The 288,358-nt window shown below is 36.7% G+C and overlaps 2 protein-coding genes across 2 annotated transcripts; one reads left to right on the top strand and one right to left on the bottom strand.

Annotated features, from left to right (window-relative positions):
• Window positions 1–50,396: 50,396 nt before the first annotated feature.
• On the bottom strand, window positions 50,397–81,780 carry TMX3 (thioredoxin related transmembrane protein 3). Its single transcript, XM_063326445.1, has 16 exons — window positions 81,626–81,780; window positions 81,315–81,369; window positions 77,540–77,579; window positions 76,134–76,257; window positions 72,332–72,377; window positions 70,672–70,752; window positions 69,157–69,256; window positions 68,845–68,922; window positions 66,578–66,644; window positions 63,852–63,950; window positions 61,715–61,772; window positions 60,797–60,850; window positions 60,417–60,473; window positions 56,711–56,840; window positions 54,504–54,572; window positions 50,397–53,327 (listed from the first exon to the last, which is right to left on the bottom strand). The coding sequence occupies exons 1-16, from the start codon at window positions 81,669–81,671 to the stop codon at window positions 53,061–53,063; spliced, it is 1,371 nt and encodes a 456-aa protein (XP_063182515.1). The 5' UTR covers window positions 81,672–81,780; the 3' UTR covers window positions 50,397–53,060.
• A 31,509-nt stretch (window positions 81,781–113,289) lies between these two features.
• On the top strand, window positions 113,290–286,316 carry CCDC102B (coiled-coil domain containing 102B). Its single transcript, XM_063323983.1, has 6 exons — window positions 113,290–113,357; window positions 135,246–135,866; window positions 137,785–137,999; window positions 143,468–143,576; window positions 173,857–174,066; window positions 285,805–286,316. Exons 2-6 carry the CDS (start codon window positions 135,261–135,263, stop codon window positions 285,889–285,891), a joined length of 1,227 nt encoding a protein of 408 aa, XP_063180053.1. The 5' UTR covers window positions 113,290–113,357; window positions 135,246–135,260; the 3' UTR covers window positions 285,892–286,316.
• Window positions 286,317–288,358: the final 2,042 nt, after the last annotated feature.

Genomic DNA, 288,358 nt, shown 5'->3' with positions numbered 1-288,358 from the left:
CTAGAAATCAGTTCATTAAGGCAGCTGTGAGTACCCCAGCAAGAAGGGGAATCCTAACAGATACAGAACAACCCTTCTGACCTCCTCTTTACAAGGATGCCTGGGTGATACTGCACGTGTATCACAGAATGCAAGCACTGAATTCAGGCGCTTTCTGGCTGGTGAACAACCCCTTGCAGAAGCTTTCAGCTGGCATGAGCCATAGCAACCAGAACCTGAACTGTCCCTAACAACACTGCAGGTCTGCTGTCAGATTTGGGGAACTGCAGTGGATTCCCTGAAGACGTTCAGTGGGATATTTTTTTTTTTTTTGGTCCTACTTACATGTTTTCAGAATACAAAAATAAAACTTTCAGCATTTCTCGGAATCCGTTTTATTTTCCTCATCTGCAACAATTTGACAAAAATCAATATACATTTGTCCTACGTCACCCAATTGTGCTATTTTTGGCCAAGAATGGCATGGCAGCTGTGGATAAAAAAAGGGAAAAACTCCACTACTAATCCTGCAGGATGGAAAGTAGATGGACATTATAGAGGAAAGTGTGATGTCATAACACCTAACCCAAGTTCGGTTATTCAGTAAAAAGTTCCTGCCTAATGTTGAGGACTGTGTCCTTCCACCCCGTTGAACAGTTAGACATATAAAAATGGTGCAAATGGTAAGCAAACATCTGTCCTGATGCCTTACCTACTCCTTGTCCCAGCCCAACCACTCTTTTCCTTTCTGTGCACGTAGCAGCATTTGTCAGCATGCCAAGATAAAGTGTACAGAGGAAAAGGGCTGCAGAAGGAAGTTTGATCTGTTCTTCCCTCAGAGAAAAAGAAAATTTTAAGGAGCAAAATTATAAGAAGGGGGGCTGCAAGTTTCCACAGTTAAAAGCTGCATGTTAATACGCTGACTTTTGCAGGGATCTGTCAGTTACAGACTCAGTAAATCTTTTTGATCTCAGCCAACAGATATGGCTAAGCTTATGTTAAAATACGATTTACACTTTTTCATTATTGGGCAAACTGAAAGATTAAATTCTGTGTGTTTACTAGGTGGAGTTGCTTTTCAGTAGTAGCGTATATGCTTAACGTGAAACCAATATATAGCACCACAAAATGGACACATACAGATTGCACGTGGCTCATGCACTGTGTAGTATGGCAACCCCATTTCTCATGCACTGCATGAGAGAAGCCAATTCCAGCTGTCCCAGCTGGGTCCCCGGTCCCTCAGGCGACCTTGTTAGCAGCCTCCCTGTCCCTCACCCCATGCTCTCTAGTCGCTCTCTCTCTGTTAAATACCAGGTATCCTAAAAAAAACACCAATTGTCCATCAGCAGGGAATGTGAAACCTTGCTTGTCTTCATTTTATGCTTTGAACACATCGTTGGTTTCGTTGTTTTCCTTCTCCTTCCCAGTCATTACCCGCTGTCATGTCATCCTGTCTCAGTTCTTCCCTGGTGCTTTATGTTTCATTGCTCTCCTTTCACTTCCTCTCCATGCTCTGCTAAGCACCTTGGCTGCAAATAGATCTCCCCTCTTTTGTCGCTTAATAACCATTATGCCAACCCCAGTTTGGTTTCACTGGGTGCACTGGGATTAATAATCATTTATTGTCTCCACACCTTTTTTACCCTATCACTGATTTCACGGAGAAAAAAATATTTTTTACTGGAAGATAAAAAACTATAGTAAATTACACAATTTTTTACTTTACGAATCCATTTTACTACATTAACTGCAAAATATGTTTTCATATAGTTTCACATCTGTGCAAAATGATCTGTGTAGATGTACCTTAAGTTTTACATTCTTATTAGGCTGAAATGTATAAAAAGTCAGGGTTGAACATGGTAAATGTGGAGAACATTTTAAAAGGATAGGGCATAGATTTTGCCTATATACGTGGAGAGGCAAAAAATGACACAATAGCTTGTTTAACAGTTTTTTCTTTCCACCGTGCTTCTACCTTCACCTTCTCTTGGCAGCACATCACACTCAAAACGGGACATGCAGCACGTTCAGTTTATCTGCAGCTGTTGCTGACCTCCTGCTTGATGACTCAACTCAGCTACCAGTCTCTTCTCTGTGGTACTTACATTCCAAACGAGAAGACTCTTAATGTATGTCATGTCCATAAAATGGAAATATTTAGGGTGATGCTACATCCTAATGCTGGAGACTTCCTGATGCTTATAAACTTGCCTGGGAAAGTAATGCTAACTTCGGCTGTGCCTTGCTGGTAAAGCAGGGAGGTTATTTTGGCATGGCTTGGCAGGGAGTTCCCATTGGCTTAGATATCCTGTCTTGACACTTACTAGTTTCTTGACCTAATTGTGTAGGTTTTAACAGTTCAAAAATATAAGCCATATAGTTTTTTTCCAGGTTTGCAGCAAAGTGGTGTGTGTATATGAAATACTTAGGTTATTTCAGGTTCTTTCTCTTAAAAAGCAGTTAGAATAAGGAATTAATCCTGACAAAAAGTCATGCAGGTTTGTGTAACGTAGGAATTATTGTGACTGATAGGCCCTTAACTCGACTGAAGTCATCTTCTCTTATTGGAGTGTGAGTTCGATGCACGGCTTATGCAGTGTTTCCAGCTGGCAAATGAATATGTTTGTAGCATTTCTCAATGGTATGCTGACAGGACGCAGCATGACATAGTCTGCTATGTCAAGAATTGGTAAGGAAAAATCATGCCTATTCAAGCAGCCACAAGCAATTGCTTCTGCACTCCCAGTCAAAGGAAGAACCTAGAAAGTATTTATGGAGATATATTTCATTCATCTTATATTTAAACGTGACACGAAGGCAGCAATGAAACCAGGCATGGATGAAGTACCTGTCTGACTATAGGCAGAGGCCTTAGGGAATGCATTGCATGGTAGTGAATACAAAGCCAGAAGCGCAAGATCACCATGTGATACACAAACATGTTTACAGTATTTTGGGTGCATTTACACTAGAATTATGGCACAGAGATATTATTTTAAAGGTAACCTCTCAAATCTCAATTATGAGCTTTGGTTTATATTTCAAAGTCATCTTGGGACACACAAACTGACCTGGAAGATCAGCTCCACCCACTTACGTGTACTCCTCAAGCACGTATTCTTGGGATATTGGATCATCAATATTAACTGTTCTGCTTTACAAATTCACTTCTATTCACTTGCATTGCTACTTAGACATACTTTTTATGTCTTTTTTACGTCTTCCACTTTAGAGACAAGGGGAAAAGTAGTGGGCACAAACAATGATCTATATAGACTGTAGTCAGTGAAGCTTCTTCAGTACCCAGGCAGGTTGGTGTTCTCCTTAGAAGGCAGCTCCTATTTCCTTATAGTCCAGAACAGGTCTACCTGGAATAGGAAGAATGGAAAGCACCTATTGCTTTATACGTTTGTGGTTTGTGGTTTTTTTTTTTAATTCGGAATTGCATGAACATGTTTCAGTAGAATAGTTAATTTCATTAATTATTTTTAACTTACTGTTATGTGTACTCTTCATTTGTCTTAACTAATTAATAGCATTTTTCCTGTACTGGATGACTGCAATTTTTATAAGCAGAGGAAGGACCCTGGAAAGGTTCAAAGATGGACACACGGACATCAGGACTGAGTTCTTAATGGCACTGACATTCACAAACAATCCTTTCTTAAATATTCTGAGGATTAAAAAATGCTTGCACTGTCGCTATTTTCTGTATTTTTTTAAGAAAAATGATTGCAAATGTTATCCCAGTGACTCAGACTCACTTATTCAAATAAACATTTGCAAATACTTCCTGCTCTCACTTGCCCTTCACATTTTGTTAGAGAAAGCATTTAGATTATTCTGATTACTTGCCTGCACACAGAAAAACTAAGCATTTCAGAGAAACATTCTTTGATGTTTTTATATATTCTACACAGTAAAGAAGTTTATAACTATATACTCATTTGCAATGAAAACTATGAAAACTCTTGCTTGTACCTCCTTGAGGGAGACTAGGGCTTTGTCTTTCATATTTTTTTGTAAAGAAATCTCCTATACTATTCAGATAAAAGCCAAGAAAATGAGTCAGACTAAGAGGAATGTTCAAATACATCTTATGGTGGTAAACACACTTGTTAAACTCTCCAAGGCACAGAACAGGCATCACCAACAAAATGATCTTCATGAAGAGGGACAGTTACTAACTCCATAGGTATCCTGCTGGAAAAAAAATTAAAACTGTAAGTGTGAATAAGAAGTTCTTTTAAAGTCACAGATGTTCTGAGAAAACACAAGAGTACAATTAGTTGCCTGCTGAGCTTCATTTCATGCATCTTCTCAGGTACGTGTGTCTATTGACCAAAATCCATTCAAAACTAAATAATAGTGGGATCATTTTAGTGGTAAATATGTTTATCTAACTGCATTCCTCTGCTATTCGTGTTTTTGCTAATTGCTGTTGTGTAAATTATAGAATTAATAAAAGTCTCTAAATTATAGAAACAGACCCTGACTATCACATTTCAATAGAGTAGCTTTACACTGCAGTTTCATAACCAGTTTAATATGACATAAGCCAGCTTAATCGCCAGAGTCATGCCACCACCCCCTCATTCCTGCGTGCTTATTTCTCCACCCGTAACTGCAGGCACATGCAGTCATACAGCTGTGCAATGAGCTACCTCAGTGAAATCTTCTTAGATAACTAACCTAAAAAAAAAAAAAAAAAACCAACAAAAAAGACATTTAAGCCTTCCTCTCCCAACTGGATGTTTTTTCAAGGAACCCTCTTCAGATGTCTTCAGCTTTTTTTTTTTATTTATTTTTTATTTCTGATAGCACAAGGGAAAATATTTGGGGCAAGAAAAAGCTGCTAAGAATTTCAAGTAGTAGTGCCACATTATGCAGACTTTAACTAACATAAAATGACGACATTATCATTCAGCCTATTCTGTGCACTCCAAAGAGCTATTAACTAAAATGAACACAAAGCTACTCAAAACAAAGAGAAAACAATCTAGCCTAAAGTAAACCAATAAAATCTGAAGCAAAAAAAAAAACGTATCACATAGACCACTTGCCATATAAAGGTTGTAAAATGCAATGCCAGCATATATATATTGGTGGTTTAAAAAAGCAGCAGAGCAGATGGAAATCTATAAAGATTTCATAGATGAAAAAGCAAATTAGCCGTGTGATTTTGCAATCCATCTTCTGTTTCCTGCATAAGTAAGGAAACAGAGTCAGGTATCTTCCATCATAGGAATTTTCCTTAGCATTGGTTAGGTTATTTTTTCCTGAAATTCACAGGTGAATTTCGCAGTGGGTTTAAGCTCTTAAAGTGACACATTGACAAATGTAGGCACCTACATGCAGAGTTCTGAGGACTTTGCGTTGGAGGCACCGTAATGCTGTACGTGCCTAGTTTGCTCCTTTATGTTTGCCAAATCTTGCAAACACGTTTCTGGGCACATCCCACTCCTGCTATCTGAGCAGCGTAAGCAGATAGCTTGTGCCAAACCAGGCTAAGATCTGCAAGCTAATTGTTCTTTAGCACACTTGGCGCTGCTAGGGTTGATCTCCCTATACAGTGTAGCTACTGTTTTCCTTTAAGGAGGAGGACATGATGTTAGCTCTTTTATTCCATAGATTACCAGGAAAATATCCTTAACCAGCAGAATGATATAGCACTTCATCATAGGCCATCTTGTGTGTCATACCTTTCACTTCTCAATTTGAAACTCTGCTGCTGAACTGACAGAACTGCAAGAGCTATGGAATTTCTGAGCTATAAAGTGTCAAGGAGCATGTTTCAGTAACCAAACATTTAGGATAATAACCTGGGAACAGACAGCCCTGTTCTCCTGTCCCCACTCCAAAATCCTCTTCTGTTTTTGCTTTTCTTATATACTTTAGTGGTTAGTGGGTGAAATACAGAGGTGGTGCTGAGGACCAGATGCCCCATCCACCTTAAACTTTACACTGTAAAACAGTAGTGTATCTCAGGCTGAGTCATCTGTAGTCCACCATAAATTGTTCTTCTACTCAGTATTTCCTACTAGATAGTTCCAAAGTCATTTGGTGCTCTGAATTAGATGGCATAATTTTGAGACAAGTTACTTCCATCGTTTGTTGCGTAGGAACCTTATGTTATTGGTTTGAGTGTTTGGTTCCATCTGCAGAATTGGATCATTAAGATGTCAGACTCAGGCAGTCTGTCTACCTGAGAAGGATCTCTCCTCATTCTTGCCAGTTTCTATAAATTATCTATACTGTACATTGGAGGGGCCTAAACTGCTAAATCCTACTGATTAATAGAATTAGTAATTAATAATAAGTATTATTCTCGTAGTAATAGTAAAAGCAATAACTAATCATTATTATAGAATAATTCTAGAGGGAGAGGGAAAAGGCTTCTTTAAGAACTTCTACCTTTCAAGCAGATAACTAAATTTTTCAAAAGAAAATATTTGTTGTAAAAGAATAGATTAGTTCAAGTATAAAATCAGTTTAACCTCCAATTCATTCTTTCAAAAGTTCTACTACAAATATTTTTAGTTTGAGGCACATTTGCTCTCTCAGTATTTATTATGAGTAAGTCTGTGACTGATAATTATTCTTCACAGGTACACACCAAGTTTGAAAATTTATTGGAGGTAGGAATGCTAACATTTCATTGACAAAGCTTTATGTTATCCCAATTTTCCAGGCTTTTTGTCAGTAATTAGTACATTTCTGTGTTAATAAATCTTTTGTATTTTCATTCTGAAAGATAATTTCAGCCCAGAGAGATACCGTAATAAATACTTATTAAGTACATGATATATTGCTAATGAAGAAGATGATATATTGCTAATGAAAAAAAAAACAAAATGATGTATTGTGAAAGCCTTGCTGAAATATAGGTAATGAATATTACACTTAGAATACAAATTTTCAGGTGCTAAAACATTGTTATTGGATTTCATACCTCCTTCATACACACCGAACTCATCTTCTACAGTTCTACAGGTTTCTTTCTGCTCCATTGAATCCAGCAGTACTTTGGACACTGACATCTGCAGCAGCCACGTCAAGCGGTGAATTAGTAAAAGAAGGAGGACATCTAACATGATTTTATGTGTCAGCAGGTTGTTCCACAGCATGCAAGGTCTGAAATAAAAGCAGATTGTCTAAGGAATATTTGGCAAAATTGCTTCTATGACAAAATGGGAGGAATTAAAATTCTGAATGGAGGTCAGCGTGCTTGTCAGGGACCTGCATGGGAAGTGAGCTAGGAGCCAAATGTGACAGCACTGACAGCAGATTATAGACCTCACCAGCATGGCAGCTGGTCCTACAGCTCCCAAACAAAGGGGGAAAGGCAGTGCCACAGCAGGGGTCAGATACAGCCCGGGATGGCCAGGCAGGGATGTGGGGACAAGCGATGGGGCTGAAGCCAGGCTGGGATGTCAGCCCATAGGTGGTGGTCAGGGTCAGGAACAGGGAGGTAGGAGGCTCCTAGCTCAGAAAAGACCATGGGTGAGAGATGCACCTTCAAAGCAGGTCCCGAGCGAAGCCGGTGAGGACCTCACTTCCCAGCAACTTGCTCACAGCTCTGCTTCACGGCTACGCAGCTGCGCCAGGCTGGACCCCAGCACAGGCCAAACCCCTACAAGTCGGTGGGTGTGTGGGTGGGGGAAATTTGCATGCAGCAAGGATTTGATATGCTATGCTATTACTTCTTGGGGTTTTAGTCGTATGGTCATAACCTATAAAATAACATTTCCAGAGTGAAAGACCAGATACCAAAGCAATTACAAAAGGCCAGACAATGATCATCACTTATATATTACACAAATTAAAATTTCTTAGAATCTTAAAAAGGAGAAATATTCCCAGTGAACATCTGTCAAAGGAAGAATTTGATACTCAGTTCAATAATCTTGGAAATAAATGATGTAAAATGAAGGAAGACTCAATTTTAATGCTAAATCCTTAACCCAGCAAACTAAAACCCATGGATTTTAACATTGACAGATGTTAGCCAAGGTTAAAAATTGGAGTAGGATTCTGCATTCACAAAAAAGCTCAAGCAGATTTTCTCAATCACATATTTTCAACCAAAATCTTTACTCTTTGGAAAGTATCTACAATCTATCAGCCATTGAAAAGTAAATGTCAAAATTTCTTTATTAAAGAGGCTATTTGAGCACTATTACATTCCAGTCTTGGAAACTAAGAATGTCTATGACAGGATGTCAATTATTTCCTCCCTATTAGCTTACTTCAATGTTTTGATGAGGCTTATTTTCAGGTCTTTTACATTCAAGCTCTGAATACTTGAATATTGTAGTGCTATTCCTCAAAATATTTTGAAGACAAAAATACACATCTTGGTCCTGCCTCCTAAGTCCCTTGGACTTCTGAGTCAATACAAATGATGCTTTCTAGTCAGAGTGCAATAAAAATACACGCGTGCTTACATTACCTTTTTTCTATTTAGTAATTATTTTGATCAGACTTTATGCCATAAAGATTCTCAGCAGAGGGTATTTTTGTAGCATACTACATTGTTTTCAAACAGAACTAAATAATTATTTTCTCCCAATCCAATATCATGAACCATTTACTAATTTTCTTTCTTTTATTATTTTAGGCATGTGGTTTAGAATTAAAATGCTCTTACTTCACTCTCTCAGTTATTTTTCAGATATAGCATTCACACTTTATTTACTAGGGATTATTAAGCTGTGCATTACATCACGTAGGACTCAGTAAAATAATTAAGCAGTTTCTGTATTTTAAATGCACCTTTCAGTCCCAATGAGACAGATGACGATAATGCTTACTGTATTACTTAAACATTATCTTATATAAGTGTAGTTAACACAGATTTATAAAACAGGTATCCTGATTTGTAATAGCAACTCTAATCCAAGTAGTTATTTGCCTAATGTCAGTATCTTTTAATCAAACATAACATTGTGCCAAATAATGAGGCAGTCCTCAGACCTCTCACTAAGGCAGAGTGCCTTTTTCTTTTTTTCAGAATAATAATATTAGGGATTTATCAGCTACAATTTGCACATTAATAGTTTCTGACAGAATTATTGTGCTCACATAAAAGCTTGGCAGAAGTATCTTAAAATTTGCAATCCAAATTAAGTTTGCCTCTTCAATTTTTTGATTAATACAGAAAAGTCTAGCTGTGTTAAGTATATGTTGCCAAATTTTGTCTTATTCCTACCTGAGTCCTAAAATGACAAACAATTAGCACTATATCCAATATGTATTACTAGAAATGTCCATGTTCTTAGCTTTAAAGTGCCTTAAAATGAACTGATAATAATAAAAAAAAACAAACAAAAAACAAACAAGCAAACAAACAAAACCCCAACAAACAAAATTACACTCTCAATTATCTGCTTTTATATTATAATAAAAATATTTGATATTTTTTATTCTTAGTTTCAGATGTTTGCTGATTCATAACAAAATCAGATAATTCGGCAATTTAAAATACTCCTTACAATTTTAAGGGGAGATTAACTGTTGAGGCTTTACTCCACTGCAGATACGTGAAATAATTCCTTACGCTATAACAGAGATTATCAACTTTTAACTTTTAAAAATTCATATGCAAGAGTTTTTAGTTCCAATATACCAATATATGTGTGTGTCTATACTTGTGAAAGGAAGATCAATGCCTTAGCCCTATTATAGTTTATTTTCAAACTCAAGATCAAATTGAGTAGAACTAAACTTTTTAATAAAAATTTCATCAATAAATCACAAGCTTTGAAATTAACAGAAAAACATCACCCACACATTCAGCAGTTGTTTTATATTACTTTTATTGATACTATTAGAATTATTTACTAGTACTTTTAGTACTAATAGTTGTTCTACTGAAACAAAAAAAACAAAACAAAACAAATAAATCAGGAAAAATAAGTTAAAGTTACTTAGCTCTTCTATATAACCAAAATAACATGAATGTAAATTAGTTAATACTTTCACCAGCTGACCTTGAATACAGATTCCCAAATAGTTTCAAGTAATTGTCCACCAAATTTGCCATTTCTCCAGAATATCTGTGCATGTTCATCCTTTAGCCTTGGCAGTGGCAGGACGCATGGAGCTGAAGGCATCTGTGAACCTTCTGTAGTTGATTGATACTCTCTTGCACTGAATGACAATTTCCTCCTGCTGTGAGGAAATGTTATATATGATTAATATTTCTCTACTGAATTTTACATCTTATGCAGATGGAAATATATATATATTATCATTATTTTTACTATAAGAATTATTTCATTCTGGAAGACAGTAACCTGACAGAAGTTTTTCCCAATGATTTTCTTCTGTCAGCTTTCTAGAGCTCTATCAGCCAAGATAGAGAAACTAAATATTACATCTAAAGGCAACTAAAAGAAGTTACATCTTTAAAAACTTAATCTTCTACTAGACAGTCTATTGCTAAAAATCAGTGTACAGGCCAAGCTTTGAGAGAAAGCAACTGAGAGATGAATGTATTTATGACAGAAGAGCCTTTACACTTATTTATTATTTGTATTTGCATGAACACTTCCATTTGCTTGAAAGTTCTCGCTCCTTTCATACCTCATTGACATAAAATCCATTTCAGACATGAAAGTGATTGCCATACTCATAAAAGGATAAATTATAGCTTCATCATTTCAGAGTAGCCCTGGCTTATAGGGAAAAAGTAGTAAAGCCAATCCACAATGACAGATTTGGACAACCGTCCTCTGTGAACTTCATTCGGTAGAGTGTGAAAAGTTGTGTTTTCTCATACTGCAAGTCTTGGATCAACAAAAAACTGACCTCTTTCTTTTTCCCACAACAAAAAATCATACAAACTTATCTTTTTGTCCTTCTGGAGAATGCATTTTCTTGCGATTAAGGAAGGAGGTTTAAATTCAGTAAGTACGAGATCTGAATACAAAGCTTCTACTGAGCAGGCGATGCTTTTTCTACATAATCATCATAGTGAGTAGTGTTTAGGAATTTTCCCCCTCTTTCACTCATTTCCCTCTAAAATAAATCATGAATATGATGCTACGTGGATGGCGAGAGCATTAGTTGCCCAGACAATGACCCAGCAAATGCTGGCAGGTAGCCAGAACAGTTTGCATTCACCTCTCTAGAGAAAGTCGAGAAGAAAAGATTTAGCAAAGCAACACGTGGAAAAACTTTATGCTATAGGAATTTTGTACCTCACTCGGAGCAGTAGCCACATCCATCCCTCTGGGAATCAGCAGAACAAGGTTAAACTTTTCCTTTAAAGTACAAGAAGCATCGAGTCCCTGGAACATTTATATGACATTCTTTGCTTGCTGGAACTGAATTCTCCCGAAATGCCATCCTCAGACAGATAGAGAAATTTACTGTTGGTCTGACTGTCTATTTTGTAATGGGGAAGAGAAAGATAGCATGCTTCTGCTACAGCTGGGAAAAAAATGATATAGTGGGAAAAAACAGAATGAAAATAAGTTCTTTGGCATGTTGATAAGGCACTTAGCTTTGTATATAACTCCTAGATTTTGGGTCTGTCTTAGAACTGTGCTTGCATTTTATGTTAAACTATGGATGAATATTAAACAGTAGATAGAATACAAATTATGAAGGCCATTTCTAAATTTTATGCATATGTTTATGTAATATATATTCTGACCACTTCAAGGATTAGACCAATTAGGGAATTTAGGCTGGAAATACCTAGCTTCTGGACCTTGATTTGGCTTAAAATGGCAAGAAGCACACCAGAATCAATCCAACTCTGACTGGGACAAAAATCTATACATATTGGGACACAAATCTAGTCACCTCAAGATTTTAAAAATAAAGAGTAAGGCTCCTTCAAGGTTTGGATATAACCAGGATTAAGCAGTATCTATCACAAATTTTTCAGAATTTTAATTTTGGGCATTTAGTGCCCCAACTTCTGCCTTATGTATCAGATAACGCTTCTACACTTTATTTCTATTTGATCCATAGTCTTTGAATAAACTTCACGCCTAGTTTTATAAGAGCATATGAAGTTTCACTGTGAAGTTTTTATAGACCAGGTCTCAATGAATCCTGTTTATCATTCCTTCTGCATTGGCATCGTCCTTGGCAAATGGCCTCAGTCAGCGATGCAGAAAAGCGTGCATGTTAGTATTTGGCTAATGTGCAGTTGGGACCCCTAATGACTCATGCCATTATATAATCAACTGAGATCACCTAAAGGAAAGAAACAAGATCATTACAAAAGCCTCAGTATTCTCTCCATTTTATAATGTTTGTGCTCCAAAGACAGAATTCCCTATTAGAGACTCTGAAATGTCTATTGAAGGCTGTTGTAGCAATGTTGATGCTATTCGCATTTGAGCAGCCTCTAGCTATTCTAATTGTTCCACCTGTGTGGAAAAGGGATGAAGGCCAAAAAAAGGTCAAAATGAAATTAAAAGCTAAGCAAAAATTAGAAGATGAAGATGCTACTCTTAGCTCAGACAGAATGATAGAATATTTTTAGGTCAGGGTTAATATCCAGTGTCTGAGCTCTGTACCCGGTAACCGCTGCAGGTGATGGATTATGTTTACTGCTATATTTTAATATATTGGAGCAGCAAGGATTCCTGGTAATATTTAGCTAAACATCAACATAATCTCTATTTGTAATTACTGTAAAACTAACATGACATGCTGTCATAGCTTTCCTAAAATTTCAGGTTTGATATTCAGAAAGAGGAATCAGAGAACACCAGAATCAAAGAAGAGATTTTCTAAAAGGAAATGGTGTATAATGGCAACATTTCTTTACACTGTAAGGATTTACCTTTCTTTACGCATAACTCCTGTTTTTCTAGATATTATTTCATTTTATTAACTTTTGCAACCTGTTCATATGTATCAATGAATGATCTTTATTCAAAACCTATAGCACTTATAGCCTGCGCTAAACATGCCTTATGTAGTTCAGATGCAGGATGGCTGGAAATGAACATGCAAAAAAGTACAGGTTGGTCAAATAGTCTACTGAGCACCATCAATGGCAACATTTCTTAGGAGAGAAGAACAGGAAAAAAACTATGGTTAGTTGGAAAGTCAGACAGGTGTGGCCAGTTAGTATATCTGAAACAAATAGATTTAAAATCCAAATTAATGTGGGAACAGACTCAATTATTACTATAAAAAAGCAACAGAACAGTAATGAAGGCTGAGCTGTGCACATACACTGTGTTTGATCCTTGGGCTGGGCACACTTTCTGGTTCCAGTTCTGCACTGTTTTCCTGCAAAAAACTTTTATTCCAGTATTAGTCAGAGAGTAAGAAAATTACCCAATACAAATGAGTATCTGTGCACATTACATAACATACCTTGTGGTTCAAGGAAAAAGAATTCAAATGCTGGAACAAGATCCTCTGGGAAGAATATACAAAGACATGGAAGAAATTCCTCCCATCTAAGACATCAAAAGAAAGAAAGAGCTAGGATGCCTGTAAAATATTTGAATAGGATTTCCTTCTACAAATAAAGACCTTCCCTTACAAAAATACATCTGCAAATGCAGTGTGAAAAAAAGCAAGCTTTGAAAATTCAGGTATAATGGAAATGTACAACATGACATAAAATTGCTGCATAACAAAAAAAGAAATCCTTGTCATCTTTTTCATTTTGAATATTTTCACGTTTTCCTGGTCAGCATATTTAATTTCTTTATTTTTACATGCTTCACACTGCATGTTCCAAAATATTTTGTTTGTTTTTAACACTAAGTAAAATGAATATAGTGTTTCCCTAATTTAATCTTCTTGTCAGATACAATATATCGAATTTAACTTACCTCTATAATGAAAGCTTGGTAGGAAATTGATTAATTGAGTTATACATTTCAATATTTTTCTTGCGGGTAATGGAATATATAGAAATAAATCACATTTCACTCAGGCATTTTATGGTATGTTACCAGCAAATGTCCAAAGCAGCACAAACCTTAAGCATGAAAGTTTGAAACAGTTAACTTGCAGCTAAGTCTTCATAACTTCTCATCTAAAAAAAGATTTGTCAAGGTCTAATGAACTGTTAGGGATAAGAACTGAAAATTATCACACACTAGATTCTTCCTCATCTTTAAAAGAATTACAACCTTTTTTGGTTGCATACAAAAATAAATTCCAGTGCTCCCATTTGTTATGTTAAATCATAGAAAAGTTAACTATAATAATACATGAGAAATTGTCTTTTTTCACCTTCACTGACCTAGAAACAAGTGAATATGTTTCTCTCACTTAAATAAAATATGTCTGAACTGAGATTAAAATTAGAAATGTATTCCTGAACACATAAATATGATTGAAATGTATTCAATATCTGATAACTATAACTGTCATGCATGAATTGGCCTCCCATTCTCTAGAATGTTCTCTAGACTTGTTTATGTATCACGCTACATTACAGAATACTATTAATCTTCAATATGTTAAATACACTAGGTGAAAAAGAAATAGTATTTAATTTCTTACAGGTTCTACTTCAAGAAAGTGCATTTGAGACAGCCAAACTGTGAGTTTGGGGAAAAAGAAACACAAACCAACCAAGCCACAACAAAACAAAACAGAACAGAAATTTTGTGGAAATTTAAATGGTTCCTCCTGTGATAGGGTTACCTTATAAAACATAGGTTGGAACCTTTCACTCGTAAACATTTAAGGACGACATAATTTAAATCCTGTTGTTTGGTGGGTTTTTATGTTGTTATTGGTTTGGGGGTTTTTTGTTGTTTAGTGTTTCCCCCATCACCACCCCCGAATGAATATGAGGCTGTAAAATGGAGTTTGCTATGAGACTACAACTGTTGTTATTACTAGGCTACATGTGACAACAGCACACTCAAGATGATAATTTCTTTAGTATTAGAGTCATTTTGAACTTGGAAGGATTTCTGTTATCATGTGTGGTTCTAATTATAATGAATTTGCTATGGTTTTCAAAAGCAATGTGTATCCAGCATATATGGCAAGCAAAGTGGTGAGTAAAGTTTGCACACACTCTCAACAACTCCAGAGACATTAATAGGTTGAGATCAAATCTTTGGAGTTTCTGAAAAATGGAATCAGGCTCATTCAGAAACATCAAACCACTATTGGGAAAAGAAATTTGAAATGTTACTTGGTAATGATGTAGATGCCAGGTGCTATTAACACTTTCTCAAAAAAAATCACATTATTTCTTCAGTAGATAGTGTTGGTATCTTTTGTACCTCTTTCCCTGACACCCAAGGATTTGTTAATTTTGGCATTTCTGTGGACTACAAATTTTGCAGAACACAAAAGCAAAAGAAAAACTCATGCAGCATCTGCAAGTGGAAAGCTTTATTGTGAGCAAAGAGGATGGATGAATTTTTCCTCTAATACCAGACTATTTCAGATATAGTCGGAAAACTATAGATTTTGGATCTTATTTTGAAGCCTTGGTTTCACATTTTAGGAAAAGAAAGAGGAAATATTGCAGAAATAAAGTGGAAGGAAGGTTTCACATTCCAGTACATCTGGAGAAATTTATTCCCCACTTTTGAAGAGGTACTACCAAATAAAAGAAACCAAAACAACAGAATTACAGGTAGTTTTAAATTTTTATTTTTATTGTCAGTCAGGCAAAGAAATTCTCAGCAAATACCTAACAGATACTATTAAAACTGCATAAAAAAAAAAAAAGTCAGTGAGTTATGACCACTCTACTACAATATCCAGGCAAATATTTCGTTTACCGTACTCAGAATAACTATGTAGTTGATAGTGTTGCCACATTCATAGCTACCATCTGACACTACACCTTTTCAAAATCCCCGGAAGGTTACTCAATCTCATTGCAGAGCATAGGGTTGTGAACTACAGTGATACTACTGAAATACTATTGCTACATGACTGAAGATTCTGCAGCACCAGCAAAATTAACTTATGACAAAACCCCACTAACACTTGCTACTAAAAATAACAGAGCACCAGAGGAAAATAATGGAGGGATAGGAGGTGTTGTCAGTAAATCCAAAATTCTTTTGAACAAATCCAAAATTCGGGGACAATTTCATTATGACAATGTAGGCTTTTGATTCCTAAAACACTGGGAGAAGTGAAATAGTAATGAAAGCATTGAAATAGTACCAATTATCTGAAGAAAACATGATGCATTTTCATTCACCTTCTTAACCTTTCGGTTCGGAGGGATGGGTGTTGGAAAGGATAATGTCATACTTCCTTCTCTAGTTAGGTCTGGTGGCAGAAGTTTCCTAGTTATATTGAATCAAAAAGGCACAGCCTTGGAATTAGAGCTTTTCCCATGAACCTAAATGCATGCAATATATATGAGAAAATTTTTGGAATATGCTACATGAAAAACATTCAGTTGTGAAAGCCAATGAATTGGTATTAATCATTCATTGGGTTTTGCAGCCTTTCTAAATCTGACCTTTGGATTCTTGATACTGGAACTGTAATACATCAAGAGTAGTAATAAGAGTAGTACTACTAAATTTATTGTAATCGCTTGGGTTTTTTTAAGGCTGTTCAGTTGATTTGTAATGATTTAGTTACTCCATGACCTCCACAGTTTTCATTGCCTCATAACTAAGGAAATATGAGTGCATGCAGAACTGACCTGAGCCGCAACAATACCGGGGCTCAGGGGCCCCGTGTCTGTTAGGCGAGATGTAAGGCAGGTCGCTGCCACCTCTCTGCAGCGCCCCAAGGACGGCACGTTTCATGCAGGGAGAGAGATTTGCTACAACTGCTGTAGCCCAGGGAGATCTGAGAAATACGAATTGCAAGAAATCAAGAGAAGAGAGAGGGAAAGCACATCATTTATAAAACGGCTTGACCAAGCAAGTAAGTCCGATTACCTGCACTGTGCAACTATTGTCACGACGGCTCCATGGGGAGCACATTCATTTGTCACTTCCAATGTACCGTATCTCAAGACATACGAGCATCACATCAAATGCATCCCTCAGCGGTCAGCTAGCAGCCTGCTTTCTGGCACATCTCAAATGCGTGGATAAATACTCAGGGCTACACACGCTGCTCTCCATCACCCTATTTCTAACCTCTTTTAAAGCATCTGCACACAGGCTTTAAATCGCTGGCTTTGGCTTTTCTCCATGTTTTTCTCCATTACAGGTATTTGCGTTTGAAATAGGTGAGAGTGCTCCTGCTGGGGCTCCAGGGCGTGCGGGACCCGGCCTGGGCCAGGGTGCTGCTGGAGGGACGCGACCCGGAGCGGGGGAGGGTGGCATAGGCAGAGGGAGAGGTGGAGCGGGGTAGGGTGGAGTAGGCAGAGCGGGACAAGATGTTGTAAGAGGAGCGGGACAAGGAGCTGTACGGCGGGCGCGTGAGTGTGCCATAGGCAGTGCGGGACAAGGGGGAGTAGCCCGAGCGCCCCGTGGGGCTCCACAACGAGCGGGAGGTGGGAGCCCAGGTGGAGTGGGAGACTGAGCGAGCAGTGGTGTCACAGGAGGGGCCCCACTGAGGGCCGCACACCGAGCGAGACGCCAGGGTGCCTACGGTCCGGGAGACCGAGCGGGAGGCAGGGGCACAGACGGAGCGGGCAGTGGTGGCTGCCAGGGGGCGCGGGGTCGGGGGACACGGGGGGCAGGTTGCCGGCGAGTCCTCAGGGCAAGCAGCGGGTGAGCTGGCAGGGCGGGCTCCTGCAGCCCCCAGCGAGACAGAGGTGGGGGAGCACAGGGAGTGGGCCGCGGGGGGCCCCACTGGGCGGGGGGCAGGAGAGCACAGGGAGTGGGCCGCCGGGGGTCCCACGGGGCGGGAGGCCGGGGCGCTCCCCATCTGCAGCCCTGCTGGGGTGGCACTGCGGGTGGCAGAGCGGTGCACCGGGGAAGCTGCTGGGCAGGGGCCTGGGGAGCACACGCCACGGGTTACCGGGGCACTCAGGGGTTGGGAGGGCAGGGTGGCCATTGGACCACATGGAGGCTGGGCAGTGGGAGAGGGTGCGGAGCCACAGACGACATGCGAGATGGGGGCAGCAGGCGCTGAAAGGGGAGCTGGTGGCGGCATGGGAGTGCCAATGGTGTGGACTATGGGAGTGCCGATGGTGTGGGCTACGGGAGTGCACACGGGGTGGGATGGCGGAGCAGATATATGGGTAGGGACTGCCTGGGTTGCCGCAGTGGGACTTGAGCCAGCCATGAAGTGGGTCAGCAGGGCACTCACCGCATTATTTGCGGGGACAGAGACAGAGTAGGACATCGGCCCCGTTCCGCCTCCAGTCTGGTGCGCGGGAGCAGGACCTGTCTCAAACACCACGTGAGGCATAGGGGTGCACACAGGGTTGGATGTTGGGGCAGGCATGGAGCCGTACATAGACGGATGCATCGGGGTACATGTAGCAGGAGGCACAGTCTCACATATGACACGGAATCCAGGATCGCATCCCAGGTCGAAACCAGGATTGACACTTGGATTGAAGCCTTGGTTGCAGATGGTGTTGCATAAAGGATGGCCTGCAGGGAGGTACACGAAGTCATACACAGGCTGGCCCCCTGCACTGCAGTTGGGGTTGCACACTGGGATACATATATATTCACACATGGAGTTGAAAGCAGGATCTGCCACAGGGACAGGCCCAGAGCCATTCATGGGGACGGATCCATTCTCACACACCGGGAGCGACCCATTCTGGCTGACGGGCAGGGTGCCGTTCTGGCCTGCAGGGCAACACACTTCAGCCTTGGTGCATCCCTTGCAGTAGGCAAACCTGTGGCATCCGAAGTTGGCCAGGAGCCGGTGGCTGCCAAGCCTGTAAGGTGTGAACTCCACGATGGTCCGTGCCTGTTGATTGGATGCCAGCGTTCCCAAACTGGACAGAGAAAAGGAAAAAAATTAGGACCCTGGGCAGGTCAGAGACCTGAAGTGCTACAAGATGAGCATACACAATCAGGTTTGATTTGTCACGACATGTTTTTAGAGACAAACTGTTATGCCAACTTTGCTGTTCTTGCCTTTTCCAAAAAACCCACATTCTGTGTTGCAAAAAGCATGGTAACAACTTCTACCCCAAAAGAAGATTTGGAAAACTCCCATAGTCGGTTCTATAGTTGGAACTGGAAACTTATTGGTGACACTCTCTTGAATTGTTCAAAAATGTAGCACCCTTCTGCCTGGAAGATCTATTTACTGCTTCCCATTTCCAGTAGTCTAAGTTGGATCAGGCAGCTTTGTGGAATCGAGTTCCTTATTATTCAAGTGAGAACAATTCCTAATTGCTTCCCCTCAAAACTAGTCATACTTCTGTCAGTTCTCCTTGTCATGAAGAACAGCAATGCATATTAATGAATAGCTACTTTTCCCTGGTTGTTATAGCATCCTGGAAGTTTCCAGTTTCCTGTGATTAACGTGTTGTGAGCTCAGAATGCACATTGCTATTTCTCACTGTAATTTTTTAATTGTTCACCTATGTGGTGCCAGTTCATGAATATTTAGAGGAATTCTATTATAAACTCAATAGGATTATAAGGGATGGGGGACCCACTGGAATTTCTTGTAAATAAAAGAGTACATTTCCTTTCAGACAGAAATTTGAAATGCACACCTGAATTAAATCTTGAAAAAAATGAAGCAGCAGAATATCTTGCCAGCTCTAAATGATCCATCAGTTTCAAGAGGAGTGAGGCTTTTAATGAAGTCTCAAAGTAACAAGGGGCAAAAAGTCCTGTTCAGGTCCTAAATATCAAAAATATTGTAACTACTGTCTGCCTCAAAACCTGCTCTGATCTAGCACACCTTAGTGAACCTCCCATACTATACCCATTTAAATAATTGATGATCTTACTCAATGGTCATCGGTTCCTTGAATAAACCACAGCCTTCTAACGTCATTACGCAGTTCTTCATATCTTCCTGGAGAGGATTGCAGAAGGAGATCTCTGCAGTACATGGTACTTTGAGCCTGGGCTGGCTCAGTAACTAGTCAGAAAATAAACACATTTCAAAATTAACAATGAAGTAAATAAATGTGAGGGGGAAAAAAAACAAAAGAAAAGGTTTATTCATACATGTTTCTTGCTCATTTACTTCTATGATCTCTATACATCACTCTAAGTCAACTGTTATACATTCAAAATCACACTGATCTTATTTATTATTTATCTAAAATAAAAGAAAAGAAAAGAAAAGAAAAGAAAAGAAAAGAAAAGAAAAGAAAAGAAAAGAAAAGAAAAGAAGAAAAGAAAAGAAAAGAAAAGAAAAGAAAAGAAAAGAAAAGAAAAGAAAAGAAAAGAAAAGAAAAGAAAAGAAAAGAAAAGAAAAGAAAAGGAAAGAAAAGGAAAGAAAAGGAAAGAAAAGGAAAGAAAAGGAAAGAAAAGGAAAGAAAAGGAAAGAAAAGGAAAGAAAAGGAAAGAAAAGGAAAGAAAAGGAAAGAAAAGGAAAGAAAAGGAAAGAAAAGGAAAGAAAAGGAAAGAAAAGGAAAGAAAAGGAAAGAAAAGGAAAGAAAAGGAAAGAAAAGGAAAGAAAAGAAAAGAAAAGAAAAGAAAAGAAAAGAAAAGAAAAGAAAAGAAAAGAAAAGAAAAGAAAAGAAAAGAAAAGAAAAGAAAAGAAAAGAAAAGAAAAGAAAAGAAAAGAAAAGAAAAGAAAAGAAAAGAAAAGAAAAGAAAAGAAGAAAAGGAAAAGAGAAAAGAAAAGAAGAAAGAATTTCAAATTTATCAGCATTGTACCTAGGAATTGGCCAATAAGAGTCCCTAAGATCACAAATCCCATAATTAAAGCTCTTTACCTTTACAATAACAGGTGGCCTGTTGATCACAATATCCCTGCTCACCATCAGAACTTCTCCACACTCTGGGTCTGAGAGAGCAACTACTTTCATAATGTTGTGGTCACAGAGATAAGGTCCATATTGACTATATGATATACAAAGTGGAATTTTTTTCACTGTAAAACAAGTTTATTTCAATTATTTTTTCTGATTTCTTGGATAATATTTACACTTTCCTCCTTCTTAAAGTTTATCTTGCACTTACATTGGCTGAATTAAATATGTTAACACTGCATCTTTGAAACCAGACATGATTTTTCGTGCCTTAGAGCTATACATTGTTACCTTCAACAACCAGCCTCACAGTTTTCAGTTAATGTAACGATATCAGTTCATTTACTAGGACGTTGGTTTATTATTATTTCATTCCACCGTAATTCTTAAAGCAATAATTCAAATGTAGGCAAATTAAAGCTTGGTAACACAGAATGTTAATATCAGGTATGAAATTTCATCTTACAGTGATGTGTTTTAATTAAAGGGATCATTTTTCTTCTAGAAAACAATATTAACCATGAAAACAAGTGTTTATGTTCTGATATGCCTTTGCACTTACCAGCATATGGCATATCTAGAAATAATTACTTTAGTGCTCAAAACAAGTGTTTTATGCTGGCTAATGTCTTCTGGCCAAAGGAAATAAATTCCTTTTCTGATAGACAGCTGCAATTTAGTCTTTGTATTGAATGTAGAGCCGAAATTGAACTTTTAGCAGAAACAAGTTTTTAAATTATTGTAAGAATCTCTAAGCCTTGAGAAATTAAGGAAAGACTACAATTTACCTGCACTATACGTGCAGTATTGACACTGTGTTGATTTTTGGGTGATCAACCTAAAGTGAATTCAGCTGTCAATATTTAACATCGTACTAACTTCCCACCACTGTCAGGAGGTCTCCACTAATCCTAAAAAAACAATCTCCTGAAAAGAACAGTAGATAAAAAGGTATTAGACAAATTCACCTTCTTACCTTCCCTTGGACCCAACGTGACATTCACACTGTCTTTCCAAAATTGATCCATTGGGCAGCCACTGTAGGTTACTATTTGTGCAGACAAATTAAATTTCAGGTTTTTGTTTTCACCACGCAAATTTTCAAGCAGCCAGTGCAGTTGGACATCTTCACCGTACATCGGGCAGTTAGCCATCTTTAACCTCATGTTAATACCAGAATCACTCAAAAATGGGTTTTTCAGAGATGATAACTCTCTCTCAATATGACAGTTGGAAGCATTGCAGTACCCTGGGTGAATTCTTCTGTAAGCCCTGTAATAGGCTTCTTTGTTTTTCACAGAGCCTGTTGAAGAAGATACATGATAATGAATCTGCTGGAGGCACAACAAGTCATATCTGCCTAAATAATAAAGATAATTAAATGTCTTCCTTCTCCTTCCTGAAACTTAATGTAGTGGCTTGGTGTAGAACAAATCCACCAGATAATGAAACACAAGATACGGTAGTCTGAATGCACAGAAGAAAAACAATATCTCATAAAAACATTAAAAAAAAAATGTTTTACTTGTATTAGTTAAATTCAAATATGGTCATGTAAATCTCAAAATGTATAGTTAGTGCAAAACTCAAAATATAAGGGTTAGGGTGAAGATGAAATGTTGCCATGTCTCTCAAAAGGCAAAATACACCATTCAAACAAAGAAACTATCAATTGTTTTCTTTTTTGTTCCAGTTAAAAAAAACCCACAAAAAATAAAGCTTGCAATTTTACAATCAACTGTGATCCACTCTTCAATCCTTTAGGCAATTTTATTGGTTGAACTCCTCCCTACTCCTGGAAGATGAAAATCAGCAAAGTGAGAACAGCAAAATATCCTGAGAGATTAATTTAGTAAGTAAGCATATTCTATGACAGACCTGGTACAAGAAGCAACAAGTAAGAAGTTAATCCCAGGTTTAAAAGAATTTAGGGTTTTTTAGGTTACCTGAAGTCTGCTAATATTTTAAACTACTGTACAGGTGAGACCAAAATACGCACTTATGAATAGTGGTATTAAAAGAGCTGTAAAATGTGTCCTGTGAGGAGTGGCTAAGGACTTTGCGTTCATCTACTTTGAGAAAGGAGGCTGAGGGGCAACCTCATTCCTCTGTACAGCTTCCTGAGAGGGGGATGTGGAGAGGGAGGTGCTGAGCTCTTCTCCCTGGGATCCAGTGATAGGACATGTGGGAATGGTTCACAGCTGTGTCAGGGGAGGTTTAGATTTGACATTAGGAAATACTTCTTTACCGAGACGGTGGTCAAACACTGGAACAGGCTTCCTAGAGAGGTGGTTGATGTCCCATGCCCGTCAGTGCCTTAAAAGAGGCATTTGGACAATGCCCTTAATAATATGCTTTAACTCTTAGTCAGCCCTGAATTGATCAGGCCGTTGGACTAAATGACCATTGTAGGTCCCTTCCAACTGAAATATCCTATCCGATCCTGTCCTAAATGGATGTAATTATTGTGTTTTGTTTGAATCATCTAAATATGTTTAGAAGTTTAAGAATTAAGATCTTTGAACAGAAAGGCATCTTCCTCATTCTCAGAAAACAAGCCAACTTCAGATTGTCCTGTGTTAAAATTGTTGTTAAATTGATAATATTTTATGATTAGTATTTAAAATTTCCTTTAACTCATTTAATGACTTTTCCTCATACCTAGTTCATACTTGTAAGCCCCAGTGATATCTTCGAATTGCTCACTGCCAACACTCTTGGTGATTAGATGCTGTCCGCATGGCCAAGCGTCGCAGAAAAATTTTGTTTTTTTGGCATTGTTTTGGGAAAGCCAGCCAACATAGTTGGAATTTACTCGAGAAAACATATGCTGACCATCATAGTCCAAGTCCAGTTCCCCTTCTCTGATGCTTCGAACCCATGTAGGACCGCTACAAGCTGAACCTAAGCCAGATAACAAAAATGTTAGAATAGATTGTATCCTGAGTAGTAGAGAAACTCAACAACGTAAACTGAGGAAAACAGTTACCTCTGCCTGTTTCCAAAGGTGTTGGATCCAGACATTGCCAGTCACCACAGCATTGATTTAGGTCTCTGCGAGCCATCCAGGATTCATTCCAGCAGTGATATCGCCTGTAGGATGTAGGAATATAGGATTAAAGACATCTCTTGGATCATCAAGTTCAATGCTTTATGATGGAGGAAAACCATGTCAGAGATAACCTTTTAATCAACTGAGGACTCTTTATGTTTTAACACTGTTAATGATGTTTGGGGACAGGACCTGTTTGTTTTGCCTTTTATCACTCTGGAAATTTGTTCCAGGATCTTACAGACCTGATTGTAAAACATTCTTCTCATAGCCCCCTTTTTTCAGTTGATAATATGCCAACACAGTTCTTTTAAGTAGTTTATTTTCCTAATATTCTCCTTCTGGTTCTTTAGAGGAAAATCACATACTACTTTAGTCTTCTTTTTAATGGCCTAACAAAGAATAAACCCTTAAGTCCTCATTCCCTTAGTATTTCAGTTTGAGTTCATCTTTTAGATACATGAAAGGGCAGAAAATTCATTAAAAGCTCTCACAAATGAGACTTGGATACAAACAAAATTCTGGTGCAGTGAAACTATGAACATACAGGCCAAGGGTGAAAACATGAAATTCTGCTATAATAAGTGATAATTTCATAGTTATATGAACATGAATTGAAAGGTTTACAAGAATGAAACAATCCATGATAAGGAACCTCAGGAAGACAACACAATTATCAACCAAGTGTTTCTGACTGAAGATAATAGTCCTAATTTGTGATAAGTTCTCCCTTACACTTCATGATCTACTTAATATTTTTACAGCTACTAAGATTGATGGCCTTATTCTTTCAACTGAGAAAGATAAGCTGGTAGCATAGATTCTCACAAGTGTTTGGTTTTTTTTTTCTTTGTTTTGAAAATGCAGATTGAGCAGATCGCCTCTGCAGTAATGTCATGTTTTTGAAATGCATTATTAGGAAACTGAAGAGCCTTGCCACACCAAAGAAAGAGATATACTGATCTGATAGACTTATACTAGTCTTTCTATCATTTAATTTTTGACAAAATCAAAAGAGCTTGTTTATTTCTTATTTACCATAGCTTGTCTTTACCACACAGGTTTTTTCCAGTACAGTCAAAAATCTCATTGATACCAAGGGGATTCTCAATTGAGCATGGAAAACAGAAGTTTGTGACAACACGGCTTGGAATTCCCAAACACCTCATCACTGCAAGGAAAAAAATATTCATGAGTCATTACAAATGGTAATTAATGAAGCGAATCCTTCACTTATTTTATAAATAAATCTCCTATATTATACTTTGCAATTATATAAACACAATGGATAGGAGGCAATATTTGGGATGCACTGATTCTGTCTTCAAAATTTCTTTTTAGTGGTTGAAAAGTAGTCTGAAAACAGCATACCATAAAGGAATGGCTTGTTACTCTTCCATCTTTGAAAAAAACCAACCACAAAGCCAGATCTGTTGTAAGTTCATAAATAATTAACCTGATCCTGCATTAATAAAACACCAATTTTTATTTTTATTTTTTTAAACCATGTGTAGTACATATAGATTCATATGTGGAATATCCATTTAATTTTCTTCAAAGTAGAAGTAGGTTCAGTAAATAAATGGTATAAAGTTGGAACTCAAATTTTTGGTCTGTAGTCCACTATTATCTCATCCCTTGCAGTAAAAGAAGTTAGTTGTTTTTCTCATCCTTCAAATCTCACCCAAAGGGTAAATTTTGGCTCCATGATGCTGCACTTGCTCTGTGTTTTAATAAAAGCCGCAGTATTGATATCTGCATGGTACAAAGGTCACAGAAAAGACACTACGCTTTTCTTCTTGCTCTCCACAGTGTATAGGAAAGCAATATGTTGATAATAAACCCTGTGTTAGGAGCCGTGTCATAGCATAACAAGAGAAAAATATTCCATTTCTTTTATAGTAAAATGCTTATGAGTAATATTCTTCCAGTAGTTTTTAGGCCTAGAGGGTTTTGATCCTGGTTTTCTCTCTTCCTTTTTGGATAACTAGGTAAGTGCAGACTGAAATATCATACCTGTGCACATTACTGAAGCAAGAGACCCACAGTACCCATATCTGACCGGCCTGCATCTGCCGTTGTACCACTGCTGAAGAATAGGGACGCTCCCATTCCAAGAAAAAGGTTTTGTTCCCTTCAGGTAATCATTGTTTTCTGGAATCTTCATGATACTGTTAGTGGTATGGCTGCTTATCTAGAAAGAGAAAAAAACCACCAAGCTTTTCAAATAGCTGGACCATTGTCTTCACACCATAAGCATATCACAAAATCATCAGAGATTAGTTAGGTTTTCCTGTGAATCTGAACACAGAAAGGATTTTCCCTGCTACTCATACTGTGTTAGATTACAGTGCAATTTATCCTTCTATAATATAATGAAGTGTGACTCAATCTATTCAGAGGTCACAGAGCACTAGAGGTCTTACCATGTGATTTACCACCATGCTGACATGCACAGGATCATTGCGCCAACAACGGTCACGATCAGAGCCATGATGGTAGCTCGCACCCATGTCTAGGATCTTCAAGCAGATATCCAGAATCCCTTCTTCAAACTGAGGAAAAAGAAGGTATCATAGTATTCTCACATTGATGAAGTACCTTTCTTGTCAATATTACAGTCTTTTTCATGTATATAAGCTGAGTATATCTCTCCTCCCCTGCAGTGAGATTCTCAAACATTTTGTTTTGTGCATGCATAGTCTGGGCTGGTCTTAAAAACCTTTTTGCACTCCATACCATAGCATGCATTTCTGAAAAAAAATATGGATACACTTCATTTATCCGTAAATGTATGGCATCTACTTCTGAACAAATCTTCAAAAGATACCTGTCCAAAGTGCCAAGGCCGAGAGGTAATATGCTTGTGAACTCCTTCATACAGTATCCCATGTTCATTCAGAACATATTCTTCTCTATGGGCCTGATTGTCCATATAAACAGGGTCATCTGGAAAAGATGCAGAACTATCAGTCAGACAATACGTACATTTCTCGTGCTTCTGTATCTTCTGCTTCACTGGATCCCTCTTTCTTTCCCTATCTTTTTGATTTATACTTTTAAACATGTTCAAGGGTGTGGGCTCTTTAAAAATTCACAGACAATTCATTTCTACTTACAGCTAGATATTATCTTTATTAAGCCTCTCCCTGCTGTAGTGCACCTGAATTACAAAGCCTGCAATTATCTTCACACTAAAATGTTACAGGAGTCAAACACCATGCATTTAAGAGTTTGGTATCTGATTTTGATCAAATCAAATGTACAGACAATGTGAATATTTGCTATGTAATGATTTTGGCAAGGTCCTACAGACTCCAGAATTTCTTGCTATCAGAACCAGATCTACATAATCTCATTTGTATTTGTACTATATTATTTCATGGTGATATCCCAGAATCACAGAATGGTTGATGTTGGAAGGGACTTCTGGACGTCATCTGGCCCAACCCCTCTCTCCAAGCAGGGACACCTGGAGCTGATTGCCCAAGACCATCTCCAGATGGCCTTCAAATATCTCCAAGGATGGAGACTCCACAGCCTCTCTGGGCAACCTGTTCCAGTGCTCAGTTATCCTCACAGTGAAAAAGTGTTTCCTGATGTTTAGAGGAAACTTCCTGTATTTCGGTTTGTGCCCATAGCTTCTTGTCCTGACAAGCCATTGTAAAAGTTGGGGGGAAAAATTACACTACATCGCCACTACCATTAAGAAATCATATCAAAACGCTTGAGACATTCTTGAACTTTGAGGAAAAAATAGAAAAAAACAAAACAAAATCCCTCATGGTTTCTCATTATTTCTGTGACTCCATCCCTTACTTCACCAGCTAAGTAATAATATGTTCAACATTTTTACTCATCACTAGCATTTTTCTTAAAACTATCTGATCATCTCTAGAGTTCTTACCTGCACACCAAGGGTTAAAAAGGACATAAAAATCTCCAAGACATCGCTGATATGTGTGACCACAAGATGTGATTTGCATATTGAGAATATAACGGCCAATGCAGGCATTGGAGGGAGGAAACACACTGATACTGATGCATTTTGGCTGATGAATTTTGTAGGAAGCACTCCAGCAGGTTTGATCTAGACATCTGCCCATTGGGAAGGTACATTTCGTCTCATTTGATTCGCAGGGTCTGAGGCCTTTTTGGGAAAATAAATACAACTTCAATCAGACTAAACAAAGCACATGTAAAAGGCACGTAATTTGCTTAGCCATAATTTGCAATGCAAAGCTCCCAAGGGTGTCTTTCTTTTTCACTTGTCACTTGTGTAGCAGAGCGAGAAAACTTTACATGCCAACAGAACTGGCTGAGTTAGGGGAAGCTGGTCCCTTCACACAGAAGATGAATGAGTAGATACTATTTGTCACCAAAGACTGTGGGAAATATTACTTACCAACAAAGGACTGGGAAAGACTACACAGAGTTTGGGAGTGACTACCTGTCTCCACGGTGAAAGTGGCCTGGTCCACAGAGTCATCCCATTCCCGATTTTGGAAGCGAGCGTAAAAGCTGAAGGCTTGTCCTCTCCTTATTATCTGTCTGTCAGTTCCGAAGAAATGGGTATTATGAATTTGGCAGTTGGAAGGACAGTTCAGGTCAACTTCTCCCAGCTCAATGACTGCAGGTTAGAGAAAGGAACATAAAGAAAAACACAGATAATTGGGTGCTCATCGTTGGCTAAGGTCAAGATTACATGAAAGAAGAGATAATGATGAAAGACAGAGATAATTGTTTTGAAACATTTGAGACATACATCCATAAATGTATCTTTACATGTTCACCACTTCCCTAGCTTGCAGGTGGAAACTTGTATAATGTTTTGATTTATAAAGTTGTACTGCAAGTTTCACATCTTTTATATAGTCTCTTTACAAATAGCTGATTCTGAGGGATGATACTAGTACCTCTACTTGAAAAATTGATTTTTTGCGTTGTAATATTCTCTCCTTATTACAACATGCTGTCTACAGTTACTTTTCAACCACAGCTAGATGTCAAACGTTTTCACATGCTATCGGTTGAAATTATTTTTTTAATACAAGTTATAAAATAATAAAGTAAATTGAATAAATAAAAGATTTGATAACAAATGTAGGTGTTTGAAAGCTTAAACGGCAGTCCAAATGACAAATGAAAAAAAAATATGAATAAATATCCCCCTCAAATTGTAAATACTGTTAAATATGCATGCAAATGTCTCCATCAGTATTTTCCATAGTCGTAAAAGCTTTGCAGACATCTTTGAGGAACTTAATGGAGAAGGAAATATTCACAAATTGTGACATTCAAAAAAATGCTGACAATCTATACCAAGTGCTATGATTAGCTTGACAAAAATCTTGTCTGTCCCCCCCTGAGGCATCCTGCCTGGATATCAGCCATTTCATAGAGGTAATTATGATCCTGGTGCCAGAAGGATGGGTGGCAATGCTCATTTTTACTTATTTGCATACAACTTTTTATTTTCAGAAGTGCTTCACTCTAATTGAAGACAATGGGAGACACAGATTCTCAGCAGTTTTGGAAATTGGGCTTACTGAACTACAAAGTCTTGTATATTATTTTAATTCTAAAGGGTTAAGTTTGGTCCTGCTAAGCCTGCAGAACAACCAAACAATGCAGCTTCTTTAGCTATATTGGCACTAAGTTGAATACAGAGTTGGCATTTAGGGGAAACTAATTTTTCCCATCCAGAACCAAAGGTGTATCCACATAAAAGGAGACTCATAAATAAGCCCATGGGACCAGGACACTTTTAGCGCAAACCAGTGGAATTTCCCAGGATCACACTGTGAATAAATCTTAATTGAAAATAATTGGGAGGGGAAGGCGAGTAGGGGAAGGAGGAAAAAAAAAAAAAAAAAGCAGTTTTTTCTGACTTGTTTCCTTGAACAAAATAATTTCATTTTTCACCTAGCCATTTAAATTTGGTAATGAATTGGTCATTCAGCTCTTCAGCAAAAATCAGCGGATAAATTCAGACCTGTGCATTTTCCATATTAAAAACATGCACACTATCAATGACAAGCAAAAAATATGGCAATGCATTACATCGTTATTGCTCATGAACACATCATACCTGCTGACAGAAAGAGCAACAGAATTGAACTGAAAAATCTCATATCTTAATGAGAATTGTCAACCATAACACAAAGTGTTCTGGTTGAACAGAAAGGATTAGAAGTGCTTGTAGCACACATGATGAATTCCTGTGGTGAAGAACACTGGAAGAACCTGATAGATCCTCGCCCATCCTCTGGAGGCGTTTATAAACCAAGACAACTACACTTCATCCACTCATTAATCCAGCTGAACCGGAACATCAGGGAGTTGAGATATTACATGTTTCCCAGGGAAGTTCTCTAAAGTCAGCCCACAGTTTGCTTATCAGAGTTAATTATCAAAACTGGATCACAAAGGAGCTAACAATTGCCTTCTTAAGCAAAGACAGCTCAGGGAAAATACTAAAGGCTAATCAATTTCACATCTCTTACTGGTTTTCTCTCTCTGTTAGAAACACGACCTCCAATACCAGTTACTGGGTTTTCTTTATCAATACACATTTTGCCTTCATTCCAGAGAGAATACTTCCAGTATCCATTGTGAAATAATTGCTTCTAGCTTGAGAATACTGAAAACTAGTACTTCATCGTTTACGCTGGAAATAAAATACATTCTTTTCCATGCTCTTTCTAATTCTCACAATTGGCTGTTTTTTCACCAATTTTTCTCTGTAGCTTTCTTTTTCCTTTATAAAAGGAAAGGCTTTTTTCAAAGGTGGTTTTTTTTTTCTTTCTTTCTCACTAAGTCCACAAATAAAATCTGTATTACAAAAATAATCCCTAGACTTGATTCCACAAAGCAATATGTACAATTTTTTTTTTCTCCTTACACCTGACCAATTAATTATTTCTGGTTTCAGGACAGAGTCAAGTGATAGTGAAGTTTCAAGACACTCACCTTCCATTTTTCTTCTACATGTACTGGTATCTGAAGTACAGTACTGGTGGAGGTACCTGCTCCTCAGCAAGACGAACTGCAAGGTCTGGCTGATCTCCTCTGCAAACCAACCTAATTTCCTCTCAGTAACATTTATATTCAGAACTAAAAGGCTGTCACACATATTGCATCAACAAAATACCAGTTTACAAAGAGGCCCCACCCATGTGTCTACTGATGCTCATAAATGATTCATTTTAACTTCCAGCATTATTAGGGAGAGTCCTGCGGCTGAAGGGCGGGAGAGGTCTTGGTACCTCACCTGTAGCATAGTACTCTCAAAGTCCCACAACTTGCCATGCCTCAAAAATATTTTAAGACTAGGATGAATCTAAACACATTTCAGCATAAGCCATTATTTTAAGCCATTTAAAGTTCCCATAAATCCTAGCACCTACTGTTCCCTTCTGGCTAGACAATCACCTATAGAAAAACAATACAGAACACTAGACTTAAGCTGAATTTAGACTATCTGAATATGATCACCAGTGGATAGTTTTATTATAATATAAGCAGAAATTCCAGCTTTCAGAAAGTCTGCATAGCACTCCCTTCAAGTGGAGGTCAGAGTAAAATGAAGTTACAAAACTTTGCACATAAACTGTAAAAAACATAGAGGAGACACATTAAATGTTTTTGAAGTTGACAGTAAAATTTAATCTAAAAATTACAGAATTTATTTATACTTTGTGTGTATTTATGTTTTAGCACACAGGCAGTTTTGTAGCTTCTTAGCTTAATGCACCTCCCTTCCCCCAGAATTGTGAAAACCATTCGAGATTTTGCCAATAATTTCTGTGGAAATAAAACAAAAACATGATATTTTATTTAGGTTCCAGGCATATTTAATAAAATAAAACAAAACAACTACAACAGTGTTTTCTCTGCACACCGTGATGAGGACATCGGTCTGCAAGTAGGAGAGATGGATTGAAATTTCCTCTGCCAAAAACAGAATCAACATTTGCTACAGTTGCCTCCTGTCCTTCTTATGCCTCTATGCCAAGCTTTACTCCATAAGATATCCTTTGAATGTATCCAAGTTATTTTATGGATTACAAAAAACAACCTAAAACAAAAAAAAAACAACCACCAAAAAAAAAAAAATCACTCATTGATATAGAAAAAACACAATGACTGATTTGTTCAGTGATTTGCATAACTGCCTGGATTCTAGACAGCGCTTTAAGAAATCACAAAATCAAACAGCTTAACTAACAGTGAAATAACTTAGTAAGCATAACTTTAACAACTCAGGTATTGTGAAATAAATTCACAGAAATTAAAGCAAAGAAAAGAAAGCACATCAACAGTGGGTTTGGAAAAGAGTGGTTAAAATAGTTATATGACTGATGCATATGAAAGTGTACATAATATTCAATGTGGTCATATTTGAAAATTGTAAATATTTGGCTAGTCAGTAGACAGACATAAAAAAATGTGAATCCTAAATATGTCATTCTTTTCTCATATATCTTAATACTTGTCATTTGACTATTAAACTTCAACTCATTGAAAAATGAAAAATTAAAACCAATACTATTCCATAAGAAATAATTCAGCAGCCATAAACACATAATCAACTTTAAATTGACCTGTAAAATGGGAACGGTAGTGGTCTGGTTACCCATCAGAGACCTTCTTACAAATTTATGCCCATGCTAGCGCCCAGAGAACAGAACAGAAAAGTACCAAAGGTGGTCACGGTTTCCAAGAATAGATTAAAATCTCCTTAAATACTTCTAATTCAATGACCTGCCTAAAATTTTTTGGTAAATGAAAGCCTGTGACAAATAAAAGAAAACAAATAAGCATCAGTAAGTGTCTGCACTATGACTTCAAAGAGACTTAATTAAGAGTTTAAAATAATAAAGGCCTGAATCAGGAGCGGAACACTTTCTGTATGGATATGAGTCACTGACTTTAGTAAGTATGCTTGCTTAGATCCTTGAAGCTGCTTTGGTGCCGATGTGTCTCTGCAGGATCACTGTATAGATACCCAGCCCCAAAGCAAAGCCTCCCAGATGCCCAAGTTCCTGTCTATCAGTGTTTGCAAAGCCATTCAATTGCTGTTGCCAGCTCACAGCTATCAGACTGGTTGGTCCTCTCACTCAGGCCTAAGTCCCAAGTGCCTAAAGTAAGAATCTTTAACAAGGTAGAAAATCATAGCATACTAGCTCTCTAGGTACACCCAGTCTATTCTTACCTCTCTTGCCTTCTAAGACCTCATATGAGTTGGACTCAGGTAGTCCATGCAACAGAGCCACCACCCTAAAGAAAGGGGTGTGGGAGACTGAGCACCATGAGGAAATAGAGATATGGTTCAAAGAAAGGTTTTGCCTCTCAGCTTGTGGCCTGTCTAAACAACTGATGTGTCCTGATTGCTGACCTCCAAGGCAGGTTGCTGCCCTCTATCCAAGGAGTCTCCTTCTGGATAGAAAAAGTTCCCCTCCCTGCCTGAGAGTGAGGTGCACCAAACTAAGGCTGATAGTCCCTCGGTCCCAGCTGGGGGTGCTTTTCCCCTCTGCCTCCATCATTTTCCCCTAACACTTCACTCATCATTCTCTCAACCTGTCCTCTCCACATCACTCCAGCATCTTACTTACACATCCAACATTCCCTGAAATGTGCAAAGAAGCTGATATGCCTGAGGCAGGCCTGAAAGAATTTAGGCCATTTAGGTTACTAAGTTTCTTTAAAGACCTTGACTTTGACCCTACTGCACAAGTATCTATGTGATAATAGTTCAGAGAGGATTTTTTAATTTCTGGCGTAATTGGTATTTACAGTAGTACAGACCACATTTACCTTTTACAACAGGGATTTTTTGGTTTTGAAAAAAAATATTACTTGCATTACAATAGACTGACATATGATGAGCATTGACAAAGTCAAGTGGTGCGTCTGCTAAGGCTCTGCAATCTTCATAGCTTCCTATTGTCAATTATGCCACTAGGAAAGGGAAAGGATTGAAGAACCGGGCATTGCAATCACAGAAAAGCACCTGTGAACAGCACTGATGCAGTTCCACACCATCACTGATATATTCAGGAACAATAGAGAAGTCACAATCAACATCCAAGGAATCCTTTCAAGAAAAAGGAATGCAAAATGACAGCTCAACAGGGGATAAAGGAAAGAATCAGAAAATAAGTGAATTGTGATTAAAATGTTTCAGTGAAAGTGTCATCTAGTGGAAATCTGGGGTAGCTGCAGTGCTTAAAAAACACTTTAGCTGCTCAAGCATGTGTCAATAGGCAGCCCTAAAGTTCACTTTTTGCAGTTGGTTGTATAATTGTATTCCTTTGATCACTAGACCTAGAGTTCACCTTATTAACGAAATTACAATTTTGTAGAAATAGCAATGAGTGATGGAGTAAAAAGTTACCTGCCGAGTTCGGATATTTGGAGTCATTAACCAGCATAGCTACCTACTCCCAAGAATTCAGGAATATTCACGTCTAACAAGGAAAGAGGATAGAGAAGAAAAAAAAAATGGATGCCACAGGTTAACTCTAAAATAAGCACATGTTTGTTAGGAATTCCCATCCGACATTTAGAAGCTGCATATTACGAGGGCAATAGGCCAGCAAACTAACATGAACTCTGTCACAGAACACACCCAGAAATTTCTTAAAATTCATAAAACAATTTGCTATGAGGGTGCCTTTCATTAAAGAACCTGAAAGCACTGGCAGCTACTCTGTTGAGTGTAAGCAAGTATTACAACACCCTATTTACAGATGAATTAGGACAAAGAAATTCTTCAAATGCAATCTTAAACGAGAAGCCTGTGTGTTTTAAGAAGTACATGGCAGCTTTGTCTTTCTAGAAGCTGGAGGAAATTAGTAGCATTAAATAATTATAGGTGGTTTCTGACACAACAAAACCACCAGTCTTCATACAAAGAAACCAAAATCTCCTTCAAGGCAGCTCCCATCCAAGCTGGTCCATAGGACTCGCTTCGCATTCTGATGAAGCTACTTGCTCTCTTGTCTCTTAGCCTTTTACTGGGTTTACCTTAAATGTGTAAGCCACTTTTTTGCCCCATCTAATAGGATGTTTTTCCCCAATATCCACAGAGCCAACTAGAAAGACACACAACAAAGTTGCAGTATATGCAGAATGCAGAAAGGTCAAACAATTATAGGATGTGTACCTCATAAGAGCAAGCAGCAACATCATTTGTGCTTAAGGCATGTTGTCATCATATTTAGAACAGAACCCAGGTAGAATGCTAACTGAGTCATACATATTGTAGGCCTTACTTCTGTACTTCAACTTTGCTCTATAGCACCACCACTGTTTTTGTTTTTTTTTTAATTGGCTTTTTTTTCATATACCTTAATGACAGTAGCAATGGTGACCGGGTTAACTTAATAGAATAAAACTATAAACATTGCATAAACTGCAATTAATAAGTTTCAATAAAAAGAAAAACTTTATTTTTCTACAAAAAAAACCCAAACAAACCAAATCAACCTCTTTTCACAAACTGAAGCTAGAATTTATAGCTGACTAATTTGCCAGGTAACCTACTCTGAGTACTTTAAGTTCACTTTCAAATGAGCTTATTCACAACTGTATTTAAAAACGGAAATGGAATAAGCTAGCAATGCTGTAAATTCAAACCTCAGGTCACTGAGCAGTAACTTTCCCACGCAGAGAAACTATAAACCACCAGGCCTGCGATTATAACCCACCAGTCTAACTGCCCAAGCAATGGAGTAGATACTACAGATCTTTTACCTGGACGAGAAATGCTAATTGGAAAAGATTCAGTCTGAACAGTGGGAGTTGAAAGAATAAAACAAGGATGGACATTTACTGGGTTGAATCACAGATTTGTTGGGGCTCTCTGGAAGAATGCAGGTTGGCTCCTATTCTGTTCCTTCTATTCTGTTCCTTCCTAAATCTTCAACTTTTAATGAAGCCTGCATGTTGTTTAAAACAAAAATCCATTTTCTCCTCTAATGTTTTTTTGGAGGTGTTCATTTAAAATTTCTTTATCTAAGAGTAGAGCTCAGAATCTTGAGGCACAGGTCTAAAATATAGATCTCCGTCCCAGAAACAAAAATGAGCCTCAATTACTGATATTTACAACAAAAAAAAGCTCGTGTGTTTACCTGGGAGCTAAGAGAGACAAGGAAATATTTCGGTTCTGGCAAACTGATTTCAGTACCTGTCAGATGTAAATTTTTCTCAAGATTTCTAAAATTTCCTGTACATCGCTTATTTTGAAGTTAAAAAAATATGTAGTTCCATTTTCATTTTAAGTGGTTGGGAGTAAAAGAATCATAAGTTAAAATTAACAGGGACAGATTCTTAAAATTCTTGTCTGTTTCAAACCTCCATAGTGGATATCTTACACTTATACACATATGGTATACATGGAAGATAGTATCGTGTACAGAGAGTAAGGAAGACCCCATGTATCAGAGATGCAAACTCCAATTTTTATTCTTTTTAAAATATATAAACAGGAGCACTCATTTTTCAATGAGAAATAGCACAGTAACTCACTTGTCATCTCCAATGTCACAAAGATTTTTGCAGGGGGAAAGAACCAAATACATTTCAACTCATTTGCAAACTTTTTTTTTTTTTTTTTTTTAATATTATCAAAACCGACTGCTCGTGATTTCTCTGTTCATTCAGGAATGATTAGACAGAAGTTTTGGGCAGCCAGACTAACATGTTTAGCTGGTACACCAGGCAATGACATTGCTCTAATAGCATTTGCCTCAGCTTTCAGAACCTTCCTAATAGTAGGGGATTAGCAATTGATTTTAGTGGAACATGGAGCTCCGTTTTCATCAGTGTAAATACAGCACAAGACATAGAATGAAAAGTGTTAAAGAGGGATAGGAAGCTGGAAGCACGGAGGCAGGCAGCCGTGCAAGTCAGAACAATAGCTACTGTTGAAAGTACCTTCACATGGTGGTTTTAGATATATAATAAGCTCCATGCCATTTCTGATTGCTCATCCAACTCTGTTCTTCAACAGATTTTTAGCTCTAGTTCATTACTGTGTCATAAGGAACAGGAAGCTCAACTCAAACACTAATGGCAGTGTATGAAAGGAGGTCAAAGCATAACCCAGGACTAGCATGAAGACATCTGATGTCTCTCAAAACAAAGCAGTAAATATTTCCAGCTCCCATACAAGCACGGTGTGCAAACATAATCTTAGAATGATGCAGCAAATACTTCCAACTCTTTTACAAACACAGACGTACAAACAGAGGTACAAATGCCAACACGTTTCTTTGAAGGCCCTTGTCTCCCTTTACTAGAAGTTCCTGAGTCAGTTGGCTTTCTTTACTTCAAAAAAAAATTCTTGGCTTGCTTTGAGATTTCTGCCTTTTGGCAAGATGATCCTTGATGTGTCATTTAGCACCTTAATACATAGCGACCATGATCATATTTTTAACAAGACCATTTCATAGTACTTTATCTTTTCTATGGTAGCTTCTGATACGCATTTCAGTTGATATTTATTAAGCTTTACGAAGCAAAACACCCATTAACATATTCTACAAAAACAATATAGGTGCTACCATCTTCAAAATGAAAAGCCATCATAACCAAAGGTACTACCTTAGCTTAACTTAGATTCAATATACAGCTTTTATTCAGTAAGCATTAGACAGAGAAAAACTTTGGTACACACATTGCAAATGTTTTTGGCAAAGCATTGTGTAGTTATTATTGATTCAGCATCAGTTTATACTATCAAAAGATATTAGAGAGTTCAAAAGAAGATAGCTGTTTTGATTGTTTGGTGTTTTGTTTTTAGCAGGATGCAGTATATAATGTCATTGCGCTCACTGGACTGAATTTTAAGTTAATAAGTAAATTAAGACAAGGTGCTAGTTTCATCTAACCATGCTTTGTTTTGTCCGGAAAATTGGCATGGACAACTTGTTTTCACAATCCTTAATGAAATTCCCTCACACATAGAATAGGACTGAATATGCATCCTTTTTATACCAAGATGACCAGTAATTCAGATATGATTGGCTAAGGACTGTTTCCCATTATATGTAGGCAACTTCTTCACTTAACACATCAGAGCAAAAATTCACAATGCTGAATTTTTTCAAGAGAAAATTGATATATAATTTGAATTGAATATGATTTCAATAGAGTAAAATTCTGCTTTCAGTTACTTTTATAGCTGCTTTAATACATTCCTAAGTGCACAAACCTTCCAAATTTCAGCTGATACACAGCAAGAAAATCCAGCTCACACCTTCCCTGTTGGCACTTCACTATCAGAACAGTGAAAAATACTTCACTAACCTAGTAAAAAAAAAAAAAAAAAAGAAGTGGAATGACAACTTAATTGCATCATGAACATAAACAGGGAGACATCTACACACCCAGGTATCACATATTTCAAGCAGCACCTTCCAGTTCTTCTAGTCAGCTTTTAAATAGGACTATGTTTTAAGGACATAGTAAAATGCTTTAGGCTAGTTTACTACATGCAAGCATGGATTCTCTGCATACTGAAGTTACAGTGCCATAACCTTGGTTTGCTGCCTTTTAAACTAATCCAGCTGTCTTCAGTAATGTCTTTGTCTAATCCTGCTCCCAATTACGTTTGAAAACTTTTTTTTTTTTTTTAAAAAATCAGGTTTCTCAGTTTCTGTGCGAAGAAACTGAATATTCACAAGATCTAATGCAAATAATTTTGCTATGCTTACAAATCAATAAGAATATCAAGTCTATTCTTTGTTGGTTTCGAACACTACGCATTAGAGTACAATCCTAACATCCTATTCAACAATATGAGATGAGTTCTTTTTTCATAAGCACACAGCCAGCTGAGCAATAATTACAGTGAAATGTGCTGTCATCTTTCCAAAGAATAGTAATTAGGGATATGAGCCTGGATGTCTTGTATGCTTATGGAAACATTTTTTTCTTTCCAGTTAATGATCATCCAAATAGTAAATCATTAAGAGGAAAATGGCAAAGGGTGTGGAGAGTGGCTGTCATCAGCCTCATGCACCGGCTCCAAACTCTGTCATCTTCCTTTGGAAGAGAAAGCATAATGATGTAAAAGTTAAAATTCTATATGCTTCTTTGGAAAAGAAAACAAGTACAGGTAATTCATCTTGTTATTTATTATTGATAATACTTAAAGACAAATCTCCCATGTTTCTCTCTCTTTATTGATCTGGGAAAACATCTTTGTATTAGGCCATCATTATGTGGGGCAAAGAGAGTCAAAGACCGTCTCATACAAAAAGTAGCCATGTCTCTATGATTATTAGAATAATTTAAATCAATACCTAAGAGCACAGGCATGTAAGTACCTTTCTGTCTGAAACCTTAGAATGATCACTAGCTTTCCTTTTTCTAATCAGACCAATTTTTAATACTCGGGAATCACTCGTGTTACATACATGGGTAACAAGTACCTAATGGACAAGAATCTGAACCTCTATTATGGTTAATGTTTCAATGTCAAATAAACATTTAATCAGAGTAATTACTACAAACTCTTAGAATGATTTTTATTATTTTTCAATTAACTACAAGGGTAACTGGTACCTTCTTTGCCGTTTTTCAAGTGATACGTGCCAATCTGTTACATGACCAACGCACCCGTAACGATAACATTTTCTTGGGACCTAGGAAAGCCAGCTTCCAGAGCTACAGGAGAAGCTACTTAAAACCAAACAGCGTAGGTGTGAATTTAATTCTTATCTCCCAAATCGTATGTGATCTAATCCTAAAGCCCTTACAGCAAAGCTTTCTTCTCTCCACAATGTAGGTGAAAAATCACAGTGCTAATTAAGTAAGGACCTCTTTCTTATTTATTTTTTTTAATCTTAAATACAGCAATTTTCTGTGAATTTCCCCCCTCAAAGAGTCAGCACATTCCAATGAAAACCATTTTTTTTCATCTACTGCTAACTCAAACTTTTCAGAAAAATGTTTTTTAGAAAATAGGATATGTCAGGACTGAAAGAAAGCTCGATAAAAATTGTGAAGGAGACAGCAAAGCAGGACTGAGAAACTATTGCTTAGTTAAAAAATGCTCCCCTCTTTTCCAAATACTTGGACATTTTTTATTTTTTTTTTTAGAACAAGTAAGCATTGTCAAATGTATTCAAAATTATTCCCCTTCCAAGTATTTGTTTTTCTTCCTCCAAGCAATAATACATTTCTGGTTTTGCATTTGTTAACCAATATACTGCATACAAACCACAGGCACATTAAGACACAAAGCAACACATTACATTTCATCAACCTCACTGTGCTGAAGCAGGTTCGTACATATTCCTGAAGCACATTATTGCTCACTTTGAAGAAATTCCAAAGGTGTGATGTCTGCTACTCACGCTCGGGATACAAGAAGTTTTTAAACTGATAACGCTCCACAGAAATACAACTTAAACAAAAACCCACTAAAATATCATAGAGAATAGGACAAAAGATTAGAACAATAATGTGTTAGGGCATCATGCACGATTTACAAACACCTTAGTTACAACCTGCATAAAGCACTACAAGCAAGCTAATAACATACAGCTCATGGTTTAATCCCAACACAATAACCAGAGATATATATTTTTTTAAATGTTTGATGTTTGGCATACAAAACTGTAATTATAGGGATATTCCCATTTAGCTGTGCGTAAGTAATAGCAAACACTATAAAAGCCTCACACACAGAAAGAACAGGCCTAGCAGCACCTCGAAGAGCACGTCTATCTAACAGTTGTCATTTACCACGGTCAACAAAATCACTCTTGCAGAACAGGTTACACATTTGTGATGAAATCCCACTGCCTTCATTATGACATCAAAGAGCTTCCAATCTAGGAAAACATCAGGGCAGATCTGGATCTGAGAACTGGTTTGTCATTATGACAGTATTTTTCTTTAACCATTTTTCTTTTTATGGACAAATATGTCCACAGAAGTTGTAGATGCCCCATCCCTGGAAGTGTTCAAGGCCAGCCTGGATGGGGTTTGAGCAGCCTGGTCTAGTGGGAGGTGTCCCTGCCCACGGCAGGGGGGTTGGAACTAGGTGATCTTTAGGGTCCCTTCCAACCCAAACCATTCCATGATTCTATATATTAAATACTACAAGTTATACCAGGACAGATATACAATTTACCAGTCTTTTCCAATACTGAATGTATGCCTAACTCCCCCACCTCCTTTTTTTTTTTTTTTCCCTTTTGCACAAAAAAGTTGCAATAGATTTTCCACATTAAAAAACCCAGAGATTTATTAGATCTTTTAAGTAAATCCAACACATCCTTTAAATTCTGCCTATATCCCTGTCCAAAATATACTTTTTTCTAATTTAGAAAACTTGTTCATAAAAATCAAACAAATGTATTGTATCAGGTAACTTAGTTGTACACCTAGTATTACAATTTTAACTTAAGCTTCTAACACTTAAACACAGAATGTTCCAAACTATTTTAGAGCTGAACCAAACCCATGATTCATTGTAGCAATGTAGTCTCTCTTTTGATTAGTAGGGGTTTTTTATTGAAAACCATCTTTCTCTCAAATGTATATGTTAGAGTTTTAAACTGTGTTGACCAATTATTTTCAAATATAAAGCATTAAAATCCACTTCTGGGTTTTATTAATCAGTTGTAACTGATGAGTTACAAAGCGCTTTCTGAATGGTGGGGGTCATGAAGGGAACATGTTAGAACATTTGCAAAGAGAAAACATTGAAGAAAAAGACTTGAAAACAATATTTAAAAAAACCCAAAACACTATGCTTTTTTCCCATTGAATTATTTCTAAATATGTAATTATATTTCAGAGACTTCCAGTGGCCTTGCTCTAGGAGGACTGGATTAGGCTGGTAATTATAGAGATCCCACATTAACACACAGAGTTAAATTCAGAGACTTGGCATTTACTAATATTACCATATTAACAGAGAGGCACTGCTGGAACATTAAGACTTGAAATCCCAATTAAATTCCATGGTCTGTTTTCTCAAGCAACTGTCCAGAACTGTCTTAATTTCTGTTGAAAAATGCATAGTGTTATCTACAGAGATGTTCGTTTAATTTTCTGTGGAAGAGACCACCCATGGTTTTCTAAATCTATTTTTCAGGAATGAAAATCTTTATTTTCTCTATTAACATCCCCAGTAATCGAGTCGCATGCTGTTAAAAAAAAAAAAGAATTATACAAGTGATTGACAGTTATAATCTTTTTCCCTTTTTATACATCAGTGTGATTTTTTTTTCCTGAATCTCACAAGACTTAAAAAATGGATAATTAAACAGTTATTTAATATTGCCCTTGTGTGACTATATGAAACTGAAAAGATATAAATATTAACTTAAATAAGCATATTATCAGTGTTGCCTGTGTGATCTAGTAACACCTATGTGATCTAGGTATGAATTTTTATTTTATTTTCTTAAAGATACATTTATTTTAAAGTTTTATATTGTCTTATTGAGATTCTCAGTTTTAGAGACAGATCAATTGTTTCTATACTTACATGGTCCACATTTAAAGAAGTTTCATAACGACTGTGTAGATACATGGAGTCTATAAAATCATAAATTTAGATTTTTTACCATTACGCAGCAAGCTACTGTAGAACAGCGTAAAGGTGCTGAACAACCTGTTAGTCAACGGAATGCAAAAGCATTCAGAGAGAGAAATAAATTACCTTAAAATTCTGTTTCTTACAGATGTGTTTCAGAGAGTTGACAGGGAGAGGTTATTTTCCTTTGAACAATCTGTAAATTGACTTCTTTTAGAAGTTAAGTACTACCTTGGTCTTTCATCTTGAAAGACCATGGTCCAAATATTTCAATGAACCACAGTTTACCAGACCTCAACTATGGTGCTGCAGCACCAGACTAATACAATCTTTTTCTGGAAGACCAAACTGTGGCATGGCCTAAACAGCAGCATATAAAATTCAAACATTTCAGCTCATTGCAGAAGGCAATTGCAGGTACCAGAAATTACATTAAGTAACAATCTTAATGTCTAAGCTTTAGTAATGACAGGCAAATTAACTTTTAATTTGTAATGTTCAGGGGTTGCATCGCACAAGAGAGAGAGTTCGCCGAATCATCGTTTTTCCTGTTCCATTTCCGTAGGCTGCACAGAAATTTAGAACTTGCACAACTAGAAGTTTGCTAACGTAATGCCATTGACAAACAAGCAATTCACAAAAAAAAAAATTACCTTGCAAAAAGGTAATATACTTCAGTGGTAGAAAGCTTTGAAGAATCCACAGAGGTTGTAAGAGTTCTGCTCAAGCATAAACTATTTGGACTAATTGGGAATTAACCTTGAGAATATTGCAGAAGCACTGGTCACGTCTAAAGCAAGCAAAATGAGGTATTTTCGTTATGAGAACTACCCTCACAGCTGCACAGGTCCCAGTAATTTGTTTCTATGTTGATATTTATATTAACAAAGAAGGGGAAGGAGAAAGATGTCTCCATGAGTACATCTTGGCGGGATGAGAATCAGAGCACTGTTACGGCCTCCTGTAAAAACAAGGAGCATTGGTTATTCTCAGTTAAAATAGTTTTGCCAAGAGAACAAACACATCAACTGCTCTTCGACAGTAACCATTGTGTTTTCCACACACTTTGTGCCATTGCATTAAAATGTCTCACGTCTAGATCACGTCATTATCTACTTTCTCTAGATTTCACTCAAAACTATAAAAACAGAGGTCAGGAAAGAAAGAAAAGCCCTCTGAAAAAAAAAATACTGTTTTTTCAATCTGAAAAATATATGCTCTGCATCCATATTCTAATTAACCAGACATCAATTACTGATCCAAAGATTAACTACATGAACAACAGGAGTAGCAGATAGGTTTGTATCTACAGTATTTTAATCACAGATATTAATAATTGGCTAGCGGGAAAGAAGTAATTTGCAAGACCATGTTTATCATCTGAGGTCAAGACAAAATTAGTCAGTAAAGGCTTATCTGTATGGTCTTCATTGAAAGGAAGCCTTAAATTCTTCATTAACTGTTGTAAAAATTCAAAAGAGTAAAATCTAAAATTCTCCTGTTTTCTAACTACAGGAGTGAAATGTTAAACCTCCCAGGAGGAAGGCTCAAAGATAAGGCGGTTTATGGACTGCATATAAATCTGCTAAATCTCAAATTTGTGAGTTACCTGTAACAACCTTTCCCCTTATTTTAATAATAAAATATCCTATTAATTTCAACTCGGCCAGTCAAAATTAATGAACAAACCTATGTAAAATACCGGAATACTGAGCATGTTGGGCCACTAAGGAAACATCGTTATGAAACAGCCTGAGAGGTCATGCAGTAGCATGAAAAAAGATTTTTAACTACAGATTGGTTCATCATTATCTGACATTTTCTGTATATTTATGACTGCTAATATATAGGGAGGCAAAGAAAGGAGAAACAAAAAAAAAAAAAAGCTTGGAAAAGGACAGGAGAAACCAAGATGGTAAGAGAGTTAGATGGTACAACACAAGAGGAAGAGAGACAATGAAAATTAGTGGAAAGGGGAAAGCAGGGGACACAAAACAATGAATTAAGAGACATAATAGGCAAGTGACCAACTGGTTGAAGAAAGCAGTCTTTTCAGCCAAGAGGTGCGGTCAAGGCCGTCGCTAAGTCATCAGCATACATCTCTGCCCACCGCTGGTTAAAGGTGCCTTTTGTTTTTCTGTCAAGTTACTAGGAACATAACCTATATAGCATTTGATCCTATGTTTCTCCAAGGTTACAACCACAATGTCCTCATCTAACTTGGGAAAAGTGCTTCCGAAATAAAGCACTGCAGACATTTGAGATTTTCGTTTGTCCTTTGCTTGCAGCAGTTCTTAAATCTCCCCATCTCACAAAGCTCTTAGATTCTGATACAGAAAATTCTACCAAAAAAAATTGCAATTGCTCCATGCCAGATTACTCTAAAATTCATTTATTTATCTTTCTCTATACATGAAATAAATTTCTCCCCTAAAATGCATGTCTGAAAACCCTGTCCCTTTCTATATTGTAGCTCTTGATTCTCTTAGTTATTTGCAGAGGTAGTCATGCACAAATGAAAAAGATTGCTGAGGCTGGACTCAGAGTTCAAGCATCCTGTGGTTTTAAATGTAACATGCAGAACTGTAAAGCAGAATTTATCTACAAATGTATAACCTAGTGAGTCATCCTATCGCTGTGACAGCGATTGCCCACAGTTACACGCCGAGAAGTGCTTCCTTCCCACTCTTCCCTAGTTATACCCTCTGCAAGATGCATTTTGCCTAACATGACAAGACTCAAGATTTTTAACTCTTCCATGTTAACTGCCTCCTGGCAAGGAGAGGTGAAGATACGTTACATATCACTGCATTACTGAAAGAGGGATCATGCAATAGCAACCCACAGTTTCTTTACTGTAAGGATCCAGTCAAATCACCTTTGTTTTATGGATGAAGCAAGCAAAGGACAAAACAAATACTTAAGTCAGCATAGCCAGCTTATCATGAAATATCCTTAAAAAGTTTCCCACTCTGCTCCTGCCTCCAAACCGTCGTTGCTGTCTCATACCCTGGCACACTGTTCTGTCCAAAGAGTTGCGTTCACCTGGATCAGTTCATTTATCCACCTACAGCACTGCTTTTCCAATAGCTTGTCTGGCCATAATGTGAAGGGCAGCGTACACAGGCATGAGGATAGAAACTCCTTAAGCCAGCAGTGTTATTAACATTGCAGTATAATGAAACTACGGCCTAAGTGACTTGCCTAAAACTGCACTCCACGTCAAAGGAAGACGGCCAGACACTGAACTTAATGCTCCATGGCATGTCTACACTCTAATTTCAACATGACACGGCAAGTTCACTGCCCAAGGACCAAGAGGCACAGGCCAACCTATATCTATGATCATGAGCTCACTGTCCCCAAAACGGAGTGGCCTTGTCCTACCTTCAAACGAGGCAGTACAAGCCTGAGCAGAGGAAATACCCCACAGGCTTTTGTGTCTGCTCACTTCCATACCTCATGTGTTCTTCCTCGCCTTATGATACATCATCACAGCGATGCAATGATGACCTTTTGAAGTGTTTAAAGAGAGTCTTTTTCCTTGTGTCTTCAGACGGTCATTAAAACTATCCACAGCAGCACATGTCCTGCATGTCAAAGCTGAGGGAAGGAGTGAAAAGAACTGCCAGTGCTATGGAAACTTTTCACTTTTTCTTACCAACATGGTGCATCATATCCTGAATAAAACGCCAAGCTTTTAAGAAGACTGGTATGATAGGGTAGAGTATCATTTGAATGCGAGTGTTACAATCTTCCCTATTTTATTATGCACTTACAACTCTTTCCCAGCCTCCATTGCACGTTAACATGAGGAATAGTTTTAATTTAAGATCATCATGCCTTTAGCCCGCATTGCAAACTTCATTCCCGTATGAGCCCTGCTGCACGTTTCTAGCCCAGATCACACCTTTTGCATGCTGTATGAAAAATTCCTCCCACCTCATAACCATTATTTACAACAGCAAAAGAAGGCTTGCAACTTCTTTCTTGGGGTTGCTTAAGCCATAGATAATCATTCTCCATTAGCTAACACACAATGCCTGCGTTCGATTAATTTTCCATACATGGGTTGAGACTTCGGGAAGCTAAGTGAGCAACTCAAGGTTTTATTTCTAGCATGTCTCTGCATTTACATTTCTCACAACTGAAGTTGACCCAGAGTTACGACCCACTGAAAGAACCCTGAGCTTCTGCATTACGCTTGAATTTCAGGTGCTCTCCCTGAACAAAAACTCAACGCAGATTCACATGAATGCATTGATAGCTTTCTTGTTGAAGACACGCCACTTAAATTATAACAATACATGAAGCAAAGTGTAAAAATATAAATATACTATGTTCAGGTCAAGATGCGTATCTCCATTTCAATCCTGTTCTAAAAAATAAAGTATTACTTACACTCACTCTGCTAGAAATCCTCCTATTTTAAATCATGACAGTGTGATTCAAGAAGCTCCCAGCTACTTAAAGCTCCATTCCAAAGAGTATTTTTCATATTGTGCCACATCGGTCTGTCAGAGGCACTCAACACAGAACAATGCTTCTGTTTATCTTTTAGAAAATACTTCCTCTTCTCCTTCAACCCACTTTGAAAGCCTTTTTATCCTTCCTACTTCAGAGTAGGATCAGGCAAATCTTAAACAGCACAATACATTGCATCATCTCTTGCAACCCTTGGCATTTGGGATGTGACTGAAGGATTTTGGGATTTCATAAGTAAGCCACAAAGAATGAAAAAATGCATTTCTTCTGCATTTCTTTTTTTAAAAGTGTGTATTTTTAAAAGATGGAGAAGAAAAGGGGAAAGATATGCACCATAGTATCGCCATGTCAAGGTTTAACTCAATTCTCAAGTGTTTTTTATTTGCATAAAGCATAATTTCGCATGAAGGCACAGCATAATTTATAATTATTTTCTCCACCGAGGCTTGGGCAAAGCTATTAAATGTTAAATCTGCTGAAGGCAATTAATCTCTTTCTCCAGCTCAGCAGCAACTAATGCATTGTCAAGGACTTGTCTGCACCCACAAGTATTTCTCCCATCTTCTGCATACTAGGAAATGCCCTCAAATTTAATTTTCATGGTGACGGAAAAGAAGGAAGCCTTAGCTTTCTTCCACTTTGTAAAAGTAAAGATGCCTGCCCCTACTTGAGATGCAGTCTGTCTATCATAGGACCACATTTTTCTATAATTCCTTGTTTCTAACAAATGTTCTCTTTAGGGATGGGAAAGTTATTCTGATATTTGAAGATTTAAATGTTTGTTGACCAAAAGAATCCCCAAAAATGTCCTAGAAAAAATACTCTGATATTTTGATAGCTTTTAAGTGGTATCTTTTTTTTTTTTTTGGTGGAGTCTGCTTTTAGAAGATGTTATCTAATAAATTTTAACATAGACCTGAGTACAACAGCTAATTAGAAGCAGCTCAACTGGCTTGATGTACAAAGGTAAGATCAAAAAAGACATATTTTATAAAAGCAAAGAATGACAAATTTACATATTTTACAAAAGCAAAAAGAACTAGCCAGTGGCCAGCCAAAACACCAGTCTGCATGTCAATTTTTAATGTACAGTGTACTGTCTGGATATTCAGATAAATTCTTTTAGAGAACCATACTGAGAAAAAAAATAAAGATTAACTAAAAAGTTACACTCAGTTCTAAGTCACAATGACTCGATAAAAGAAAAAAAAAAAATACTTTAGGAGGAGATAAAAAACTTAGGTACTAAAGTCCCGAAGTCTTTTTGTTTACTTTAAATATTGAATTACTTAAAATTTTCACAGTCTGCGAACAATACGTTGTCAGCTTCGGATTAAAAGTCAATATTTGCTATTCAGGTAAAAAGAATGAAATTGCAGCAACTGTTGCAATTGTTGTCTTTTTTTTTTTTTAAAAAACCAACAATAAGACTTCTTTAAGATTAAAATACAAATCCTACATTTTCAATTAGATCTTGAATTCCTGAAAGCATTAAGTTGCCATCTTTGCAAGAATTTAAACATACTCTCTCATTCTTTTAAAGTAGCAGTGTAGCTACCTAAGATGGAAGAGAGTTGTTTTTTAGTTTTTGTTCCAAACAAGTTATGAACATTAAAGCATGTTATTTTGAGTGACTTGGAGTGTATGTTTCTGCTGAGGAACAGCAAAAACATTTATAAATAAACTTGACCAGGTAGTAACGCTACTCACTCTATATCATGCAAACTTATCCAGCCAAAGGCCGGCTGTTGAGTAGAGATACAAGATTTCTTTTGGAAGGACTTAAGACTCCCAGTAGCTATGCTTATGTGTTCAGTGGAGCTCATCCATATCAAAAGATAAGACACAGATACAATACGTGGCCCTGCTCCGTTCCTTTCTCCTGTCTGTGCATTTTCATCCTCTTCATGTGTCAACCTTAACACTTACCAGAGTTTCAATCTCTTAGCTCAACCACTAAAACCACCTACCATTTTGGTCAGGACAGTCATTAATCCAGCTGAAGACCACACCAAGAAAGCAACAGGGGCTGCTGAGTACTAAAAGGGATGCAATGAAAGTGAAGTGACAAGCACACGCTACAGAAGTAAAACCCTTTTCAGGACAAAGAAGCTGTCAAGCTGTGCACTCATTCAGTGACGTTTTCTCTCTTCTCTAATTTAAATTTACAGGGAAACTCAGCCACAAAGCAATACTATTCCTCTCATTAGTAATCGTCTTAAAGGTTTCCTTGCTCCTCTTCAAAGGACCTTCTAGATCTCTCATGTTTTATCATTAAAAGCCACAACACTCCATTCAAAAATGCTCTATCTACAATACTGTTTATCCTTGCTAAACAACTCCAAACGCTTCTATACTCCTTGGTGTAGAAGCAGAAGGAAATTTGCAGCAACAGAAGAGTTCACATCAGCTGCTAAGTGGTGCTCTATGTCAGTACATTGGTATATAGGATAGTAGCAGTAATCCTTTAAAACGGTTAAAACTGCAGAGACCAGACAAGAGAATTGTTTTGGGAATGCCTACACTGCCGAGGCAGACTGCGAATACCTTGCGAGTTAAGAGTTCAACAAAGCATTCAACACAATATTGTCAAAATTGTCTTTGTCAGTCACAGCAATATAACATGCAACAGCTTTGTATGATTCAATCTGTTCGCAATGCGCCCAGTGATGAGAACAAAGCAGCAGAAAGCTGCTTTGCTCCCTGGGAAGATTTAAGAGCCAGAGCCACTCTGTCACAGGAGAATACAACCTGAAACATCTGTAATTTCACGAGATTTTAACAACTTAAGGGAAGTACATTCTGTTTTTTCACTGTTTTCACTGACTTGAGCTTTTGCCTGTCACCAGAACATCTTTCCAAGTACAACCGCTTCTTCAAACACGCTGACAAAAGAGGAACAGGGAAAATTAATTTCGAGCCAGACAAGAGAAAGCTAAACCTTTTACTTAAACACTTCATGAAAATTAAGCACTTCCGTGCGCTCTTCAACACATCGGATCTACCAGAGTGTAATCATTCCGTCCTTTAAGCAGCGAGCACCACAGCGTGGCCAGTACCTGTCAAACCAGGCTGGGTAAATAATGAAGCAGTAAGAGATTGCACACGTCCAAGTGTCAAGGCTACTCAAGTTCTTCCAGAAGGAGACGTATACTGCAACAGTCTGACTCACATTCCCTTTGCTAGTAAAGCTTTTGTAAGAATTTGAGAGTATGCTAATGGAATAAACTGGTATTTTAAAGTTTCCTTTTCAGAAATGCATTCGTTTTATACCGCTAGGACGCTCACTAAATAAAAGACAAGTAAATATTAACTCCTACAACTAGAGAACGTTTTCAAATTGACAAGAATGTATCAGACAGGATGAACTAATTTTTCTTTTTAAAAGCTACCAGTTGCATTTCCCTACTGCGTTACTCAGGGCCTACAGTCCGCTTACGACGAGTGTCCCAGGAAACACTGCCTCTTCCGCTATGTGTAATAGCTAAACCTAACACAGTGTAAATTAAGCAAAGGAAACAAGCTCTTTTAAATGTTTTTATTACAGAAAAAAAAAACCCGAAAGACTTACACTTGACTTAAAAAAGCAGCATTATTTCATGAATTCAAAGTTATTACAGTGAAGTTGCTTTAAGAAACCCTTAGAGACCAAAGAAAAAAAAAAAAGAAATGCCAGATCTCCCCTCAGACAGCCTTCCAGATTACTTGCGTGACCACAGCAAAACCCTTAATTCCACATCACTGCTGGCACCCAGTATATGACTTGTACACTTTTCTTCTCCCTGTGTCTCGCTGAATGCAACTGGGAGAAAGACTTGGTGAAAATGGCAGTACATTTCAAGTTTAATTTTCAACAGTTCAGTACGCATCTGATGGATATTACAGTTCAGAAGTGACTGACACGCACGCTTTCCTCCTAACTCTAGCAGTTAAATGTTACAGTTTTAACAGATCCTAGCGTGACCTGTTTCTCACACAGCATTTATCATATTCAGGTCCATATCTCAGATTTCTCAGCAAGCTGTTTGGCTGCTACTGATTATAAACACAAAAATAACCACAAAAATGAAGGCTCATAATTGAAACGGTTCTTAGCAGTGCAGCAGGATTCAGAAATATATTTTTTTTTTTTATTACACACCATAGAAGGAACAGCAGCCTTCCAGTGATCACTTCAGGTTTTTTAAGTCAAAAGCTGCAGGTTTCCAGCCTGAGCCAAAATTAACTATGTAATCGATCTGTATTTGAAATCTTAAGAAAAGAGACGAATCAAGAAATCATATTACTGCCTTAAGAGTCCTACACTTTGACTAACAGCACTGAGTTGTGCTAAAGTCCAAAGAAATCTACAGGCTTGTCATTAAGTGATTTTTTATTTTGTTTTTTAAACAACTCAAGATTCTACACCATGTTAAAAAAAATGTCTAAACACACATTTAAGCATCTCACTCTTCAAATATGTACTAAAACTACACCTAAAAGATTCTGCCAAAAAAAATGAAATCAAAAAGCAAGAAAACTCAAGTCACTATGTACAACTAGCTATGACAAAAAAAATGATAAAAAGGCAATTCATAAAAGGAAAGAGGAGAAAAGAAAAAAAGGGAAAAAAATTGTATCAGACACTTGCTACTCAGCATCCTACGAACTCATTTTTTTCCTCTCCTCCCAAAAGGAAAAAGGTTGGACTCAAAATCAGGCATGGAATTTTTCTGAAAAAAAAAAAAAAATAAGAAAAATCCTAATCTCCTTAGATATCGTTTATACTGCATGATAACAGAAATCTTTGAAGTCAGGCATCTACTTACTATACTCTGCACTGCAACATGAAGCCAGCTGTTACCAAACTAATTAAACAGAAGAAACAAGTTTCTTTCCTACAAGGAAAAAGGATGCAATGCATTTTCCCTGGTTATGATTCATATCATCATCAGGTTTATTCAAACACAAAACTTGTCTACTTAGGCTTAGCCATGTTTTTTATTTAAAATTCCTAAATTTAGTGCTACAGCATAGTAATTTCTTATGTGATCAAGCTGCCTTGTAAGGAGGACATTATAATCTGTATTGAAAAAAAATTAAAAAAAAGGAAAAACCCAGCATGAATACAAAGAGGAAGAGCAATATAAGTTTTGTTTCTGTGATATTCTCCATTACATCAATGCCAAAGGCTGCTTTATAGCTTATCCTTGGAGATTTTAACCCTGGACACAAGTAAGTCCTTTTCACAGTCCCAGGGTTGTATTAAAAGTGACTTTTATGAATAAATAGGTAACAAAAATGCATTATACTGACCAATCTCTACGAACGTTAGTATTATGCTCCATTAACTCCCCCATTCAGAGCAGGTAACAGTCTCAAACAAAATTATCAACACCAACTAGCTCAAAGATATATAACAATCTGAAGTAAACACTGTAAAACAAATGTACACCATTGAAAAAGCTTGTCATTAGAGAATTATGCAAAATAGTCGGAGGGTGTTTATATCTACATCTTCCTTTATCAAGTTGTACTGTGGATTCAGAATCATTTGCACTATAAGTTTGTGTAAGCACTCATACAAAACAATTTAACAGGCAAACATGTTCTAAAAGGTTTATAACATAGTTTTTCAATAATTTTAGCTGCTAAAGCACTACTGAAGACTTAATTTAGCGTACATCTCCCATATCCTGTATCAAGTAAACATTCCTGACTGCCAATAATTATATTATTACATGGTAAAACAGTCCTCTAATTCCTAACAATTTACATTTAACTTGAGAAAACAGAAAAATTTGGGTTTGTTTTTTTTCCAAAATAATGAAAAAAAAGTTTTAATTTCATATGAATGAATAGTTCATAGTAGTAGTTCATCACATACATTAAGGTCAAGTAACATCTTTATTTCACTGTTCTGGAAATGACCAAGTCAAAAATCTTCAAAAAAAAAAAAAATAAAAGGTGTAGAATTGTACCCGCAAATTCCTTCAGTTTAAATTGCTCTTTGTTAATCTATTAAAGACAATTAAGAGAACATCCTTTTTTTTTTTTCCTGATAATTTCTGAGAAAATTTGAATACATGCAAGTCAAAACTACCATAATGGTGACAAAAAGGTCCTCTTTCATGAAGATCATCAATAAATGACTACCTTCAATAAATAAGTCTATTTGGAAATTCTAGAGAATTCTTTTGCTAAACAAGTTAGTCTTTTTTCTTTTCCATTACGTCTTTCTGTTTAATCTCTCCATCCGAAAGTTCTGTGTATTTTCCGTTCTTTTCCTCCTCTTGTTCTTCCTCACTGCCTTCGTCTGTGAGCTCCCGATCATCATTTTCTTTTTTAGCTGCCTCATGCTCATCTACCCCTCCATCTGTATCAGCTGTGCAGATTCCATAACACATAATGCTGATGACCCCCAGAGGTAACCCAAAGAGAAAGCATCCCAGAAGTGGCGAACTCTTGAACACAGACTGTTGAAACACAAATTTGAAGTAAAAAACGCTTTCAGTGAATATACAAAATTACTGCATTACTTCTCTTATTACTCTGTGTATTCTCTTATTACTGCGTATTCAGTAACATCCAAAATGACAGAGATAGGGTTTTTTGGTTTGTTGTTGGGGTGGGTTTTTTTGTTTGTTTGTGGGGTTTTATTTGATTTTTTTGTTTGGTTGTTTTTTTTGTTTTGTGTTTTGCTTTGGTGTTTGTTCCCCACCCCGAAAGGAGGGCTAATCCTCATTTTAACCATTACTACTATAAGTTCATAAAAACTTCTTAGAACTTCAAATACTACAATGCTGCATTGGGACGGTTAATGTTGACATGCCAATTGTGTATCCTATTCATTGTTTGAAGCTTGAGAAACAACTGTTCTCATAGTGTTAAAATAACACTTTGAGGCAACCCATTTCATCTCTTATTTGTGTCTCATTCTCAAAAGTTAGGTAGAGCAATAAAGAATCTGTTATTAAACACCTTCCTATTGAAAAATAGTTTAATGGCACAGGAGGGAAGACTTTTGGTTTTAGAAACCGATGGCTAAATATTGCACATTCACAGAAGTTTGGAAGCCACTCATACAGAAACATATGGGTTTCAATTTAAATTCACAGCACAGGTTTTTTTACTTGTGTAGGACAAATGAAGAAACAGATTTGTGTAAATCTTCCCAACAAAATTTTGTTAAGCATAACTAACCTATCAGAAAGAGAATAAAAAAAATTGCTTCAAAACTTCACCAAGTGTAGTATTTAATCCCCTTACGCCCTAATTAATTAGACTGAAATCATAACATTTCTCACAAGGTGAAATTGCTATCAATTTCAGTGAAAGGATGTCAAAAGGGGCAAGGAAAAGATTTTGAATTCTCCTTGTTCTATCCCTTAAAATTCGTGTCAGACTAATACAGAAAAGGAGTGAAAAATGAAGAAACTAACGCATGTTGAATATTTAGTAGACTGGAAAATATTATTAAAACTTTAATCAAGCAGTTCACTCGGCTTAAACCTAATGTATATATACCTATGATATATACATAATATATATAATATAAACAAACTTATTTAAAAATATTTCTAAACATTCTGAAAAGATGTGCATCTTGATTGACGACAGTACCATCTAATTTAACAAAAAATAAAACTTACCCCTACAGTAGACTTGGCATCATAAATTATTCTCTTGATTCGTTGCAGAAGTCCATCACCACCTTGTGCCTGAAATTTCAAATGGAACCATGTCAAAACTGCTGACACTTTTCAGTTATGATTCCAAAAGTTCATTCTTCAGACCTTGCAATCTTAAGTCCCTTTAGAAGGAAATGAAAAGTAATTATTCTTGCATCTCATGATGCCCAGACACTCCAACTTCTCAAGCATGGATAAACATTTCAATAGACTGATGAAAAATCCTCTCACAATTGTTTTAAACAATCAGTGCAAACTTTACCAGTGCAGCTGATAGATACCTATTTATGGATTTTGACAGAGGCAATTAGAAAAATCTAAGAACCAAGTAACAAGAAGATATAAAGACGTAATAAGGAAAACTTATGTAAAGCAATAACACACTATGCCTACATTGCCACCTAATTTAGCAGTCTTCAGAATAACTAAATGAATCCAAAGATAATTTGTCTAATAGGACCAGTTTTCACCTGCCCTGAGTTGCCAGAGAAACAAATGGGAAGAAAAATCTACATTTTGGAAAGTTAACTGATCAGCACTTGACCGCGACCAATCCCCCTCAAATTACAGAAAAGCCTACAAAGATGAAACAGGCTCACAGAAGGCTACCTATAGGACCTTACAGAAAATAACAAGAAAGTCAAGGTGAATAATCCAACATTTCCCAAGGAAGGGGGGGGGGGGGAAAATGTCCTACTTCTCAGAAATTTCACTGTGGTTCAGAAAGTCTGCATCCTATTACTCGTTTATCGGTATACTTTAAAGACTGTCATTCCTCAACAGCTCCACATCTTCTTGGCCCTGAACGCACCCAGAGTAGTGCCATTTTATGTTTACAGACACTATTTAGCTTAAATGAAGTCACATTCTGTATTGTCTGTCTTGTATTAGCATTCTCACATATACAGAGAGATACGAATTTAGACAGGCCTTTAATCTTTCTAACTGAAATACTGCAAAAAAAAGGTCGAAAGACCTAAGTGACACCATGGCAAAAAACAGAAGGCATCACAAACATATTTCCTCAAAGTTAAAAAACAGACAGAAACCAATTTAATTTGTGGTTTCAATCAGAAAGATATATTTAAATAGAGTCAAATAGATGTTTTTAAAACAATTAATACAACTAACAAAGCATTAAAAAAAGTGAGAACTGAGGAACAAAGAACCACCAAATAAATTGCAGGAATATCCCTCACCTTGCAACTGGAAGCATGACCAGCAAAGTCATGAAGAGCAAGCAAATCCACCTATATTATGTTGCTACATCAATTTGTCAGATCAAATAAACCAAAGTACCCCATGTGACTGAAACGATTTACTTGTCGTAACCACACGATGACCTAAAACTGCTGGCGTAACATAAAGTAGGATTCAGCTACCACAGTAAACATTCAATATACTGTGAATTGGGGCTTAAACCAAATCAGGCTTCTCCCAGGAGGCAGCCAAATGATTTGTTAGCCCTGCCCCTCCTTGTTGCAAAGTCTTCATGCCCCACAAATGCAAATGAAGGCTCTGATCCATGATCTCTTTCCTCATCCAAGCAACACAGCCTTCTGTCCAACTTACAGTACACTGAGGGAATAAGCAAACCTGAGTTTCTTTTGCCAACACTAAAAAATTGTCCAACCTATCAATTCCAGATGGATTTATTAACTTTGTTGTCTTAACAAAAGACAGCTAATTTTTAGTTTTAGAGCAGAGACAGAGAGGTAAGCTTGTGTCTGTACTCCACTAATTTTTTAATCGGAACCTATCATTCATCAAGCTATTTAATTTATTAATTTACTGTCCAAAAGAAAGGGTAGAGTTGAATTGTGCACTATAAAGAAGAGAAATTTTAAACAAATGCATTTAAAGCAAACCAGGAGATGAATAAAAAGCTCTCCATTTACCAGTGACACCTGTAAAAGGAATATCAAGAGAAGTCGGCTAACATTACGCTACGAACAAAAACCCACTTGCTTTCTACAAAAGGTTCTGCAGTCACAACAGTGAGCAACGGCACATCTCAAGAATTCAGAATCACATATTCACTGACGGCACCCAAGACAGGAAGACAAAACACATGGCATAACAATCAGAGTAACCAATTTTTTTTCCCTACTTTAGCATCAAGGAAATAAATACCAACCAACATATTCCAAATCACAATGAAGACTTACTTCAGCTGTACCATCCAAGATATTGTTAATAAACTGAACCATGTCTTCTGTATTCTCAATGTGCCTATCTGGTAGAAAATACTGCTGATTGGAGGTATTCAATACAACAATAGTAGGGATTGTCAAGTCACTGGAAACATAAAACAGATAGTTTAGACACTACTAGATAGTTTAGAACTACCATGTAAAACACTGCAATTCAAATAATTCCCACACCATTTTAAAGGGTATCCATTAATTTTCCACTTCGTGTGTGTTCCATATAGCAAATCCTTAAAGCAAGAGGGGAGGAAAGACTCACCTGAATGGTACGAGCATGTTTCTCATGAATATTTTTCCTTCACATTTGTGCCAGTGATGCTATTGAAGCTTACAGCATTTTACATAACCATAGTGACTGCAAATCAGGTACCTTATGACTTAATAATTAGCAAGAGATCGCAGACAGTAGTCCTGTATTTGAAATGTACTATTAGCACAACATTTTAAGTGTTTTAGTGCACAAAGGCAAAAGTATAATCCAAAAATTCAACCTCATACAGCCATGGTCCAACTGATTAGCTCTATCAATCAACCTCTACCTGTCAAGCCAAAAGAATAAGCCATGGCAACCAAAGTTTTACTATATTGCTTTTACATATGGCAGATAAGCTACAGTGTTCTTAAACAATTATTACTCAGCAGCTGACCTTCACATGCATAAGCATTGTTTAGTATCACAGAATCAGAAAGAAAAAAAAACGATTAGAAATTATCTCTGTAGATAAACCAGTATAATCTACTGTTCAAAGTAGCACTAAATCCAAAATTAGATCAGGTTTAGGAAAATTTAACACTGCGTAAGTACACTGTTCAGCAAGCAAGATTTAAAATACATTAAATAAGGTGAAAAAACTTCTGTACTCTTTACTATTTTTATATAGTTCCGTCAATAATGAATTTCAATACTATGTGGCTTGCCCTCACAGCAGAAGCAGTGCAGATCTTGTTTTTCTACATTTTCACTCTTGTCTAATAGTGCCACACCCATGAATATTTGTAATCCGTGCAATATTGATGATTATTCCGGGCAGGGGGGTTGGAACTAGATCGTCTTTAAGGTCCCTTCCAACCTGAACCATTCTATGATTCTGTGATTTCAGCCTTAACTGTGGCTATCAATCCATAATCAATTATTTCACAAAAATATTGTTTAGCATTTATTCAATGTTACCACTTTTCTTGTAAGTCATATAAATTATTCTAAACTTTCACATGCCTTAGGCGTTTTGTTTGTTTTTTAACTTAAATTCAATTCCAAAGCTAGAAGTTGACAAGTTTAATACTTATAAACGAAAGTTTTCTGAACTCCTAGAAAACTGGATATTTTAAGACTTAAGGTGCACACCATTTTACCAGTAATCAAGTTGAAAGCATGGTGGCACCTCAGAAAATGTAAGGCCAACTACAGGGGTAACAAAATAATTTCATCCTTTCAAAAGAACTTTAAAAAAAGACAACAACAACCAAACAGCAAAACCTTGTCAACAGAGACAATCTGCAACATAAGAGTCTCGACATACAAATCTTCCCTTAACATTTTTCCTCTCTATTTATTAGGAAGAAACAAGAAATATAAGTAGGAGACAATCAAACCAAGTCAGGTGTTTTTGCAAGTGCCTGGTACAAGTTATCAGCCTCTGCCAAAATATCTCATCCCAGCCAAAACAGAACAAGTTTTAATATTTGGATGCAGAAAAGATCCACCCCTCACCCCCACCCCTAAAGAAAAAAGTGCTTCTATTGTAATTAACAGTCTGGTAACTGAGGTTCTTGGAGCTGGTTGTAGAGCAGCTGAAAGATAAACTCTATATACAAATGTTATATGCTATACAGAGATTCATAAAAACACATTTAATATGTTTCTTCCAGGAGCTGAGGAATTAATACTCTAAATACATCTATAGTTGACATTTCAATATTGCTATATACCTTAGCTTACACAAAGCTGTAGTTTTGCTTTCAGTAAAAAAAAAATAATATGTTTTCTTCGTTTGTGCATAGTTTTAACTATATCATTTTAAATCTGACAAAAGCGTGTTCATCCACTACTGAAGAGACAAATAAATTATAACGCTTACTAATGAAGTTACAGCCAAGTTCATAAGTGTACTTCTGTCAGGGACTATTGCTACTACTACCCCCACGAATTATACAATACTTTGTCTTTGTGAAGAAAGAGAATGTGTTCCCATGTGCACAGTAAAAAAGTATTCTGCAATAGATTGCGCCCTATTCCGGCGGCTTTTTCTGTTTTCACTTGCTGCCATCTAGTGGAAAACTGAAGCAGTTGCAATACGGTTTTACTGGAATTACTCAAGTAGCCGCAGCAGCTACTTAGATTACTGAACGTATTTTGCTTTCTTTTGCTGCTTTCCACTTATGCTGGAAATGCACACACTCTGTTTAGAAAATAATTAAAAGCCTGTGAGTACTGAAAAAGCAACTTCCCATATACTACGAATTATAAAATCAGGCATTTTGCAGATTAAGTTAAACAATCCAGTTGAACAAATTTTGCCACTACTACCAGATCACTACTGCTGTAAGTGGCAGTTCTGTCTTCTTTCCCTTCTTTTTCATCATTCCAGGGACCTCATCCCCCCCACTGTTTGTTTGCACATCAGTTCTGGTACTCAGTAGAATATATGGGAAGACATTTAAGGGTTTAGCTGGATCAGCAAAGTAAATCCCCTACTCGCCTAGCCAAAAAAGCAAACACTTTTCTGCCGGATAAACAGGCTAAAACAGCTCAGCAGATAGTCAGACATAAGATCCTGCACAGGAGAAGCAATAATGAAGTGAGGAAGCTCTCACTCTTGGCAGCTATAAAGCACTAGATCAATCATATCACTTAACTTCAATTGCAAGACAGCCGCTTTTAGATTAATTTTATTCAGATGTCAATCTACAGACATTCCATAGAAATACAGGCCTTGTGCCTCCAGAGACCCCATGAAGCTCCCAGAACTTTTAGGGGCACAAACACATGCTTTGTTTGTGCTTTAATCCCCAAGAAAGGGGTCTGGAAAACTTACAGAGCTGGCATATTGACCCCTGTTTCTCCCTTCTCTCACTCAAAACGCAAAAGTACTGTAAATGCAAGCAACTTAAATTTCTAATTATGCATTTTTAGACAAGGGTCATAATAAGGGAAAATATCAAGCATCTTGTTAAACTACTTATATATTTCAAAATGTACCATGTATATATCAAGTGCAGACAGCATTTTCCGTGCATTTTATGCTGCTTCTCTGCATCAGTCTTAAAAACGCATTAAGAATGAAATGTCCCTCTCCAGAAATAAAAATATAGATAATGCATCACCATTATTTACATTTCCTGTTACAAACTGACATAACTTTTAACTTATCTAGTGTCCTGTATAATTTCGTAAAGGAAAAAAACAACCCAGTTCTAATAGAATAATTAATTTAACAAAACAGACCTAAAAGATAAGCTTTGCCAATCAGCACTATCAGTAATCCACAATTCTATTATTAAATTATGCAATTTAATTTAATAAACAACTGATACTATGTTACATGCTGATTTATTTTTTCTTAACCCATGAAAAGCAAGAATTCTTCAGAAGATTGTTTTCAATTAAATATACTTAGCAACAAATACAAGAGAAGAAAGAATATTCAAATAAGCATTTACTTACTCCATTAGTAAACTATTAATGTAATCATTTCCATCCATATGGCCAAACTGGAAATCCCTGTAAGAGAAGCAGTGAAAAGCAGAATGGATGAAAAAGAAAACAGAGTAATGGGTTTCAACAAAAGTTCTTCCTTATATATTTTTGCTATAACTGTATATGAGAGCACACACTCAGCAATATACTTCAAAAACTGATGATCTACAGGACAGTCAGCATCCCAAAACATTCAGTTTATGGAATGGTCTTATTAAACATCAGTATATGAATATAAAAACAGGTACTATAACATTTTTTATGTAGAAAAAAAAAGACAAGACTGCTGTCTTCAAAAGGTTAATGCAGAAGTTCATTTAAGATACTGTAGCACCATGTATGCCTACCTGTGAAAGTGATCCCGATAATCTCTAGCAACTTCCTGAATAATAGTTTTTAGTCTGGAGGGAAAAAAAAAGTGACACTGATAAACCAGGATATACTCTGTCAAAATACAAACAATAAACATTGAGATTTCCCCAGTAAGCAGCAAATAGTACCTCATTAAAGATAGCAACTCCCTATTCCATTAACAAAAAACACCTCACTCATCTTGCTTGGTTTCTAAGGGTTGAAAGGCTAACTATCACATATTCTCAACACAAGAAAAGCACAGACAGACAGACAGGCTGCTTCACTCCATCTATCGCCTTCCGAAGATGCAGCACTCTGGCTCTGAAGAAAATCCAAAAAGACCTGGGAAAATAGCATACTCGGTACTTGAATAATATTTTCTTAGTCTGATTACGTATGCAATGAGAAAGGGACAGGGGAAGGTCTTGTTCCTCACAGTTTCTTCAGCAAATTCCAACCCAAATGAAAATGTCCCTTCTTAACATAAGTTCCACAGACAATATATAAGCACCACTAAATTTATTTTTCATACAACTGAGCTGAAGAACAGTCATTTGTTTAAACTTACTAAGTTCATCTCGAAGTCATTTGAACTCACGTACTCTTGTCTAAGTTTAAAAAGTGACACAATAGCTTTAAAAAGCTACGCAATCACTGTTTGTTCCTGTGATCTCATTAACAAATGGCAGAAGAGTGATACTGAAATCCCACCATCTCATTGAACGTGCATGTGCTTCAACAGAGCCATAAACTAAGTAAATTCAGTAGGCTGAAGTCATAAATTAGAGATCATCCACAAGTTAAAATCATTAATTTAGCCTAGCATTTCTGGGTATTTAAGAAACTTCCGAAGTTCTCTATGTCATACCAGCACATTTCTCCCATAGCATCACCAACACCCATTTCTGTACCTGGTATGTTCCACTGAAGAGTTTTTATCATCAATGACTGCAATAGCCACAAGTTTTCCTAAAATAAAGAATAAAATACTTGAAACCATTTGAAGAGAAACACACATTCTCAGATCGAAAATACTCCACCCTGGAAGATCAGACACACTCCCGGGACAGGAATTAGTTTTAGGTATAAGCCAACCTTGACACCAAATAGCCTCTTCTAGCTGACCAAACTGTGGTTTTCTTAAAGATACTGAAAATAAATTTAGATGTTGCTTAATGCCACTCCACTATCATTCTATGAAAAGCCTATCTATAGAAAGAAGTTAAAAGGGGAAAAACCACAGATAAAAATGAATTCCCTACCCAAGCTGCATTATTTGCATATACCTAAATATGAGGCTATGAATAACTTTATCATGCAATGGCATTTACAAGCTGATTTTAAGTGACTGAATCACTATTGTACGGATTCAGTACCAACTATTTTTAACAATATTGAAAGTTTGGAGTATTATCCTTGTGGAAAAAAAAAAAAAAAACATGGAAAACTTACTGGCAAATCCCAGAATTCATTACATCAGAAAAAAAAAAAAAAAAAAACAACTTAGCTCACAGACCTCTGTCAGAGGAGCTTAAAGACCAAGAGGAGCTTAAAGACCAAACACCAGAATATACTGATCTTTTCAGGACTCACTTTTTGAAGTTTTTCTGATTAAAAGAAAAAAAAAATAATAAAGCCTCCTAAATTGAGCCAGATCAAAATATGTTTAGAAACCTGGCCAAATGTTCTCCACAGCAAGCACTTCCTGTTAGGAAAGCAGATCTGTTAACAGTGTAGTCATCAGTTGGATTAATGAAAGTCTCAAGAGTGCAGAAGAACAGTTTGTTAAGTCTCTCTAGACGCCATGATTCACTCAAAACCCTCCCCACCAAGCCAACCTATTGCTCAATTCCTTCCTATTACCATGCCACAGGAAGAATTCCTCTCAAAAAGAGAGACTCGCTCTTGTTCAAGTAATACTGAAGAGTTTTGAGGGCAGGCAAGAACGATTCATTCCCAAGCTTTCTTGTGAAATAGCAATAGCTTTCCCCCACATCCACGCTTCTTCCATACCTCAATCCTCACTTTTTCCATTTCCTTTCACACCCTAAGACATTACCTAGTACACCAGGAGACAACTACTTTTTAGACCAGAAAGAAGATGCAGATGAATTCCAGGTACTATGTATGTATCCATAAAGCTCTTAAAAATAAATGATGGCTTCTCCATTGTATTAATAAGCTCAAAATTGGGGTTTTTTTTTGGTAATTTGAGGAATTGTTAGACGAAAACATATCACGAAGAAATATGCCACATTTAAATAATTTGTAACAGCACTTCTGTAAATAACCTTTTAAAATGTAGGTGTAACACTATTAGTTTGACAAACATGTAAGAAGCATGGTCTTTCATAATTTTTAAAACTCAATGTTGCACTGAATATAAACTTCTTTCTTTGGAAATGGAATGTAGATTGTAAGGTATCCCGGCCTGGAAAAATCACAACTTCCAGCATTTCTTCTGCTACTTCAGAGTATGTATATCTTAAAAGCAGCACAAGTCATTTGCCTATTCAAGAAGTCACTTGGCTGCAAAGTTTTCATTTAGCTTGCTAAAAATTTTACTAGAGAAAAGCTAAAGTATTCCAGCACAGGTCCACTTCGGCACATGCTCTCCTCCCTTCCTTACCATATCTACTTTAAAGATACCTGAATCCGTTAGATGTAAGACATAAAACCATCCATATTTGATACTTCCAAATCTAGTCCTAAAAATCCCTGTAGGTATTCCAAAAGTTAATATGTAATTTATGCAAAACCTAAGCTGCTTGTATATTAAAAGTTCTACTAATTTTTTTGTGAATACTACAGGATTACACACATGAATTTTTATGTTCTGAGGAAAGGACTAGTGTAGGCTTTGGTTGAAGCTTCTAGTCAATAGAACAGGTCTCATCAACATCAAAAAAAGATTGTCACTATCAACTCTAACTCTGAGATTAATTAATTTTTGAAGTTTAAAAAAAACACACGTTCTTAGTGCTTTTTAATTTCTCTTAGTGATAAGTACAAAAGATGCCAAAGAGTTCAGTGGTAACACCATCTCACCTGTATCTCCAAGTTCATACAGCGTAAAGCCATCTACATTAAGATAACCTTGAAATCTTTCTCTGTTTATCCAAGATGACAAATCACCATCTTCATACTCTAAAAAGGAAAAAAATATAAAAATGCTGTAAGTTAAATGCACATAATGCGTTTTAAGTTTTTTTGTTTGTTTTTTTTTTTTGTTTTGTTTTGTTTTTTTTTTAAGATGGGCATCAGATTTATTTGTTTCAGTACTATAAAGGCAAACACAATTTTGTCCCTTTTTTTCCTTTTATTGTTGTTAGACAAGATCTCACACATTTCTGGATGTTTCTCTTCAGTCTTAAAACTTCTGAAGCAATTTCAATTGTTGAACAAAAAGTAAGTGTGTTATACCAAAGCAAGAAAAGCTGATTTGATTATTATTTTTTTTCCCAAATCAAGGATAAACAATGCTATTGTAGAAGATAATGTGACCCAGTGCAGAAAGCAATAGTTTCAATCCCTGCCTTTTTTTTTTTTTTTTTGGGGGGGGGGGGGCAGAAGGAGGATCAAGTTTCAAACAAAGTGAAGATACAAAAATACAGAAAGCAGTATTTGTGAAAGTCCTTAAAAGAAATGGAAAGAAGTCATGACAAAGTAGATGTATTAACAGCATTGTGAATGTAAATGAACAAATATTTACGTATGATTCAGAATCAGTTATATTGAAGGCTACAGTTTCACACGCTAGATGCTTCAACCTGTATCAAATTCTAACACATAGCAGCAACACCATGATAATTAGATCTTAATCCCGAGTCAAAAAGAAAAATATATATAAACGTATATATGATGCATATATATATACACACATATATAAATGCACATCAAATAAATACATTTCTGTTAAATCATATTGTATAGAACGAATTATCATGAACTTCAGGTTAACAATTGTCATAAAATTGTAACAAGCAATTCCAAGCATAAAGCTTCCCATAGATCTGCATCCTATTCCCATGCTGTGGGGAAGGAAAAAATAAAAAATCCAAATCAAAACAGCAGACAAGGCCAGAGCATTGAAATGGATTTTGCTGAACCTTTTTCCTACAGTAAGCTCTTAAAATTTCAGCCCAATCATAACAGTTGTACATATAACCTTATCCAATTTCTTATACTGCATCTTTATAACTTGTTTGATTTACAATGATGTTTCTAGTACATTATAAAAGAGCAAAATTTTTACAAAGTAAATAAGAAGCCTGGATTATTACGAGTTTTGTGTTTGTTTTGAAAGATGTGGAAAAAGCAAGCAGGTCACACAGCAAAAAGCAATTCAGAAGTGTTTCTCTCTGACAAGGTTTCCCTCTCCAGGCCCATTAAAAAAAAAAAAAAAAGGCAAATCAAGGAGGCTGTAGAGTGAATTTTTAACTAGAGGAAGATTGGTAAAACAACAGACTGAAGAGGCAGACAAGTACAGCCACTCTATGAAATCACAAAGACTATCCTTGATGGCCCATCTGGAGTATTTTGCTGTAGTACTACTGATCCTCAGAAATTAAAAGAGCAGAATAATCTGAATTGTATGTCTACAACCTAAGGTAAAAACTTGCCTTTAAAACAATCCAAACCAAGAGTAGATGTTTTTGTAAATAAGCAGTGTACCTATAAGCCAACCCATTATATGCATATATAAGTATGTGTGTGTGCATGCATCTAACAGACTACAAAGCATGGGCTTTACGCGATAGAGTATAATCTGGTATTTATCTATGGATATCCATACCTATGGATATACATTTTTTATATAAATGGCAGGTGTACTACTGTCAGTGGTGTTATGACACACTACTAGTCTCAGGTGTCCATTTTACAGTCTACTCACTGAACAAAGCAGTCAAAGTAGTTTATCAAGTCAAAATTGTTAATTTACTGCTTCAGTGACAAAAGTCCACATCTCCTTAGCCTTTTTTGTGAGAGAGACTTTCAGGAAGAGGAAAAACAGTCAACTGTTCTATGTACGCACAGTATGCCCTCTCAGCCATACAGGGAGACCTTATGCTGTCTGATCCCTTCCCACTTCCAATATCCAAGTAACACAAACGTGAAAGTCTCATATGCTGAAAGCTATTAGTTATGGCCCTCCAAATTTTAATATTGGGAATAAAAGCAGAATCAGTTTCCTCTTCCTTCACAGTTTTTGAAGGAAGGCTTGCTGCACTAAGAAAGTATACGGCTTGTATTGCCAAGGCACAGAAAGCTCAAAATGGACCCTTTTATGTGATCTCTGAGCAGAGTACACATCTGAAAAAAAAAAGTCAAGTTAACTTCAATAGAGAGAGAGATCTGACTGTCAGGAAGAGCACTTAGAGAAAATATGATTAACTGTTTGGAACTGTAAAGTCATCTTACATGTGACTCCTCTTCAGCAAGTTTTCTTCTATTTTGCATACCATGAATTTGGACACTGAGTGATGGGATAGCTTTTATAAGTGTATTAATGCTAGCAGAGCAATAATATTAGAAGCTATAATGTACTGACAGCACAAAGTAAACATCATCACTTCTACTTCAGTACTCCTAAACCCACTTCCTTCTCAAATGCAGTTTATTCCTTAAGAACTAATTATTTTTTTCTCTTCTCTGTCATGAAGGAGCTGTTACTTATCATAGAACTAGGGAATTTCCCAGCACCCCAACAAAACCTTCAAAAAAATCCCAACTGTTCCAGTTTCTCCATATATACTTTAAATATTTTGCCTTACCATCATAAACAAAGTAAGTTCCATCTTTGAAGACGACAACAGCAGGCAATTCAGGCAATGTCACATACTGAAAGAGAAGTGGTTTTCAATTAATTCATGAAAGATTAAAAGAATTTTAAACAAACAAACAAAAATATCTTAAAAGTAGTCAATGGGGAAAATCTCAAAGTACATTTAAGTGTTTTCTGTATACATTTACTAAAATAAATGTATAAGCTTCCGCATATTAAAAAGTAACACAACATAAATGCATTTTTGAGAGGTAGGTCTTATAAAATGTAAATGAAGCAGGATTTTTACTAGTATCTGCAATAGTATGATGAATATTTTATTGATTGGACATGAACTTTAAGCAGAAGATCATAACTTGAGGGTTTTATCAATGATGCTCTCTGTTCTCAATCCGTGCTATTGTCAGCATACTTCTCATACCGTTACTTCTACTAAATGGCCAGTCAGTAACATAGTAGAAAAAATAGTAACACTGAAAACACGTCCCATTAAATCTGGACTATTTCCTGTTGTTCAGGCTGATGGGCATATAAAGAAATAGCTTCAGCAGACAGGGCTGCAAATAGCCCTAATTCAGGCAAACAGAACAATGAATGCATGCATTACCATCCTAAACATGGTATTTAGGATGGTCAGCAACATACTCAAAAAAATTATGAGGTGCAGAAACCTTTTCCTTGGAACTTAAAACTCCTTACCACTTGCTACCATTCTAAGTTGAAATTCCAATAGCATTTATGGTTAAGAAAGGACTGTATCATGACCTTAGTTTTGATGATGAAGTTGGCTGAATTGTCTAATCTACTGATATGTTTGTGAAACATAAGAACAGTATCATAAGTGCTTTTACAAATGACATGCCTTCTGTAATCATTCTGCATTATCTTTCCTGGAAATAAACAGAAAAGCCGTACATTTATAATGTAACAGCTCATATAAATAAGCAATAAGGTGCTAATTCTAGATGATGCTTTATTCTCTTATTTGCCCAAAACAAGGTTTAGTATCTTTAAAGGATAAATCAGTCTATGTACAGCTTATGGATTGCAGAAGATGCCCGAAGCTTGGAACAAGATTACCTAAGGTGATAAAACAAAGCCTAACAGTGAATACTGTCATGCAAAGCCTCACGACAACTAGCAACCAGTGATTTTATAACATTTTTGCTTCTCTCCATAGAATATTGCATACCATCACTACTTCATGACATTTGTGGGAAAGGACATTTGGTGGGGAAAACAGCTCACTGCTTACATCCCTGCAATCACAGAATCTCAAAGAGTTCCAGCCTTTTACACTCTTTTCACTGTACAAGTGAACAGTACTTTTCCTGCTCAGCTGGGGCTGAAGTGCAAATAGCAATACCCAAATTGAGGTATTTTTTCATACAAGTCTTCTGGAAATCTAAGAATACGCTTGGAAATCTAAGAATACGCTATTTATAATTCAGTCATTTCTAACTATGATGTTGGAAAACACAGGTCCCTAAAAAAAATAAATTATGCTAGTTCTCACTCTGCTGATCCTAAACTAATTTCAAAGTCACGCACTATCAGGCTCGGAGTAGACTTAGGTCCCACTTGGAGATAACAGCAAATGAAAAAGTCTCTTGATTTTGCTTCAACACATGAGCAACAATGGTTAGACTAACAACAGTAATAGCAGCTTTTTCCACCCTTGTGACTAACTATAAATTATTTCCTTCTTACAGAATCCTCCAAAGAGCCACATGAGAATTCTGCAGCCAGTAGACTACATCGGTTGATCCCTGGGCAGACTAATGTTTTGATCAGCTGCTCTGCACAAGGTGAAAATAACTTACCTTTTCACTTCTCTCATTATCAGGGTACCAGTGGTGCTCCATGCCACAGATCGCCAAACTAGTTATAAAAGTGGTTGGTGAAAGGGCTGTCAGGAGCAGTAAGAGCTTTGCATTGGCTAAAAAAAAAAATCAAAGTATCTGCCTTCTTGAGCAGGTTGTATGGTCCATGTTGAGCTCTGCATATCTTATGTTTAATTTTATTAATGACTGAACAAGTAATTTGGCCAATACAAAGCAATGACAGATTGAAACTTAGTTTGTATTCTTTAACCATATAGACTTAAAAATTAAATGTTTCAGTGTAATTAGTTTGAAATTTATCAAAGCCAAATATATTTTAAGAAGCCATCTCTGTGCCATCAGAACAGCCAAATTACATATGAGGAGAACTATACCATTTCTGGAGCAAAGTGCAGGAACTGAAACAGCTTACCTCAGGCAGCACATCTTCTGAGGCAGAAAAAAAGTATGTATAAACTATTAGTTCTGAAGCAACTTCAATGTATTTTTCCTGCAAAAATACAAATGTTTTTTTTTTAATTTCTGAACTTGTAGTATGCTTCAAACAAAAGTTTTGTAACGTACCTTATCTTCAAAGAGTAATTAGAAAATATATTTATGACACAAGATTGTAAAAAAACTTGGATAAACAGAAAAAATATGAGAATTTATTACAATCTTTCAGAAGATATTTTAAACTACATCTGTAAATAGCCAAAAGAACAACTTTAATCAAGCTTCAAACCTTTAAAGGAGATTCACCACCAACATACACAAAAAGTACACGATGCCTCTTTTGCACATGCTCGAACATATGCTGGCTAGGAAGTGGCCTGATAAGAGGTCTGTGGGGAAGACGGGAAACAGAGAAAGAAAAATCTCAGTTTCTGCAAGCTGCAAAACCCAAACAAATAAAAATATCCAAGAAAATGCCATATAGTTCAGTGTGTGTTTTTTTTTCTTTAAACTAAATTCCCCAATGCAGATTCATTTATTTTTTCAAATTATTTCATTTTCAACCAAAAGCAAAAACACTAAAAATCCCCCAAAATAAAATTGTCATGTTCCTCATATAGCACACTTAAATTTGAAATTAGTATCTTAGGACAAAAGGCTGCTATGATGTAAACATGCATGCCATTTACTAGCCACACGACCACTGATTGGGTTGGGCTGGAAGGGATCTTAAAGATCATCTAGTTCCAATTTCCCTGACATGGGCAGGGGCATTTTCTACTAGACCAGGTTGCTCTATGACCCATCCAACCTGGCCTTGAACACTTCCACGGATGAGGCATTCACAGCTCTTCTGGGCAACCCGCTCCATTGTCTCACCCCCTTTATAGCAACAAACATCTTCCTTACTTGCGATTTGAATCTACCTTCTTTCATTTTAAAACAGCTAGCCCTTAACCTGTCAGTATAGGCTCTGATAAAAAGTTTCTCTCCATCTTTCTTATAAGCCCTCTTTTTATAGTGGAAGGCCAAAATAAGGTCTCCCCAGGCACAGTAAGGTTTCAGTCATTTGAGAGAGAAATTCTGAATGCAAACACAGCAATTAGAAAATGTGGTCTTAGAAATAAATAATTTACAAAATTCTGGTAAATTACTAGAGATCACTGATATTCCTAAACTAGAGAATTCTGAACAATAATATTACCTATAATTAATATTGTACCTATATGAATGCTTCTTAATTGTATCTAAGATTGAAGGAAAGAAATATGATTCTTTTTTATCCCCAAAGATTAGTCTATAACATTTTGAGGACACAGGCCACTGTAGGGAAAGAACAAAAAGCCAAAAGAAATTGTTATGAACAATTCTGTAAAAGCAATTTCCTTATCTTGTCAATTGTTCTTAACTTTTCAGATGCATAAGCATATATTAAACCAATGGTTTTAGATAACTTTTGAATATTAAACAGATTCTGCTTTAGTAATGATGTGTATCAGCCAAAATTTAGGTCAGTATTCTTGTTTCTGGCTTCCATGGGTTTCGTTTGTTCGTAGTTTCCACTACTTTGAAAAGCCCTTAGATCTTTCACTGTAAAGAAGGGATTGTGACTAGCCAGTCTCTACTTATCTTCTCCAAGCCACTCACTACCAGCCTCACACGCAACCACAGGTACAGTACATCTAGTTTTTACCTTCATGTCAATGTCTTGTTCTTTTTTATGTAGATTTAAAATTTGGCCCACCTCAAAATCCTACAGAAGTTTTAAGTCACCAAAACCAGTCTCACAGAACAATATACTTACCCTGCTACTCTATTAGCAAATTCAACTATATCATCTTTAGTTCTAGGTCCTCTATAGTTGTATGCCAAGTCACCTTTCAAGCTGGATAAATAAGAAAGAAGAACAGAATTGAAATCAATTAAACTATATCTGAACATGTAGAATTACTCAATCTTCACATGTTTACTACAGTCATCTTTTCGCAAACAACAAGCAAGATAATTTTTCCAATAGTCAGATAAAAGAAGCGGTCAGCAATATATAAAACTCAATAATGCAATACAATGCAACTATGGAGTAAAAACTTCTTTACGCAATATCTGATTTACTAAATTTTAAAAATAGTTAACTTTCTTTTACAATTATCTTTTTCTAGTGCACAGCAGTCACATACTTTGTAAACAAACAGCTCATTTGGAACATTTGCTTATGATAACACAAAAAAACCCACACACCTAAACCAAACGCCAAACATTCAGCATTTATATCACTTAGGGATTAATCCTTGTAACAGACAAACATATAAACTTCTTTAATGATTTTTTTACAATGGAAAAGTATCACATGACCTGCAAAACCTTCTGAATTTATGTCCTAAATTAAGCTTCCATAAAGTGTTGGTCAGTTTACTGTATTCTGCTGACAGGGTATGCAGCACGTTTGCATTATAAGAATATTGAATTAAGTTTTACTATTTCTAGCAGGCTTTCTTTGAATCCACGTAGGTTTAGGAAACTCACAGGGAAAAAAAATAGTCATAAAACCAATTTTCTATGCCTCTATATGCCAATGAAGTTTTTCATCCTTAAAGATAAGCTAAACATCTCTGCTACCTTTTGAGAAAACTAACTTGACAAGATATATTATGTATATTAGAAATACAATTTGTTTAAACAATAACCTGCTAACAAACCCAGTGTGTTCATAGTAAAAAGTACTCAAAATTACTTTATTTAACATGATCTTGTACTAGACTATATACTATACTGTTATAAGCAAGTACATACAATATCATTATAGATTGGTATTTTCGTATAAATGTTGTCCTCCACTCATTTTTTTTTTAATCATGCGAAGAAAAAAAAAACAACAACTACATACACTTCTCTTGTGAAATAACTGCTCTCACACTTCACACTGTATAGTAACCACTACTGTTATTTACCTAAGCTTTTCAGGTACACTGAAGAGGAGAGAGAGGTAATTAAAAAAAAAAAAAAATCAGAAAATGCAATCAGCAACTCACAAAAGTTAACAAGACGACTCAGGTATGCACTTAATGCCTGAATCACTCTTAAAGTGTCGAATCAATTGGTGCATTAAATTCATTTTAATAATAGTAATTTAATATATATACACACATATTTATACACACATACTTTTACATAGTTGCATAGAGAACAGAAGTTGAATGAATTCCAAATTTGCTAACCTGCCATTAAAAGTTCTGTTTCTAAACAAGAAGCTTCATATTACTGATTTTCAAAGCAAATCAGTCCAGTGGAAATCAAAGATAACGTCAAAATGAAATGGTGGAATATTTCGGTTTGGTTGGGTTTAGGGCTTTTCTGTGGTTTGTTAGTGTGGGATTTTTAAGCGGAGAGCACATTGGTTTTTTTACAGTCATGAAATCAGTGGTAGGATAGGTGACTTAGAAATTAAATGGAAAGCATCAACTTACAGCTTAATTGTTGGATAGCCTCGTACTCCAAATTCAGATGCAATACCTGAAAAAAATGTGTTAATGCCAAAGTGAACCGAGAACATAGTTTATTATTCAAACAACATAAATAAATGAAAAACCTACCACTTATTTCAGTATGAATTATTTTACTTGCTTTCAACATGCTGCTGTTATGAAGCTACATTATTAGATTTTGGACCTCTTTCAGAGGTACTGCAGGGTCCCAGCACAGGCTCTCAATTCAAACGCCACAAGTCATGGCATGAGAATCCTCTCATGGGATGAGATTCTCATGGCATGAGAATCCTCCAAATAGACATGTTTGGTCAGTTTTCACCAAAAGATAGTATGCATTTAATATGCCCATACAATTGGCTGAAAATATCAGAGTCAGGAATTAAGCCATCATGGATACAGAGTTGTAAATACGAATGGTTAAAAGAAATATAAAAGACGATTAACTACTCATGTGCTATAATAATGGGTAACAACGAAACTGCAGTATCATGCCGTAGTAGTTACAAAAAGGTCAGTTTCTAAAGCATATTCTGCACAGGTAAATGCCTACAGTCATCCATTTCACCTGAAATAGACACTTTCTAAGCAATGATTACTTACCTGCTGCGTACTATAGTGGTAAAAAGTCAGAGTAGACAATCACAGAACTTTTTCCCCCACCTCACATTTGTTTAAAACCTTGTATCTTACTCCCATCAATCAGAATACAATTTGCAACCGTCCTTTAGGTTGTGAACGTAGCAACTGCCATCTTAAGCTACACTTTCCAGCGAATTCAGAGTTTTGCAAGAGTTAAACTAAGTAGTCTTCAAAAAAGGCTAAAATAAGTCTAAAATTCTAAAAATGCTTGTGCAATACCCTACTGAAAAACAACCTCTAAGCAAAAAATGCACCAAGATCCAATCCTTTTAACATAAATATTCTGAAGTTACCAACTACGTACCAAAGCAGCAGATGTGGGAGGACTGTGTGCAGGGCTCTGAATAACAGTTTAGAAAGTGTGACCCTAAGGTTCTTTGCCTGGATCAAAATCCCAATTGCACGGAACTACAAATAAAACTAGCAGCTCAGGAGACTAAGCTAAGAAATATGCATACTAGGATCAATTTGATTATAATCCTTTTCTCTCATGGCTGTACTAGTTCCACAGAACTAGAATGCATTCAAATGTGTATTGGAACATTCAATCACAAAAGCTGTTAATAGGCAGTTAATTTCTCCTTGTACAGCTCTTGAGCAGAGTCAGGAAAACTACAAAATAGACATTTTTGATTTTTTTTTTTTTTTAAACATCCCAGCCATGGAGATTACTAAAATACTATCAACATCATGGAAGTGTCTTACTTATTTACATCATCACCTCCACTTGTTCATACGAAAAGTGCAGTATAGGCAAACAGCAGCAATTACGCTAGCCCCAGGTGCGACATATCCCTACTTCGATCACATTCAGTGGACTTCTGAGGCAAACCCCCATGAAAATCCAACTGATACCACACCGTCTGACTATTCTGTTGATATAACTGCTGTACCCTCATCCACACAGCTACCAGAGGAAACACTTATTGGATGCTTTATATGTTCAGCTGTGACATCAACTCTCTGATGACAAGCTACACAAAGCTCAGATTTTTCACACTGCTTCACATTCCTATTAGGAACACAAACTATGCAGAGTCAACCATTCATGTTCCTTCCTAGTTACACGCGTTTGCCCAGCTGCATTGCCTTCTGATATTCTCAAGGCTGAATTACTTTGATTTCAGAGAATCTTTAGATTGGGAAGACATTAAGCAGAGTTGACTGAGCTTTTCAGATCCAGATGTTGTAAAATTTCCACTTTCAAAATTAAAGCACGAAACTTTTTCAAAAGATTTATCAGACTCTATTCTTCACAAAACTGGTAACAAATCTGTGAAGAAAAACACTTGGACAAAGGAACGCTTGGAGTTTTTAGTAATTTTTAAATATGCAAAACTGAGCTTTAGAACAGAAACAAAGCATCAATTCTGTTCTAGAATTTAGTAGAAAAATTTAGTATCAGGTTGACAGGGTAAGGGTTTATAAAATTCATGTGATTTAGAATTTGATATACATGACTGGGAAGTTAGAGATCCACCAAATCTATTGCCAATTTTGAAGTTACCTGGTTGCATGATCTTGAAACTTTTAATTCTCCAGATTTATTTGTCTTTAGCAAATAAGTATCTTTAAGAGGAAACATGAGGTCAAATTTATCTGGTTTTACAGAAAAAGCTACATACAATAAATTGGTGTTTGAGACAAGATCACGTTAATAATTTTAATTTGGCCAGCAGGTCGAGGGAGGTTATCCTCCCCTTCTACTCTGCCCTGGTGAGGCCACATCTGGAGTACTCCGTCCAGTTCTGGGCTCCCTAGTTCAAGGAAGACAGGGAACTACTGAAGAGAGTCCAGCAGAGGGCTACAAAGATGATCAGGGAAATGGAGCACCTCTCTTATAAGGAAAGGCTGAGAGACCTGGGTCTGTTTAGCTTGGAGAGGAGAAGACAGAGAGGGGATCTCAAAAATGCTTATAAATATCTAAAGGGCGCGTGTCAAGAGGATGGGGTCAGGCTCTTCTCAGTGGTGCCTGGTGACAGTACAAGGGGCAACGGACACAAGCTGGAACACAGGGAGTTCTATCTCAACATGAGGAAAAACTTCTTTACTTTGAGGGTGGCAGAGCACTGGAAGAGGCTGCCCAGAGAGGTTGTGGAGTCTCCTTCTCTGGAGATATTCAAAACCCGCATGAAGGCATTCCTGTCCAGCCTGCTCTAAGTGAACCTCCTTTGGCAGGGGGGTGGGACTAGATGATCTCTGAAGGTCCCTTCCAACCCCTACCATTCTGTGATACTGTAATCTCAAAAGACCAAACTCTGTCATGTGTAAGCACAGAAAAATCGAAATACCACTGAAAAAAGTGTTCTGCATAATATTTTATGCAAATATAACAATTCTGAATAATCAGGTTTAGTGGGTATTAACTGAAAACATCACATGTATTAACAGAGGTTTATCACACACAGATCTCAATTGGGCCCCACTGCTCCCTGTGCCTTCCATCTTAAATATCCTCTTGGTTAAACACAGATTTAAGTGTAATGACAATAAACAAGCACACTAAAACTAAGGAAATACTGTTAAGCATGCAACAATCCTCTCATGTCTACCCAAACCACTTCTCTGAATATCTAAAGTTTTGGGATTTCTCTGAAAAGGCCACTACTTATGAAAGGCATTATCGGAAGTGAGAGCATTAAAATAAGTGAAATTGGTTCTTCAAGACGACATTTACAGAGAAACACAGGCAGAAAATGGCTCAACACTGATGTAATGACTTCAGCAGGCTTTTGGTGTAACATCTTAAGGACTAATTACCTGAAAAGAGTAACCGCAAAAACACAAGCACTAGTCCAAAAGTAATACAAGGAACCTAAAATTGGATGCTGTGGAGAGATGCACCACAAAAATGCTTGTATAACAGTACTCTAAGAAGTGTATCAAAAGTTTATCTTTGAAAATCCTATACCTTCCATTTCTCATGAAGAATTCACTTCACAAGCAGAAACAAGCATGATAAAAACCACATACTACAGCATGTAGTCACTATTAGAAAGAAAAAGATCAGGAAATTGTTCTCCAACGGCTGTTTGCAGACATTTGCTATGATACAGCACAGAAGAACGACTAATGAAAAAAATTAAAAACAGTTTAAAGACAAAAGCTGTCATGAAATTACCCCTAACCAAACTATACTTACTAGAAAAGGAAGTTGCATCCATCTTCCCAACTTTTACTGGAGAGCCCATGTTTTTCATTTCTATACCCACTTCATTCCACACGGGCTCTAGTTTCTTGCAGTGGCCACACCAAGGTGCATAAAACTGAGATGTAAATGCATTTGATTTAAAAAAAAAAAAAAAAAATATAAGTTAATGAAGAGAAGTAATTAAGAGAAGTCGATTCCACGATTAACCCTCAAATACACTAGTAAGGCTTTTTTCCAGTTGTGGTGTTCTTCAAGTCTTAATAACACTCCAAGTTAATTACGAAGCTGGAGTGACAAACAGAGCTTTTATGATTTGGTGCTACTTTTAACATGAAAGCACAAATTTGAAAAGAATACATTCAACTGCTGTACTATTATACAATTGCTTATTTCAAAACAGACTGTGTGGTAACATTTTTTTTAATCTCTTTTGAAATTTTCCTCTTTTTTAAAATATCATGTAATCAATCTATCCAGGAATACAAATTTATTTGCCAATAGGGGAACACTATTCTTTAACAGGAAGGACAATACATATATATATATATATATACACACACACACATATAATTCCCCAAGCTACCCTCTGGATTTCAGTTTTTCAGCAACTACTTTTATACAAGCACACTGCAAAATCAATCCCATTTTCTTGGGGCGAAGCAGAGCTGAGAGACTTCATTTGATCTTTTTGCCTATGTCTTGCTGCAACACCTCAGTGAAATTAATAGGGAAGACAGCAGTGTTTTCGTATAACAAGATCAGGTCACAACATGACAAAATTGGATTTTGTATTCCTATACATTACTGATCAGTTCCGAATTAGCATATATAGTTTTCCCTACCCAAAAATCACAAATCTGAATTAAACAATTTGGGAATTACAGTTCATATTTGGGTCAGCTAAAAAGAATTTTAGCTCATTGCCAAACAAGCTCAATCTTTTTAATAATTCCTTGCCTCTGAAATAAGGAGCACTGAATCTTTCCAAGTATGTTAGAAAAGTAAAAGAAGCCTCTCATATATTTGATGCTGTAGTGCTAGAAGTCTAGAACACAAATTTGTTTGCATAACTACAGAATGGAATTGCAAAAATTCTGGACATAGGCTATCATCTCCTGACTTTAAGAGTTAGGTGATTTGCTTCCCATTTTTAAGGGCGTAATAAATAGGATGAAACCTGTCTGCATCCAGCACACTGTCTAATTCCTGGTTCATCCTGAACCATATAGACAGATTGCTTATCCATCCTGTCAGAAGAATTACCGTCGTGTAATTTTTCTGCGCCATGTACAAACAATTTTCCAAATGATGAAGCAGCCCTACTACAGAGTGCAGCATTGTACATTTTGTGTTTTGATTTCCACTAGTAGGTATTCCCATTCTTCTCATATACTCACATCTACAAGCCAAATATCATCTTTACGGTTTTCTTTAAACCTAGGAAGGGGGAAAAAAAAAACAATACATGATATATCTGAAAATAAATAAGTGACATGCATGTGTGAAACAAGCAAAGTCTGCAATTAAGTTGGTATAAAACCATAGATACAAGAATTAATTTTTTTCTTTCACCGAACTTCTGTCAATACAAACTCATACAAATTATCACATTACTTAACTATTTCTACTTTAAGAATTAAATAAGCCAGAATTTTAATGTAAGTTTTATTTTTGTAAGAGATGGGCTTTGTAAAAGTGACTAGAATTGGGAGTAACATCACATGCTATAAAATACATTATACAGCATTCTTACTGTAACACTTATTGTGAAAGGAAATGAATATATATATAATTACATAATAAGTGTGTGATCTACACTCTAAGTTAAGATCCAATTAACAGAAGTTATAGCCCAACTCATCAATTCCCAATATGCAGCATTCCTATAAATGGGTCACAGGCAGTAAGCGGAATCAGAGAACATTTATCATATTTTGAATAAAGTTGAATAGATTTATAATGGTCTTGAAGAAATACTAATGCTGATGCTGGCCTACTGTTTGAAAGAAATAACTCAAAAATCATTACCTAATGACAACACTGATTGTTTGAAACTTAGAATCTCAGCATTTCACTGGTAAATTCAAGCCCTTTTTTGTTTTATTGATGGCATACCAAGGCTGAAATGCTTGTACAGCAGAAAAGGTATTTGCAGTGTCTAACATAAAACTGCTACAAGAAAGAAGCAGGGTTTTTTTAAGTCACAAAATTGCTTAGTTGACCACTTCACAAAAAAATTTACTTCACCACTCTAAGTGCTACAGAGCTAATGAAAGAACTAGTTAGAGTCTAGCATCTCTTGAGAACTCTAATGAAGCTCCAGCTAACTTCCAATTACAATGTCAAATAACTGGTTATGATGCAAGAGGCAGAAAGCAACTACTGAATCATCAGATCCTGAGCCATGCTTCCATTTATAACACCTTCTTTCGTTTGTAAAAGAAGGGTTTACAGTGAAATGTTCTCCTCCCCCTGGCACAGTATGACTGTTATGGGAGATTGCAAAGAGCATTAAACAATTGAGAAACGTAGACTGAAATCTTATAAAACAAGTAGGCAGCAATGAAAAGAGGGAAAGAAAATAAATCTCTGGACACAGAACATTCCAATGGAATTTAGTAACTTTGGCCTAAGATATTATAAAAATACTGTAGTTTTCACAATAATAAATTTCAAGTTGTACCACTCATTTACAAGCACCTATTTAATCAACTTCCACAGAAACTAAAATCTGAAGTGTGACAAAAGCCAACTATCTAAACTCAATTCTAGTTTTGGTAATGCCAATGATTAAATTATTAGACAATATTAAGAAAGTTCAACATACTGTCAAAGAAAAATGGAAATCGCTGTACAAATAGATAATTAAGCATTTTCTGAAGGTGCTGTTTCTAGGCCACGTAAATACATTTCCAAGCATAAAATTTCAGCGTCTCTCTTTAACTGTCCTATGCAATCCTCTCTCTGCCAGCTGAGACAGGCACAACCATACTGGTGGAAAGATGACACAGGTGTTGCATACCCTTCAATCAAAATTATTTGTCTCAAATACATACAGCTCCCCAACATTTGGCACTACATGGTCAAATGTTGCCTCAACCTCCACTTAATCCATGCACCCCACTTAATCATTAATGGTTAAAAGAAACCAGCATGAAGCAAAACTAAAGACCAAAGCCACAATTCCAAAGGCCTTAAAATCAACCCAGTTGCTGTTTCTATTCCTCCCTATCTCCCTTCTCCCCCTCCTTGCACCATTTCTGATGCTTCTTCTGATCCTGGGTTGAGCCACCAATGCACCCTCACAGACAGAAAAATACTTCCTTTTTCTTAGTCAGGTTACTTATCTGCTTCGTTATCACACTGGAACAAGTCAGCAAATATTGCAAGATGAGTACCGATCTGAGGCAGCCAGCAGTTCGATCAGCATAAGCTGATAGGAACCATGGCTCTTATTTTGCATCCCTTCACAGCCCAGTTGGGTGATTCTAGGTAACTTGCACCTCTGCTGGTTCTTCTCTGCTACTTGTTTTCCTATATCCTGTAGGGTTGGGAAGGAGACCTGCATCTCAAGCTAGCAGGCACTGTTTGGAACTACCAAAATTCAAATAAAATGCAAAGTTTTCAGCAACAGCAAAAACTCCATAATGTTTGGGTATTTATAAAATGGAAAACCGATACATGCACCAGTCACTGCTCCCAATTATTTTTTTTAATTGTTTTCCCGACCTTTTTCACTATTTGCCAATCAGCTAAAAAGAAAAAAAAAAAAACAAAAAAACAAACAAAGCCTGTTCTGAAAAACTCAGCACTTAATTCTTATTCCCACTTCAAATACAGGCATCTGTATAGTTTGGTAGTTGAAAAATCCAAGTCTTCTAAAGTAGGATTTTCTTTTATCAGCTATTTCAAAAAAGTTACATGACTATATGTGACTACATGTGACTACAGAATTATGCTTCTTCACTCCAAAACAGCAATTACAGTTAAATTTACACCTGTGGAAACACGATACGGGAACATGATGCAGAAGCACAGATACACACTGTTTTATTCACTTATCCTCTTTATCTTCAGTCTTTGAAAATATGAGGCATGCTTCAAAAACAAGCTTTGAAAATCAAGTCCAAGCAGTTCCCATGCTTCAGTTGCTTTTTCACACTTTAAACACCAGTCAGGGACGCTGATGTATCTCTCTTCGGTACCTCTTCCGTATGTTCCCATTCCCTCCCCCATAATTCCACTGCACCTCATTTGATCCTGTGATTATCTGTTCTAGCTGAATAAGCAATAGGGTTTAAAAAGTGAATGGTTTTCTGACTGTTTAGCTCTATGATGCAATTTATCATGGATTGAACCCTCATGAAAACATCACCTTTGACTGGCTTCAATTTGTCATAAAGCAGCCATCTAATGCCAGCTTCTCCTCCCCTAGTATTTTCTGTACCTTCTACTTCAATTCTAATAATCATGCTGCTTTGTAGAACTTTATATCAACCTGCTGATCCGACAAAAAAAAAAATCATTTTTAGAATGTTAGATTTTATTGGGAACAGCAAGTACGTAATAATCAAATTGATAAAGTAAGGCAGTACACGAACAATGACACTAGCAGCCAAGTTAAAGGCAGGACTACCCATTTCAACGCCTCCACAGTCTCAGGGCTAAATCTGCTGTAAAAGCACATTTTTACACTGGAATATAAATGGCACTTCAAACAGCCATGAACTAGTCCTGCAGGCCTCCTTCTCTCTTCTGTTTCTGGCCATGCGTGAATGCACTTTTACTCATTCTCCCAACTCATTGTGGCAGCTACGCTGCAAACTCTAATGAACTTGGTTAAACGCAATCAGCTTTTATCTGGGGCAGGCATCAATCCACCATTATATTTACCAAAAAGCAGGAAAGAGCAAGGAATGTTTTTGGCAACAGCATCTGTGATAACAGCTTTAAAAAAAAAAATGCAAAAATTAAGTCTTCCTCAGCTTCATGAACTGCACCTACTTAACACAGGCCATAATCCTTCTGCCATTCCTGCTAAGAAGACGACAAACTTTTCCAGTGTAGCTTTCTTGACAACCGCACTCTGCACAAAGCTGTCAGCCTAGGGTCATCCCCCCGCGAAAAAACACAGAGTGTTTAAGTAATAAGGCAAGGCACCCCGGTACTTACGACTCGTCTAGGTCCTCCACAAAACCCGCACCCGACGCCACCACATGTGCAACCACTGCGAGTTAAGGAAAAGGGCACGGTGAGTGACCTCCACACCGAGCCGGGGGTGCTCGCCCACACCGGGACGCCCTTCTCTCCCCTCACGCCTCCAGCGCTTTCCCACAGCCCCAGTCCTCCCCGCTGCCCGTCCCCGCCCGCCGCAGCGCTGCCCGCCGCTCCCCTCGGCCCTTCTCCCGCCTCCGAAGCCCACCGCTTTTCCTCCCTCCCTCCCTCCGCCCGCTAAAAGCCAGGCCACAGCCCCCAGCAGGTACCTGCCGCCCAGAGGAGGCACCGCCGCCTCTCGCCCGCCGCTGCCATGTTGACAGGAGCCCCGGCACGGCCGGAAAGGGAAGCGGCGCGCGGCGGCGGCGACCTTTCCCCACTGCGCAGGCGCGGAGGCGCGGGCGGGGCGGGGCGGTGTTAGCGGCCGTTACCGTCCGTTTTCCGCGGGCTGACGCCGGTTGCGCGTGGGAAAGCGGAGGGGGCGGTTCTGCCTGAGACGAGTAACGGTCCCCCGCCGGATCCCGGGTCTCCGCGCCGCCGAAAGCCGCTCGAGCGAGGTGGCCCGGGTGTGGCGTGGAGATGGAGGAGGGTGTGTGAGAGCTTGACACGGTGTCCGGAGGCGGCGTGGGTGGACGTTGTCATCTTCGCTGTGGTTTCCAGAGTTGCGGCCCACCAGACCCTCTCGTTATGTTAAATCAATGCTCTGATTCCTTGGAAAGCGTGTCTCAGCGGTAAAACGTGTTGCGCCTGTCATGTTGCCAGCCGTCTTCGATGGGTAGAGCTCATCCCGTACCACTTCCTGGGAACTGCTGTGTCTGCAGCCCCCCTTCAGCACGTTTATGAAAAATACGAGCTTGCTCCCTGCTGCTTACAGACCGTGCCATTCTCTACTTTTCCTCATTCTTTCAAACATGTTACCGTCTTCCCTATCTTCAACTACCTTGTCTTTCGGTACAGATTTGCAGGTCCTGGAAGGCAAAAAATCAAGCTGAGAAACCTGTTTTAAAAAAGCTCGGTTAAAGGAAGCTTTTCATCTGGGACTGTTCAGCCTGGAGAAGAGAAGGCTCAGGGGGATCCTGTCAGTGTGTATAAGTACCTGAAGGGAGGGTGCAAAGAGGGCAGAATCAGGCTCTTTCCAGTGGTGCCCAGTGACAGGCCCAGAGGCGATGGGCACACACTGAAACACGGGAGGTTCCCTCTGAATATCAGGAGACACTTTTTCACTGTGAGGGTGACGGAGCACTGCCCACCAGCCTCCCACCTCTGAGATATTCAAAAGCCGCTTGGATGCGGTCCTGAACAACCAACTCTAGGTGGCCTTCCTCAAACAGGGGATTGGACTAGATGACCTCCAGATGTCCCTTCCAACCTCAACCTTTCAGTGATGTCATGATCTGTTCCTTTTCAATTTTGACTCCTTCAGTATCAGTTCTTACGTAAGGCTTTCTCCCCTGCACTGGAATTACTTTTCTCAGGTGTACATGCAAATGTTTGAGGTCTTTGTTGGAGGATAGATTCTTCCAGTGACAACTCCATTCCTCTCACATCAGTGTTCAAGTCTCTTCTTCTAATGAAAGGGTCTACAAGGAGCAAATGTTGCAGCTGCCTCACTTTTGGGCTGCCCTGCATGTGTGTGTGCACATGTGCATGTATGTAAATATATGTTCTCATACTCTAGCATAAAAATTAACCGGCCATTCATTACCTTCCTCACTAGGCTGAACCTGGCCTGGTGAGGACGTCCCCTTCATTGAATGCTTTCTGGGTATACCATGTTGGATCCATCAGTTGATCCCCAGAGTTGTCCAGCCCTTTGGAAAAGCCAGCTACCATATCGGCTTATTGGCTGAGACATAGGTCAAGACCTGAGAGTGCATGCCATAGGTGACATTAGAATTCAAAAGTATCTGACTGTGGCCTATGGGTAGACATATCTTTTTCTTACCCACGCTTCACTGAAAGATTACGCAGTGTTACACATCTTGATAAGACGATTTCACTTTTTTTTTTTCCTGCTCTCCCCATCAGTAGCAGAACTAATGAGGAACTAACATCTTTACTGGATAAACTATGACAAACTATTTTCCTCCTCTCCCCATCCCCGTCAATAGCGGAACTAATGAGTTACTAACATCTTTATTGGATAAACTATGAGACTTATTCACTGAATGCATAGAATTTCTGTTCCACAGCATTTCACTTTCTGTGTACCGCAGTTAGCTGAGTGGTGTCTGTATGTCTGACCAAATCAGAGCTGGCATCTGGTTTGATCCTAATCTAGCTGCTGTCTAGACTGAGACAATGAAAACAATTTACCCCCTCAATCCTTTAGTGGAAAATCCATATGGGAGAAAATGGGAATAGCCAAGTAACTGTTAAATTAGTATAATCCTCTTACTCGGATGGTTCACAGTTGGCTTTAAATAACTTTTAAAGCGAAAGGAGCATTTTATATGGTTTTGTGTAGATTTGAATAAAGCTATTTGCACATCCTTTAAGTCCTATTTGTCAGCTTTGAAATTTATTCTCTCTGCAAATAATGGAATATGATTGTTCTAATTTTTGCATTTTGCGAGCCAGTCGTCTACTGCAAGCCTGTCCACTATTCTTGAACTATATTATTTTGCAATGGAAGGAGTCACTGTATATTTACTTCTTTGTAAGTAAATTTATGTACAACTGCCTACATAACGCTATGCTATATTTATTTATACAATTTATAGTGCAGCTTTACTGCCTAAAATGCGATATGATATGAAAGTTCTTGCACTAAAGCCAAGTATCACAGGAAAAGCATGTGACATGCAAAAGAAATAAATAAGATAATGATAGGTGAGATCTAGAGAAATCGCAAGGGCTTTTTTGTGTTTGTATTATTTTTACTATGAACATTTTTGTTTAAAAAAATATGGGATTAATAGATTACTATTAATAGATTACTAAACTCACTGGAGTTTTGTGTAAGAAAGATAATTAGAGAAGAAAAGGGATGACTGGTAAATGAACTGAGCAGGAGGTATGAAGAAAAAAAAAAGACAGAGAAGGATAAGCAGCAAAAAGCACTGAGAATACCATTGAAATCCTGGAAGTTACTGCAGGAAAAAGTGGGAATTATAGTGAGATCAGCAATTAGTGAAACATTGGAAATTGAACAGTCAAGTTCACATCAAGCTTGCAAAGGCTCTTTCCAGTCCTTATTGTGTAAGAAGATTTAATGGTCCTGCTGTCCCAGATGGTTCTTTTTTTGAACCTGATAGATGGGGAAGTTCAACAAAGATAAGGTACAACCTTTGCCTTTTGGCCTGCCAAAGGCTGCTTTTCAGAGCTGTTTTGCTGTTGCAAGACTTTCATTCTGTCCACTCATCTTACCCTGTGTGAACGGGAGGGAAAAGGACTTACCTGTAACTCTGTCTAAATTATACGATGTGGACTTAGTTTTACTGGAATGTGTGGAATTTTGCCTTAACAGAAATAATCTCTTTCAAATAATTTCCTGTCTAACATTTGTTAACATTGTAAACAGAATACCAAAGTCAGTTTCAATACATATATGTGTAAATAAAATACTTAGAATATTAAAGTTATTTGTGCACATCTTTATTATTATGCAGTGAACAGCGTATCGGTGACACCACGCTAAAAGAGACTTCCCAGCACTGCCCAGCCAGACATGAAAGGTTGTAGAGAGAGATCAGACTTAAAGTGTAGAGAAGGGAGGGAAGAGTGGAAAGAAAGAAAAGAAGAATGACAGGGGGGAAAAGGGGGGGGGGGAACAAAATGAGAGCTTGAACAAGGAAGAAGAACAAGAACACAGAAGAAGGTAGAAGAGCATTCTGAGATGGACGAAGTTTTGGAGATAGATGTGGTGGTGAGATGATAATACAACCCACGTCAAGAGCTTACGACAGAGAGGGAAGAAGTTGCAAGTTACGAAAAGCCAAGAAGCTGAGATGGTGAAGAGAGAATGGGTTCTGTCTAATGAAGAAGGCAAACCAAGAAATTCACATGCCTTCTGATTTTACCACCAGTAGTATCTCTCGATGATGCTACTATTTGGGAGTATATTTTACTACTTATTTTATAGAAATGTTACTGTATATTTTGACTTCATCTTATATTATTTACTAAATATATTTGCTATTATAGAACATGAAACATGTAAACATCAAAATACAGCTTACAAAATGCTATTTCTAAACATTTACACAAAGATTTTATATAAAATGTTTTCCAGCTATTCATGTTTCCTCGCTGTTATGTGAAATCTGAGAATGTGTGGAAAAGTGTGTATTTTAATTTCAGTAGAAGTAGTCCCAGAATTAACTTAGTAATTTGAATTTCAGCTTTCTGTTTGAAAATATAGAAAAATATGTTTCTTAAAAAGGTACAGGTGTTCCGTACTTTGAGAATATCCTCCTCCTTGGTGTATGCCTTTTATCAAATAGTTAAGATTACAGTGCTCACGATTAAGAACTGTTGTCAAAGACATGTTAAGCAAAACAGAAATCTATATAAATACTACTCAAGTAGCTTTTCACATAAACCAGATAGTCTGTAGCAATGAAGGGAAAGGGAGGATATGTAATTTAATGCGAAAATGATAAGTGTACATTTATGAAAAAACACTTCTTGTGTTGTTACATTTTTACAAAATACATCTATGCACTCTTGTAACTTCAGTTAGTATTTGTCTTCATGTGAAATATAAGCACTGTTATAAACAAGAATATCAGTAACTATCACTCAGTATTGAATTTTGTAATAGACAGTGTGCAAAGTTATGCCACTGTATATATATTTTTTTTATATGTTTATATTTTTATTTTATATTACGTTACGTTAGATTCATTTATTTCTCTTCCATTACGGGTATAAGCTGTACTGATATGTAGTATCTCCCCATAATGACTGCATCTATGATAGTGGGCTTGTACCGCATTAACTGTGTCAGTACCTTCCTATAGGTACAGCCTAAATCTGTTTCTTAAAATGAATTAAACCAGTAATACAGTTGTCATTAATCATATTTAAATTCAAAGTAGTGATAAACTTGTAGTGAAATAATTTTGCATCTAATTAGAAGAATAGATAATTACACGTTCTGTTACACTTTGGGGACTTTTTTGCATGCTTTGCCTGAGAGTGCTTGCCATTTTTGCAAGGCACAACATGAAGTAGAATCTGAATTAAAAACATAATTGTGATGGCATTAATACTGTTAACACTGGCAGCAGAATTTGTCTCATCTTGTATTAACATTTCACCTTTCCATATAAATTTATTGTTTAGAACAGCTTGAAATGATCCTCAGTGGGGTTTTTTTGTGGGTTGGAGACTGATATTTTATTTTTTCTAAAATTACTTTTTGCATTCCTTTTATTAGAGAGACATCTGGTGGTCTTTGGATGTATTTATAAAAATAGCATTTTGCTTTTTTTGTCTGGGTTTACTTTAAAGTTTGCTTTATGGTTTATTATATATCATTTATATTTAGAACCTCCTATGCTATGATACCACATCATTTGAAAATTACATTAAGAACATCTACATATTATCTAGTATGTACTGGATATTGATTCTCATGGTTGATAATGGGTACTTTTCTTGCATCTTCCCTGTCAGAGCTATATGGAGAAGAGATATGGGCATATTATGGGCTAAGTGAAGTAAAAATATATTTCTTCCAAAATTTAATGTTAGAATAATCAGTATTTGATTTTCATGTTTTCAGCATTCAGTTTACATGGGTTTTTTTTCTGATTTATCTGTTTTAAGAGTTTGAAATGATGACCAAAAAGCTATGTCAGGACCAGTTTAATGTCCAGATTGACATGTTAGTACATAAAGGAAGTGCTTACTTCATTCAAAACACTGACAAGAAGAGGACTATGCTACCATAGAAAAGTTTTAATAATATTCCATGAATATGCTGTTTTATAAATAATAGGCAATTACGTGTAATTACACAGCATAATAGGTAATTACATGGTATACTAATGGTTAGATCTCTTCTCACACCACGCCCAGACTGTCAGGCAGGCTGAGTCAATCAGACCCTGGAGCAATGTCTCTGGTGTTACAGCAGCTTCTTCCAGTTTCCATCCCTGTACTCATCCTGCCACAGCAGCTCTTGACACCCACCCACAGCGGGGACCCCTCTGCAAAATTCCACCAGGTCCATGACCTCCTCCTAATGCAGCTGGGTACAGCCATAAGCAGATGCAAACAGGTGGACGGGTGCTGTCATCCAGCCATGGCCGCCTTAACTGGCAGCTAGGTTTGGCTTTTAGGTAAAAAAAATCCCCCCATGCACCCTTTCCACGTGGGCATGTACTACTAAGTAAGTTTTTTGCTTAGGGTGGGGATGGGTGGGAGTCAAACTGAATTTTTGCAGCTAAAATAAACACTATTCACTTCAAGGAATACAAGTAACGTAGGAATATTCTTATCCAAGACTAGAATGTGGTTTTACAACTTCTACCTTAGTGAAACAAAATTGGCATTGCAGTTATTTTTATTGGAAATTATCTTTTTGGGTTCTTTTTGTTTTGTTGTGTTGTTGTTTTTTTGGTTGGTTGTTTTTTTTTTTTTTTATTTGGCAGTTAGCAGACCTGTCATTTGACAGCCTTTAAGGGCATAGTGCAGTGTATGTTGCAACATTGATTTGATATAGTGTGAAACTCCAAGAGAATAATTCATGCAAAAGGAATATATGAAATTCTAGGGAGCTATCTTATGCAAGATTTGTATTTAGCTTTATTATATTTTGATTTTCACTTTTCTGCTGGCTGCCAGAAAACTTGCCCATCACTCTGACTATAGGAACTAGAACAGATTCATAGTATTTTGGGGAGATCCAGAGGAAGTGTAAAGAGTTATTCAGCAGTATTTTCTGCCCAGCTTAGTCACATCATTTTCTAGCAAAAATATTCAGCATATAGGAGGAAAGAACAAGAAAAAAAGAGAAAAATATGCTTTAAATTAATGTTAGCTAACATAGCTGGTGGTGTAATTTAAGTCAAAACATATTAGCAATAGCGTGGTCAGATAAATTTAGAAGTATTCTTGTATTCTTGGTGTGCAGCAGATGCTGCCTGGCAAATAGGAACCTTGTAGTTTCCGTCAGTGGATGGGCAAAAAGATGAAATGACACACGGACAAAGTTATTAGTGAATTCTTAAGGACCTGATTCAAAGTAATTAAAACAAAGGTTACTTGTGCATCTCAATGATTTTTGTACCTGATCTAGAAAACCGAATGCCTATATTTGTAAGTTTTGTTTTTTCTTTAAGAGAGAAAGATGTCTGCAGCCAAAGAAATAATGCTTTTGGAATTTACATCAGCTCGTTTGTCAAGAAGTTTTTTCTTTAACTTGATGGAACTGTGCAGAATCCAGGATCTGAGAGCAAGCTTCCATTATTGTCACTCACTTAAGGGAATGTTTCCCAATGGTACGGAGTGAATGACTTACACATCCCGTATGCTCTGAACCCACACCAGATGTAAAGTTAAACTATAATAATAATACACTTTCCCATTAAGTGTTACCAGTTAAAATAATAATAATAAAAAAGTTTAATTGTTTCTTAGCATTAGTGAATAGTTATCATTTCCATTTCCAACTTTTCAGTCATGTCAGTATATGACATAATAGAGTTACTACAGCAAAGGTTCCTTGCTGATAAACAATGTTACATAGCTTTTCTCTATCATCCTGATGACTACCTGATTGTGTAGTGTACTGTAAGTAATGACACTTGCATGTCAAAAAGTTGTAAATCTGTAGGTGGAGCAGGAGCTACCTCTGAGTGCTGGAAGTCACCAGCTTCCAGCCTTCACCTTCATGGGAGGCTCCATTTTCCAACCTGATAAGCACAAACTACCTGCACCTCCTTCATTGTTGTTGAAGGTTCAGACACTTGAAGCTGCAGGATCTTGGAAAAGATCCAGTTGTTAAGGGACATTATAAGTGACCAACACCTCCATCAGCTCCATGCACAAGGGTTCTTCCTGCCTGGCCACTGGAGCCCAGCGCAGTGTGTCCAGATAGACGGGGATGTCCTGTCTCTCTGCATGGATGTGGCTGCTGCTTTCCTGTTTGTACGTTCAATCAGCAGCAAAGCCGAATGTGTATCCCAGATACACACACAGATGAAGAAGGACACTGACGTGGCTGGTACACAGACTGCCACAAGCAAGGTGCTGCGTTCAACAGCACCTACATACAGGACTCATATAAAACAAAAGTATAGATGAGTGAGCATCCTTCTTCCTCTTTGGCTGGTAGAGATAGAAGTTCATTAATGAAAGAAAACACCACTCTAGATTCAGAAGCACATGTACAGCCATAGATCCCTTAAGTATCAGCACAGTCCCTCGCTCTGTCCAATAACACTCTCTGGATCCAAGGTGCTCTTACCTGCACCACAAATCTCATACGCACTGGGTGGTCCAGCTCTATGCTCCCTAGCAAACATGCAGTCTCTCACAGAGGCACTCCACTCTCATGGGTCCCCCCCGAACACCAACACAGACTCTGTTGCCAAACCCAGGATCCCTACTGACCTGCCGGTGCGGCTTGAAGTTTGCTAATGAATTACACTGTGTCCAGCTCTGGAACCTTCAGCGCAAGAAGGACATGGACCTCTTGGAGTGGGTCCAGAGGAGGGCCACGAAGCTGATCAAAGGGCTGGAGCACCTCTCCTATGAAGACAGGCTGAGAGAGTTGGGGTTGTTCATCCTGGAGAAGAGAAGGCTCCAGGGAGACCTTATAGCAGCCTTCCAGTACCTGAAGGGGGCCTATAAGAAAGCTGGGGAGGGGCTGTTTGCAAGGGCATGTAGCCATAGGATGAGGGACAATGGTTTTAAACCAGAGCAGGGTAGGTTTAGATTAGGCATTAGGGAGAAGTTCTTTACCATGAGGGTGGTGAGACACTGGAACAGGTTGCCCAGAGAGGTGAATGGAGACATTCAAGGCCAGGCTTGATGAGGCTCTGAGCAACCTGATCTAGTTGAAGATGTCCCTGCTTACTGCAGGGGGGTTGGACTAGATGGCCTTTAAGGGTCCCTTCCAACCCAACACATTCTATGATTCTATGATTCTATGATTCTATGAAATGTAGTCTTGGTAGTTCAAATGTACTAGTTTGAAATGCTGCATTTTGTTATATATGACTTCATTCTTATTGCACCTACTCTGTAACATGCACAATTTGCTTGTGAAGAGTCTAGCTAATAATGTTATTTTGTATAATTTTCATCTGAAGAAATTACTTATGCCTGTGCAATCAAGGAGACACCTTTACTAGCAAAGTAGCTAGTAGAATTTTCTAATTATTCAATTATTAAATATTGTATTCACTATAGGGTGAATAATGAGATGCAAATAGTTTTCATATTTAATCAATTTGCTTAAAATGCACTTCTACTGATTTTGAATTATTTTATGTGCTCAATTTAATTTTCATAATTAGTCATCAGTAAGCAAATCTACATAAATATCACAGCTATTGACATAAAATGTAATAAACAAGCATTTGTATTAGAACTTGGATTTTAATTTTATTTGATCGTACCAGCCAAAGCAGCCAGTTACTATTCACAGTTAACTGTATGCTCGGAATGCAAACTAGAAATTTCATAGATATAATTTTTCAGTTATGTAAAGAATAAATGGACTGAAATATTTTGAAGGAAACAATTGTAAACAAAAGCAAAGAAAAAAAAGTCAAATTTATTTTATTTAAATAGTTTACTGCATTTATTATCCTGATACTGCGAAAAATCTGATTTTGCCCCTCACTAGGACATATTTCACATATGTAGAAAACATTGTCAATGAGACTCTATGCAACATCTGCAGGAGGAATTGTGACAAAACATAATTATAGTTGTTCTGTAGCTTCCTTATTCTTTCTTTGGCAACTCCACGGTTAAAATTTTCTATAGTTAAAATAGAAAATTATTGTGCAATTTCAGGTTAAGTTGCCATGTCAGATTAAATGTGAGTAATTTAATGTCCTGGTTTGGGGTATCATAGAATCATAGAATCATAGGGTTGGAAGGGACCTCTGGAGATCATCTAGTCCAACCCCCCTGCCAGAGCAGGGTCACCTAGAGCAGGTTGCACACGAACGCGTCCAGGCGGGTTTTGAATGTCTCCAGAGTTGGAGACTCCACCACCTCTCTGGGCAGCCTATTCCAGTGCTCTGCCACCCTCAAAGGAAAGAAGTTCCTCCTCATGTTTAGGTGGAACTTCCTATGCTCAAGTTTGTGCCCATTACCTCTTGTCCTGTTGCCGGGCACCACTGAAAAGAGCCTGGCCCCATCCTCCTGACACCCACCCTTTAAGTATTTACAAGTGTTGATAAGATCCCCCCTCAGCCATCTTTTTTCCAGACTGAAGAGACCCAAATCCCTCAGTCTTTCTTCATAAGAGAGGTGTTTGAGTGCCCTAATCATCTTTGTAGCCCTTTGCTGCACCCTCTCCAGCAGTTCCCTGTCCTTCTTGAACTGGGGAGCCCAGAACTGGACACAGTACTCCAGGTGCGGCCTCACCAAGGCAGCGTAGAGGGGGAGGATGACCTCCCTCGACCTGCTGGCCACACTCTTCTTGATGCACCCCAGGATGCCATTGGCCTTCTTGGCCACAAGGGCACATTGCAGGCTCATGGTCATCCTGTTGTCCACCAGGACTCCCAGGTCTCTTTCCACCGAGCTGCTCTCCAGCAGGTCATCCCCCAACCTGTACTGGTGCATGGGGTTATTCCTCCCCAGGTGCAGCACCCTACACTTGCCCTCGTTGAATTTCATAAGGTTCCTCTTTGCCCAACTCTCCAGCCTGTCCAGGTCTCTCCGTATGGTGACACAGCCTTCCGGTGTGTCAGCCACCCCCCCAGCTTTGTGTCATCGGCAGACTTGCTGAGGGTGCACTCTATCCCCTCATCCAGATCATTGATGAATATATTGAAGAGGACTAGACCCAGTACTGACCCCTGGGGAACACCACTCGTCACTGACCTCCAACTAGACTCTGGCCCCTAATCATGACCCTCTGAGCTCTGTCTTTCAACCAGTTATCTATCCACCTTACTGTCCATTCATCAAGCCCACTCTTCCTAAGCTTCCCTATGAGGATGCTGTGGGAGACCATGTCGAACGCCTTCCTTAAGTCAAGGTAGACCACATCTACTGCCCTCCCCTCATCTATTCATCCAGTCATGCCATCATAGAAGGCTATCAGATTAGTCAGACATGATTTCCCCTTGGTGAATCCATGTTGAATACTTCTGGTAGCTTTCTTTTCCTCCACATGCCTTGAGATGACGCCCAGAACGAGCTGTTCCATCATTTTCCAGGGACGGCGGTGAGGCTGACTGGCCTGTAGTTCCCCGGCTCCTCCTTCTTGCCTTTTTTGAAGACTGGAGTGAAATTGGCTTTCCTCCAGTCTTCAGGCACCTTGCCTGTTCTCCAGGACCTTTCAAAGATGATGGAGAGTGGCCCAGCAATGACTTCCGCCAGCTCCCTCAGCACTCTCAGGTGCATCGCATCAGGGCCCATGGACTTGTGAATATCTAATTGATCTAATTGATCCCTCACTCGATCCTCCTCAACCCAAGGGAAATCTTCTTTCCCCAAATATTGTATGATATGATATGATTACTTGGATAACGATTTTACCTGCATGTCTGTCATTCATTTTAGTGGCCAATCTGGCTCAAACCATGACATTTTAGTACCTATAGATCTCATTAACCGCACAAGAATAATCCCATTTAGTTTATACAAGCTATATATCACTATGCACATGATGATCACTACCCTTCTTGAATTTGAATAGGTTAATTCGTTACTCTTGGTCTGCACATGTCCATGTATGATTCGATATCTAAGTATTTTCTTTCTCCTCCTTCTAATGGAGGGGTTTTATAGACATACTGTAACATAGGCTGTAATATGCTTGCATGGTGAAAAAAAAATTTTTTAAAAAATATTTTTTGTTGAATAAGAACAATGTTATATTGTTTTAGATGGACACGCAAGCAAATCTTTAATTTGTTTGCAATGACTCTGACATTTTTGCTTCTTCAAGGACCCTTTGACAAAGAGGGTGATTAATTCCCAGAGTTTTTTTCTTTGGTGGAATAGTTTCTAAATTGTGGATAATAGCAAACATCTGCAGAGCTCTATTTGTAGAGCCAACAGGATGCAAGTAGATTGTGGGGTGCTAATGTAATAGCTGTGATAAAAAACAGACACTGTATTAAAGAAAAGCAACCCCTTTGGCTGGTAACTATTACGATTTCTGTATTGTATCTCTATATATATACTTTTTGCATAAGAAAAGTTGTCTTCTTTTGAAAGAGTCACTGCAGTATGTTATGCAGAGCTTAAACCATGTTACATTCACAATCTTTCACGCAGGACAACTTTCCGTGGTTGCACACGGGCAGAAGAGCTGAAAAGCACGCCACCAGGGTGTCCATCGACAGCCCCAGCCTCTGAGACTGTGGGACACCAAGGGAAAAACCATCAAGGCGCTGTGAGGGATGGTGGCCCCAGAGGGCAGCGGGGACTCCCCATGGGCCATCAGGGCAGGGCTTGGCAGCCAGGGCCCATCCCACTGCCCCGGCCAGGAGCAGGCAGCCAGGGAGGAGGCATCGGGGAAGCCCCAGCCCCAGGGAACGGGCACCTCCCTCGGCCCACGGGTGGGCAAGGGCAGGGCTGTGGGAGCTGGGGACCAGCCCCACTGGGATGTCACTGGGGCAGGGGCTGACAGTTGCAGAGTTCAAGTGGGATTGTTCTGTTTGAATAGAAGGATATGGCAGAACCCACAAGTATCGTTCTTGGTATTATAAACATCCAAGTGAACATAGCAGCGCTGTGAATTTTCTCGTAGAGCCAGAAGTTTTCTGTCACTAGACATCCAGTGCTGCGCTGTGATGACCTATGCTCTGTCCTGGCTCTGTAATCTCCCATTGTCCTGAGGTTAGAGGCTTAGAACTAAGGTTAATGTTTTCCCATGGTTCAAAACTAAGATTTATTTTTCTTTAAACTAATCTGAAAGTATTAGCGTATTATCCATTCTTTTTGTGTTTTGAGACACAATTACATATGCAAAAATTCAGCATTTGCCAGACAAGAGTTTCAATAGCAACTAGAGACATTTTTAGGATTCCAACTTCATGTGATTGACAGAAGCATAATTACAGAACAATTTTCTAAATGCTCTCCCAAAATACCAAAATTTGAAAAGAACACAGTCATCTTGTCAGGACAATACCTGCACGAGGTACAGAATTAGATAGACAACACAATATACATGAATAAAATATTAGTGGTTTACATAACTGGTCATGCACAAAAATGATGCACAGCTGGACAGCAGGCTGAGGCCCCTAAGAAAAACTTTCTCAGCCTATTTTTTACAGCCTGTGTAGAAACAACCCTGTTGCCAGATGTTTTGCTGAAGTTAGATCTGTGATATCCCCTCTGGAATGATGGCCAGCATCTCTGTAACGAACGGCTTAGCTTATGCCTTAGCTTTCCAGCATCCCACTGATTTTCACAGAACTCAATGTCCTCCTTTCGGGCTTTGAAGCTGCAAAAGAAAGTTATGTTTTGTTGGCTTGTGAACCAGTCTGTCAACATCTTGGGACTGTAAATTACAGCGTGCTTACTACAGTTTGCTTGGATTGGCAGAAACTGGTTGTACACATGTCAGCATCCTGTGATTATTATTAGCAGCAGAAACTGGAAGAGCTAGCATAATAAGGGACTACATGAGATATCTGGTAAAAATATTTTTGAGGGTTGCTGTTATTCTCTTCTGATTCTTCCATTCATGTGAGAAATTATTCTACTTTTATTGATCTGAAAATATTATGTTCTGGTAGGCAATCACAATCCTGTTTGAATTAAAAAAACAAAAACAAAAACAAAAAACAAACTTCCAGCATTTTTATTTATACTCTTTCAAATTTACTTGCTTGTTTTGGCACTCTGTTTCTTCTATATCTAAGAATTGGATTTCTGCACATTTTTCTAAAGATTCTAATCTGACAGAGTCTAGGAGTCTGAATTCCATAACATCTGTCATTTACTTCCTGTGTGACATATGTTGTATGCATTTACTTCATCTGCAAAGACAGAAAAAATATTATCATAAGGTTGTTGTGGGATCTAATGTTTGTAAAGCACACTCTGTATCTTCCATTGTGAAGTGTCATGAGAGAAAATTTATCTCATTCAGAACATTATCTCTGAAGAATATGAACATATAAACTGCACATTTAATTAAAAATCTCACTGGGAAGATTTACTTTGGCTTTGAGTTAAATAAGTCGATATTATGTATGATCCATAGGTCTTCCCTGCATTACACCAATACCAATACAGAAAATAAAAGGATTAAGGAGTTTAAGTTCTTGCACAGTGAAAAGGGAATGTGGGAGAATTCAACACATTACATGAAATAAAGTTTTTGTTATTTATGTTGTTCCTTTATCCCAGATATTAATTTTCCCCTGATATCATTGCTTATATAGTATAGTTTAACATTATTTTTTTGTATTTGTAATTGCATCTGTCTTTATAAGAACAGTTTCATCATTAAACCTCATAGTACAATATGGATGAATTTGAAATATCTGTGAAAAAGAAGGAGAATGTGAGAGGCAGGAGTCCCAGGCAAAGTCTAGAGTAGGATATAAAGGACAGAATCTAATAACCTGCTATGCCAGAGACTTTCTTTCTGAGAAGTCACAGTCACTGTGTTTTAAGATCTTAGTTTCAAGGAAGGGAAATAATGTGCTAATATAAATTTGCAAGAATTTATATATTCTGAGAACCTTATGCTTCCAGGTACCTGCAGGAATTTCTTAACAGGATTTTATCAGAATGGTTTGTGTCACTCCATGCTGATTTACATATACTTTTATTAGCTGCGTACATTGGCTTACATTGAGAACATGGGTGCTAGTAACTGAAAATTAGTTTCTATATGGAGTCTTCCGTAGAGTTGTTAGGTGGTTTCTAAAAACTTCAGCTTTCTAGAGCTATCATGCCTCAGTCTGCTTTATTTTAATGGAAGCCCACACCACATCCAAATACAAAGAAATGTTTTTTCAGCAAAATGTTTTGCACTGAAAATGAGTATCAGCGACAAAAGTTTTGACGCAAAAGTGTTGTATTGAGTTAACATTTAATTCTTGCAAAGTGGGCTTTAAATTCTAAAAATTACACTAATTTGAAAATTAATAAAATACCTTTACTTTGTCAGTCACTGATTTTGAATTTTGAGATTACTATATAAAGTCATTAAGCATTTTCATTTATCCTTTCTGAATTTTTCATCTGTATTTTTACAGTTGATTGTTAGAAGTTTCTGGGTAATAATTGCTTTCTAGTTTAATTTCTCACAGGACAGGAAAACACTTTGCTAGCTGTACAATGGACACAGCACCCTTTCTTAGAAGCTGTAAACCCTCCTCTTTCTTTGCTTCGTTTGGGCAGCTTTCGCCATGAGCAGAGACTCTGTAGCAAGATACAACTGAGGAGTACAAAAGGATTGTTTGTTGGATGATACGTGTGATGACAGGCTAGAACTAGCAAGCCCCCAGGTTAGATACTAATGTGCTTGGCAACCCCTTTGAGAGCAGCTGAGTCCTCGTGGGCCAGACAAGCTGCCGGTCAGCTGGGGAAGGGCCAGGCTCCCGCAAACGGGCCGACCCACCCTGCTGCTGCTGCTGCTGCTGCTGCTGCTGCTGCTGCTGCTGGGTTACTGTCTTCCAGTTCCCTGGAGCTGGCAGGAGGGAAAGGTCTTTCAGTTTTACGTCAGTACTTTTCCCTTTGAGCCCTGGAGCTGTTAACTGTTGCTGCTTCAGCAGTTGCACTTCCATCTGTTTTTACTTTCCTTATCTTGCCTAATTTTAGCTCGCCCACTTTCTCACACCTAAACAAGAATTTTCTCAGTGAACTGGAGCCAAGGTTGGGCAGAGGGGCCGTACAAACTAGGGCTGTGGATCTCGGACGGCTGAACCCCAGAGCAGAGGTTCACACAGCAATTAATGAGAGAAGTTACTGTGAGAAAACCACTGCTACAGAAGCCAAGAAGGCAGTGAAGACACTGGATTCATCATACAAGTATAATCTATCCAAAATCTAGCTTTGAATTTCATGTCCCTGAATGGAGGTATGAAGTCATGGCCAAGCGTCAAGGTATGCTGATGAAAGATAACTATCAAATGTATCAAAGACAATTACATATTTTAAAATACATATATGTAATTAAGTGGACTTCTGTTATACTTTTTTGTTTTATATTGATTTGTTTTAAAATATCTGACATAGACTGAAATGGAAAAAGAGATGACATTATCATAGAATCGTAGAATGCTTTGCAGTGGAAAGGACCTTAAAGATCATCTAGTCACAACCCCTCTGCCATGGTCAGGGACACTTTCCATTAGACCAGGTTGCTCAAAGCCACATCCAACCTGGCCCCACTGGATGCATCATCCACAGCTTCCCTGGGCAACCTGTTCCAATGTCTTACCACCCTCACAGTAAAGAATTTCTTCCTAGTATCTAATCTAATCTACCCTCTTTCACTTTAAAACCGCTACCCCTTGTCCTATCACTACACTCCCTGATCAAGAATTCCTCCCCATCTTTCCTGTAGGCCCCCTTTAGGTACTGGAAGGGACTATAAGGTCTCCCCGGAGCCTTCTCTTCTCCAGGCTGAACAACTCCAACTCTCTCAGCCTGTCCTCATAGCACAGATGCTCCAGCCCTCTGATCATCTTTGTGGCCCTCCGCTGGACCCGTTTCAATAGGTCCTTGTCTTTCTTTTGTTGGGGGTCCCAGAGCTGGATGCAGTACTCCAGGTGGGGTCTCACAAGAGTGGCAGAGAGGGGCAGAATCACCTCCCTTGACCTGCTGGCCACGCTTCTTTTGATGCAACCCATGATGCAGTTGGTTTTCCGAGCTGCACGCACACATTGCTGGCTTATCTTGATCTTCTCATCAACCAACACCTCCAAGTCCTTCTCCTCAGGGCTGCTCTCAAGCCATTCTCTGCCCAGCCTGGATTTGTGCTTGGGATTGCCCTGAACCATGTGTAGGACCTCGCACTTGGCCTTGTTGAACTTCATGAAGTTTGCATGGGCCCATCTTTCAAGCCTGTCCAGATCCCTCCGGATGGCATCCCTTCCCTCCAGTGTGTCAACTGCACCACACAGCTTGGTGTCATCAGCAAAATTGCTGAGGGTGCACTCAAACCCAACATCCATGTCTCCAACAAACATGTTAAATAGTACTGGTCCCAGTACTGACCCGTGAGGAACAGCCCGCATCACTGGTCACCACTTGAACATCGAGCTGTCGATCGCAACTCTTTTGAGCGCAGCCATCCAGCCAGTTCCTTATACACCAAGTGATCCATCTGTTAAATCTATGTCTCTCAAATTTAGAGACAAGAACACCTTGCATCATAGCCCTGAGGGTCTGCCAGCCCTGCCTGTCCCTGCCCACCCCCCAGGCTCCCCCCACCCTGCCTGCAGCCCAGCACCCCACTGTGGCCCCTGCCCCAGCAATGCCCCAGCAGGGCTGGTCTCCAGCTCCCCACAGCCCTGCCCTGCCTGGCCATGGGCCCCCAGAGCCAGGCCCACCTCTAAGCCTCAGCCCATCCCCATCCCTGTCCCCAAGGAGGTGCTCCATGCCCAGGGCTGGAGCTGCCCTTGTCCCCCTACTACCCAGTTGCCTGATCCTGGCTGGGCCAGGGCCCTGGCTGCCAGAGCCTGTCCTGATGGACCCATGGGGAGCCCCTGCCGCCATTCTGGCTGCCGTGGTGGCCTGACACCTTGCATGAAACTGTATTCAGAGAATGCTAGTAGTAAAAAGGCCTATGCCCAGGGCTATTTGTCAAAGCACAGAACTCCCAAAAAGTAATGTTACAGTCTTGCAATAAATATATTAGTATCGATTCAAAGAGCAGGTGAAATTTAACCACCAGGGAGGTAATATACTGCATTGATGCTCAGGACATTATTTTCTTTTTTTTCGTCATGCCACTGCTGAGGTGCACGTAAGTAGGATAAAGTCACGTAACTTTCCACCTAATTTCTCCATGGGAAGATAACAATGATACTTTTGCTTTTGTTGAAATCTGCTTTGTAGAGATTTGTGGGTTTTTGCTGAGATGAGGTCTACTATTTCATACTCATTCATGATACATCTCAGTGAAAACACGCTGAAAGAGTTTCCATAACTATTGTACTTTACAACACACAGGCTGAATTATTATTCAAATACCTCTGTGTTGTCCCAGTCACATGGCAGGTTCGGGCTGGGTGGAATTCACTCTTCAGTGTCTGCTTACAGTCTTTATTTCTGGAAATGAGTCAAGGAAGAGTTCTGGATTATTCATTGTACATTATTTGATTTTTTTAAGCTTATTTTGACAGTATGAATGCTTTATATGATCATACAGTCATGTGGAGTTTGGATACTACAGTGTGACTCACAGTGCATAAGGTACATAGTGTTCCACAGAACAGCAAAACATTTTTAAGTCTTGTAAACATCATTATGGATAAATAATTTACAAAGTTACTTAACTGTTTATCATTTCCTTGGTACCCTTCATTTGAAACAGGTTCTTCTTAAGCCCAAGTGCCTGTAACATTTTCTCAGCTTCACTAGTCAGCTCCAATCAGGACTCTTTTAACTGAACCATAAAAAGTTTTATTAAAACTGATACAGGAGTTGATTTAATCTTTTCCCATGCAGGAGCCACGTGGAGTCAAGTTGAAACAGAACATGTTTCTTACTGCCTGCAAACATGTATCCCTCCAGGAATGTAGCCATATAATTGAGCAAAAAAACATCTGAAAACACTAATGCGTTTATGTCCAATCTTCAAAAGGTGGCAGAACTGATCTTTTTCACATGTTTGGAAATGATAGCACATATGCTGAGAATTGTCCCAGGACATTTTTGCTGCTGAGTCAGTTTCATTGGGAAGTTAAAAGATTTTTCATTTACAGCATTTTTTTTCTCTTTGTATTTTGCGATGGTGAAAAGAGACATCATTTTAGTCTAACTATAGCCAAGGTTTCTTTGTCAGAATCTGAATCTGTAGTTTCATACCTTATTAAATTTATAAATAATGATTTCTTCAGCACAATTATTGCTCCAGAAGCAAGTATTTCCTGGAGAAAGTTTGTCCACTATCAGAAGAAACAAATAAAGATAAATAGATAGTAAAATAGTTATTTTAAATATTATATAAACAATACTATAAATACATAAATATTCTCAAAAATTCTAGTTGTTTCCATAACTCAATACAGTTCAGTTTTGCAAGCTTGCAAATTATTTGTATCATAGTATATGCAGAAGATTTTATTTAAGCAAAGATTTTCTTGAGTTCAGCACAATTTCATATACATAACATACTCTTTAAACTGCTTTCTTAGCTATTTCTATTAAAATTCTCCGTTTTTTCTATTCTAGAATATTATTATTAGCAGAAAAAAATCTGAGCTAACTGTGGCTATGTGCTCACAGGGGAAAAAAAGAGATACAAGAATAACTTCTAACTTTAGTTGTAGCCTACAACAGGAAACACATCCAGAAAGCCTGATTGTAACCTTATCCTGTTTAATATTACATAACCTATTCTCTTTCTTAGTTGTATCCTGCTGACTTTTACCAACCTCAATTTGTTTGTGTATTTATTTATGTTAGTATGGCAATTGACACATCATAGTTAGGAGAACTATAGGAAATAATAGGAGAACTGTAAAATCCGTATGTGCATAAACATTGAATAAGAAAGAAAATATTTCCATAGGTAGTTAACATTTCGTATTGGACATTTTTACATTGTTGCAAAAAAAAGTCATCTTTTTTGGGCAAGCTTTTCTAAGATATGTTACCTCTCCCAATGATCTTGCTTCTTTTGTATATTTAGGTCATCATGCATCTAACAAGGCTTTGAGAAAAACTTAAACAGGAAATCTGATCAGCAAAATGCAAAATAGTTGTGTCTTCAAACACTAAAAATATTATACTTAGGTAAAGTAACCGCAAGCTATCGCCACTTCTTTGGTTCTGTACATTGTCCACTTTCCTCGAGTGAAGAGGAGTACGTTAAGATATCAAACTACATCAGTTCTACTCTTCAAGTTGCAGCTGTTGGCACTGTTTGACAGTGATTCCTTTGTAGCATAGCACATCATCATAATCGTAATCTTTTCTGCTTTTTGGTCTCAGTTAGAAATTGGAAGGTTTCTATTGATGTTCTTTCTGACTTCAGTTAAATCTAGTCTTCATCTGGCATAAGAAAATATTTTTAGTTTAATCAGACATACCTCCAATGAAATACACTAGTAAAAACCATACTGGTACAAATTAACCATGTGCTCAACATTATATAAAAAAACATAGAATGAACTTTAGGAAAGGAAATTTTGTCATGTATCTCCTTGGTTTCATCTAGAGATATTGCACAAGCCTCAGAGAATTAAGGGGAGGTAATAAGTGACTGGGAGAGGATTGGAAGGAAGTAATTTTCTGTCCTTGTGGAGAAATATACGGCTCTAGTGCAAGACACTCAGGCCAGGCACCTTCGGCAGTTCTACCTTCCCTGCCAGAAAGGACCTACAATGGGCTGAGTCTCCCCACAGCTGCCCGGGCACAGCCGCAGCAGGAAATGCAGGAAAAGCTACTACCAATGCAGGTGTTCTCACTCATCGCGAAATCAGACATCTACAGGATTATAATCTGCTGAAAGCAGTTTTTCCAGTTTCTCCGCCCTTCTGCTTGCTAATTAAATCTTGTTGAGCCATTTCCACATATTGCTCAGAATTTTGAGCTTTGGAAGATAATAATCTTTTAGATGAGAGAAAGTAAGGTAAAGGTGCTCTGAAACTGGTATCGTATCTTTAGTGCGGAAATGGTAGAACTTGGCTTTGGAGGGTACAAGCCATCTGTGCACATATAAAATATGGTCTAATTATATGTGATGTTGAAACTGGAAAAAATAACTAAGGACTAACAGGTCAAATTACAATTTCTTTTAGATTTATAAAACAGAATTCATGAATTATTAACCAGATGTCAGATCTTGGTGTACATAAAGAATAGTTTAAAGCCAAGAGCACGTGGTTGATTTTAAATAACCTGATGCCATGTGTCTCCTCTTAGGATTTAACGTTTGCTAAAGCCAATATGGAGGAAAAAAATCACATGAAAGATAAGGTGTTTTTCTTATTTTGTGAGTGCTTTTTTGAGTATGAAAGAATATTAGTATCAGGATTATGAATCTTTTTTAATTTTCTCTGCCTTATATACTTGTATATTCTCCTTTTATTAATACACAACCTTCAGGAATGGTAATCAGCTGGTAGTAGGTTTCATCTCCTATTTCAGTGAATATCAGCTTGCCATCTAATTTATCTTTTCATATGAATTAAAATACTTTGTAGCCAAACTCTAAAATTCATTTTAACTAAAATATATCCATGGCCATATGCATTAGTGTGGGGCTTTTTTCTGCATTGGATAGATAATTTGATCACAAAATACATAACAGAGCGCTGCATTTATTTTTGAATAAAGACAAAGCTAAAACCACACATAATTTAAACTAACAAGTTACTCCTTGAGATTGACTTCAATGGATTCAAATCAGCCACAGATATTGAAAAAATGTAATTCCATTGCATAGAAAATATGTGCATATAAAAAAAAAAAAAAACAATGGAAAAATAAATGATCTATCTGTCTTTTAAATCTGCTCTTTTAGTTATGGGACTGTTGATAACTAGATCACTTAAGTTCACGGTTGCCAACAGATATATTTAGCCAAAGGGGAATAGTGGAACTTTTACCACTTACCTTCATCAGCAGTAATTCTTATCGCCAGATGAATAAAAGCAAGTACTGACAATTTAACAGAAAGTGGCATTGTTTCTTTTTCTTAAGAAAAAGGTTATTATATCCAGTAGTCTGAGAGCAGAACTGTAGTTGCTTTTCTAAATGCCATATACATGATACAAAATTAACACTTACTTGGAATGTTTCTTGTTTTGCTTATTTGACAAGTCAAACAATGATTTCCACTTCACTTGATGCTATCATCCCTTCACAATACTTCCTACATTTCAATTTGACTGCTTTAGCTTAAAAAGATAAATACTTGCATAGTTTTGCTTTTTAATCAATAAGGCATTCCTATTATCACTAAATCTTTTCATTGTGTAAGTTAAATTGTTACAATACATCACATAATACATCAAAATATCAGACAGGTATAAGGGTAATTTTAGGGGGTTTAAAACTTCTGTATTTTCTTTTTTACCACCTTTTTGTCTTTAATTTCTCTCGTGGAGGGTAGCCAGAGAGGAGGAAAAGAAACAATTGAGCAGGAAGGTGCAATAGAAGTTGTATACTGAATTTTTCTGTGTCTTCAGAGACACATCACCAGCAAAATTCGATAACTTTTTTATACAGATCCTTTGATGTTTGTAGATAAAAGCTGTATACGTACAGATATGATTACAAATGTCATTTAACATTTCCATAAGACTTCTTGTAATTAATTTATATAAATGTTTTTCAAGACTATATTACCTAGAAAATTTCAACTATAACTTCTAACACTAGATGAATTCATATTTGGCTAACACAATCAGTCAAAATGATGCTGATCCTAGCCAAACTCTGACAAGTGAAAAGTGGATCACTCGTTCAGGTATTAGGCAGGCCTTAATTCTCTCTCCCTCTTCATAGAACAGTAGAACTCATCAGGCACTAAAAGATTTAAGGCTTATCACTGTGACAGACCGATAATAGCCACCACCCATCTAAAAAAATAAATTTGTCAATAATCCAAGTATGCTTGAGTTACTAAATTAGTTTCTTGATGGTTTCTGTTTCTAATTCTGATATCTGGATTTGTCCATATATTTCTTCTCATTTCAAATCCATATTTTTAAAATATGTTCTTATTTACAACAACACAGTTTTCAGTGATTATTAAAGACGAGTCTTCATAGCTAAATTCTGAGGGGTGGAGAACAGAACTCCTTTCATGTTAGAAAGTGATCTCTTTCAACTCTAGCATGGATTTTCTTTAGGCAAGGAATGAAGTGGAGATTTAGCAGAACATAAAATGGAAAATTCTCACCAAAGAATACTTTCTGAGTGGATGCTTGCACTGTAAGACAAAAATGTTTTTTTAGAATAGAAATAAAGGTGGTACTGTAAGGGTGAAGGAATCCTTACTTAGACATATTTTCATACACAACTTTGGTTGGTTTGCTTTATTTTCCCCCCGCACACACACACTTTCCATACGTTATTCCCATCTTCATTTAACTATCCCAAACATCAAAATGAGTTATTAAGTTACTAATATTTTAGATTTTTGAAAATGATCCTTGTAGCTGCTCACATTATCTGTCTGAATTGCCTTTATAGGTGAAGTTTCCACAGAACAGTTTTTATTCAGTTTCTCTCTTGCTTTCCTGTCCTTTTCTTCTGGCTCAGAAGAAATGCCAGCCGTCAACCTGGGTCAAGCTAAACAGTACAGAATGTATTTCTTTGGCTTATCTGTGATAGGATCTTGGATATTAGGAAAGTTCATCCTTTCATTTCTGCTGGGCATTCCTGTGCTTAAGTATGATGGAAAGCCACTAAGAATAGACAGAAAGAATTAGATTAAGCAGAATACATTAGTGAGAAGACACTGAAGCAGTACAAGATTGTGACGAGCAGTTTGCTATTGAAAAAGATGAAGAAGTTAAAATGTAAAAGAAAGCATGAAAAGAGAGAGCAAATATTTTTAATGTGTACACATCAGTCTGTAGTGCTCCTTTAGGAATGACCAAGACACATAAGTCCCTGACAAGCCCAGAATGCAGCTAATAAGCGGTGTCCTTTTTCATTTCAGTAAAAGTCATAAAACAACATGGCCAAACATTTAGTCATGTTAGTATGGAAAAGAAATTTTAAACTGGACTCGGGATTCCCGTTGATATGTTCCCATTGAATATAACCATTCAAAATACAACTCAGTAAACTCAGTAGTGACCTTTAATAATTTCCTGGGAAATTATTTCCACAGCAGACACTTTTATATGTGTTAATTTTAGGGCTCTCAAGGGTACAGTTAGAATGGCTTATTTTACTAAGGGGCTCCTCATTACTGAGAGATTATGTGGAAGAGATTTTTAAAGAAGATGTACTGCAAGAAGTGTGGTTTATTTTAGACACAAGACATTTGCAACAATCTTGACCCTCAGCTGCGTTATGCTGTCTTCATGGGTATTCATCTGTTCAGATCATTGCTGAAAGGTAAACTTTGAAACGTTAATCGAGATAGCTGTAACACTACATGGAAAGAGCCAGATAAATTGTACATAGTACTTTTAATAAGAGGGTATTTTTAAACTGTAATAAAGATTCATGTCTTCAGATTAATGTCAACTCTCTTTTACAACCACTTCTAGTACATAGTATGATGTGGTGCTTGCAGCTTATTTGTAAATGCAAATACATCCACAAATACTGTTTCTGCTGTCATAACTGAAAAGTGATTTGCACCGCAACTTTAATTCAAGACATCTGCCTGACACTCTGCCCAGACCAATGCATTCTCTTTTTTTTTATGCTCCTTGGTAATAAGGTTGGAAGTAGTTTGTGTGTTTCTTTGTGGCACTGTCTTATGCTGTATATAATAGTCTTAGGTGATTAATAATGCTTGTTTTGAAGCTGTGATTATTTTTTTACAACAACAGGTAGGTTAACAAACAATAAAGTAAAAGCTTGCAAGAAAAGATTCCTGTGTTTCTCACTAGGCTGCTAAAAAATTGCTTATTAACTAAAATTTGTTATTGAATTACCCAAAAGAAGTACATTTTTGATCATGCTTTGGTGGTGCCTTGAGTAAAGAAAAATGCAGAAATATAAAAGTATTCTATTGCTGTAATTATTGTTTGTGTATGAAAAACAAGCAAACAAAAACTACATCGATCCTATCCAAAACCCAAAAAACAGACTTGTGCTTGACGTTCTACATATAAATGTATACATGTGATCTGGGTTCTAATTTTGATTTAATCCTGGATAAGGACAACTGACCTGATCAAAGTCATCACAGGAGCGTGGAGTAAGGTCTTAAATACATTCAGACTTTTTATGGTCTCTTTGACCATAAAAATGATAAAAAGTGTCTCTGCTGTTGACCTATAAGTAGTGCTAAGACACTAACTTTAAACATCTGTATGCAGCTGAAGCTCATCTTCATTTTGGACTACAGGAAAAAATCATGAACACATCTTCGTTTGGGTGTTATTTATAATCTGCTGATTTAAAGACCTAATTAGGATAGCCTCTTTTCTGAAATAGACACAGATGAAGTCCAGATATTCAGCAACCTAAATAAAAACATTCTTGCCAAATTTTGTGACTTAAAATGCTGAAGATACAAGATGTTTTCATTATTGAGAATGGCAACCCTACAGCCAGAGAGACACTGTTGCTTGTAAATGTGAATAAACCATAACTTTTTAACTCAGTAACTGTATTTATAGTGATTAAAGTTTTTTGTGGCAGTCACTGTTGCTCTTTGGATATTTAGTACCTGCAGTAATGCTATCCTAGTAAAAGAAATAACTATTTTTACATCAAATAGGAAAATTATGAGTTTTCATTTACTGTGAAAAATTAGAAATAACAGGTTTTTCAGAATGGGATAGGTGGTGTTTATAATATAAATTTAGGCATTTTCCCTGCTTTAGGTATGGTCTGATGAAACACTAGTCACATTGTATTGCTGTTCCAATCCCCAGTATAGAGCAGAGGTATTCTTATGGAAGATACTAGTATTCTTAGGTTACAGGAGCGGGAAAAAGAAAAGTTTGTTTCTAAAGCTGTGCTTATTAATAGCAGTAACATTCTAAGGATGCAAAGTAGCATCTCATCCTGCAGTCTTCCAAACATGACATTGAAAGATACACACACCTCTTGTACGCTTCATTGCAGTATTTGTCAACTTTTTTGGAAATAATACATGGGGTTTTTTATGGCTGTTATCTGAATAAAACAATCTGCGGTATCTGAGTATATGAATAATTCATCAAGAAATATGTTTTCCCTGAAAATGTGAGGCCTCCTAATTTTTATTATAGTGTGGGACTTTTCACATTTTTCATCAAAAATATACATAGACTATTTCATTTATAGGAATGTGTTGATTAGTACTGATTCATTCTAAGTCAGACTTTTTGTTTGATTGAAGGTGATGAAATGAAAAGTTGTGCTAAGTCTCTGTCTTCTTTCTAATCAGTGCATTAGTGAACAAATCTCGAATTCACAGCAGCATCACACCTGTGTGCAGTGAATGAAAGATTTGGTGAGGCAGCCTCTCCATACACTGAAGAGCAAGAAAAAACATATCTCTTTGACACAACTCTTTTTAGGTTTTTTATATTGAAATATCAAACTGGAAACAATATTTTTTCCTTCATAAAAAACTGCTGAATTTATTCTAAATTTGATTCCATTTAAAAGTCTTCTAAAGTATGTTACTGCTATTTCAATATTACATTCTTTCAACAGTAAACTGTAGTCATAAATATAAATTATGAAGTCATACTAGTGTTTTCTCCATCAGACATACTAGAAATATTTAATGATATTTTTATTGAGACTTTATTTGGAAACTATTTTTCTGAGTTATTTATAAAGTATGGAAATGGGAAACGTTTCTGTAGGCAGTCAGTAGAAAATTGTATGAATATCACAAAAGGACAACAATTCTTAGAATCATAAAAGGTGTTGGGTTGGAAGGGACCTTTAAAGGTCATCTAGTCCAACCCCCCTGCAGTAAGCAGGGACATCTTTAACTAGATCAGATTGCTCAGAGTCTCATCGAGCCTGGCCAATTCTTAATTTTACTTCTGTTTCTCTAGAACAACGCTGGAGCATTGTCCTCTTGCAAATTCCAAAACTTCTTTTAAAAATAACTGTCAACTGGTCAGGAGACACCTGGAATAAAATCAGAACAGTTGAAATAACTGACCTGTCTTGTCTTGATTTTTTTTTTTTATTAAACATAAAACACTGAAATTCTGCTACCATGTGGGTATAACTTCCGCACGCAGGAGTTGTCAAATTTAAAGCCTATTTTATAACCTGTTGTGCTTATATTTCTGGATATGGGGGAATGAGTGGTAGTTCTGCCAAGTTGAGGCCTGTTGAAGTATACTTATCTATAATGAGCAACCCAGTTTCAGGTGTTACGTGTTAATTTTCACTAAAAAGTGTGATAAACAACAGAGTGAAGCTTATATTTACAGTGATTCTTTAAGAACAAAAGTAATTTTATCACAACTTTGCTGCATGTGCTGTGAAATATTGAATAGCCTAAAAAGAGGCAAATGTAGTATGTAGTTTTTTTCCTGTTTCACTTCTAATAAGCAAAGAACTTCAATCAGCAGCACAGACCTGTACAAGATAAATTGTCTACATTTATCTACTGTAACTCTTTGCACCTGTGAATCAATTTAACTTGCACAGGTGAAGTTAAATTGGATTAACAGGCTGATTTTAGGTCTAGATAAACTTCTTGTTATGCTTTATCACTATGCTAGAATACGTTTTCTCAAGTCACTGTTGTTTGATGTTGCTTATAAGTTTTGCATTCTGTTTTAAAGTTACTTAGGTAGGAAACAGGTGTTAAATGCATAAGTAGTTTTATTCATGTAATCCTGTTATGTCTGCGTGTAACCTCTTGTTGCCTGCCTTGAAGGTTTTATGACAAATGCCCTTGTCATGTGATGATTATTTTGTTTGAAGATCACTACTTAAGTTTTTAGGTTAGTATTGTTAATGGTTAAAGTCAAATTAACACTACTGAATTGAAAAGCTATAGAAACAAAACTTTATTATGATTGCTTATTTAGTACATGCTAGAACTTAGAAGAAAATGGGGGGAAAAATGTTGTCCCTCTTTTGAATTTCTAATTTTATAAGCGATTCTAAAAAAAGAATGATTGTAATTGTGTCATCTTCCTAGTCTGTGTATCAAAGAAACAGAACTGCATCATGTTTTTCCATCCTGATTAGTCTATGTATAAGGTTTGGTAGTGTCTCATTTTTGATGATTTTGATTACAGTCTTACCATAACTTCATAGGCTTGCTTTTTTGTTATGTAAATTTAGGCTTTGCTGCTGTAGAGACAAGATTAAAAATGATATGACTCTTTTGCCCCTATCTTCTCCTCCTCGTGCCTCAAAGGTATCTTCAACTGTGAATTGTTTTCTACCTATTTTCATGTTCTAAGGGAGTGTGTCTGGGGTTTAGGTACAGTAAAGGATGACCTTCTGTCCTTACATTTTCAAACGCATTGTGATGTTCATTGCTCCACTTGTATGAAATTGTGTGGAATGAATAATAGGAAGATTAAAATTAAGTTTCATCAATGCAGAAGAACTAGCATATTTACGTGGGTTTTTTTAGAATACTTGAAGAAGCCCAATTTCAAACGTTACAATTTTAGTGCTTCGTACTCCTATTTTGCAATTTAGTTAATAGGAGTGTTCTGCTTTATAGCTATTTGTGCTTCAAGTGTTTTATTGTTTTTGGCTTGAGAAGTAATACAATTCAATTTCTTATATTTTCTAAGGAAATTGCATCAATGTAGTAAATATTGTTAACTTGTGTATTTTGAAAAAGACTTGCTCTAACTTTCTCCTCTGAGACAAATTTAAATAATCTTCTTCATTGGCTCAGTAATCATTGAAAAGATCATATCTCTTCCTTTGTGTTCTCAAAGGAAATGGGTCTTGACACTTAAAAATTCAAAACTTGGCTTTCGTATTCTGTTAATGCTTCTCTGTGGATCTGGAAAAAGCAGGTCAGTCGTGCTGCCAAAGTTTATATGTACTCAAAGTGAAGGGATTCTATCCCACACTAGTCAGAGGTGGAACAGTCCAGTTGACAGCTAATAACCATGTATCAAAACATATCTTCTAGGTTATTGATGCTGCCTACAGTCTTTTTCATATTTTCTCAGTACAGTTTTCTTACAAAAATAATGACCATGGTCTCATTCTCTTGATAAGCATATTAATGTTCTTAGTATGAACTTATTAAGAATAGTTTACGTATCTGGAGATTTCTAGGAAGACAATTCAGCTCTCTATGTGAAGGTCATGTGTTAGCAAGCTTACATGTTGGCAACATCTGTTCTGTAATTATTACAGCGATAGGCCTAACATCAAGGTCAAAGGAAGGGAAGACTATATTTGCAAGTAAAAATATAAAAATAGCCAGCTATTCCACTTAATTTTTTCCATAAACATTTAAAATTGCTTATCAAATCGCACCATAGGTGTGTCAGGTTCCTTGCTACCTTGTCCTAATAGTACCTTATAGTACTTTTCCTAGTGGTTCCTCAGCGTCATGAAGAGTTGCAGTCCACAAGATTTCTTAGTACAAAAAGGTTTGGGGTTTGTTGGGGTTTCTTGTTTTTGTTTTAGATTTGATTCCCTTATCAAAGTTGATGACATATTTAATCAAAATTTATAAAACATGTCATTTGCATAGTTTGGTCTATACAATTTTACATGGTAACTTCCCAAATTTACAGTGTATTTTTTTTAATTAAATTTGAATGCATCTTTAACAATGGTATAAAATCAAGATTCCTCCAAGAATTGGCTATTACAAGAAAGTGTAACAGAATAAAACCTCAGTTTTACTGTTAGTCTGTTATGCATAATTCTGTTTTGTGCCTTTTTTCCTGAAGAGTACAGTTTTCCTTCACAAAAAGTAGTTACTGACAGTGGCCCTTTTTTTTTTAAGTGGATGTACAGGACAAAAGAACCAAAAAAGAGGCTTTGGGCAATTTTAAGACACCTGTGGCAAAGAATTCAATATATACTTAGCAGTACTTCCAACAGTACTACTTCCTTCACATGGCGTATTGACACTTGCTTTTTGTTTTATTTTTTTATATTTGAATGATAAATTCTCTGTTACAGATCTTCACTTGTGAAGGTATTTTTAATTGTGATCAAAGGTACTTAACATCCTCTCAGATAAAATGAATGTGCATCAATTTCTTTAGAAACTAAGAATTTGTTTGACTATGGGCAATAAAAAGACTTCTTGGATGCATTCAGAGATGGCAGTAAGTGAAGAATGGTGGAAAATCAGTTCTGTGGCTCATGAATGAGTTGAAATGTGATTAGTTACAGAGGAATAACACACCATGTAAGTTATGATGTGTACATAACTTGATTTCTAAAATGTGAATTGATTTCCTACAGTAGGGATAATGGAACGTAGCCAGAGAGTATTCTAGTGGGAGATGAGATATATGTAGTTGCTAAAGAAACCATGGAAGATGCATAAAGTAGCTGTTGTCTTATTGTTTTATCATTTCGATTTGGGGTTTGTTGTGTGGTTTGGTTTTGGTGGGTTTTTTTTGTTTTTAATTTGATGCAGACTTGGAATTTGGTTTTGTTGTGTTATTTTTGTTTGTTTGTTTTGTTTTATGCTTTTTTTGATTTGTTTTCGGGGGGAGTTTGCTTTGTAATTTGGGGGGGGTTGGCTTTGGCTTGGGGCTTTTTTTTTTTTGCTTTGTTTTGGTTTTTTTGGTTGTGGATTTTTTTGTTGTGAGATTTGTTTGTTTGCTTTTAATAGAAATGTCCAGGGTTTTTTTTCACTGAATGTCTTTTGTCTCCTGACAGTGGAATAGATTTTGTGAGTCACCAAACTCCCGTAATGCCCATGTAATTGACGGGAGTGGGAGGTTTTTCTCGTTCACTTCCTTAAAATAAATTAAAAAAATATAATAATCCTAGTATCAGACAATCCCCTTATTTAAGTGAAGAGTCCTGCAGCTGTAGCTACCTTCATGATGAAAATACTACCTGCTATACTGCTATTAAAAGGTGGTGAGATGTGAGTAGAGAAGTAGAGATATGTTCCTTAAGGCAATGGGTAAGGAAATCCGGCTTCTCAGTTTGAGATCATAAGATGAGAATTGTCAGTATTCTGTAGATGATGAGGTATTTTTAATTAGTAATATTTAGCTTCTCAGAGCTATGACAAATGATTTCACCTATGTCTAACTATATCAGTTTTATGCCTTGAGGACCTGCCATTTAGGTGGCCTGTGATATCAGTTTTGGGACAGTGGTGTCGTGCTTTGTCATATGTCAGTTACAAAAATGTTTGAGCTTATATTCTTTAAAGAAATATTTCTTACCTCCTATTTTAATTCTTTAACTCTAAATTTTAATGCAAAGGTATTTAATTCTTCAGAAATCAGCTTTTCAAAATTAATATTTTTTTTTTTATCTTTCCTCACCATGTTCTTTTTGTATCTCTGATAATCTAAAATACTACAATTTTTCATAATAATGTCTAACAGCCTCTGGCTAACTACTGAGTCAATTATGAAAATACATATATTAGCTAGATGATATGCAGTCATACAGAGGGGAAGAACTAGTTCTATTATAGGATATTTAAAACTTATGAGGGATATTAAGAGCAATTAGTGGCATAAGAATCCACCCAGCCTGGAAAAGACTAGTACCCGTGCTTAACTACTGTGATTAGAATAATTAATTTAAGCTTATAGAGTATATTTGGGGAACTGGAGTCATGGCCTTCAATTTAGAAAGGGAGGGAGAAATAAAAACTGAATAAATCAATACTTAGTGAAGAACAATATGGCAAAAAGTTTTATTTTGGATAAATTACTTGTACTTAAAAGAAAAATGTGGTTTTAGTTTTGATAAAGCCTGACCAATGAGAATCTTTTTCAAGTTACTGTGGAGTGGCCTTAATGCTGTAAATAATCATGTTGGCCAAGTCCCAGTACTGTGCAGATGAGAAAAGGATGTAGGAAATTCTGTTGTTTACACATGTGTCTGTAACACTGAGAAGCAAGAGGAGCCTAGCAAACCCAGAGGGTAAGGAGTCTTAAGCTTGTGGGTTTACTGTTTAATTTTTGTATTTCTCTTCAGGGACAAAATATGGGTTACTATCCTGCTGATGGTAAGGAGAAAAATGATCTGAAATACCCAGCAAAAGTACTGAAGATCAGGAAACAGATAGTATTTGAAGTGTGTGGCTTAGTTGGAATCTAGCTGGATCTTTCTCTTCTGTCCTTTTCACTACTGTCGGGTAGTATTAATTCTAACACCCCATCAAACATAACTTGTTTTTCAGACGTAGTGGAATCCTTACTTACCATAAGCAGGTAAGTTTTCAAAATTTTCAAAATGGCAGTTTGCTAAATGGTTATTTCTTATTTTTGATTTAGAAATTGGCATTAATGCAGAAAGTTCAAGGATTATACTGTTTCAATACTGAAAATCTTTTTTTAAATCACAATGTGAAATGCATCTGCCGTAGGATAAACTGGTAGAGCTTTGGTAACTTTTCATCATTATTGGAATTATGAACATAAGTAACATAAGAATAGTCTTATGAGTTTGCAGCAGTTCATATTGCATTTTTGTATGGTAGAAAGCAGTGTTTTCACAGTGTTTCTATTTTCATAAATTCTACTAATGAGTTGTATAATCCTAACTTCCTTCAGAAAATATCCAATGAGAGATAAGAAAAAAAAGTGTGTTCTTAGCTATATGATATTATTCTAAGGCAATGAAATATAATTTATTCATACTATAATTTGTTGATGCTGAACAACTATATTTGGTTTTTCATTATTTGAAAGGCAAATATCCCAGATGGTATGAGACTGTGTGGATGATCCATTGCCAATGAGAACCAAGGGTCAAATTTCAAAAGTAGCATTGATGAGTTTAATAAGCGTATATAATAAATAGGACTAATAGGGCTCCTGCTGACTATCCAGATAGCTGCATTTTGTCTCTCTCAGTTATCACTGATTCTTACAACCACTTTTTGAAGCAGACTCTGCTATAAATAATCCAATTGATAAAAGCCTAGCTTTTCTTTTAGATTACCTATGTTAGAATATTTATGGGGTTTTTTTGAGTTTCTGAATGCAATTCTTTGCATAATATAATAAAGAAAAAACAATTTCCATAGTATATTAGGTACCATTAATAGAACTAGTCATATCACTCTGTCATAAAACCTCCCAGAGAATTCTCCAAAGAACTTAGTGAAAAATGTGAAATAAGATGTCTGTCACTTTCATGTATTTGCATGTGTCCAGTTTTGAATTGAGGCCACTCTTTCACCTTATTAACGTTAACTTTAGGTAGATCTGAGAAATAAATCATTACAAAATGAATACTCTAAAGCAACTGGTAATGAACAGACTTAAAACACTGTCATTGAGTTCAGCATCAGGAGGGGTAGATCTTGGAATCATTGAAGGTTTCTCTATAACTTATGTATGTATTCATGTTGGCAAAAGGATGACAACTTCCCTTCTGTCTGAAGGACAATATTCAAAGGAAATTATGCAGAAGGAGTCAGGCTGAGTAACTATTACTTATATGATTAATTTCTTATCTTTTAGTGGGACTACTCATTGGCCTACCGGGGGCACTGAGAGAATAAATAGAGGTGAAAAACAGGTGCTTCTTTATGCATTTAAGTGACCTCTAGGATATAACACGTGGTACTTTGTGGATTATTTTATATGACCACTCTATTAACTGTGGAACCATGGCTTATGTGACAATACAAATTATTTCTTAAGTAGGTTTCCCTCAAAGAAGGCTTAGTGGAGTTGGAGTCATCACAGGATGCTATTTTACAGTCCTTGGACTGTTGAAAGTTGTAACATGGCGTTAAAATACTACGGCGGTTAAGGACAATTAAGAATAATTACATATAAATGTCCAAGAAGTAATCCTTTTTTAAAAAATATTCTTTAAAGACTTAATTATAGAAGAAATGACTTCTAAAATTATTCTGATAAAACTGAGCACATCTCTGCACAGCAGAACTGTTAATTCTGATACAACTACATCAGAGTAGTTGAACAAGCCAAAGGGATATGCTCTGACCCAGAGAAAACAAAATACTTACGAGCATTCTTACTTGTCTGCTTATGTGAGTGGGAAAATCACTTGTTTCCAGACTGACTTGGAGTAGTGTTTTGAAGAAAAATTGTTTTGTGTCCTAATAAGCTTTGGAATGTTTTATGTCTTGGTCTGAAACAATGCATCAGATATCTGTGATTAATTTTCCCTACTCCTAGTGTTGAAATTGCTTTTGAAAGTAGGTCATGTTTTGAATAGAAAAATATCATAAATTATTTCAACTATAACAAGACAATTCTTAATCTTTCATATCATAAAGCATGTGATTTTAAGATATTGTCAAGAATTGTTTAAAAATGAGTAATTTCTCAGAATATAAGCAGGGATTAAAAACTTAACTTTTTAAGGATATGCCTTTACGTCCTTATATATTCAAAACAAAATACCCCATCCCTCAGTGATTTTTTTCTTAGTAAGCAAAGAAAACCTGTAAAGGAAAGTCAAGCAATCCAGTTTAAAGTCACTTTCCAACTGAGTAACATACAAGAAGTTGTTAGAAATGTGGTATAAACTCTAGAAAACAAACTTGTGAGGATTTTGTTTAAATAATGAAGCTTCTCTGTACCTTTAGGTGACACCTATTGTTTGGATGGACAGCTTTTGTCATTGTGTCCGACCTAATTCTTATTCAGTAAAGTGCTCTTCAGAATGGTTAAAGAAGCCTGTGTTCAGTTGCCTTTTTCAACTTCCTTTTGAAACTGAAAGGAGTCCAGCTGACCTGATCTATAGCCCAATCTGAAAAATGTGGGGGGAAAAAAACAGAAGACCAACAAATCTTTGAAGTCCTCAGTGCCATTTGGGAGTAGCTCAGCATCTTAAATTTTGCCTGTACCCAATAAGAATTTACAGAGGTTCTCATAAAGAGATTAATTTGGCTTTTAAAATAAATAAAAAAAACATTAAATAGTAGAATGCTAATGTTAGTAATGACTGGGAAAGGAACCTAACCATTGAGAACCTGACATGATATAATGGTCTTTGGTCTGAGTAGAGTACTGTAAGCCTATTTAAAGCTTACTTGCAAATATTTATGTTTCAGATATCTTAAATTGATTAACAAACACCCTGGATGAAAATGAACAGCTGAATGAAATGTTTTCAGCTTTCTTTTCTTCTTTGACTTCAACTTAAAACTGGCTTTAATGCTTGCAGATTTTAAAGACTTCCAAAGACAATTACGAATGGCATGCTTAAAGGTAGATCTAACCTTGTGGATGATGTATATCTTGGATATTATTCCCATACCTTTCTGGATTCTTCCCTCTTTCTGGAAAGTTCAGAGCAAAACCATGAAGGATATTCTTCTGTGTCATGTCAAAAGGCTGTCTGTCGGTATAAGCAAGACAGTGCATGTACTGGCTGAGCTGCATGTCCTGTAATAACACACTGACAACTCTGATTGTGTGCAGTCTTTTGAGATTCTCTGTTTTTGACTGACAACTGGTTCTGTTGCAACAGAGCTGAGCAGTGTAAGAAGCTACCTGCTTAACCCCTTTATTAGGGACAAGTAGGCTATGAAACCTTTAGCACTGCTGTTCATTTCAATGTGGGGTAAAAAATGTTTGTCGTATCAAACACTCACTGAAACTAACTTTGCTCTCTGTGGAAACAGAGGACGAAGACTCATGTGCTTGGTTATTCTTTGTCTTAGCTGTGCAACTGCTGAAAAAAACCAGAAACCATTTTAATGTGATTAAGAGCAAATCTCATTGTGTCTGAAGAACAAGATGCCTAGGTGTTTTAATAAGTCACACAAGGTGTTCATTTGCATCTTTAGCCATAAGAATTAAAGAGATAGTGTTTCAGTATACTGAACTAATATTAACTAATATGAACCCTATTATTCTGAAGCAATTACCTGTGTCAAGTTTGAGAACAGACTAGTATTGTGATAAAAATCTATCTTTGCTATTAGGAGATGCCTATTAGACCAGGCCTTTAACTGGTATGAATTTATTTGCATGAATTAACATTGCCTTGGTTTCAATACTCTCTGAATTTGGTATGAATTGAAGTTGTTATTCAGATTACTATTCATAACTTGTCTTTCCTAACAATCATACAGAGCATCATTCAGACAATAAAGGTATTCCATGGTAGATTACCAGCCTCCACATAGAATCAATGAGATTAGATTAGAACTCAGGCGAGTCAGTTACCTGCTTAGTCCTAAAGTTTACACTAGGTTTTGTAAACGTGTTCGTAAGTTTGTTACCCTGAAAAGAACTAAAACTTTGACAATTCATACTTATCCTAATTACCTAGGAAGTTGCTTTTGCCTCTTTTTTCATTGGTCATATCCTAACAAAAAGCGATAAGCAACCTCAAAAGGGGAGCCAGCCAAGCAAACTGTTGTGTCTCAAGAAACAGCTAGCTAGTTAAGTTGAATCATAGAATCATAGAATTGTTGAGGTTGGAAGGGACCTTTAAGATCATCGAGTCCAACTTTTAGCCTACCCTGACAAGAGCCACTTCTAAACCATGTCCCTAAGTGCCCCATCTACCCTTTTTTTAAACACCTCCAGGGATGGTGAATCCACCACCTCCCTGGGCAGCCTATTCCAATGTTTAATAACCCTTTCAGTGAAAAAATGTTTCCTAATATCTAATCTAAACCTCCCCTGACATAACTTGAACCCGTTTCCCCTCGTCCTATCACTTGTCACCAGGGAGAAGAGGTCAGCCCCCATCTCTCTACAACCTCCTTTCAGGTAGTTGTAGAGGGTGATAAGGTCTCCCCTCAGCCTCCTCTTCTCCAAGCTAAACAACCCCAGCTCCCTCAGTCGTTCTTCATAAGGTTTGTCCTCCAGACCCCTCACCAGCTTTGTAGCCCTTCTCTGGACACGCTCCAACACCTCCATGTCCCTCTTGTAGCGAGGGGCCCAAAACTGAATGCAGTACTCGAGGTGGGGCCTCACCAGTGCCGAGTACAGGGGGATGATCACTTCCCTAGTCCGGCTCACCACACTATTCCTGATACAGGCTAGGATGCTGTTGGCCTTCTTGGCCACCTGGGCACACTGCTGGCTCATATTCAGCCGGCTGTCAACCAACACCCCCAGGTCCTTTTCTGCCGGGCTGCTTTCGAGCCACTCTGCCCCAATCCTGTAGCGCTGCATGGGGTTGTTGTGTCCCAAGTGCAGGACCCGGCATTTGGCCTTGTTGAACCTCATACCATTGGTCTCAGCCCATTGGTCCAGCCTGTCCAGATCCCTCTGCAGAGCCAACCTACCCTCAAGCAGATCAACACGCCCGCCCAGTTTAGTGTCATCTGCGAACTTACTGAGGGTGCATTCGATCCCTTCATCCAGATCATTGATAAAGATATTAAAGAGAACCGGCCCCAGCACCGAGCCCTGGGGGACACCGCTTGTGACCGGACACCAACTGGATTTAACTCCATTTACCACCACTCTCTGGGCACGGCCATCCAGCCAGTTTTTTACCCAGCGAAGAGTACACCTGTCCAGGCCATGAGCAGCCAGTTTCTCCAGGAGAATGCTGTGGGAAACAGTGTCAAAAGCTTTGCAAAAATCCAAGTAGATAACATCCGCAGCTTTTCCCTCATCCACTAAGTGGGTCACCTTATCATAGAAGGATATTAGGTTCGATAGGCATGACCTGCCCTTCACAAACCCATGCTGACTGGGCCTGATCACCCTGTTCTCCTGCATGTGCCGTGTAATGGCACTGAGGAGGATCTGGTCCATGACCTTCCCAGGCACCGAGGTCAGACTGACTGGCCTGTAGTTCCCCAGATCCTCCTTCCGGCCCTTCTTGTGGATGGGTGTCACATTTGCTAACCTCCAGTCAGCTGGGACCTCCCCGGTTGTCCAGGACTGCTCATAAATGATGCAAAGTGGCCTGGCGAGCACCTCCGCCAGCTCTTTCAATACCCTTGGGTGGATCCCATCCGGCCCCATAGATTTGTGCACCTCCAGGTGCTGAAGCAGGTCCCTCACCGTTTCCCTTTAGATTACAGGGGCTTCATACTGCTCCCCATCCCTGTCTTCTAGCTCAGGGGTCTGGGTACTCAGGGAACAACTGGTCCTACTGCTGAAGACTGAGGCAAAGACTGCATTAAGTACCTCAGCCTTTTCCTCATCCTTGGTCACTATGTTGCCGGCCCTATCTACTAGAGGACAGAGATAATCCTTAGTCCTCTTCTTATTGCTAATATATTTATAGAAACTTTTTTTGTTGTCCTTGACAACAGAAGCCAGGTTTAGCTCTAGCTGGGCTTTGGCCCTCCTGATTTTTTCCCTACATAGCTTCACTACCTCTTTGTAGTCCTCTTGAGTGGCCTGCCCTTCCTTCCAGAGGCCATAGATCCTCTTTTTTTCCCGAAGTTGCAACACTAGCTCCCTGTTTAGCCAGGCCGATCTTTTTCCCCGACGGCTTGTCTTCTGGCACATGGGGACAGCCTGCTCCTGTGCCTTTAAGACTTCCTTCTTGAAAATCACCCAGGCTTCCTGGGCTCCTTTGCCCTGGAGGACTGCCTCCCAGGGGACTTCGTCAACCAGGCTCCTGAAAAGCCCAACGTCCGCCCTCCGGAAGTCCAAGGTAGCAGTTCTGCTGACCCCTCTCCTTGCTTCTCGCAGAATCGAAAACTCTATCATTTCACGGTCACTGTTCCCAAGACAGCCTCCAACCTTCACATCCCCCACAAGACCTTCCCTGTTCACAAACAACAGATCCAGCAGGGCACCTTCCCTAGTTGGCTCTCTCGCTAGCTGCGTCAGGAAGTTATCCCCAGTACGTTCCAGGCCTTACCTGCACTGGAGCTGGTCTCCTCGGCGACTGACCGTTGGCGTGTTTACAGTCCGTTTAGAGCTGCCGCGTGAGTCGTTGTCTCCGCCGCCGCCGCGTCAGCAGCCCGCCCCCGAGCTGCCTGTTCTGCCATGAGGCGGCCGCTTTTCCCAGCCACGAAAGCCCTCGAAAGAGCCTTTTTGCCGGCCTTACCCGCCGCGATCCCTTTCCCCAGTGAGGCCTTACCTGCACTGGAGCTGGTCTCCTCGGCGACTGAGTTGAGCTTGTCTTGGCTTCTGCTTAATACTGAGTTCTGTTTGAGATTGTCTGGGAAAGTTGTTCATTTCACACATGTTCCCTTCCCCCTCTGCATGATCTGGTTATACAACACATTTTTTCAAGTATAGTGGTTGAGAAATAAGTATCAATTCTACAGACTCAGATGTATAAAAATTATGGTTGATATATTAGGAAGGTTTGTAATCAAACAAAACATTCTTGGGGAAATAAAGTTACTGTAAATTATATTTAAAGCAGTACTTCAGAGTTTCTTTTGGCCTTATGGGTAGTAAATGACAACATCTGTATGTACAAATATTTATGTTACCCGTATTTAACCCTAAGGATTTGAATATGACTTCAAAGACATGTAAAGAAACATCAGCTTGTCTATGTAAAAGATCTTGGAAGATATTGAATTGATATTTAATAACTTGTGTTAGCCAGTAGACCTAAATCACAATGAGTGTGTATAGGCATGTAATCAGTACATACACATATACACACACTGGTTCTCATCTTGAAGAAGTAGTATCCAAACTGTTTATAGTTTTTTGGCTGCCACTTTCAATAAAGGAAAAAGAGTAGAATTTGTTTAGTCTTTAAATGTATTGTAATCTGTGACTACCTTCCAAATTGTCTCTTTTATGAATGTGTATGTGTACAGTTTGTATATAATCTGTATAATATTATATGAAATATAGTCATATGTTTAAAAGAAATTGAAACAGTGAACAGGATTTTACTTTAAAATGGATATTTAGACATAAGGAGAAAATGGTAAAAGGAAAAGCAGTACATAGGACCACAGAGAAGTGGACCAAATTCTCTTTGGTGCATCCTTTTACAAAGAGAATTACAGCATTTCATTTTCAGCAAGAAAGTCTAAAACCACTGTTGGCAACAATAATATAAGATATGCTGTGAAAGAATTCTTGTCCTTTGTTACTACTTTTAATTGTTGAAACCTTACGGCTCACTGTAACTTAAAAAAACAAAATATCTTTACCTAGAGGTGTTTTTGTTCTGTGGAAAGAAAAAAGTTCTCAGTTCTTAAAAGCTTTTAGCCATGTGGTAAAATTCTCCTATTGGCATAGAAAGTTTCCACTATATTTTACAGAAGAAATTCACACATTGAGAGAAATATATAATACCTCATGGTTACAGGAATCACAGTAAAGGTAACAGTTTCAATAAAAGCATCATTCCAAATATAAAATTTTTGTGGCAATTTATGCGCAATTAAATGTTTCCTGCAAGTCACTAATTGTTGCTGTTACGGTTATGTCTTTTCTGGATTGTTTCCACCTGTGCTTAGAATTGACCTTCAGCCTGGGAAGTATCTGGGAATGCTTGATTATCTGGTTCAGCACTTCACAGACAGTGCTCTGCATATTCACAGTTTCTGTTGGCAGAACAGGTTTACGGGGCTAAAGCCAAGGTTTATACACATTCTTCCTCCTCCTTTTTCCTAGTGCCTTACAGCTGTGCCTTTCCACATTGGTATATTGGGGCCCACCGCATAGTGGAAACAAGACTAATAGTTTGCTTCAACTTCAATTAGCTTAGAAAATGATGAAGAGGGACAGAAGTAACTTGTATGGCTTCACATCTCTACAAGAAGCCAAGTGCATCCCTGAGAATAATAAGTATTAGGTATGCACCATAGATCCTTTCTCAGAAAGGAAGAGAACTATCTAAAGATGAAAAGCTGTAATCTTTCATAGGGATTTGTCTTGCAGATATGAACAAACCATCTGCCTACCCCTCAACTTCAAGAAAAAGTAAGTTATGTGAAATAGTAATGTAATAGTCCTTATTTTCAGAGTAGTTCCATATTGTAGTACTTACTTGGATTTAACTTTTCTTAAAATTTAGCTAATATCTAACTATCTAACTATCTCTGGTTTTGCATATATCCAGTGTCTGTCTTGCTAGTTTCTGCTTGATTCCAAAATAGTCAAGTATTAAATTATATGAAACTTTAAATGTTTAAACTAATTTACAGATTCAAGCATTATCTGGTGTGTGAGGAATAGATGTTCTTTCGAGCATCTCTTGCTTTCCGCAAACTTATTTTAAGAACAAACCTTTTCTTTGTATATCAGCATTTCTACTTCTCTATCTCCTGGAAACAAGCTGCAGAGACCTGCAATAATAGAAGTGGCAAAGTTACTGAGTTGAATTTTGTGTTGTTAATATGCAATCAGGTTTCATATCACAAGATGTCCTACAATTGCATTTCTTTCTAGAATAGATGCATTTGATGCATGGATGAGGATGTGTATACTCTGATATCCATTACAGAAGCAATGTAAATGTAATCCCATAAAATGATCAAATTCTTACCAAATTAGAGTTCTTCAAGAGAGAATCATAGCAGTATTAAATATGTCAGCGTTAACTGTTGTATGCTTCATGGGTTTTCTTATTTGTTTGGTTTTTTTTTACTTTTTAGTTTGGAATGGAAGCAAGAAAATTCCAAGAAAGCACATTAGTCCCCTTGAAACATAAGATAAATTGGCTTTTTTTTTGAAGCAGATAGTGTGGGTTTACTGTTCAATCATTGTAATGAAAATGGATTAAATGGGAATGTAGTTAAGAGAAAATCTTTTCCATATCTCACTGAGTTCTTAAGGAGACACAATGTGTTTATTTTTTCCTGTAACTAAGGGAATTCTGTTGTTAATACGTATAATAAAATGTCAAGATTTTGTTATTTAGAAGCATCTAAATAACAGATCATTACTTATAATATGCAACATTGAAAAGAAAATTTATTTTCTTTTTTCAAATAATCTGATGATGTTTTTTAAAAGTTCAAGAATCAAGTTGGTTAGAACAAAGTTCTAGAGCATGAGTATGTTCACAAAAAAACCAAACCAATAGATCAGGATATTCCTATATTCTTCCTATTGAAAGTTATTTACATTATGAAATTATTTGCTTTTAAAAAAGAAATTAGTTTGAGGAGTTGCAGAATTCAAAAATGTGGATATACTCTATGGCTCTTGACAACAATGGAGAACTGATGCTTCTAAGACAGTTCAGTGCTGTCACAAAATGGGCTTATTTCTTATGGCATTTTTCTACTTACATGGTGTTTTGTGAACCATTTGGCTAAAAGTTATATGTTCAGAGACTCAAAGTTCTCGATCTTGATTTCTTCTTGCTTCCTGGTTGTTATGGCAATGTTGTTAAAACTGGGAGAAGCAGCCATGCATAGCTCCTCAGAAATCCCGCTGCTCAGAGATTCATGGAACAGCTAAAGTTAGAGGGGACCTCTAGAGGTCATCTAATCCAGCCCTCCTTCTCAGGGCACAGATTACTCGGGACTTCTATATAGCATGCCTTTGTTTCAAAAGAATTGCTGCGAGACTAGAGATTTTATTTTCTCCAAAATGGGCAGGACAGCTTCCACTTGGAACTGTAAATCTTATTCCAAAGGATTGGAGTAGGTTATGGGGAAGGAGAGCAAATGAGTTTGGCAATGTGAGTGGTGTGGCCAGTCTGAGGGCCACTCAGGGCTACTTTACATTTCTTTTTGTGAAGTTATAAATTTTATATATATATATATATAAACATATATATATATATAATTTTACCCTACACGTCTTCATGTGAATTATGAAAATCTTCAGGAGAAGCAAGCTACAACTAACAATAGAAAGAATTTCTCCTCTGCAGTCAGAGATTTTTGTTTCAGTCAGTATCTTTAGTGTGCTCATCCCTTACCTTTTCTCCTGGGAATTTAGCTATACATGGACTGCTAACATAATAATACATTTTCTGGGGGTACTTCAGAAACACATTGGCTACCACAATAATTTATATGATAGTCAAGTGGCATTTTCCCTACAGAACTACCATTTTCCTGAAGTTCCTTTCTGGTTTTGAACTTTTTAGGCTTGATAAAATAGTTAACAAACTTTCTTTCTGGATTTTTCAATAGAACTCCAAGCTGAAACTTGGGTCTCTTTTTTTGCCTTCTCTCTTTCTGTCATATTATTCCCTCTCATCACCTAGTAGTGATCAACTCAGAAGTGGGATCTGTCTCCGGTTTTGCATAGATTCTACTAACAAGCTCTTACTTATATTTGGTCCTACTCCTTTTACTACCTCTGGAATTTTTAACCTTTCCCGATTAAAGTTATTTATTTATTTTCAAGGCAAAGGTGTTTATACCATAAGGAAATAATGAGAAAAATAGTGACATTCAGTTTTCCAAGATTTTATATTTCCCCAGACATATAGAAATGTATGACTTTACTCATCACTTCTGTCTTTACTCCTTCTTCTTAACCAGTCTAAATATTTTGGGTATATTTTCCCTCAGTTTTATTTTAATTTTGGGTTTTTTTGTTTTGATAAAACATCTGATTTTTAATCCTGTCCCTTAGGAACTTTGAAAATTAAGGAACTTTGAAATTAAGATTGAGGCTTGACAATGTCTCTTATACTTCAAAATTCATGCTGAGGATAGCTTATGGAAGGAATATGAGGTTGCATAATTTTTATTTTATGTGTCAGGACATTTTTGAACCGTGGCTGTGATTTCATTTGGTCTCAAAGATGCCCTTAACAAACCAAATTTTCCAAATTGATGTAGTGAGAAAACCTGTTTCTTTCAGGCACTGTACAGATTTTTAATCTGTATAGGTTGTTTTAATCTGTTGTGGTTTTTTTTTTAATCTGTACAGATTTTTAATCTGCACATACAGAATTTACAAGTCTACCTTGATTTCAGCAAAGCATTTGACACTGTCTTGCATGACATCCTTGTCTCTAAATTGGAGGAACATGGATTTGACAGATGGATCAATTGGAATTGGCCAATTGGCTGGACGGTCACACTCAAAAGAGTTGCCATCAATGGCTTGATGTCCAAGTGGTGACCAGTGATGAGTGGCGTTCCTCAGGGGTACTGGCACTGGTACTATTTAACATGTTTGTTGGAGACAGGGATGATGGGTTTGAGTGCACCCTCAGTAAGTTTGCCAACAACACCAAGCTGTGTGGCACAGTTGACATGCTGGAAGGAAGGGATGCCATCCAGAGGGAGCTGGACAGGCTTGAGAGATGGGCCTATGCAGACCTCGTGAAGTTCAACGAGGTCAAGTGCAAGGTCCTACACATGGTTCAGGGCAATCCCAAGCACAAATCCAGGCTGGGCGGAAAATGGGTTGAGAGCAGCCCTGAGGAGAAGGACTTGGAGGTGTTGGTTGATGAGAAGATCAAGATAAGCCAGCAATGTGTGCTTGCAGCTCAGAAAGCCAACTGCATCCTGGTCTGCATCAAAAGAAGCACGGTCAGCCGTTCAAGGGAGGTGATTCTGCCCCTCTAGTCTGCTCTCATGGGACCCCACCTGGAGTACTGTGTCCAGCTCTGGGTCCTCCAACATAAGAAGGACATGGACTTGTTGGAGCAAGTCCAGAGGAGGGCCACGAAGATGATCAGAGGGCTGGAGCATCTATGCTATGAGGACAGGCTGAGAGAGCTGGCGTTGTTCATCCTGGAGAAGAGAAGGCTCCAGGGAGACCTTATAGTAGCCTTCCAGTACTTCAAGAGGGCCTATATGAAAGGTGGGGAAGGACTCTTTATCAGGGAATATGGTGATAGGATAAGGAGTAACACTTTTAAAATGAAAGAGGGTAGATTTAGATTAGATATTAAGAAGAAATTCTTTACTGTGAGGATGTTGAAAAGCCTTGCCCAGGGAAGTGGTGTATGATGCAACCCTTGGAGTGTTCAAGGCTAGGCTGGATGGGGCTTTGAGTAACCTGGTCTAGTGGGGTGGTGACCCTGCCCATGGCAGGGGGTTTGAACTAGATGATCTTTAAAGTCCCTTCCAACTCTAACCATTCTATGACTTCATAATTGAATTTAAAAAAAAAAAAATAAACAAACGAAACCTCATGATCATTTCTCTCTTTCTAATATCACATAACTTTATATTTTATGGTTTTCACAGCATAAGTGTTTTTAGTTACTGGACATGAGAAGTAAATGAAGTGGATTCTGGAAATAACTTCAATTTGTATTGATATTTTGATATTAAAAGGAATGTAGCTAGAGAAGTGTAAACAGGTTAAAAAAAAAAGATCACATCACCTAACAGGAAAGAAACAAGTTGCATTGTCTCTTCAGGACGTTTTTTGGCTGATTTTTAGTTATGACACATGTAAGGAATATAATGTTTGGAAACAACATAAACAGCTTAAATATACCATATGGTTTAATATTGTTATGGTTTATAGCTGTGGAAAAAATAAACATAATTATCTTTGGCTGTGCACTGAAAAGTCTTGAAATCACTATCTTTTAATTTTCAGGTCTAAAATAACAATTTTCTTAACTTGCTAACAGAGACAATGATGAGACCCAGACTGCGGAAGTGAGATAACCTGCATATGTTGTCATGGTCCGTTTGGATCTCTCAAATTTACAGCACAACGTACTCTGTAAATTAAACTTTATTTTATGAGCTTAGAAATTTGGTCTATAGCATTTTCATAAGTTAGCAGATTCTGAAGAAGCTGCCAGGCAGTTACTTTGCAAAGCTGTCAGAGATGATGGCTGCAGGTGATATCAGTGCCTATGTCTTCCTGTCCGCTGTGTCCTATGTACATGTTGCTCTCACTTTGACCTAATGGCTCTGCTCCCAGCATGCATCAGGCTTTAGCATGAGTTGTGTGCTCATTATTATCATATTTTTACTTCTCTTTCCTCTAATCATTTTCCAGGTCTTTCTGGTTACCCTAGCTTCATTTTCTCCTAACACTGACAATTTATTTTCTAGGGTTTCAGTATAAAATTAATTAAATATTTTTATACCAATTTCACACAACAGATTTTTAATAACATCTCTCTCAGTTCTATGTCCTATAGGTCTATGAATTTGTAGCTACTACTCATATAGTTACTATAATCAGTACAAGTTTTATTGCATGCAGGAGTGCATATATTGATTAAGTTCAAATATACATTCATTGTCATTAATTTTGGCGCCATAATCATGTCCTGCAATTGCATTAGGTGAGGGATACTTTTATTAACAAGTTGTCTGGATTGTCTTTGAAGTTACATAATCAGGAACAAATGGTATCTTAATTTTGACCATTTCCATTGACTTGCTCAGTGATTATTAGGAGTATTTATGAAAAAAATACCATGTATTATTTTCTCATTGTGTACAGTTAGTGTAATTATTGTGGGCCACTGGTGTATGATTATGTCTGATATGAATCCCTTATCTATGGTACTTCCCTTGAGGCTTTGTCACTTGTGTAGCCAACTTACAAATCCTCACAGGTAGGATTCCCCCTCAGAGTATCAATAGATTCACTCTTGTGTATCTGCTAGTTTAGTTGTCCATTCCATCGGTCTATTGTCCCTTTCCTTTGAGGTTGGTACAGTAGTTGGAAAATCCATTGTACGACACTTGAACCACATCAAGCTTGTACTTCTTTATTCTTAAAATGTTGTCCATTATAAGATTGTATTTCTCTGGGTAAGGGAAAAGTAGTAAACCAATGGCTTGAAGCACCAACAGCTGCAAGACCAGTGGTAGCTTAGGCAGGTTGCACATTCCCTATACCACTATTTCTACTCCTGTAAGGATGTCTTTCCACCCTCCAGCTGTTTGTTCAAAGGGATCAATATAACCCACGTGCCAAGTTTCCCACATTAGTTTACTTTTCCTGAAGTTGGTAAAATGTTGGTGACATGCTGTACTGTTTGACAAAAATGGCACGAGTCTACAATTTGTTTGCCAGAGGTTTTGCCACGGGGCATCCTGTTCTCTGACCCTTTTGAAATACATCAGAAGTCCCAGTGTATTCAAGACATTCTTGTAACCAGGTACTCGTACTGCCTCAGAGTTTTGTGCTACATTTATTCTAGCCAAGTGATCAGCCACCTGACTCTGCGTTGCCTCATGATTTTTAAGGTTTTGGTGACAAGATACAAATTCTATGGATATGTTCTTAGGTTGAGCCATATCACAAATCACTTTCCAGCATGGTGGTTTTTTTCCCCCATACATTTCTACCATTTTCTTGCCAATATTTTTTCACCCAATTCTCTAGCCACTGGGTGGAACCCCTAAGGGTAACAGCTTACTAGGAATACATACAAGTTACACATAACTTGATCTCCTTTTCTTGAGTTGATAACTCCATAGTTAGCAGCCCTTTGTGAACAGCCAAGTTTTCAGGGAGTGACGGGCAGTCACTCCCTATGTTCTTCCCGTAATGAGCCCATCACCCCTGCCCACCTTCTCGAAGATGTCTTCCTTTGTAGTGGTTTGTTGATTGAAGTGGCAGCAGCAGCAATATCATGGAAAGTTCTGACTTGCCAGTAGCACTTACAAAAGCACACGTGTAGTTTTAATTGTTCATTTTGTCCTATTACATTTACAAACTAGACAAAAGAAAATTAACTGGCTTAATCTGAAGCAGATATTTTCTGTAAAGATACAGGTTCCCTTTAAAAAAATGTTTGGCTGAGGTCTTCATAATTAAGAGGCATGTGACTAAGTAATGAAATTAGTAAGAGGATGTTGAAATATTATCCTCAACTTGCTGACCTAGCTACTGAACTCATTGAAAAACCTGAGTTCAGTGAGCAGGTATTAACGTGGGGGAAGTGTAATAATTATTCTCTCTCCTGCTAATTTTTTAACTGTGCCACCAAGGTTTAACCATAATAATAGCCTGTAATAATAAATCAAGAGCTCTTCTTTGTCTTACTGGTGTTTATGATCCTTAGGTAAATAAGCAAAGGTTGCAATATAACGTAATGTAGTTTAGACCCGTGTAGTGCCAAATGTCTGCACCTTTTTTTTGTTCCCTGAGAACCATCAGATCCCCCCCTCTCTCTTTTTCTCATACTATCCCTGCCCCACTCACATGATACAATGAACATCACTTACTATATTTTGTGCACGCTTATTTTAGATTATTCAGCTAAGAAAAGCTAAGAGGGATTCTGTATTACTTCTTAACTCTGAATTGTTAAGAGTGTAACTGTCAGAAGGTTTCACTGGACAGAAAATCCTCGCTTTCATCCAATTCCCTAACTTTATCTTGCCTTTCCATCCAATTATCTCTTATTAAGTAATTATGCTCACTGAGCTCCATATGCTGTGCTAGCTAGTCTGCTGCTGCAAATTCAAACTAGCAACTTTAAAACTAGCTGCAAACAGTATATTTTTTTTTCCTTGATTTTCAGACTTGTGAAATTTCTGATGTTTAGAGGTCTGCGTCTGTAACAATACATAGCTTTCTTCTGTTAGTTATCTTTAACATATGCCTTAGAAATTATTCTTGTTACCCCCAGAACAGATTGGCACTATTATATAGATGAGAGTTTTCAAAATTCAATGTAGATATGAGATATTTTACTGTGAATTACTTTTCTATGAGGTGGTCATATACCATAGAAGAGAAAATTTTTTAAAAGTATTGCTGAAACTACAGTGATGATTAAAGATTCAGTATCAACTGATACACTGTTACAATAGTCTTCAGTTAAATATTTTTTTTAATTATGATTATTTCATCAGTGCAGTAATGTTGTGGAAATGAAAGATTAGATTGATGTGAAGTGTAAAAAAAAAAATCATCTGTCTGGAATTGTGAGGTTCTAATCATTTTAAGCACTTTTATAATAATCAACACATTTTTGTTATTTTTAAATCTTTGCTTCCTTTCAAGGCTAATATTTTAATCAATTTCTTTTAAAACAGATACAAGCACAAGTCTTAATCATTCACAGTTGAAATAGAATTCCTATTGTCATTTTTATCAGAGTTGCTCTACAACTCTGTAGCAACCAAGTTACTCTCTTCAGACATGGATATTAAACTAGCTGTACAAGAATAATCATCCTTGATGCTATTAGCCTTGAGTTTTAACACTCACAGGAAGCTATTAGCCTTCTGATTAAATAAATATATTTGTGAAAAATACCTGCATAAAATGTAAACATTACATTAAAATGTCCAATTCTAGATGTTCTAGGATTTTTCTACAAAATAATTAAAAAAAACCCAAATGTTTTGGTATACCATTACACTGATGTATAGCAGTTTAAAGGGTAGTTCATTTGCTTCCATCACCCATGGCCGTAAAGGCTGACTAACCTGACAGCTAGGTTTACCATAATGGATCAGCATGATACATTGTAGCTGTTTGCCAAGAAAGGAAGTTTTTAGGCAAAACCTCACTTCATCCAAAAAGATGTTCCTTCCCAAGCCTTTTCTCCATAGGAGGGCAAACCTGCTCTAGTCATCGCACAAATATATTTTCCTCTTTCAGTTTCATACAATATTATCACAAAAGTCAAATACTGTGTTTTAAGTATAATCTTGTATACAATATATAGATTCGTTTGTTTGATTTATTCACAAACTCTTGGCTGTCTCTCCCTGGATATTACTTATGTAATTCTACTAGCTATACAAATTGAATACAATTCTGCGATTCTGTCAAAAGGGACAGTCTTACTTTCATTCCATCTCGTATTTCTATGCCATGTTTTGTGGAAACACTAGGTTTTATGCAGCCACTACTGAAATAGAAATATGAGGGCACAGATGAAGCTGAAAAATTACTAGCTGCAAATGTTGCATTTGATCTGATTATTTCACTACTTGTACTAAGAGGAAAAGCTACTTAGTCAAGAACATGTAGATGCATGTGTGAGAAAGAAAGGGTTGTCTTTTCAGCAGTGGATTTGTGCTGGGTTACATTGGTCATAAAATTACAGCACTTCTGCAAAGCAGAAAATCCTACTTCCATTAATGCCAATGGGAAAACATTCTTTTACTTCAATTAAACCAGGGCTGTACGTAGAAGACTTTTTGATGTTTCACTATAAAATGAAATGGAAATTCAACAAAGGGAAAAAAAAAAGTAGTGTTATTAGGGTTTGTTTTTTTCTTGAGGTTATTATTAAAGTAATAAAATCAGAATAAGTCGTGAATCATGCTTCCCACATTCTATATACTCATGCTTTCTCTTGTGTTAAATGTAATGTTGAAGTACAAGGTATTTCTTAAACTAAGAGGCTACTGCTGCACCTTGCTCCCAGTGCCATTGATCATCTCCAGCCTGTCCACATCTTTTTTATGCAGTGGGGACCAAAACTGAACACAGTGTTCCAGGTGTGGCCTGACACGCACTGAGTAGAGTGGGATAATGACTTCTTTATCTCTGCTGGTGATGCCCTTGTTGGTGCAACCCATCATCCTGTTGGCTTGCTTTGCCACAGCAGCAGCACACTGTTCACTCTTGTGAGCTTCTTGTCCACCGTGACGCCCAGGTCCCTTTCTCCAGAGCTGATCCCAGCCAGGTAGGCCCCAGTCTGTGCTGCACTCCTGGATTATGTTTTCCCAGGTGCAAGACCTTACACTTGTCCTTGTTGAACTTCATAATGTTCTTGTTAGCACACTCTTCCAGCCTATCCAGGTCTTCCTGCAGGGTGGATCTCCACTCCGAAGTGTCCACTTCTCCACTCAGTTTGGTGTCATCAGTAAACTTCATTAGGGTGCACTTGATCCCATCATCGAGACCACTTAGGAAGCTATTAAACAGTGTTGGGCCCAATATTGATCCCTGTAGGACCCCACTTGTGTCAGTTTGAAAAGGAGCTATTTACCACTGCCCTCTGGGTGCGGCCTGTCAGTCAGTTCCCCACCCACCGCACAGACCACTTGTCTAGACCATAACGCATCAGTTTCTCTAGCAGGAGGCTGTGGGGAACTGTGTCAAAAGCCCTGGAGAAATCCAGGCAGGCAATGTCCACTGCTCACCTCTCATCAACTGAACAGGTTACTTTGTCATAGAAGGCAATCAGGTTTGTAAAGCACGATTTGTCCTTGGTGAATCCATGCCCGCTTTTCCCAGTCACATGCTTCACTTGACTTGTGATAGCCCCCAGGAGGATTCATTCCATAACTTTCCCAGGGACTGAAGTAAGACTGCTGAGCCTATAATTTCCTGGATCATCCTTTAAGCCCTTCTTGTAGATCAGGGTCTGCGTTGTGTGCAAAGGGGACAGAGTGGGATAATCTGTCCGCAAGCAATGAAAGTTACTAATTTTTTTGTACATATAGCAGTGTGAAAAAATACTATCTGACCAAAGAAAGTTTGCATGTGTTTCTACGTAGTGAAACACCAAGATATTTCAAAGCTGTATTTCCAATGCAACAATTATGGATTCAGATGTAGATCCTTCAGTGCTGTCCTGTTTGAAAAGAAAAAACATATTTGCACACCTAGCAATAACAATGTATCATTCCTTGTGAAGTGTTTTTCAATAATTGTTTCAAACAGTAATTTATCCTCTTTTTACAAATAGGGAAATTTAAACTTCTATTGATGGTTTGCTGTTTGATTTACTTCTGTCAAAGGGGAGACCAAAGACAAGGTCTGTTGTTCTAGTTATTAGCCCACTGATCTACTTCATCAGTGTTTAAGGTTATTCATGTCAGATATCAGTTATATGATAGTTTTTACCAATATAAATACAATGTACCTTTACAGGAATCAGATTTTTTCTTCAGTAAGTTCCCCTAGCTGCTGAACAAAAGAATTGCTGTGTGGTACAGTTCTAGCTTTTTTTTTTTTCCCTCTTTTTTTTCCCCCCCCCCTAAGACTTTATCCTACAAACTAACAAGAATGTTCTTCAGTTTAGTCAACCTGTTCTACTGGTGTCTGTTCATTTGAATTACATTTTAAGCACTAGTAAGAAATATTAGAGGGATGATTCTACAAAGCCACACAATCTTGAATGGTTTTACAGGTTTTTATCACTTTGCAATTTGATGTTTGGGGTGTTTTTTCTTTCCAAATTAAGCAGCTATATATACCCTTTGCTGAAGATCTTACTTCAAGATTAAAGAGCAAATAATCCTTCACTAGTAAGAAATCTCCTTTGATTATCTTCCAGTTAAGAAATGTCCTTACCTCCTGAGACAAGTTTAATTTAGAAGTTTGTGGAGAAATCAAAACCTTGGGCAAGCATAATGTGTGTTATTAGGTGACATCTGTAGTACTTTGTTGAAACAAGTGTGTGTGTGAGCTTTACATCAGCAGCGTCAATCCTATTTATCTCTAAGAAATGGTGAACAAAGAAGCATAATGTGCTTATGCTGTATTCTAGAAGTTGAGAAATTAATTAAAATAAAGAAAGTAGTCCTATTATCTGTTTTATTTATTTAGTTGGATCATTTTGTCTTTATAAATGAATTCACAAATAGGTCTCAGCTATACACTATGAATCCATTCTGGGGGGGTCTTTTACATCATGTATAATGAACAGTATGTAGAGAAGTAACTTATTTGGAATGCAGTAACAAGGTTGGGTTTTTTTCCCCCCAAGAATTTCTGGGAGTAGGTCAGACAATAAAAGAAGATTCAGACTTGATCAAACTTTGTCAGCAGCTGTTCTACATCTGTGTAGTGTTGTTGTGGGGGATGGTGGTGCTACACTAGACAGTGATAACGAAGGGAGTTGGAGTCCTTTACTGTCCTTTTCCTTCTTTTCTCTCATATCCATACTTGACTACAACAATTCTCCGGAAGCTTCTAACAAACAGCAAATAAATGTCCTGGAAAGCACTGAAAAGGTAAAAACAGCTGGGAATGTGGAACCAAAAACTGGAAAAACTTCTGTTCAACTAAAATTAAACACAACTGAAACATAACGCCAAACTATCTACTCTTCAGTATTTTTTTTACTGCATTGGCCTTCTACATTTCAACTACAGGTGTTAACACTAATTGCTGTAACATATAAACTTGGGTTTTTTTAGAATGGATGTTGGAATATAGGAGCAATTTTCTTACTTCAAACAACTTATTCTTCTACTTGTAAAGCAAGATTTTTAGGGTTTGCGGTTTTTTCTTTTTTTTTTTTTTAAGATACTTAAGAGGATAAAACAAGAAGGTATATGTGATTAGTCTGTACAGGCTGTTCACATCAATATTTTCCCAGCACTGAGGTGGGAAAGCAACTTCTGAGGTATTAGTTTTCCTCTGGGCTGAATGAGTAATAGCAGATAAAAATTGGAAAGGAATGCAACAACATTTACTCGTAAAGCCATATCATCATGAGATAGGCTATACAGTACAGTAGAATAGTGCTACCCTTTCAAGAATAATATAAGCATGTATTCTTGTACACGTTCTGGAATATAGACAGCAAAATAAAGGCCCCTTTAAAAATGCTTGATTTTTCTCATTAAACAAAGAAAAGCTAAAGGTCAGTGGTTTTCTTTTGGTTTGTTTTTTTTCTTATTTTATTTTTTTATTTTCTTAGGTAGGCAAATCATGAAGTAAGTTTTGCCTAGTATAAGTTCCATAGTTTGGGAAAGAAGGCAAGTGAAACTGTGGTTGTGGTTCTAGACAAATACTTTCCTATTACTAAACATTTAAAATAAATATTGTTTCAATTTAATCTTGTCTTGAAGGAAGAAAGCTGTTGCCTGGTTTCTCTAGAGTCAAAAATTTTTGAGAGCACTATGATTATTTAGTGACAATTCCTTTGCTAGCAATGCATAATCAAGTAATAGGTATGTCTGTTTATGCTGTACTCAAAAAATATTACATAAAATATATTTTAATAGCTATTTCTTGTTGATGAAGCACATTTGTAAAACATCAACAGTATTATTAAGATCATCTCATTACTATAGAGGTAAAATAAACTACTGTTTGAGGTTATTCATATAATTTAATTGAGGGAAGTTAAATTATTGTCTGTCTTTGTCTTTTTTAGGAGTGAAATTAGATTATGAATGAAAACATGAATTTAGGCTCCGTTCAGAAACTAATGGAAGAGACGCAGGGTTTTGGTACCCAACCAAGACAATCTTATAAGTTAGCTGGAGGCTGCCAGCCAGGTGGCCATCTGTGTAATTCAAATCTGCCATCTCAAAGTTTCTACCCATGTTCATCTCATTATCCATATATGTCTACGAATTACAGCAGCGATTGGGAAATTTTGGAAGCAGTAAGAATTCGGGAATTGGAAGAAGTCAAAGCCAGAGCTGCCCAAATGGAGAAGACCATGCGCTGGTGGTCAGATTGTACTGCTAACTGGAGGGAGAAATGGAGCAAAGTTAGAGCAGAAAGAAATAAAGCCCGAGAGGAAGCAAGACAACTGAGAATAAAATTAGACAGTGTTGTAAAAGAACTGAGCATGCTTAAAAAAATAAATCAAGATTTAGTAAGTGAGAAGGAAAACTTAGAAAGTGTAACTGCTTGGAAAACAGAATTCACTTGCTCAGAAGTATCTTGTATTAAAAAAGACCTAAGCCCATTAACATTTCTGGAAGGACAACCTGTGAAACAACTGAGAAAAACAAACAAGATTCCTGAGGCAGAAGACACAATGAAGGTAAAGAATGGGGATTTTTTTTTTTAGTTCATGAAGAAGGAGGAGATTATGGATGTGCGCCCAGACATGGGATTTTTCAAGGGTCTTGACCAAAATACTACCCGATCCATTCAATAGCAAAATCATTTTGTTCACCCATCTAATAAATATTCCTAATCTAGAGAAATACGGAAAACATTCATACCCTTCAACTATACCTAAACATTTAAGTATCAGAGGTTGACTGTTACATCCAATAACTCAGAGCATTGTTCTGACTCTGTCTCATGTTTTAAGGTAACAGATTACCTCTGTTAACTGAATTCTCCCTGTCTTGTGTTCTTTACTTTTATGTCCAAAAACTCAACTAGGTTCCTGGCTTCTAAAATAAAATCAGTTAATTCTCCTTAACACAACTTCTGAAATGTGGAAATAGCTGAGGCAAATTCTTCTGTAAAGTTGCAAGACTTTTTTTTTAAGTAAGAAGAACAATTAAGCTGTTAGGCAGAATTAAACAATCAAGTATGGACATGGTTTAATACAGCTCTTAGTTCTATACAAAAGAGCCAGCTATATTAATCAAAATGGAACTATTTGTTCCTGTTTTACCATTTTTAATTCTGTGCCTTGGCATGTATTTTATAGTCTTCATAGACAACACCATGTAAAAAATATACTTATTACTTGTCTGACAGATAACAGTTGTCATAGACATAGGATTTTTTTTTTTCTTACATCGTAGGATGTAGGGAATTTTTTACTTCAATTAAATGAAAATTGTCAGAATCTTAGCCCTGAATGTATTATGTTCAGAATTTTCATTCACTCTGTAATGCACATAAATTACATTATATTACTGTGAATTCTGGAAAAAACCCCCGTAGTGTTAGCATTGAGAATAAATTTGGCCAAAAAATGCATGCCTTTCATATTTTTGGGCAGACAAATGAGCCATAGGAAGGAAATGACACAAAATATATTTTAACTGTTGCTCTTTCTCCCTAGTATAAAAAAATGCACTACTTGAAAACTGAAACTTTATATGTGAGTGGAAAACAGTCTTATCTTTTCAGCAGCTTCTAGTACTTTCTGATGTAGATTTCAGGCATTCTTCTAAAAACTCAAAAGAACAGAGTGGTATTAAATAGAACTGTTGGTTACTGGCTAAAATGAGGCTAGCTTCTAAACGCAATTAATCAGAAGTGATAAAATGTAAATACATCTCTAAAGGAAACTATTGTTTATAAGAGATATCCAGTCTTCCTAATAAATATGTATTTTATATTTTTATATTATTTATATATTTTTTATATTTTAATTATTTTAATTATTTTAATAATTTTAATTATTTTTTCTAATTGTTTTAAGGTTTGCTTATGTTTTGTATGCAAAACATGGGTCTTCAAAATAGATATTATAGTACTGTTAGCTTCTGAATGGGATCCAAATTGGTATGTTATGCAGGTAACTTTGGTCCTTATACAAAACTTGTGTAGAGTTATCACCTGCTTCAAGATTAGAACATTAGAGGTTTAAGAGTTCTTAATGTAGAGTTTCTCAATATATTATTTGTATGCATAAATTGCATTCCTGGTTTTGTTAGTTCTAGGATTCTGTCTTCACCCTATTTATAGTCAACTAATGATAACTGTGATCTATTTCTTTACTAGAAATCCATCAGAAATATTTTTGATATGAAACTTGTCATAACAGAAGGTGTGAGGTATATTAACAAAATGACAGTGATCCAACTACAATAACTTTTTTTTTGCACATTCTATCAGTATACAGTGAAACTGTACAAGATATTACTTATTCTCTTTTTTCTCCTACACAACTGACATGTCTAGAAGAGCCTTGGGAGGTCCTGCAGAAGTTATGTTAGACTTTTTGCTTAATTTTTGTCTTTCTCAGATGTCATATTTTTCTGTTTCCTCAGGATATAGAAGTAATCAAAGACCAAAGCAATCACAATAAAAAAATAATTCCAAAGTTTCCTGATTCCTTTCCCAATGGAGTTCCCAGTGTCTATTTGGAGGAACCTAAAAAAAGTTTGGACAATACAGCTAAGACAACAGAGAATGATTTAATACATGTTTCCATGTCACATTTGCATTTGGCTGAGATGCAGAAAATCTTACAGAAGGAAAGACAGTAAGTGTGAAAAGAGAAAGCGCGAAATATATCCTACTTGATTAATTTTTTATTAAAAATAAAGGATTTTAAGAAACTTCCTAAAATAGATATGCTGTTATTTGCATTTATAGCTCATATGCTCTCATTTCTAATCTTTATTAATTGCTATTTAGAACACTTCGATAAGAATTTAGAGAGAAAATTCAGAATAAGGATTTTTATTTTTTTTTATTTAATAGTATTGAAAATCAATGTTTTGATGATTGGTAACCATTTCAAAATAGTGTGTGTGTTGTTTTCCTTAGCTTGTCTGTCATTTAAATAGTAAGCGTTAAGAATGTACAGTTAATTAAAAAAAATTATACCTATTAGCATTTTAGTATCAATGCAGTGGTAGCTAAGGTATGTTATGTTCAGTTATTGGAATGCTTTGCGTATAATAACAAGTTTTCATATGCTCTACCAGCAGACTTTGAATTAAAAGTACATGCATACAGCTGCAAAATGCTGTTAATCTATCTCAACCTCTTCACCTGTAGTAAGGTCTATGTCAAAAGCAGATAACAGAGAAGAATACACTTATTTTACGCTTATTGTATCATATCAGATTTACCTCACATAAGTAGTAAATATACATTCTGGTGGCCTGAAAGAATTCATATGTCAATTACACACTATATGGTAGCATGTGATTCTCTGTGTTGGTAGGAATTCCTTGATATTTTGTGTAGATTATCAGTATTGAGCAAGATTGAATCACACCAAAAAGGCCTTCCAAGGAAACACGCAGTATGTGATGTATGATGGATGTAGTAGGAGACTTCAGGCATTATGTGACTGTAACTTCAGTCTGTAATCAGCTGAAGTTAATTAGAAAATGAAAAGGAATACAGTTCCCCCTCTATTGCAAATACGTTCAACAGTTTCAGTTCAGAGGGCTTGTAATGATAAGCTATGATGAAGAATTTCTTTCCTGACAGGTTTTTTTCATAATTGTCCTGTAGATAGTACAAGTCTGAATAAAAAAACCCAAAAAACAAAACAAACCAAACCCAAACAAACAAACAAAACCCCCTTAAAATTCCTAACTAGTATTTACTGTCTTCTGTTATATGAATTAGATAGCTGTAGAAAACATACAAGAATTCTTTATTTGAATCAGCAGATGACCAGAAGCATTTTCTATCTCGTAAAAAAAGATTTAGAATTTTGTGGAAGCAAAAATTGCAGAATGCCTAAATTTTCCAGCTTCATGGTATTTGTATCTGTGAGTTAAAATACTGATGACTCACTTATCCATTTTTCTCTGATTGAAATATTTAGGGTCCTAGGTACTCAATTTTTCAACAGGAATCACAGTATACATATGTGCATATATAAAACTTTCCTTTTAGAAAGGGGATAATTCTTCAACTCTTAGATTTTAATGACTTCTTAGACCAAATTTTAATAAACCAGGGTTCTACCTCCTGGTTTTGGTGTTTTGTTCACATGCCTCTCTAGCCAATTTGTAGCTGTACTTCAGAGAGACAGATTTAGCCATTCATCCCTAGATATATAGCGACTGTGGTATACGGTAGTAAATTTACTGGCACATGGTAAGAACTGGGGCATGTCTACATCATGTAGCATATGGCAGTGCCAACCTCAGGCAACAAATGCTCACAGAGCAGTGATTTCCACGTAACAGCGGGCATTGGTGTAACAGCTCCCTCTCTAGGTGACTTTGGGTGACTTTGGGCAACATTTCCTGTGTGCAAAGATGTTCTGTAAGCAGAATATATGCAACTTAAAAGTATGAAGCAATTATTTTTGGCAACGCACACAATAAATAGCTAGGAGTAATGTTACTAGGATAAGCATTAACATAGTCACCAGTCTCTTGAGACACCCTATGAGTCTTTGTTGGACAGACGATCATCTGCCAGCTCAGAAAGGGTTGGTCTGAACTGCTTACTGGAATGGGCATATTTTGCTGAGTCTCCACCTTCAGATTCCCAGTTTTCCCTCTTGGGTTTTATACTTGTTGATGTCAGTATTTTTGGTCCTGGATCCTGGAGCTGCTAATAATGACTATCTCCACAATCTCACCTCTGTTTGCATTTTTACTTTTCTTATCTACCATGGCTCTAGCTTAAGTACTTTCTCACAGCTTCTTCCTCACAACTTAGCAATTTTCTCAGTAAAATTGAGCCAAGGATGCACAGCTGTGCTGCATCAAAAGCAAGCTTGGATCACAGACAGCTTGAACCCCAAGGCCAAAGGTTACCTTGGCAGTCAGTATGATTTTACTCATTCAGCACAGGACTTCTCAGCAGTTTTCTGGTTTACATGCGGTACTCCAGAATTGTGGCCACGTTCTTTCCAGAGTCAAGTTAGCTCATGCAGATCCAGTGTTTGGACTTGCCCTAGTTACCTTACTAATCTCTCCATAAGATGTTTTTCTTCTTCACCTATGCTTCTTGCATTCTGTTTAGAGCTATCTTCAGTAATGCCAATATACCCGTAAGCCACAGATCTGGCTTTGCAAAATATAGAACTAAAGGAGCTCTAGAAAAAAAAAAAAAGGAGTTCAAAGTTTATGTTTTGACTTTCAAAGAACTTCAGGTTTGGGTGTACAATGTAAAATCACACCCCAAAATCTTCTACTAGGCACTATGGCTTATATCAAATACACGCCTGAGAACCTATTGACATCAACGGGAATTAAAGACCTTATGAGTTATTTGGCACTTTAAAGAATCATTTGCCTGAAATAGCTATCTTTAGTCATTTTTTGGATCAGTGTTCTCATCCAAATGTCTTCTAGTTTCAACATCTTAATCTTTTCCACTTTCAACTTAGAAGAGTTTCTTTGGTCTAAAACCAAAAGCCCACCAACTGCACTGGTCGTTGATAATATCAAAGAGGAATTGCTCTAGGGCTGAATGTGCAGACTGAGGCAATGGACACAGGAGGCTCCATCTGAGCATCAAGAAACACTTTTTTTTCTGTGAGTGTGACCAAACACTGGCACAGGTTGCCCACAGAGGTTGCTCAGTCTGCATTCTCGGAGGTATTCAAAAGCTGTCTGGACGTGGTCCTGAGCTACCAACTCTAGGTGACGTTGCTTGAACAGCAGGGTTGGACCAGACAACCTCCAGTGGTCCCTTCCAACCTCAACCATTCTGTGTTATTCTGTGATTTAATTAGATAATAGGAAGTTAAAATAGGTGGTTACAAGTGCAGTTAAAAATGCTCTGATATTGATCTTTTGATTAAGTAGCAATAAGCTTCTTCACTGATCTCTGCTATATTCTTTCTTACACTCTTTGTTTTCTTTATTTAAACAATAAACTTTATGTGTCAGGATCATCTGTTTCATTTGGTAGCATTAGAGGGAACTGACCTCACTTAAGAGGTACTGTAGCACAAAATAAAAGCGGTATCTTCTAAGTAGGCACTGCATACTGGACATTCCTCTCTTACTTTTCAGTTTAGACCATTTCTAAGGACTTTCAATGCATTCAGTACAGTCAATAGACTGTTATTCAAAGTATTAAACTGTCATCTTTCATGCTTTCACTTTCTACTGTATTAAGTGTTCCTTTTAATAATTTTTTTAGTTCCCCAATGAAGTCATGATACCATTCCACGGAGTTATCCCCTTACTTTAGGAAAAAACTTATTCAGTTGAACTGCATATCCTAGGTTCTTTACATATGAAAGAAGTCATCTTGCTCCACTTCGCTTTTTGAGGAACGGTGTTTATTTTGTAACTATAATGTTATGGGAGCCATAGGTGTGTACTAAAATAAGCTGTGCTATGTGCTATATCTACACAGAGAAAAGAGATTCCTGGTTCAAGAGCATCAGGGTGTTTTGGTTTTTTTTTTTTGTAAAAGAGAGAACAAGAAGATACTTCACTCAAATAGATTGCTTCATTAATGTAGCTAACACTGCTTCCAGGACCTGAGCCAGCCCAGTTAGTGGTGACTTTTGGTATCTCTGAGCAAGCCTGCAGTATGTTGCATAGACGTGCCCCAGACAAATCTCTTTGATACCCTTTGCTTTAATTCCTTAAGGATAACAATGCTGTTGTGTCAGATTCATTTTAAACCAGATATTCTTATAATGTAGTTATAGTCATCCTGGCAATAATATCTTTAACAAAAAAAGGTTGACAAATTTTATTAGCCTCAGAATGGAAAATAAGTACTTCATCATTTCTTTAATTGCCAGTGTTAGAATTTTCAATTATTTCAATATTTTTCTCTTTTCTAGTATACTAGCCCTTCATGTCTCCATTTTCATAGGTTTTATATAATGTAAAATGTTCATCTCCCAATATAATAGTACTTTGGTGGTTTTACTCTTTTTCAGATTTTAGATTTCTTCAATGTCCTGACTTTACAGGCTTTATTTTGATATTGATGTTTAGAGCCAATGGAATATTCCAGAATTTTCAACTGTGATTTGATTTCATAGAAATGTTAGAAATATAATTTGAAAGCTTTTATTGTAATTAAGAGTTTTTTCTTTCACGTTTAATTATGTTCCATTTTGTTGCAAAATTGAAAAATTATGCATACTCATTACACAAATATAAAATGAAATTATGAAGGTAGGAGTATAAATTATAAGTTCATTCTTATCTTTGAAACTTCGCTAATAGTGTTTCCTGTGAACACAGAAATGAATTTTTAATTGATCTCAAAGATAAGAACATCTGTAGTGCCTCTGTGCTTCATATTTCTTTCATTATTTCCTGAATGGCTGAAAATATTTTACTTGGTTAGAAGGGGGGCAAATGTAAACATCAAAGTAAGTTCATTGTTTCAGTAATACAGTAGTTTTCTCCAAGGAATCATCATTAGTTCTTTGTGAATTGTGAATCCTAAGTATTTTTACTGAATGTAGTATTGGATTTTGTGCTCATATAGTGTTTGAGAGGCAAATGCTTAATGAGGGTACAGTACCTCTGAGCTAGATAATCCATTTTCCTAAAATTCTTCTGGCATTTTCTTTCAAGGGCAACTATTTTTTGAAACATGAAATATACATATTTAATTAATATTTTTTTTAGCATCTAAAGTAGATCAACTTTGGTTTCAGTATGGCTACATACTGTATATATTCCCACATATGTGTGTGTTTAAAATAATTTTTGCCTGTACCCAAATAATAGTACCTTTTCTCTGAGGATCTTCATTATCTTATCATGTATTAGGTGACCTAAATCATTAACTGAAGTCCATTTCCAAATTTTCTTCAGTTTATCCCAAAATTCTATGTCATTAAAATTTTTAATTTTATACTACTGGATTTCTTTGTTCTCTTTAGCTATGAATTTTTGAAAATCTCTTGGAATCATTATATGATGATAATACAGTTTGTTTTTAATAAAAAACAGATATATGGTTGACAAAAGCATCAAAATAGAACTCAAGCTATGAAAAGGAAATTCAAAGTAATTTGTCTGTTGTCAACTTTTAAAATACTTTCAGAATGAACATGTTTCTGGAAAAAGAAATGGAAAAGATAGAAAATGAATTATTTGTTTGGAAATGGAAATATGAAGAACTGAGACAAACCAAGCTGGGAAGCCTGAAACAGGTATGTTAGCAGAATGTTGTTACCACGTGCAATAAGAAACAAAATTGAGATTTCTCATTTCCTGTGTTGTAACTAAGAATAAAATCATATTTATGTTTATGAAAGTGATAAATCAACCATTTATCAACTAGTTATCCGTGTAGCCTGGGAGGAGGGACATATCCTGGGTGTGTGGAGAAGCCAAACCCAGCTCGCCATGTGCTGCCATGGTAGCACTGGTGCTAGGGAGCTGCGAGAGTGGCACTAGCGTGGCTCCGTAGTTTCACAGGAAGGGACTGGATGGGGGAGGCAGGTGCTGGTGCCCCATCCTGATGTGCTGTGAGCGTGGTGGCCCTGGTATACAGCGAGCCATGGTTGGGGTTCAGCTGGGCTTGTGTTCAGACAGAATGGACACATGGGGGAAAGTGAGTGCATAGGGACGTTCTGCCACTGTGAGGCCATTGTGCCCGGTCTACTGAGTGGGCATGGTGGGGGTGACAGCCTGGCAACGAGGAGGGAGGCATCCTCAGAGGTAGGGGACGCATCCTGAGGTCTACGCTGTGGCCAAGAGAATTGATTCCTGGTTAGGGAGAGCCAAGTGCCCGTTCAAGTGGCACTGGGGAGAGCTGTGTAACTGCCTGGCCTGGCATGCAGGTCCCAGGCAGCGGCTGGGGGGACAAGTGGCTTGTCCAGCAGTTTGCATGTGGGAGGGGGCTGGAAAGTGATGGCAGCGTAGGACACATCAAAAACAGTAGTGGTGCACCCCAGGGCATGGTCCCCAACGCTGTCTGGGGCTGCTGCTGGCGGCACAGTAGAGACCTCAGCTCAGAGATGCTGAAGGAGGATGCAGGTCCCCAGGCCTCATGCTGATACCTTCCTTGAGAAAGGGGTGTCCATGCCTACAGGAGGTGTACTCTGGTTGAGGAAATATGTTGGCCCTTTTGAGCTGCAGGAGGAGGTGAGCATGCTGGGCAGGCTCAGGGAAGGCAAAGGGGAGCTTAACAGGATCTTCACAGGGTCCCCAGAAGTAAAAGACTCTGAACCATACAGTAGGGACAGACAGAGACTGAGATCAGTTGCAAGGTAAATAGAGTGTCCCACGGTGGGAAGGCTGGAAACATGATCTCCAGCAACTGGAGGATGGCTCTATTTCCAAGTGGAGATCTGCAGTTGCAGAATAGGTTCAAAAGCCTGGTAGCAGAGCAGTAGAAGAAAGCGATGACAGAAGAGGTATGCAGAGCCAGCTTTAGCCTGAACCATACATTAATATCAGGAGGAAGCAGTGAGTGGCAGTAGTAGGAGACTCCCTCCTGTGGGGACAGAAACTCCTGTGTTCTCCACTTGCCTCTTTGAGGGTTATGTGGCTTGCTGTAGGCTTGGAACCAGAACGTTGCTGAGAGACTGACAAGATCTATCCAGTCCTTACACTATCGTTCCCTGCTGCACATCCACATGGGCACCAGCAATATTGCTGGGGGCATATTGGGAATGACCATAGCTCTGGGGCTGAGGTCATGGGGACCCAGGTGTTTCTTCCTTGATCCAACACTGGCCAATCTAGTAAGGAAAGCTTTGAAATAGGAATGGTAGGGGTGTGAGATTGCAGCCCACAGTAAAGTGAAGAATAGGTGTTCAGGGGTCGAAAGCTTGGGGTGCAGGTTGATAGGAGCAAGAAAGACTTCACGAATGACAAAACAGGATGAAGGAACACCTGCCCCAAGTGTTGGTACAGAAATGCACACATCCTGGGAAGCAAGCAGGAAGAATTAGAGCCCTGTGTGGTTAGAGAACTACAATATTGTTGGAGCAATTAAGATACTGTGCCAAGTTCACACAACTGGAGTACTGTGAAGGACTTCAGGAAAAACTGGGAAGGAGCAGCTGAGGGGATGGAAGTTGCCCTCAGATTAATAAGCAGCTTAGATCTTTTGAGCTCTCCTGACGGACAGGCAATAGTCTGACTAAGAACTTGTGGCTCAGGATCAAGGAGAGGCCGGTAAGGGTGACAATGTGGTGGGAGTTTGTTACAGACCACCTGATGAGGAAGCAAATAGAGTCTTTAAACAACTCAAGTCTCCGAGTTGTAGACCCTGGTTCTTATGGGGACTGACTGCATAGCTGCCAGAGAGGCAATACGGTTGCTGCAATCAAAGAGATTTCTGAAGGGCTTCAGGAATTATTTCTTGCTGTACGTATTAAATGGACTAACCAGGGGTGACACATAGCTGGGTCTGCTGTTGACTAATATGAAGGAAACTAGTTGGGGATGTGATGATGAATAACGTTCTTGTCTGCAGTAACTTTGAAATAGTGGTGCTTGTGGTCCTGGAGGAAATGAGAAAGGCAGAGTACAGACACTGAACCTAAGGAAAGCAGAACGTTGGCTTAGTCAGGGAACTGTTGGGTAGGATCCCATGGGAGGCAGCTTTGACTGGTAAACAAAGGAGTTCACCAAAGCTTGCAGGTCTTGAAATACAGCATCTTCCAAGTGCAACAAACGTCAGTCCTAATTCTGAGGGGAACAGGTAGATGCATCAGGAGACTGATTTAGGTTAGCAGGGAATTCTTGGTGGAGTTCTGATGCCAGAAAGCAATATACTTTTATAAAGGAAATAAGCCTACAAAGGAGTAGTTAAAGAACATTGCCTGGTTGCGTAGGAATGGCGTTAGGAAAGAAGCGGTCATTTTGATCCAAGTTAATGAGTAGAATATTAAGTAATATTTGCATTGCAGCTTTCAGGTTTTAGCTTTCAGAACAATGGGTCAAGGACCTCTTAGATCCAACAAAACTAAAAATGTGCATCTATATAACTAAATATAGATATAGAACGTAAAATTTCCTATGAATTTAACATCTCAGATTTGGAATAATCCAGGAAAGTTAATTACTTTCCTACTTATGTTTCGGAAAAGATTGCAAACAGTCTATTAAATTCCAAGTTTAAGTTACAAGGACGTGAATATGTAAATGGAATTTCCTTCATAGATAAACATCCACAGCAACAAATTAACATCTGTCATATCTGTATTCCTTCAGATTTTATTTCTTTATTTTCTGCTTGCTCATTAAGTAGGATATTAGCTTGTCATACTTCTGCACAAGAGAGGAACTCTAGTTTTAGCTAATTGTTTTGCTTAAGAAATGTAGTCTTTATATTTTATGGCACTGTCAGCAGGAACAGAACAACAAGAAGTAAAAACTTGCTGAGAAGAGGTTGGAGGTTAATAGATACTGATTTTTATATATGTGCATGCATATACACATATATACGTGTTACTGCATTTTTCTTGGGAACATGCTGAATTGCTTTAATTACTAACAGGACATAATATTTTGAGCATTCTGTTTGTCTTCAGAGATTTATAAGACTTATACATCTATTTTAAATTACAGAAAACATTGGTCTTGATGAATCTGACTAATGTAAATGAAATTACTTACATTTGTGGGGGGGTTTTGTAAGTGAAAATTATTCCTTTATTAAAAAAAATAAATCTTGTGTGTTGGCAATGTGTGTGTGAATGTCACTTACTAAATATTACTGTTGATAACTGGATGCTGGAACACCATACAAGGATTTTTACAGTGAAAAATTTGAAAGTGAATTAAAGGAAAGCGCAGACATGTAGTAGGCTAAGCATGGAATCTGTTTGGTATACACACTTGCAATACTAAATCACAAAGGAATTTCTATATTAGTAACAGATTAATCATTACTTCTGGATTATTTTCATGTCCTTGACTAAGAGTCTTGTTTCAGTCATGCATAAATTAATCTACTATTTCCATTGGTAGATTACCTCACAGTCCCACTGGGAATGTGGAAAAAAATGCTTGGTTTGCAAGTGACAGTGCCACAGCAAATTAAACCATTTTTAACAACGGTTAGTTCTGCTAACCTTTTTGAAGTCTGAGAGATTTTGTGTAATGCTAGAAGCTTCACAACTGCCAAGATTTGGGTGTTAGTGCTCCTAGTAACTAATTACTTTCTGTTAAAAGATGAATATTCACTCACCTTTGAACAAACTAAATATGAAAAGCCTCGATGACCTTGTTAATCATCTTTTCAAAAAATGATGCAGTCTGCATCAATTTGGAAATTGTAAATAAGTTCTCAATGTTATTAAGTTAAGTAAAGTAAAAAAAAGTAGTAAAGTGGCAATTTATATTTGTAGTAACTACGAGCATTATATGTAACTTTTGAACTTTGAACCGTTGAACTTGTCCCGTTTGGGATCACAAATTAGACCACTTTAACAGCTACAACAGGAAGTTGCATTTAGTGTGGAAACTGATCATTTCTTTTTCTGTTATAAAAAGTCTGTTCTCCCACTAAATGGTAAACTAAGAAGTTAACATTAACACTAAGAAGCTTATTGTTCAAATCACGACTGATATTTGACAGCACTCTGTTTCTTTATTTGCAAGCAGTCACGTCTTCTGTTTTTACTACATAGAATTTTTCTTTGTTTTTCTAAGGATACTCAGAAGTCCTCATTCATTTAGCTTCCTTAATTTCAAGTAATTTTTCATTATAACAGTTTGAAACCAAGTCCTAATTGGCTATTCTTCTTAAAGATTACCTCCTCAGTACATTAAGACATAAGGTCTTAAATTTAACCTTACTCGGATGACTAGACAGTGAAAACTGTGCTTTACCTTACTTTATAGAGCTAGTGAAGTAAGACTTTATGTCCACCAAATATTTTTCCAGGGAGAAAGGAGAAATGGAAGTGGTGTATCCCTTCATTACATTTTGTGTTTAACAGCAGGAAAAGTGTATTGTACTATCTGGAGCCTATCTTACAAATTATTGTGAATTTGTGGCTTAACAATCCTATCAGTATTGGAGATCGTTAGTTTGAAGAGACCTATTTATGACCTTGTTACACAATACTCAGTCCATGACATAAAATTTTAAACTAAGATTTATGTGTCAATATTTCTTAGCTGTCAAAACCATTTTGTATGTACTGCCTAGTTAACGAGTTTCAGTTCTGCTTCTAGAATAGCTTGCAGCTATATTAGTGGGATACTAAATAAATTAATATTTCCTATGCCTTAATGTTCATGTATCTTAAAAATAGCCTATTCACAACCATAAAACACTTTCTTATTTTTATAAAGGGCAAAGCAATTGTTCAGTATAAAACTGCATTTGCATTATTGTTGTGTTTGCATGAGAATCCACAGAAGGGAAAAGATCAAGTCCGTAAAACCAGTGGGGGGAAAAAAGAAAAAAAAGGTGTTGACATTAGACAGATTTGTTTTTAAAGTAATCTTTGTAGGTCTTTGTAGGAAAACCTAGACATCTTTAAGTTCTTTGGAGAACATGAAAAATTTGACATCAATGATGTTGCTAGTTGAATGTCCATAATCATCTGTGGAAATGGGCTATACAATTTTGTCAGCTACAGCCTAGTTTACAGGTCAATTAAATAACCTCACAGTTTGAAAGACACAAAAAGTGTATCTGAGTCTGATTAGTTAGATCTTTGGACTTTTCATAAAACAGCAAATCCTTGGTGTGTTGCTCTGATGTTTGTAATCACAGGATCATAGTTAGCAAGACTGTTAAGGTTTTATGTTTTAGAATACTCATTTAATCTTATAACATGCACAATAACACTTTTTTGTTTACACCTTTTGCAAGTCTTCCTCAACTTTTTATGTCTGTCTTTACCATTTCTGAAAGGCATGCTTTTCTGGTGGTTTAAAAGTTAAATAATATGGAATATTTCCAGAACTATTTCACATTATACTGAAAACAGTGCAAAAATGCATATACTGCTACATTCCACTGGTGTGCACTGTAGACTCACAAATGCTACTATAGACAGTGAGTTCTGTGTTGTTTAAAATAATTTTCTGCTAGATGAAATAGAGAATGTGCCCTTACTCTACATTGTCTAGTGTGTTGGTAATTAATGAGGGAAAATCATAGCCCAGTTTGTAAGACAGGAGGCAAAATTTACACTAATTGTTACTTAAAGCCTATTGGAACATGAATATGGAAAGAAGTATTCTTAGGTTAAAAGAGACACAGGCTAAACTGGCATTTTCCCTCTCAGGCAGAGACATTTCTATTCTTCCTCTTTTTCTTCATGAAGTTGAAGATAAATCACCAACGCTGTTGATTTTGCACCAGAGCCAAAGAAATATCTTTAAACAACTTTTAGAACAAATGTTTTCTGTTCTCTCCATTTATAGATATGTTTTACACTGTATCTTATGTCAATCTATGTATTGTTACTTAGGTGCATTAATTTCTTTAAGAGAACTCTAACAGTACCCTGCTACTTGTTTCTCAGGTGGAAGAAACTCCACTGAGGCTAGCAAGGCTCATGGACAAAATCAAGTCTTCTACTTTCGCTGTAGACATTTAAATGCTGTTTAAAATGGAACAGCATTTTTGGAGGCTCATGTTGTTAACAGGTAGTTCTTGTTAAAGATTCTGCATTATCTCCACCTTTTCCAGAAGTCTTTATTCTGAAATTGTCTTATAGTGTGAAGATGCTGCAGAGTTGCTTACATGTAGTTGCTATTTACATTCACTTAGTATAAATGTGAATTAGAAATAGTGGTACTCTGATAATCCTACATGAAATTTAAATACATGTAGTAGGACTATCTGTTCTCTCCCATACTCTTTGCCTGACCCCAAAAATGCCTTCTGGTTGTCGCAGAAAACACACTAATTATCAGACATAAAACAGTAGCCTTAATGGCTATACTAACTGTTTTGAATTGTTCTGTTTAATTCTCAGGTAAGATGGACAGAAATATTGCATGCTATGCATAGCTATAATAGGAATAAAGTGATGGCCTTGAAATGAATTTTGTGATTATTTTATATACTACAGAATAGCCAGTAGTTTGTTTCAGTGAGCTAAAGGAGTCTTTATGAAGTGTGATATCAGAATCCTCAAGGCTGAGTTTTAAAATATCTTCAGGGAATTTTATGAAAACAATGTCTGAATTATTTGTGAACCAAATGACTTTGTAGAGAGGAAACTCAGCGCAGTTAATTTGCCTGTGGTAAAATCTCATTGTTTTTAGACTAGATCTAGAATTTGGAATGTTCCTTACTGGGCTCAATCCTTCATTTGTTTGAGAGATTCATGTGGTTTTCAGACTGAGTGAAATGGGATGATGACGTTACCACACATCTGACGAGTGGTTTGATAAAAGTACTTAAATCATTACTTTAGATATACACCACTTTTCTTCATCATGCCTAAATTACAATAGTTTACAGGTAGTTTGAGAGTAAGGAAAGAATTCTGGAGTGTTGATTAAACATGAATTCTTGTAGAACCTTAACCTTTCCACTGGTTTCATAAATCAGGTACTAGTTCTTTAGTGTTAGCTCCAGAAATTATGTACTTAATGTTTTTCTTGCCCAGCAGAAAGTATAATTTCTGATAGTGCATAACATCAAGGTTCCATTTGATTGCCTATTTTCCTAAAAATGTAGGTTGGAAAGCACTAGAAAAATATACTGTTTCATTGATATTTTTTTTTCCCTATACTGGCTTTTAACAAGAAATTTAAATTGTATTGAGTTGTACTTGCCAGTATTTCCTGGGTCTTCATTGCATGTTTGGTGATGAAATACAGACCAAGACCAGGATTTTTTTACATAAGGGCATTCTGTTATAAATGAAAGATAAAAAATCCTTATTTCTGTGAGGAATATACATAGAAGAAGCATGTGTGCATACCGAAACATATATGTGCATCCTGCTTTTCTGTGAAAGGAATACCACACCAAAGCTGTATCATTTGCAGGGGTTTATTTTGCCTGTTGGTCTGCCACCAGCAGAAAGTATAACCTGCTGTGGAAATGTTTTGAAAACAGAAGGGGAATATGCACACGTGCACGCTTGTACATATATATGTGTTGATATACATGAAGCAATCTTTGTCCTAGAGGTTAGCATTGCATTTTTAACAAAAATGGTTTTCATAGCTTAGGCTGAAAAGTCCAAAATGACGACAAAGTAACTTCTTGATAATGTGTTAGTGTGGTCAGTTCACCATATGGTCCCATATCAGTAATACATTTTTTATTGTATAGTTTTAAAAAAATCCCCCCCCAAGTTTTATTAATTTAAATATCCTGAATTTGTCTTTCAGGATTATATTTTAGTATGTGCTTATTTTCTTGCTTAAGTAAATATTTCTGCTAGTAGGCTTTCTCGTTAATCATTCACATTAAAACAGCCTGGGCTAAAGTAAGCAGTTTATTTAAAAAAAAAAACAAACAAAAAACAGAACAACAAAACAAACCAAAACACACTGATGAATTAAATGTGACAACTGGTAGAATGTACAAAATTGAATTTAATATCTGACATGTTAAAGACATTGAATTGAACACATAAGTATTTTGTTCTTAATAATGTAGTTGCTTTTTATCTATCCTTATCCAGATAAAGATAGCAATATGTCACCTGAAAATTAAAAATCTAATTTGGGGAGAGGCTTGATTGGAAAAATAGCCTTAGATCATCCGCTTTCTCAGTTTTTGAAAATAAAATGCGCTTTTCTAAGCACAATAAATATTTGCTTTCCCTACTTAAAAAAAAAAAAGAAAAAAAGACTTTATTTTCTCGGAAAATAAACCCGAAAATATTCCTTTCTCAGATTGTTTTATTATTATTTTTCTATGTAAAACAATCCTGTCACCTTGCAAGCTCTTGTCATAATGTTAATAAGAAATGCATAGGTGGTACTTTATTTATCCACAATTTAACACCTTGAACAGTTTCCATTGTGGACTCAGTGGACTGTTAGGAATCACTGCCTATGTTGAGTCACAAGTCATGAAGGCTTGTGAAATCCATTGCTGTGTAGTAATCTAGAGTTTCGGGTTTACTATGTGGTAAATGGATTAAGCAATTTTTTGCATGCCTTTGAAGGGAAAATGTGAGGAACTGCAATGAAGTTTTTTGTTTTTAAAGGATCATGTTCTACGAAATTATGAAGGTGCCTAAACATTTAGTGTTAGAATTAGTCATAGAATCATAGATTAGTTTGGGGTGGAAGGGACCTTCAAAGGTTATCTAGTACAACCCCCCCAGCAATGAGCAGGGACATCTTCAACTAGATCAGGTTGAACAACCCCAACTCTCTCAGCCTGTCTTCATAGGAGAGGTGTTCCAGCCATCTGATCATTTTTGTGGCCCTCCTCTGCACTCGCTCCAATAGGTCCATGTCTTTCCTGTGCTGAGGGCTCCAGAGCTGGATGCAGTCCTCTAGGTGGGGTCTCACAAGAGTGGAGTAGAGGGGCAGAGTCACCTCGCTTGACCTGCTGGCCATGCTTCTTTTGATGCAGCCCAGGATACAGTTGGCTTTCTGGGCTGCAAGCACACATTGTCGGCTCGTGTTGAGCTTCTTATCCATCAGTACCCCCAAGTCATTCTCCTCAGGGCTGCTCTCAATCCCTTCATCCCCCAGCCTGTATTGATACTGTGGCTTGCCCCAACCCACATGCAGGACCCTGCACTTTTCCTTGTTGAACCTCATGAAGTTCACACAGGCCCACTTCTCAAGCCTGTCCAGGTGCCTCTGGATGGCATCCTGTTCCTCAGGTGTGTCAACCACAACACAAACTTGCTGAAGCTGCACTTGATTCCACTGATGTAATTGATGAGGATATTAAACAGTACTGGTCACAATATGGATCCCTGAGGGACACCACCTGTCTCCAATCTCCATGTGGACATTGAGCCGTTGACCACTACCATCTGGATGCGACCAACCAACCACCCATCAAATCCACATCTATCCAATTTAGAGAGAAGGATATTGTGGGGACCATGTCAAAGGCCTTACAGAAGTCCAGACAGATGACATCCATAGCTTCCCTTGTCCACTGATGTAATCACTCCATCATAGAAGGACACCATATTTTTCAGGTAGGACTTGCCTTTGGTGAAGCCATGCTGGCTGTCTCGAATCACCTCCCTGTCCTCCCTGTGCCTTAACATAGCTTCTAGGAAGATCTGTTCCATGATCTTCCTAAGCACAGAAGTGAGGCTGACAGCACAGTACTTCCCAGGGTCCTAATTTCTGCCTTTTTTAAAAATGGGTGTAATATTTCCCTTTTTCCAGTCACCATGGACTTCAGATTATTGCCATGACTTTTGAAATATCATGGAGAGTGGCATGGGAACTACATCAGCCAATTCTCTCAGGACTCTGGGATGCATGTTGTCAGGCCCCATAAACTTCTGTATGTTCATATTCCTCTGATGGTCACGATGAGTCATAGTGGGAGGGACTTTGCTCCCCCAATTGTAGCTCCATGTCTGCCATCTAGGATACAGTTATGTATATACAGCTTTCAGGAAGGCTAGGTAATTTTGCTTCCTAACTTATGTGTGTGGAACAAAAAATCAGATTTACTGTTTCGTTGGGGTTGCTGAAATGGAATTTTCTTTTTGACTCAGCTATAGCATATACAAGAGAGCTGTATTGCTTCTGGAAGAAAGAACTAGTACTTTCATGGGAAGTAAGAAAGGAAGAGAACCAGCCATGTCGTTGTTTTATTTTTCCTGCTTTTCTTTTTTCTGTTTAATATGCAATAGGAATTTTTCTCTTTGGTCTTCATGCTTAAAAAGAACTGTCTGGCACTGAAGCAAGTGCCTCTGCACTGAAGCATTAGATTTTCACTTTCAAACAGAGGATTCAATCTTGGTAAAAATTAATGACTGTTTTGTTTGGATACAGTCAAAAACTCTCCTTGTTTACGTCAGTGGAGCACTGCCTATTTCTTTGAGCAACAACATGAGTGATATCCTGAAGTCAATAAGAAATCTGCTAATAAGAATAAACTTTGGATCAGTTCCTAATCTAAACTGTGTAGAAACAGATAATTAAAAACTGTGCCAAAAGATTCTTCAGGGACCTTTGTAACTTCAGATTACCAAGATAATATGTTATTGTAGGTATGGTTCAGATAAAACAGAAGAGGTGTCACGTAAACTGTACTGAAAACAGTAGAACTATTTCCACAGGCACTTGCCACCAGACCACTGACCTATGAAAAGTATCTTATGTAATTGCTAATGTAGATCAAGTGACTAAAGCTGTATATTTCAGGTTCATACTTTGAAAAGAGAGCAGTCTGGAGGCAATGTTCTATACCATATTTATCTGAAGTCTAAGCAACGCAACACTTTAAAATTTCCTTGAACAAAGTCACCTCCTGCATTTCTTGAATCCTGTTGAACTTTCAGTTCAGAAGAAAAAATATGCTTAAATACTAGCTTAATATGACCCTTTTAGCATAGGTTGCTGTTTAAGGAGAATGCTTACTGCACCAGAACATGGAAAATTTTGGAATCTGGTCTATAGTATAAATTATCTGCGGTTTAAGTAATGTTGGTATAATAGTATGGTATTCATCAAGCAACTTGGACGCAATCTTGATTTTCCTGAAAATTTAATATTATGCCCAAACAGACTTACAAATGTTTATTAAGTATGTTGGTATGGATTTTTTGCCTACAGGAAAGTAATGATTGCAAATTCTACTGTGGTTTCACACTATTTAGTATTCTAGTAATCTAAAATGTATTTATTTTTAGAGATCTACAATTTCAGCAAACATCCTGTTCCCAGCACCACTTAACTATTAATCTGAAAATTCAACAATCTTCATCAGTAAGATAAGTGATTTTGCATAGTTCCTGACCTAAATGTAGAATGCTTGGACTGTTGCTGTCATTTTGATGTATTGTTGGTATGATTCATTAGCAGTTACATCAAAAACTGTACTGAAAACTGAGATAATTTTACTTAGTATTTTATTTTCCTGTTTATCAAATACCATTATTGTTACACCTTTAATAGTATTAATTTAATAATTTCTAGTAAGCTGGGTTGAACAGTGTTCTGATCTGCAGCACATCGTACTGATACAGTCTAGGAAATTCTTGAGACTGATGACAATTTGAACTTGCTTTGAGTGCTTCCAATCACGCCGACCGCTATTGATGTATTGTTTTCTTACAGTTTCTTATTTATCTATACATTTGGCTCAATAAAGCAGTATAAAGTCAGGATGGACGGCCAGATTAGAAATTGGCTGGAAACAGAACGGTGTTGACCTTCTGTATGGCAAACAAAAATTCAAAAATAATAATAAAAAAGAGAGATTACCCATTGCACTGTTTATGTTTGTTTTCAGGTGATTTTATGCATGCCTACATTCATCATCTTGTGACAGATCCCTGTATTTTTTGAGTAAGGGTTATCATCTTCCTTTTACAGTGCTTATTAGAATGGTTCATGGCTTATTGTAAATCCCTGAATTAGTTACTAATAATAACTAATAGCATTACTAAACACACAGCAATAGATAACTACTTGAAGCAAAGTGAAACAGGCTGTTATAGTCTGGACTGCAATTAAATTTGTATGCTGTGTATCTGTAAAAATCCCACATTTTTAAATTATCTTTGGTACATTATAGGTAAATTATCTTTGTTCTGAGAGTTAAGACTAACAATTTAACCAGTTATCTTTTTGCATAGAATAGAAGCTTATTTTTGCTTCCAATACAGTCTGTATATGTATTTCCACTCATAAGCATACAAATTGACAAATCTGCTCTTTATCTTGATTGAAAAGATTTTCATTAGTCAGTCTCAGCTCTCTAAGGGAGTAGTCTGTGTTCCTTATTTGTGAAAGTTTGTTATATTAGGTTTGGGGAGGAAAAAAACCCAAAAGCCACCCCCCCACACTCCCCCATTCCATTCCCCCTAATAACAGCATTAGCAACACAAGTAAACTTCAGATCATAAAAACTCTTAAACTAGGCAACTTTAGTTTGTCATCGTAACAATACTTAGATGAAAAGGGAAATAAGCAGAGTTTAATAAAAGGTTTCAAGTGTCATTTAAAAAAAAAAAAAGATTCTCAGCAGAGGCCAATTATGCCTTCTTTTGAAATATAAACCAAAACGTCTAATATTGAACTGTTAAATATACTGGAGAACTAGTGAATGGTCTTCTTTCTTTGCCTTTATTTTTTTTCTTTTTTACGTAAAACTAAAATGTCACTGAGGCAAATTAAGGGATGAAAGCCCATACTTTGCTTCAGATCTTTTTGATTAGGAATGCTCCAAACCAGCTGCCCTGTGAGATTTAAAATTAAATTAAAAGATATAATTGCTAAAATCCCTACGCCTAAAACAATCTTTGTCATTTACTTAGGGTTTTTAACATAGTTTGTTTAATATATTAGTACTGTCACCCCTGCTGTGTTCAGTCATAATCCAATCAACTGCAAGAAAATCATGCAACTGTGTGTAAAACTAGCAAATAAACCAACCCTTTTGGTGTGAATGTCAAGAGCTCCAGTTCTCCCATTCTCAGTGGTGAAACGTAAAGATCAAGGTGTGATTTTTATTGTTTTTTAAATAAATTAATTTCAGACACATTTCCTAGATCAGCTGATTGTTAGTTAATATAGGGATTTTTACAGGTTTATTGCCTGGATTAAAAATTCAACCTCTGCAAAAGCAACTATGCACTTGTTGGCACATTGGAGTTTTGACTCTCTAAATGAGTGATGACTTGTCAAGTTTCAAGAGTTTTGGTTGATGTGTGTCCTTTACAAATTTCAAGGAATATTCCCCAAGGGATTAACTGAAATGTGAATTCCTTTCTTGATGACATTAGAGAATACTTTAAATTCACTTAAACCACTGTATAATGTTCATTTAGATTAGTATTGGTTGGAACTATAATTGTTATGTTCAGCTTTAGGCAATGCAGTTTAAGAATTAAGTTATATTAATCCCATCTCAAGTATCACTTGCCTGTAGGAATATCGCAGATGGGCATGTTGTACGCACCATTTTTATGTAAAGTCATGATTATTATGCTTATCTAGGCACCGGTATTTTGCTACACGTAACAAAAAAATGATAATTTGAAGAGCTTGCATTAAAAAGGATGTTACAAAAAGATGCTCAGTACATCCAAGGGAGTTTAGATTCAGTCTCTGTTTCTAATTATGGGAAGCACTTGAATCTAAGTTCTTTTTGTCATTGTTCAAAAAATAACCTTCATGTCAAAAGATACTCAAAGGATGCCTAATATTAAAGTCATAAATATATTGCTACTGAATTCTGTTGGAAGTGTTTTCTATTCATGTAGGCATGTAATTAGTCTTGAATGGGTACCCTTTCCTATCATGAGAACCAAGGCTTCAACTTTGGTTTCTGCAGTTAGGAATTATTCTGAGGGTCACTCTCTTCAGATTTGTACAAGACGGAATGAAAAGTGTTTGATTTATGAACAATTTCAAGGAACTGGGAAACCTTTAGAAGTGGCTAGTATGAAAAAGAAGTAGGCAAGAATGGACCCCAAGCAGGAAGTTAATATTGGATAGCCTGAAAGACCATAGCAAAAGGGGGTGTTCCTAAGCCACATAGTAAATTTGCAGAGTCAAGTTACTGAAATAAACTAGTGCAGCATCCTTTCGGCATAGTCAAGTAAGGCAAATATGTCTTCTGATGTAGTCGTTGGTATATTTTATAGTATGAGCATTACTTTTAAAATACAGCAAAGTCATAGAAGTAGGAAGCAATATATCTGAACAGTGTTTAAACTGAGAAACACAGAGCAGCTGAGGTTGTGAGTGGTACTCTGTCAGTTCTGGAGGTGAGGTTCTTTGTCCCAGTCTGAGTCAGAAATTTGGGTTAGGGTTGAGCAAAAGAGGGAGTTTAGAGGTGCTGCTGGAGCGGGGCTGGAATTGGGCAGCCCAAGGAAAATTAGGACGGGCAAGATATATGTACCATAAGGGCCTTTGTGGTGTGGGCCAGAGTTGGGGGTCTTAGACCCAGTCAGATCTGGAAAATAAGATAGGGTTGAGCAAAAGAGAAAGCCTAGTAATATTTCTTGGGGTGGGGTGAAGAAGAAAAACAGAGACTACAAAATAAATTTTGAATGTGAGTCAGCAATATGCCTTTGTTGCCAAGAATTGTAGTCATATCCTGGGCTGCATTAGGAGGAGTGTTGCCAGCAGGTCACGAGAAGTGATCCTTCCCCTCTAGTCAGTACTTGTGAGGCCACACCTGGGGTGCTGGGTCCAGTTCTGGGCACCCCAGTACAGGAGCGACATGAACATACTGGAGACCGTCCAGCAAAAGGCCACTAAGATGATGAGGGAATTCGAGCGTCCGACGTAAAAGTAAAGACTAAGAGAGCTGGGATTTTTCAGCCTGGAGAAGAGAAGGCTCAGGGGGATCTCATAAATGTTTGTAAATATCTGAAGGGAAGGTATATAGAAGATGGAGCCCAGCTTTTTTCAGATGTGCCCAGTGACAGGATCAGAGACAATAGGTACACACTGAAACACAGGAGGTTCCCTCTGAACTTCAAGAAACAATTTTAAACTGTAAGGGTGACCAAGCACTGGCACAGGTTGCACAGAGAAGTTGCTGAGTCTTACACCTTGGAGATACTAAAAAGCCATCTGGACACGGTGCTGGGCAGCTGGCTCTGGGTGCTGCGAGCCAGGGGCTTTGGACCAGACGACCTCTGGAGGTCCCTTCCAACCTCAACCATTCTGTGATTCTAGGATGTTTTTTGTAGAATGAAAAGGAGGAGATGGGGAATTGCCATTGGTAAGATATTGTCTACTTTTTCGTCAAGTAATAATACCTTTCAGTACATCTACTCTTGTCCATAATGTAATATAGCTATAAGACAAACTGATGTGTCTGAATAAAATGATATATTTATATATGGATTAGATATATATAAAATGAGACAATACAAGTATTTTCTTTTAAAAACAAGGACATAAATTTTAAAGGAACAAATGACTTGACAGATTATTTATTATTGGTAATTTAATTATTATAATTAGATTTTTTTCAGTAAGTAAATACGTCTCACTTATCACGTTCATCTTATAAGAGAAGGGAGGAAAATTTCAGTATGTTTCCCAGTACTTTAACAGATAGGATATTTGTAACTGAAAGATATTATTTTCCCAGTTTAAGAAAAGTGACATATTATGGCAATTTTGTCAAAATGTAGGAGGAACAGAACTTGGATATCCTGTAGAGATTTTTTTATCTTTTCTCTAAATTAGAAATCTAGATTATTCTTTCTTCTTGTAGGGCCATTCATTCTGTCTAAGATGCAGGAAAGAGCAACCAGCTAACCTCCCCCTGGCAAATCACATCAGAGGATGGGTGTCCCCATTCCCTGCAGCAGGGAGTCTCCTACTGCTATTATTTACCACTTTCTTGTGATTCTGAGTGACTCAGGCTCACCCACCAGAGAGGATTCGCATCAACTGCAAGAGCAGTGAAACTGTTCTGAAAGTGCAAGTTATCAGGTGGGGCATGAACTTTCTTCGTAGAGTAGGAATTCACCAGCTTCCAGCCTCCATCTTCATGGGAATTTCCCCTTTCCAGCTTCATACAGGCATAGGCTTTTCCTGCCCCTCCACTGCAGTTGAAAGTTCAGGCTCTTGAAGCTGCAAGGTCTAAGAGAAGATCTAGTCAATCTGCTTCTCTGCTCTCTGATGCTGTGCAGTCTGGTGGCCTCTTCCTACAGTTCTTTCACAAGGAAGCACAGCCCCTTGACAACTGCACACCTCCTGCAGGCTTGGAAACCATGTGCCCAGCAAGCCTGATTCCCTGCAGCGTGACATTTTCAGAGTCGCATCCTCCTTCTGAAGCTCTGTCTGGGTCCAGGAGTCTGATAGTGAAGGAAGAGTTACTTCAGTGGCTCTTCACATGGGAGCAGCAGGTACATGCAAGTTCCTCTGAGGGTTCCATGAGTGCCCCAACAATCTCTGACAAAGTGCCCAGAAACTCAAGAGGAGACTGAAAACAGAGTACTTTCAACTTTAACCTGGAGAATGTACTCACAGTGATTATTTTATCTAGGCTACTTAAAAATTCAGTCAATATCAATATTGATGATAAGATTCAGGAATGGTTCTTACACAAAGGTTTTATTTTGGAGTATGCAAACATATGGCCTGCTACCTTTTTGACTGCAAACAGGCATACAATATGAGAGCTCCCCAACCAGGAATGATGATAAAATATTGAAATATTTATATTAGCAAGTATGAGACAAAGCTGCACTGAGAATGGCCAGTGAGATGAGGCTGGCATTCTATTTGTTTTGCAAGGTGGATGAAGATGGTCATGTTTAGTTTTTATTATTTGTATTATTTTCACTAATTAAATTTGTATATAGAAGATGCATTAGTGCTCATAATAATAAAGTGTAGCTCTGGAAGCCTCAGCACAAGAGGGACATGGACCTGTTGGAGCGGGTCCAGAGGAGGGCCACGAAGATGATCAAAGGGCTGGAGCACCTCTCCTATGAAGACAGGCTGAGAGAGCTGGGGTTGTTCAGCCTGGAGAAGAGAAGGCTCCGGGGAGACCTTATAGCAGCCTAACAGTACCTGAAGGGGGCCTACAAGAAAGCTGGGGAGGGGCTGTTTGCAAGGGCATGTAGCCATAGGACAAGGGGCAATGGTTTTAAACTGGAGCAGGGTAGGTTTAGATTAGGCATTAGGGAGAAGTTCTTTACCATGAGGGTGGTGAGACACTGGAACAGGTTGCCCAGAGAAGTGGTGGAGGCCCCATCCCTGGAGACATTCAAGGCCAGGCTTGATGAGGCTCTGAGCAAAAAGATGTCCCTGCTTACTGCAGGGGGGTTGGACTAGATGACCTTTAAATGTCCCTTCCAACCGAACACTAAATTCTAAATTTATATATATGTGTGATCAAGGAATCAGTTTTGTCTGTAACTTCTCTCACCTGAAACACACTCTACTGACAAAAAAAAATGACAGGTGTTTGTGTGGACTTATAATGTATGAGGTTTGCATCTTGAAGTACATATTGCTGAGCTCTGTTCTGAAAGATAATAAAGTACATGGTTCATTTTTCATGTGCATTAGTAACTTACTTGATCAGGACATGTGGACATGTTTGATATATTGCCTGGCTATAAAAATGAATATGTATTTTGTGTTTGTTCTCTTTAACCCATGGGTGAAAGCCTCTCATTTTCCAAGACAGCCTACCATTTGGCTTATATCTCAATAGAACTGTTTTCTTATGTAAGAAGACTTCATTCTTCAGTATTGTCTGGAAAAAAATCTTTAATGTTATGTAACTATTAGAATGTGTGCCATCATCTCTCTTCCCCTGGATACATTCACTAAAATAAAGGACACAATGTGTGATTTTTTCCACATAGTATAAGTGTGAATGTTAATTTCAGTATTTCAAGAATATGTCTGATACCAGATTACTCTTTTTTTATATATATATGAAAAAGAAAAAAACCCAAAAATAGCAAAAGGGAGCCTTTGTTGTTTGGTGGTCTTTAGTTTGTTTGTTTACTTTTGTTTTACTTTAATTTATGATTCGTATTTCCTTTTAATACCACTTTGTCTTCTGGAAAACTGATTTTCATATTAGTTTAGGGGTAAGTACACAGGTATTTTGTACAAATTCTTTGTTAGTCAGTAGCTTCTGATTATGTACACTAATGAATTGGCAGCAGCACTTCATAAAGCTTACATATTTCCAAAAAAATTATATTAATTTTGCATTTTAAATATGCCTTCTGTTGATACCACACAGCTTTGATATATATCCTGGCAATAAAAACGAATATATTGCCTGGCTATACTGATCACCAGCTATTAGAGAAAGACTAAGGAGATACAGTCAGAAAAACAAGGACCCTGACTTCTTGTGGCAGAATTTATTTATTTATTTGGGGTTTTTTATTATTTTTTTCTAAAAAGGAATAATATATTTCAGGGTACTATCTTTCAGACTCTTATATGTAGGGCTGTAGAATTAAGGACCACAGCTTTATGGAGCTACTGTGTCTTGAAGAGATTGCAGATGCTTTTCAGTGGATCTAGTTTTGTTAAGGCTCATTGAGTTTAGCTTCAAAATGAAATACCTGTAGCAAGCTTCTTAATAATCAATATAATTATTTAAACACTGTAGAGTATTGTCTATGTAAGATGTATTTTCAGTTTCTGATAGGAAACCTGTCAATCAACCTGGTTACCACCAAATTTTGGGCACTGCAAGTGTTGTTATTATACACACTTTTTTCAGCCTGAAGATAGTACAAGTGCAGACTTCTTTCTCCTGCAGGTTTTTTCTTTTCATTTCATTTGGTGGACCTAGATTTTAGAAGGAAAGTGAATACTTCTTTTCAGTCTTAAAACCTAACTGTAATTATCATTAGAGGCCATAGTTTACCTGACACATTTACTGTTCTTCTCCATCAACAGTAAAGTCTGTTTTATGGGCCAGTAGGGATACAGGATTTTTTATTTTCTTAATATTATACTAGATCAGGGAGAATCTGAGATAGGGGCATGGACCTGTTGGAGCAAGTGCAGAGGTGCACGAAGATGATCAGAGGGCTGGAGCACCTCCCCTATGAAGACAGGCTGAGAGCATTGGGGTTGTTCAGCCTGGAGAAGAGCAGGCTCCAGGGAGACCTTAGAGTGGCCTTCCAGTACATAAAGGGGGCCTATATGAAAGATGGGGAGGGACTCTTTATCAGGGAGTGTAGTGGTAAGATGAGAGGTAACGTTTTTAAACTGAAAGAGGGTAAATTATTTCAGATATTAGGAAGAAATTCTTTACAATGAGGGTGGTGAGGCACTGAATAGGTTGCCCAGAGAAGTTGTGGACACTCCATCCCTGGGAGTGTTGAAGGCCAGGTTAGATGGGGCTTTGAGCAACCTGGTCTAGTGGAAAATGTCACTGCCCATGGCAGGGGGGTTGGAACTAGATGATCTTTATGGTCCCTTCCAACTCTATCCAACTCTAACCATTCTATGATTCTATGTAATTATGTAAATAGGAAAATAGACACTATGCAGGAGAAAATACAGATAAAATAGCACAAGATGTATCAGAAAAAAAATCATACTCTTATTTGTTTTTAAATATTCATTCAAATATTCATGCTTTTCTGGCAAGCTTGCAAGAATGTCTACTTGACAGAATTGTCCTTACATCTTATGGCTATCAGAGATTTCATTGATAACATGCATTTGTATATCTTTATTCTAACAGTCCTTTCTAGTTCTAACTGCTTTCCTTGATACTTTTTGTAATAGCTTGTTATTCATGTATGAAAATATGAAATAAGTAAGCAATACTCTACAACTTGATAGACATTGACAGTTTGGATATTCCTCTAGTCTCAAACTTTTTATGAATTGTGATTACACTGCAAAACTGGAAAAACTGGCTGCTCATGGCCTGGATGAGCATACAATCTGCTGGATCAAGCACTGACTGGATGGGCGGTCCCAAAGAGTGGTGGTCAATGGAGTTAAATCCAGCTGGCGGCCAGTCACAAGTGGTGTTCCTCAGGGCTCAGTGTTGGGACCATTTCTGTTTAACGTCTTTATTGATGACCTTGACAAGGACATAGAGTGTATCATCAGTAAGTTTGCAGATAACATGAAGCTAAGCGGGAGTGTTGATCTACATGAGGATAGGGAGGCTCTACAGAGAGACTTGGATAGATTGGACAGATGGGCCAACGCTAATGGAATGAGCTCCAACAAGGCCAAGTGCCAGGTCCTGCACTTGTGCCACAACAACCCCATGCATCGCTACAGGCTTGGGGAAGTGTGGCTGGAGAGCTGCCTGGCAGAAAAGGACCTGGGCATTCTGATTGACAAGCGGCTGACCATGAGCCAGCAGTGTGCCCAGGTGGCCAAGAGGACCAATGGCATCCTGGCTTGTATTAGAAATAGTGTGACCAGCAGAAGGAGGGAGGTGATTGTTCCCCTGTACTCAACACTGGTGAGGCCACACCTTGAGTATCGTGTCCAGTTTTGGGCCCCCCAATGCGAGAGAGATATCGAGGTGCTGGAGCGAGTGCAGAGGAGGGCAACAAAGCTGGTGAAGGGCCTGCAGGATAAAGCGCATGAGGAGCGATTGAAGGAGCTGGAACTGTTTAGTTTGAGGAAGAGGAGGCTGAGGGGAGACCTCATCACTCTCTACAACTACTTGAAAGGACATTGTAGAGAGGTTGGTTTACAGTGAAAATGAGTGCATGATGTGTTGGTATTCTTTTTACTGACCTCAACAGTTTAGATAGGTAAAAGTAGGTACTCTGAATTTTTTAAATTATTTTCAGATAATTAGTGAAAGTAGATTTTTGGACAGGGATTATGGATAATTCTCTCTGATAGTCATTGACAGAAGACCTTTTTGCTTGAATGCATAGTAGATTCTCCTGAACAGCAAGTGGTTGATGTTAAGCAATTCTTCATATCAATTCATTGTTTTAAGTAGGGCTCCATCAGACACATTGCAATCCATGCAGATGTTACATTTGAGATACGAATGCAGCAAACAACATCTGAAATATCAGGACTACCATGTCCTGATATGCATGTTAATGTATACTGTTAAAGCTGCATTAAGGATTATTTAAGACGGACACTATTTGTAGCTTTTCAGCGAAGAAGTTAATGTTTAGTTAATATAATACATAGTCCATATCAACTTGAACTTATAAGAAACTGATAAAAGCAGTGCTAGAATCAACATGGAAAGAAAGATCTGTTGATCAAGGGTAATTTTCCCCTCCTTACTCTCAGCGTTTTCCTCTTCTTGAACTTATTTATGCCTCTCTGCATATATTATTTGTAATTTTTGTAATTTTTCAGCCTTTAAGTTTTTTATGTATCTACGGACAACTTATATTCCCACATAAAATCACTTGTGGTAAATTATTCATACACACAAAAGAGTTTTCTCTCTGTGCAGATGGGGAAGAGAAAAATAAATGCCACTATCAGCAACTTTTCTTTAATGTCAACATAGTGCAATGATATCAGCTTGCAGCAGACTTATACATTTGAGTAGTACCAGAATGAAGAAATATTTGATTACTAACCGTGTTGGTGCTTAGATACATGCACTGTTATGAATATAAGCATTCATTAAAAAGTTCAATTTGTTGCAAGGCTTGGCATCTCAAGATATTGTCAGGCACAATAACATTTATCATACTTTCAGTATAGTTTCTGATGGACTAAATGGTGTTCTTGGCAGACTTGCTCACAATAAGGAAAAAAGCAGAAAAAATTTATTTTGTCCCATATTGAATATTGAAGTGCTTGTCAAATAAAAAGGTATCCAACATTTGTCTTCCCTTTCCTGTGGAAGGAGTGCTAAGGATTCTAGTAGTCTTTGATTACTTCTTTTACATGAAAAAGGAAAAGAATTCTAGAAACAGTCACATATACTGTAAATAATCATTGCAAAACTGCCTAGTGTCACACAGGGTAAGTAATAGTTTGGCTTGCCAGCAAAAATCACAGCTGTGCACAGCAGTGCTGGGCTTGGAAGCAGGCAGGCTGATGGGTTTCCTTTCAGACCTAGGAGCTTTTGCAGTTGTTGCCAAGGTCTTACAGATTTCTAGCAGTAGAAACTTGAAAACAAATGAAATAAAATTGTGAAGAAAAAAACCAACAAACAAACAACAACAAAAAAAAACCCAAAACAAAATAAAGGGTATAGTGCAGGTAATGAAGATTCTTAAAAGTATTTCCTATCAACTTGGACATGGGCATCTTGCTTACATGAAGTCTGTCTTCCTCTTACACCTTTCCAAAAGAGAGGTATGCAGTGGGATGAAATCTTTGTCATCTAAGATATTTTGTAGATGCTTCTGACCTAAAACCAAAAGGGAAATCAGAAAATCAGATTCAACAATCTAACTAATTTCTTCTGCTTGTGTATAATGTTTCTTTGAAGATGCTTCTGCCTGTGTTAGGTTTTTCCTGATCTTTCAGTACAGACCTTTTTTTTTTTCTACCAGTTATGCTGAGAGAATATCTTCAACAGTTTGATACCATTCCTTTTAGAATATTGATTAAAAGACCTTCAGACCCAGTGTTATAACTATGCTATGAATTGTAACGATGTTTCACAATGCACTCTTAATGAAAAAACATGATGCTTCCACTTGATGGTAGACTCTTCAGGCAGAGCTTTTTTTTTAATTCATTTGATCCAGTCTACCTAGGTGCTGTATTTAAGGAAACTGCACTTTTGCCATTCCTTCTAGTAGCTGCAACACATTCAGTACTTTAGAAGTTGACGACATCTTATAAATAAACAAAGCTACCGCTAGTAAAATGGCAGATTCTCTGTCCTCACATTCTTGTCAATATGCAATAACTTGGGACATAGTTGATAAAACTGCACAACTGTTGGATTCTTGGCTCTGGCTTTCAAAAGGTCATTGGATGTGACTTTTTTTGAGGGACAGTATTCCTGTCTCAGTTAGAGAAAAGGAACATTTTCTTCAGAAACAAAGAGCTTTCTTCTACTGACTTTCGTAAGTAACTGCAGGGAAAAGATCTTTAAGAGTCAAATTCACTAATACCTTTACGAAGCTTTATAGTTATTTCAATAAGTTTTCTTTCTAAGGAGAGTAACATGATCCTTAATTCATAATCAACCTGTGGCTTATTAAATTTTCAGTTCAGTGTGTCTCTTGCTTTGCACTTGTAGAATAATTTGTAGTGTAATAGCAGTTGAAATTGATCTCCATGTACAATATAGTGAGTATATCAAGAATCTTGAAAATGTGTATTCATTCACCCTGCTTTTAAACCTGAAAAAGCCCTGTGCAGCCATTTAAAACACAAAAAAAGCATATTGATTTTAAATTTTCATTTTTAATCTATGCAAGCTGAAACAGATGTTTTACAGGTATTTGAGTGAGGCTGCCAGAGGTTTCTTTTTATTAGTTTAAACAGGAATTCTTGCCTCTTTGGATCACAAGTCTGTAGGACATATTTGGCTTGTCTGTAGATTACTAGTATGAAGACAGATAGTTTTAGAATGTAATGTTTTTATGTGATTGAGTAAGGTTCAGTTTGTAAATAAGTAAAAGAAATTCTTCTGTTTTCAGTAAATTCTGCTGTGGAAAAGGCCTTGCATATAATGTGAAGTATCTTGTGTGGAAAATTTTTATTTAAGACGTTTGGAGAATATTTCTCAGAAAATGCTGTTTTTAAAAAGTGCCAGTTTTGTAAAAGAAAAACCTTTTGCAGGGAGAATTTCTACTTGAATTGCCACTTTTTGTTTCTGATATCATTGTCAGTCAGATCAGTTTTTGATATAATTTTCATTGTCAGTCAGATCAAATCTACAGCTTTTAACCATAATGCTTTTGTTCTGTCCGTCTCTATTTTAAATGCTTCCTTTGGAAAGCTGGAGTTCATAACTCTAAGTACACTTTCCTACCTTTTCCCAAGTTTTATAGGAAGCTAACAAACTTTGCCCTAAAACCAAACAAAAATTGCTGCTTTCTTAATATCCCTTGCTCCTGAGTGGTGTGTGAAAATTTTCTGGTTTCCCTCTGAATTCGTATTCATTGTTACGTTTCTTCTTCGTCATCCTTCTTTTTGCTCTCATTACTCCCATTAAAAATGGGTAGGCATCCATCCTACTCCATCTTCCCTTGACCAGAAAGAAGGAGAAAAGTCATGTTTCAAATAGAACATTTTGAGCCTCAACCACTGTTACGTTACCTTAAACTGAACTAGAGCATTAAGATTTTCTCACTAGTGAACTGTACCAAGAGGAGTTCCTTTTTCTTTGTCTGTTTTTCTCAGGGCTCTGTCTTTCATGTTAGTCATAAAATGGTGTAGGTTAACTCTAAGACGTAATTATCCCATTTCAAAAGGTCAGTATACCGTACTTCATTTCCACCATTCACCTTAGCAATTATCCACTTCACTGACAGTACCTTGACTTCACTCAATGCTTCTATTGAAAAGTAAAATTCAGTGCAAGTTTGTGGAGACATTTTCTGGAGAGAAATTGCACACATTTGAAGGGAAAATGAAACATCTCAAGTTTTTTTCACACGTTCCAAATTGTTTCTTAGGCTTTCAATTCCTTTATAAATCAGAATCTGTAGTTCCACCCTAGAGCATCTAAAATACTTATTGTCTGTACACATATGACAATTTATATTTTACATGGAAAAAAACCCAAACCAACCCTGAAATTCTTTTCAATGTAGATGTGAGATAGATATCACTGCTATTCAATCAATTTGCATCTTTTAATTGAAGTTTCAGTAATAAATTTAAAAATGAAAAATAAGTATTACTGTTCCTGTGAAATGTTTTTGTTTGGAAAGTGAAAGGAGACAGTAGACTTTAAGGAAGCAACAGATGAATTTAAAGGGCGTATTTTTTTCATGTAATGAAGGGTGGAAAGAAAATTTTTAAAATGCCAGGTTCCCTTTAAAAAAACACAGGAATGTGTCTATGTGTATACACATATACATACAGGTATATATTTATAGACACATATATACACATAAAAATTTCATTAGGTAAGTTCAAAACAGCTAATGCTTTTTGAATGTTTGCCCTGTGTTACTTTTTCAATAGCGTCTGTCTCAACTTCCTTACTGAGGAAAGTTCCTCTAGCTGTTCTCCTCATCTTGCTGTATTAGGTGTCACAACACTTGTTTTCCGTGTCTGCATAGCGGAAAGGAAAGCGGGTCTGCACAAGTTACTTGCACCATGCACGAGGTGATTTTCAGCCTTTTGAAACTGCGTAGCATGGAGTAGATTGAAAGATCCCGGGATGCACTCAAGCTCAGTGAGGGGGAATAAGTCCCTCACAAGCAACTCCAGTTGTACAGTTACGAAAGAGCCTACAGAGCCCATTGGTATATGTAACTACTCTTTTTTTTTTTTAAATGAAAACGTTAGTTTCTCTAAAGGCGAGGTCATAATTGGAAAATAAGGTTGGTGAATTTTTTCAATTGAAAAACGAACAACATTCCAAATCTTGTTTCTAGAAGGAAAGAGATCCCTGAAGCTTTTTTTGGTTTTCTTTTGGTTCGTTTTAATGAGAGGAATATGTTCTCAAAAATCTGAGTTAACACCTAGCATTGCCTTTAGTCATTACATTTAATCTTTTCCAGAAGCTAAAGCACCAAGTAATAAAAAGGCCCTTCTTACAACATCTCAAAGAGGGCTGAGAAGACTTGGGTTCATTCCAAAAGATCACAACCCTCCAAGATTTTTTTGCACAAAATTACATTAAAAAGATCATTAAATACTTAATTTTGCTTGTTCTTCCTAACTTAATTCCAGACCTGATTTTTTGCTTTGCTTTAGCCTCCCTTCTCATTTTGGAAGAATGATATGAACGATAGAGAAGCAACTTTCCAAAGCGTTAAAGTTTATATGTTTTATATGAATGGACCTTCTTCTCTTATGTAAAAATACAACTCATAGAAGTTAGAAAGATTTCAATTACAAACACAGTAGTGCGATCCTTGAATAGGACATTACTGCTGTGAATATCTGTATTTCATCTTTGAAGCAAGGTGAACAGCAAGAGAATGTAACATTGTAACTTCTAACTCAAAAAAAGAGTGTAATCAAACAACCTTTCTTTTTATATGGATTCAAATGCACACTAAAAGCTGTAATAATGCTGTACATTCACAGGTATTCTGAGGCCTTTGTAGTGAACATACTGTTGCTTCTATCATGAGCAACCATTAATCTATTAATATGTTTTAGTTCCTCATTAAATTAAAAGAGTGAAGGTAATTCGTGGAACAAGTACCTGAGCTTGCATAGGAAATATTTCTCACACCATATACATGCAGTACGCTTACTGCTTAAAGAGTTAAGACTTGCTTGAATTATTTTCAAAGTATGACTGAGTACAAATCGATAAGTAAAACTGGTTTCATGTATGTCATTGGAAAAATATTGTAAGCAGCAAATATTTTTCCTTTGTTTGAATTTTTGTTCTGCAAAAATCAACATGTATCTTTACACATGCTCTTTTTTCTGCATGACATAAGTATCCTGCTTAAATACTGCAATGACCTGATTAATTATCTATTAATATAAACATTTGTAAAAATTAATGTAAAATAATATTCTTTAAGTCTCAATTTTGCATCATCCTTTACTTTAGGAAGATTAATTAGCAAAGATGTTACCAACAAATACTTGGTCGGTAACTTTCAGTTATTTTCATACTTTAAAAGAATAATAAATTCTCTTTCATGGCCTTTTTAATAGCAATATCTCAGTTTTCTACTAAATGAGTTAAGATATATTATTTCAAACATAATTAATTTTATTTTATTAAAGATAATATATGTTGAAAAGTTCATACAGAAATATGAGACTAGTCAGTTCAGGAACAGCTGTGTTCCTCATTAGAAAAAAAAAGAAATAGGGGTATAAAAGCTGTTTTCTGCAATCTATATTAAATTCATGTGAACTTCTCCTGTCTGTTTTAAATGCAAATATGTAGATATTTGCAATATAGCTCCATCAAGGATGGGATCTGGAATATTCAGATTAAAAGCAGCCCTGAGGCAAAGAGAGAGTTCTCTCTGCTGGCTCTTCTTCCAGCTCTTTACAAAAATTCACACCAAGCAGCTGGACTTGAGTGCTGCCAGCTGAGCTCCTGGAGCTGGAAGGGCCCTGACAGGGATTTTGGGGTGTTAATGGGATTGGGAATGCATTGCACAGGTGTGGGAGACAAATTCTGCCTACTCAAGAGAAGGCTGATCTTTTTCGCAAGGAGTGACGAAATTACATATGATGACTTTGTGAAGTTGGTGTTCTGACTTGAAATCTGAAAGTTGGGATCTGACACCTCACTTTTTTTTTTTTTTGCACATTCTTTACCAAAGAGGAAAAAGAGCAAATACTTCCTATGAGAGCATTATATGAAAAGTGTTACTTGGAATAAGCATAAGGTACAGTTTGGGAGAACTCTAATGAACAAGAAATCAACCCTAATTACTAACACTCTGAAAATCAGTATTTCAGAAAATACAAGTTCTAGTACTTTGCTGGACAACAATTTATAATAAAATCAATTTTAACAAAATTGTCTATTCAGGATTTTGTACAAGTTAGTATTTTTTTTTCTGACTTTATTATGGAGTTCTTTAGGTACATGGTATATTAGATATTTAAATTCATCATTATTGAAGCTTGCAGACATCTTGGGTGCAATGAATTGAAATTTTACAGACACAGAGATAAGTAAATTTACCTTTGACATCAGATCTTGGTTTGGTAGTCATCGTGTGCTTAATTACTTGACTGAAATGCAACCTTCGATGACTTTGTGATTTCTCTCTACTATAAGTCTGCCAAAAATGAATTGGTATTGATTTGTGTCATCACTGTGAAAGGTGAACTTTCAGGCTTAGAATTTGAGTCCTGTCTTTTGGCAGATGCTTTGCAAGAACATAGGGCTTTTTCGCGTTTCAGATCTTTCATGGGTACTTGTAAGACATCATGCCTGCATATTTATTCAGAAAAAATATGGGGTTTGTTACTGTAGTCCAGTAGATGGTATCTGAACAACTATAAAGCTTCACATTTTGGTGGGGAGGGTGGGGGAAGAGAAAAAAGATTTGGTGTTAAATAGAGGTATGTGATCCCTTCATTTCCAATTCTCGTACAGAAATTCAGTGGATAGAGTTTAAAGACCACATTAGGAACACATGAGCATCTAATATTGTCTTGTGCATTGGAGTAAACATATTGTACTCTATCACAAGTGGGTAGACCATGCCAAAATAAATTCTTTCCCCCTACTTTACTCAGTCTTTTGGGGAATCCTCTAGCTTATCATATATAGAATACTAGCTAGAGAAATATCTGGAAAAATATTATCATTATTAGTAAACAATCACTTGCTATTTTCCATTGAATATGATTTTTGTCCTTACTAAAGAGACTCAAAGAGCATTTCTACTTTCCTCTGAAAATCTGAATGAGCCTCTGTAACTTCAGAGAGTTTCTAATTGTTTTTATTTGCTCAGAAATAAGGTGGGAACAGACAAGTTTACTATTTGATTTATCTGGATAATCACATTGTTGCAATTCAAAGGGTCTGAATTTTGTTTCTCTGATAACCTGTTTCTATGTAACACCTCATTATCTTTGCTTCATGTTCAGTAGCTTTTCATTATTTGGCAGAAATTGATTTTAAAATAAAAGTAACCAATATCTGAAAAAGTACACCTCTCTGGCTCTTTCTAAATCCTTATTGGCATGGATAACCTGTTTCTTCAATGAAGAAGTGTCTTGCACTTGCCAGTCTCCACTGTTACCAAATAATCAATTTCAGTTCTCACAGAACTGAAAATTGTAAAGTTCTTAAAATTTTGACTTTTATGTATTATTGTTTCTCTTTTTTTTTTTTCCATCTCAGTTGAAAGAACTGGAATCTTTCATTTTCAGTTTTTAATCTATCTTAATCTCTTTTAATCTTCTCATAAGTACCAGATAATAATAACGACAACTTTTCAATAATTTCATAAATAACCTTCTGATAAAATTCTGTTAGTTCCTGATAAGTACCTGTTTTGTGGTATAATCAATTCATTTAAGCATTTTTTTCTTTTGAAATCTGAGGAATGTTTCACACATTCTTGACAAAATTTCTGCCTAATTGTAATGGAAGAGTAAATAATTATTTTATATGACTTAGTAACATGGCTTTTTGTTGATGTATTTAATTCCTTTTATATGTGCATTAGATAAATTAATTCAGAAAGCTTGGTTACCCTAAATTAAGGTTGCAGCATTGGCCATAAATGTTACTATTTCCCTTAAGACTATTAAGTGTGACCTCAAGAAAGACAGTAGTGTGAAAACTTAAAAATCCTTCCTCGAGTTATTAGGATACAGGTTTCTAGTACTGAAGAGATACTTTAGAACTCCTTCAGTTTAATGAATATTCATTATAGTCCTTCTAAGGTGTAAACAGACTAGAACTAAAAAAGTGCTGATTTTTCATCTTTTGGTAAATAAAAAGTGAACTTTGACACTGTCAGACCAAAATCAATCTCACTGTTACTTAAACCAAATTCTTTTATTAATATTTTTTAATACTATTGTTCCATAAATAGCAGGGAAAGGAGTAAGATTTGGTTACGTGTTACTATATTAAACCATTTGCTGGTGCTTTACTTTTCTAGAAGTACAAATAATGAAAAATTTATTCTTCTGGGTTTTTTCTTTTCAAATTCAAGTACTTAACTTTATGAAACATGGAAAACTTATATCTTGGACTGATTCCTAAGATGCCCACCTTACTCTGAGTTGAGGCCATAAGGCCAGATAAAGAACAGGGGTTTATAACTATTTTATTCCTCTTTCTTTTTTCTCTCTTTCATTTAATCTTCCTCCCAACCCAACCCTTCCCAGCAGGAACGAGTGCAGTTTGAGAATGCCTCTGAATGGGGAAAGAGAGAGATACTTGAAGCAGAAAAGCAAACTTTGGAAGGAGAGAACAGAAGATTGGAGTTGCAGGTAAAAGAAATTCAGGGACTTCTGGAGACGAAAAACAAAGCAACACTAACTAAATCGAGCTGTGATCACCAAAATGCACAAAGTAAGCTGCTGGTTAAAAATAAGGTATGTGCATTGCTTAGTTTGATTACTTGGGGAGCATTCCCCCCAAAAATTACTATTTCAAAATGTCAAAATGTGTCCCCAAAACAAGGTTTGTGCAAGACAGAGCAGCCTTGTCTGCTCCTCAGACCTGGACAGTTAGAAATCAGTGACTTTGAATTTCTGTAGGGTATGGAAACAGAAAGAAGTATCTTTTCATTTTTAAAAGGAGCAGGAGGAAATGACAAGTCTGACAAGACTGGGAGCAAAAATGAAGACTGGAAGGAACAGAAGAGATTAAGTAAGCTTTGGTAGCTACAGAGTCCTGATGAAGGTCAACCAAAAAAAAGCTGTGAGAAATCATTTCTGTCTTGCTGACTATTGACTTCTTTCTTAGGGAAGAGAGAACTGAAGGAAGAGCTTTATTTCTTATTTTTTATTCCTCTAAAGATCTATTCACTTCTAAACCTTATTGTACTGCTAAAATTGATGTGATAAATTATTCAGAGACCTTTAGCTGTGGGTATTTCCTTTACTTTATGGTTTTCTATGGCAATAATTAAGTAGTAATCCAGAAGGCTCCCACTTCCACTGAGACTCTGAAAGCTGTGTAAGAGAAAACAAAAGAAAAAAAACAATCCAACCAATCAGTAAATGTACCTACTTGATGTTACAAGTTGGGCAGTGATAAACAGTAACGTTTTTATTTGCTTAAATAAGAAACAATTTACTGTCATTCATGTGCATTTAATGTTGAATAATAGAAGTCTGAGTAACTGGGACCAGATTTGGGGTATAGTTACAAGAGGTAATTTATCCTGCAAAAGATTGAGAGGTTCTGTACTTGATGTCTGCTTTTAAATGTGATGATATGATTTTTCTATATTTCTGTGATGGCTTAGGAATAGCAAATTGCAATTCACACATATAGCTCACCTTTATAAAATATCTTACATAACAAACACCTGCTTTTGATTTTCCTTTACTAGCATTTATTTTATATCACATCATATCATACCATATCATATCAGCATTTTCATGATTTCTTTGTAATGCGAGTAATTTGAGGTTAGAAATGTGGCCAGAAAGATGCTCCTCTGCTAAGGCATGTTACTGTACTTAAAATATCTTTTATTTATATTGGTGTGTTGGATTGTTTGTTTGTTTTTTAAAATGTTACTTGCATAGAATATTAGACATCTGCGATCAATTCTGTCTGTTAGATCACACCTCTAACTCACACAACCACAACTTTTTATCAAAGTCAAAAGGCAGAAATGGATCTCAGTTTCCTTGTCATAAAAGTGAATGTCCCTGCAATGTCAGCCTTTTCATAGCTGATGATTTTAGGATAAAATTGTTTTCAAAACTATTGATCATCAGCTTAAAAGAGAAAATTAAAAATTTTATTTTAGTGTCAGCTGAAACTATGTGATCCATCATCTGGTGGATTAGGAACATCCAAAGACTAGCGTGGGAACTGATTTGTTTGCAGCTCTTTCTATCTCGGCTTCACAAGAACTGCAAAACATGGTATTACAGAAGAAAACAGGCTGGAATGGACCTCAGGAGATCCAGCCTCCTGCTCAAAGCAAGGTCAGCTCTGAGGTCAGACCATGTTGATGAAGGCTTTGTCCAGCAGGGTCTCAGAAATATCCAGGACTGCACAATCTCTCTGGGCAGCATGTCTGTGATGGGTTAACCCCAGCTGGCAGGTAAACTCCCACTCAGTCCTCATTCATTCCCCAGCAGCAGGATGGGGGAGAGAACTGGAAGGGCAAAATTGACAAAATGGAGAAAAAACTTGTGGGTTGAGGTAAAGACAGTTTAATAAGTGAAGGGGAGGGGGGGAGAGGAGGAAAAGAAAAAGAGGTGATGCAAAAGAAACCACATACTACCAGCAGACCGATGCCCAGCCAGTCGCCAAGCAACAGCTACTTTGGAAACAACATCACAACTCTGTTTTTGCAAGGGACTCTTCCTTCTCAGGTGTAGGACTTTGGTGAATTTCACAAGGTTCCTGTTGGCTCCTTCCTTCAGCTTGGTGACAGAACTTCCTGATTGGAGCATGCCATCTACAGGCAAGGATATTGCCCCTGCCTGCCCCAGCATCAGGGCAAAAATAGCATAACCTTGATGGGAGCATCTTCCCTCCAGAGCTGTGAATTGAGGCTTCTGCTGTGCCAGGAGTAGCTTCTCCATTTTGGGCTTGGAACTATGCCCTGTGGTGCATCACCACCAAGGCTGAGCAGTCTAGTAGCCTGCAGCAGCATTTCCAGCCAGGACTCCTTGCCAGTGCCTGACATAGTATCCTTGTATACTTACTCACTGTGTCCAGGGCTCCTGGACTCTGGCTGCAGGCAGAGCAAATGGTACCACCCTAAACAGTCTTCTGTGACACCAAACACCCATTGGCAACATGAATAAAATAAAAGGTCAACAGCATTAGAGGAAAGAAGGACTGTGGTGAACCCTTAATGTCACAATGAACTCTATTCACAGCAGCAAAAACTCATTAAGGTAAAAACAACCTTATGAGAAAAATTACTGCAGCAATTAGTTCATCTCCAAATCAGCCATGGCATTGGAGACCTGGCCAGCCATATGTGGAGAAGACAGTGGTTTGCAGAGTTATTTAGCATATTATTTAACCTTGCTGCTGCCATTAAATGAGAAACAGGAGTTAAGGAAGGAGAAAGATAGTGGCTTTTTCAAGAATTCCAAGCTAACTCAATTTATATCTTAGATGGAACCTGTCTATTCCTGTGGAGACATTCTAATGTCACTGTTGAACCTTTCTAATTTCTGAGACCGTCTCTATCTAATTTACCCTGATACTATCAATTACCTGAAAAGAATGGCCTTCACTTCAGATTCAGGAGTGTTTTATTCTGGGATGGTAGCTTGAATTCAAATAAAATAACATATTATATGCAGCATTAGAAGAGTAGAGAAGGATGATTTCTGTAAAATATCAGTAATGGTTAGATGTTTAGGTTAGCAAAGGGGATCATATGCAAGATTGAAACCACAGCTGTCTAAAGATCTTTGTGCATCTTAATCTGAATGATTGGGGCTTTATTTAGAAAGTAACACAAGGGATATGGGTAATGTATTATGGAATGAATTCCAGAGCAAAACACAGTTGCCTAACAACCCAGCTTCTCCAAAACCCATATTTGTGAGATGATTTGGGAGATCCATTGTAGTTGTTTAGAACAATATACAGTGCTATTAATTGACTTATGTCTGATTCATACTTTTAAAGGGTATAAACAAACAATGGCAATATTTATTGAATAACAGTTTTAGTAAGATTAAACATGGTATCAAAATACAGAAATGAAGTACTTAGGATCTTGTCTAAATGATTTCATGTTGATACATAATTATCTTTCTCTTTAATATCTATACCTCCACAGAATATAGACTTTGGGCAATGTCTTGCCACATATGGTAGTAAATCATGCAGATTGAAGTTCTGAACACAAAAGTTAATATTAACTGTGTTTTGCACAAAATGCAAGTCCTTAATATTATTCTTAGTTGGCAGTATGTTGGTTTAAAATGTTTCCAGATGCAGTTTTTGAAAGATTTACTTCTGTTGTACAACACGAGCAGAATTGATGAAACAATTGAGATCAGACATTGTTACTATGTGGTTTTATCGATTGTACTTCTTGGAATGGAGAATACCATTTAAATTAATAGCTGTATTATTTGACAAATAGCATGGCAACAAATATTAAATGGATCTAACTTGTTCATCTAGGAAGGGATAAAAAAAACAAACAAAAAAAAACCAAACAAAACAAATTTCATCTGTGAATACGACCTTGACACAAACCTATAAATTAATTGTGGGGAATAATAACTGTTCTTTTATATTATCTCTAATTATTATGGTAAATAGTATATTAAATATTTGATTAATTGAATATGTTTTGTCATGCAGTTGTACAGAATCTAAGTAAAAAATGCTGAATTGAGGAGTTTGTGGATGCACAAACTAATTTTTTTTTTTTTTAAAAGTTCAATTCCCACCTTTAATAAGATAAGGTTATAATGTTGTTAGGAAAAAAATCCATAGATTTTAAATCTGGAATGATGGACAACACCACTGGAGGAGGGGAACAGTGTGAGGAGGAAGGAGAAGCAAAGAGGAGCTCTTTATGGACTCCCCCATAACCACCACTCCCCATCTGTGCATAGAGGGAGGAGGTAGAGTCATCCGGAGTGAAGTTGAGCCTGGAAGAATGGTGAGAGGGAAGGAAGGCATTTTTATTTCCATCTTTGTTTCTCCCCATCCTGCTATATTTTTAATTGGCAATAAATCTGATTTTTCCTTAAGTCAAGTCTATTTTTCTTGTGAGGGTAATTTAGCTCAAGCCATGAGCCATCTTATTTTCTCCCCTTATGCTGTACAGGAGAGCAGGTGAGAGAGCAGCTGGGTGGGCATCTGGAATTCAGCCAAGGTCTTCCCACAGCAATGTCAGATGTGTGTGTGTTCCTCACATCTCATAGGCAAAAAAATAATTTTTATAACAGCAACTTCAATGAGATTTGTTTTCTTTGTATTTTTAAAATAGAGGGACAATATCCGCCACCTCCTTTTCCTTAGACAAAAGATGTGAAAGAGGTATTTCTTCCTCCTAATTAGAAAATGAGATATTTGATGATGGTTTTCTCACATGGCAGCAACTAGTTACCCTGCTGTAGTTATAAAGTCTTTGTAATTCTGCAGTATCATTGTTTAAATCTAATTTTTATGGATACAAAATTTTGATATGGGAATAGTTACAATGTGAATGACATGCTTCCTAACTTTAACCAAAAAAACACCAGTAAAGGCTCTGAGACTAAATTAGTGCTCCCTAAATCTATTTTTTTGGTTGAATAAGAAATCAAGGTTCAATCATTCCTTTTTTAAGATTGTCGTGGTAAATTACTGAAAAGAAAACTGGTTCTGTTTTACCTCAAACCAGGAAAAAGATGTAGAAAAATCAAATTGACAAAAAATTCAAAACATAAGTCCTCTGTTTCTGTACATCTCTAAGAAAGATATTATAACATGCTTGTACCCACTTTCAGATTTATTATCAAGATAGTATCTTTTTCTTCCTTTCTCAATAGATTAAGCAACAGTTTCAAACAACTACCAAAGTATGTACACTGTGATCTGTCTTGGTGTGCAACTGTATGACAGAGATTTCGAAGTGATTGAAGCATTAGGTGTATTAACTGAAGGGAAAAAAATACTGTAAATTCATGGAAATAATGGCTACATATTTGATTCTCAAGAAAGGAAACTGCAAATACCACAGTTTTTAAACTTGCAGCATCATAAGATTCTGTTTCTTCATGATTCAGGGAAAAATATTACCAGCTATTTTTCATCGCTAGTTAGGAACAGACTGGATTTTAAAAATTGATGTATATATCAGACTTCTGTTTCTGCTGTGTTTTAAAGGATTACCACTACTTACATGCAGAACCTTTGGATGAGAAGCTATTGGATCAGATCACATCTTAGTAATGCAAATTTTATATGGTATATGAAGCACATATATTACATTTTTTTTATGAAAGCAAAATCTCAGTTACAGTTTTGGCAACTGAAGTATTAAATGCTTTTCTCTTTTTCTAAGAAAAATATAAAATATTCAATACAGGCAGCTAAAAAGACTGTTCATACCTCATTTATTCTTCTTGTTTTGTTTTTTTTTTTTTTTTTTTTTTTTTTTTTTTTTTTTTTTTCATTCAGCTGCCTTTATTTTGACCATGAGGTTTCTCATCTTATTTTCTCCTCCTGTCCTGCTGAGGTGTGGGAGTGAGAGCAGCTTGGTGAGCACCTGGCAGCCAGCCAAGCTTAACCCACCACAGTAGAACACTTTTAACAAGAGATAGAGATAGGCTTATTATTCTAAGCTCCACAGAAACATCACAAATTGTTAACTAGAACAGTATTTTCAAGTACAGTTGTGAAATAAAATTTGAGAAGTGGTTGAGAAAAATAAGTGGAATGAGATAAGGTGACAAATGTGGCAGCTGCATTAACATACCTTAACACTGTGGTTCAAAGTAATGTGGCTTTAAGGCAGATCCCCTTATCAGCTCCCCTTGAATTGGTACTGCTTTAGCTCAGAGTGATTTTGTGCACACTTATTTCCTTCTGAAGGAAACTATGTGGGAAGCTCTGCTTCAGACATTCACAGTCCTTGCTCCAAGACCTAAGTGAGTGGATAGGGCTGGACCAATGACAGTTCTTGGGACGGCCTCATACCACAGGTGGATTAAGGGCTATAGGAGCAGGCAAAACTTAGGCTCTGTTATTTGTGCATCAGCCTCAGCACCTGCTACCATAGTCTTCTTACTGACTTCTGCTGTGCTGATTTACTGGTTTGAACACAGCCAAATACAAAAGGAGATGCAAACTCATTCCTTATCAACAGTGATCACAGTAGATAGTGAGCTGTCTATAGGCTATCTGAATGCATGTGAATTGCCAGAGGTTGTAACCAGTTCTTTTTTAAAGATTCCAACGTACAAACCGGAGCGCACACAAAGGAAAAGAAAAGGTTAACTCTGCTTTATTGCAAAGCCTTGCTAAGCAGTTCCCAAATGTTCCAAAAGTTACTTAAGAGAGTCTTACCAATCCCATAGACCGTAGTAGCACCACTGAGCAGCAGGATAACGAGGAGCTGCATCGGTACAGCAGAGGAAGGCAGGACACAGCGTGTTCAGGGTGTCCCCTGTATCTTCAAAATGCGCTCCTGTCTCTCTTTCCGGCTCCAGCCCAAGACAGCCCCCTTATATCCCGCATCGGATTGAGTGGAAAAGTACAGGCCAGAGTCGCTGCACGCGTGGCCAGTGCCCGCAGCGAGCCTCACCAGACTCATGATCCAGCTTTGCCGCCAGCGGCTGTCTGATACCTGACTACACTGTTGTACTCCCTTCTTGTTATCGTCTTCTTCGAAGGTCAGGCTCTCATGGATACACACATAGTTTTTGCAGCAACAGTACTGAGGTCCTTTTTCTCTGCACATATACTGGGTTTGGTTCAACTAGTAATTTTCTGTCGTGTCTCACTCGGACCATCCTCTATTATCCCTAACACAGAGGTGTTTCAAGGCAGCACCACAGTACAGAAGACTTTGCCTCAATGATGTGAAAGAAGTTTGAACAGTAAGGGCTTATACTAATTGCCATGAGTTTCATTCCTGGTTTTGAGTGACAGATCTCTCAGACTGAGTTTTTTTTAATATATTTTTCACTCTTCATCACAACAAAACTTGAGAGAAGACATAATTATGGTATTGTTAAACACTTTGATACTTCAGCTAGCACTGTTCATACAATGGAGAATTACCTTTGTTTCAATGCAAAGCTCTGGGGCTGGTTGTTGTGATAGTAAAGCAGTATCAGCTGCACAATTTGCTCCCTTAGCAGATTTTTAAAATGCAGTATTTTTTTTTTCCAGAATTACCACTTGAGATACAGTTGGTTTTATATGCTATTTTTTTTCTGGTGAAATGCTCTTTTCAATTTCTTAGAAAACCTACTAAAGTGTAGAGCTAAAAACAAATAAAAATAGTTTTTATAGGTAAGTTTATTTCCTCTGGCAAATTGTGCTGATGTTTAATAATGGCAAGGAAACAAAAAATACTGGATTACAAACTGTCATGGATCAACACTCAGCACTCTGTACTTTCCTCGCCAAATTGTTTCCAGATTCAAAAACATTTAATTCTTCCTGACAAGAAGCAGCTGAAGGTCAAAGATCAGATTGATATCAGAGTGATAATAGTAAACACAGAAGTGCACTGCCATCACAATCAGAACTGTGTTTTGATTTTCCTTACTTTGCATTTTTCCTCTTTTCATCACTAAGTACTGAAGGCCTTTACTACTTTTAATCTCCTTTGTTTATGTTTGTACTTACCTATCTTCCTAAATAATTCCAATGGGTTTCTTTTCTGTGGCAAAAGCCAACCATGGTTACCTTTGTGTGTTTACTGATATGATCTTCCTACAGCATGGAAACTGGTAATTTATTATTCTTCTTCTTATGGTTTGGGCCAGTTTGGCCAATGACAAGACAACAGATGCTCTCCCCTACATCTTTCTTCAAGGAGAGGAAGAAGAGAAATAGAGTTATGAGTCTAGGAAAAAACCTAGACTACTTTAAATACTAACAATAACATAAAAAGTGATATAATAAAATAGACACAATATATATAAATATATACACAAAACCATACCAGTTGCCTATGGAGATGTCACTGTCAGGCACTGGGGAAGTTCTAATCTGGACTCAGTGATAAATAGGAACTGGATTCCGGGTCCAGCTTCAAGAACACCCAGATCAGAATCAAAGGCAGATGAAGGGACAGGTTCCTCCTCAGACAAGGGTCACTGAAGACAGAGAGATCCATTGAAAAAGCCAAACCACTGAAGAATAGCCAACCTGACCCCTTTGATCCCTCGGCTTTTATACCAAGCAGGGCAGATGGGATGGAATAGCCTATTGGTCAGCTTGGGTCACACACACCCCCCCCCCCGGCCCCCCCCCCCCCCCCCCCCGCCACACACACACACACACACACACACACACACACACACACACAGAGGTGCAACCCCTCCACGGGGTAAACACCCAAGTCAGGTGACCCTGGTTGCCACAGCAGCAAGTAAGAGGAAGAGCTTCTCACTGAACAGAAAGTTGGCTCTGCTCCACCCCAAGCCAGGATAGCTCTCTTCTTGTCCCTTCCCCCTTATTTTTTCCTGATTTAATAACTAGGTGTTCCAGCATGTAAGGGCCTTTTCTTTTTCTAAGACAGCTAAGTTTCTATAAGAATGATTGTGGAAGGCCTTTGTTAGGTGCCTTTTGAAGGCCTGCCTAGACCTCTGACCCAGCAGAGTCGATTCATTGACTCATTCAGAAAACTGAAATAGATTTGTAAGACCTAAGTTTTCTTGCACAAAAATTGTTTTGATTCTTCTTCAATATATAATATTTGTCCATGTGTCATGTTATTTGTAATTAAGAGTGTCAGATTTTGTGTTACAGGCATTAAGTCTTTCTTTTTTTTTGATCCCCTCTTGTAGCATTTTAAAAATCGTTTTCATGTTAGCTGTTTTCTAGGCCTTCTGAATCCTTTAATGACTGGTATCTGGTCCCAGGGATTTTTAATTATCCTTTTTCTCTATTTGTTTCATGAGAATGTTCAATTTGAGACAGATCGTGTGATATAGTCCCTATATAAAGTATGGGCAAAGGATTATTTCCGTGCTTCTCTTATACAAATATAGAGGAAATTCAAATAGCTCTCGTTTCCTTCATTTTTTTGTATTGTTGTGTAATGGCCAACAGACCATCAGGTTTCTTTCTGTTGATTTGTTAGAAAAAGGATTAATAATAGTTTTTATAACTTATGCAAGTTGTTCCTCATATCCTATTCAGCCTGCCTTACTATAACTTTACAAAAAGACTGCAAGATTTTAAGATCTTTTCTGTTTCTCCCCTTTGTAAACAGCTAGTTATAATATATCATGTGATACAGAAGTTTATATAGTTCCCTTTATGACATAAATACAGTAGACCCCACCCCAGGATATACGTATAAGAAATTGGTTTAACTTTTTTCTGCCCTATTCTTAGACTTGAATGTGTTTTCAGGCTATTTCCCAAAATCTGTGATAAAAATAAAATTCAGATCTTCTTGATTCTTCCCCCCCCACACACACACTATTTTATTCATTCCTGAAATATGTTCTTTATATTAATCCTGTTGAGAGAAGATCAGGAATTTTCTCCTTTTTTTGTCTCATGATTAAGTTGTCAGTTGGTAAAGGGATGTATGTATAAAAATGTGTTGATGCTCAGTTCAAGTTTCATTGCTTTAAATTCAGCCTGTCAAATCTGACAGTTTCAGTGATTAATCTTTTCAGTTACGTTAAAACTTTGGCCCTATGCGGAATATCTGTAAGCTTGTCTTAGTTGGCAAGGTACTTCTTACATTTGCCGAATATTTGAAATGAGTTCTTCTGATAAACATCTGACTTGTGACTTCTTTGAAGTGGCAGACTTTCAAACTCACTTATTGACAAATTCCTTTTAAGAAAAATAAAATAAATCAAAAAAGCAATGAGAGGCTAATTCAGCCTTCAGTTTTGGGCACCTTGTAACAGCCTTGGAAAAAGAGAGAAAAGGATTGTTCTTCAGCAGTATCCCTCTTAAAAATGCGTACTCATGGATATGAACAGTATTTTGTGGTATTTCTTATAAACTTTGGAAATTTCAGTTCTTTAAACAGACAGCAGTAAATGCTTGGAATATCTTTTGCTTCGTTTTGCTGTGCTATGTGTACCTCAATACTTTCAGGACAGTTATCTTCGGTTATTATCTTCAATGAGGAGACCATGGGCTCGTTTCTCCCTGAACTGCCCTCACTAACCCTTTTAGCCAAGTTTGTGTAGCAGACATGTCTCCGCGTAAAGCCTCATAACATTACGCATTCATTTTTTTAATTTTTTTTTTTTATTTTTTGTTTATTTATCTCAGTATGTTGAAAAAGTAATCTAACTGAAAGCAGTTTGATTTTGGTCCAACACTTGCCTTTTGTGCTCATTTGAGTTGGTGCTGGAGTCACCAGTAATTCTGGTTAAACTGTTAGTTACAGAGTATTGTCCTTTCATTATACTACCATTTTTATTTCCGTGTTTTTCAGACGATGTATTTCTTCATGGAATCCTTATTTTAAAAAGAACAAACCACAACACCCCAAGGCTTAAGACTGGCGTAAAAAATTAAGTCTTGTGTCAAAGGAGATAACAGAAATAACAGCTTTTATTTTGTTATTAAAGTCATTTTGTCAATAAATTGCTTAAAAACAGCTCTTGTCATTTGTGTACATTGGAGCCAGATAGTGCCCAAATGGCATAAATATTGATTTATAGAGCTGAACGCCTCTTGTCTGACCCCGTCACTTCCTGTATGCTTTGCTTTTCTCAATTTGGGGATATTGACCCCTCTGTCTTTCCCTGTTTCAGAAAATTTGTGAGGAAGAAAAGTAATAGTTGGTGTAAGATAACCAAAGTTATTTGTCTATCTGAAGTTAAAATCCTTTTGTTTGTTTGTTTGTTCTTTTTTTTAAGATGCTTTGTCCAGAATTTTTTTTAATACTTGATGATGATAAAGGTGGTTTCTTAAAAGACAATGTTGTACCCTACATCTGTCCTTCTTAATGCAGAAACATTGTGGAAGAAATTATTTTTTTTTTTTTTTGTAAGTGAAGGTTATTTACTATTTCTAGTCTCTTTGTTTAATTATAGTTGATAAGTGTAGATGTTAAAAAAACAATTTCAAGACATTCTTAATCTGTGTTGTCAGATACCATAATTGCAAAGGAAAATAAATAATCTCACTATTTTTCCTTTTCTCTACAGTGAGAAATACCAACCAAGTAATTTAGCAGGAACCCTTAGATACGAAGATAAGTGCTGGTTTATCCAGTTTCTAATTGGCATATTTGGGGTGATTGTATGGGGCTGTATTGTATATCTCTGAACTTGTGTTACACAAATCTTCTCACTCAACTAATTCATCCCATTTTGCTTTCACTTTCCTTTTTGCATCTTTTTCCTGTGCTTCTTTCAGATAGGTGACATTGGTTACTTACTTCAAGCCCTGCATCTTACAAGGAGATTTGTTTTCATATTACCAAATGTGCAATACAAATGAGTGGCAACCATGTTGGAAGAAGATTTAATTTCTTTAGTACCAAATAGTGTACTATATTTAACACACTGTTGCATACCCTGCCTGAGCAAGGTTGTAGAAACCTTTCTGACAGCTGTCTAGGAAATATTTTTCTGTTATTGTAGTGTTTGCAAGAGGTTTTCCTAACTCAGCAGGTGATTAGTCCACGGAGACTGTTTTTTTGTCCAGTGCTGTATAGATATGTTGTAGCTATAAGTATTTGGAATCCAGAATTCCTCTTACGTTGTACTACCGTAATTTTGATATGTGTCAAAATCAGTATGTTGACCTCTACCCCAATATGTCAGAGGGGCGCCCATTCCCTAAGGGAAGACGAGCCAGGAGCTGAGCACAGGACCAAGGCCAGGAGAGGCAGAGACCTTATGCAGTCCCACAGCACCTGAGGAAGCAAAGCAGAGTATGTCTGTTGGTGGCATCCAGGGTCACCTGAAAGTCCAGATCATCAAGCAGTCCATAGGGACTCTGATGCAGCTGAGGCTGGAGCTCAGGCAAGGCTCATGGGAGAGCTGCCAAGACAAGGAGGAGCAGCCCTTGCTTTTGGTTTCCAACAGAGTTATCTGGAAGAGGTTTACTTAAGGTTCTTTCTAAAAGGGGAGCAGGGCACAGCTCTACGCTATCTCTAAATTGGCCCTGAGATCAGGAAGAGAAATCTCAGGACAGGTAGGATGCCCTTAGAGCCCTGATGTTCCTCACTCAGTATTAAATGACTGCATGAGCATTAGGGCATGGCTGAGATGCTGCAAAGCAGTAGAACAGGGAAAGGTTCTACCCAGTCTAATCTAATTCACCAAAATTTTAAGTTCCTTTTGTCTTCAGACTGATTAAATATGATCTGGTTTTTAATATTGTTTTGTGATTGTTTGTTGGTCTGATAAATTCATCGATTAGCAACTTTTATGTCCTGTTGAAGGTCAACAATGGTAATTGCTGACCTTCAAATAGAAATTACTATAATGGACTCCTGTATAGTTGAGTGGAAATACCTTTTACCACGTTTAATGGCCTAGAACTGATTAAGTTTAACTCGGTTACTCTGCATTCACACTCTTGTAGTTTTATGATTACTAGGTGTAAAGGTATCTGCAATTCAGAATTGTCTTAGACGTTTACATCTCATCACATGACATACAGAAGCCATATACCATGACTGAAGAAGCTGCTTTTTCACAAGAAGTTATATTTCCAGCTAACTAAGTGGAAGTGAATGTGTTTGGCAGTTCTGCATCCCTGGGTCCAGGGTGTAAGATGGATCAATTTACATGAAGAATATTGTTGATAAAATCTGAAAGGTCATGGTACTTGCACATACATAATAGTCACCTTTCTAAAAAATCAATCTGGCTACAGTGATTAGGTGAAGAAAGCTATTGATGCTTCTGTTTGTTTGAGAGACTGATGGTTGTGTTGAGAGTAAACTTTTTTTTCCATTGGCCTTATTGGAACTTCTTAAATCTAATAACGGTGTTTACTTGGTTTTTACATACAAGAATAACCTTTATGATTTAGAAAATGTCAACTCTAAAAATCCAAAGTTTGGAGGAAAATATGCTATGAAGAGAAAGAGAAAGAACGTAAGGTCCTGGAATTAAATAACTTGAGGAACTGGAAATGTAAACTGTTATCTAGTTTGGGGTAGTTCCTCTTAAGACTGTTTCAGTGCTGCTCTTCCATATGTAATAAATCATTGCAGATGTGATTGAGGTGTTTGGTTCCTATCCACCCTGAACAGTCTAACAGTTAAGCTACTATGAAGACCTTGTGTATCTTATTTTTGTTCATCTTTTGCTGGATAGATTTTCACATGGAGAGACATATAAGCAACATCCCAACATCCCACTCAGTCCTTAGGCTTATTCCAGCATAAACTGTCAGTTTCTTGTCTTTCAGTTTCGTGGGTAGGAAGGCTGCTAATGCTTAATTCCAACACTGCAAAGCCCCTCAAAGAAACAGTTTAATCCTGCAGATTTGAAAATAACATTAACCTGAAACATAATAAATAATTTGTTAAAAGGAGCAGTCAGTGTTTGAAATGAAGGATTTTATTTCCATTCTCTATGCTTACTTCATTCAATTGGATGCTCTTTTTCCTATTCTGAAATCCACAGGAAATAGGAGTTCAGACTCTTGATGGACATTGCATTCCAAGTTGAGGATTAGCTTTTTGCCTTTAAAGATGTACTTCAAAGTTTTGGCAGTAAAGGGTTGAAATTGGATTGACGTGTAAATTAATTCATAGTGGTGATGATGGACTTTTGACTTCCACATTTAGATTATTAAAGAAAATAAAGTGATTGTTAAGTCCAAAAGCAGGACTGTTAAGGTCAATAGCTGGACTGTCTCAAGTGTTACTGGCAGAACAGAGGCAATTGTATAATTTTTTTAGCAATACTTGGAACATAAATTTACTGTTACTTTTCAATTCATGCAGTCCTTTTTGTTATTTTGTAGCATGTGAAGACTTCAAGGCTTTATTTCAGATCTGTTCTTATGTTGGTGTATATAACAGTGGAATGCTTTTAAATTTGTTTGTCACAGGAAGACTGAATTAGCGGATTATTTTTCATCTCATTGAGATTTTGAAAGTTTGCATAACTGTCCTGTCTTGGTTATACTAGCTACTAGTTATCCTGCTATACAATAGAAGATACTGCCAAGGTACCCCAACTTTCATACTTTATTTTAAAACAAATGGCTTCAAAATTTGTATCATATTAACATACCTGAATCCACCAGTATGGCCTGTGAGTGCAGTTACTAAGAAAAAACCAGAAATTATATGGTTATTGTATCAGCTTCTTCAAGGTGAAGAAAATAGGAAGGTGTTTGCTAACTGGGTCTTAGACTATCAACCTTTGTATGACAGGGACTGTACCTCCTCTTCTTATTTGTAAGATTTTTGTATTTGAAAAATTGGTGCGGATTCATATGGATAAAAAAAATTAAACCAATTCTATTACAGTCAGCTCTGATAGATGAAGACTTGATCATATCAAGTCTTTGAATAAGGTCTAACCCACTAAACTTCTATCAGAGCTACTGCTTTGGTCCATCACTAGAGTTTGAATGCTAAACCATATATAAAAAAGTCTGTACAAACAGATTTATTGTTCCCATAGCACGCTACTAAAAAATTGCAGTGTTCTGTAGCAAAGCGTACAAGAATAAACATACCCTTGAGCACTATACAGAGCGTAAAAACAACCTGAACACTTTGGTTTTGATGGTGAGGTTATCAATAGTTCCATGATTCCCTCTATTTGAAATAAGGTATTCATTATTTGATGAGTTCTGTGGACACTCTGAACTCTGCTGGAATTCTCAGTATTATTCTTTTTGTTAATACAAGCTGTAAGAATAGGCTATAAGAAGGATGTATTTTCTCATATAATTTTCATATGTCTCAACATCTAGGCTGTCTCAATTTCTTCAAGTTTGTGTGTTAGTAACAATCCCACTTTCAAATACAAATCTTAGCGTTACATGCTTTAAATAGCAAGATGTAGATATGTATAATTCTCTAGACATTCTGTGTGCTTCTGTTTATCTGTATATTTATATAAAACTACGGGACACATATTATCACTTTCCTTTAAACCATAATTCATAAGCAGCTCTCTTTTCCCTGGAAGAGAAGGAGTACAGTTTAGCATTTTACACACTGTATGGAAAGAATTTCTTATTTTCATTACCACATGATTGCAGTGAATGCAGATCTCAAAAATATAATTAAATTTAAAAAATCAGAGGCAGCACTCATATATTCTATTTAAAAGTTTATAGGGTTATAACATCTTAAACTAATCTTGGATTGCGGACAGTCTTTTTTCTTCATTTTCAGTTATGAAGGTGGTAGCAAGGCATTAGATTCTTTGTATTAAATATTTTTTTCAGAAGCAACACTATGAAAGTTACACTTCTGTCTTACCATACTACAGTGATATGACTGAAATAAAATATTTCAAATAATCTTTATTAGAAATAGTTCATCGTATGTGAGCAAAATCCAGTGATTTAATTGTAAGAAAAAATTGTACTGGAAGTATAATTATAAATATGCATGCTTTTTAAAGAAAAAAAGGTAAAATATTTACACTTTAAATTGAAAGTTGATCTCTTTCTGTTTAATAAAATAAAAGGAATCATATTGTCAACAATAAGTGTTCAGTCACAGTAGAAATTTATAATTAAATTGGGATGAAAAATACATTTTCTTTCATTGTTTCATACAGATGCAACTTTTAAACTCACCTTAGCATCTCTTTCCTCATCCTTTATGTAATGTTACATTCTGAGATAACTCAGCTGAATGTTTTATTTAGATGGTTATGTCATTAATTTCCTTTTAATTAATAGATTTAATTCAGAAGTAAATCCTTAATAAGTATGTGGCAAAAGTTGTGATAGCTGGCTTCATTCTAGTGTTTCACTGTTTATCTGAAACATTAATAAAATGATTAGGTAAAAATTATTTAGGTGAAAAGTAGCTAGGATAACTTCCCAAAAGTAGAAATACATCATACTTTTTAGCACATTTGCACATGTGTTGGTTCAATACTCAAAAAAAAATAAAATAGAAAAAGCAAACTGGAGTTATAAAGTAAAAAATTAGAACTCTTGAAGAGTACTTTGATAAGAGACATGGCATAGGTTACTATGTTGAAAAGAATTGAAATATACTCTGTTGGTGTTGCAATCTATGAAGACACAAATACAAATACTGTCATATAGAACATTTTTCACATTTTACCATAGGAAGGACTAAAGGATGGCATGGATTAATGCTCTTTGAGATGCATGTTCCATTTTATTAAACTTTTAAACTTCATTCATCTTAATTTCTTCTTCATGGCTGGGTAATAATATCTAATTTAGGAAGAGCTCTAGGCAATATTAATATTTTTGTGTATTGTTATGAAGCGTAAAAGGTCTATGAAGGATTAATTTAAAACAGGTCTAATTTGCCACATCTGCAATGTGATTCTGGACAAATGCAGTAGCTGTAACAGTTACAAATTGTTTTCTACTTCATGTGTGTTTTATTCAGTAGAAATAACGTGTGTTATTTTGATACAACAAAGAGAAAACCATACAGTAAAATTTGAGTAGCTAATGTACGATGTCTGTGGTGTAACTCTCTTGCAGACATTCAAAGTTGTTTATAATACCGCTGTTAGTTTGTAGTAGATAATGGATGGTAACTGATTATTTATAATATGGCTCTCTGTAACCTCAAGGTATTTGTCATAATTTTGTGGAAGCAATTGTGCATGTTTATCTATGAGAAGATGTTGCGTGAAAAGGGGCAAAGCAGTTTTGGCAGAAGATAAACCCCCTTGCGTTCTAACACTCCTCACTGAGGTGGGAGGCTAGGTGCGGCTAGGTTTAAATTCTGAGTGATGCCCAATTCAGCACTATCAGTCCAATCGCGTTTAATATGTATTAAACTATTACGATTTGGATACACTAACAGTGGACTGCACCTTCAGTCTAGTCGTGCTCCTGAACTAACACGGCCACTCTTGAGTCTTTGGTCGCGTTCAGTGAGAAAACAAAACGACTAGCTACTTAAAAAAAAAGTGCGGTTTATTTAAACAACAGATATATAGGTTGTTAGGATTGCTGGTGATAAATACACTGTCTGCAAAGCACGTGCAAATGAAAGTATTGTTACATATACAAAATGCGCGACAAAGTTATAAACAATACAGCCTGGCTCTAAATGTAGAAAAGAGAGTTTCTAGAGAAATTTCTAAGTTTTCTGAGGAAGCACTCGGTATAATCTAAGTCTTACCCAAAGGCGTCCCTATGGGGGGGAAGAGAGGCTCAGCCCATCGAGTGGTCCCAGAAGTCAGTGATGTAATTCTTTGAGATGGTGTCTTCCCTGGGTATCCCCCCCCTTTCAGGCTATTTTTATACTATTTGTTATCTTCAAGGTGGAGTTTGAGTGACTTTAGTCATACATACTTTTATCATGATTGGTGTAAATTTCTCTCGCTTCACAATTAAAGGTATAGTTTACGAGAAATTCAGGGCGCAGACTCAAGAAGGAGTGGTCGTATACCTTGGAGGCGGGTAACCTTCGGGATGGAGGTGTGTTTTGGTATTATAATGACATTATAATGAGCAAAGTTCGCACAAAGGACAGCATTTCATCAAAATTTGACAAAATGTTGGCTCTGAGTGTCGAGCGGGCAGCTAATTGGCAGCTTATCTGTTTCATGGTATCATCCCATTCCCATATCCGCTATACATCATAAGGTAAAGCCGCGGAATAATTGCATCCCGTCCCGTACCTCATGTAGCTTATCAGGGAACCACAGGTGTTGTATCCTTCATGCCAGCTGTGGCTATTTTCTACCTCAGAAGCCTCTTGATTTTATACTTTTCCTTATGTGTGAACAATGCTGTACTTTTGTATTTTTAGCCAATTTAGTATTTATTCCACAGAAGATACCACAGTTATGGGCTTATAGAGCAATGTCCTTTTGTCATTTCTATATTTGTGGCTGCATGTGGCTACTTCTTTGTCCTAAAACAATAAACCCCAGTGTTCTGCACTGCTTTCTTCCTAGTTAAGACAGATGTATTTGTAGCCCTATATGTATATGAAATCACTTCTGTCATGTATATTCATAAGTACTGTAGAGAAAAAAAAAAATTAGCAAAATTTTGCATCAGAATTTATTCAAATTCAACTGACATGTTGGAGATATTATTCAAGAAACTGATAAACCACTATCCTCTCACTCCGTTGGAGACACCGCAAAATCACTAGACTCTAACAGAACAAGATCAAGATATTGATCTAAGCAGGAGAGGTATGTGGTTTTGAGGTTTTTGGGGGTTATTTATTTGTTTGTTTAAACAAATAAGTTGTAAAGGAATTGTAAATCCCCAAATAATCTAGTGCTGCTCATCCTTCTGTATAAAAATAAAAAAGCATGAAACAACAAACTCATAAATCAAATCTGCTGTATGAAAACCCGTCAGATGTTAAGTTCAATGCTATTCCAATTACTGTTAACTAATGAAAAATATTTAATGCTTTTCAAGGCTAACGAGTTTGTTTTACTAGCATTTCTGTAACTATGTTATCCTCAGTCATTTCATAGCAGTGCATAACACTTTCATGTAGCCTTAAATTGCTTAAGAAAGAAGATATTCTAAAGAATGAGGAGTTATTGTTATAACGAAGGAATAAATAAGTATAGTGCAGATGTAAGGCAAATATCATGAACTAGTCTGTGGCATTAGAAGTAATTTACCATTTGAACTGTAATTTTTTAAGGACCTTTGTGAATCTGGTATTACTTTGCAGGAGATTTTTGAAAATCTAACCTGATGACCATATTGCCTTGGAAACAATTGAATAGGAGACATTAAGTTGGGAAAAAAGTAAGTGAAAGGCAAGATGCTGCATTTTTTAAATGTGGAAAAAATCCCACAATTCTCAACAAAACTTAATTTGACCTTATTCATCATTTCTGTTTGCAAAGCATTCCACAAAAAAACTTGTACGTTATAAACTGTTAAGTTTGTTTCCATCAAGAAATAATGAATGTTTCAATAATGTCAAAAAAATGTGATGTTAACGCTATGAGATGAAGTATATCGAAGATAACGAAAAGCCTTGAATACTTATAGGTTTTTTGATAGATTTATGCATTCTTTGAAATAGGAAGAAATAAATGCTAATGAAATGATATGCCCTGACACTATCGTGACTACAGCTTACTAATATGTTACTAATTTATTAGGTAACAAGGGATTAGAAATCACTTTTTTTAAAAATTTCCAGGCCCATTTTTCACTATACTAGTTATTTCTTATCCAAGGACACTTTTTTTCCCAAGTGCTTATTTTTCTGAAATGTTACAGGTCATGAAATTCAGCTTATAATTTATTTATAAGGAATTTATTACTAGTGACCCAAATATATGGTGACAACTCACAAGAGGTTTTCAAGGAGACCTTTCAGAGCATGTGGTGCTTACTGGCTTCTAAATGCAGATAGGTTAATTTCATTGAACAGTGTACGCAACCCACATAGAAATGTTAAATGAAATGCTCCAGGGTATTTTTATAATAAATTTCATAAGAACAAATCAGGCTCCTGTGCGTGAAGCAGAAGTTTTGCACTCTGGAATGCCGAACGTTGTATGCCAATCAAATACAAGTTGTGAAAACTGGAATTTATGAGGAGCAACGACTAGAAATGTTCCAAATCCCATTTATTCCTCCTGCTGAGAAAAGGATTGTTTTTCTTCTTAATGAAAAAAAGATTTTTCTCTAAACCTTGGATACGATTCCCTAACTTGCATAAAGTACTGTGGAATATTAATATATACTCTATATCTTCTTCCATAATTTTCTGAATAGGTTTATTCATCCCATGCATTTGTTTTGTCCATTATAAAGATGTGTTCACATACTGAAGTAATAAAATAAAATCAATTGTTGAAAACACATCTAGAATCAAAACAATGCAATACTAAACTATTTGAAAAGGAGTTTTAAAAATATTAATGTTCAGTAGTGTAAACTAATAATTCACTTGTTATTTATGTTCTCTAAATTGTTAAATGTTTAAAAACAGTACATTAATGGCTTTTCTTCATCCTGAAAATAATATAATATAATATAATATAATATAATATAATATAATATAATATAATATAATATAATATAGAAATAATGTTAGAATCACTTGTAATTACAAAACTTCTATAAACAGCCATACAAAACTAGACACAGTGAAAACTAGGTTTGACTTATGTGGGGCTTCTTGTTCTGATCCAAAAATAGGAAAATGGAATTATGCTTTAAAATCACAAGGCCTAATTTTTTTTAATTTTTTTTTTTTAAAGGTAAAAAAACCCTGTAAACCTGTTTTTCTTGAAAGCATATTCCAAGCTGCAGCTGGGCTGTTTTATGAAAATGAAAGAGTTGTCAGCTGATGTGCTGGAAATCTACATTGTATTTCAAATATCCTTTTTTTGTTAGGATTGTTCCTAAATAGACAGTAAAAAAATAACTAAATAGGTTTTCTGAATAGGAGTGAGACACAGGAAGTACAAAACTTTGGACTTTTTTTAACCTAAAACATTTGATTTGAATGACAGAGAATATAGCCCTGTTAAATACTCCTAAATAGTATATATGGTTTGGTTTTATATAGATATATGTACAAATATAAATATATATAAAAAAATATAAATATAAACACAGAGTATTGTAGGAAACATGTGAATCATCCAATTGATGGCATGTTCCAAAACTCAGGTATATTGGTGTGAATTCACTTTCTTACAGCTCCAAGCAGTAAATCAGCATAACAGTAGCATCATTCATCAGAAATGCTTGACAGATACTATTTATGAACTCTGAAACAGGTATTGTGCAATCTCTTATTCTATGTGGTATACATTTAACACAAGAATTATTATAAGTTCCAATATTCAGTATATGAAATGAGCACTCTGTGTACAGACTAGTAAACTGTAGTTTTGGACTAGTGAGGGTAGGCTGATAAACTCCAGCTTGGATTACTATGTAGGTTGGAGTATTTCATATCCATCTTTGAACTGTGGACAAAATTATAAGGCTTCGTATTTTTCTTATTTTTAAACAGTGCTGCTGGGCTAAGGAATTTCTCTTGCTTTAAAGTGTTTGTTCAGTTTGGCTCTAGAGAAATAGGAGCTGTATTTCATAAAATCAGCTAAATTGGTATTTAGAAATGTCACCCATGATGTGGTGGCATTTTCTAATATATTCCAAGGTAAATATAACCTTTCACTCAAAATTTTTGTTTTTGAAATTATGTGGTCCTATAGCTTGTTTCTTATTTGGAGTCTTTATTATTTAAATTATATTTTAAAAAGATCATTGGATTTGCAAGCAGATTTACCTTTTTAGAGACATTCTATGCAGTAGTTGCCCATGAATTATATTTCATTATGCCAGACAATAACAGGTACTATGAAGCATTTGAATATAAATATGCTGTAAACAGTCTCCAGAGAAAGAAAAATTGATTTATCAGTATTAGTTTCATTATGCTTTATGCATTGTGTTAAGATCATCAGCATCTGTATGCTATGATTATATTTCATTTCAGACAAAAGATTTGTCTGTATTCACTACTTAAAACATAAGAAACATCATTAAAGTTCTAAAAGAAAAATGATCTTTCAACACACCCACTGAACAAGGCTTTGGTAACACCATAGCTACTGCTAGCGATTTGGCTTTAGGGTAGTCTAGAGAATACAGAAAATGGAGACTACTCCATTTTTATAAATGGAGTTACTACCTACCCACTGGGCCTTCTCAAGAAATAAAGACTACAGAGTAGTCTGCTGTCTTGCATGATCTGAAATAGCCAAAAGTTTTTGACGCTGAGTGTCAAATTGAAGACTATCCAGTGTCCTGCATATCTTTAAAAACCTCATTTACACAAGAAATATTGTCATTACTCATTCAAATTAAAAAAAAAAAAATTCTATGTCTATTATGTTCTTCATTGAATTAGCATATTCACATATTTTGGGGCCAGTGGTTACCATAACATTGTTTCAGTCACTTTATACAGACTTTAAACATATTAATATCCTTCTGCCTCTCAAGATCACCATTTCCACTATTTTTACATGCAGTAGAAAGCATGTTACTAGCATGGTAGGAAATGGTTGAGCAGAAGTTGAATGGTTGATCAAAGAATTCCCACTGAGGAGGGGAAAAATGGATCTTGTTAGACTAGGCAAAAAGGAACTTTTGATATAAGAAACATGTACAGGAAATGGTGTGAAAGCGTATGTACCAACTAGAAATTGTTATGAAACAGTGCTATCTTTCTATGCATAGCCTTCAGAAACCAAGAAGAATGCCTTAAGACTTCCATCTTTAAACTTTTTTACTTTTTCTGTGCCTTGTGTCCTCCTACCCTTTTACCCTAGCCTGCTGCCAAACTAGACATAATTCCCTTGATGACACCAGCAAAAGTTGACAGGAAAATTATGCTACTTTAGAATAGTCTTCAGGTAAATCGCTCAAGAGGCCTGTCAGAAGTGCCTTACTGGTTGCATAGCACACGCATTAAAGCTACCTTCTGGGTAATCTGAGGGAAGAATAATGCTACATACTTTCTATTTCAAGATCAGAAATAACAATATTGTCCTGCTTTAGGTGTGCCCTGAAAATTGCTTATTGTGAATCTTTCCACCAAACTGTGCTAACTCAATAGCTTTTAGGAACATATCAAAATTATACAGTTGGGTTTTTTTTAATTTTGAGCCAGGTAGCAGGTTGTTACTGCAGAGATCTGTTGCTCACCAAAAAAACTCCAACAACCCAAAACAAACAAAAAAAACCAACCACCGCCAAGTTTATTATGTTGTTGTGAGGTGGGCAGCTCTCAATTTACAAATACAGTCAAATACAGTAGATCAATAAGACAGGAAATTTTAACTAGAAAGTATGAATAAAACAATATATTATGCTAATATAATGTGCTAATGTGTAGTTAGGGCAACTCTTATGGTGTTGCCTACATAAGTCAGTAAGATATTCTAGATGGGAAAGTTGCTTTTAACTTTTCCATATGTGTTAAATATGCAGCAGGTGTGTGGAACTAGACTAAGCTATGCATTACATATATAAGATTACATACTATAGAAGGACTGTAATTGTATAAATACACACTGGCAAAACTAACAGTTTTGTCAATGTGACAGCATCCAGATCAAGTTCTAGCACTAGTTTGCATTAAAAAAACCCAAGCAAATAAAAACCTTATTGTTGTTTTAGGCTAAGACGTCCAAACCTCTTCTCGACCGACCTCCCTCCCTCCCCTGCCTCCCTGCCCCCAGAAATTGTATTCAAGTGGTATTCAAAGGTCTTGTTTATAGATGTTTGGGAGTGGTCTTGTTCAAAGTACAAGTCTTGAATGGATTACAAAATTTTATAACTCAAAATCTAGGGATCTTGGACATGTGCATTATGCAAATCAGCTTCATAAGACCTGTGCAGTGATGCCCTGATTTCAGGAAGTGCAGAAGTTGTATTGCAGATGCTCTGCATCATTGGTCTGACAACACATGGTAAATTTGGCGTAAGAAAAATGTCTTGGCTTTCCTGAATGTGCTCATACCATCTGTGCACATCATACCCAATAGATCTGTCTTCCTGGAAATGTTGATTCACTGTACTCATGTGCAAAACAGGACACATGTACATATTGCTCGACACTAAAATAGTATGACTACCTGAGAAAGGTAAATGGTGATAAAACCAAATGTTTCATACGTAGCTTTCCTACATATTCAGGGTGTGATGCAATGGATGATTTGAATTATTTCTCTAGCATGATTCTGTGTAGCTCTTAAATATGACACATGATTCTTAAATATGTGTACCTCTTTGTTAATGGCACCAAATCATGCTCCAGGGAGCAGAGTTTGAGGAGCAAACTTTCATGACATGCCCAAGAAGTGATGTGATGCATGGATGCTTGTTAATGCAGTTTTCCATTTTTTTCCTCCCTTTCTTTTCATGCTGTGCATTGAGTTTATGACTGTTATTTCTGTGCAGTCTTGCTTCTTGATATTATGACTAGAACCTAAAAATTACCTTAGTAATCCAATTGAAGTTCATATAATCTATTCTTGAGGTTTAACCCAGGTAGGCATCATTGATGTCCGCATCATTGATGTCCACATGATGATGCGGAGTGGCTCAGCTCCACACAGCTGCTCACTCACTCCCACACCTGGTTGGGACTGGGGAGAGAATCAGAAGGGTAAAAGTGAGAAAACTTGTTGGTTGAGATAAAGACAGTTAAATAGATAAAGCAAAGCTGCACACACAAGCAAAGGGAAATAAATTAATTCACTTCTTTCCATTGGCAGGCAGGTGTTTAGAGCCATCTTCAGGAAAGCAGGGCTTAATCATGCATGACGGTTACTTGAGAAGACAAAAGCCATAACTCTGAACATCCCCCCACTTCCTTCTTCTTCACTCAGTGTTTACTGCTGAGCACGACATCATATGATATGGGATATCCCTTTGGTCAGTTGGGGTCAGCTGTCCTGGCCGCTTCCCCTCTCAGCCTCTTGCCCACCCCCAGCCTCCTCACTGGTGGGGCAGAGCGGGTAACAGAAAAGTCCGTGACGCTCTCCAGGCACTGCTCAGCAATAGCTAACACACTGTGTTATCAACACTGTTTTGGTCACAAACCCTAGACACAGTACCAGATGGGGTACTATGAAGAAAATTGACTCTATCCTACCAAACCTAGTACATCTATGAGAGATTCCCTCAGGTTACGTTTTTCTTTTTTTTTAAGACAAGTTAAGCAGTATTACTTTGCTTAAAACTAGGCATTACTTGTCTATTTAAAGCATCTACTTCAATTATTTTACTTCTTTATGTTGATAGAATTTAGGCAATGAACAGAGAGAGTGGATGAAACTAAACAATGTGAACAGCATATACTTACGTAATTACGTTTCTGGAAAAACTATCATTATGCGTTTCTAATTGGACATTTGCTTCCAATAGTATGTTTTTTGTCAGATAGAGATTCACAGGCTTTAGAACAACAGCTTTGAGTTGTGATCTGGAGGCTGATCAGGGTTCCTGTATTCATCTTTATTCAAAAACAAATGCTCCATCTGCCCTTTTTTTCACATAACGTGTGGTGACAAGAGCAAAGTGATAATACCTTGGAAAAAAAGTACCATCTCTCTGTGTAATTAAGGACGACTGCATAGTAGTATGGATTTCTGTTACTGTTGTTCCATTACAATATGTTACATCGGCAAAAATATGTATTTTATTGGTCCGTACCTATGAAGTTTTTGGTAATATTATGGTAATTGTCTTTTTCAAATAATTATTGTCTCTAATTACTTTACCATATTTGAAGATTCACTTTTTCAAGATAATTCCTTCTTTGTTTGCCATAGTTCAATATTAGCTGCAATGTCAGCATTTCATTACAGGCACTTACTTCTTAAGACCGTCTCTTCTGTTGGCAGGATTAAGGACAGAAAAAGAAAACCGCTGCTAATTACTCTTTCCTTGCAGTATTTTAGATTGTTCTTTAAAATCTATTTATTCTTTGCCTGTGTACCATCAACATAAAAAAATCATACAAAATACCAGTAATTAGAGTTCAGCTCTGTTATTTCAGTTACTACTTCATTATGTATCAACAGCATTCATAATACTTAATTGGATTTTTTTTCTTACCAATTGAGCTCTAGAAAGGCATTAAGTCCCATCTCTTCCTGTTCTTTGAGGGACATGCAGTTGTCATGCAATGCACTTTTTCTATAGCTGTGCAAAGGTCTTCTTCACATCTCAAAATAAGACTGGAATAAAGCAGAAAACATCTGATTAGGTCTACCACATCTGTCAGTTTGACAAATGATTAGCTTAATAAATAGAACATCCATCCAAAGAAAAAGAATGTTTTTTCTTGTGCACCATCTGTGGACATTTTTGTTAAAACCAATAGGACATTCATTTTCAAACTTCATTTGCTTCTTGATCCACAGCAATAAATGTTGCATAGGAGCTTTTCTAACTTCTCTAGTTTTTCTCTTCTACTAAGAGGGAGTAGAAGCAGAGTAAAGAGTGTTACTGCTGGTGGTGGTTTTTTAATTTGAATTCTGTCAGTAAGCAATAGATTAGGTAAAGTAACAACTATCAGTATGTGTCTAGATATCGTTCAGGTTGCTCCAGGACCTAAAGAATACCACTCCTGTTTGAGGGAAAAAAAATCCAAGAAAAAAATATGTAGTTTCTTCAGAACGCTGATCCTGTTTTTGTTTGGTTTTTTTGTTTTGTTTTATGGGCTTAGTGACATAGACATTAGAGAAGAAATCGTTAATTAAATTCTATTTTATCACATTTTTCAGTGAAAATTAACTGTCACTCTGTTTAAGATTTGGTCATCACTACTGTGAGTAAATCACAGGTTTTGGTGTTATTTTGAGCATAATGAACTTTGAACTTGTCCTTAATTTATTTCTGTTTCTTTCGGAGTGATTGATGAGTGTTATAGAATGATAGTTGTATCAGAATAAAACAAAGACAGAAAGCAGCAAAAAAAAGGATTTCATAATATCTTGAACTTAGGAAATGCATATGATGGTGGTACTAATTCAGAAAGCTCATCTGCTTTTTAGATTATGTTATAATACCTCTGGAAGATGTTGCATATCTAGAGGCTTACCATCCAAAAGCTACTGATGATATTATAATAGGAGACAGAATAGCTCCTTAGCATAAAAACCTTTGCATATTTTTATGTACAGTATTCATCCTCTTGCCTGTACTTTGAACATTGCATTTAAAAATACATATGAGATCAAAACCACTTTTAAACAAAATATGTTCTCAACTTTACTGCAGAAATTGCAGGCCTTATTTAGATGTTCCTGGGAGGCAAGAATTGCATGACAGCATAAGTTAGTTTTCAGGCAACTCACTATCTTTTTTGAAGTAAAAAATAACCACTTCTTAAAAAAGTCTAATCACGCTTTATATCTCCTGTATATCACAGAACACAATGGGCAGGTTTATTTTGAAGGAATAAATCTGGTTGTCTGTGAAGTAGTAGTAGTAGGCAGGGAAATCAGAGCAGTTTAACTTCCCAAAGGGCTCCATTTACTGAGCTCCTGGTTTCCATTTAACCATCTATATACTCTGCACTACATGCTATTTAAAGAGGAGCACTTAAAGCTTGAAGTTTTAAAGGCAAAAAGGAACATGCTGTACATGTAGAGCCGATAACTTATTGTTAGTCTAATTAAAGTCTTAACTGTGTAATCCAAATATGCCGTTACTAGCTGAGTTAACAATACACTAACATTTACAGGCCAAAATATCTAGGTAATAAAGAAAAGTTTCAGTAATAATACGGTTAAATTTGCTGTACCAAAATTACCCAAGTTTTCCATTCCTTTTCTTCAATGTTTTGTTCGTCTTTCTGGTGTCCATCTAGTATCTAAGGTTGGTAGTCATCCTCAAGAGGGATGGAGTGAGGGGGAGCATAAGAGGAGGTTATCTGTGTCTTGAGTTCTTTACATGGAGGAGTATACAATTGGTGGGGAACATTTCTTTCTTCTCAGACTTGAGTCTGTCTTGGGATTTTTTTTTAAGTTTTCAAACACCATCTCTCTATTTGATTTTTCTTCATCGGTTGCTACTTCAAGTGTGATTGTCTTCATCCCTTTGCTATTAGTTCAGGTTCTATGATAGCCTCCTCCAACCCCACTTAACATAAAGGGGCAGTGTGTCTTACTCATCAGCTTTATAGATTTGTTAGACCTTTGACATAAATAATATTCACAGGTAATAGTCACTTGGCTGCTAAACTTTATATCAAAGCTAACCTCAATTCTGGTAAAGACAAGACCTGAGATGCTGCACTGCCAAGTTAATAGAAATCCTGTGGTCTTCTACTAGTAGTGACAAATCACTACATGTAGTGGCATCACCACCACACTCTCAGTATAAACTTTGAAATATATTCCATGTAGACACCCTTTACTGGGTGGATTTTTTCATTTGGGTTTTGTTCTGTTGTTTGGTTTGGGGTGGTTTTTTTTTTTTGTTGTGGGTTTTTCTTCTTCCCTTTTCCTCCCCCCTCTCCTGCCCCTGCTTTTTTGTTTGTTTTCTTGTTTGTTTTAATTTAAATAAGCGAGACTTCTTAATGAAAGATAAGTTTGTTGGAAGCTTAACTGCTGATCCTCTAGCAGGTAATTATAGCAAATATACAGTATAATTGTTATTGCATTTAGCTGAATGTTCCAAATCAAGTTGCACAAGGTTCATTGTCAATAGCTTAAGAGTATTTGGGAGAAAAAGACTAATAAAAATTTAATCTTTGAAAAAATAAAAGTGAAGCATAACTCAATATAGAATGCCAGAGAGAAATGTCTGAACATATACACACTCCTGTTTTTGAAGACGCAAGGCTTGATATTCTACAGCCTTACTCAATGACCATTTTTACTTTTTAATTTTTCATTTAAGAGGAGTTAGGGAAAGTGATGTCTCCAGAGGTATATTGTGAAACTTAACAGCTTCAGTGGAACAGTCTCCTTTTTTCTTTCCCAGGTCCTAATTGATAACAAAACAAAAAAATGTTTTTCTCTTCACTTGATCTAAAATGCTTTCTTCCAGATTGTAATAACAATTACTTGTATTTATGTACATGCCTTAACACCTGTTGCTCAAAATTTTTCTACCTAAGGAACATGGGGAGCTGAAAAAAACCCAACTTTTTTACAGTGCTGTTAATATCTATGACCGAATGGCTCATAGAGAAGGAAGTAATCCCAGTGTGTATGTATGGGTAGGCTTAAAAATTATCTTTGAATAGCCTTTTTGCACTATTAAGTATTTCTGTAGAGGAAGGTTGTTGGAATTGAAATTTCTTTCCCCAGTTTCTTTTTCTGACGCATTAAAATTCAAGAAATTTGGGATTCAGTAAACTGACAGTTCTTTATGGCCTCTGAGCAGAGAGGATAATAGTTCTTTTACCTTGCAAATCTAGGTGTTTGAACTCCTGTGGGTAGAAAAACTAAGTCAATGCTGCAACTTAGGTGATATCTGATGGATTCTGCCTGTTCGAATTTGCAAGTATAGATCACAATACCACCATAAATGCCTGTACTGCAGTCTTAAATTCTAAATTTGCTGTTGACTTTTCTTTTCTGTTTCTTTGACTCAGATGATTGTATAGGAATTTCTATTGTTTCTTCCTGTCATTCTCTGAGAATTGTTGACAATGGACCTGAAGAACTGTTAAACAAATGAATCGTAATGGTTAGTTGTGTGATTTTTAACGAGAAAAGGGACTCATAGTCTTACATTGTTTGTATCAGTAAACTTAATAGCAGTACAATGCTGTTTTCAGGGTATGCTTCGTGTCTGTGTAAGCAGAATTCCTTATTTGGCATTTTACATCTGTGGAGACCTGCCCTTGTTTAGCAAAAAGCAGATGGAAAGTCAGGAGGGTCTTAGCTTGAATTCAATACCCATGTAAACCTATTTGCTAAAATACAAGTAATATAGGCAACTGGTTTTTGGCCCAGTTTAGAGGTATGTGGATGTACTCAGAGAATTTATTTTAGGTAAAGAAGGTTGGTGCCATCAATTACTCGCATTCCTTTTTGCAAATTTGTGGACAGACAGTCATGCTGAGTAAATAATTTCCCCACTCCCTGATTTTTGTTGGTCTTTTCGACATATCTATTAATGATGTTGAAAATACATCTGGTAGTTAAAAGAAATAATTATTGGAAGTAATTAATGATAGTTTGAAGAAAAGTTTCAGTGCCCTAAGAGCCATAAACTATAGGGTTATATGAGGTTTTTATTTACTGCATCTACCAAACTGACAATGGATAAGCATGGAAGGTTTTGATGTATGCTGTATTTTATGCCTTTTATATCTACCCTGGAGAATTTTCAAGCCTTGTGAGAGGAATGCACATAAGTTACATCAATAAATAGACTATTTGCAGTGCTTTTTTTTTAAAGTACTCTAAAAATTCACTATTCTTTATTTGCTACTGATCAAGTATGAAAGCAATAATAGTCCTCAGGAGGAGACATTAGTTGGAGGTCACAACAGTATTTACCACAAATATCTGCATGGCATCAATGTGACATAATTTTTTGGCATGACAGAACCATATTGCAGAGGTGTCTCCAGACTTCTGAAGTTATGTGAAGTTTAAAAGGAGAACTCCTAGTTAAGCTCTGTAATCATATGTCTCCTCTGCCTCCCACACACAATGATCTTAAAGCTGCTGCATGTTGAATATCACTCCTTGTCCATCATGAATGAGATGGTCATTTAGAAAACAAGCGCTGGATTAAGCTTTAACAATGTGTAAATCCTGCTTACACATCTCTTTCTGTAAAAGTTGATGAATAGCCTAAAGGATCAACAGAGAATGTTTGCTGTATCTCAAGCACATCATTCATTCCGCACAACTTCATCTTGCATAATACCTAAAATTCTGGTGATTGAATATCTGTATCTCATAAAATTGACTGCAAAGTCAAATTTTACTCTTCCCAAATTTGTATATGAATGCAGAGGCCCTAAGAGATACACTTAGAAGATAAAATATTTAGTTAATTTTTGTTCAGAATTTGATCTTAATCAGTAATAATTAATAGCCAACATTAATATATTAAATGAGTAGTGCTAAATAATTTGCAATGCATCTATGCAATAATAATAATATAATTTGCAATGTACTGTATCTACAGTAGCTCCAAATTATGATATCTGAATAAAGATTTAAAACAATATCCACACCAATAAAGTTTAGCTTTGAGATTAGATTATGTTTAATCCTCTGTGCTAATTTTGATTTATATTTACACAATCTAGCAATTGTAGCTGAGAAATCATTCAAAGGTAAGAAATTGCAAAGAAGAGGTGATTACAAATGCAATAGGAATAAAAGTGAAAAGATTCTTGGCTTGCTTTAGTGTTGATATACTATACTGCAAGTGACTGCAATAAGCTTAGCAGATCTCTGCAAGGTAGTGATTTTTTTAAGCATTAAACTTTTGGTTGTGTAGGTTGTGTAGCATTTTAGCCACTGCTACAGTCCCTTTTATGATGGGGAAAATTTTTAATCTCTGATTCTCTTCTGATTGCTGCTATAAGAAATTAAAGGCAAATAGGGTAAAAGAACAGGGGATATTTTGGTGTGAGTAACTGTCATATGTTTGCATATCTTTATGTCCTACCAGAGTGAATAAGGAAGAAATCAGGAAAAAAAGAATTTTCAATTTCAGAACTTTAATCATACTGGGTTATCATCAGTAAAGCTTCTACATTCAATTAAGTTTCACCATGCTTTATTTCAATAGAGGACTCTTAGATTTAGAGTTTCTGTATCTTAAATAATTTTTTTTGGTTTAAGTAATCAAAGTCTGCCTGACTAATCTTATAACAGGAATTAGCACAGAGTCCACCACTAACTGAATAGTGTAGGTTCTGAAATAACTATATTCTGGGTTTTTACCTAAATTCCGCTTAGCTAGTCTGAATCAGTCTAGAACTGATAGTTCTAAGCAGAAATACATTTTTAAAAAATCTTGATGCTTAATTGAATTGTATTTGTAGAGATCTCTCCTAATTTTCATTACTTTGATTTAAAAACAACATTTAAATAATTAAAGTGAGTTATAAATATAATTGAAGTATTGTCATGGTTTAACCCCATCCAGCAGCTAGAACCACGCAGCTGCTCACTCACTCCCCCCAGTCTGGATGGGGGAAAGTATCAGAAGAGTAAAAGTGAGAAAAAATCTCATCAGTTGAGATAAAGACAGTTTAAGAGATAAAGCAAAAGCCGCACATGTAAGCAAAACAAAACAAGAAATTCATTCACTGCTTCCCATCTGCAGGCAGGTGTTCAGCCATCTCCGGGAAAGCAGGGCTCCATCATGTGTAACAGGTTCTTGGGAAGACAAAACACCACCACTCTGATTGTCACCCCCTTCCTTCTTCTTCCCCCAGCTTTGTATACTGAGCGTTACATTATATGTAATGGAATATCCCTTTGGTCAGTTGGGAGCAGATGTCCCAGCTGTGTCCCCTCCCAACTTCTTGTGCTCTTCCAGCCTGCTTGCTGGTGGCGTGGTGTGAAGAGCAGAAAAGGCCTTGACTGCTTAGCAACAACTAACATCACCAGTGTGCTATCAAAAGTATTTCTCATCCCAAATCGAAAACATAGCACTGTACCTGCTGCTAATAAAAATGTTAACTCTATCCCAACTGAAACCATGCCAAGGATCAATAAAGCTGCAAATCTGCGTGTTTTAAATTATAAGCAATGTACTGAATTCACTGGGATTCTGCATATTGATCATGCTGAGAATGTAAAAATTTTGATAAAGTGGCAAAGATTTTAATTTAAAGAAGAGGAATTGAAGATGAAAAAATAAGAAAGGCTTTGGATTAGCATTAGTAAATGAACTCTTAAAATGTATCCATGTTCTAAACCTTTTTTTTTGTTTGTTTCATATAAACTGTAAAGCATCAAAGATGGAAATGAATCTAATATTCTGTGAAAATTAAGGATATATTGTTCATATTGAAAAATATTCTACACCTAAGCACAGCTACTGAAATCAAAGAACGGGGAGATAATACCAACTTGTATACAACAATAATTTTTAAAAAAAAAAAAAGCAGAGATGATAGTGACATCATCTTCCCATGGTATTTACCATGGATGCAATTCAGAGACTCTTCAGATATTTTCAGATGCCATCCAGCACAGTTGTACAACAAACCATTGAACAGATTAAAAACATGAAAGATAACATTGTGAGAGCCTGAAGAATACTGCCTTACTAACAGGTGGCTGAGTGTGGTCGTAAACAAGCTTTTGGCTATTGCTATATAGCAGCAGGGCTACTGCTGATTAGTGAACATGGTCATTGTGGAAGAAGATAAATGGTTCTGTGCTGCTCTACCATTTCACCACCACCATTTGTCTATCCTAAGTGTATGAACTTCTCCCTCGACCCTGGTACATTTGCATTACCTGAACAATCTGCTGATATTTTGAATTTATTCACTGAACATTCATTTGTCACAATAGTATTTTCTTTTTTTTGTTTGCTTTGCCAGTAATGACAGTAAGGCTACATGTATCTACACTTTCCTACCAATAACTTTCAAACCTGTTAGTCAATAGCAGTCAAATGATTAAATCAAGTGATAAATGCTTCCTGATAACTGGGTTCCTACAGGCTTTGTGAAAATCATCCTCACTGCAACAGGAAAAAGACTCAGATTAGTTTTCTTTCCTGCTCCTCAGTGTGAGTGGGTAAAGAAAACAGTCAAAATTTGACTGGTATTTGTTATCTGTGGCAGCAGCTGACCAAACAGGCAGCATTGCACATAAATTCTGGATTAGTCACAGTATGTACTGTTTGTTATCCAGTATGCATCTTATGGAAGATAAGAGAAGTTAAAGAGCAAATAACACATAGGACAGTGGACTAATTCCACTATCCATAGAACATGCTTGGTCTCTAAATAGCTGTGTAAAAACAATTAATTAGTACAACCATCACTTTGGGCAATGACTAGTGCCACCTAGTTTTATCTCCTTATTTTTTCATTATAAAGTTTCCAATTAATCATAAATATTTTATTTATATTTATATAATAAATATATACATTTATTTATTATTAATATTATATATTATATAAAAATACATAATATATACCTTATATGTATTATATAATATATATTATATAATATATTCTATATAAAATATATTTCATGTATTATATATTATATATTATATATGATATATGATATATATTATACTATATATATTGTTTTATATATTATTTATATGGAGCACGTGTCTGCATTTGAAATGGAGGGACTGTAGGGGAGGAAATGTAAAAACTATCATAGTTTAATTTACTATGTGACAGTTTGTGGAACTGAGCATGCTCTGCCTAAATGTATTACATAAGAATTACATCCATAGCTTTTATTTTGCTGTAGACATTGTGGTTGAAGGGGGAGACATGAGCCTCTTGCTCCAAACACCTCTTAATGCTTGTACGAAGAAAGAAATGTTTGATTCCAACACAACACTCAATAGCGCTTGGTTTTCCATCTCCCGCTCCTGGGTGAAGATTATTTGAGGAGTCAGATGCAGAAAACAACTCTTATAATGCCAGAAGTTCTTTTTAACCTCAGTCAATTAGGTTTTAGATGTGGGTAGAATAAAGAAATAAATGAAATGTACTAAGATTCTGTTGGTAACAGATAACAGCAGAATATCAACAGTTCCTTTATTTTATTGGTAACCATGGAAACAATCAAGTATGAGATTTTGCTGACAAAACTGCAGTCTGCAGCAGCAATCACTAACTTCAGAAAGGCTGTGCTTTGTGCGTGATATATCTGAAAAGTAACAGTAGGTGTTTTTTCTTGCATTTGGTTGTCTGTTCTTTTCAATGGGATAAGCAGGGGCTTGAAAAGGAAATGCTTGAAGTAAGCGTGGATTGTTGGGTATTCAGGCTGTGGCTATGGAAGTACTAATGCTTATATCTCGCTTTTTCTGCTGGTGCATATATATTTAGACGTTGTCAGGTTTACTTGGCAGAAGCTCAATGGAGTGTAATGGTGTAATACTTTCTATGTGAGAAGAAATGAAAATGAGATTTCGTCATGGTTCTCATGATTCATGAGATTTGTAAAATGAGAGGGAGTCCAATTACTAAACAGTGTTTCAGGCAAAAAGATCACTGAGTTTCTCAGTCACTGTTGACTGCTAATCAATTTGTTGAGTGATGATTAAAATGTTTTGCTTTTACCTAAAATGACTTAGCAGTTTGAGTCCTAGCTAAATGACTCTTTCTGATAAGGAACCACATTCCTCTTCTGTATATAAGCTCTCAGTTCCTTGCTTTAAGAAGAAAAATTGTGAGTCACTATTTTACGGTTTTATAATTCCCTCCATTTTCATCTTATACAAAACAGGAGTTTTTCATTTTTGTAATACTTAAATAATGTTTTATTCATGAAGGTAGGAAAAGAGGACGAAGTATGTCAGAGATGGAGAAGAGGCTGATGTTTTAAAATATTTTTTTTAAGCTCTTCCTCCTTAACATTTTGACATACTCATTTTGTGTTTCATAAGGGGTGTGGGAACAAGGGTGCAAAAAGGTGCATTTGTATGTGCAGGTGACTTCATGTTCTATTCTAGATTGGAAAATCATCTTTCTTAGATAAGTCAAAAAAGATAAACCACACTAAATTGTAATAAAAATCTTTTGGAATTTTTTTTGTAAGAAAGATTCCATGCAAGAGTGCCAGCATATTTCTGTGTTTCTGTTTATGTTGCTTAGATATTACTAGAAAATATATGATTGTATAGTGAATGTATTATTATATTACCAATCAAGTACAGCAACTTCCAGAAAAAAAGAAAATGCTAATAGAGTGATGTCCCATGTGCAGGTATTCAGATTTCAGCGCCACTCTTCAGATGCATACAGGTGACGCATGGGTAGGATCCCATTAAAATTCTGTAGAACAGAGGCATCATTCCTCATAGCTTCAGTAATCCTTTTGTAAGATTTATCTAATAGTCAGATAAGATCATACCAAAGTTTAACTTGTTTTGTCTGGAAAGAAATGCTGGTACATCAAAATGTCAAGGTAAATGATAACACTGAAGATAATAAACCTTTCCTTTATAGTTACATATGAAACCCCCGAACCTATCACTTTTCCAAGTAGATTTATGGTATAAAAGCTTTGTGTAGAAGTCAGGTATGATTCAAACACACAACTTTGGCCAAAGACCCAGTTTAAAACCTGTAGTGTTAAATCTGCTACTGGTCTAAAATCCAGACTTCTTACAAGTGTCTGTACTCTTTGTGAAGTGATTCAAAACGAAAAAAGCTCTTAATATTTCTAAGCAGGTTCATTTAGGCAAAAGTTAAATTTGATTTAATTTTTATTTTAAGGGAATGTTAGCTTAAAAAAATTAGGATATATGCGATTTAGAGAACTAATATATGCTAGCTTAGGGAACTGAAATGTCTTTGGAGAGCTCTAAAAATATTTTGATAATTTTTTACTAGTCTGTATTTCACTATTAAAATTACTGTGAATACAATTGTGCTAAATTTGTAGAATTCTTATTTCAGAGTTGATTTTCTTTTGATTGATCATACTTAAGAGAGCAAATACTCTAATTCAGGACCTATGGAAGTTAATAAGGGTGTTACTTTCATGTATTAAAAGAAAAAGTCATATTTCTTATGTAGGGTTGTTTTGGTTTTCTCTTTCTGGATCTAACTAAAATCTTTAAGCACCATAAATATTCCATTAAAATAAAATATAGAAAGTCAAATGCAGAAAGAAGTATCAAGTCTTTATCTGTCTATGAACATTATGAGAGCAGAACATGTAATACACAAACTTTCTGTAAAAGCGCAAAGAGGGGAAAAGCTGCATTAGCTTATCCACCACCTACTATCAGAGTCAAGCTGATCTTTGGAATAGTTTGCTTAGCCCACAGGCAGAAGTAGTGACAGTGTTTCCCTCTCCGCAGTTACTCTAGGTAGCAGAGATTTTTTTGGGAAACGACTCTAAGCAATGCTAAACAGCAAGTTGGAATTGCACAGCAAGCAGACTGTTTGCTTGTGGGGAAACGACAATCTGTCTGTGCTCGTGGGAGTAACATCTCACTTTAGCAAAATTTATTGTGGCTTCAAGCTGAAACAAGTTTCTTGATAAAAAAAAAAAAAATAGAGGATATGGTGGTCTTGACGAAAGCACTGTCCTAATGATTAATTGGTCTGTGCTGTATGTTCAGTTTTGTACAGGCTTGAAGAAGACAGGTTGTAGTTCAGTGCTTCAGATTTCTCATCAATCAAAATGGATGATACTTTCCTACTTTGTTAGTTCATTATAACAAAAATTATTGCTCATAGGGCCTTTAGGTACTGTGGGTCCATAGTACCACAAGAGAAACTCAAAATACTAATATCCAGTACCTCTTCATATTTGCATACCAATACTTCTTCATTTTTTTGTGATCTGTGCCATGTGATTGGCCCACTGGTTTGTTTGGCTTTTAAGCAGTTCACCTGTGCGACGCATAAATGACTGTGAGTAGCTTTACCTTTCATTTCTATGTGCATACACGGAGATGAACTTTGCAGCTTGATTTTAGCTATAGATCATTCATAATTATATAAAGCTATTGCCCCTTAAAAACGGAAAATTATTTTTAAAAAATTGGAAAAATATACACCTAATAAACATTATGAATGAATCTGTGATTAATATATATGTTCATATGAGATAAAAAATCTTTATACTTGCTGCGTGATGAGGCATGTTTCTTTCTGTGTATTACCAAATATTTATAATTTTCCAGTTTTCCATTATACCCTTTTTACAAAGAAGTGGTGTAGCTTGAGTATCTTGAGAAAAAAACAGGTGACCTACCAGCAGAGAAGTATTTCTTTAATGAATAAGCCCTTTAATTATATTCTCGTTCTGCTATATGCTCAAGATTGTAAAATTGCTGAAGAGAAGAGTAAGTAATTGAATAGCAATTTAAGTGTGAATTTATTAAATCAATTAGATTTACAAAAGTAATTTGAGACACAGTGCTGCTATATTGGGCACACCAAGTATATAAAAATTTAAAATAGATGCTTGTAAGTGTAGCATAGTTTCTAATGGGAATTTGTCTTGGTTATAATAGTAAAAATGATTGATTCTACATGTCTTGCAAAGCTTATTCTGTAAGTTATTCTTATCCTAATAGCACCTCAGAGGTAGGCCATTTCCTTTCAGGTTGCTGGGGAATCTCAAGGCATAATAAAAGATTTCATAAACTGATGAAAATTTATAACAGAGATTCAAATATTTCTGTGCTTTTCTTTTCCTGTAAAACAAACAATATCTTCTGTATTAACTAGCTTGATAAAGCTAGTCATTTCTCTGCAGTCTGACCTTCCATGTACATTATGTTAAAATTTTCTCTCTAATGTACTATGCAATATTTTATATGGTATTTTAGAAAACTAAAGGAAAATGAATTTGTGCAATTTGCTGTGTCTATGTAGCAAATGGAGGGAGAGAATATGTTTACAAGGACTTACAAGACCAATAGCTAGTTTAGCTTATCTGAAGAGGTGAACTCATACTATTGTGTTATGTGCATAATATCAGTGTGAGAGAAGTTATAGAACCATAGAATCATAGAATTGTCTGGGTTGGAAGGGACCTTCAAGATCATCGAGTCCAACCATGAACCTAACACTGCCAAACCCACCAGTAAACCATGTCCCTAAGCACCACGGCTACCTGTATTTTCAATACCTTCATGGATGGTAATTCAACCACTTCCCTGGGCAGCCTCTTCCAATGCTTGACAACCCCTTCAGTGAAGAAATTTTTCCTAATCTCCAGTCTAAACCTCCCCTGGTGCAACTTGAGGCCATTTCCTCTTGTTCTATTGCTTCCTACTTGGGAGACAAGCCGACCCCCACCTTGCTACACCCTCCTTTCAGGTAGTTGTAGAGAGCAATAAGGTCTCCCCTCAGCCTCCTTTCCTCCAAACTAAACAACCCCAGTCCCTTAGCTGCTCCTCATAGGAGTTGTTCTTTGGACTCCTCACCAGCTTCATTGCCCTTCTCTGGAAGTGCTCCAGCACCTAAATGTCTTTCTTGTAGTGAGGGGCCCAAAAGTGGACACAGTACTTGAGGTGGGGCCTTACCAGGGCTGAGTACAGGGGGATGATCACCTCTCTAGTCCTGCTGGCCACACTATTCCTGATATAGGCCAGGATGCTGTTGGCCTTCTTGGCCACCTGGGCACACTTCTGGCTCATATTCAGCTGGCTCTTGACCAAGACCCCCAGGTCCTTTTCTGCCAGACATCTTTCCAGACACTCTTCCCCAAGCCTATGGCACTGCATGGGGTTGTTGTGACCCAGGTGCAGGATCTGGTACTTGGCCTTGTGGAACCTCACACCATTGGCCTCGGCCCAGCAACACAGCCTGTCCAGATCCCTCTGCAGAGCCTTCCTACCCTCAAGCAGATCAACACTGCCACCCGGCTTGGTGTCACCTGCAAACTTACTGAAGGTGCACTCGATCTCCTCGTTCACATTGTTGATAAAAATATTAAAGAGAACAGGCCCCAGTGGGGAGCCCTGAGGAACACCATTTGTGACCAACTGGATTTAACTCCATTCACCACACCTCTTTGGGGCCAGCCATCCAGACAGCTTATTAACTCAGTGAAGCATATGCCCATCCAAAGCCATGAGCAAAATGCTCCCTGGCTCTGTGGCAGCTGAGCTGTCAGCACCCTATGCCTGCGATCCCCCACAAAGTCCCCACCCGCCCGGACACTCACGGACGCAGCATCTGTGTGTTAAACAAGGGATTTATTAACATCTTAGCGCAGGGTAAAGCTCCCCAGGGGAACGGACTCAGTTCTGCAGCAGCAGCTTCCCCGGGAGCTGACCCCATGCCTGAAGAACTGTGCCTCGGCCACAGCACAGCTCTCTGCCCACGTCCTGCTGCTGGTAACGGTGGTCTCTGCCTACTCCCAGCTCAGGAAGGCGTACGAGTCGCCTTGCTTCACTCCGAACGTCATCTCAACCAAGACGGTTCTGTCAGAAGCGAGTGTCAGCTGGAGCTTGCAGGAGTGCCTGGCAGGCAGCACCACTAGACGGCAGTTTGTCGACGGCGCCATAACCGCCCAGGCCTGTTTTGCCACTATCTGGAACCAGCGTGCGGTTCTCTCCATGTCTAGGTAGGGGCCGGTGCAGAGGGTGCGCAGGAGGCTGGGACCCTGTTTTTCCCTCAGCTCCTCCTGGGGGTGGTGGAGGAAGCACAGCATGTCCTCCGCCGGCGGCTCCCTCACGCAGGTACACTGCAGCTCTATGCAGAGGCTGGACTTCCTTGCTGGCATCTCCTCGGTGGCGGTGCCCATCTCCAAGTGGAAGGCGTGCCCTCGGGGAGGCTTCAGGGGCACGAGCAGGTGGTAGACGGCATCCTGCTCACAGGGACTCCAACCTCGCAAGGTGCTGCCCACCCCGATGACTGGCATCGGTTGTGGCATGAAACTGTTCCTGCAGAGTTTTCGGCAGACACAGAGAAGTTCATCCATCAGTGCCTCCACGATCATGAAGGACTCCGACAGGTCCAGGCGACGCTTGGCCGAAATCGCGTGTGCGTCCAGGGCAACACTGGGTTTTTCTTCGGTCTTCTCCTTATCAGCTGTGTCTCTGGAAGTGTCCTCCTTGCTGCTGCTGCCTGGCTGGCGGCTCCTTCTCCTCAGCCAGCAGCAGAGCCCAAAGAGAAGCACCAGGACTGCAGCAGTGGCCCACTGCTGAAAGGCAGCAAAGAGCCGGGCTCCCCGGCAAGGGCGCCCAGCTCCAGCTCCTGCAGCACCCGACTCATCTGCTGGCTCAGGTGCTCCTCACACTGCTGCTTGCGCTCTCGCGCGGCCTCGTCCAGCTGCTCACCGGCAACCAGCCAGCACTGGACGATGCTTTGCACAGCCAGGGCAAGCAACAACGACACTGTGGCAGCCATGGCCTGCAGGATGAGGGAGAGAAGGGGTTCAGTGGGGCTGGGTGGGAGGGAGAGGGCAGCAGGGGAAGCGGGGACAGGAGCTGCAGGGAGCTGGGGGCAAGCAGGAGTGGGGGTGAGGCAGCGGGGAGGCAGCCAAGGCCTGCACCCAGCCCCGGCGGCAGCAGCACCGTGCCCGGCCCAAGGCGCTGCCGGCAGCGGCCGGGCCCTCGATTCCGGGTGAGAACCCACCCCCCCGGGGGCCGGTGTTTCTGCCCCAGCCCTGGTCCAGCCCAGCCTCCCCCCGCCAGCCCACTCACCACTATCCCGTGCCGGACTGGGGCAGCGCTGCCCGCTGGCGCCCGTTATAGCTGCCCCCATTCTGACACGTCCCCTGTGGTGTCCCAGGCAGCCGAGCGCATCACAGGCATGGCCGGCAACCAGCCCTGCCCTCGGGACCCTCCGGCTCAGCGACTCCCCGCTGCCCTGGGGTACTGGTTAAGAGTTCACTTTCTTCACAGGAGCTTGCGTGGAGCTCTGCTTTGGATTGATTCTCATCTGCTTGCCAGTGGCAGTCTCCTAACCACAGAATAGCCTGAGTTGGAAGGGACCCACGAGGATCATGGAGTCCAGACCCCGACTCCACGCTGGGCAGCCTTAAAGATCAATCCTAGAACCATAGAAGCATAGAATCATTTAGGCCAGTAAAGACCCTTAAGATCCTTGCGTCCAACTGTAGCCCCTCATGTGCTGTCGGCTTGGGCTCAAAGCGTTGTAGTAACTGAGGTTCGGTCAGGCTGGCGCCAGTCACCAGCAGGGCTCCCCAGGGCTCAGTTTTAGGGCCAGAGCTCTTGAATGTTTTTCTAAACGATCTGCAGGCAGGAATGGAAAGTGCATTAAGTAAATTTGCCCATGCTAGTAAAGTAGGAGGAGCTGTGGGCTCCGTCAAGAACAGAGAGGCCTTCCAGAGAGGTCGGGACAGAGTAGAGAGCTGGGCAACCCCCAACCGTATGAAATTTAACAAGAGCAAGTGCAGGATTCTCCACCTGGGATGGGGTCATCCTGGTTATACATACAAAATAATGTTTGTATGTATGTATGTTTGTTTGTATGATAAGAGGCTGGAAAGCATCCGTGGGGCAAGAGATCTGTGGGTCTGGGTTGATGGCAAGTTGAATCTAGAACAGAATCATAGAATTGTTTTGGTTGGAAGAGACCTTTGAGATGCTTTAAGAGTCTAACCATCAACCTAACACTGACAACCATGTCCCTGAGCAGCACATCTACATGTCTTTTAAATACCTCTAGGGATGGGCACTCAACCACTTCCCTGGGCAGCCTCTTCCAATGCTTGACAACCCTTTCAGTGTCAACATTTTTTCCTAATGTCCAATCAAAATCTCCCCTGGCACAACTTGAGGCTATTTCCTCTTGTCCGATCGCCTGTTACGTGGGAGAAGAGACTGACTCCTGCCTCGCTATAACCTCCTTACGGGTAGTTGTAGAGAGCCTTAACGTCTTCCCTGAGCATCTTCTCCAGCCTAAACAACCCCAGTCCCCTCAGCTGCTCCTCATAAGACTTCTGCTCTAGACCCGCTTAATTGCCCTTCTCTGGATGTGCTCCAGCACCTAAATGTCTTTCTTGTAGTGAGGGGCCCAAAAGTGGACACAAGTGCCAAGGTGGGGTCTCACCAGCACTGAGTACAGAGGTACAATCACCTCTCTAGTCCTGCTGGCCACACTATTCCTGATATAGGCCCGGATGCTGTTGGCCTTCTTGGCCACCTGGGCACACTTCTGGCTCATAGTCAGCTGGCTGTTGATGAACACCCTCAGGTCTTTTTCTGCCAGGCAGCTCTCCAGACACTCTTCCCCAAGCCTGTAGCACTGCATGGGGTTGTTTTTCCTGATTACTCCACTGTGTACAAGATCAATGTGGGACCTACATACTAGTATTAACATCGAAATGGGGTTGGAGAACAAAATTAAGATTATTGTTTTCTAGAGAGTACATACATATTCCCATGATATACAGTGAAGTACCATAAACATCAAAACAGTAAATGAACATGTTCAAGATTAACTATATATGTTGATCATTTTTTTAACTAAAAGTGAGAGTTGAAAAACATTTAATTTCAAAGCACAAAGCGAGTAGGTGAATAGTAGTAAGACTATGCACAGTTGATTTTGTCCACAGAGGGTGGTCTCAGAATACTAGTATAGGCAAATCCATTTACTCTCTGTTTTTAAGGCAATAAAAAAGAAGTGTTTGTAGACTACCACTATCTGTATCAGCTTGCATACTTTTTCCATGGCCTCTTTGGGTATTTATGGAAGTAATAAAACCCCTGGTCTTAAAATATTGCAGCCCAATGAATGTGGAAATATCCTGAAATTCAGATCCCTAGTTTGTAAGTTATGAAGTGTTGGAGAAGCTAATGAAAAAAAGTAAACTTCAACTGGTTTGCTTTATTAAGGTTCCTTTATATTTTGAATTTATAACCACAAAGAAAAGTAAAATGTGGAGAAAGGAAAACTGTTATAATTAAAATCTACATAATGTCTAATTTGTTGCTGGAACAACCAATACAAAAAGCTGATTTTACATTTATTCTTGAAGATGAATTTATGTTCAGCCATCAGTGGGGGGTTGGGTAACACTTTGCATACTCAGGTAATATTATTAGCAGCAGGCATCACTAAAACTTGGGAAACACCATAGTATCTGACTCTTTGCCAGGTTGGGGCATCAAGACACAGAGCTATGTCTCCAATATCCACAATCCCTACACTCTGCTATCACATAACTCATGATAGTATGATGCAGTGAAATGCCGAAGTTAAGACTCAATAAGTCTTGGTGACTATCAAGCAGGTATTCTTTATTGCAGCGTTGGGTGCACAAGGGATTGGTCCACCTAATGTGCATGCTGACTGATTTAGATGTTCAGTTTAAATACATACTATGTATACATATTCACTAGTTTTCCAAGAAATGATTACTTATTCATTAACTCATTATTACAGGTTACTGCCCACTCACGCATGCCCACTAGAGTCTCTCGGTGGTCTTCAGAGACATCTGGTGGTCGTTCACTTCCTCCACTCCACTTCATCGTTGTGACCTTCTGGGTGAACTGCAGTGAACTCGTGAACTGGGTGAACTGAACTCTCCTCCTTTATTCTTGCTGGCACATCAAGTGTTAGCTTTGACTAGTCTTTGCATGCCTCAGTAATCCGGTGCCACTTTTTTTGAGAGATAAGCTTCTACTACAAGGTTATATTGTCCTAAAGCATTCTTTCTTAAAAAATAAGAGATAAGTTCTGACATTTAGTACTACAACTGTTGCATCTGCTCTTTGTACAGCCTTAAGGTGCCCAGTCTCCTAAATTAAGCTCCTACTCCAATTTACAGTTCTGATATATTAAGCCCCTACTTCAATTAGTTTACAGCTTTAAGATATCAAACCCTACTTCAATTAAAATCAATTATATTCCAAATCCCACACCATCTGCTAGGCCTCACCCTAGTGTCTTACACTAGTAATGAGTTACCTCCTCTTGCACTAGCACCCAACTTCATGCATCACCTTGTGTGCTTTCACATACCCTAATCCTTGCCCCTCAGTAATTGCTTGCATAGAGCCATTGCCTGGCTCATTGGATAGGGAGTTGTTTATTAAAGCATTAGAGCCCTTCAGTTGCCCTTACTTCTCTCTTTTTGTGAGGAAAGAACATAAAACATACAGAAGTCAGCCAAAGAGAACTGATGGCTTAGGTAGGCGCTGCTGCAGATTCTTGCCCTAAGAAGTCTCCTTCTTTAAGGATTCAAAAGTGTATGTTCTGCTGTGAAGTAGGCAAGTAGCACACTAGTCATTTTAGAGCAATTTTGTTGACCCTTTTGAGGGAATATGTCTGTTTTCAGCACCACAACTCAAGGAGAAAGTAATTTGATGATGAAGATATCCGTTACTTTCTAACCTGCAGGTAAAAGGGTCACAGTTGGAAAAAATGTTTTCTTCTTGTGCAGTCTGACCAAACATGTGATTAATATCTTATTAGCTAATGCATTTTAGGTGTGAGTTCCTAGTTTCAGCAGAAAGAGTACAAATTCTAGCTCTAGTAGATTCTGGATTTGAACCATGATTCTTCTGAAGGCAGATCCTGTACTCTATACACAAGATATATAATAGCAGGCCATTAAATTAACATCATCTTGTGGCATGTTTGAAGCCAGGCAGACATGAAGGGATAGTATTGATGCAACAGGTAATAACAATTCTGTCACTCTTCAGGCTGGTCTAGTAGATCAATTCCAGAAATAAAGTCAAGAGATATTGCACGGTTCTCAGGGGAATGACAAATAAGAAGACACTTCCTTTCTACTGAACTCATCATTCATGGCTAAAATTGTACTGAGAGCAGTGCTGGGCTGCAGCAGGTGTGGTAACAATCACAATTATCCTGGGTAAAATGTGGGAAATTACATTAGTGTGCTGTGGTATAAAAATGTGCCAGCAAAACCGTTTAAAGAAGTGGACCATCTTATTTCTCCTGTAAAAAAGAAAGTTCTCCTTTTCAAAAGAAAGTGTGCAGGTCCCCTTGAAGTGTGAAAATCTAGGCTGATGGCTCTTAACAATTTTGGTACCTGCTGTCTAGACTACACCCTCTGGAGTGCTAGAAAAGGCTAACAGAGGTATGAGCAGAATACCCCGCCACACCTGGAGAACTGCACACCCTGATAATGGCATGTTATGAACATCTTGTGGTTTTAAAATCTACACAAAGGTAAATTTACTGGAAGGTTAAAACATTTATTTGAGTGTCCGGATTACTAATTTAATAATAATAATAATAATAATAATAATAATAATAATAATAATAATAATAATAATAATAATAATAATAATAATAATAATAATAATAATAATAATTAGTGGACAGTTTATATTTGGAAGATTAAGGACTTTTGGTGAAGTCCTCCTAAACCCAGGAAGGATTTTGGCAGTAAGAACCTACCCAGAGTTCACACTGTAAAGGACTTTAAACAATTACTGCTGTCTTAAGTTGCTTTGTGATAAGACTCTAAGAAAATCAAGTTTAGAAAGTATATCTTTAAAAATTGCATTTCTTTAAAGCCTGAATGTCATTAAAGAATTCATGCAGAATTCTTTAGATTCTGAATAGGGAATCAAGGCAGTACTGTCACAAGAAAGGGGAGATGGTGTACTACAACATCTGAACTAAAAGTTCCTGTTGTGGAAACAGAACTACTTTCTTAGAAAAAAGTCTGGATACAATGTAACAACTGAACTAGTTGAGACCTTTTTAGCATCTGTGGTTGATAAGAAAAATGATTGCAGAGCCCAGCAGCTAGTGCAGATTAACATTGTGTTTATGATACATCACTAGCAGGGACCAAACACACGGAAAGAATGGATGGAAATTTACTTCAGCATGGCACTTTTTGTGATCCTATATGTCACTATCACTAGTTTAATGTAATTTTGACTATGTAACGCAGAAATTAATCAAAAAATGAGGAAACTAATATGGTCATTATAAAGCTGAGAGGCAAAAATGGATATATTTTTTTGCTGACAGCACATATGAAGAAAGCATGTGAGATAGTTTTGATTTTGTGACACGTAATGTTAAAATGGGAAATGATATAGGAAAATACTGTAAGCAAATGGTCTTTACAAAATTTGGAAGACAATACTGAGGAAGCTAATTTAAAACTATTGTGTGGGTTTTGCATTCTGTAAAAATACAGCATGAGGAATGAACCTGAAAGGAAAAAATCAAGAATAAATATAAAGTCAACTATAGGACTGAGCAGATGAGACTATGGATTTAAACAATGAATTAGTGAATAAGAGCAATTGTCTTCTTTGTATAACTTTTGTAAAAATAAATAAGATGTAACAATAAGTGATTCATGCTAATCTGCTGGAAATACTTCATTCAACTGTTCTTTTACAGTCCTCACTTGTTAAACTTCTGTTCCCCTTTCTCTTCAGGAATTTCAATCTTGCATACTTGTTCTCCTTTTGAAGCTGACAACAAACAGGGTCTCTTCGAATTAAAATGTGTACTTTAGGAATCTCCTTGAGCCACTTGATAGTTTTACAAAGTATGAACTGAAAGTTGGGTTAAACGTAGCTTAATTATCAAATAAAACTTCAATGTGTTTATGCTCCTTTTGCAAATATAAGTAAGTAGTTAAAATGTGAGTTTACTTGACAGTTTTTTTTTTCTTTTTTAATCATTCTTTTTTAAAAGAAAAGTTTTGGTGATAGGTGATTGGCATGTTATCACCTTTTACTATTAGCCCTCTTGGCTCCTCATGCTGACGTTTCTAGAACTTCTGCAGTAGGTTTTCTAAAATCAGATGACAATAGAAAAGGAGAAAAATGTAATTTTTTAATACAAAAAAATCTATTTCATAATAACGGTGGGAGACTGGATAAATAAATAAAAAGTCTTAAAGAGAAATTTTATTACTTTTTTGGATTTATATTGTGTGGTTTTTTAAGTGCCCAAACAGTCTCTTAATGAATTTTGTGTATGCTGCTATTGTGGCTGACATTAAAGTTTGAGTATAATAAGGCTGAGACCAGAAACACCAAACGTACTTCAATACTCTGCATAATGCTTTGTCGGTTATTATGGGTTTTTTTCCTATTATGTGCTTCTTTTCGGCTTACGGTTGATGTGTCTAATTTATTTTTAAATGAACAGCTTTGACTGTAGTGTTAGTACATTCTGCACTTGAGTCAACTTGTTTCCGTGGAAGAATAACTGTTCCTGTACATGCCCCCTATTAAACCCAGCTGGAGTGTAACAAGGCTATCAGCACAATGCAGTCAAGCAGGACACAGTTTTGGAAGTATGGTTCTACTGTAATTGTTGAACGACGCATTATTATTCACTTCCAAACAGGTTCTCCCTGAAAAATGGCATAAATATACTGAAATAACTGCAAATGGTGCTCCTTTCATCGTATCGGGCTGACATAATCAAGTTATTCAAAAAGCTAATTTAAAAAAAAAATGGAAAAAACGCTTTTCTCTGAAATCACATTTTTTTTATTTTTAGAGGATCCAGCTTGGTGTGTTCCCATACATCAGCTTCAGTTTTACTGCATCTGTATTAGATGTCTGGATGCTTATTGTTCTCTTGCCTTTTTCCAAATTCTCAAAAAATATTTTAATAGCTTTTCTATTAGAGAAAGGTTTTTGAATGTCATACATTCATCCAAAAGTAAAGCTTTGTTCCTAATCATATCAAAACAAAAAAACCCCCGAAACTTAAACATATTTATAAAAAACTATGTTTATGGATAATAATAATTTAAATTTCCTCTTACTTTGTCTACCCTTTATTCAGCTTTTAAATGGCAGCAGTTAAAAGCTACCAAAAATTGCCCGGAGTCGAGTAAGAAAAAAATATGGGTGGAAATCAAACCAAATGCAAACATTCATCTTATGTTACAATTTACTCTTGGAAAGACAGTGGGGTGGACAAGGAAGAAAAGAACAGCAATACATGTTAAAAATTTAAATTTCAGTAGCATAATGTCTGTATACAACAGCCAAACGGAAAAAAAAAAATAAAGAACCCCATGTATCTCAATATGACTTGTTATTCTAGTAGGTATTTCTCTCTCCCTTCTCTATTGTGTCTATGTTCTGAATCACTCTCTGTAAACTGACTATAAAAAATATTTTGGGCAAATAGTTAAAATAAGGTTGATTTCAAAGGTCTGGCACTTCATTTTTTGAATGAGTAGTTTCTTGGTTTCTTGGCCAAATTAGACTGCTGTCAAAATGTGACTTCTTTGAATACCAAAGGTGGCCTTTCTTTCTCCTTCTGCTTTTACGTTATATCACATGCTGCAACAGAAAACAAAACTATTTCTGCATCTTCAAGGAGGAATTGTTTTTGTTTATAAATGGAAATAATGATAGTTGCCACACAACACAGAAAGGTGTTAGAATACTATCTTTTTGCCTGTCAGAGCAGTCTCTATGTATGGTTTTTTCACCTTATTCATAGTTTCCCAGTAGCCTAAGGTACAGACTTAGGTGATATGTGTTATATTGGTGTATATGTATACATTTCTATTTCACTTCATACATAAAGAGAGCTATATTCATCTGGTCAATATTCTTGCATCAATTAATACAGAATGCAGAACTGATACACAGAAAACTATAACCTGTTTCAGACATAGTAATGCATGCATTTATAGCAGCTGAACTAAGTTGCAGCAGGTAAAATATAGACATATACAGGAATTAAAAAAAAATAATTATGTGTGAACAAAACAGTGAACAAAAACACTGAAATTTTGTTTACTAGTTTTCTGCAAGGCTCTTTACTTAATTACAATTTTTTAAGACACTACTATCTCTAAAGTGATTTTTGGTTCTGTCAGATAATGAAACATAAGTATTTTCAAGTATCTGGAGTGAATCTTGTCAACTTTGAAAGTCATAGATGCAGAAAACTCTTTCAAGTCATGGTTCTTGAATTATTCCAGGCCATTTTTACTGACAGTACTGTCTATACATACTTATCAGTATGGGGGAAGGGAGGGAATTAAGCACTGGTAATACTAAATAGCAGGAGAATTCTAATTTGTGTTTGTAGCTTACTAAATATTAGTGCTAAGGGTCTAGTCTCTGAAGGAGGGTGAAAGTTCTTTACACCTTAGCTCAGAAAGGATGTGGGTTGCATAACTTTGGTCTTCTGGATGTGGGCTGGTAACAGAGCAATTAGCTGAAAAACAGTGTATTTATTAAAGTCATTTACTATGTTACACCATAATAATAGTATTTCTCAGTTACTTTTAACTGAATAGAAATACTCATTTTGCCTGTCTTTCTGTCTGTGAGTTCTCTGCCTGCATGAATGCAGCTCAGGCTTCAAATGTAACTTTGGATATAAATAATGAAACTCATTTAACTTAATTTAGCATAATGGAATATTTTAGGATACAGTTCATTTCATCCTAAAGTGGATGTCTCTCTGAAAATTTCTGTTATCTAACTAGTCACACATGCAACGTAAACATAGTGGATGAGGTATGAGTGTGCAAGGTCTAGAAATGACTAGTTTGCTGCACTTAGAGGCTCAAAACAAATTTTACTCAGTTCAGTCATTACAAATGTCATTCTGACATATTGTTGACCATTTGGGAACTACAGGAGCTGAAAATTACAGTAATAGATGGTGGAGATGGGAATTATGGACCATTTCTTTTATATTATCACTAATGTGTTTTTTTTTTTTCAATACTAAGAAAAATTAACACTGTGATAGTCGATAATAATTGTTCAACTTTGCAGCTGATGGGGCAGATTTCTTCAAATTTTAATTTCAGTCAAGTTTCATTTTATTTATGTTCTAAGTTGTTCAGGGTAATGACTACTTTTTCTGTTTGGTCTTGCCAGAATGTAATGGTACTGCACTGTAGACTAATGGTACCAAGCACCAAGATGATAAGAAACACAGCTTTTGTTCTTAAGTCACTTTCACACATTTACAGGCTACATTGCTTTTGTTTCTTTTAAAAGTTGGTTCCATGCTCTAACTTTAGAAACTAAAGATATAAAATAAGCCCAGCTGTCAGTATGATTTTTGACCAAGTGCCAACTTTATCACAAGAGAGGTACGGTATTGTCTCAATCTACATATACAACACCAGTGCTTAGGAGGAAATAGCAGATTGTGCACAGGATGGGTAGGAAACCACAAGATAATGGTGATAGCTAGGTAGTACTGTAATCTGTCTGCTGAAAGGACTATTCTTTCTTAGCGTGTGGAACAAGGGAATCACCATGCTGTGATAAAATGTGGCAGTGATCTTTGACAATTTACACCAGCTGCAAATATATCACAGTGTTTATTTTTTTAAAATCCCATTCTCTTTTCCAAATAGTCTCTGCCATTGCTTACATTTCAAATACCAAAACATACATATTAGTATAAATAAACTTTATAGATAAAGTAGAACTCTTTAAAAATAATTCTTAAATAAGTCTTTGTCTCTGAAAATCTTACCCTGGATAATATAGCAAATGTGGTCAGATACAGATTTAAAAAAATAGAATATGTGTTTCAGTTATGTACCATTGTAGAGTGTCTTTGTCCATACATATTGGGAAATGTTATAATTCTTTTTTTTCCCAGCAGTAGTCAGATTTCTTGGTGTAACTCTAGATAGGATCTTGGAGCCTCAGTCGTATTTTTTTCTGTTCTTTATTAAAAGTAGCTCCAAAATCTGCAGCATGCTTACACCGAGCTAAAACAGGAGTATCAAGAAAAAGCAGCAGAGCTGATATATGCAAACAAAGAAGCAGAACAACATGAAATTGATGTTAAAATACTGAGAATTCTTAGAAAATCTTAGGGACCTAAAATAGTCAAAAGTTAAGGTAAGTCAAAGTAGAAATGACAAGTAGTATACTATTTTGTCAGAAGCAGTTGACTGGCATATGAAAAAATACTACTATTAATTTTGCAAATGTATATATTTATCAGAAATTTATTGAAGCTTATACTCTGAATTTAGACAAGGGTCAGTCTAATCCATTGTTGACACTGTTATTTCTATATCTCTCCTTTAAACACATATTTGCTTCCCTACCACTGTGTATGTTTGTATGTACACACTTTGAAATTTTTGTCAGTGTCTATATGTCACTGAGACTATGACAGGGTAATTTATAAAACATTGCATTTTTTGATGGTAAAATATTAATACATGTTTTAAAATTTAATTAACTAAGTTTCAACAGTCATGATAGTATAAATTAAAAGAAGTTGATTTTTGCTCAGGGCTCAGAATGATTTCCTTAGAAGGGGAATGGAGTTATAAATTAAAATTGTTAATAAGATGTGAATTAAAATAAAGTTTGGTATCTAGAAAATGTCATTGGGCAGAAGCGACGCACCTTTGTTAATTAACTGTAATGTTAATGTAAATAACTTTTAGCAGTTTCTTTAAATTCAGGTTTAAGATACTCGTGAATATTTAATTTTATACTTCCCTCAAAAGAGACATTATGAGAAAGAGAGATTAATCTTTGCATGTAAAGCTATATGTGTAATGTACGCATTCTTTGTTCTCTGCCTGTCTTCTTCCTGAAAATAGTCTGGTTTAAAAATGCTTTCTCATCAGTCTCAGAGTAAAGATTTATTTTTTTTTTGGCGAGTAAAGTATTCTTAGCACATAAAAGTAGCTGCTTTTCCCATTCTTTTCAAAATGGCTGGACTTAAATGATCACACTTCATTTCAAGGATCACTCTTCCTTTAAAAGTGCATGGAATTTCCATATTTGCTGTCTTCTGAATTCATGGAAAGGTGCAGACAAAAGTGAATCACTAGATGCACTTTTAAACCTATAAAAGTCCTTTCTGTAATTGTAGTTGTGATACAGTGTACAGAAGGCCTCTCTCTACCGTTCACCTTTGAGATTTTCTTTCTTGTATAGAAATGTGTAAGGATAAACATTTTCATATCAATATGACCCTTTTAAAATAACACAATGTATAAAATCACAAGTGAGGATGAACTAAAATAAGTTTTTCCCTTACCCTAAAGAATAAGTGTTGTTTTTTTTTTCCTTGAGCTCTTATTTTTTTTCATTTCTTGTGGTTGACTTTCTGATAGTCAAATATACTGAAAGACCAGACCTGAACAAACAGATCTCAAAGAAAAGGTAGGAATGGTAGGATTAGTAGGAAAATACAGGATGGTGGTCATGTATAGTTTTTCAGGTTTGTTTTTTTGAGTGTTTTTTTTTGTGTTTTGTTTTTGTTTGATTTTGTTTTGTTTTAAGTTCAAACTCTTGCTATATGTATACCTGTTTAAAAACTTCAATTTCCCTGCTCTAGCTGGAAAAAATGAAATTTGTGTCATACCTTGCTTGTTCATAATCTTCCTTAGTCTTGATCTGAACCTCACCTAGGCTTTAACAGGTGACCCAACAGCTTGCTTGTAGATTAGCTGCACACATGCAACTACTTATAACTTTGACTGCCACAGGCTCCAAGTAAGTTATTTAAAAATCTGGGTAGCGTGTCAAAAATCACAGACAATATAGTCAGTAAGGTTATCATTACAGAGAAAAAACACTGCAGAATGTATTAGGAACCTTGTCTCTGTACTTTTTATTAACAATGCCTGTACAGTATCAATAATGTACAGTAGTACATTATAAATAAATATAGATATATTGGGGCTGCATGCTCAAACATTTTTTGCTGATAAGGGTTCATGATCAAAACTGTTCTGAGACCACTGGACTAGACCATCTCCAGAGGTGCCTTCCAACCTCAGCAATTCTGTGACTCTGATTCTGAAACTGATTGGCACATCTGCTAGAAGTGTCAGCAAAGGGTTTATGTAAAGAATTACTACAAAAAAATTTAACTTTCTATACTAAAATATAAAATTCATGCTACTGTAAGGGGATTTTATAAAACTACAGCTCATCTTGAACCTTTTTTGTTGTGTGAAAAGGCAGATTTCAAGTCCATGATGTTGTTTACCTACTGAATTCCCTGATACTCAGTAAAAGTCTTCTCTCTGAGTCTTTCTGGGGTAATAAGTAGAACAAAGGAAAAATGCTGTCAGTAGCAGAGTAATATGTTTTCCTTTATTGCTTTAAAAAAACTCTTGTATAAAGGGAAAGAGAGATACCTTGTATTTTTAAGGAAAGTATCACATTTATACTTATATTCTTTTCCCTAATGTAGCAGTTTATCAGTGATTTAGCAAAAGTATGAAAATCCTCTTTTCATTTTAAATCTGAGTGGTAGGAATAAAGGGAGAAGAATGCTAATGTGAGTTTCTTTAGATAGCACTTAACTACAATATGTTCACTGTTAATATACATTGCACAAAAGAATTGTACTTAACACTACAGGCAGTATGTCTTTAACATACCATAAAAGTAGTTTGCTGTTTTCTCTGTTTCATTGCCAGGAAATTATCTTGTGTATTCAGCCGAAATGTGCAATGTGATTATTTGTATTCTCATCTCAGATTCACAGGAAGATGGAAAGTTCTCAGTCTTTGTGACTGCTACTTTTTATTTTACTATATGATCCATGTTAATTTTCACCAACCCTCTTATTACATTTCTATAGCCATAGCCTAACCTAGCAGGTTTTGAAGGGATATTTGTCATGCAGTTAATACTCAATCTGATTTATGCAGATTAATGCAGCAATCTGAAATGCTGTCAGATTTTCTCATTGTTTTATGTACTGTTTAGGACATGAATCCTTGAAGTGATCAAGGCTTTTCTGGGTAAGTGTGATTCCAAACACTATTGTCAGTGAGTTGATAGTAAACTCTACAATTTTAACGATAAAGGGGTTCATTTTTTCTTTAGATTTGTTATTCTCAAGTAAAATAAATTTTACAATGTGTGATAAAAATAAGTAGCACTTAAATTTTGTATGTGAAATTATGTAGAGCTCTAGATATTGCTGCAAATAGTAATATTACCTTGTTTCAAGCGAGGTAATGTCTCATTATAATATCTTCCTGTAAAATGGAGTATGTTTTCTTTTTTTCCTATGGTTATAATTGTTTAGACTCTAATCATGTGGTTGTAGATTAACTTCTTTATGATGAGTTAGGAAAATATATTTTTCTCATGAGAGATGAGAAAGAGATACAACTTTAAAGACTTACATCAAATTTTTTTTTCGTATAAAAACACATTTATGCAACAAGAGTATACATGCTGAACAAGGTGTAAGCAATACTAGTTATTTATAAGCAAACAGAATGGTCTATTCCCAAAACAACATAATGTGGAGCTGGTTAGAAAAGAAGATGATTTTGATGCAGAAAACTTTTCTGAAAATAAACAAAATCAGAAACATGTATTGTAACACTGCTAGGGTGTTGTAGATTGCTTCATTAATTAATTCCTTTTGTTAGCCTGAATTCTCATTTGGTCTCTACTGTCTACAATGTCTTGTGTTCTGTCTTCTTAGTGAGTAAGTAATTGGGACATTTTATTCACGTAGTCTTTTTAGAACTGTATTTACATTGTTCCAAAAGTTTTTATGTTAACTATTTTGGTTTTTCACTTCAACCAAAAAAAAAAAAGTTAAGAATGAAAATGTCAAGAGTAATCTCAGATATTTTCTGACAGTAATGTGCAGTTAAGGATGCAGTGAGATTTGTGCTTCACAGAAGTAGCTGAAACAATTTAAGTCTTTCAAAAATAGGAAGTATGGTTAAGCATCATCTTTACTGAATTTAATCTTCGTGAAGAATGAGACTATTTACACTTAACTTAAAAACTGGCAGTTGGAATATTAGGGAAGAGAGAAGAAAAGTATATCACAGAGAAAGTGTGCAGGACTGTATAAACTAAGAAGCAGTGGGACAAGAGCAATAAATCTGTGGATGGAAAATGAGATCTGCCAAGATCTGCTTTAGGAATACTAGATGAACAAGTGGATAAGGTCTTCTACATACAGCTAGAAGCAGCTTCATGTGCACAGGACCTGGTCCTCATGGGGGACTTCAACCACCCCAATACCTGCTGAAAGGACAGCATGGCAGGGTATAAGAAATCCAGGAAGTTCCTGGAGAGCATCAGTGACAACTTCCTGACCCATGCAATCGAGAAGACAATGAGGAGAGGTGGGCCTCTGCTGTACCTCATACTCACAAATAAGGAGGAACTCATTGAAGATGTGAAGGTCAGAGGCAGCCTTGGCTGCAGTGTCCATGAGGTGGTGGAGTTCAAAATCCTGAGAGGAGGGCACAAAGCAAGATCACAGTGCTGGATTTAAGGAGAGTAGACTTTGGCCTCTTCAAGGATCTTCTTGGTAGAGGTCCATGGGATCAGGGAGGAGGGAAGAGAGGCCCAAGAAAACTGGTTAATATTAAATTATCTCCTCCTCTGACCTCAAGAGCAGTCCATCCCATCAAACAGGAAGTCGGGCAAAAATGTTAGGAGGCCTGCATGGATGACCAAGGAGCTCCTGGAAAAAACTCAAAAACACAAAAAGGAAGCCTACAGAGGGTGGAAGCAGGGACAGGTAACGTGAGGAATACAGAGACACTGTCCAAGCATGCAGAGATGCAGTTAGGAAAGCCAACACCCAAGTGGAAGTCAATCTGGCCAGGGATGTCCAAGGGCTTCTATAAGTACATAGGTGACAGAAGGAAAACTAAGCAGAATTTGAGTCCACTGCTAAATGGGGCAGGGGCCCCAGTGACTCAGGACATAGAAAAGGCTGAGGTCTTGAATGCAGCCTTCACCTCAGACTTCACTAGCAAGACCAGCCTTCAGGAATCCCAGGCCCCAGAGACGAGGAGGAAATTCTGAAGCAAGGAAGACATACCCTTGCTGGAAGAGGATCAGGTCAGGGAATACGTAAGCAAACTGGACATACATAGATCCATAGGCCCTGACGGGATGCACCCATGAGTACTAAGGGAGCTGGTTAGTGTCATTACAAGGCCATTCGATAATCTTTGAAAAATCATAGTGATTGAGAAAGGTGCCTGAGGACAGGAGGAAAGCCAAAGGCACTCCTATCTTCAAGAAGGAGGACCCAGGGAACTACAGGCCAGTCAGCCTCATCTTGATCCCGAGGAAAGTGATGGAGCAACTAGTCCTGGAAGTCTTTTCCAGGCCCAAGGAGGACAAGAAGGTTATAAGGGGTAGTCAGCATGGATTCATGAAGGCGAAGACATGCTTGGCTAGCCTGCTGATCACCTTCTATGATGAAATGACTGGCTTGGTAGATGAAGGTAGAGCAATGGACATTGTCTATCCTGACTTCAGGATGGCTTTTGACACGGTTTCCCATAAGATCCTCATGGAAAAGCGATGAAGCATGGACTGGATGAGTAGACAGTGAGGTGGATTGAAAACGGGTTGCATGAGAGTGTGTTTATCTGTGGCATGAAGTCTAGTTGGAGACAGTAATTAGCAGTGTACCCCAGGGTTCAATACTGGGTACAGTCCTGTTCAGCATCTTCATTGGTGATCTGCATGATGGGACAGAGTGTATGTACCCTCAGCAAATTTGCTGATAACACTAAACTTTGGCTGATCTCCAAAGTGGTGTTTTGCCATCCAGAGGCACCTCAACAGGCTGGAGCAAGGGGCTGATAGGAAGCTCATGCAGTTCAACAAGAGAAGTGCAAAGTCCTGCACTTGAGGAGGAACAACCCCAGGCACCAGTACATCCTGGGAGCCAACCAGCTGGAAAGCAGCTTGGAAGAAAAGGACATGGGAATCTGGTAGACACCAAGTTTAACATCAGCTATCAATATGTGCTTGTGGCAAAGAATTGTAATGGTATGCATTAGGATGCAATGGCTGCATTAGGAGGAGTGTTGCTGCAGGTCACGGGAAGTGATCCTTCCCCTCTACTCAGTACTGGTGAGGCCACACCTGGAGTGCTGCATCCAGTTCTGGGCACCCCAGTACAGGATAGACATGAACATATTGGAGAGAGTTCAACGAAGGGCCACAAAGATGATTAAAGGACTGGAACATCTTCTGCCTGAGGGAGGGCTGATAGAGCTGGGGCTGTTTAGCCTGGAGAAGAGAAGAGTCAGGGGGATCTCATCAATGTATATAAATACCTGGAGGGAGGGTCAAAGAGGACAGAGACAAGCTCTTTTCAGTGGTGCTCAGTGACGAGACAAGAGGCAATGGGCACAAACTGAAACATAGGAGGTTTCCTCTGAACATCAGGAAACACTTTTACACTGTGAAGGTGACCGAGTACTGGCATCAAATGCCTTCTAGATACAGTCTTGGGCAACCAGCTGTTGAACAAAGGGTTTGGACAAGACGACCTCCAGAGGTCCCTTCCAACCTCAACCATTCTGTGATTCTGTGAAGGCAAACTCTAAGGTGACTAAAACCAGGGACAGAACATTAAACACTTAGTTGTTTTGCAGACTACTTTGAGTATTTTGCAAGGACTAGGAAAAGATCATCTACAGTATAGAGCAAAACAGTGTATTAGAATTCGTACAGTAAAACAGAATGATGAAATGCACTACAAAGACAACGCAATTCTAAAGTTTAATTTTGTTGATATAAAACTACTCTAAAATTAGCTTCTCAGCTCACATATTATGTCCTCCAGAGGCAAAGTAGAAAGAGTGAAAGAGTAGTTATATCCAGTTGGCAGTGCAAGAAGAAGGTAAGTAGAAATCAGCTACAGCTAGCTGCTCCAACTTGGGCAGGAAGAACCTGTCAATCATAGCATGGTTCTAGATATTGAGTTAATTTTGTATTAGGATCTGAACCTGAGCAATATGCGATGGATATGCAATGATGGGATTGTCTTCATATAAAAAATATTCGAGAAAAGAGAGTGGATAAGAAATATTTATTTGTGTGTCTTCTTTCATTCAGGAATCTCATTGATGGGTTTTGCACTACGGTTAACTGAAGGATAGATAACAGTGTACTCCCTTTCTCACCTTCAACCACTTATTTTCAAATGCCTCTCACAGCTTCTACACTTACACAAGCTGCAATCATTAAACTAATTTGTGCCTTTTCTTTTTGTAGATTAGCAATTTTTCCTAATGGTTGATGATTACATGAAACATTTCAAGAAAAAAACACGGTTAACCTCTCACTGAAAAGCAGAGAGAAACATTCAATACGATGACAGTTTCCTTTCCTAGCTGTATGTGCCTGCTTTTGATCTCAATTCTGCTCCATACTGTGATAGACTCATATTTTCTCTCCTACACAGTTTATATCATTCTATACTGATGCCTTTGTAATGTATTGTTAAAATCATCTGCTCATTTTAGTTTCTATCAAATCTACACCTCTCTTAAATGATAGCAGTTTGCAGAAGCTAGTGATGTAAATTCTATTCATTCAGTTCAATGGGGTTTATTAAAATCTCTTTAGACTGCCACCTTAAAGAACTACCAGAACCAGGTCATTCTCATGCATTTGTTCACAAACACCAGGAAAATCTGCTCTATATATTCTAGAATATAGGTTAAAATAGGTGTGTAGAAATCCTGGTATGTAAAACGTTCACCTAAAATATGTATAAAATAGTCTTATATGGTAGCATATACGTATGTTTTAAGCAATGTTTGTGTAGCCTACTGCCAAAGAGCAGACAGTACTTGTAAGAATAACTGTTTTAACTACCTGAGTTGATGCCACTCAAGTGAAAAAATGGGAAAGAAAAGGTGGATTTTTTTCTGGGAAAAGCTGTAACAAAAGAGGACTTGTGGACTTGAAGATCTTAAAGTTCCAACCTAAATTATTCCATTATAATGTAAGTAGAAGGAATAGAAAATGCCTCAAAGCTAGCTCCTTTCCAGGAACTCTTCTGCATTTACTTGATCTATCTTCAGTGAAATTAAATAGTTGATAAACAAAATTAGGAAATGTAGGCCCTTCTTTTGACGGACCAGACATTAACAAATCTAATGGCAGGCTAGCATCAGAACTAAACAGATAACATATGGTGATAATTGAGGTGTTTCAATACTCATAGACAAAAAGCATATGGAAATTCTTTGTATCAACTGCATTAGCCCAGATGAAGGCTAAATCAATGAAATCCATGTGTTCTGAGGTATGAGCAGCATAGAATGAGTTTAAGAAAAAAAAAAAAGTAATTGAACTGCAAGTGGTACCAGTAATTAGCAACATGTGCGTACAGCAATACAGCAACAACTGACACAGAGTGAATTCAGATTGATAAAGTGCATAAAGGTGAAGCCTTGGAGCCTCCAAATGACATAATGAAGCTCCTACTAAGCAGGATCATCACTCATGCTTTTCAGATTTTTGTATTGATTACAGTTTGTTTGCTAGATATGATGGCTCCAAAAATTAAACAAGCAGGAAAAGGCACACTAAAGATACAAATTATTTTGGCTTGCAACACAAAAGGAGGAAAAGTGCAGCAGGCTAACCAGTGGCAAGCTTAAAAAAATCAAAACCAAAAAACCCACACCAAAAGCACGAATGATTTCTGTGGAGTGCAAAATCTTGTGGAATGGTGGACTGAACTCATGTCCACCATCCTTTATACCTGGCACAAAGGAGATCCACTGATCAGGATGTCCAGACAGAAATAAAACAGTGTACCAGGTGGGGATCACACATAAGTGCTGCTCAGGGAGGGAGAAGAACAGATGGTGGTGATCAGTTAACATAACATGATCCTGTGCCCTGGCAAATGCATCCACTGCTTCTGTCACTACTGCAAACTTGGGCTTCAGGGAGTGCCTGTTTCTTCACATTGGGGCCAGGATGAAGACCAGTGGTGCTGGCAGCCTCACCTTTGGGAGGTACGCTCTATATACTCATTGTAACACATGGAAAGAGAGCTTTGTGAGATGAGAAGGTTCCCACCATCTCAGGGATGACAAGCATGAAACTGGAAGAATCTTTGAAGGACTCTGCACGGACAAGAACCTAAACCTCAGTAGGACAAAAAGGAAAGTACAAGTGAGGCAATACAAGAGCAAGAAGAGGACATGCCTTTTCTGATAATACAAGCTTGTGACTTCTGCCGGAAGGCGGCAGGGTTTCTGTCTCCACCTGGAACTGTTTCCTTGACAGATTCAGGGCCAAAGAAGAGTAATGTTTGACTTCATCTGCTGCTCCCAATCAGTGACAAATGCGGTCATCTTGAGCAACTTGGGCTGTAGCTACTGTGATCTGACTGAATTCAGGATTTGCAGGAAGTCTTCCAAGGTGAGCAGAAGAGTTCAGACTCTTCGGAAACTGTATTTCAGCTTGTTTAGAGAATTATAAGGTAATATCTTCTGGAAAGCTACCATGAAGAGAAGAATGCTCAGGGAAATTGTTTGAGTTCTAGGTAAAACCTGCTGAGTACTCAGAAACAACTTGTGCAGAAAGGCTGTAAAATTTGATGGAAGATCACGTAGCCTTTTTCATGAACTGAAACATAAAGCATTCAAATGTGTAAATTGACCAAGCCTACAAAGGAGGAGTCATAAAATTCAGACACTTAGAGATAAAATTAGGAAAGCAAAAGCCTAGCAGGATCTAAAACTGGAAAGGAATGCAAAGAATAACAAGAAGGGATCGTAGAAGCTCCCATTCAGTGCCCACTGATGAATGGGAAAGACAACTTTGTGACCAAAAAATACCCAAGTGCTTAATGCCTTTCTCTTTTAAAATTTTTATCTGTGACAAAAATCAAATACGAGTAGAAGAAGAGGTCTGAAAATTAACCCCTAGGAAAATCATTTTACTGCTCAATGGCAGATAGAGGACAGTTGTGGTAATAATTTGCCTAATCTATAAATCTTTTTCCGTATCTTGTGGGTTTTAAAATATGTAATTCAGAAAACATCATAATAAGACCATGTTTGTTAGTACACTTTTCTATGTTTAGAAAAGATATTTTTAGGATTTTTTGGTCTGTCTAGAGGGAAAAGATGTGCTGCTTCTGAGGAAGGACTAGAGAAAGTACCTTGACTGTCCACCTTAATACTATGGGCAGTAAGAAAGGAGGAACAAAAGAAAAAAAAAAACACAATAATGTAGAAAAAAACCTCAATTCAAAAAATGATGTAGAAGTAACAGAAAGATTAATGATTACTTTCTGATCAGTTGAACTTGCCATAAAGAATAGTTAAGAGTTTGGACCTAAAAAGAATTCTTCATACTTATTTTTTAAACTGTTTAGAAGAGGCCTAACCTTACTATGCATGCCTTCAGAAAGTTTTGTTGTTAATTTTTATGGCAAAGATATCTAGAAGAAGCATATGAATAGTATTTTGGGGATTAGTTTAAATTATATTTGCTATACTGCAAGATTTATATTTGAGTGAGTCTGTGTGACTAATCTAGGTGATTCATCACTGGGAGCAAATGTAGTTTTTTATAGCTTTTAAGCAAGAAAGTCTATGAAAGAAGTAAAATGTTCTCTTTTTTTTTTCTATATTCCTTTTTAGTAGGATCATAGAGTGCACTAATATACCATTAAATGTGTAATAATTGTCAAAAAACAGGTGCATTGTTTCAATCCAGCAGATTTATGTGTGTTACTCGTGCTCATAAAGAAAAGACATGATAGTGGCCCATATCTCACAATGTTCTCTAATGCCTAACTCATGTAGTTGAGAAGGCTGATGAATTCTGAGGAGAAGATGAATGTACAGTATCATGCTAGCATTTGTTTGAAAGGAACCAAAGTTCTTAGACCAACAGACTTGAGAAGTTAAATTGTTAGACTTTTTTCCCTTTTTTCTTCTGCAGGGTTCCAGGTGACTTTTGTGTCTGGGTAACAAGTTTAGCAGGAACTTCTCTGCACATACTTAATTATAATAAAGGGGAAATAATTTACAAGGTGATATCCAAGCATAAGAAATTGAGTGGTCTTAGGCATTACTAACAGCATTTTATTTTAGTAAATAATTCTGTCAGCAGAATATTTGGCCATCCACAAAACTCTTAGGAGCAATATTGTTCTTGCAAAGTAAGAAAAAAAAATGATGTCTGTATCTGGAAGAATACAAATAAATTGTTTATATTCTAGAGTCAGATTTTTTATGGGCGAAAAATAATGAAATGGCACTGTTTCTGTTCTTAACTGCTTTCCCTGAAAATAAGTAATAATATCTTTCATACCTCAAGAAATAATACCCGTCCTATTAAGCCTAATATTGTCTGAGTAACCCTTCCAAAATCTAATAGCAAAATCCTTACAGATTTATATTTTTATCTTACACTGACTTGAAGGCCATTGCAACTTTAGACACCTTAAATTTTAAGACAAATACTAACAAAAAAATGGCTCAATATATTTATTTCTGTTCAACAGTTGCCATAAGGCAGACTGGTTTAATATATGTGGTATAGAGTTTATCAAGTTCCTTCACTATTTCAAACACAAACATCATTTGTGTGTGTGTAATAATAGTGCACTGTTGTATATGTACAGTTTTAGATTTTGTTTTTATGGTTGGTGAAGGTTTAAAATAAGCTTGCTAACATGATCTAAACAGTTGTTATATTGAAAAAGCAAGGCCATTCCCCTTCCGAAAGTCTTTCCCAGAAGAAGTGCCACTTTTGTCTATTTAGAATTAAAATTTATCTTCCATTTGTTCAATGATGAATCCTTCAATAGAGTATTAATTCTCTTGACAGAGTGAAGGACAAGAAGTTTAAGAGGGAAAAGAAACTTTAGAGATACATTAGAAGTAAGATTAACCAAATATTTTTGTTAAATTACGTTTTAGATAAATGTCATAAAAATTTCTAAGAGACATTTCAGGTCATGAATGGCATGGTATGGAACAGATGATAGCGTACTGACTTAAGGCTCAGAAACCTTGAATTCCCATTCTAGTTCTGCCACTGAGGTGTTGTAATGTCAAGAGAGACGCTTCTCCATGCTTCAAATTGACACCCTTTAAAAAAGAGAAAAGTGCATATGTTTCCTGTGTCAGATCTTTTCTGATAGACTGATTTTTATGATGATTTACCATTTGAACTGGCTACAAAACATGGGACAAAAACAATTCAGAAATTAAACGTGACTCTTATTTCAGAATTTTAATTATGCAAAAGAAGTATTATCAGTCTAAAATATAGCCCATTTCAGATGTGATACCTGGTTCTCCTCCTCCACACCTCCAGCCTGGCAGGTCATGTTCTAAGCCATATGTATGGCAATAGAAGTTTCTTACTGTTTGGAAGGTTGAGAGGGTTTCTATGGGAGTCAGCTGTTTAAAGATAATCTATCAAATGCCTACTCCTTCTTTAAAAGGGGCACAGATCCAAGGTCTTGACCGCTTGCAGTGATTAAGTCCCATGACTCAAAGGGTTTAACCGATGTTGAGCCAAACTCTGACCATTGATTTTAGTGAGATTATACAACTGTAACAGATGGCAGAATTTGTCTTGTGTTTCTCTGGCCTCCTTCCAAATTGGGTAATTACATTCTACATAACTACAGTTACATACAGTTTCAGTTCAACTCAGTATTTTTCATTCCCTACATTGCCTAGAAGCCTTCATATCTGAGGAACCTGTATTTCTGTTTTATGGGTTGTATAGATGATATTTTCCTATAGTTAAAGCAGTATTTTTTATTTGTAGCAATGCAGCATGCTCATGCTCATATTATTACTAAGAATCTGTCTACACAGAACTAAACACAGTGCAGGTCTTGAGGATCTTAGAGTCTAATTAGTTTGCTACACTTCTAATATAATTAAAGTCTGTTTGGGACCTCTGTTTATATAATGTCAAATGCATTACCCCTGTAACAGCCACGACTTCCAGTCCTGCAACTCAACTGAATTAAGGATGGTGTACTTTGTAGAGGACCTTAAATAAATCATCTTACCAGCAAGTAACATTTATTTCATCTGGAAAAAAAAAACAAAACAAACAAAACCACACACACAAAGAACAGAAACCAAACCAGATTCTTTTCATTAACAAAGTAATACTACGTTCCAAAATACATTCCTATTGGCTTGCTTCACTCCTTTCATAATCGTGGTTAGGAACAACAGGTGCAAGATAAGAAAATTCTGCTATAAGGTCCAGACAAAAATATGATGGTAAAGCAATATCCATAATAAATCATATAAAGAAATGAGAGTACAGGAAATTAATATCTCTGTGCAGAAAATTTTACATGTTTAAGAAGAGGTTAACAAAGTAATTGCAAAAGTAAATATAACAATTACAAATCTTACTAGGACTAATTCTAGACTTTGTGAGAGCCTTGATCTATCGCTATCTTGATAGCTATTAGTTATATTAGAAACATCCTTTTCAGAGTCTGCAACAACTATCTAGTCTTCACTGTTTGACTGTAAATATAACCTTAGTTTTAAATTAAATTCTTCAACAGTAAGATTCCTGTGTTCCAATCCTTCTGTGTTCTCATGAAGGTATAATGAGATCTAAGACTTTTGTATGTGAAGGTTTACAGCTCCAATAAATATTCCAAGTGATTTGGAGTCCATCACATTGGAGTACTTATCAGCTGTTACAGTTTCTGTGTATTTATATGGGTTTTTTTTAATTCTTACATTCTTAACATCATCCATCATTACAATTTGTAAAGTGCCTCACCAAAGTGAGGTAAAGTGCCTCACCAAAACTCCCCAGGTTTAACTTCTACATTTAGTTGACACAATCAATGTAAATTTGTGTAGTTCTATATACGATCTTATGGAGATACTGAGAGTGACTACATTCATTTCCTTGCAGATGAAGATTCACTGTAGTAAGGAATTAAGTTACATGCAGCATATCCATTGAACTCATTTATCTGAAACTGCTCAGAAATTCACAGTGTAACTTCAGGGATTTCAGAGGTCATAATTAGGAAAGATAGTTACATATCTTTAGCTTTCTTAATTACTCCACTTTTAAAGAGCTTTATTCTCTTGACTCCTTTACTGTGACTAAACCATCTGGCTGGGACATGTTTTATTATTTCTTAGGGACTGTGTTAACACGGCTCATTTTTGTGGCTTTTGTTCCCAATAAACTTTCTGTAATGATAGTTAGACCCTCCCAGATAAGATGATGGTGTTATTCCAGTGTGAATAGAACTTATAGGAAATGATGCAGGCATACTTTGGATTAAATGAGCTATTTGGTATATTTTTTTATACAGTGAGACTCCCTGCGTGCATTATGTGTAGGAGGAACTCTCTTGTACACTGAAAACTCATAAAGAGAAGGCAATGATTGACTTCTCTCTCTTTCAGCATGCTAGCCGTTGTCACTAGTGTCGCTCATTATTGCCAGTAACGTTCAGGCAGGCTTGGAGAGGCAAATGAATCATCCTGCTAATTGTTTGGAGGTAATTTGGGAAATGAAGAGAAGAGCATATAATCTTTTAAACTGAAAACTTGTCCATTACACATAGACAAGAAATGGGAGGGCATAGAAGTGGTTACACTGAGTTTGTTTTGCGCTCCCTCCAGTTTTGAGTCTGGTGAATACCATACCGTGTCAACTGCTGACATCACTGTTGTGAATGGTTCTTAGAAAAAACTTTCCTTTGCTTTAAAGTCTAGGTTGCCCATGTTTATTTAATTTATTTTTCTTTTAAATAAATAATTTTCACTTTTCAGAGAAACCTACAGAATAGCACAAATGTTTCCTTTCTTTCTCCCATTTAGAAGCTGCCTGTTTATTAGTTTTGATTCTTGAGAACAAGAAGTATTACTTTATTATTATCAGTGAACATCATCAGTTTTCTTCAGTCTCTTGAGAAAATTGCTTTCTTCATAGTTAATAGGATGCCTATCACTTTTTTCTCTCAAGCTCTGACGATGAACTTTATTATCAGGATTTAGTTCCCTTGTGAAAACAATGATTTATAGATTAGCTCTAGGATATGCACATGAGCAACATGACAAGAAAGAGTTATTAATCCTTGGGTGCAGAAATGACCTGTATAATTATTGCATACTCAGCAATTTTTTTTTTTGCACTTGGTTTCTAGGGATCTATTCACGTTTGGTCAAAACTTAAAAGTGAGGCTGCTCTTTCTTTACTTGGAAATGAAGCCAGATAACACTACTATACATAGCTGAAAAATTAAGGAATTCTGTGTGTCTTATACTTGTAGGCAGAACAATTTAAAAAATCAACAACATGCCATGGTGGGTGCAGTGCTTGGAGAGGCCACAGCTTTCTTCAGGCTGGATACCATTGCTCCCTAGTTCCTGCGCGCCTTTCCGTGCAAACTCCAGTGCAAACTCCCATGCCACAGCTGGACTGCTGTGCCATGCCCTGTTTGCCTGCCCTGATAGCTCATGCTCCCTAAGGGCTTCTTTTATACATGGTGAGTGTGGTTTGGCCACTGTTGCTCCTGGCCTCACCCAGGTCTTGTCAACCCCTGTCATGTGAACTGCGGCTCCTGGGGACTTTCTAGGCTCCTTCTGAGGTTCTCCCAGTTTGGGAAAACACCCCCATCCACCACATTAGAGCACTCCACTTTGGATGCTGCTGGCATCGGAGCCGCTTGCCTTGGCAACTCATGCTCCTGGGGAAGGAGCTTGGTAACGGACAGATAATTGGGCTGTGCATATACATGTTATGCCTATAGATGCTGTTCCTAACTGTTCCTGGAGAAAGTGAAGGTATTTGGCATAGATAATACAGAACCGGTATCAAAAATAAATTGCATAACAATAAAAAGACTAACTGCAAGGAAGCTGATGTGGAAAATGATAAAAGTCTGACTCTTGAAAGTATATCCCTTTGTGATAATGCAGTTAATAATTGGTTTGCTGCTCAGCACAGGAGTACAACCTCAAAGAGGTCTTAGGCTGAATGAGGAGAGCTGATTCTTAGATAGATTAATATAATAAAATAATAAACAATTCTAAAGCTGTGCTTCTGTATGGTAATAAGAGAATTCAGTTTTCCAGTAAGTTAATAAGAATGAAAAATGTTCTGGAATAATACCCCACAGAAGAAATGTAGTGGGCTTCAAAAAACCTCCCTAGGAAACGACTTAGCTTCATGCAAGAGTAAACGTTGGTCCAGACAAATCTGTTTTGCCTAAAAGTTATAGCTGACCCTAGGACTGAGCAGGCTTTCCTGCATTGTCACAGAAATACACTCAGTCACTATATTGAGTTTATTGTAGCATATTTTGCTTGAGTTAACATGGCTTGGCCACATCGAATAGCATTGTATAAAACTTCCAATTTACTCCAAAATTTGGTGTCCTTTAGTGTCCTCAGAATTAATTTCAATCTCTTGAATACAATGCAAAGGTCAGCTGCTATATTCTGAAGTATGCTTTTTGGTTTTTTTTCTTTTTTCTGTGGATGATCTCTATGAAGTCCAAGCGTTTACTTTATAATGCCAGATCATCTTAATAAACATTACAGTATGTTTTTGTCAGAGATGGATATTAAGAACAGTAAGCAATGAAACATCGGGGAAATAGGATTGTGTGATGGTAGGATAAATGTATTTGTGACACAGCAAAATTAACATCTGCTCTTTTTAACAGCATGTTTGTGTACTTCATCGGTTTAGCAAAGTCTGAAGACGATAGACCTCCCAAAGGTTAAGCCTTCTGAATGCAAACTCCTTTGTTAAGGAGACAACTAGCAAGGTGTTAAATCTACTCCATTTGTAAATATCCTTTTAGTTGTTTCCTCCTACTTTACGAAGCAGTTGAACAGCTGGCTATGTGAGGCTTTTTGATGTCAATGCTGCCAGCCATGTTGCAGAAACTGGTTACCACAAGTAAATAGGTAAGCTCTCAAATGCAACGTTCTTGTTGCTTTTGTGTTGTTACCTTCTTAGGATAGCTGAAGGCTTATGGATTTAATAAACAAAGGAAGTCTTAATTTACATACTAAAATTGGCAGACATCTTTGTGGGGTCTGAGTGTACTTCTGACAGAACCTACAGGTATTGGAAAAGCTCCAAACCACATAGGAGACCTCTATAACCATGTCAGCAGATGGGATTATGTTTGAAAATGCAGGATTGCAAGAAAAATTTGGGCTACTACTGGAGTTGTTCATAGAATCATAGAATTGTTAGGGTTGGAAGGGACCTTAAAGATCATCTAGTTCCAACCCCTCTGCCCTGGGCAGGGACATCTCCCACTAGATCAGGTTGCTCAGAGCCCCATCCAGCCTGGCCTTAAAACCTTCCAGGGATGGGGCTTCCACCACCTCTCTGGGCAACCTGTTCCTGTGTCTCACCACCCTCATGGTGAAGAACTTCTTCCTAACATCCAGTCTGAATCGACCCATCTCTAGTTTTAATCCATTCCCTCTAGTCCTACCATTACCTGACATCCTAAAAAGTCCCTTACCAGCTTTCTTGTAGGCCCCCTTAAGATACTGGTAGGCCACAATAAGGTCCCCTCAGAGCCTTCTTTTCTCCAGACTGAACAACCCCAACTCTCTCAGCCTGTCCTCATAGGAGAGATGCTCCAGCCCTCTGATCATCCTCGTGGCCCTTCTCTGGACATGCTCCAGCACATCCATATCTCTCTTGTAGTAGGGGCTCCAGAATTGGACGTAGTACTCCAGGTGGGGTCTCATGAGAGTGGAGTAGAGGGGGAGAATCACCTCCCTCGACCTGCTGGCCACGGTTCTCTTGATGCAACCCAGGATATGATTGGCTTTCTGGGCTGCAAGTGCGCACTGATGGCTCATGTTGAGTTTCTCGTCCACCAGCACCCCCAAGTCCTTTTCTTCAGGGCTGCTCTCAAGCCAGTCATTGCCCAGCCTATAATGGTGCTTGGGATTGCCCCGACCCAGATGCCCAGATGGAGGGCCCTACACTTGGTCTTGTTGAACTTCATGAGGTTGGCATGGGCCTACCTCTCCAGCCTGTCAAGGTCCCTCTGGATGGCATCCCTTCTCTCCAGCGTGTCAGCCGCCCCACACAGCTTGGTGTCATCGGCAAACTGGTGTAGAATGCTGAGTGCACTCTATGCCACTCTCCATGTCGCTGACGAAGACGTTAAACAAGACCGGTCCCAGTACTGATCCTTGAGGGACTCCACTTGTCACTGGCCTCCACTTGGACATGGACCCATTGACAGCCACTCTTTGGGTGCGGCCACCAAGCCAGTTCTTTATCCGCTGAATTGTCAGTCCATCAATCCCATATTTTATCAGCTTGGAGACCAGGATGTCATGCAGGACAGTGTCAAAGGCTTTCCTTGGATCCAGGTAAATGACGTCCCCTTGTCTATTGATGTTGTGACCTTCTCATAGAAGGCCACCAGGTTTGTCAGGCACGATTTTCCCTTGGTGAAGCCATGTTGATTGTACCCAGTCACCTCTTCGTTATTCTTCTGCCTCAGCAGTGCCTCCAGGAGGATCTGCTCCATAATCTTACCAGGCACAGAGGTGAGACTGACTGGCTTATAGTTCCCTGGTTCCTCCTTCTTTCTCTTTTTGAAAATGAGGATTATGTTTCCCCTTTTCCACTCAGTGGGAACTTCACCAGACTGCCATGACTTTTGGAATATAATAGAGAGTGGTTTAGCAACCTCATTCGCCAGTTCTCTCAGTAGCCGCGAAAGTGAAAAAAATGAAAAAAAGAATCTTATTTCTTATAGTTATTTTCTTCTGCTGATTAACACTCATAAAGAAATCAGTCACTGTACAGTCTAATAATGGTTTTACATAAAAAATGTGACCATAGAAAAGAAATATACCATTTCAAGACAAGCAATAAATTTAAATATTACACACTGTAATGTGTTGGCATTTTTACTTAAGTACTGAAAAAACAAATATTGTAGACTGCTTTTTCAACCTCTTGGGTGTTTGGGTTTTTTTTACTAAAATACTTATTCTTTAGCATACAAGATGCAATTTTTTGTGTGATGTTATTGAGGTGCAATAGAAAAGTCAGAATCAGAGCATTAATATTCCTGCCAATGTTAAGTTACATAAGATAGTTATGAAGTCCTAATAGACAATAATTAAACTTATGGGATTAATTGTCACAGAACATTATGTATCCATTAAGATAGAGATTTTTATGCATTTCAGAACGAGAATCTTCAAGCCTTTGGAAGAAATATGTTATGACGACATATTTCTTTTATCATCGTCGGACAATAGATTTCACCTATTACCTAATAACATAAAACTGATTTACAGTATATAAAAAACAAACATATGATTTAGATTAGGAGTATGCATGGTTATTCACTTATGATACAAATTAAAATTGTTTTAGAAGTTAAGTTACTTCAGAGATTTTTCAAACTTTGGCTGATATTTTAAAATTTTATTTATTTATTTATATTAAAAAAAAACAACTCATAAAAATGACTTTTAATGCCCACTAGTTTTAGTAGAATAATAGCTTCAGTTCAAGGAACCAGATTGTAAGGGATAAAATTGATATGTAAATTATGCTCTAGACTTGCACGTTACCCTTAACTAGACTAAGTTTAAAGTCCTACGTAAAATTCATAAAATTCTTCATCCACTGATTTCATTTGGAGGAATTTTACAACTCATGTTCTATTGAAGTTACTTTTTATTGACACAAGGTGTTCACTGTTTAGCCTTTAGACAGTCAGGATCTTGGCTATGGTCATTATGTCCTTCTCTTATTTAGTCTTTGCCAGTATTTTAAGATCGGTTTCACGTTGTGGTGTTACCTAGAAAAACAGACTTCAGCTTCCCAGTAAAGATGTGAATCAGCATACCTGTGATAAATTTGGCTTTTGATATCAAAAAGATGACATATTTTTATTGGGGATGGTACTGAAGAGTGTCTGAGCTCATAAAATCTACCTAAAACTAAAAAGCCTCCCTTAGAGCTGTGACTTTTAGGCAAAGGCAGGTTCTGGTTACTTTCAAGCTAAATGAAAGATTCAGCTAAAGCATAGTGATGCTCCCTTTGTCTCTTCGTTTTAATTTCTTTCTTTTTAGACTATGAAATACTTCTTATTATACACTTCTGTAACATCTAGAACAGCTGGGATTAAAGTTCAGGTGTAATTTTAGCACTTTAGGGTATAAATTATAATATAAGCTTGCTGCTCTGCTTCTATACTGATGGTGTTCTGGCAGCAAGTGCATAGTAACCCCTTATTCTCACTTTCAGTCTCATTTTCTTGGTGTTTTTTTTTTTGGCGCCGGTGGTGGTTTTGTTTTTTAAGACAGACAAGAATTTATCAGATGTCTTTTGATACCATGGGGATTGTTTCATAAAATTTTGACTTTGTTAAAAGTTAGACAATGTATAAGGAAAATTGCTGTCTTCTCAAATATAGGTTAGCACAATACTTCATTCAGATGTCAGTATTTGAATAACTGTGCCAGTGTATAACACAAATGTATAAAAACAAGCTCCATCAAGTAAAGATTGTTGCTGATTTTTATGAGCTCCAGCTCAATCATCTGGAAACTGAATGGCAACAAAAATATCCACATATTTTACTCAGCACTTGTTTCTACATGCTGGAAATTAGAATCTTACACTAAAGCATAACTGCTAATTGTAGTTAAATTCATGATACATTTACAAAACAAAATTCAAGACTATTGCTATATTGTGATATCAAATTTACAATGAATCTAGGAAGGATAGGAGGGATAGATGATAATTGAGAATTGTATAGTGGCTCAGCGTGTTCTTTCTTTGCTGTAACTCGGCTCACTTGATTAAAAAATAAATAAATAAATGTGTTCAAAGTTTATATTTACTTTTCACTGGCTTAATGCAGCAGCCTTCTTTGCAATACTAACTCGTCTATGGATTACATATATCAATAATTCTCACTGCATTATGGTCTTACTAACTTTTATTCACAGGGTAGGACAATAACACTAGCTGATCTTTTTTCTAGTAAATGAAGCCAAGTAAATCATAAATATGTTATTTGTTGCCTTCAAGAATGTGCTTTGCAGTTCTGCTGTTCCTATGACATATCTTAGCAAGGTCAGGGAGTAGCCTGTGTATCTCTCCAGGCATTTTATCTCATTTTAGAAAGGATGCTGATAACAAATCATCCAGAAACACTTTTATTCCCATGTTCTCATTAGGGCACTGTTCTGCCAACTAGTCTATTTTTTTAATAGCCAACCATTTATATATTTTTACGTGTGTACTAAAATATTTTTCTTCCTTGAGCTCAGGGTCAGAGTCCATGAAATGCACCTGTGAGCACTGACTAGTATGCTGCTTCCTCTGTGAGATAACTTCAGTATAGTTTACTGGTCACGTTTGACGTACTCTTACTCTCTCAGTAGATTGTTACACCTGTATCTTCATATATTTTGACTCTGACTTTTGAAATCCTGCTATTACAGCTACTTGAACTCTGTAAAATTTTAAGGCAAATCATACAAAAATGCTTCAACTTGCTGTGTTTCACATTCACTTATGTGTAATAAATGTTGAGATCAAGTTTATTATTCTTTTCTCAAAGTCCGAAAAAGGTAGCAGTAGTTGTGACTTCGAACCAGAATTCAGAAATAGTATTTATATTTTCATGGACAGAAATTTTTAGACATGATTACTGGAAGCTTATTTTTTTATAGAAGTCACTCAGTATGTATGACAAACTTTTGAAGTTTCCAGACTATTTGGAGTGGAGCAGGATAAGAAGAGAAGTCTTTGTTATTGGCCTTTACATATAATATTTACATGTAATAAGTTCCTTTTAAATAATTTTATAGAAAACAAACTGATTTAGATAGAAACTGCCAAAATAACTCTTTTGGTAGTTGAAAATGAAATTATGCCAAATTTTTCTGTGAAAATATGAAATGCCTTAGCAAAGAAAGGTTTTACTTCAAATTAATGAATTTTCCAGTTATTTATGACTACTTCATTCTTCCCATTATGCAAAATAGCGTCTCTTTGTGTGACATTTATGTATCATTTGAAACCAAGGAAAAAGTACCTGAGCTTCAAACATACAGAGCTGCATTACAATAAGCATGATAACCTGTACTACCTTAGAACAGTACTATGTATTGGAATGTTTGAAAGCTACAGATTTTCCTCTTTAAGTTCTATATTCATTCTGAATCTTACTCTCAGGTAAGATTTTAAGAAAGAAATTGTTACGCAAATGTCATTTGACTTATCCTAACAGACAAAAGGTTTTAAATCTAGTGTAAGGTGTAAGTTTTATACTATGTTGACTTCACTGATCTAGAGCTGATATCTGTAATTAAAGTTCTACTGAAAAATGGTGACATGCTTCTGTGCATTGGGGTTTTTACAATGGGAAATCATAGATGCAGTAATACCTTTCATGAAAAAGTCAGGTAGCGAAGAATTGGAGTAGAACAATAAGAAACAAAAAAATATGAAAATTAATCAAACAAGTTTCTCTTTGCACGTTCAGTAGGCTGTTACAAGTCTATGGGTGTTGATTATTTATGGGGAGGACAGAGTATTGAATAGTTTGTCTTTCAAAATTTTTGTCTTTAATACTAGTATAAAATAGAGCAGTTTTTAACTGAATATGTTTGATATTCAAAGTGCATGTCTGTGTTTAGTAGATGAGCATAGATTTAGATGTGTCCATGGGGGTTTTGTTTAGTATTTGTTAGAAAACCTCTACTGCAGACACAGATTTACGACTAACAGAGGCTTCGAAACCTAAATAGCAGGAATCTCATCAAGGAAGAAACTTCTGTTTCTATCATTGTAATTGTGTTAGAGGTTGGATTTTCTACTTGTTTGGATTTTTTTTTTTAATAAACTTTTTCCAGCTTTATTGCATGAATTGACTGGGAAGAGTGCATAAAGAAAACTCCATGGTCTACCAGCCAAGTTCTTTGTGTCACAAAGGAATTAAAATAAAATTCAGATTTAATCAAGCCTCATGAATGAATAATCAGGTTGTACATTAAATCTTAATTGCTTTTTCTAAAATATAACAAAACTATTTGAAGTCATTGTTGCAGTGAGGCAGCGTTTACATTAGCACTACTCAGTCTAGATAATAACATTTCATGTTCCCTAATATGGTTAATGAGTGCCCTCTTTAATTCCTTTTATTATTTCATTATCTTTTATGTATGAAATTGTTTATATATTTTTTTTTTAGAATTGCATGGAGAAAAAACATTTCAGGACCTCATGGGTTTAGACTCTCTGTTATGTTTCCCTTAATTATACAGCAACACAATGATCAAGCTGAATTGTTTCAGTAATTTTTTTTAATTTATAGTCAGTGTTGTTCTACACTTGGAGTTATTTATTGTGTCTGACTCTACAAATCCTGTATCTTCTTTGCAATTGACCAAAAAAGCATTTAACAGCTTTGGAAAATCAGCATACTTCTAATGAGTTTTGAAGATTAATAGAAGTGTTTTAGGTTGAAAAAGGTAATATTTTTGTTTTAAGATTTAAGATTTAGAATTAAATTTATGAAATTTAAAGAAAAAAAGGAAGGTTCACGTATAGCTGTAAATAGAATATATAGGTTATAAAAGGAAATGACCAATGTGGTGCTTGCAAATGACAGAAAATGCCAGCTTAAAGTAAATAAACGTGATAATGTGAATGTTTGATAACAAAAGTTGAAGATTATTTTAATTAGAAATGCATACATTATTTTTTAACCAAAATTTGCAGGAAACATGTTTCCCAGGATACAGTGTTGTTCAACTTAGAGGGTTGAATCTAGGTACTAGAGATTTACTTTTTTTTGTGATTCAGTTCTCACATTACTAAGCATCTCTAGCTGAACACCAGTTGGCTTCAGCTTGAAACTAACACACAGTTACTAACTAGCAGTTGTCTAACTGATGAAAAGAAGTTGCCTTTGTAATGTTGAACTGAATGCCAATATTCTCACATCTATCAAAAACCATAAAGAAAAACAGAGGCATAATTTGACTATGCTGTCAAACTTAAATAGAAATATACTGATCCAGTCAAAGATGATGTTTGTGCCATGCTTACAGATGTATTTTTTTCCCTATAATTGTTGAAATGCAAATATTAACGGTTATAATGATATATATGACTGAACCACTAGAAGAAAAAGCTAATGGTTACCAACTAGAACCAGTTTCTGATAAATTCACTTTTAGAAGTATTAGGACTGTAACTGATTGAAAATATACTTTAAATACTCCCACTGAAACATTTCTGATCAAAGTAGGAACATATGAATGTTTTTCTTTTTTCAGTTCTTTAGAAAACTTCTCAATGAATACCTGGATAATTCTGTCTAAGAAAAGCAAAGCATAATAATTCTGTAAGTTCATGGAGGGATATATGGTGCATATAGATAATATCCATTCTGTCCAAGCCACTGAAACCACTTGTTAATACCTTTTCCCAAGTCCATTAATAAAGCTAATTTTTTAACTTTTTAATTTTTCTGTCACAGGTGTTTTGATGAGAAAAGTTTTTTGCCATAGGTTCTTCACTCTATTTTGCATCAAACTAACCGGAGCGTTTGGTTTACCAGATATATTCCAGTTTATTAGTAAGAAAAAATCATTTTTAAAAATAGACCCTGGGAAAAGAGGGATCAGACTTGAAGTTCCTTACCCACTTCTGTTTCTTTACAATCAAGTCAAATAATAATTTCATGTTAAATAGTGAGATAGTCCTTCTCATGAAAGATAGAGTCAAAGAATCTGTCCTCTTAGCTGAGCAGTGCTAGCCATGGTGGTTTTGTTTACTCTTGCCCTGGATTTTCATTTATTCATTACAGAATCAAATTCTTCTGACACATAGTCTATTGATTTTACTTTACTTAGACATTCACTTTGTAACTTAGAGTTCTATTAAGTGAAAAATTTGGATTCAAATCCATTTAGAGAAGGAATTGAATCTAGATCTTTTAAACCTGTTTTAACCTCCAAAATAAGTAATCGTATGTAATATATGCAACAGCTGATTTTTCAGGACTCCCTAAAAGCAGGATATATTTTCCAAACCTTTAAGGGTAATGAGTTGCCACCAAAGATTTGTCTCCTGCTCAAGGTAAGAGGTATGAATCCGTCAGTGTTTTATGGTCAGCTTTTTTTTTTTTTTAATTATAAATGACAAGGAGAAAAAGTCCTGGTTATAATGAAACTTTTCAGAATAGAAATTTGCATTTGCAAGGAGTTATGTTAATCTGTTCTGCTAACTTCATGGATTATAACACTTTCCTGTTTCCCCTGCCCAAATAATGGTAATTAATGTGTATTTCATATCCCTAATACTTAACAGTTCCCTTTAGTGACACCGTGTTTGACATAAGAGGGTAATGAGTTATATAGTATTTTCAGTACATTTCAAGGTGCTTTTGCATTACAGTTTAAGTCCTTCAGATGAAGAAATGTTTGGACCTCAGTAACCATTGTTATTTCTTCATATTAACATTAATTTAACATGTCTCATTTAATGCATTAATGGGGTTTTTTTTCTTCCCCCTTTCTAATGGTGATCTCTGCTTTAGGATTATTATTATGTTTGTTTGGTTGGTTTTAATCGCATCCCTCATAAAGCATTAAATACTGTGTTTTTAGTTGCCAAGACTCAGCTGTAGTTCACGCTGTCCTAGCTTTCCAACCTCAATTTTTGTAGATCATTAGTTTCATGTGAATCTGCTCATTGCGTATAAAGCAAATGTTGCTTTGCAGTTTATGACATAACAACGCCAACATACTATATGTAAACTGCTGCAAATTCACACTTCCCTTACTTTTGTGTTTAAGATTTCCAAGTTCAATGTTGTTCTGTACAGTACAGCCTGATTATCCATGTTTTCTTCTTTGTGCTAGGAAACAGTGTTTCCAATAAATGAACTTCAGTGTCCTTGCTCTAACACATCAATTTGTTAGTTCACTGATAAATAACTTTTGCTGTTTGTGTCTATTGTGAAGATAAAGTGGTTGTAAATGCTTTGAGAGCCTTGTCTATTCCAATACACTGCTTTATGCCTCTGGAAGTTCAAATTTTGGCAGATCTAAGGTTGATCTGTAGTAACAGAAATTTTGTGGTTTTCTTTGCTAGAACTTCTGTACTGGGTTGTTATTACATAAAATAATATTGGTTAGTGATATTTTCTTTTTCTGAAGAGCTTAATTCATCACTTCTAAACACACCAAATTCTAGTGGCTTTTATAGTCAATTAATCAGACCCAAACCACTTCCAGCAATTATGTGCAGCCTGGAACCAAATCAGAAAGTCCTTTTTAGAATACAGGTTCAAGGTTAGGCTGGTACATGAAAGCACTGATAATACAAATTTGTTTCTTCTCAATCTTTTTCCTTGGCTTTGCTCTAACTTGCTTGCTTCCTGTATGTCACTCCCTCCAAAAAACAGAATAATTATCTGAGCGCTTGACCATTCCAATCTTTTCAAAGTTAGTCAAAATCCAGAACTCTGATTCCTTCAGTCATTTCACTTGTGTATTAATATTTTTCATTAACATTTTTCGCCTGCATTTTTACATCAGGAACCAAAAGTGTCTCTAGTGTAGTAAAGATAACACAAGATAATCTGTTTGCATTGTAATGTAAAATGCATAGAACTGGAAATTGGACTTGGCGGGGTGGGGAGGTCGTGTTTCGTTTTGGGTTTTTTGTTTCATTTTGGTTTGGGTTTTTGTTTTAATTTTGGTTGGGGTTTTTTAGTAGTTTCAGCAGGGACCCTGGGGCTAGTGCTGTTATCAGGAGATATGATGTATGGGGAAATGGTAGCAGAGAAATTTTGAGAAAATGCTATTACTACTGCCATTATGTGGATAAATAAAGAATATTAAATGCAATTCTATTCTAAAAGGTATTATTTAAATGTGACACTGTCACATGTTTTATATGTTGCCTCTCTGAAAATATATTGGATAACAGCTTTTTTATGTAAGTAGTCCCTTTCACTTACTCATCCACTGATCAAGATAAGCAATCAGCATTACTTTATCAATTATTATTATTTGTTAGGAAACATATGGAGATAATTTGGTTTGGACTTTTTTGTTGTTTGGGTTTTGTTCCTCCTTCCCCAGACTCCTTCCTTATTGGACTGAAATCGCTGCTTAGTGAAAAGAGGGCAAATGAGTATTTCAGGCTGTACTCGTTAGAAGGTTTCAATGTTCACTGATGCTCCAAGACTTCTGGGAAAGGGTGTTCTATGTCTGCAGTAGAAGTTGAAGTACCTTGTGTCTACGTTACTCTTTCTTTGTTGTTACTCTCAGAAATGATCAAAGTCTACAAGACTTCCTGGTAAACATAAAAAAAGTAAGTCTATTTAAACAAGGCAACTTTGTGAACACAATTTTCAAAAGACCAATCAACTGTTGCATAAAAGTATTATTTTGACAATATGTGAGAGTAAAATGTAAGTTCCCTTTTTTATAAGAGACTCTGAAACTTAGAAACTGATACCTTGTACCATATAATGGGATTAGGGCTAATACTGCTTCTGTTACAGTCAGGGAGGAAGATATCTGTCTCTAGCATTGAGGAAAAGGGCAAGATGGATATATGTCTGGATTAGAGATGGAACAAGAGGCTAGATATACAGTATCATTGTATCATCTGTGGTCAGTATAGATTATTGGTGCATGCAAAGTGAATTTATCTCTCAAGGGGGTAAAAAAAAAAAAAAAGGCATTCTGGAGTTTGCGTTCTGAACAAAAAAATTACCCTGCAGTCAAAATAAAGAGACATTATTTCTGCAGCTGTCCAAATCATGGATGGTTACTGTATCATTTATACCTGTTGTCCAAGACTAAATGTTCCAACTGCAAAAGGGTTAAATGACACATTTACCACTCCATTTTAATGTAGTTGCCCTTCATTAGAGGCTGTCATTCAAAATTAATATGAGAAGCTATTACTGAGATGTCTAAAATGAAGAGCTGAATGACATAGTACTCATTTTTCGAAAGTATAGATGTTTTTGAAATAGGAATTGAATACTAATTGATGTAATACTTAGTTACATTTTTGTAGCGCTTCCGTCAGTCAAGGTGTGGCAAACTGAAGGAGAAAATACAAGAGAAGAAACATTCAAAGCAACAAACACAGACAAAAGAATGCCCTTCTCTCATCCATTTTGCTTATAATACTTCCACAAACATGGAAGAAGGTTTGGGGGTTTTCTTGTTTGTGTTTTTTTTTTTTTTTTAAATTATTATTTTTAATTAATAATAATTCAAATTGTTGTCTTAATTCAAATTGCAAGAGAAACAACAGACACAGACCTTATATGAGCTTAGTGAGCTAGAAGGCAATTTGTATATCAATATTGGACCAGTATTTCTATCTAGAGTTTTAGCTGACAAAGGAAAGGTAAAAAAAAAAAAAAGTAGCAGAGAAAAACTTCAAGTAGATTGTATTTTCAGCAAATACTGTGTGTAACATATCTCTGTTAGCATTTCTACTTATTTGCTGAGTAATAATAGATCACCAGAATGATGTGGTCTTATATATTACTCCATAACATTACTCACTTAATTTTTTAACTCTTCTTTCCTACCAGCTATTTATATTTCTGTTCTCTTTAACAAAAGTCTGTATTTCCCTTCATATGTATTCATAATTATTAGAGCATGACTATATTATAGTCATACCTAGTGGGTGTCCTTTTTGAGGTATGCGTTTTTCTGTCCTTTTTACAGCATACGGTGTCTTTGGCTTTTCTGCTTGTCAAGGGGAGGAAATATTTCTTGTAGCTACTATCCTACCAATTCAGTTTATAGTTTGTCATAACTAGATGCTATCAAAATTTACATATAATAATTAGTATTGTTTCGTTTGATTAGAGCATGCATCTGCTCCTGAAAATTATGATGCTTTAGTTTTGTTTTATTGTTTACTCTCATTACAATGACAATCTATTACCAGTAATTAGATTATTGTTTACTTCAAGACCTAAAACTGAGCAGGAGTCATCTGCCTTCAGCAGCATCTCTATGCACCTACCATCTGTTCTTCTCATGCAGTCATGAAGCATTATCTGTAAAAATTTCTTCTTTTCACTTTGTGAATCATTTCTGAGATTTCTTAATATTTACTGCTAAGCAAATTAACAGCTTTCTTGGGCTTACAGTTAATAAAACAGAATGATAATCCTTTTAAAAAAAAATATATGTCTCAGAAAATACTAGTTTTCATTACTTCTTTAGCATTTTGTAATAATTTCCATAAGAATAGTGTGCTGCAAAAGTTAGATGGCAATAAACCAAAGCCTTCTGTAAGCTTAGAATTTGTTATAGTATCAGTAAGATTTAATAAATTTTTTCATCATGACAACCTGTTGCTAGGTATATAAGATTATATTTAAACTGTTGATGCATTAGGTAATCCTATTTTCTTCCTTGAGGAAGTAAAGAAGTAAAATAAGGACAGTTTACCATAAGCATCTCATTTATATTGTTACAAAAATCACATGTATGCTGGGAGGATCTGTATTGATCCTGGGACATAGCTAATAGCCACGTTTGACATTTATATGGTAGACAGGAATGAGCCACATTTTACCCATTTAAAATTATTTGATTTCATCACAGTTTTTAAATATCTTTAAAACGATATTAAACTGTGTTTTAAAGGTGTTGAATCCCTTGTTATTATCACAAAATATAGAAGGCAGAACACTGTATAACTTCTGTATTATAGTCTGACTTTTCTTCTGTCACTGTGACCTAATTAGTAATGAGGTTAGGGATTGAAGACTTTATAAGCCTGGCCTTATGGCAAACCTCTTGGGCAAATATAACCATTTCGTAAATCCAACCAAACTGGCAACATTTTCCATTTTATATCTTAGTTTGCTTTCTATAGCAAAATGTTCTTGTGTTTTGTTTGTACCATTGTTTGTCAGCAAATGGATATGGATGTTCTTGTTGAAAATGTAGAACACAGAAAGTAATGAAAAAAAAGAAGAAATAAAAGGGAAAAAAGAGAGGAATATTATTAAAATGATGGTATTAAAATTCTAAAACTTCTTTCTTTAAAATTAAAGTAAGGAGGCAAGAGCAGGTACTTGATACAATTATTATCTCTGATTTATATGTTAGCTTACTTCTCTTCTTTCCTGCCCCCCCGCTTCAGACTTTGAATGTAGCAGAATCTAAGGAATGTAGAGAGGAAAGAGGTTGTCTGTGTGCAACGGAATGTATGTTTTATTATTTGGTAATGGTTTCTAGATTCACAAAAGAATAAAACTGACATTAACTATTCTTAGTTAATCTGCAGGTCTTCATTAAATGCAAGGTTAATGCTAAAACAAATGATGTATAAATGGATATGGTTACAGTGACCATTTTGATTAGTCTTAATGTATTGTCAAAGATTTTTTCCCCCTACCTACCTTTTAAAAAATACACACATAAAAAACTGTGTAAACAGAAGTGATGAGAAATGAAAACAGAAATATTTTCATGGCAATTTAATTTTACATTATTAAAGTGCTGATCCTTCCTAATTCTAGACAATATTCATCAGAATAAGTGAAGATTGATCTAGTGGTCAACGTAAGCTTTGTTTCAGAGAATTGGGAAGATAAAAAATGTCCACTTAATACATGTTACTGAACTGGTAATTTAAGTAAGCTCTGTTGGTTTCATAAAGCTTCATAAAGCTGAAGCCGCATGTTCACATCAGCATTCAATGAGCATACAAAACTAATGAGTAAAAATGTTATTTCTATTAAAGATTTTTAAAAAACCATGAAGTGTAGATTGGAAAAATGATGGTTGTCCAATTTTAGCATAAATAAAGGAAAAACACGAGAAAATTAAAGTAATCTAATAATCTTTAAGAGAGAGAAATCAATTTTTAAAAAAAATATTGATGAAGAAAAGTTAATATTTTGCTCATAAACTGTAATTTTCTGCTCAATAATTATCTTTTAGGAAACAGTCCCATTTTATTAACATAACTAATTACCTCACTATACTGCCATGCTAATAGTGAAGGAAGCACAATAACTGAATATTGATAGTATGAGTTTTTAATAAGAGAAGGAAGTTAAATAGTAATGTGTTCTCCATATTCTATAGCAGCAATTTAAATGCAAATGTACATTACAAAAAGGACCTCCATTTTCCTCCAACATGGAAGGAATGTATGCATTCTGATAATCCACATTTTTATTCTGGAACCAGCCTGAGAAAAGAAACAAGCTAATGGGGAAATGTCAGTTGTTAAAACACAGGTTAAAATCCTGTTATTCTCAAGTCAATGAGTTCAGCAGGGCCAGAATTCAAGCAGGCTTATCTTTCTTGAAATGAGGATTCAAAAGCAGTAATTTCCACAAATGTAATTTCCTGAGTCTTATGCTTCACAACAATTGCAAAACCCACTTGTCCTCTTGGAACAAATCTGGGACTACAGATTTTTGAGGAACAGAAACCTTTTCTGTATGAATGTAGTAGATGTCTATAGTATAGGACTAACAGGTCTTATTGCTGCCAGTGACACTTCTCTGGCGTAAGATTTAGAAGTCGTGGTCTACTTAATGAACAATGCACAGCACAAGGCGGGGCTACACAGAACTTAAAGTACTGGCATGAAACTTGGGCTGATGGAAATCTTGGATGAGAAAGAGACCCTGGGATAAACAGCAAACTAAAAGTAAAATGGAGATCTTCATCAATCGGTATTTTCCTATGGCTAGTCAGAAACTGTTTGAGTTTGTGCATAGGCCTATATGAATTTTGTAGTCAAATAAGAGCTCACACTAAAGAGAAAGATTAGAGTTATGTGGTGCTTCAAGGCATATGTGAACAACAAATTAGAACTGTTCTATACATTTTTCCCAGCAAGCGATATTCATTTTCAGAACAGCCCTTACCTGCTGTTGAGAAAGACCTGACATCCAAATTTTACATCCAGCTAGACATCAATGCTAGTATCATATTTATAGCTTGATAACATTCCTTTGCTTTGGTATTTCTAATTTATAACACAGGCAGTCATCTAAATAATTCAGATTGAATGTTTGCACTTGCAAAGTAGAGAAAGTTGAAAGACTATGAAAGGAAAACCTACAATCTTTTTCTAGTACCTTCTAATTATGCTTCTAGAAGGATGAAGGAAAAAATAGATATCAAACCGACATTTGGATATATTAAAGAGATTCAGTGTTACATCGCGTTTCAATACTAGATTTAACCCCTCAGTGTTAGTTGTGTCACTGCATAAAGTTGCTAACAAATAGTTTCCTAGTGTGGAAATCTAGTACAGAAGCACTTGCATCGGAAGGGAAGCAAAATACAAAGAAATACTGTCTGTGCCATTTTTTTAAATGGTATTGTAGATTTCTACTATTTTTAGAAACACTTTCTTTCTCACATTTTGTCAGACTCTGTAGTTCAGAGGATCCTTTTTTCTTTTCTTTTCTGTCTTCTTTCCCTTGCTTTTACTATCCTCTAATTAGAGTAGCCACTAATGTGAAAACTATGGGTTCTTTATGTGAATTGAAGCAAGGATTGATGAAGGGACTTTCACCCTGAATTTATAATGGGAGTTAAAATAACCAGTTTCTTCACAGTATTGCATTTTATTATAACAGTGCATAGCTAACAGTACTGAGAAATTATTCATGTCAAAATTAGAATAAAAAATGAAGCTTAAAAGTGCAGAAAGCAAAGAAAGCAAGAATTTGACTTTCACACAAAGCTGTAAACCAAGATTAGGTCCTTTAGAAAATGGGGAGGGGGGCAACGGTGGAAATCAACACTACAAACCAAAAAGTGTTATGAACGGTTCTCAGGTCTAGAGGTAGGTATTATTAAATACAGCATTTCAGATAAATAATACTGATAATCAAATGTAATCTCTTAATAACAGTCTCAGACAGGATCATACCAGACATAGTGTGTTGTTGTATACTATATTGCTTTCAATCAGCCCCACATCATTAATCAAATAAGAGTTATATGTTTACAAACATATCTGGAAAGAATTTCTTGACTGAAATTTTGTTAATTATTTTCAATTAGGAGCTACTCATGTTCTTAAACAATACCTGTTCCTTACAGAACTGCTATACTCTGAAATTTCCTATGTGTTCCTGTCTCCTTGTAATAGCTCAGTGATGAAAATCCCCATCAGGAGACCATGGGTTTGGTTTCTGCTCTGGTTTACTCAGATTAGCAATTTGCTGATTGAGCTGTGGAACGGGAAAGCCAATATTGGAGCCACTACTTCAGTCCATTTCTCCAGCCTCTGTTCTGTAACGCTTCCTGTCTGACGAATCATATTCAGTGTGAATATTCAAGTACAGAAGATCTCCTATTCAGTAAATCGTAATTGTAATAATATTTCAGAAATAAAAACCGCTCATTTCTAGCACTGTTGGTCATATTTTTGAATCACAAATCAGAACATGTTTATTTTTAAATTATCTCTACTGCAGTGGAGTTACTTGGCAGCAAATTAATTTAATAAATAAACAGATTTTTCTTACACTGATTCTCCATGGAAAACATTTGATCAGAAGTTTGGCTGTAGTTTAAGAATAATCTACCAGCATGATTTTTAGAGATACTGTGGTGATTGAGAAAAAACAAGAAATACATACTGTGCCAGCCTGTAACTTTTCTTCTGTGAATGATTTCTCCCTTTTGATTTTGCTCTTTTCTTACAGCAGGTCATAGAATCATAGAATTGCCTAGGCTGGAAGGGAGGTCATCCTCAAACCTCCTTCATTTTAGCCATAAGGAAAGTATTGCTGAAGAGACTCATTTGAGATGTAAGCAAACAGAAATATATTACATAAGAAAATGCTCACTATACAGGTCAACTGCTTTGAAATAATTTAAATGGTTAAATCTATCAACATTTTTTTTGCCCTCTTTTGATGAATACATAGACAAGAACTAATTCTTCTCCTGAGCTTTTTGGTTTTGGGGTTTCTTGCTGGAAAAACAAGTTGGATGTTTTCTGTCCTGTCATCTGTTATGAAGGAAAGCATACTTGCACACCTTCAAGACGTTCATACTTACTCCAGTCAAAGTATAACATGGCCTCCATAGTCTGTCTGGGGCGTGTTGCAAATGACCTCGGTTTATAAAATATGTAGTTTTCAGAACAGAGGCTAGGTGTTCTTAGCGACTCAAGGCTAAACCCCTTCAGATCTTGTTATAATATATGATGATACACTCCTCAACACATCTTTATGTAACACTTATGTGTTCTGAAATTTGATACAATTTGAGGTTAAAACGTAATTAATTTGAGAAGAAACTACCTATAACATACACTAATTTTCTCATCATTTTCATTCAGTTTCAAAAGCTAAAGATCTTTCTTGAACATTCACAGAACTAACAGGAAGTTAATCCACAGCACTGCTTTAGGTGGGGTTGTTCTTTTTTTACATGAGAGAGATATGCAAATCTCATCAGAATGTAGCAATGATATTCTTAGTAGTGTTGACAAATTCTCATTTGTAATATGTAGGTAACTGTTTGGACACAGTGAGAAAAATCCATGGGAATATTTCATAAAGGTATAATTCCTGGTGTGAACAGTCAAATTTTTAGCTCTCTCAGACTGTGGTATTTTGTTGGCTTAATAAAGACTCACACAGAGGGCAGTAAGCAGCCTTGTGTGGCTTGCAGAATCAGTTATACTTCTTGAGTTTTCAGCTAGCATTGCCTTGGATCCTTGTGATTTTCCGCCATATAAGCTCCAGAGTTATTGTTTCACATGCTGGAGGTCATCATCAAACCCTGAGCACTGAAAAAAAATAAAAATTATGCATACATTAGGTTACTTTACTGAGTCTTTTTGGGGTTTGGGTTTTTTTTTTTTAATTAATTTTTTATGACTAGGAATGTAGTGCTTATGCAATTCTTTAAAATTAACATGAGCTGCAAATGCTTGCAGTAAACAATGATTAAAATGTATGACTCAAAACTATGGCTGCTGGGTTGGCTTTTTGTAATTTACAAATATCAACTAAACACAAAATTATGTGCTGTATGTAGCAGAGCACTGTATAATTACTGTCAGGAGTGACACCACTCAGCCTGCTGAGTGAGAAGGCTGGGCTTCGGGTTGTTTTTTCTTTATTGTACTATAATAGCTGTGTTTATGTATTAAACTGTCAGACTGTCTGATTAAATTATTATTGTTGAGATTGCCTTCTTCAGAGCTAAATGTGTTTGGAATAGCTGGGGTGCTGGCTTTGTTTTGTGTCGGAATTGTTAGGGGTTTTGTAACACCAAGAACAACAACAAAACCCCAACTCTTTTCATTTCTGATGTTGTTGAACTATATTTGCATCACATCATGGGAAAAGATTTTTGTATTTGTTGTATTGTTTGATTTAAAAAAAAAAAAAAACAAACCAAAACATACTGCAAGCTGCTTCTCTTACTTCCACTGTTTCCATCCACTAGTGTTGTCTCATGTTCCCCCAAAAGTTTCTAATTTCTTAATTAAATTTTTAATCTAATGTGAATACTGATGTGACTCGTGTGACTAATAATAGGGTCCTAGCACAAAGATTAAATATAGAGGTAAAACCTTTTAAGAAAGCCCATTGAAGAAAGTCAGATTTTATTTGAGGGTATGTAGAAATATAAAGAAAATCTCTCAAAAAGCACATTATATTCAAGCTTAAAAATTATTTTGAATAAACTTCATTGTAACACACACACACAAATATATCATAGGGAAACAAAAAGCATGAAAAATCGTCACAAGCGCTCTACCAAAGGACGAAACATTCCAATCAAGTAACTTATGAAGTTAATTACAGAATAAGTTATTTAAAGAGTTTAGTTTGGATATCACTGTGTCTTTTAGAAGTAGTGAGTTGCCAAATGAATTAATAGAGGTTACAATAGTCAATGGGTAAGGTTCCCAAACCTAATACTGGCATTTGTCTCATGGAAGCCCTTTTTTAAGATAAAAAATGTCTGAGGAAGAAAGGGGTAGAAAAAAGGGGGGGTTTGGTGTTGTGATAGATCAAACTCATCATTTTCATACTTAATGGCTATAGTCTTTCTATTTCCATAAAAACAAGCAAACAATAATTAAAATAAACTGATTTATCTATAATGTCTGTTTTTCTTATAAAGCATAGCTGTGTATAAGGAGCAATTAGTGGCACAACTGTAGCATACTAAATTATTTTGTTTAAAATAATACTAAAAAGTCATTCAATCTGAAGTTTAGTAAGCAGTCACAGTGTCGCTGCTTGAAGTGCATATTTCTTAGTAGCTCATCAATTGATTTAAGAGAACAGTCCATTTCCTGAAATATGAGAGCAAAGTGGGGTTGCTATTTCACAATTATATAAAAACCTAGGTGATGCTGCCTCTGTTAGATTGTGAAATAGCTGTCAAAATGTACTTTGTGAAACCTTAAATATTCTCCAAGTGTTTTCTATAACTAGTATATCTCCTGTGTCCTTGTATAAATAACATTCAATGGTGGATGAGAAGTGAGATGAACGTATGAGGAACTGATGTATACATATGACCAAAAGAGTAGATATTCACAAGAACTAACATTAGACACTACCATCCCTAGCCTTCCTTGATGTAAACCAAGTGATAAGCATACAACAAGAGTCTAACTTTGGTTGTCACCTTGGTATAATATTTTTTGCTCTTAGTGTACTATTAAAGGATTCCCTTTGAACAAGCTTGCCTGTCTAGAATAATGGCATACTCTGTTATTAAGCTTCAGTTCTGCATTTCATATGTTATGGAAATAAAATATAACAAAATATGCTTCAGATATTTTTGTAATCTGTATTTGGATTTTGGCTTTGCGGGGGTTTTTTTGTTTGTTTTGATTTTGTTTTTGTAACATACCTGCTAACTTATCTGTTTTAATCTTTTGTTAGTAGAAAGGGAAGAATTAAGTTTTTCCAGAATGTTTCCTCTTCTCTCTGTGTTTTGAATGAGATCCTTTCCTTAGATAAGGACCATGCTAGTGCACTTTATTAGTTAGAGATTGCAAACCACCTTTCAATTATATAGGAAAATTTGCACATCTTTAGCGAAGCAGCTTGAGATAAAATCCTTGACAAACTTATAAAAACTGTTTGGTCTTCAACTTGACAGCTGCCCTCTAACATAGTTTCTAGGAACATTTAATGACAGTATAGTCTACAGAAGTAGTTTATTTAATTGATCAGTGTGCAGACATGTAAAAACAAGCATCTGCCTAAATGCACCTCAAAATATTTTTCATTAAAAAACTAAGTATAGAAATGACGCAGTATGTTTCACACCAGCTGTATAAATTCAGAGTAACAGAGCTGCCTTGGCTGAACTTTTAGGGGAAAGCTAGGTTTTTCAGTGTGTCCCGAAAGGTGACAAATCCCAGTTCTGCCAGACCAAGGCAAGAGTATACAAATGGAGAGCTGCTAAGAGAGAAGTACTGTTAGCTCATGCCTGCCTCTCAGACTCCCCTCCCCTCTTGCTCTCTCCCCTCCAATAGCGCTCTCCTCGCTCAGTCTCTCTTTCTCTTCCCCCCTCTGTCTCTTTCCCTTTCTTCATTTTTTTTAATTTTTTTAATAACATGGATCACCAACTTCAATACTGCATTTTCCCACTGCTTCTCCTGCGGCAGCAGGACAGCCAGATTGTAAATCAGAACGCATAGTGAGTATCTAATGTGGCTGAGTTATCTCTGTTTATTTAAAGCTCATGCAGACCACAGAACACTGACCTACGCAGGCTGGTTGTTTAAACTTATTATACCTTGCCCATACCTTATAAGGGCCATATGTCTTGCCCATAAATGCCATGGGATTTATATTTTATGTTAAGCAGAAATGCCCAGGAAAAGATTTCAGATTTGATTTCTTTTAATCTAAGTTCAAATTTCTTGTGATTTTGACCTGACAGTGTAAATATCATGATCTGGCAAAAGGAACCGTTTTCGTGCTATTTAGTCCCCAAAACACCAGTGAGGCTTTCAGGTATAAAACACTGTAAAATTTGACCAATGGAAGTTTGAGGAAAACTTTTTATTTCAGATCCATTAGATGAAGATTTAGTTCTATGCTGTGAACACAAATAAGAAGACTATGTAAGCGAAAACACTCTATGAACAAATAATAATTTTGACTTCGATATACGAAATTAGATTGGAGGCTAGGAAATGTTTTTTAAATTACCTATTAAAAAGTGTAGAAAAATATTTGACATGTTATGAATTATGAATAAAATAAGTTAGAAATTTTGAAGAATCTTAAAAAGTTAAGGTGGAAGAAACTTTTAGAATAAGATCTTCTTTTTTTGGAGGAAATAAATTTAATTGGTTATTCATTTTTTAGTATTACCAAAGGGTATGCTTCTTTTTGGTATGAATAATGTCCAAGAATATTAATGCAATTTCTACTAGATTTTTCAAAAAAAGTTAAGTAAAATTCTTTTTCTGTACAGTTTAATAGTATTCAAAATATTAATGGAGTTAAGTAAAGTAAAAGTTATTTCATTTCAGCGTCTAGGAGGGTTTTTTCTAAGAACCTAAGGAAACTGCATCTTTTAGACTCATATATTTATTTGTTAAATTATTCTAAGACAAAATTTTAGAAGCTTGTCACTTTAAATAGGAAAAGAATCCAAATAATAGCATGTAGTATGCATCTATTTAGATCTCGCCCCTTGTATTTCTGCATGAGATCTGGAATTATCTCAGGGGCTAATGAAGGGCAAAATACTCTGGCAGGAATGTGTCAGTATGACAAGTACTGCTTATTTTTACCACAGAGAATTAAAGTACCATTTTTATTTCTCGCCTGTGGTATTTCCCATAGCACTGTTGACTACTCCTGATTATCCTAGATTGTCTGATTGAGATGAGATATTTATTCGCTTGTTGGCTCAGAACCTCCAGCAGTGTTTTGCTTCTCTGAAATTGGCATTAATACTGCCCATTGGCTTTGATAATTAAATTGTACACCTGTTCAAAAATAAGCACCAGATTGTTAATGATTCTTGGCCATCACACTGTCAGTACTTTTCCAACAATATTTCTCTTCAAATTATCAGAACATTTTTGTATTCCTCTAATTGTGACATGAACTATTCCAAGTCTTCTGTGGCAATATACTGGTAAAACCTTAAGTATCTGTATTCTAAATCAATAACACTGTAGCTGAAGTGGAGAACCTGCTGAAAAGAGGGTCATTGTTATTTAGGTTTTGTTTAATTACTCATCTTCTAATTACTCTTAATAAGACATAATTCATCTTGGTTATTTCTACAAAGATATAACAGCTCTACATATAACTAAATCACTGGAGGTTAAGTAATTATAGTAAATTGAAATCCATCATATCATATTCTCTGAGAAAAATAACTTGTCTTGTTATATTTAAAATTGCAGATTATTGAGTAGCTATGAGAATAGCAGAAGCAGGGAATAACGAAGAATAAACTATCCCATACATAAATATTGTTATCTTTTTTCCATAATAGATGTGATCATACACTATCACTATCAACATGTCAGAGCTTTACGAATAACTCTTTCTTGCATATTCCTTTACTACATGTGTTATTACAAGATCTATGAGCTTTGTCTTTCATGTGGGACTTTTCCACCTGGTCAAGGCTTCGTTGCACAAACTTATTATTGAAAGAGCAAAGTACAAAAGGAACTAATACAATATATCAAAGCCTTTCTTTACCCTCATTCTTTGACTTCATTATATTATTATAGTCCGATTCATACATTTCTAGAGACCAGAAAGGCGGAAAGAAACATAATCAGACACTTCCTGAGTATTATACAAAAAGTGTTGTATTCTGTTGTCATTCACTCTTCGCAAATCTGAGTTCCTTATACAGTTGAAGATTGGCTTCTCAAGTATTACCCTATTATTCTTTTTTAAGGAACTTCCTGTATTTTAGAATTCATGTTTTACTTCCTTGTATACACAATTATACCTTTCCTTCACAGTTAATTTTTTATGTGATTACTTGTCGTCTAGACAATCTCTAGAGCATGAATTGTTTTGCTCTCTATAGCATCTCATCCTGCTGAGCTGGGTCTCAGGTTTCTGGGCCTCCCAGACCCACAAGCAAAGGTATGGCAGCACATAAGCATGTCTTTTCTGTTCCAAAGAGCCATCTGTGTGGTATTCTGAAGTTGGTTACTGCATCTGGCAACAGTACTGCTTTTCCTGGGATATGCCTTATTCTCACCTTACAGAGCTAGAATCTCACTAGCTGGCACCGCAGTTAGATGAGTATTGCATTCAATTGGGCCATCTTCATGATATATTCTAATAGCTTCTGCTCAGACTGCACATCTGCTGCATGGCCAAAGGCAAATTGATGAAACAGTCCATGCAAAACAGCATAACCGGTAATGCTTTTTCCATCCCCCATCCCCTTTTTGTATGCCAAGGCTGACTCCTGCTGCCACACAGACCACCAAGGAGCCTTGACCTGTTCCACGGGGAGTCTTACTGCTTTCTTTCTTCATTGAAGTCCCTGATTTTTATCTTTTGTTCTGATTCAGCTTGTATTATCTGTCTCATGGTTCTGCAAGATTAAAATGAATGTGAATGAAGAAAAAAAAATATTGTTTAGACCATATATATCATTAGACTGTATTCATATCTATCGGCCAAGAAATTTACAGCATAACTGGCACACAGCTTTGACATCTCTGTATAATGTCCTCAGAGGTCAGTGTTTTAAAGGAAGCCTTATCTGGTTGCATGCTGCACCAATCCAAGATGCTTCCTGTTTTGGAGCTGCGCATCACTTTACCTTAACTAAAAATCCTTCATAACCTGGAGATGAGGTACAAATTCTGTACAGAGACACAAGTGTAGAGTTGTGGGGTGTGGAGTTGCAATTTTCTTATTTGAATAGTAGCTAGCTTGCTTCCACAGTTCGTGTATCTCACCAGTGTTATGTTAAAGTCACATTGCATATGTTCCTATTTTTATGGATACAGCTTCCAGAAAGCAAGCAAGCCTCTACTGTTACATGAAAGGCTTCCCATTATCTACGCTACACACCACATGCTGTCTATATGCTGAACACTTACATTTCTGTTTCCATTGTTGCTCTTTCTACTATATTCTTGTGGCCATAATGTCTGCATTCTGATTTGTTCCATGCCTGTGGTGTCTCTTGAAGCCTGTGAACTTGCACCCTTTACTTAGATTGTGCCATTTTTACCTAGATCTCCAAATGAATTAGAATAGTACCCAAATGCATGTTATAATACAGTTGTCATGGTTTGGACTGGACTGGCCAATGAGATAAAATATAGATATGGTTTTTGGAAGAATATAATATGACGTGTATTTGCTTTTCAAAGTGGCTGAACAGGAAAATGCTGGGTTTTCCCCTTCAAAATCAATTCCTCTCTTTGGAAATACATGACTCAACATTGCTATTATCTTAGTTCTTCCCATTCTAATTTCACCAGTGACAACGTAAGTGTGGGTTTTATTGCACACTGGAAAGCACAGCATAGCTTCATGTCCTCCTCTTCTGCAGGTTACACTGGAAGGATGACAAGATTTTAGCTCCTGTGATCACTTTAGACTTTTAACCAGAGGAGGCCATGGAGGCTATTAAGAAACCTGCAGCTCTCTGAAATTAATGAAAAATGCAGTTGTGCAATGAGTAGAGTTTTATTTCTGTGTTTAGTAGATTAGAAAAGAACCTCCTGGTAACAAAGAGAATTTCACAACAACTTCCCTGTGCATATCAGTAAAAATGTACCCATAAATGCTGAAAAGCTCTGCTTCAGCAGAATAGCATGCATGACCAGCTCATAGACAACAGGAGGGACCAATTTTGATATTCAGAACGTTGGATGGATCAAACTCTTATAAGGTTTAACTTCTGTTTTCAAAATCTCCTGTGATTGCTTTTATACAGAAACTGACATAATTTTTACATTGATTTGCTTAACAAACAGTTTATGCTTGTAGCAGTCATTGTACCTGGATATGATGATAATAGTAACAATTAAAACCCTTTGTCTGTCATCTCTATGGTAGAGCATTACGTTGCCCTGGATGGCCTGAAGTTATGTGTATGTGTATGTGCCCGTGTGTGTATACAGCTATATAAAGCTGCTATAAGGGTTTGGCAGCCTCCAGAAAAATACACTGATTTGTTCATGTTAAAATAATTCTTAAATTTAAACTTTTTCACTCATAATGCTTTGGAGTAGGGACTTTAAATAAGGCAGATGGATTATTCTGCCATCAGGTATATGCCTTTTTCTTTCCCCCATGAAAACTTGAATGTTCTGATGAAGCCTGTGGAAATCAATTTCCCACATTCATCAGAGACTTCTTAGAGTTTTGCAGGAAAATGCTTCATAGCTTCTCTGTGTACCTGGCATGCATCATGCTGACTCACAAGGTAATACAATATTTGCTAGAACCGCTCCTTCCAGCCGCAGAGGACATCTGGAAGCGGCCGTGTTTTGGGGCAGTTTCTGCTCTGTGTCTGCAACACCCCACCTCTGACAACCACACCTTGAGGAAGAGCAGCATGGCTGAGATGGCAAAGAGCAGCAGGGCTGGGCCCAACATGGTGCAGAGTGGAGGAACTGGGGACAGGGGCAAAATAGGAAGGAAAAAACCAAAAGAATCAGATAGTACGAGGAGATGGGACAGAGGGAGAGTAGGAGCAGCAAAGGGTGATTAACGGGGCAGATGGGAATAGGGAAATAGTCTTCAACCATGCATATAAGACTGTATAATTTGTTTGCACTAAAATGTTGGGGATCTCATTTATGTAATTTTTAGCCTTTGAGATGTTTGATTTTGCAACCATACACCTCTATATGTTTCGTATCAACAGGCAATAGGAAGCCTAGCCATAAGTCTTACTTTTCCATGATACATTTCCTCCACAAGTTGAATTTTTAATTTTTCCCTGTGCTGATGGGAGGACAAAATCTGCAGTTCTCTATCACATCTTTCTACCCAAAATGGCTGTGGAGACAAATTCTTCGTCTGTCTTTTTGCCAGTAACAGTATGTCTTCCAAGAGCAAGGGAGGAGGGGAATGCAGATTTGACTTTTCAGAATGACTGATCTGATTAAACTGATTAATATCTCCATCTTTTCTGAAGAAAATTAACTTTTTATTATATAGGATTGAAAGAACTAAAATATGAGTTTTGTCTGTATTAAGGGACCTCTTAACTTCCAGTCTGTGATCTTGTGAATCAGCTACCCAGTGTAATTCAGTTCTTTATTGGAAGTGTACGATTTACCCCCATGGAAGAACAGTTTGAAAAGAATATATAACATTTTCACTTCTTGAAATGAAATTTAGCACCTGGGAATAAGGTTCCAGGTTTCAGACTATATGAAAAATTAATTATTCAAATGCTTACAGGGGCAGTGGTCTTATTTGATCTAGTTAAACCTTCTTTCACTGAAAACTTGCTTCCTTAATAGCCATCAAATGTTGATGTTCAGCCAATATTTAGATATTAATTACTCTGAGTTTGCTTTCCTTCCATGTTTTGTGTTTACAGGATAAAAGCCTTCAATGAGGATTTGATCCTATTTCCTCAGATATTTACACACAGAGGAGGAAGAAAAAAAGCTTAATTAAAATTATATACTTGGTTAGCTTACCAACAACATTAAGCAACAAACCTATAGAATAAGTATTGAAATAATCGTTTAAGTAACACTTTCTGCTAAAAAGAAGTATGTATTTAAACAGATCCTACTATTCAGGGAATGACAAAAGGTGAAGGTTTCAATAACGTAAAGCTTGATTTATACCTTGGGATAAATCTTGCGATTTGGAAGTGACAAAGCCCAAAAAATGTAAAATCTGATTGGTGTGCATTCTACAGCTTTAGAATCAGTCTTCCAGAAAGTTCAAATTCAAAATTAAATATATTTTCTTTATCCTTCATTCTCAAAACTGAATCTGTTTTCTAAATTGACATCAGCAATTAATTTATCTCATGACATATTTATTGAGAGGTTGAATAACTTGTTTTCATTCATAGCGTTTATGAGGAATTACCTGTCAGATGCAGATGGAAAAATGCTTTTCCCCAGGTCTTTAATTCACTTAAGAAATCAATTAAGGAAAGAAATTATGAATTTTGCTTCTTTTTTACTTCTTTTTATTTAATTTGAAAATATCTGAGCTAAGTTCCCATTCTTTTCGAATACTTTCACTTAGAGCTCTTTGAAAATGAGAAACACACTTGCGCAAAATATTTTTGCATGGTATTTCTAAAATTTAAAAATGCAGGCTGATTTTGAGCAGGCATTTCATAAGACATTGCTGTGTTGTTTGCATGTATACAATCTCTTAAAAAAGTCTCCTTATCACTAATTTTTAGTTTTCTGATGTTTAATAGTACCTGCAGAGAAGCAAATGTAAGGAGATGGTAGATGAATTATTTATGAATGTTTAGAGGAACAAAACAGAAAGAGAGTTTCCATGCTCTTTGAGTTGCATAGAACGCACTATAATTGCGTTTGCCCTCTCTAATATGTTGGAAAGCCAAGCAATAGTTTTCTATTGGTAATCTGTTGAAATTATAGCCTGCTTCTCTGCACTTACCCCCTCTTATATGCAGTTTTCATCGGTTTCTTTAAAGCTTCAGAAGTTGCTGAACCGTTTATGCTAGTGATTTAATGTCAGCACAGAAGTAACTTTCTATATTAGAAATTAATATTTAGTAATCCGATAATCCAAGTCCATTTTTTTTCATTGTGACTGACAATGTAGTAATGCCTACAGCATCACCCATGTTGCTTCTTACAGGTATGGATAAATTCAATATATGAGCATATTTTTATGCTGATTATCTCAAATATCAAAAGTGTATATATATATATTATTATCTACTTATCTGCAAAGAAAGTTTTCTTAACATTATCTTCTTTTGTATTTTGTATCTGAACTAAATACCCACCCCGTAAACACAGGCATTTTAACATCATTCTGTAAGTGATCCAAAAGGAAAAATGTGACATACGATTTCATGAACAAGCTGCGTCCTTTCTATTTCACTTTATTATTTAGAAGTGACGAGGTTATTAGTGAAGCAAGTATTTGATAAAATTGCTAACATTTTTTAAGGCAACAAACAATTAGATTCCAAATATGATTTTTCTTTTTTTCTTAAGCTTCTTATTGATGGTAATAACCCATTTTTTCAATGGGATTGAATTAATTCAGTGATTATTGTATAAAGTAGAGATAATCAGTGTTTTATTCTGAAAGCTAACCTGAAGTACTGCATGATTGTGTTAAATATAGGATTCAAAAAAAGGTGGAGTATCACCATAATTGTTCTTAAAATGAGTCATTGATCTTTCCAGAAATTGTTATGTCACTACACACAAACACCATTTGTAGAATGATTAATAGACATTCTAGCTTGGTAATTAAATAGCCAAGTGCTTTACTGCTGATACTAAATATTATAATCATTAAATGTAATTTTATGGAGAAGTTTCTTAAAGATCCACACCGGTTGCATACCAGTTATAAAAGAAAGACACTTTCACAAATCATTTCAAATTTCAACTTTTCTGAATGCATCAAAGTGAATGACCTTATACTGAACATTATAAATGTGTATCATGGCCTAGAATAGCTAATTGTCTTCAGTAAGAGTTTTTAAAATATTTTTTTGTGGTCGGCTGTGTATTTTCCAGTTCTTAAAGATTCCTCAACAAATAATTTGTCATGACAGTTTCTGTGTCAGTTGCTCTTTTCTTTATTCCTGAGAGCTTTAATTAAATCTTTTAGATGTGCTTATCACTTCTCAGCACATATTTCAGTCGTATTTTATTCTGGAGACCAGAGTCATCACTTTCTTCTAATTTTCAGATGACAATGTGAAGCATTTTTATGAGATAGCTTCTTTCAACAATATTTCCAAAAAGTTAAAGCTTACATTGCATACACTTTTTTAGGGTAACATGTTTGTCATCCATCAGCTCCACACTTGAAAGCCTCCTGCTGTGATTTGCATTTACTGTCACTTGCAAAAAAATATTAGTGTATGTTACTCATTTTTCTTGAAAGAAGCTTCTGAGATGCTTTTAAATAATTGATTTTGTCTGCTTGCCCACACTGGGGGAATGTTTAAAGGTATTTATAGCAGCCAACAGAAAACATGGGCAATTTTTGAAGCATCGTCACAGATCTGTAGTGAACATTATTACCAATTAAAATTATATGACAAGTCTCACATAATACGAACTGAGAAAACTCACCAGGGTGTGCTATCACCTCGTCACAGCAGTAGCTGTAGTAAAGTTACTTTTGAGTACAATCACTGGCCTAAGTATGAGGAAAACAGATGATCAATGTTTAGGTTTTGAAGAAGTCCAAATTTTCAAAATTTAAGCCAACCTGTTTACTTGACACACACAAATGAGTTTTTGATGTTATTTCATTTAAGAAGCCAATTAGTAAATATAAATGTGTATTCTTTATTGTAAGTTTAAACAGAAAAATCGGAATTATTCTGAAGCACAAAAAATTTTGTGTTTGAGAGTTAAATGAAAAATTAACACTTCTACCAAGAACTGAACTACCAGAAAGCTTGTAATTTGTTGCAAAGTTCATGAATTCAGAATAATTAAGAAATTAATTGATACAGTTGCAACAAAGAGGCACAATAGAAAAGTGAGAATGTGCAAAGTAGCATCAAAGAGGTACACTACTTAAAAATTGATGCCTGACAAACTGCTGGGATTTATAAGCAATAATGCACTTTGCAGATGGTCCTGGAAACCTTTCATTTGAATGATTAATTATTTTCATAAGTACCTAGAAGATCTACTTCTACAATCTAGTGTCATGTTGTAGCTAAAGGAGGAAGTTGTAGCTAAAGCTGGTTTCACAAGATATGAAAAATGAAATATCTTCTGATGGAATGATGAGAAAATGTAGAGCTAAAGAGGCAATATTGCAAAATTTGTGCCAAATGAGCTATGTTGTGTGAAACTGGAGCACATATAGCAAAGTTGCAAGAGAGTTGTAATGCTTCTACTTCTACATATTTTGCAGCTTTGTTGGAGTCCAGTACTATTCTAATGGATTTTAATTCTTAAGTGAGAAATAAGATGTTATTTTGTCATTTTGGTAGGCCAGATGTAATCTCAAAAAGGAAATAAAATATATTATAATTATCCAAATTACTCAAATTCATCATATTTACATGAGAATTAACATTGATTGCAGTGAAATATAAAGGTGAAGATAGCCTGATGTCTCCCAAAGGAGAAACTGTAATTTTATCTCATCCTGTAAGTCAAAATACATGCAAAATACCACTGGGTTTTACTGGACAGAGAGAAGTCACAATCTAAACCACAAAACACTGAACTTTATGCTCTCTTTTTCTGCACTTTGAGACACTGCTACTAATTTCATGTAGAATAGAAGCCCATGCTTATAAGTCTGAAAGGTTCTCGTCAGTAAGGCTACGTGTCTTAAATACAGTCAGAGAAAAAAAACATCTGAAGCAAAACGTCCTCCAAGTCCTAGCAGAGTGCATTTCACATTTATAATTCTTCTGATGCAACCATAAATATGTGTCTTAAAATAAAAATCTTAATTTCAAATGTTGTTCTGTATGCTCTTTAATGTTTAGTGAGTATAATAGAATAATACCACACAAAGTTCCATCTAAACTGGTATCCTGTTTCTGGTGGTGGACAAAAATGGATTTGTGTAAGACTGTAAAAGCAAAGCAGACAGGTAGACATACATCCCAGGAAAATCAAGGTCAAGGACTCCTCAGTCAGAGATGGTACCTTTTAAGGCTTATATTGAGTTTTCTTCTATTAAATTGTTCAATAGCTTTCTGGAGCCCTGTGAGGCTTTTGTAACTACCCACTACAAGAGGTCTCAAGACTTAATTGTATTCTGTTAAGTTATTCTTTCTTGCACCAAATCTGCCTTTGCTGGTTTCATTTGATGCTCCCTACTTTCTGTACTGTTAGAAATTGTGACCTGTTTCTGTTCGCTTCATCATATGAATCCTGAAGTTTGTTTAGTCACCTTCCCTGTGGAAGCCATCCCCTACATTTGTTTACATAGTTGTTGTTCGTCAAATCGTTTCCTGGTTTGTGTCATTTCCTCTCAGACACAGTAAATATTATATTCAGTATTCCAGATGTGGTCGTTTTATTGGAATAATATGGTAGCACAATAACTATTGTGTTCTCTATTTCTTTTTAATAGTTCACTTTTTTTTTTGTTACTGTTCCAGAGTATTGTTATATTATCTTATCACTTTTCAAATTCTGCATAATTAACAACTTTTTCTCTTTCAAGAAAGAAAGCAACATGTTCTCACTGAAAAAGTGATGGGAAAACTAAAAAATCCCAATTAGTTTTCTAAGTGGAATAATTCAGAAGTTTTCTACTTCCAGTCTTGCCTTCAGATTATTTAGAATCTACTTGTCTTTAACTAATAATAAGTTAGCTATTTTCTTCTTTTTTGAATACTGACAGTCTGATGATCACTTTTCACTGAATTGATTTCACAGTCACTTCACTGACCTGAAACTATCATCTTTATAGGCATATATTTACAACCTTCATTGGTTTCCATCGTTAATTCCATTACACTGGGGATTTTTCCACATCACAAGGTTTTCTTATTACATTTTTTTGATAACATTTTCTGGATTTTGTGCAACACCCCATTTTGAATGGTTCTATTCTGCTACATAAAGACTGATAGGAAATAATTATTCCAGAAGCCTTCTCTGTAAATTTTCACTTTAAGATTACCAGCTATTGTTGTTTTGGTTTTTCTCCTTTTCTTTAGTCACAAAACATTCTAAAAATTCTCTTTTGCTACATTAGATCAACAATATAAAAAAAAATAAAATCTAGTTGTCTACTGGGCAGCTTGCCACCTGTCCAAAACTCACACCAAATTCATATGTAGATTTACATGGGATTTTAATCAGATGTGTGCATACGGTTACTTTCCTAATACATAGGAAAGTATATATGAAAGACTGCAATTATATATGTATATATAGCAAATTTTACAGTGGAGGATAATAAATAAAGAAGTTAAAAGGTAACATACAAAGGAGCTGAAAAAAATAATCTTTCTTTTAAACTTCTTAGTTTATATTTATAGTAAAGGTATGTCTAGTAATTCAGAAATAATTGAAATATTCTCTTCCTGCTCAAAAATGCTTGACGTCTTTCAAGATCACTGTTTTAACTAAAAGTTATGCAAATGTGCACACAAGTTGTTCATATTTGTATGTTTTTGTTTTTGAAAGACAAGTTAGAAGCAGGCAAGGAATAAATGTTATCCATATCACTATGAGCAACTACGATTCATCTCCTTCCTTTAGAGATCCTGAATGATGACGTGTGAAATTGTTTCTTGAGCCTATTTCAAACTCCACATACTCAGTTTTTCATCTACCTTTCTATACAGAGAAATATTAATGTATTTTTTCTGTATCCATTATGATGTGCCTTACACAGACATATATATTTATCTACAAAAAATGAACAGAAGCAAGGAGGATATTCATGGGCCTGTCAGCATTTGTGCTGCTTATAATCTTGTGCTTCTTTACTATTACCTGTAAAGTATTTGTCAAAGTTACTATTTCATTATCGTTTTCCTGCTTCAGCTGAGATATGTTCCAAAATTCAGAAAATGGGTAGAAAAGAGAAGATGTAGCATTCAAAGGTTCTCATAGTTCTTAGAAGATGGTTCTAAGAAGTCGATTGGGGGAGGATGTTTTGGGCATATATTCTTCCCACACACTTAAAATAGTTTAAGCCAAACAGCATCTTGAACTGGAGATTGTAAATGTATTCCTCTTGGAGGGACTTTCAGTGCTTCATTCTGAAGATGACACTGCCACTAAGGAATTTCTGCCTTCCCAGTACAGTGGCAATTGCCATAAAAATTCTCAAGTGATAGTTGTGCCACGCTGAAAGACTATAAAGTAAAAGATAAGCTAAGATAATTCGTACTATTTGTATATTGTTTCCAAATTTCCAGGTTATAAGGAGGAAAGACTTACGAAAACTTACAAATTCTTACTAAAACTGAAAAAGTTCTTCCACAGAAATTATTTATGTATGCTCTGAATTTGTGTTAGTTTTGTGAAAATATCTCAATGAATGTTAAAGATACATCAGTGTGGAGCTGTCAGTGGTGCTTTTTCACAATTTTCAGGGGAAAAAAGTTATTTCTCAAAGCAGGTTTAGGAATAATTAAATGCTATGTCTTCTTATTCAGAAGTAAACTAACTCATACACATACATGTATTTGTAACAAACGGCTGTCTGTATTTTCATATATCATTATATTACCCTCAATTTTCTATGTAATATAACTCAAAAGAGATGAGCTACCATGAGCTACCATGAGTTACTTTACCAAAGTGACATGATCATCCATTACTAGAATCTGACAGTGAAAATTTCTAATACTCTTCATGCATCAGTTTATGAAGTTAATGGAATTATGCTGGCACAAAACTGATCAAATATGGCACCTACAACAAAACATATGAACAGAATTCAGAATCATATGATGGAAAGAATAGCTTTTTTGGTTTCATTTTTTGTGTTTCTTAAATTTAGCAAAATAGTGTATGTGCCTCTGACTTCTACATATTCTATGGTGGTGTCATTTACTTTATAACGATCATATGGATTCTATAAAATCCCGTAGGAGCTGCTAAAATCTAACAACATCTACCTTGCAGTCAATTTTCTCACCCTGCATTTGTTATTTCTAATCCCAAGAGAATGATGCTCACTCAAAATCACCTGCTGTGATTCATAATTTTCAGGAAATAAAGAGAATACATTGAATCAGTTATGCCTGGTTTAGCAACATAACAGAAAGCTGGATTCTGTTTCTGGTCACAGAAGAGCTTCATCACATGTCAGTCCAATATTCTATTAATTTTTTATGCCATAAATAGAAAGATAAACTTTTGGGGTTTTTTTTTCAGTAATATTTTTGAAAAATAGAGGGGTTTAGGCATCTAAAGAATAGTGTGACAGATTTGATCTTTGGAAGGAGGAAAAGAGAAAAAAGAGATAATAAAAGATTTCTGTATTGATACTGAAAGCAAGAATGTTCAAGATATAAGATCTTTTCTTTCCCTGAAAGCTATAAATAAAATTGTAGAGGATGAAAAAATAACCTCAATTACGTATAATTTGAGCTGCTAATATTCCATCTTAATATTTACATGGCGCTTTTTTCTTCACTTTTGAACATAAATACACAATAAAACCAAAGTTGTATATGCTCCAGCTTCTGCATGGGTCAAATGGATGGATGGATAGGTTGCTTTTCAAATAAAGAGTCTTGGACTCTTTCACTTGAAGAGAGCTGAGAGGGGGTTGAATGAGATTTACAGAATCACGAGGCCGGTGGGTAAACTGAGCATGGCATTGTTGTGGACCAAATGTGAGAACCAGGTAGCAGTGAAGTGAGGAGGAGAGCATCAATAACAGAGGCAGCAAATAGGCGCAGCAATTTGTACAGCCTTTTGTGTAGAAAGGGAGAGAAGGTGGATATGGGAATTCACAGACCTGGCAGCCCCACCTTAGTCCCCAGTAAGGTAATAGAACAGCTAATCCTGGGAACTATTTCCAAGCATACTGAGGACAAAAAGATGGTTGTAAGCAGTCAGCATGGATTTATAAAGGGAAAATTATGCCTGTTCAACCTGATAGCCTTCTACAATGAAATGTTTAGCTTTGTGGATGATGGGAGAGCAATGAATGTTGTTTACCTTGACATTCACAATATTTTCAATGCTGTCTCTCATAACATGCTCATAGACAGTCTGATGCAGGACAGACTAAATAAATGAACAGTGAGGTGGACTGAAAATTAGCTGAACTGCTGGGCTAAAAGATTTGTGGTTAATGAAATGAAGTCCAGCTGCAGGGCAGTCACCAGTGATGTACACCAGGGGTCAATACTGGAGATAGTACTGCTTAACTTCACTAATAATCTGGATTATGAGACAGAATGCGCTCTCAGGAAGTTTGCAGTTGATACAAAACAAGAAAGAGTCATTAATAGACCAGGTAGTTGTGCTGTCATTCAGAGGGACCTCAAGAAGATGGAGAAATGCAGACAGTAATCTCACAAAGTTAAAATGGAAATGCCAAATCCCACGCTCAGGTAGGAAAAATCCCTTGCACTAGGGCAGACTTGGGTCTGACTGGCTGAAAAGCAGCTTTGCAGAAAGGGAGCTGGGATCCTGTTGGACAACAAGTTGGCCATGAGTGAGCACTGCACTCTCAAGACAATGAAGGCCAACAACATTAAAATGCACACAACTAGCAGATTGAGGGAGGTCATTCTTTCGCTCTGCTCAGCACTAGTGAGACAACATCAGGATTGCTGGGTTCAGCTGTGGGCCCCCAGTATAAGAAAGACACGGATGTACTGGAGAGAGTCTACAAAGGGTCACAAGTCATTGCTGTGACTCTGCCTTAACAGGTTATTCAGGCAGAGTGTATTGGCTCATTCCAAAAGGGATTATCTGAATTGCTGGGCAAGAAGCCAATAAAAGCATCCTGAAAGTATTGAGAGGGAATGTATCCTCAAACATTCCTGGTACAATGGTTTTGAATGCTGGAGGTGTACCAGAAAAATAGACAATAGAAACACAGCCGGTTCTGGCACTGTCACAATCACAGACTCTAAAATCAGACTTTTCAAAGGAGTTTGTAGATAATAGGTCAACTTGTCCTGAACTGTATTGAGAATTGGGTACATTATGAATGTAACTGAGATCAGGCATCTCTTCTTACCAAAAACATAAATAGCAATTTGTTATTCTAACACATTAGTAAATAATTAAAACATTGGTACAAAAAATGGACAAAGAAAAAAAGGAAGAGCGCTCCATATCTTATCTAATTGTGGTTTACGTCTTGTCTTTATCTGCTCTTTGTCAGCTTTTGTTTTTGTCTGCTTTACTGCCATTTAGGGATCAGTGCTTTCCCCCTGCTGTTTGCATACTTAAGATGATTTTACTGGTCCTGGGAGCACTTGTACTATTTTATCAGACATGGTAGGTCCTAAGATAATGAAACCTTCACATCACCAGATTACCATCACCATTTTTTGCTTTACACTTCAGCTCCCAGTTGATTTCAGCAACCTTACAAACCACAGAGCTAGAGATTAGCGCTTTGTGATATTTGAAAGCCGAGGTTCAAACTTCCAGTTAGATAATTTTCTAGCTGCATGCTATCTTTAACAGCTTATGAGATAGTAGCTACTATCATGTCAGAATTTGAAGCTGGGAGGAATGGAAGGGAGCAGAGTAAGTAATTGTAATGTGCACATTCGCATTCTGTCTCCCAGCCTTACAAGTTTAAATGAAATGCTTTTACAGTTGTGAAGCTCATAATCGCAGCACAGCAGCGCTGCACAGTATTTGTTTCTACTCCAGCCGGTTCAAGAGATATCAGACTTTAATACTGTCAAAGAAGAACAGTGTTTTGGGCAATGGTCCGAGGGAGAACATGGTGTATGGCATGTATGGCAGAACTCTCCAGTGCTTCCCAGAACTCTCATATAATTTTTGTTCAATGATTATAACTAGGAGGCATAATATTGAATGATACTGCAGTATAGTAAGTAGGTTTTTTGGGAATTAAATAGCTTATTTTGTTGAGTGTACATCTTTTCTTCCTTATTTTGAAGACAACTTAATTTTCAGTTTAAATATTAGTGTAGTATAGTGTTTTCAGTGTGAAAAAAAACAGTACATAACAAAGAACCTACCTGACATGATTCTGAACATGATAGCCCATTTAGTTGCAAGACAAATTTGGATGGGGAGTAGGAAGTGGATAAGGGGGAGGTGGGGGGTGAGGAGAGGAAAGTTAATGTCTGCTACAGAGTTGAATACCTTTCATACCTGCAAGAAGTAAGAGGAAAGTAATGAAGATACATGTTGAGCAACTGTTAAAAGTTAAGAATTCTGAAAAGGGTAAATGGAACTAAATTGAAGCTGGCAACCATGTAATTACTGGGAAGGGAAATGATCATGCTTTTTATTGGCCTGGAGATTATGTAGGTGAAAATATTACTGTAGAAAGTGAATCTTAATATATAAAAAAGGAATGAGGAAAGAGCTTATGCCAAGTGTACTTTCTTATCCTTTTTTCAGCTATTAAAAAAATGGCCACAAAAAAGCTTTCCATGCAAACCACACTTCTGAAAAAAAAAAGGAATGTATATATTATTGATACCTTCTTCTCTGTAAGACTAGAAAAACTGTTTCAGTGTTCAGAAATCAGAAGGTATTTTGTAAAGAAATATTAAAGCACATTACACAAATAGGTCTTATACTATGTACTTATAATTCTTAAAATAGTCACTTATAGTATCTACTTTCCCAGGTATGCTTCGGATTGTTTTCTTTAACAATAAGTCAGTCATTTAGCTAAAAGTTCACGGGTTGCTGTTTTTTTTACCCTAGCCTGACCATATGGAAAAAAAAAAACAAAACCAAAAACATATTGATTGTATTGTGTTGATCACTATTCAATACTTCTGACATCTCTTTTTCAATTTTTACTTTTAAATGTATTTAAACTTTGAGTGCTTGCAATACAAATGTCAAACACAACAATTTGCAGAGAAAAATGTCAAAAACAATTTGTATTTAGCCCTAATGTATGCTTAGCAGTAGCAAAAGAGCTGAAGTATGCTTTGTATTCAAATATAAGGGCATTTTCTGTTCTTATATTGTAATATGCAAGGAATTACATATTATCGGCACAATTACATGAGACTGATAAATAGTGATGAACATAGAAAAACAAAGCATTTTCAAGCAAGTAATGAAAAGTGTACTTTTTTCTGAATTCTTTCATGGTAAAAGCTGATGATATGGTTATTCTGGTTCATTCCAGTAGGTTCAGAGTATTCTAAAACCCAAAGCTAGAAAAGCCAGAAAGTTACTGTCAGTTCCCTAAAAGCTGAAATTATTTATTTCTTGTGTCCATTTTGTTGGGGTGAGTGGATAGATTTTTTCTTCTATCTTGTAGCTGAAAGGAAACATTTTCTTCAGAAAAGTGATTTTATTTGGGCATGCCATAACCTGGTATGATCAGATTCTAAAATATCAGAATTGAAGAAAGATGTTATTATGCAAAGTCAACTGAGCAAATACATGTGATCATCTCAGAATTAAGGAAAAAAAAATAAGAAAAAACAGACCTTTTAAAGGTCATCTTAATTCTTATTATATGCCAGAATGGTGAAATTGTTATGTTATAAATGGGAATGTTTTTTCTTTTGGAAAATCTTGCTGTTAACAAGACCTGAATTTATGAATGGGCATTTGAAGGAGTCCTTCTCTGTTAGGTACCCAATGTGTAGTGTTCATCCTCTGCCATTCTTAAAGTGCTTAAAGTGGGTGACACACTTAACATATTTAATCTCCAGAAATAATAATTTCAGGTTCTGACCCATATGACTACTGTGATCCAGTTGCAAAGTGTTGTTTCTAGTTTGCAGTAGCAAAAGTTTGAACAAAATTATCATTTTTGTCATGTTCTACCCTAGGGAAAATATTGAATGTAAATTTAAGTGGTAGCTATTGTAATACGTTGTACCCAGAAATGCACCAGGGAAATTCATTCTGAGACAAATTTTGACACTAGAAGGGAATATAATTATAGGACAAAACAGAGACCTTTTCTTATAAGGAAAATCAAAAGTGTAATTTTGCCTGAGTTCCAAGGAAGTAAAATTAGTTGAATGAGAAATACAGAAAAGCATTACATGAGGTCTTGTGGCTCTTAAGGAAACACGACATTTAAAGAAAAAGTCATACTATTTGAGAGCCTATATAGTATTTTTAGAGATTGGAATCGCATAGTGGATGAGTTTACATGGGGTCTAAGCAATTTCTGCCTTGTAAAGATATGAAACCTAATTCAACATCTCTATGTTCACTCATGGTCTGTAACAGTCCCCTAATGGTAAATGGAAAATATGTTTCAATGAAATCAGAAGCTGACATAAATCTATGCTACTATTTATTACTCAGAATATTTATTATTTTGGGCATTAATAAATGTCTAAAAGTGAGGTATAGTTTATACCATTGAAGATATTAACTCAAGCTTGTAATAGTTTCCTTTCTTTCTCCATCCACACTTGGAAATCAACTATGCATGATTTTTCAGATAGTAATGCATAGCACCACTGTCATGGGTAGGACAGTAAATGGCAGATACTAGTGGATCTGGACTTATGTTTATTATTTATTATTAAATGAACTCTCACCTTTTATCTTTTAAAATTAAGTATTCAGGATATTAGCTTTTTGGTCTAATCAGTTATTTGATCTAAACATTCCTGATGCAAACATTTGAGAATTTGATGGCATTTTTTTTACTGTCATTCTAATTTCATTTTCTATATCAACTTCATGAAATAGTATGTGAATCTTTTAGAAAGGCAGATAAGATAATTAACAATACTTCTTTGAGAAGAGAACTTTTTTTTTCTTCTTTTCCATAAGGAGTCCTGAAATAGGAACCTTGGTAGTATTGAGCTACTGTGGGAAAGTTCCACTCTTCTTGGAGGCATGTGGAATCTGTAAATACAAAAGAGAGAGACAATGTGTCTTATAAATAATTTTCATCTTGTTTTGGGGGAATCCTGAGATTCCTTAATCTTCTTTAGATTTTTGAGAATAAATATCCATGAAGGAGAAAAATCTTGGTTTCCCTCTCTTCTCCACATGCACAGGTTTACAGTACATAAACACCTTCTATTTCTTTTTGTATTATCTTTAACACTGCTACATTAGTCCCTTACTGTTTTGCCTCTAATCTGTGCTCCTGAGAGATACCCACATCTGTCCTTGGGAAGTCTCCATTGATTAAAACCATCAACAACCTTGTAATGTCTCTCTGTAGCATCATTACAGCAAATTGAGTGAGGATTTAAATAAGACGACAATAATAATTTGAGTGTCATGTGTACCTACCTTAAAATAATTCTATCTAGGTCTTCCATTTAATTAAGGTTTGGAAAAAAATCCTTCCTTATGTTAATACTTATTGTGCACTTGCACTAAAAAAAGATTGATTTTAAGCAGCAATGAAGAATTTTAAAATATTCTACAGAGAAATGCACACACAACCTATATTAATTGAGCTCTCAATTAGTGATGCTAAACAATGAAAGCAAGGAAATGCACAGTGAAGCAGGAAATGTACCATATGTTATTGTATACCTGGGCACAATGGGGACACTATCTTAATGACTTTCTTAATGTTCCTGTTGTACTAGATATTGGTGGACATATGGTATGCTTCCTTTTTATACGCCTGTACATTTTCATGATTTTTTTAGCTGATTTTGATAGTATTTTCTGTTTGTCTGCTGTTAGGAAAAGGGCTTTAAAATGTTTTGCTTATATATCTGCAGTTCAAAACCCATGCATTTTATTTTGCTTATTCATTTGTACCTCTATTTATTTATTTATTTATTTATTTTTCTTTCTAGAGCAGTTGCACATTACCTTTATTACTGCGCTTTCCACAGTTTTAGTGCCTGTCTGGCAGTAACTGGGAATGCAGTTGTGTAGTCCTTCCATGTACAGAGGGGTTTTGACTCACTCTGAGTGAGGCAAAACAGACAGCTAAAGCAACATCAGCAGTTGCAGAGCTGACGGGGCCTTGCACGACCAGGATGGGCATTCGTGCAATTGGCTGCTTCCCTGCCTGCCCTGAGGAACCTTGGCACGCTCCAGTTGGAAGCAGACATGTTTCCCATTTCACCCAGCTCCTGGTGCCCTTCACATGGCTGAGGGACAAAACAGAACAACTTCTTGCCCCATCCCTTCCCAGATGCCAGGGGTTGTCAAGGACGGCTGGTGCAGACTAGCAATGGGAAAGATTTCCCTGATTTTTTTATGGCACAAACTCCTTAAATGTTCACATTTAAATAAGCTATTAATTACCACCATCACATGGAATACACACATTAAAGTCACAAAAGTGCAGAACTACTAAAAGGAATTGCATCTTGTAAACAGAGAAGAGCAATTGAGCCAAACCCTTTTGATTTCCATGTTACATACCCCAGCTATACCTTGGCAAAATTCCCTTCCACAAAGCAGTGATGTCAGGGATTCGTACAGGAGATGTTTGAAGACTGCTATAAATCAGCATGGAAATGAAAGGAAGTTGTTGTACATTAGCTTGTCAATAGCACTCAGGTTTTGTGATTCATTACAGATTGTGACTAGTTTTTTAGATAAGATTTTCTATATGCTAGTGATTTTGAGCAAGTGTGTATGCTTTTGTATAAACACTCAGGGCTTACCATTCTATGTATTCATGTACTGTTTTTAGTAGCTCGTATGTGTAACTGCATTAATTTGATTATGAAATAGAGATCAGAAAAAAAGATCAGATGTTAGACAGACTAACATGACATCTAGAAACACCAGACTAAGTGTTTCTACAATGTTTAAGAAATACTTTAAAAACAAGTAGCTCTATTTGTCTTGAAAATTTCCTATGTGTATTCTCAGGGAACAAGAGGTAACTTAAGCCCATAGCCACCAGTTACTAACATTTTTCATATATATTTAGTTTACTTTCTTTAAATTTAATTTAGAACTCTTTCAGCTATTAGTTTTAGGGATTTTATTTTTAGTTTATATCAATATGTTTTAGATTAGTTAAATGAATGGAAAACGAAAGAACTAGAAGTGATATTGCACCAATATATTCACATAAGTGTTTTTAATAACAAAGAGTTGTTAATAGAATTTATCTATAATTTTTAATAAGGCAAAATTATTATTTGAAATCATTAAATTAAGGTAATTAAAAAGGAAAAAGCCTTCTTTTTCAAAAAAATTCCAGTGAAATTTGGTAATGACAAATAAGTTTCTGACCAGCCTAATCTTGTGTATCCAGCAGGGTGAGGAATTTGCCAGCTTATTGATTCTTACTGCTGTGGGGCTTGGCAACCAGTCTGTATCTGGAATGATTAGTGGGCATGTTCATCAGTAGACAGGAGCATCATGGGGTCTGTGGCACTGTAAGCAGTGATATTGCTACATTAACTCAAAGGCTTCTACACTTTGGCAGCTTACTTAACCCAGAGTGATTTTGACATGAGATGCTGGGTTTTTCTAAGAACACAGTTGTTTTCCAAATAGTAGGCAGATTAGATTAGATGTGTATGCATAATGGCATGACCGACCCGTTGACACTGCCAGGAGCTGGGTTCTAGCTACGAAGAAGTAACCGGGGACCACCATGTTCCACAGTTCAGTGAAAACTCTCAGATTCCTTGACATGTTCAGAACTTGCTCACAAGACTTTTAGGGTCCCAGAGTCAAGACTGAAACGATGGTTTATGAACTCCCTTTTCTGAAAACCTGTTCCTGTAGAAAAGACAAGAAACACAGGAATTGCACTATGGTTTGCGCTAGGATTTCAATGAAAGTTCAAGATGACATGGAGAGAATTGGAGATGTATGCCCCTAAACTCAGTTAACCATGGATGAGACAAAAAACTAGTAATATACAGAAACAGTTTAGATCTGCCAGGAATTATTCATTCTTACATGCAGTTTTCTTGGGTCACTTTGTAGTGTACCTACTTTGGGCAGTACTTAAGGTCCTAAATCTTGCTAAATCTGCATTGTTCTGTTCAGGGCTACTGTCTGTTCACTGTGTTCTGAATTCTGGAGGGCGTAATAACCTGTTTCTGGTGTGCAGCTTGCGTGGATGTTGTTGTTCTGCTGCACATTGTTACTGAGAATGTGATTTATCAACCCCAAATTTATAAAAAATAATGTATTTTTAAGCATGATTATGTTTTAATGATAATCTTGATGATGATTATGTTTTTGTAAATAAACTCTCCCTATTGTTATTCATGTAATATGAAGACATTATACTGCACTAGTGGCTAGAATTTGTTCAAGTAAGGGGTTTGAGATATTTTTGATCTTTTTCACTATTCTTCACTTTCCCTTCTTCCAATAAAAAGACTATTAAGTTATACGTAAGTGCTTTAAATATATCTTGAACAGCAATAATACGGCTGTTCAGAACTGTCAGTCAATAAATAATGGCTCCTAGTCATCAAAAGTGAAGCAAGCAAGTATTGCCTGCCTCTCACTGTGAAAGACAATTCCAAGTAATTGCTCTGAAACCCTATACTTTTTTTCTCCTTTATTAAGGAATCAGTTGAAAAAGAATCCAATGTGTACTATAAAGTTAACAATACTGAAAGATTTTCTCATCTAAATTCTACTGTCTCCTACTGAAACCTTTGTCTTAGAAGAAATTTGATCTGTGATCGTTTTAAACTTAAACTCGCTTTTCTGCTTAGTGTTGTGGTCACACTTTTTAAAAAATTTCATTTCAGAGTAAAAAGACAGAAGAAGAACTCAGGATTTGGGACCAGACAAAGTTCCTGGTATGTTGCTGGAGATTCTACCAAGACAATGAGTGAAGATGCGGGAGATGAGCAAACAGCCCTGCAGCAACAAGGCTAACAGTAAAAAGGAGGGACAAAGAACTTACACTCTTCATAAAGACTTACAGGAAAATTTGAAGAAATGCATGCCAGACATATATGGGAACACTGTGTGCATTGTTTCTATGTATTCCAGATTTTTTAACAAGAACCAAGGAAAATACGCTCATGTCAGCGTGTACAAACTTAGAATTTTTGTTGGCAATTGTCTATCTTCCTTTTCCAATTGTCTTAATTGCTCTCATCTAAAGCAAAGAGTGGACTTTTATTAACATTTTCCAGAGTTTCTCTTTGGGAAAAAATACTTTAGAATGCACATGACATATGAGAGAGATTCACATTTAGTCCTGGGAAGAGTGTGTCTGAAATGGAAGTCAGTGGTTTGTTTCTTTACTTTGCTTCTGTCTTTTTTTTTGTCCAGCAATGGGCAAATAAGTCTATTTCTCAAGTTCACCAGTTCAATCAGGTTGATATGCATATTACACCTTTCCTTCATTAAAAAAAATAATCATAACATTTAAAGGAGAAAAGTAATTTTATTTAAAATACCTGAATATTATCACTTATACATTTAGATTAAAGGAATACCCTTTCTCTTTGTGTTTCTTATATGCATGACATAATAGAAATACATAGAAATAATGCTTCTCAAATTTATCTTAATGTATGTATCACTTTTTTTTTTATTTGAGTTTATTAATTGTGCATGTAAAAAGTGTAAATATCACATAGGAAGTAACATGAATATATTAAGACAAACTGCAAAAGCACATTTTGAGAATTTTAGAAAATTCATGATTTATAAAAACAACAGCCACTTTCAGCCATCAAGTCAGACGTAAATTATAATGGTTTGCTGTTTACCATACACAGTTGTTAATGAGTATATGCATATTCTGAGAACTTGCTCTAACTGCTCAGCAATATATTTGTTTCATGCCTTATATCCCTATAAACTGAAAACTTCTTAGAGAATTCTAGTTGTATTTAAAGCCAAAAATATTTATCCTGCCACTAATATATTACATTCTCCTTCTAAGCCTGATGCAGAGGTTACGTGATCTCTTGATTTTTCTTGTAATTTACCTAGGACAATGTAAAAAGAAACAATTATTTTCACAACTGGTAACTGTGCGGTAGATATCTTTGTGAAGTCAGTGTATGTATAGTTAAAATTTTCTTAGCTTCAAGTGCAGGCTGGTCAAGTTCATGAATGGAAGCATTAAAGATTATTAATTACATGGGAATCACATTTTTCCCAGGAATCCCCAGAGCTGCAAATGGTTGGAGGTTGGATCAGCCAGCAAGCTCTACTGGTTCTTATTGGCCCTGCAGCTTTTGACTGCTGCTGGACATGGGATGCTAAAGTAGAAGAACTCATGTTCTTAACCTTCTTCCATGTTTACAAATGCCGACCTAATCCCAGCCATCACCTCTCATCATACACTAAAGGATACGTTATGAAAGGATGTTATCTTTCTTTGTTGCCAACAGCTGATACACAGATTCATCAACAAGGTACAGAGAAACTGTGAGACAATTTATTTTGAAAGGGCATTTAAACATTTTAAACTCACAACAATTGACAATAAAATAAGATTCATAATAGTTACTTTTTTTTCCTTAATCCATACTTCCTCCATTTCTTAACTTACTGGTTCAAAGAACTCTGGCCTTGTTCCATGCATTGTGAAGTGACACACTGAATTTCTCTAAAACTCCATCTGCTTTGCTTACGTGAGCATTTTCATGACACCCCATGTGTAACATAGCTGTATTGAAAATGTCAATGCGCACAATGGAAAGTGCGTAATTATTCATTTTCAAAGGCTGTAACAGACAAATATGCTTCTATGATTGCACAGAAGCACTTGAAAATACAGTAATGCCACAAAACAGCTTGCTGATAAAAGCTTGTATAGTTTAGATAAGCTTTAGAGGCAAGACCTTTTTTTTTCTCTGACAAGCCATTAGAAATATGATTCTTTTAGAGATAAGGCCCTAGGGTTTCAGCAATTGCCAAAATCTCTTTAAGCTCCAGGGTCTCTTCTCAGCCCACAGTAATATCTGTGGCTAAAAATCAAGTCAAGTAATTTTATGAGTTAGTGGGGAAGGTAAGGTTCTGTCTGTTCCCCTCTGTATCTTTGTAAGAAAAATAAATAATGTTTAGTCGATGCTGGAGAACATTCCTGTGCTAACAGCTTGGTAGTGTAACATGGATATTGATGAAAACCAAACTAGACACTAGGTTCTCCTGCTGTACCATATAAACCTTTCAAATATGTTCACTGTATTATAATACCCAGTAGGTGTGATATACTTGGCTAGTCCAAAGGTTGTGGTGGCAATAAAAAGATCATCAGATGATCCTAATTTTATAATTTATATTTCAGAATATCAATACATTATCTTTTTTTTTTCTCATGAGGAAACTATAGTTTCT

The sequence above is a fragment of the Chroicocephalus ridibundus genome, chromosome 2 (genome assembly GCF_963924245.1).
Source record: "Chroicocephalus ridibundus chromosome 2, bChrRid1.1, whole genome shotgun sequence".
NCBI classification, from domain to species: domain Eukaryota; kingdom Metazoa; phylum Chordata; class Aves; order Charadriiformes; family Laridae; genus Chroicocephalus; species Chroicocephalus ridibundus.
The sequence above is the reverse complement of the archived record's forward strand: the minus strand, read 5'-3'. Positions and strand labels throughout refer to the sequence as shown.

Bases quoted from the DNA above. Each gene is read 5' to 3' on its own strand.
- TMX3 (XM_063326445.1), bottom strand. From the start codon at position 81,671: ATGGCAGCGGCGGGCGAGAGGCGGCGGTGCCTCCTCTGGGCGGCAG. The intron at 77,580-81,314 runs GTAAGTACCGGG...CCCCCTTCCTAG, and splicing joins GTGGAGGACCTAGACGAGTC to GTTTAAAGAAAACCGTAAAG. The intron at 61,773-63,851 runs GTGAGATGGTGT...TCTTTATTTTAG, and splicing joins GTATGAACTTGGAGATACAG to GAAAACTTGTGGCTATTGCA.
- CCDC102B (XM_063323983.1), top strand. From the start codon at position 135,261: ATGAATGAAAACATGAATTTAGGCTCCGTTCAGAAACTAATGGAAGAG. The intron at 143,577-173,856 runs GTATGTTAGCAG...AACCCTTCCCAG, and splicing joins AGCTGGGAAGCCTGAAACAG to CAGGAACGAGTGCAGTTTGA. The intron at 174,067-285,804 runs GTATGTGCATTG...ATTTCATTTCAG, and splicing joins AGCTGCTGGTTAAAAATAAG to AGTAAAAAGACAGAAGAAGA.